Here is a 288,358-nt window from a genome sequence, read left to right as displayed (position 1 = left end):
AACTATACAGATAATATAAAGGACTACGTTAGCTGGTGTCCAAGTATATCAGAAATATCCACCGGTAATATTTAGGCGCTGCTTAGGAGCATGGTGAACATGTACATATGGCACAGTACACTGTGTTAAGTGATATACTTAGGGAACCAACTCATGATCCCTTCATTCCCATTCGTGCATTCGTGCTCCGGTCCTATCCATGGACTAGTAATATCATAGAAGAGACGGCTGGTGTCCACGGATGACTATGGAGTCCGCTTGCAACCCAAATGTCAATACTGTGCCCCGAGTGGTGCCGTCATAGTGGATCTAGTACTGTGTGCCTTCAGTTTAGAAGATGATATGGCAGTCCAAGACTACCACTATAAGTTAAGTATGCGCCACCAGTGTTTAATGACAAAATGCGGTATTATAAGTATAGTCACGTCCAACTCATTGGATCATTACAAGTAAGGCGGATCATATGCTACAGCTATCGGGTACCCATATCAGTCAAAATTCAACCCAGAGCTATGAGGTAGTAAAGCAAACAAAGAATGAAAGAGAGCTGAAACTATCAGCTATAGGGTAAGAAATAACATCAAGGCAAAGCACTTCTGATCCCTGAATGTGGTGGTGGTTTTGCCTATATATAGTTGTTCAAAGAGGCACTTAATAAAGTAGATGATAAATTTCGATGTGCAGGTAAGTCTATGTTGGATCTGTGTAATGTGGCCGGTATGTGGGTGATTAAATGAAGGGCTGGTGATCAAGGAATTACATGTGGTACATTTATAGTAGCCGAGTCTAGCTGAGGGAAGCCAGGTGCTTGAGTCATTCGATTGGTAGCAGTGGGTAGGATCAGTCTTTACTTGAAAATCTCGCAAACTGCTACCTCTTCTATATGTAATGCGTGGCGGAATCCTGAAGATCGGAGCGAGTGTGCGGTATTTTTCCAGTACCGACCAGTGGTAAAGTATTGAGTCAGTCAGGGGTTTCTTGTCAGGAGTGAAGGTTTTAGTAAATGTCAATCTTTCACTTTGACAGTTTTACAGTGGAGTATCATTGGTCCACAGGATATGGTTACATGTTAGTGCCAAGGCTCTCTCTTTGCAGGCAAGTAGATCCTGTAGGTAATAGGCCCTCTGTAAGAAACGATGTACAAGGTCACCCAGCTGCTGATGTAATAGATCTCGATTTGAGTTGTTCCTCACAATGTGTACCATCTGAGAGTACGGGATACTTCTTAGTAGGTGTGGAGGATGACAGGAGGAATAATGCAGCAAGGTATTGCGGTAATGCAGCAAGGTATTGCGGTCAGTGTATTTTCTATAGGTGGTGGTCATCAGAGTGGAGTCGGGGATGGTTAATTTCAAATCCAGGAAAGCAATAGAAGAAACATCAATATGTGCAGTAAACCGTATTGTAGTGGGTAGTTCATTAAGTTCCTTGAACATTGACCAGAATTGTTCCTGGAAACCAGTCCAAAGCAATAGAAGGTCATCAATGAAGCGAAACATCTTTTTTTTTTTTTAGCAATCTTTATTTATTGTTTTTCCAAAAGAAAGTAGGGGTACAAAAAAGAAAAAAGAGGGAAGGGAAAAATAGGTAAGGATAGGCAAAAGAAAGATAGGGCACTCCTATCACATATAATCATCCAAAACTTATATCAAAGAGCTTACATCAAGTAACATTTCAATTTATATAACTCTCAAACAATATACACTTTACAAAATATCTTATACACCTTCATCACATGACTAGTATGCTTAATTTAACACCGTATCTTATTCATTTTTAACCAAGGTAACCATGTTGTTCTGTATTGTCCTAATTTACTTTGTATTAAATGAGTTATTTCCTCAAGTTTTCTAGATTCCTCTACTAGATTTATCCACTCCGAATACGAAGGTGGTTTAGTATTTTTCCAGGCTCTAGGGATCAAGGCTTTAGCCGCATTTAAAAGATGTAGAGTTAAGCGAAACATCTTAAAGATGTGTGTCCCATATGTTGGAAAAATAAATGTATTTTCATAGTATGACATGTATAGGTTCGCAAAGGAAGGGGCAACATTAGACCCCATATTGGTACCACTGGTCTGTAAAAAGTATGATAGTTCAAACTTAAAATAGTTGAGAGTCAGACAATGAGTGTGTAACATCAGCAAAAATTCGATCGGTGGTCTATTCTTCTCTGGATGATCTATTAAAAAATCCTTGATAACAGCTATACCCTCATCCGTTGGAATTAATGTATATAGGGAGGAAACGTCCATAGTGGCTAATTTCAAGCCAGCAGGTAAAGGGTATATGTCATGTAGTCTCAAAAGCAGGTCAACAGTGTCCCTGATATAAGTGCAGGACCTCTTAACTATAGGTTGTAAATAGTGATTGACGTAGATGGGAAGGAGTTGTAAAAGGGAATCACATGCACTAATAATGTGTCACAGTAAAGGAAAACTAAACGTATCCATAATATTTACAGTATCAAAGGTAAAGAGATTTGGCAGAAAAGACCAGTAGGCTCTTCAGCTGTAAGAGCAGCAAGCAGATAAAAGCCAGCAACTGGAGGAATACTAGCTGGTCATACAACAAGCCAAGGTATGCAAGATGTAGGAATGGCTATAAGTATGATTGCTCTTGTTATTATTATTATTATTATTATTACATATTTATAAAGTGCCAATAGATTCCACAGTGCTGTACAATACATAAAGCTTATATACATTAAACATATAAGGGGGAATTTAATAAATATCACCAACGGAAACAATTGCACTCAAGAAGAAAAAAAAGTCACATTCTGCAATGTAATATTTTTCATTAGACTTTTTTTAATTGCAACTTTTATTTGCACATTAGGAATGTTTAAGACATGCTTGAAGATAGTGTTAATTTTAAAGTAACAATTTTTTATTTACTTTTTCCATTGTTTTATTGTGCAAACAAAAAATTTGCAATCGCAAACCTACTGTTGTAAGAAATGCAAAGGGTTCGCAAAGGGTTCGCAAACGGTATTTATTACATCTGTTGCGCGATCACTAAATTGTGAAATTTATGGCCTGTTGCGACTTTTTTTTCTATTAGCAACATATATTACATTCCCCCAAACAATTTACCATATAAACAACCAATTTCCAATACAGGAGATAAAGAGGGCCGTGCCCAAAAAAGCTTACAATCTAAAATGATGTAATCAGTGTCTGTCTAATCATGTTTTCAAGCAAAAAAAAAGAGCTAGTCACAAGACCAACAGCAAGCAAAGCAATGCCCAGAAATACTGTTCCATAAGTAAAGCATTTTAATCACCATAAAAAGTGCATAATTATGCGAAAATATAGCAACATGATTTTACTTTCCTAAAGATGGGTATTTTCAGGCATGTTCTCTTTATTTTTATTTAGGCAACAAACTGTCAAGTGTACTATTGCTCTAAACATTTAGACAAGGAATTTACATGGATGATAATTGAGGGAAAGAGTTAACAAGCTGAGTTAACAAGCTTTTACACCACAATTCAGTATGGAAGCTAGAAATGTATAGCAGGAGCAAGATCTGCACTAAAGGCTAGCCAGAGATACACTCTATAACCAAGATGAGCAAGCTGAAATTGGCTGAAACACATTCCACTTCCAAGCCAGGTAAAAACACAAAATAGTATCTGGATGAGAACATTTTTTAATCATTAAAAAGCTGTTAGCTTTCAGCTTTTCAGATTAATTTCAATACTTATTAATATGGCTTTACATAGCTTAAAATATTTTTTTTTTATTGACAGTTTTTTTGCATATACAAGGTTAACAGTCAAGCTTTACATTATAAGTAGATGTATCTCAAATATTGAATGTGTCTGTATGTGTTAAGACATACAGTTACAGGGAGAGAGAGCATAAAGAGAGAAGGAAGTGAAGTAGGAAGAAAAAGAAGGAAAGAGAACAGGGGAGAGGGCAGCTTAAAATATTTTAAATGCTCTTAAAAAAAACAACAATATACAAATTGCCCCCTTGTAGTTAAAAATGATGCAAATTGCACTAGTATCAGAGCTCAAGCACAATTTTTTGATGGGTATGCACTCCAGACACGGGTGAAGGTGGTTTAAGAAATAGCTTTATTCACAATTGTCCTGATGTGTTTTTCAACAGGTAGACTACATGCTGAAAGACACGAAACACGTCAGGACAATTTTGAATAAACCTATTTCTTAAACCACCTTCACCCGTGTCTGTTGTGTGCACCCATCAAGAAATTGTGCTTGTGACTGCTTGTAAGAAGGTGGAAAATGTGTGTAATATGTATGTGGGAATGGGGTAAAAGTTGTTGTTTGACCACTAGGTGGCTGTATAAGTACTTAGAAAGTTAAGTGTAATTTAGTCCCCCGGCCACCAGAGGGCAGTGCAGACAGGAGAGTATAAAAGGAGCAGACACACCCAGGTTGATGGTCTTTGACAGATGGGCGGGGTCGAGTCAACAACTACCAACTGGAGGTGAGTCAGGACCTGGGCAGTAGAGAGGAGTAGCTAGCAGAGGATAGAGGGTGTAATAGCGAGCATTATATGCACAAGGTAGTTAGGGTAGATAGAATGGGCAGCCTTCCCCCCAACTAGGAGAAAGAGGAACCAGGTTCCAACGGGTACCCCGTTAGCTAGGACATTCAGTGCCAGTGTACAGCTAGAAAGAGAACAGAAGGCTTCTAGCCAGACTCCGAAGGAAAAAGGCCTATCCTGGAAAAGTGGAGGGGTACTAGAATGGATAGTGGACCACTAGATGGATAGGTGGGACTAGGTCCATGATACCGGAATGGGAAATGGTGAATGAACTGATAATGTAACTGGACTGGAAGTTGTGTGATAACGAAAGGAATTGTATGTAACATTGTGAAGTGCTCCAGTGCCTGTCTGCATGTAGGGAACAGTGACTTTGACTTTTGGTTATAATAAAGAGTTATTTGCATTTGGACAAGTCTCGCTGTTTCCTTCCTGGCTGGAGTTGGCCTACTGAGTACAGGTAAGGGAGCTGTCCTCCAAGCTCCTACATGCTGGGTCTCCCTTTGCTACGGGTCTGGGGCGCTGCACCCGGACCACTGGATCAGTGGGGTGAGTGTCCATGAAAAACTGTGATTTATGTGATAATTTAATAAAGAAATAGTCGTGAAAATAATTTTCCCTGGGTGAAGGGCCCCAGGGGACGGCACCCGGACCAACTTTGTGAAGGATTGAGCGAATGCTAATTGAGACTGGCTGTTTCAAATTTTAAGTTAGGCTTAACGTGCTGGGTGGCTTTGAGCAAATGTTGGTATTGTTGTATTTAATTCTGGTTTCAGAGCTGCCATGTTCTAATAATCTCTATTACTGCCATACCCTAATAATCTGTTTTATTTACTAATTAGCTTTATATTGTGACATTCATATTGTATATATACAGTATATTGTGAGTCAGGTAACTGACAGCAGAAAAGAACATGTGCAGTGAATCAGCATAAAAAAAAGATGTGGAGCTACTGGCAGCAATCTTTGAAGGCACAGATCTTCACTACTAAAGGGCTATGATTGCCTTGGGTAGGTACAAAAGCCCAAAACATAATGTACAACATTTCTAGCCTACTTCTTTAGTTCTCCTTTAAAAAGCCCACTACCAGTGAAAGGCTCTACCAATAAAAATAAATCAGTTTTCAGTATGGAAAAAAATATATGCTAATTGCAGTTATTGCATATAGAGCATCCTCTAGATTTAATATCTTGGTGCTTTTGCATTATTTTCCATGATTAATGTGCATTACTCAATGATTTACTTTGTATTTAAATGTATTGCTCTTGGAAATATGAAGATGCAGCAATTTTTTTAATGCCTTCCTGATACAATGATTTCTTTATTACTTTGGTCCCAAATAGATTGCTCAAAGTACTATGGTCAGTATGCTTGTATAATAAAACAACCACATACAACCACATCAGTTGATAATGACTGTTCAGTCTACAAATGTTGAATTCACCAGAGATATTACTGCACAGAGAAAAACATTGTTTTGTGCCAGGCACATTTGAATACAAACTTGTTAGACCTCCATACTGTGTGCTTTTGACAAATGAAATAAATAGTTGCAAAGAACAATGCAAACCAGCTAAAGTTAAAGTCATACTCTTATTAGGATTCAAAAGAAATAAAAACATTAAGTACACTGTCCTTCATTGGATGGTTAATGCTCATCTATTTTTTTTGTCGATTCACTTCTGTCAGTCTGGCACAGACGCTCCTCAGAGAATCTAACGTGCTAATAACCAAGAAACTTTGTAAGTTTTGTTTTTTTATCTACCCCAGGCTGGTGCCCCTGTCAACAGAAGACTACAACAGCTTGGTGTACCTGTGCGCAAACAATCCTCTTTCTTGTGTCTTCTTTCTTCACAATTCTGAGGCCACACATACACAGTGCATCGAAAAAGCTGGTTTTTTACTCTACTGCACATGTGCAAGTGGCGTGAAGATAGAAGAAGGAAGTTTTCTACTAATAGAAGTGCTGGCCCTGGATATCCGGTAAGGGATTATAATCACTGGGGGTGTGCCGAACATTTTGACATCCCCAGTGATCATAATTTAAAGTACAAAGAGGCCCAAATAGTCCACTAAATAGTGACTGTCTATGACATTTTACAGCAGCCACTCTGGCATGTGCCATAACTCATAGATCGCCAGTCCGGGCTTGTTGGTTAGGGTCTAATTTACCCTAACAACCAAGCAGTCATTTGACAAACTGAAAAACAGACAGTTTAAAAACAGACCTTTAAACTGGCTGAATGTGTGCTTTATATATTGCACATGCCTGCAACTCATCAGGTGACTTTATTTTTACAATTATGTGCTGTCAGCCCAGTCCATTTTAGGATTTCTATGTGGAGTAATATTCTGTATGGATAATATTTTGCAAAAGAAATACATGTGAAAATACCATATCATGGTTATTTTAATATTTTTAGCAAAACTTTTGCATTATTGAAAAATGTGCAAAGGTGCCAGTATTTTAGTCATGATTGTATGCCTAAGAAAGGTGATGTTAAAATATATAAATCTTTTATTCTTTATGTTTTTATGTTTTTAGAAAACCAGGTTTCTGTTTAAAATGCTATAGGATCCCATCTTTTGACAGTATATATATACAGTATAGCAGTGTAACAAACAGACAAGAGAGTTCTGTTGACTAAGATGCAATAAAAAGGGTGCAGTACCATGGAATAGAATTGGCATAAAAAACACATAATTTGTATCTATGCCGTATCTATTGGGAGAATCTGAGGCTCACAGAAGCAAGAGCAGATGCACACTGCATTCAAATAGCACAATGTTGGTGCTAATCCATTCAGATTAGAGGAAAGGAGGTTCCATTTTAAGATGAGGAAAGAAGGGATTTTCCCTTCTTGGAAGACATTGTGGGACATGACAATAGTTACATAGTTACATAGTTACATAGGGTTGAAAAAAGACCAGTGTCCATCAAGTTCAACCCATCCAAGTAAACCCAGCACACCTAACCCACACCTACCAATCTATACACTCACATACATAAACTATAAATACAACCACTAGTACTAACTGTAGATATTAGTATCACAATAGCCTTGGATATTCTGATTGTTCAAGAACTCATCTAGGCCCCTCTTAAAGGCATTAACAGAATCTGCCATTACCACATCTCTAGGAAGGGCATTCCACAACCTCACTGCCCTCACCGTGAAAAACCACCTACGCTGCTTCAAATGGAAGCTCCGTTCCTCTAATCTAAAGGGGTGACCTCTGGTGCGTTGATCGTTTTTATGGGAAAAAAGAACATCCCCATCTGCCTATAATCCCCTCTAATGTACTTGTACAGAGTAATCATGTCCCCTCGCAAGCGCCTCTTTTCCAGAGAAAACAACCTCAACCTCGATAGTCTCACCTCATAGTTTAAATCTTCCATCCCCTTAACCAGTTAAGTTGCACGTCTCTGCACTCTCTCCAGCTCATTAATATCCCTCTTAAGGACTGGAGCCCAAAACTGCACCGCATACTCAAGGTGAGGCCTTACCAGGGACCTATAAAGGGGCAAAATTATGTTCTCATCCCTTGAGTCAATGCCCTTTTTTATACAAGACAGCACTTTATTTGCTTTAGTAGCCACAGAATGACACTGCCTGGAATTAGACAACTTGTTATCAACAAAAACCCCTAGATCCTTCTCCATTAAGGATACCCCCAACTCACTACCATTCAGTAGATAGTTCGCGTTTATATTATTCCTACCAAAATGCATAACTTTGCACTTGCATCAACACTGAACCTCATTTTCCAGTTTGCTGCCCAGTTTTCTAATTTTGTCAAATCACTCTGCAAAGCGGCAGCATCCTGCATGGAACTTATAGTTTTGCACAATTTTGTGTCATCAGCAAAAATAGGAACAGTACTCTCTATGCCCTCCTCCAGGTCATTAATAAACAAGTTAAAAAGCAAAGGACCGAGGACTGACTCCTGCGGTACTCCACTAACCACACTGGTCCAATTAGAAAATGTTCCATTTACCACCACTCTTTGTACTCTATCCTTCAGCCAGTTCTCTATCCAATTACAAATATTATGTTCTAGGCCAATATTCCAATAATGCCATATTTCATATATTTGCCATATTTCATATATTTCTGGAAAATAGGTTTTCCTGATAACAAATGCCATAGCTGCATTTACTACCATTATCCAATCCAAAGGGGGAGATTTTTGAAACTACTATAGACCTTTTTTACATATTTCAATGCAATAGCACACAGATTTCAGTGCAATGGCAATCTGAATAGGTCAGATAAAGTGCCAGGAGACCTGTTATCAAGCAATCTATGACATATGGCATTGCCATGTCCCACAACATAATTATTGGCAGATTTGCTTTTTCTCTCTAAAAATACATCCATACCTTTTTCTAAATGTTTTTTGTTGTCAATGTATATAGTACGTCATACTACAGAAGGACCTCTTATCCAGAAAACCCCAGTACAGAATACTGGAGGATTATGCTTACCACCCCATTATAAAGAATATTTTAAAAGGGTTATAATTCTGATGTGCCACTAACCTCCCTACAAATAATATATATATATATATAATATAATATTCAGTGCAATGGCAATCTGACCAGGTCAGATAAAGTAGGATTACAATATGTATTTGAGACACAGAAACTTTAAAATGTCATTACCTAAAAGCAAATAAATGTTCCACTAGATAGTGAAAGTTTTAGCTGAATAAATGACTTAGCTCCACAGTAATATATTTATGACTTCAAAACCTTGTGTAACACACATAATATATATATATATATATATATATATATATATATATGCAAATTGAGCCCTAATATATTTGACCCACTGTATCTTCCCTGGGGTCATATGTCTCGTGCAATTTTAAACTTTTTTGGTTACACATTTAATAGTTTAGTTAATCTAATAAAAGCTACATTTTATTTTTATTTTCTGGATCCCAATCTATTTGGGTGTGGAAAGGTGCAAGTAGCTAGGTTTTCTTTGTATATTTGGATATAACCCTGATGTGCCCACCAACCCTAGCTCCTTGCTAATTTGTTGTGTGGAAAGTGCAGTTCAACTTCATTTCAGTTGGTTTTTGAATATTAACTGCATATCTCCCTAGAGTTTAAGGGCCATATCAGACTAAGGAGCATAGTCTATTCATTACTATAGGATTTTTAGAAGTGTAGTTATCAATGGATGAAAGTTAAAGTTCTCCAATTGATAAATACGCTTCCTAAAATCCCATAGGAGTGAACAGAATGTGGGTTTTTATGTATTAAGCTCTAAACTCACATTTTGATAAATCTGCCTCTAAAAGTAGATACACCATGGGAGAAGAGGTGATCCACCCTTTCAGGACTTTTAGTTCACAGATATGGTGGATTTTGGTCAATGCCATGCCTGTCATTGGACAGTGATGTCTGAGCAGAAGAAACTGGGTTTTTTACAACCACAACAATTTTTACACCTACAATGTAGAAGGCATTGTTTCATTCAGTTTGTGCCAGTGGAAAAAATACATGCCTCAGTCTTGGAATATATGGGGCAGTGCTTTGTTTGGTTGCAGACTGAAAATTAATATACCCTGGACCTGGGTTAAAAATTAGATTGAATTCTATCTCAAGCATTTACATTATCTAATTTTAGCATTAGTTTCTCTTCCAATTGCTACTAATTTTAGTCAATCTCAGCTGGATATTACCCGCAAGTATCTAAATATCATCACATGGTTGCTAGAGCACACATATTTTTAAAGAGCATCTGAACTGACCTGTTCTTCTCCATTACAGATGCTTTTTAATAACCATGAGGGGATATTTCCAACAGATTCTGTAGCAAAGAGAATCTTTGTATGAGCAAAACAAGTGGAATATTTACATTAGCTCTGTGAATTGAATAAAGTTACTTTGCTAAGTAAGATGAGTACTGTGCCTTTCAGTAGAGTATGGGCAACAAATCTAAAGTGGACAGTGGAGGCTTTGTGAGAGAAAAGTTGTTTGGGACAAGTTCCAAGTTCATTAATGATGTTTTCCCTGCAGGGCTCCCTGTAAAATATATAATGCAGCCTTTGCTTGCAGAGTGCTTCTGAACTGCTTAGAATGAAAAACAAATGCCATCTAACAAAAAGTCAAAGTACAGTTTAATACTTTAGAACAACTAGCCTTTCAGGCAAGGGCTTTTCCATTTCTAAAGGTGTTATTTAAGAACTATTTATATAACTGATAATTTTATTATCCTGTAAGAAGGATGTCTTCTTACAAGGTAACACTCACTCTTTAGCTAAGGATTTTTGCTAGAGGCTCCTGAATCACAGCTCAGTGCTACGTGGAAAGACTACTTGGTGCTACTTGAAAATGAGTAGTCATTTCCATTTAATAGCTTATACTTTTTAAAAAAAATATTATGCCAGTTATGCAAAGGACATTGTATCAAGGTAAACTGCTGTGTGCAGAGGAACAAGTTTGCATACATTCATTTTTTGAGTTTAGATCCCTGTAAATGAAGCCATTCAATTGTTGAGAATTACATATCATAGCTTTTGAATGTGTTTTCAACAGTGCATCTCACCTGGAGATGAACAAAATTTTTGATTGTTGTGTGTCTAAATTTGCAAGATATTTGGTTACTAGAAAAGATACTGGAATATAAACATGTATTTTACATTTTAACAGCACATACTTTTTTTTGTGGACCACACGTAGCACTACAAAACAAGTGTCAGACTGGGGCACCAAGGGCCCTAAAGTACCTGGTATCAACAACCCACTAGTTGGAGCCCTAATATATTTGAGAGATTCATTGTTGAAATTTAACCCTTTCACTGCCAGCCGTTTTGGACCAAAGTGGAACTTCTACTGCCAGACAGTTTTTGAACATATTGCACTGTTTCACTTTAGGGGCCTTTCCTCTGGGGGACTTTTAGTTTACCCAGGAAAACAATATATTGTTTTTTTCAGGACAACCTAAGCTTTCAAAATATAGTAGAATTTTGGTGTAATTCTGTAACAAGATATAGGCTTCTAAATGTCTAAAAAAATTTAAAAAGTCACATTTTCCATAATATAAACACACATACCAGAAAAAAAATTTTATGCACAAAAATACAACTGATTTGAAAATCCCATGTCTCCTGAACATGCCAATACCAAATATATATAGTTTTATGGAGATTTCTCACTTGTATAGGTCAAAAACTCCCAGTAGTACACTACCAAATTTCCAAAGCACTGCTTCAGAAAGCTGCATACTTTAGATTTCAAGGCCAAAACTTGCACTAACAGAAGGTTTATCCCAGAAAATTACACATTTCTGGAAAGAACAGATTCTGGGGAATCCAGAGTAGGCACAATTGTCTGTCTACTCCAAACTATCAAGTCACAATGCTTTCCTAAAATTATAGGTTTTTATCAAAATTTGTGAAGTTTTTAACAAATCGCTTTAAAGCTTCCAGTCTATAGTATCTTATCTCCTACAGGTCATAAAGTAACCAAATCAAACACCCTAAATATGAACGCCAGGGGTCCACTGAACAGTTTGATGGCCAATATGTATAGGTTTACTTAAGTATGTGGCATGTAGGGGCCCCAATGTGAACATACCCCCATATGATCTATCATTTCTGTTATTTCAGCTCCTGCAAAATCAACACATTTACATCATTATATGTGGGATAAAGCTAGTAAAAAGTACACTCATCTCAGAAAGTCATATTTTTGGAAAGTACACATTCCCCCGAATCTAAAATGGGTACCCATGTCTTTCTATTCTAAAGTACCAAGCCACAAAGCATTTCTAAAGTTAGCAATTTTGATGAAATTTCCAAAAATCCCTTCAAAGCTTCCACTTTGCAGCAACTTATCTCCCACATAGCATTAGGTACCAAGATAAAACACCCTGAATTTGAATGCCAGGGGTCCAACAGTTTGATGCCCAATATGTATAGGTTTACATAAGTATGTGGCATGTAGGGGCCCCAATTGGAACATACCCCCATATGATGTGTAATTTCAGAAAATCAACACATTTACATCCTTTATATGGGATAATGCTACAAAAAAGTATGCTCACCCCAGAAAGCCATATATTTTTGGAAAGTACTTATTCCCTCGAATCTATAATGGGTACACATTTCCTTATACTCCAAAGTACCAAGCTGTAAAGCTTTCGTAAGTTTGCCGATTTTTATCATATTTCAGAAAATCACCTAAAAATGTTGCAGTTGCAGACCCACAGAAAACCATATATTTTTGGAAAGTACACATTCTGAGGAATTCAAAATAGGTAAAGTTGTTTTTCAACACCAAAGTTACACATGGCAAAGCTATGCTAAAAACAAATCAGAAATACTAATACAGGGATAAAAATGCAATAAAACCACAAAAATTGTGCAAATTAGTGAAACAATAAAATAAGTCACACAACAGCGTAATTAGTGGTCAGAATATCTTATCCAATAGTCATGCTGTCATAATAAACAGTTTTTAAGGAAAAGAAACTAAAAACAAAGTGGTAAAAAAAATTAAAAAAAAATAAATTTTTTAAAAAAGTGTTTGTGTATACATGTGTGTACATGTGTAAAAGTTGTGTGACAGTGTGTAAGTGTGTATATGAGTGTATATGAGTGTATATAAGTGTATATAGGTGTATATAAGTGTGCAAAACAAAAAACAAAAAAAAACTGCAAAATTGTGTGCTGTATGTGTGTGTAAATGTATGTAAGTGTGTATAAATGCAAAAAAAAATCACCCTTACCTATCTTCAAGCTTGCCTGGTCCTGGTGCTGCAGTCCTGTCCTCCATCTCGCGTGGGCCGGCGCTGGGGAGGAAGCAGGAACAGGTAACAAGCAGCAGACGCGATGCGATCGCGTCTGCTGCTTGGGGGGGGGCTTCTGCAGAGAGTATCTTTATCTGCCAAACGACGTATGGCGCACGTCGTTGGAAGTGAAAGAGTTAACTGATTAATATAGCCAATAAGGCACTGTTTTTTAAAACAATTTGCCCACTAGGAGATGACGGTTTACTGAAGCTTATATAAAATATTTTTGTATACATTTTTTTATACATATGTTAGAAAGACACATTCAGGACTAAATCTCCTGTCTGACAAGGTCCCTGAACCAATGATCCAAGCAGCCCAGTTTGGTCCATCATGTGGGTGGCCAAATAGGGTGCCAGCTTCACATTATGCAAATTCTTCCAGAGAAAGTCACCTTACCAGCACTATATAACTAACAGTCTCCCTGGATTCTCCTTCTTATCTGCGGAAAAAAAAATGGCTTCTGTTTTTTCCTGACCTCATCAGAGTTCTAAAATCATTTTTTCATATCTTTCTCACTGCTGTGCATAGAGAACAAGCTGTTGCTCTGCGAGGAGCAAAGGAGTCGGCCAGGAACGAGATGTAGTGAGGAGCAGAGGAATGGAGGGCTTTGAAGGTTAAAAGAAGGAGTTTGTAAGATATTCTTAGTTTAATAGGAAGCCACGATAAAGACTTTAGCAGGGGTAGGGCCTGAACTCTCCTGGATGAGAGGAGGAGAATTCTGGCAGCAGTATTTAATATAGACTGTAGGGGGGAAAGATGCGAGTTAGGGAGGCCGGTTAGTAGCAGGTTACAGTAGTCAAGTCGGGATAGCATAAGAGCATGCATGAGCAGCCTAGCTGTTGAAGTAGAAAGAAAGGGATGGATTTTGGCAATATTGCGAAAGAAAAAGTGACAGGTTTTGACAGTGGCGTTAATATGGTCAGAGAAGGAGAGACTGGAGTCAAAGATCACCCCCAAACAACGCCCCGAAATGACAGGGTTGATGAGAGTGCCATCAATAGAGATAGTAAAGGTGGGAGTAGGACCAAGCTTAGGGGGAAAGATCATTAGTTCAGTTTTTGTTAGGTTCAGTTTGTGGTGCCGTTGGTTCATCCAATTGGAGATAGCTAGGAGGCAGTTAGAGATTTGAGTCTCAGTTTTAACTGTTAACAAAGGGGTTGAAAAGTAAATTTAGCATACAGATGATGATATTTAAGGCCAAATGAACTGATAAGATCTACCAGACAGCGTGTAGAGCATATATGTCAAACACAAGGCCCGGGGGCCCACATGGCTGTTTTATGTTGCCCTTGGTGAGCGTGTCTGGCCATCCAGCTTGATCAATTTCCATTTTCCTCACATAGTAACTAAGACTAAGGGGTATATTTATCATGCTGTGTAAAAAGTGGAGTGAAGCATTACCAGTAATGTTGCCCAAGGCATCCAATCAGTAATCAGATTTCAACAGTAGCAAAGCATCTATTGGCTACTATGAGCAACATCACCGGTAATGTCTTACTCCACTTTTTACACATAAATGTGATAAATATACCTCTTAGTATCTTACTAAGTATATTAATAAAAAATTTGGCCCGCAGCTTAGCCTGTGTTTTAGATTTCGGCCCCCTTATGTGATTGAGTTTGACACCCCTGGTGTAGAGGGAGAACAACAACGGCTCAAGTACAGAGCTTTGGGGTACCCCCACATTAAGAGCAATTGGAGATGAGGTTTTGTTAGTATAGGAGACAGTGAATGAATGGTTAGAGAGGTAAGAAGAAATCCAGGATGCAGCCTGACTACAGATACCAATTGAATGCAGAATTTGCATCAGGAGAGAGTGGTCGACCGTATCAAACGCAGCCGATAGATCAAAGAGGATTAGTATAGAAAAGTGACCTTTGGCTTTGGCAACCTGAAGATCATTTGTAACTCATAACGCCGTCTCAGTAGAGTGCGCAGGCCGAAAACCAGATTGAAGCGGGTCCAATAAATTATGGGCGTTAAGAAAATTAGTAATACGGGAGAAGACAATACGCTCTAAGATTTTGGAGGCAATCAGTAGAACCGAGACAGGACGGGTCCAGTGTTGCCTTTTTAAGGATAGGCTTGACACAGGCCTGTTTAAACGAAGAGGGGAAACTTCCAGAAGCCAGAGAAGAGTTGAAGATGTGAGTAAGAACTGGAGTAAGATCAGCAGCACAGTGTTTAAGCAGAGAAAAATGCATAGGGTCAAGAGAGCAAGTCGTGAGGGGAACCGACAAAAGAAGCCGGGAGACTTCAGAGACCGCTACGGGACCAAAAGAGCTAAGACATGCAGAAGGGGGCTGATGAAGGAGGAGCTGGTTTGTATTAGTATACAAAGAATTATGGCAGGAGCGCATGTGGAAAATAAAGAACAAAGAACAAATAATAGTGCAATATTGTAATGCAAATCAGGGATCAGGAGGAATAACTACCAAATCCCAAAGAAAGTGTGTGAAAGGCTAATTTGCTTAATGTATCACCACGTGCTGTAATGTTAAATGCTCACCAGATAGCAATATTGAGTAGGCAAATAGAAATTTCTGATTCAACTTGTAGCCGTCTCCTCACATATAGGCACAAAATGGAAGAGAAAGCAGCAAATAGTGCAAATCATTTATTAAAAGTAACAGAATAAAATGGATCTACTTACAAAGTGTAGATAATGTACAGGCTTTCATAAAACTCAACGTGTTTCACGTACTGACGGTACGCTTTCTCAAGAGTGTTTACAGTGTGGCCTCCTTAGGGCCCTTTTATACAGTACTACAGCATGGGGTGAGTGCCCATCCCCCTCGTAGTAGATGTGGCTGGTAATGATGACATCACCGCTAGTGTGTGACGTAAGTGTAGAGCCCCTGCTGGCCACAGTTGGGAAGTGCAAGGGATCTGTCCCTCCACACATAACTCAGGAAGGGCAGACTAGAAGAGTAGAGCGTTGCCATAGCAATTTCACAATTTTTTTTTTTTAAACTTTTTAAAAACTTTTTAAAAACTTTTTAAAAAACTTTTTAAAAATTATTTCAATAAAATTATTTAAATAACAATTACTTCCATAAAATCAAAATGCAGCCAAATCTAGATCCACATTAAGTCCTTCAGGATGCAGTGTATTCAGTTTGAAAATCCAATAGGTTTCACGCTGTCTAAGTCTAGTAAATCTGTTTCCCCCCCTTAATTTTGAAGAGATATGTTCAAGTCCCATAAAGAAAATCCCTTTCGGGTCACTATTATGGAACTGTCTAAAGTGTCTGGATACTCCATGGTTCATCCTCCCTGCTTTAATGTTGCGGATGTGCTCATTAACCCTAACCCCCACCGATCTTATGGTTCGCCCCACATAAAATTTATTACAGGGACAAATGAGTATGTAAACCACATATATAGTGCGACAATTAATGAAGGTCTTTGGGGGTGGAATATCCCTCACAAGGTGTTTCCTAGGCATGACATAGGAACAAGATGCGCAGAGTTTCTTACCGCATTTATAAGTGCCCTTAAGGCCAAATGCATTTTGTTTGGTGTGTGGATGATCTCGGCCCCAGACCTTAGAAGGTGCTATTATGTTACTAATGGTTCTGGATTTACGGAAGCATACCTTAGGGGTTTGTTTACATAAACTGCCCAGTAAAGGGTCTGCCGACACAATGTTCCAGTGTCTATGGATAATCCTGCGGATGTGATGTGCAGAGTTGTTAAATTTGGTGTAAAAATTAAAATTAAAGTCATGGGGAGAGGACACATCCTTATGTTTCTTGACTAACAAGGTCTCTCTATCTTTATTAATAGCTGTTAGCTCTGCCTCGTTTAACCAGGAGGGTTTGTATCCCTTTTCCAAGAATCTCTCTTTTAGAACACCACATTCCTTAAAGAAATCACCTGGCCTTGAACAATTTCTCTTTGCTCTTAAGTATTGTCCTTTGGGGATATTTTTTATGCATTGTTTGTTATGACTGCTGGTGGCATGGAGTAACCCATTCCGATCTGTGGGTTTGCGGTATAATTTGGTTTCTATCCTATCGTTGGCAATGAACAGCGTGAGATCTAAAAAATCTACTGTAGTAGTGTCAATGTTGGCAGTAAAGGTTAGATTAAAGGTATTGGTGTTGATATGTTTAATGAATAAATCAGCAAGTTCCTTAGGGCCATCCCAGATAAAAAGCAGGTCATCAATGTAACATACATAGTAACATAGTAACATAGTAAGTTGGGTTGAAAAAAGACATACGTCCATCAAGTTCAACCATAATGCCTATACCTAACCTGCCTAACTACAAGTTGATCCAGAGGAAGGCAAAAAACCCCATCTGAAGCCTCTCTAATTTGCCTCAGAGGGGAAAAAATTCCTTCCTGACTCCAAGATGGCAATCGGACCAGTCCCTGTATCAACTTGTACTAAGAGCTATCTCCCATAACCGTGTATTCCCTCACTTGCTAAGAATCCATCCAGCCCCTTCTTAAAGCTATATAATGTATCAGCCAGTACGACTGATTCGGGGAGGGAATTCCACAACTTCACAGCTCTCACTGTAAAAAATCCTTTCCGAATATTTAAATGGAACCTCCCTTCTTCTAAACGGAGTGGGTGCCCTCGTGTCCGTTGGAAGGACCTACTGGTAAATAAAACATTAGAGAGGTTATTATATGATCCCCTTATATATTTATACATAGTTATCATGTCACCTCTTAAGCGCCTCTTCTCCAGTGTAAACAGACCCAACTTGGCCAGTCTTTCTTCATAACCGAGACTTTCCATACCCTTTACCAGCTTAGTTGCCCTTCTCTGGACCCTCTCTAGCTCAATAATGTCCCGTTTGAGCACTGGAGACCAAAACTGAACAGCATATTCTAGATGGGGCCTTACCAGTGCTCTGTAAAGGGGAAGAATAACCCCCTCCTCCCGTGAATCTATACCCCTTTTAATACAGCTCAGAACCTTGTTTGCCCTTGCAGCTGCTGCCTGGCATTGCTTGCTACAGCCAAGTTTATTATCTACAAGGACTCCAAGATCCTTCTCCATTATGGATTTGCCTAGTGCAGTCCCATTAAGGTTATACGGGGCTTGCATATTTTTACATCCCAGGTGCATGACCTTACATTTATCCACATTAAATCTCATCTGCCACTTAGCTGCCCAGATTGCCAGTTGGTCAAGATCCTGCTGCAGGGATGTCACATCCTGGATAGAATTGACTGGTCTGCAGAGTTTTGTGTCATCTGCAAACACTGATACATTACTCATAATACCCTCCCCTAAGTCATTTATGAACAAATTAAACAAAAGTGGACCCAGTACAGAACCCTGAGGGACCCCACTGAGAACCTTACTCCAAGTAGAGAATGTGCCATTAACAACCACCCTCTGTACCCGATCCTGTAGCCAGTTTTCTATCCATGTGCAAACGACTTCACTAAGACCAATAGACCTTAGCTTAGAAAGCAGTCGTTTGTGGGGAACGGTATCAAATGCTTTGGCAAAATCCAAATAGATTATATCTACTGCATCCCCACTGTCCAGCTTCTTACTTACCTCATCATAAAAAGCAATTAAATTGGTCTGACATGACCTGTCCTTCATAAAGCCATGCTGATTACTGCTCATAATGCCATTCTCCACTACATAATTTTGAATGTGATCCCTTAACAAGCCTTCAAATAACTTGCCCACCACGGATGTCAAACTTACAGGCCTATAATTGCCAGGCTGAGATCTTATTCCCTTTTTAAATATGGGAGTGACATTCGCCTTCTTCCAATCACTAGGTACCATACCTGATGAAAGAGAGTCTGAGAATATCAGAAACAAGGGCCACTGCAATTCTGCCCCTAGCTCTCTCAGTACCCGAGGGTGTATTCCATCTGGCCCAGGTGCCTTGTTTACATTTATCGTGTGTAACCCTTTAAGCACCATATCCTGTGCCAACCACTGTGTAGTTGGAGCTGAGGCAACAGTGAAGCTATTGGGTGAGACTTGGCCCACTGGCTCCTCTACTGTATACACAGAAGAAAAGAACTGGTTAAGCACATCTGCCTTTTCTGTATCCGCTGTAACCATATTGTTATTATAACTCAATGGGGCCACACCCTCAACCTGCATCTTTTTACTATTAATATACTTAAAAAACTTTTTGGGGTTAGTCTTGGCCTCGGCCGCGATGCGCTCCTCATTTTCTATCTTTGCCTTCCGGATTGCTGTTTTACAACACTTGTTATAGTGTTTATATTCATTAAACGCAGCTACTGTCCCCTCTGACTTATATTTCTTAAAAGCTTTCCTTTTTTTCCCTATTAACTTCTTTACCTCAGAGTTAAGCCACATAGGGTGATTCTTAACACTTCTACTTTTTCTTATTAATGGAATGAATTGAGAACAGTAATGATTTAATATCATTTTAAATGACAACCATTTCTGCTCTGTATTTTTATCAGAAAACATAATGCCCCAATCTATGCCCTGAAGCGCTGCCCTTAAGGAGCTAAAATTTGCCTTCCTAAAATTCAGTGTCTTTGTTGCCCCCGTGTAAATTTGTTTCCTGCACCAAACATCAAATGAAATAACATTATGGTCACTATTACCCAGGGGTTCAACCACTTGCACATTTGCTATACGTTCTGGGTCATTAGATGTAGCGTGTATAAAGGATGATGTGTTGATTAAACTTAGATGAACCCCAGATATAGCTATCCTCCCAGACAGACATGTATAAATTGGCATATGAGGGTGCAAATTTACTCCCCATTGCGGTACCTTGTTTTTGCAAGTAGAAAGTATCATTGAAAATAAAGTAATTATGTGTAAGAATGTAAGCTATACTATCCGTTAGGAAGGATTGGAGATTTGAAGGTAGATCACTGTCTATGTCCAATTTGGATTTGATGGCCTCTATGCCTTTTATATGTGGAATGTTCGTGTAAAGGGCAGATACATCACACGTAATCCATGTGTATGTGTTCTTCCAACTAATGCTCTTTAGTTTGTTGAGCAAATCAACTGTATCCCGTAAATAAGATCTTTGTTTAATGACTACTTCCTGTAGGAAATGGTCAACGAATTCTGAGAGATTACTTGTGAGTGAGTTGATGCCGGAGATGATGGGCCTCCCTGGTGGCTCAAGAGGATTCTTGTGAATTTTAGGAAGGTGGTAATAAATGGCAATGCAAGGATGTCGTGTAAAAAGGAAGTTGTATTCTTTGTCCTGTATGGTATTGGCAGACCTAGCTGTTTTCAATAAGTTATCCAATTCCTTAGTGTATGTATTGGTAGGATCCAGTACCAGTCTTTCATAGACTGTCACATCCCCAAGGATTCTGTCCGCTTCTTTATAATAATCACTAATATTCTGAATGACTATCCCCCCTCCTTTGTCGGCTTGTTTGATAACTATGGAACCATCTTTCATAAGATTCTGTAGGGCAAGAGTTTCCTCACGTGTGAGGTTGTTTCTGGAGTTAGGAGATGTGGTAAAGAGCATATCGAAATCACGTTGTACCAGTTTTTGGAACATTCTGATGTGTTCCCCCTGAGCATCCTTAGGATAAAAATTATTCTTGTTATAACATTTAAACCTCTTAACGGGATCAGGGTTTGTATCTATTTGAGGAGAATCTATAGGGGCTCTTGTAAGATTATATCTCTTTAATGTGAGTTGTCGTCTAAATTTATGTAGGTCTATATATAACTCAAATTTGTTTGGCCCCTTACTGGGGGCAAACTTGAGGCCCTTATTAAGGACTCTGGTTTCATTTATAGAAAGGATTTTGTTTGATAAGTTAAAGATGGGAGTGACACTTAGCTGCGATAATCTCTTTTTCTGCACCCTCTGTCCTGCTCGAGTTCCTCTATATGTTCTGCCCCCCTCTTTTGCCCTCTCGGTACTGGGAATGAGTGAAAATCCCTTGTTTCCTTTCTTTGTGGTTTAGTAGTGGGGACAGTGTTTTTACCACCCGGATGGTTGGTATTGGAAAAGGTGGATGTATGGGGGTCAGTTTTACCTGTGGCTGTCGCATAACTCATTGCCCTTGTGTTGGGCCGACCCACATTCTCATTTCGATGTGCACTTCTAGAAGAATCATTGTAATGATTGGAGGATATCTTGTGTGTGGGGGCTTGTTGAGATTGTTTAGACTTATATAGGGGAGATTTGGAGATGCGACCATTTGCATAGTCATTCCGATCTCGTATGAGTTTCCCTTTTTTACGTGAGATTAAAGTTTTCTCATGGGACTCGCAACGTTTGAGGATGTTAGCATTTAATTGTTTACATTCCTCATGATCAGTGTAGGGGATTAGTTTCTCCTGTATGGAGGCAATATCCTTTTCCACACTTCTCAATCTTTTCTCCCTATATCTAATCAAGATATCCATGAGTTTAAAGGAACATTGGTCAAGTGTATCTTGCCATTCAGAGTCAAGTTCGCTATCACCAACAATGTTAGAGGTTTTTTCAACCCTTAAACCTCTAGGAATCAACTTATTTGTTACATAGAATTGCATATAGGTTTTATCATACCAATCATTTGCCTCTCTAATAAATAGTCTTTCCAGTTGTTTCAACATATCGAGGGGATCCATTTCCCCAGAAGCTAGAGTATCTTCAATAGTGATATTGTCATTGCGCATAAGCCTCGTTCTAAAATCACCCAACATATCACAATGTGAAAATTCAAAAATAAGAAGTAAAAAAAATATATATAAAAAAATATATATATAAAAAAAAAAAAAAACCTTCATTAATTGTCGCACTATATATGTGGTTTACATACTCATTTGTCCCTGTAATAAATTTTATGTGGGGCGAACCATAAGATCGGTGGGGGTTAGGGTTAATGAGCACATCCGCAACATTAAAGCAGGGAGGATGAACCATGGAGTATCCAGACACTTTAGACAGTTCCATAATAGTGACCCGAAAGGGATTTTCTTTATAGGACTTGAACATATCTCTTCAAAATTAAGGGGGGGAAACAGATTTACTAGACTTAGACAGCGTGAAACCTATTGGATTTTCAAACTGAATACACTGCATCCTGAAGGACTTAATGTGGATCTAGATTTGGCTGCATTTTGATTTTATGGAAGTAATTGTTATTTAAATAATTTTATTGAAATAATTTTTAAAAAGTTTTTTAAAAAGTTTTTAAAAAGTTTAAAAAAAAAATTGTGAAATTGCTATGGCAACGCTCTACTCTTCTAGTCTGCCCTTCCTGAGTTATGTGTGGAGGGGCTCCACACAGCAGGGGCTCTACACTTACGTCACACACTAGCGGTGATGTCATCATTACCAGCCACATCTACTACGAGGGGGATGGGCACTCACCCCATGCTGTAGTACTGTATAAAAGGGCCCTAAGGAGGCCACACTGCAAACACTCTTGAGAAAGCATACCGCCAGTACGTGAAACGTCGAGTTTTATGAAAGCCTGTACATTATCTACACTTTGTAAGTAGATCCATTTTATTCTGTTACTTTTAATAAATGATTTGCACTATTTGCTGCTTTCTCTTCCAATTTGTGCCTATATGTGAGGAGACGGCTACAAGTTGAATCAGAAATTTCTATTTGCCTACTCAATATTGCTATCTGGTGAGCATTTAACATTACAGCACGTGGTGATACATTAAGCAAATTAGCCTTTCACACACTTTCTTTGGGATTCGGTAGTTATTCCTCCTGATCCCTGATTTGCATTACAATATTGCACTATTATTTGTTCTTTGTTCTTTATTTTCCACATGCGCTCCTGCCATAATTCTTTGTATGCGTTTGGGACCCAGTCAAAGGGGTGACTTGAGGAGGAGCAGCAGGAACACACAGAGTTTTCGTCACTTTCTTCACTGACTCTATATCATTAATCACAAAGCGCTGAGGACACGGTATTGTATTTACCACACTAGACCTTTTGATGGTTTGTATTAGTAGAGGGGGGAATCTGATTGTGGAGTTCACTTTGTTCATGAAGAAATCAGCAAAGTCCATAAGGAATGCATAAAGTTAGGTAATGGAGTCTGTGAGGGACACAGAAGGGTATTGAATATAGAAAACAGGCGTTGCGGGTTGGATTTATTATTGTTGATAAGGGTATTGTAGTATTTCTGTTTAGCCTTTGACAACGCAGAGTTGAGGCAGGCCAATAGTAATTTCTAATGGGTAAAGTCCGCGTGCATACAGGATTTCCTCCACGTATGTTCCGCAGACCTCTCACAGGAGTGTAAGAATTTGGTTTGTACATTCAGCCAGGGGCGTGGGTTTTGAGCCCGAGTACACCTAGGCTGAAGGGGTGCAAATGAGTCAATGGTGGAGGCTAGTATGCTGTTGTACTCGCTAACCAGGGTATCAGGGTCAGACATCTCGTTAAAGGAGGAGAGACTGGACCTGAAAGAGTGAGCTAAGGCCGGGAGGTCTACGTCACGTGTATTTCAAATTAGTACAGTGGGGGAATGAGAGTGAGAGACAGAAAATGTAACAAGGTGATGTATGTATGTATGTATAACTTTATTTATAAAGCGCCACAAGGGTATGCAGCGCTGTACAATCTCACAGAATACTAAATTACACACAGGGAGGACAAGTGATATAATAAATAAATACAATAAATATATATATATTGCCATGTGGTATGAGACACAGTAGGAAGGAGGTCCCTGCCCCGTAGAGCTTACAATCTAAGTGGTTGGGTAACATACAGGCACAAACCGGAAGGTAAGAGTGCATCAGGTATGGGCATTTGCCCTTAAGCGCAGGACTAGGCAAGATAATGTCTTAGTGCTCCAGAAGGTAACAGCTGAGCTTTTTCCTGAAGAGAGTTAGTGAGTGTTCCCTATGAAGGGATTCAGGGACAGAGTTCCAGAGGTAAGGAGCAGCAAGATAGAAAGGTTTAAGATGAGAGAGCGCAGTGGGTGTGGATAGTGTAAAAAAATGGAGGCTCTGAGAGGAGCGGAGGAGACGACCAGGAACGTGCAGGGAGACAAGTGAAGAAATGTAGTGAGGAGCAGAGGAGTGAAGGGCTTTGAATGTTAGCAGAAGGATTATGCAAGCTATGCTTTGCTTAACAGGCAACCATGCAAGAGAGCTTAATTGAGGCTGAACAGGTTCCCTCTTAGGAGAGAGCAGGAGGATCCTGGGAGCAGAGTTTTAAATTGATTGCAGGGGAGAGAGGTGGGAGTTTGGGAGGCCGGTTAGTAGGAGATTGCAGTAATCTAAGCGGGAAAGGATAAGGGCATGGATTAGTGTTTTAGCTGTTACTTGTGAAAGAAAGGGGCATATCTTGGCAATATTGCGGAGGAAAAAACGGCAGGTTTTGGCAGTGTTATTAATATGGTTAGAGAAAGAGAGTGACTGGTTAAAGATAACCCCAAGACAGCCTGCAGAATTTACAGGGTTGATGGTAATGCCATCAATAGTAATGGTGAAAGGAGGAGGAGGGCCAGGTTTGGGCGGGAAGACCATGAGCTCTGTTTTAGCTAGGTTAAGTTTGAGCTGGCGTCGGTTCATCCAGGAGGAGATAGCCAGGAGGCAGTTACCAATCATAGTTACATAGTTACATAGGGTTGAAAAAAGACCATTGTCCATCAAGTTCAACCCATCCGAGTAAACCCAGCACACAACCTATACTAACCAATCTATACACTCACATACATAAACTATATATATACAACCAGTAATACTAACTGTAGATATTAGTATCACAATAGCCTTGGATATTCTGCTTGTTCAAAAACTCATCCAGGCCCCTCTTAAAGGCATTAACAGAGTCTGCCATTACCACATCACTAGGAAGGGCATTCCACAGCCTCACTGCCCTCACCGTGAAAAACCACCTACGCTGCTTCAAATGGAAGCTCTGTTCCTCTAATCTATAGGGGTGACCTCTGGTGCGCTGATTGTTTTTATGGGAAAAAAGAACATCCCCCAACTGCCTATAATCCCCTCTAATGTACTTGTACAGAGTAATCATGTCCCCTCGCAAGCGCCTCTTTTCCAGAGAAAACAACCCCAACCTCGACAGTCTAACCTCATAGCTTAAATCTTCCATCCCCTTTACCAGTTTAGTTGCACGTCTCTGCACTCTCTCCAACTCATTAATATCCTTCTTAAGGACTGGAGCCCAAAACTGCACTGCATACTCAAGGTGAGGCCTTACCAGGGACCTATAAAGCGGCAAAAATATGTTCTCATCCCTTGAGTCAATGCCCTTTTTTATACAAGACAGCACTTTATTTGCTGTAGTAGCCACAGAATGACACTGCCTGGAATTGGACAACTTGTGATCTACAAAAACCCCTAGATCCTTCTCCATTAAGGAAACCCCCAACACACTACCATTCAGTAGATAGTTCGCGTTTATATTATTCCTACCAAAGTGCATAACTTTGCACTTGTCAACATTGAACCTCATTTTCCAGTTTGCTGCCCAGTTTTCCAATTTTGTCAAATCGCTCTGCAAAGCGGCAGCATCCTGCATGGAACTTATAGTTTTGCACAATTTAGTGTCATCAGCAAAAATAGAAACAGTACTCTCTATGCCCACCTCCAGCTCATTAATAAACAAGTTAAAAAGCAAAGGACCAAGGACTGAACCCTGCGGTACTCCACTAACCACACTGGCCCAATTAGAAAATGTTCCATTTACCACCACTCTTTGTACTCTATCCTTCAGCCAGTTCTCTATCCAATTACAAATATTATGTTCAAGGCCAATATTCCTCAATTTGATCATTAACCTTCTGTGAGGTACTGTATCAAACGCTTTAGCAAAATCTAAGTAGATGACATCAACTGCCATTCCAGCATCAAGGTTCCTGCTCACCTCCTCATAAAAGGCAACTAAATTAGTCTGGCAAGATCTGTTACGCATAAAACCATGCTGGCACAAACTAATAGTATTGTGAACTGCAATGTATTCATCTATCCTATCCCTTATTACCCCTTCCAGAAGCTTTCCTACTACTGATGTCAGACTAACAGGCCTATAGTTTTCAGGCTGAGAACGAGATCCCTTTTTAAATAATGGCACCACATTAGCAATCCGTCAGTCTCTCGGCACCATGCCAAACCTCAACGAATCCTGAAAAATTATGTGAAGAGGCTTGGCAATCACAGCGCTCAGCTCATTTAATACCCTGGGATGAATCCCATCCGGTCCTGGACCTTTGTTTACCTTTACATGTTCAAGTCTCTTTTGAATTTCCTCCTGAGTGACCCACGCGTCAGTAGCTAAATTACTAGCACTGGGTATATTAAAAGGGAAGCCTTCATTATCTGGCTCCTATGATGTATAGACAGATGAAAAATAAGAGTTCAAAATTTCTGCTTTTTCCCCGTTCTCATCAACCAACGTACCCCCCCGTGATAATAAAGTTCCCACCCCTTCTTGCTTCATTTTTTTTACTATTCACATAATTAAAAAATAATTTTGGATTCTTTTTACTCCTAGCTGCAATATCCCTTTCCATCTCTATTTTAGCTTGCTTGATAGCTTTTTTGCATGCTTTATTTGCTTCCTTGTACCTGATGAAAGTTTCCGCTGTCCCAGCTAACTTGAATGCTTTAAAAGCACGTTTTTTATTACCAACCTCGACCTTAACTCTTTTTTTCAGCCATAAAGGTTTTGCTTTGCGATGCCTCTCCTTGCTTACAAGAGGAATATACTGTTGTGTATACTTGCAAAGCAATGTTTTAAAGATGTTCCATTTTCCTTCTGTGTCTAACCCCATGAAAAGCCTTTCCCAGTTGACACATTGCAGAGATGCCCATAAACTGGCAAAGTCTGCACGTCTAAAATTGAGCGTTTTAGTTACTCCCTTATAGAGCTGTCTCTGTAGCATTATCTCAAAGGAGACCATGTTGTCATCACTGTTCCCCAAATGCTCACCCACACAAATGTTAGAGATAAGTTCAGTATTATTAGATATTACCAGGTCCAAAATAGAATCATTCCGAGTAGGTTCTTGAACCACCTGAAATAAAAATTTGTCATTTAGCATATTTACAAATCTACTAGCTTTTTCTGACTTAGCCACCCCATTACTCCAGTCAACGTCCGGATAATTAAAGTCCCCCATAATAACAACTTGACCCAATTTTGAAGCCTCCTCCATTTGCAAAAGTAGCTGGGCCTCATCCCCCTCATCTATACGGGGTGGTTTATAGCATACACCAATGACCATTTTCTTTGTGACCTTCAGCCCTACTGAAATTTCTACCCAAAGAGATTCAACGTTTTCATTGGTAATGTCTTTATTACATGGCTTTAAATCTGACTTTACATAAAGACAAACCCCTCCACCCTTTTTAATCCCTCTGTCCCTCCTAAAAAGCGTATACCCATTTAAATTCACAGCCCAGTCGCATCCCCCATCCCACCAGGTCTCAGTGATACCAATTAAGTCATAATTTTCAATACATGCAATAGCCTGCAGCTCCCCTAATTTACCCGACAAGCTACGCGCATTAGCCAGCATGCAGCGGAGATTACTACTTCTTCCTCTGATGCTTACATTAGCTAAAGGACAGTTAGAGCTAAGGTGAAAATTAGTCTGTTTCCCTTGTAACAATGGAAGCTCCTTATCTGATAAACTATATGCCCCCCTCACTCCTCCCCCACAACCCTTTACTGGTCCCACTGCCCCATCTACACTAGCTCTCCCATAAGAATCTAGCTTACCAACCCCCCCCCTTGTCTAGTTTAAACACTCCTCCAGCTTCTTAACCATTCTCTCCCCTAGCACAGTAGACCCCCTTCCATTGAGGTGCAATCCGTCAGGGCTGTATAGATTGTACCCCAAAGAAAAGTCAGCCCAGTGCTCTAGGAACCCAAACCCTTCCTTCCTACACCAAGACTTTAGCCACGCATTTAGCTCCCTAAGCTCCCGCTGTCTCCCTTTCATTTTGGCATTAGTACCGATATGTACCAAGACAGCCGGGTCATGCCCAGCCCCTCCCAATAATGTGTCGACCCGATCAACCACATGCCGAACCCTGGCACCAGGAAGACAGCAAACTGTCCGGTTGAATCGATCCGCTCGACAGATTACCCTGTCCACTTTCCTAATGATCGAATCCCCTATAACCACCATCTGTTTAGGCCTAGCTCTGCTCTCCTCCCCACCACTACTAGAGAAACTGGCCTCCCGGCTGTTAGAGAGATCAGCCTCATCTAGAACCGCCAGTCCAGAGTTCACACTCCCATCTTCTTCACACAATCTGGCAAATCTGTTGGGATGCGCAAACCCTGGAGCAGCCTCCCTTTTTCTTTTCCCCACACTCGATTTCCTAACTGTCACCCAGCTTACTGCCCTATCATCCTTTCCTTGCTCCCCTCCCCCCATACTATCTGACCCCGCTAGTTCTTGTTCAGTTAGCAAGAGACTTCTTTCAAGATTGTCAATAGAACGCAGTGTTGCAACTTGTTCCTCTAGTGCTCTAACGCGAGCCTCTAAAGTGGCAACTCGCTCACATCCACAACAGAGGTATGCACTTTGGAACTGTTGTTCCACAACTGCATACATGCGGCAGGCTGTGCACTGTGTCATACCTTCAATGTTGCTGCCACTCATTCTCCCAGTTACAGAAACAGTTAAACAAAAATTGGTGAAAAAGGCTTTAAAATAAACACAAAAAATTTTTTTAGTTTGTAACTCCTGTGGTTATAACTCCACTTACAGAGCACCCACTAACTCCTGTGATTATAACTCCACTTATAGAGCCCCCACTTAAAGAGCAATCACTTATAGAGCACCAGAGCAAGCTCCACTGGAGTGCCAGTGGTTCTATTTATACAGTCTGTTAAGGTGAACTAATCAAACCCCACCCCCTCAAACTGAGGGTAATTACAAAGGAATGTAACTCTGGCAAACCTGCTGTAAGCCTTATAGTTAACCAAACTTTGTAAATTGGCACCAAAAAGAGCAAATACCTTTGAAAAAAATTAAACCCAACAGTTAGAAAACACAGTGATTCTGAATAAAGTTAATAAAAAATACTTATCCCTTTTTTTGTTGAATTGAAAAAGCAGTTGATTCAGTCAGCCACCAGCCTGTTAGTAAGCCAATCTGGGTTTGAACATCAGCGGTGTAGGGGTGTCTAAATATATCTGGATGTCATCTGCATATAAGTGATATAAGTGATATTTAAGACCAAAAGAAGAAATAAGGTCTCCCAAAGAGAGAGTGTACAGGGAGAACAGCAAAGGACCAAGCACAGAGCCCTGAGGCACCCCCACACTAAGCGGAACCGGGGTAGAAGATTTGTTAGCAAGAGCGACAGAGAAGGAGCGGTTAGAGAGATAGGAAGAGAACCAGCATGCTGCTTGATCCTGGATACCCAGAGAATAGAGAATTTGCATAAGGACAGAATGGTCGACAGTATCAAAAGCAGAGGAAAGGTCTAGGAGAATGAGGACCGAGTAGCATCCTTTGGCCTTGGCAGTCTGGAGATCATTTTGCTCTACATAAGGCCGTCTCAGTGGAGTGCGCAGGCCGAAAACCAGACTGCATAGGGTCCAGCAGATTATGGGTGCAGAGGAAGTTAGTGACACGAGAAATGACAAGACGTTCCAGGAGTTTAGAGGCTAGGGGCAGGAGAGAGACGGGACGATAGTTAGATAGGCAGGACAGGTCCAGTGTAGCCTTTTTAAGAATGGGTTTGACACATGCTTGTTTGAAGAGAGAGGGAAAAGTACCAGAAGCCAGAGAGGAATTGAATATGTGGGTAAGTGCTGGGGTAAGGGCAGAGGCACACTGTTTTAGTAGGGATGAGGGCATAGGATCCAGTGAGCAGGTAGTAGGCAGAGAGGATCGGAGAAGCTGAGAAACTTCAGAATCTGTTACGAGATTGAAGGAGCTGAATACGGAGAGAGGAGATTTAGGAAGGTTGAGATTACCGGTATCTGAAGGTTGGGAAAATTGATTACGGATAGAATCAACTTTGCTTTTAAAGAAGTCTGCAAAGTCCTGGGGGGTGTGTTCAGATATGACTGATTCATTAGGTGAAGGATGAAGTAGCGAGTTAAATATGGCGAATAAGCGCCGCGGGTTTGATTTATTATTATAGTAACATAGTAACATAGTAAGTTGGGTTGAAAAAAGACATACGTCCATCAAGTTCAACCATAATGCCTATATATAACCTGCCTAACTACTAGTTGATCCAGAGGAAGGCAAAAAACCCCATCTGAAGCCTCTCTAATTTGCCGCAGAGGGGAAAAAATTCCTTCCTGACTCCAAGATGGCAATCGGACCAGTCCCTGGATCAACTTGTACTAAGAGCTATCTCCCATAACCCTGTATTCCCTCACTTGCTAAGAATCCATCCAGCCCCTTCTTAAAGTTATATAATGTATCAGCCAGCACGACTGATTCGGGGAGGGAATTCCAGAACTTCACAGCTCTCACTGTAAAAAATCCTTTCCGAATATTTAAATGGAACCTCCCTTCTTCTAAACGAAGTGGGTGCCCTTGTGTCCGTTGGAAGGACCTACTGGTAAATAAAACATTAGAAAGGTTATTATATGATCCCCTTATATATTTATACATAGTTATCATGTCACCTCTTAAGCGCCTCTTCTCCAGTGTAAACAGACCCAACTTGGCCAGTCTTTCTTCATAACTGAGACTTTCCATACCCTTTACCAGCTTAGTTGCCCTTCTCTGGACCCTCTCTAACTCAATAATGTCCCGTTTGAGCACTGGAGACCAAAACTGAACAGCATATTCTAGATGGGGCCTTACCAGCGCTCTGTAAAGGGGAAGAATAACCCCCTCCTCCCGTGAATCTATACCCCTTTTAATACAGCTCAAAACCTTGTTTGCCCTTGCAGCTGCTGCCTGGCATTGCTTGCTACAGCCAAGTTTATTATCTACAAGGACTCCAAGGTCCTTCTCCATTAGGGATTTGCCTAGTGCAGTCCCATTAAGGGTATACGGGGCTTGCATATTTTTACATCCCAGGTGCATGACCTTACATTTATCCACATTAAATCTCATCTGCCACTTAGCTGCCCAGATTGCCAGTTGGTCAAGATCCTGCTGCAGGGATGTCACATCCTGGATAGAATTGACTGGTCTGCAGAGTTTTGTGTCATCTGCAAACACTGATACATTACTCATAATACCCTCCCCTAAGTCATTTATGAACAAATTAAACAAAAGTGGACCCAGTACAGAACCCTGAGGGACCCCACTGAGAACCTTACTCCAAGTAGAGAATGTACCATTAACAACCACCCTCTGTACCCGCTCCTGTAGCCAGTTTTCTATCCATGTGCAAACGACTTCACTAAGACCAATAGACCTTAGCTTAGAAAGCAGTCGTTTGTGGGGAACGGTATCAAATGCTTTGGCAAAATCCAAATAGATTATAGCTACTGCATCCCCACTGTCCAGCTTCTTACTTACCTCATCATAAAAAGCAATTAAATTGGTCTGACATGACCTGTCCTTCATAAAGCCATGCTGATTACTGCTCAGAATGGCATTCTCCACTACATAATTTTGAATATGATCCCTTAACAAGCCTTCAAATAACTTGCCCACCACGGATGTCAAACTTACAGGCCTATAATTGCCAGGCTGAGATCTTACTCATATTACTTAAATATGGGAATGACATTCGCCTTCTTCCAATCCCTAGGTACCATACCTGATGAAAGAGAGTCTGAGAATATCAGAAACAAGGGCCACTGCAATTCTGCCCCTAGCTCTCTCAGTACCCGAGGGTGTATTCCATCTGGCCCAGGTGCCTTGTTTACATTTATCGTGTGTAACCCTTTAAGCACCATATCCTGTGCCAACCACTGTGTAGTTGGAGCTGAGGCAACAGTGCAGCTATTGGGTGGGACTTGTTATAGTATACCTGCTTGGCCTGAGATAGGGCAGTATTGAGACATACCATAAGAAGTTTATAGTGGAGGAAGTCAGCTTTCACACGTAAATTTCCTCCAAATGCGCTCAGCAGATCGTGCACAGGAACGCAGAAATCGCATCTGAGGGTTAAGCCAGGGACGGGGATTGCGGGCACGACTGCGCTGCAGCTGCAGGAGGGCATGGGTATTAATTGCGGATGATAAAATAGAGTTGTAGGTATTTACCAGTAACTCAGGATCAGAGGAAGCACAGAAGGAGGAGAGGTTAGAACTGAGAGAGTTAGAGAGAGCAGTTATATCCACCCTTTGAGTGTTGCGAATCAGGGTTTTAGCTGAGTGTTAGTAGAAGGAGAAGGAGACACATGCGAGATAGAAAAAGAGATAATATGATGATCTGAAAGAGGAAAAGGCTCACTGTTAAATGTAGATAGATCTAGATTTTTGGAAAAGACCAGATCTAGGAAATGACCATCCTTATGGGTAGCTGTATTAGTCCACTGCCGGAGATCAAAGGAGGAGGTTAGATGGAGAAATCGAGAGGGCCAGGGCTGGGAGGGGTTATCTATGTGGCAATTGAAGTCGCCTAAAATTATTGCAGGGGTGTCAGAGTATAGAAAAAAAGAGAACCAAGATTCAAAGTCAGAGAGGAATGTAGCCAAGGATTTTGAAGAAGGAGGTCTGTAAACAACTGATGGTCAGAGAAGGGAAAGGGGACACTGTTAAAATCAGAAAGGGACAGATTTTTAGTGAAGACTAAATCCAGAAAGTGGCCATCCTTATGAGTTGGAGCATTTGTCCACTGCTGGAGTTCAAAGGAGGAGGTTAGACGGAGAAAACGTGAGGGCCAAGGTTGCGAGGGATCATCAATGTGGGAGTTGAAATCCCCAAGGATGATTGCAGGGCCATAAGTACAGAGGAAAAAAGAGAGCCAGACAAAAGCCTCATAATCTCTTTTGGTACAGGGGTATTTGCAGCCACTGTTTCATATCCACCCTGTGAACGGAATGAAGTGATATTTCTTTTGTTTTTAAGTTTTTACAAAAACTTTGAGGATTTGGTGTTCTTTCCGCTCCGCATTTAAATTTCTTTGTGCTTTTTATATTTGGATCTTTTAATAAATGACTAGAAATTTGTGGTTTTAGTGGAAAGGAGTTTATAAGTGGTTTTAAAAAACTGTAATACCGCTAAATCAGAATGTTGATAAATATGTCTCTAAATCTTGAAAAATTGTGGTAAAAATTGTGATAGCAGATTACTACCTCTGTTTTGAATGAATTGTTGCCAGGGTCGGACTGGGCTGGCAGGGCACCGGAAAAAAACAACTATGTAATGGGATTATATGTGCTAGAATTATATACAATATAAAACATAAGGATAGCTTTTAAAGAGAATTAAACCTTTAAAGAAATAGGTTAGAAATGCTGCTGGTTAGGCTGATACATAAGGTTTTGAGATTATGTACTAGTCCAACGGCAACCACAGCCCTTTAGCAGTAAAGGTCTTTGTCTACAGTAGCTTGTCATGTTGTATTCTGCTGATTCACAGCACACCCCCAGTCCTGCTGTCAATTACCCTAAACAACAACACAATATATATAGTATATAGTAATATTAATTCAGATTACATGGTAACTCAGAAACCAGTTCAATTTGCATCAAAATTTAGTCATCAGCCGTTTAATTTATATGAAAATTATTTTTTTTTTTGAGGATTTGCAACAACCTCTAAGCTTAGATTCTCAACAGATGCCTAGAGTACCTTGTGTATGTGCATGTCACTGGCACTTCTAAAAATTTCCTAGATAGTTAGCTCCTGTGAACTTTAAGGCTTGGTATCATTATTGTTATAGGGATGCAGAAACTATAAGAACATAATACAGTATATTTAAAATACATCCTTACCATATCCTTATCTAGCCATATTTTTTTAGGGTTTAGTTCTCCTTTAACTACAAAATGGTCTAAAGCCCCTTATTGTCCCAGTTAAAATCTGTTGAAAGACTGTGAATATTTTAAGAGAAACACTGGGAAACAGGCTGATAGGGTGTATGTGTTTCCCAGATTGTTGTTATACCTATGGTAAATTAAAGGAATTAAGTTGTTCTGTTGGGGATAAACAAAGGTGTTTGGTTTTTCCCCAGTTCAGCTTGAACAAAATCTGAGTCCTTGGAGTGAATGGAGGGCAGCAAGTGAACCCTTCATTCCATGTTAACAAGTGTTGTAGCTGTCTGATTATTAGGCCCTCTGGCCACCCATGGCAGAGATTCACTGATGGCTTAATCCTTCCTATCGACCCTGCAGCTTACTTTAATGGTTTTGTTAATACCTACAGTTTTTTTTTTGTCCTGTCTCGGCTAGTGGATGTAAGCAGGATGCTTCCTACCTGTGGCTGTTAATTTAGGGTTGACATATACAGTGGTGTGAAAAACTATTTGCCCCCTTCCTGATTCCTTATTCTTTTGCATGTTTGTCACACTTAAATGTTTCTGCTCATCAAAAACCGTTAACTATTAGTCAAAGATAACATAATTGAACACAAAATGCAGTTTTTAAATGAAGGTTTACGTTATTAAGGGAGAAAAAAAACTCCAAATCTACATGGCCCTGTGTGAAAAAGTGATTGCCCCCCTTGTTAAAAAATAACTTAACTGTGGTTTATCAACTCAATGTTCAATTTCTGTAGTCACCCCCAGGCCTGATTACTGCCACACCTGTTTCAATCAAGAAATCACTTAAATAGGAGCTACCTGACACAGAGAAGTAGACCAAAAGCACCTCAAAAGCTAGACATCATGCCAAGATCCAAAGAAATTCAGGAACAAATGAGAACAAAAGTAATTGAGATCTATCAGTCTGGTAAAGGTTATAAAGCCATTTCTAAAGCTTTGGGACTCCAGCGAACCACAGTGAGAGCCATTATCCACAAATGGCAAAAACATGGAACAGTGTTGAACCTTCCCAGGAGTGGCCGGCCGACCAAAATTACCCCAAGAGCGCAGAGACAACTCATCCGAGAGACCACAAAAGACCCCAGGACAACATCTAAAGAACTGCAGGCCTCACTTGCCTCAATTAAGGTCAGTGTTCACGACTCCACCATAAGAAAGAGACTGGGCAAAAACGGCCTGCATGGCAGATTTCCATTTAAGCAAAAAGAACATTATGGCTCCTCTCAATTTTGCTAAAAAACATCTCAATGATTGGCAAGACTTTTGGGAAAATACCTTGTGGACCGACGAGACAAAAGTTGAACTTTTTGGAAGGTGCGTGTCCCGTTACATCTGGCGTAAAAGTAACACAGCATTTCAGAAAAAGAACATCATACCAACAGTAAAATATGGTGGTGGTAGTGTGATTGTCTGGGGTTGTTTTGCTGCTTCAGGACCTGGAAGGCTTGCTGTGATAGATGGAACCATGAATTCTACTGTCTACCAAAAAATTCTGAAGGAGAATGTCCGGCCATCTGTTTGTCAACTCAAGCTGAAGCGATCTTGGGTGCTGCAGCAGGACAATGACCCAAAACACACTAGCAAATCCACCTCTGAATGGCTGAAGAAAAACAAAATGAAGACTTTGGAGTGGCCTAGTCAAAGTCCTGACCTGAATCCTATTGAGATGTTGTGGCATGACCTTAAAAAGGCGGTTCATGCTAGAAAACCCTCAAATAAAGCTGAATTACAACAATTCTGCAAAGATGAGTGGGCCAAAATTCCTCCAGAGCGCTGTAAAAGACTCGTTGCAAGTTATAGCAAACGCTTGATTGCAGTTATTGCTGCTAAGGGTGGCCCAACCAGTTATTAGGTTCAGGGGGCAATTACTTTTTCACACAGGGCCATGTAGGTTTGGATTTTTTTTCTCCCTAAATAATAAAAACCCTCATTTAAAAACTGCATTTTGTGTTTACTTGTGTTATCTTGACTAATAGTTAAATGTGTTTGATGATCAGAAACATTTTGTGTGACAAACATGCAAAAGAATAAGAAATCAGGAAGGGGGCAAATAGTTTTTCACACCACTGTATATGTAGCCCACTTTAGGAGATTTAGTGCTGCTACCTGCTGTTTACTGTACTTTGGCGCTACAGGAGTCCTGAGCCCCCGCTTACTATGGGGGTTTGCAGGGATTCCTCCCTTTAATGGCGTGCCTCCACCCAGGGATGGTATTGTGGAACTATAACCCACACCCTGGGAACTTAACTGTTCACTTGTACCTCTGCTTGGGGATCCACACACAGCCCCCGGTACCTTGCCCCTCCCTGGGGTAGTTGCTTACCAGCAGGTAGGTGATCCTTGGTGCAGGAAAGAGTCAGATACACAAGTAATGTGATGAATCAGATGAATCGGTTTATTAGGGCAGGACCTCTCCAGGAGTGGCACATATCATTTCACACAGCATGCAGGGCTTTATCTCCTTACTACTCATTGAGAGCCTTTTCCTGTTGGGCAACTCACGGTACTCGCGCCAAGTGTCCCCTTCTAGGTGATCTCCCCGGTACTCACGCCAGAAGGCACCCCCTCTTGAGGTCCTCCCCGGTACTCACGCTAGGCAGCCTCACCACAGGCAGCCCACTCCGGTACTCACGCCTAAGCCCCCTCAGATCCAGCCTCCTGGGCTAGCGGTGACCTTGTCCACCTACCTAGCCACTTGTGGCCCTGCACTCCAGCAGATGTAATGCTGGGAGGTCTTAACCTCACTACCACTCCTGGAGGGGCAATGTCCGCCCATGCTAAACTCCTGTTGTCCTACATGTCACTCCTAGAGCGACCTATTACCAAACTTCTATCACTAAGCTGTACCTGGGGTACTCCTGCCTGGAGCAGTCCCCAAAATGTCTGACCCACAGCACATGGCTGCAACCCCTTATATGGGCCTAGGCACCACCCTGTGGCCATAACCCGAACTACAGGTATACACCCTGTTAACTATTTAGCAACCCAGTCATCCCAGTGTCCCTGTTAACTATCACCACCCTGTGGCCTATCCTAGGGGAATCTGTCCTAAGGGCCCATTTTTGGTAAACCCCTACATATATATATATATCAAGTCCATCAAGTCCAACCCATCTAAGTAAACTCAGCACACACAAACCTATATTGACCTATCTATACACTATCATACATAAACCATACACTGTATACCAACATCAATACTAAGGGGTATATTTATCATGCTGTGTAAAAAGTGGAGTAAAACATCACCGGTGATGTTGTTTATAGCATCCAATCAGATGCTTTGCTTTGCTTTTCTAACTGTTGAAATCTAATTGCTGATTGGTTGCCCTGGGCAACATCACCGGTAATGATTTACTCCACTATTTACACAGCATGATAAATATACCCCTGTAGATTTTAGTATTACAATAGCCTTGGATACTATGCTTGTTCTAGAACTCAACCAAGCCCCTCTTAAAGACATTAACGGAATTTGATATTACAACATCACTGAGAAGGGCATTCCACAACCCCACTGCCCTCACTGTGAAAAACCACCTACACTGCTTCAAATGAAAGTTCCATTCCTGTAATCTAAAGGGGTGGCGTGTGGTGCGCTGATAGTTTTTATGGGAATAAAGAACATCTCCTATCTGCCTATAATCCCCTCTAATGTACTTGTACAGGTATAGGACCCGTTATCCAGAATGCTCAGGACCAAGGGTATTCCAGATAAGAGGTCTTTCCGTAATTTGGATCTCCATACCTTAAGTCTACTAAAAAATCTATAAAACATTAATGAAACCCAAGAGGATTGTTTTGCATCCAATAAGAATTATTTATATTTCAGTTTGGATCAAAAGTATAAGGTACTCTTTTATTATTACAGAGAAAAAGGAAATCAGTTTTAAAATTCTGAATTATTTGATTAAAATTGAGTCTATGGGAGACTGGCTTTCTGTAATTCAGGGCTTTCAGGATAACGGGTTTCCGGATAAGGGATCCCATAACTGTACAGAGTAATCATGTCCTCTCACAAGCGCCTTTTTCTAGAGAAAACAACCCCAACCTTGACAGTCAAAACTCATTCCTCCCCTCTCTCTTCCTTCATTTGATTGGTCATTAATGTTAACTTAACTTAAATGAATTATTTATTGATTTGATAAATCTAACAATTGATGTAATGGATGTTTGTATTTTTGTATTACCTTATTGCTGGTGTATTTATATTGGTTTTAATTTTATTCTATAAGGAAATTACATCACTGATGATGCTGCTTGCATATGCTTTTTAAACCTGAGTGCCTTAGTATCGCGTGCCTATGAAAACGTGTGCAGACACACGAAACGCATTAGGCCTTGACCACCAATAAAGTTTTTGATTTTTTATCCGCTTCATTGGAGTCCAACGAGTGCATGCTGTTTTGCTTTTGATTTTGGAAATTACGTCCCCCGTTTGCTGTGGGTCTGGGGCATGGCACCTGGGCCACCCCAATGAAGCGGTGAGTGAAACATCCTGTATAGAGTAACAATGTATGGACATGGTTTGATTTAAACAAGGAGTGAGAAAGTAACAAAGCGAGGGGTTTGGGGCATAAGCACCCAAACCTACTATTTAATCCGGTGAGCGTGTAAATTTAACTAATCTTACCTAATTATATATACTTGCTCCTCTTTTGTGGCTGCAACGCGAAGGATTGTGAACCCCAGTATACACTATTAACTAGTCAAACCTCATAGTTTAAATCTCCCATCCCTATTACCAGTTTAGCTGCACATCTCTGCACTCGCTCTGAAAAGTGGCAGCATCCTGCATGGAACTTAAAGTTTTGCACAATTTAGTATTGTCAGCAATAATAGAAACAGTACTTTCTATGCCCACCTCCTGGTCATTAATAAACAAGTTAAAAAGCAAAGGACCAAGGACTGACCCCTGCAGCACTCTACTAATAAAACTGACCCAATTAGAAATTGTTCCATATACCACCACTCTTTGTAATCTATCCTTTAGCTAGTTTTCTATCCAAGTACATATATGGTGTTATAAGCCAATATTCCTCAATTTTATCATTAACTTTAAAGGAGAAGGAAAGGTAAAAACTAAGTAATCTTTAACAGAAGGGTCTATGTAAATACAGCCATAAGCACTCACAGAAAAGCTGCACTGAGTCCTCTATGAAAAGAAACACAGGATTTCTTGTCTCCTTTTTTGAAAATATATTCTTGGGTATCTGACTTCCTCTCTCAGAAAAAAATCCTTCAGAGGAGTCTGTGCAGCTCTCTCCTGTCCCCCCTCTCCTGCTCACCCTTCCCATAAGAATTAAAAAAAAAACTCACTCCCTCTAGCCTTAGGAATGTGTAATCTGAGCTAGAGCTGCATGCAGGAAGCTATTTAAAATAGCAGGTGCTATCTTTACTCAGGTATGGTAATGCTTTCTGCAGAATAAATATAATGTTCTAGGTGGCACTAATGTGGCAAATCTGTTTGCTGTCAAATGCCAAAATGACTTCCTTCTCCTTTAACATGAATTTGTATTTCACATTCTTCTCCTGTTGTTTCCTCCTTGTCACAGGTTACCTAATGGATGGGACCATGGTTGGTCATTGGTGCATACATGGCTTAAATTCCATGCTTCTATATTAGCTTGTGCATAGATCAAGTACAACTGTAAATTGTGCTTAAGTGCAGCCAATAACAGCATCTTTCAAAAGAGCACTCCTGAATTATGCACTTCAAGTAATGCTGAATGCAGAATTTACCAGAAAAAAATACATTGAACTATAATTTTTTTATCAGGGGAGAAGGGTTCTGCTCAGACATATGAGATTTTGTAAAACAGCAGAGATTCTCACATCTATCTGATATGGTGCAGCTTTGTTGTTACATGCAGGAAAGTTATCCCTTTTTATTTCATCAGTGTAAGTCAGAAGGAAATTAATGCATTTAAATCTCTGTATGAGTCCATTGAAATATTTTTTTTCAAAAACATGAATAGTGGTTTGAATGATGATCTTTTATGTATGCTGATACAAGACTATTTGCAAACTATGCTCTTCCTGCAAGGTGCCATGTTAATGTCCTGAACTTTGTATTACCAGCTTTATGAGACCCACAAGTATTGGCTGTCCTGCTTGGTGGGGAAGTACCATAGTAAATCTACATGAACGTTCATGTTTCTTTTTTGCTTCTGTTTAATTTTGCAATGGAAAATCAATAACTACAATTGTTAAAAAAATAGTTTGGAGCTGAAGGGTCTACTTGTACACTGGTAGTACCTGACTGAACCTAGGCCCCTCACCCCCTCAGCCCCCCGCATGCTTGCACCCCTGCTCTTGCACCCCTGCACACTCCCATCCTCCATTTTACTTGCAACCCCCCTGTGCTTGCACTACCTATCTTACTGATTGGCTGCACTGGGATGGAATGGCAGGAGATTTAAACAGATTTCCAAATGTAATTTCAAAGTTTCACATGAATTTTACATACACATCTTTTTTTTCTATACCCAAAGATGTAGAAGAAGATGTAGAAGAAGCTTAACGGTAGCCATTAGATCTGATGAGTAGTGATGAGCAAATCAGTCCAGTTTCGCCATAAAATTCACGAAACCGCAAGAACATTCGCGAAGCGGTGAAACACATTTGTTTTTTTTTTTGGTCGCCCGTGGGTTTGTTTGTTGTTGCTTTTTTGACGCGCAACGGAATTTTTTTTACACACAGTGAATTTTTCCATGACGCATTTTAACAGAATTTTCGTGAAACAATTCTCCAATGCTGAAATGTGGAAATTCCCTGCGAATTCATGCCTGGCGAAAAACTTTGTTCATCACTACTGATGCGAGCCTTTAAGGTTTATCTAGAGAAGCATGGAGGGAATCAAACCATTTGCTTATACTTTCTATATGCTTTAGGGAATGCCAAGCCTTAACCAATAAAGAAAATAAGCAGCTGGTTTGTGCCAGCCATAGTGAAGGCAGGAAAGTCTCTGTGCAGCTGAGAGCTCATTGGTAAGTTCCTAGGTGACAGAAGCCAGGGTGTCATCAGAAGTAGTGTGGAAATTGGCAAGGTGGTAACTAATGTTATCAGCACCTTGTGATCAGTAGTGTTGCATGTTTGGGGTACAGTTAAAATATTAACAATGGCAAAAAAACCCAAAAAAACTGTGTAATAAATGTCACTGTACCCTCTGGAGCCTTCTGAGAAGAGCTCTTTGTTCGTGCATCTTATCCTATGCTTAGATTGTCTCAAAAGCATCCTCAACCCAAATCAAAAAGTTTATAAAGGTGTTAAAATATTTAAGATTCTTGGATTCATTAGACAGTTTGATTCCCTCATGAGCAGGAATCACAAGGGAACTCAAAACAAGAAGTACTAAAAGCTGATCAATACTTGATAGTCCCAAGTGAATGTGGGAGTCAAATTTCAGACTAAAAACCTGTATAGTATGTCTCTGCAGTCTTATGCCAGAGTTCAAAATTAATTGTAAAGTGACTATGAAAAAACCCTTAGCAATTTAAACTTTATAATCACAATACATAGTTACATAGTTGTAGTTACATAGTTACATATAGTTACATAGGGTTGAAAAAAGACCAGAGTCCATGACGTTCAACCCTTTCAAGTAAACCCAGTACACACAACCTATACTTACCAAACTATACACTCACATACATAAATTATATATACAAACATTAATACTAACTGTATATATTATTATCACAATAGCCTTGGATAATATGCTTGTTCAAGAACTCATCCAGGCCCCCCTTAAAGGCATTAACAGAATCTGCCAATACAACATTACTAGGAATGGCATTCCACAGCCTCACTGCCCTCACTGTGAAAAACCACCTACGCTGCTTCAAATGGAAGCTCCGTTCCTCTAATCTTAAGGGGTGGCCTCTGGTGCGTTGATGGTTTTTTTTTTGTATTCAGATCTTTATTATGTTCACAGATATATGTTACATTGTACATTCTTTAACCTTGACATTCGGCGTTGATGGTTTTTATGGGAAAAAATTACACCCCCTATCTGCCTTTGATCCTCTCTAATGTACTTGTACAGAGTAATCATGTCCCATCGCAAGCTCCTCTTTTCCAGAGAAAAAAACCCCAACCTCGACAGTCCAACCTCATAGCTTAAACCTTCCATCCCTTTTAACAGTTTAGTTGCACACTCTGCACTCTCTCCAGCTCATTAATATACTTCTTAAGGACTGGAGCCCAAAACTGCACTGCATACTCAAGGAGAGGCCTTGCCAGGGACCTATAAAGAGGCAAAATTATGTTTTCATCCCTTGAGTCAATGCTCTTTTTTATACAAGACAGCACTTTATGCCCATCTCCAGGTCATTAATAAACAAGTTAAAAAGCAAAGGGCAAAGGACTGACCCCTGCAGTACTCCACTAACAACACTGGTCCAATTAGAAAATGTTCCATTTACCACCACTCTTTGTAATCTATCCTTTAGCCAGTTCTCTATCCAATTACAAATATTATGTTCTAGGTCAATATTCCTCAATTTTATCATTAACCTTCTGTGAGGTAAAGTCCAAGTAGATGATATCAACTTCCATTCCAGCATCAAGGTTCCTGCTCACCTCCTCATAAAAGGCGACTAAATTAGTCTGGCAAGATCTGTTATGCATAAAACCATGCTGACACAAACTTATAGTATTGTGAACTGCAATGTATTCAAGTACCCTATCCCTTATTACCCCTTCAAAAAGCTTTCCTACTATTGATGTCAGACTAACAGGCCTATGGTTTTCAGGCTGAGAACAGGATCCCTTTTTAAATAATGGCACCACGTTAGCAATTCGACAGTCTCTCTGCACGCCAGACCTCAATGAATCCTGAAAAATTAGGTTACAATACAGTTATTTTATTATTAACCAATTAGCATGCTGAACACCTCAGAAAATAAACTCTGTATACAGAGCTACAGCAAATATATAACTTTTTTTTAACAATGCTGCTAATATGCACATCCAGTTTGTACTTCCTTAAATAATAAATTGGGACATCACATTGGAGCGTTTAGTTGCCCGTGGTAGCAAATATTTATCGCAGGTGACTAACTCGCTCTGTGGGACATTAGGCTGATGCCACACCAGGCGTAGGGCTGATTTTTTCGGCAAGCGGAAAAACGCTTGCCGAAAAATCAGCCCTACGCCTGCTACTTGTGCCTGCACCCGAATGAATGGGATACGCTCGGGTGCAGGCACATGTAGCCGATATACGCATGAAAACGCGTGAGAATGCAAAGTCTCGCGTTTTCATGCGTATATCGGCTACATGTGCCTGCACCCGAGCGTATCCCATTTATTCGGGTGCAGGCACAAGTAGCAGGCGTAGGGCTGATTTTTCGGCAAGCGTTTTTCCGCTTGCCGAAAAAATCAGCCCTACGCCTGGTGTGGCATCAGCCTTAGCTTTGGTTGTGAAGATAAACATAATTGTTAGGAATATACACTCACCTAAAGGTTTATTAGGAACACCTGTTCAATTTCTCATTAATGCAATTATCTAATCAACCAATCACATGGCAGTTGCTTCAATGCATTTAGGGGTGTGGTCCTGGTCAAGACAATCTCCTGAACTCCAAACTGAATGTCAGAATGGGAAAGAAAGGTGATTTAAGCAATTTTGAGCGTGGCATGGTTGTTGGTGCCAGACGGGCTGGTATTTCACAATCTGCTCAGTTACTGGGATTTTCACGCACAACCATTTCTAGGGTTTACAAAGAATGGTGTGAAAAGGGAAAAACATCTAGTATGCGGCAGTCCTGTGGGCGAAAATGCCTTGTTGATGCTAGAGGTCAGAGAAGGGTATTAGTATGGTGTTCCTAATAATCCTTTAGGTGAGTGTATGTAGCTACATTCAAGGGGACACAAAAAAATCTTCAGCAAATCACACAGATAAATGTAACTGTTAGGAAAATATATAGCTACACTCAAGAGGACATGCAACAAAATCTTGAGCAACTCACACAGTTTCATGCAGCCTCTTCCTCACCCCGTAACATGGTAAAGTGATGACTTGTAGAAACTCTGCTTATCAGGGAATCTAGTTTCCTTGCAGTCTAATCTGTGAAATCAGGCACGGCTGTGTCAAAATACATGCAAGCTTACACAGAATTTCAGCAATGTCCAAATTTCTGCTATTAAGAAAGCAAAGGAAAGGCTTTGCCTTTTGTATTTGTCAATATTTGTATGTGATCTGTATTTTCAATGTATGCACCCTTTTATTGTACTGCACTGAGGGATATGTTTTTGCTTTTTAATTGTGTTATGCAACTGCAAGCTCTGCATCAGTGATTCATCCCTACCCAAGACCCTGTAGTAATGTTGTATATTTATCTGTCTTTACCACTGGTAGTAATATAGAGGGTGCTGTGCTATGCCTGCAGTAGTTTATTTTAAGTGCCTGCTCTGCAAGGTGTCTCTCTCTCTAAAGAAAATGCACTTGAAGACTAAAAGGTGACACTGAGTTTGAGTAACTGTTTCCTGTTAAGTTTCCTATTCTTTTGTACTTCCAAATATGTAAGGAACCAGCTTTGAGTGCAAGGGATTTGAAGTTTTGGACCGTGTTCACTAGGGATAGGCAGATAAAAAGTATTTACTGGTAAAACAAACAATCCATATGACACATTTGCCCAAATCCAATATTAAATATATGGCATCACTTTCAATTTATAAATATACTGTAGCATGGTTGGAATAATCATAGTAGGAAAGTATATCCCTCCCAGAATCCTCTATGAAGCAGCACAAAGGGCTGTGAAATTAGGGGTCTGTGCAGCTGTGAGGGCTGATTAGCCTCACCTGTACTTAAAGGGTGCTCCAAGAGTAGTGTGGGGGCTGCTCTCTCCTGGGAGAGAGGTGAGACACTGGAGCTGCAGTGTGGAACTTTTCCTGGTTCGGGAAAAGTGTGTTGGGAACTGTTTTCCTCTGAGAACTGGAGGAATATTTATTCACAGAGGTGGATGGCCTAGTAGCAAGGGCCAGCTACTTGTATGCTGCCAAAAGGCAGAGGGACTTAAGTGCAGCCACTTCTGAAAAAGCACAGGAATCCTACATAAGGCTAATGCCAGACGACGCGTAGGACAGATATTTTCGGCCAGCAGAAAAGTCTCCTACATGTGCCTGCACCCGAATGAATAAGATATGCTCAGGTGCAGGCACATGTAGCCGAAATACGCACAAAAGAACGTGAGTTTGAAAGTCTCGCGTTTTTATGCGTATTTCAGCTACATGTGCCTGCACCTGAGCGTATCTCATATGCCTCGTCTGGCATTAGCCTAAGACTGTGAGTGTTTTATTGTAAGCAATGCTTTGGGGTGTTTACTAGTATGAATAACTCACCATGCAGTGAGGATTTGCCATTATCAAAGACCTCATTAACTGGTTGATATTGGGCTTATTTAGAGTATTTTGTAGCAGTGAGATGCCCCAAAGCCTTAAAGGAGAAGGAAAGGTAAAAACTAAGTAAGCTTTAGCAGAAAGATCTATGTAAATATAGCTGTAAGCATAAGTTCTCTGTCAAAAGAAACAGGATTTCTTGTATCTTCTTGTGCCAGAGTCTGCACAGCCCTCTCCTCTCTGCCCTCTGCTGCTACCCCTCCCTCAAGAATGCTAAGAACTCCCTCCCCCCCTTAGGAATGTGTGGTCTGAGCCAATCAGCAGGAAGCTTCCTCATAGTCTTACTAACTGCACTTTTACACCAGTCTTAGTCTAGGTGCAGGAGCGTGGCACTATGGGAATTTTCTTTACAGATCTTAGCGTTTTTTTTCCTATTAGGCTTCTTATGATCTGACCAGGAGAAATATGGGGAGACGTAAGAGCACTATTGAGAGAACTGAAGGTATGCCTGCAGCTTGAGATTAACTTTTTGTTAGCCTTTCTTTCTCCTTTAAGTATTTAAGATTAAAAGATGTTTTTCAAACAAATTGGAGCTTCATTAGTATAAGGCCATTTTGCTGTATTCATGTCTATCTGGCAACTAAAGAAAACTAGTCTGACTGACACATAAATGTACACAACCAGCAGGTATAAGAAATCTTTTCATAAATGGTACACTGACAATACTCGTGATAGAAGGTTGTTTGACTTCTTGCAAGGGTAGAGTCCAAAAAACATGTAGAATTCACATAATAAAATATGACATACATTACAGGATTCAGATGCCTCTGTTCCTACTTTGGCTTTCAGTAGGATCTGGGAGTTGCAGGTCAGGGATAAAATTCTGGGCTGTACAGTGTACCAACATTTTAATATGCCTTGTCCAGACTGCTTTTCCAAAAATAGATCAAGCAATCAGTTTGAGCTTTATGCACACTGGTACAGTTATAATTATGTTTCAGGATAGGTTAGCCTTTGCTAACTTGCTCTTTAGTCAGGAATCAAACACACACTTAGTGGGATGTCTTGAAAAGAATGTAAAGTGAGGCATTGCTGAAAATGGTATTATTTTGTTCTCTAAATAACTTGAATTCAGTTTGCTGCTGTTTATCCTTAGTATGTAAGAGAGCTGATAAATATATGTGATAGAACTATTATTTTATAATAATTCAGGAACTCTGCAGTGATTGATGTTACATACTTATCACTGAATAGGATCTAAATCTATAAACCCCACTGTTATTTTGTAGCTGCCATAGTTTACCCATGGGAATGAGATTACAAATATTATCTTTGTCTAGCAATTTATCATAAGATATATTGCTCAGCCCCTACCACTCCATCAGTTCAGCCTTGCAGACAGTTTATGTTCTATTCTAGTTGGTTAAATGGCTATTTTAGAGAAAATATTGATGCTAGGGGAGATACGCTTTTCATTTAAAGTAACTGATTTCAGGTTTTAGTAACAACCGCCCACTGTACCCTAGTAATATTTTCATCCAATCTATTGATGTCATAGTTGCTGACCCAACTATTAAATGTGGTGACTAAGGAGGAAGCAGAAACTGGGCACAGACAGCCTTCAGTGTAGGAGATCAAACGGAAATGAGGGACATTTCAGTAAGTAACTAGGACTGCGAGTTGAGCTGTTAAAAAAGGGACATTGTTTTGGATGGGGGGGGGGGGCAAGAAATGTAATAGGGGCACGTGTGCTGCAGCAAATTATTAGGCCATACCTACTTTTTTTTACTAAGCCATACCCACACTGTAGAGTATAGCCAAAAGATTTAAAATTAAATTCTAAACCCACTTGCAGGCTCTCACTGGACAATGACATGTTTACACAGGGATCCCCAACCTTTTGTACTTGTGAGCCACACTCTGCTCAAGCATGGGAAAAGTTCTTTGGGGATGCCAAATAAGAACTGTGATTGGATATTTGGTAGCCCAATGTGTGCAGGAGGCTCTGCTTTCAGTAAAACTGTGTCTTTGTACTTCCAAAACTTGCCTCCAAGCCAGACTTACAACGTCAAAGAGGGTTGTAAGCAACATGTTGCTCATGAACCACAGGTTGGGGATCACTGAACGTGTCGAAGTAACATACTGGGTGCGGGTCCTATGATGGCTGGGGAGACGGGTGTCAACAAGGCCTAAAAAACACTCCTGTATGGGGCCATGAATCATAATGCAGAAACAGTGGTGTTTTGCTTGCTGGGTTCTCTGTCTTGGTGAAATGACAAGTCCAATGGCAAAGCCCATCCCCAGATGGCAGGATGAAATCAGCGTGGAGCCTGAAATTATAGCCTCAGAAACACTAAAACACTGAGAACAAGGTTTTTCTTGGTCTGCTTGCTGTGTGGGCTGCTTTCTATGCAACTGAGAGAGAGAGAACAGTGTAAGTCAGTGCAGAGGTATCCAAATGGAAACTACTGACAGCTCTTTGCTTTTTCTGCTGAATGCTTAAGTTATGCACTTCACCCTCTTTCTCTTTTGGCTGTGCAGAAAAAAAAAGTTATGCAGGAGAGGGACCAGGTGCAATCCAGCTCTGATTGCACTGGTCTTGGGGATATTTAAAGGCTTAGACCAGTACACTAGGACCTTTCCCTGGGACCTAGGCCAAAAACAAGGACCAATGTCTGGTAAACAGGGATGGTTGGTCTGACTACTGTACAGGCTTTTTTCTAGCACAACTGGCTAGAGAGAAAGAACAGTTTTATTGCATAGCTTACATTCAGCATTTAGAGGTGCTCATTTACTAACCCCTTGTGTCTGGGACCTTGTGTGCTCTGCACCTTTAGCCAAATGATACAATGTGCAACACTGGTGGGTAAATGTTAGGATGGGCTGTAAAAAAGTCTCTTTAGCGCCATATGCCACTTACTTAAATGGGCTTGCATGTCTAAATGGTCTCAAGTTTGGGGGCAAGAATGGGTCACCTATTTGCCTCCACCATCCTGCCTCACAACAACACAGTGCTTCTGAATGTCTCCTGTATTGTATTTGTGAGGGAGCACAGGTCTCTCTGTTCTATTCTGGAGTGCAAAAACCTGAAGTGAAGTGAAGAATGGTGCAAACATGCACAAAATATAGCATTTTATGCCAATTGTTTGCAATTTGCGACCTGTCACAGCTTTGTAAGCATTTCCAAAGACTATTTTGACTCTGTTTATCAACAAACGGCAGGATATTTGTTCCTGCTTGATGAAAACATTCCAAAACATGACAGGATTTTACTAAAAACCCAGCTGTGTGATATTCACCCCCAACAGGATTAGCCAAATGTTCAAAAACCATGTTAAATCTGCAAAGTTAATAAAGAAAAATCAACATGCGTTTAACCTTAAATATTTATAAATCCCCTGCAAAAGGCTGTTTTTGCATTTCTCCAAAATATTTGCCGCTATAACCTGCTTCCGCAATGATCGCTGGCATTTACACGCACATCGCTGCTTAGTCAAACTTCGAAGCGGCGAATATTCTGGCGACAGAAGCAGGTTATAGCGGCGAATATTCTTGCGACAAAATTAACTTTGCAACTATTCTTGCTATAAAATAGTCTACTTTTATGGCGTTAAAGTTAGTGACTATTCATTATTAATGTAAAACAATGTTTTCCCTAATGTAAAACAATGTTTTCCCTAACAGATTCATCCTTAACACCACCTGGCACGAGCAGACGCAGACAATAGTCATCTGCTCCCATTCCAGGTATTTTTGTTAACAAATTTGGTTAGACCTGTGTTTTGTGTTAGACTTGTGCAGTGGCATAATAGTGAATTGTGTCCGTGTATATTGCAGCTGTTTCAATTCCAGAAGTAGAGTGTATTGCTAATAACATAGGTGTGTTATTGGACAAGTGTGTCTTGCTGGGTTAGGTGCAGTCAGTTCATCTTGCACTTTTGAACAGTCAATCTTTTCAACTTGATTTTACCTTTTTGCCTCATTTGGAATGAATCAATGTCCACAAATATTTTGGGCAAAATAAACTTGGTCATGTTTAACAAAAAATGACAATCATTATTGTCCATGAAGTTTGTCTGGCATCATGAACATAATAACAAAAAATTAAATAAAGTCTTTTTTTCTTTTTTCCAAAAGGTGGACGCTCCTCGTCTGTGCTCCACTCCCCACGGATATGTTTAGTGGGGAGGAAAGTGATAGAGGGTCACATGTAGGTGGCAGCGATGTGGCCTTCTTCTCAGATGAGGAGCCGGCCAACATTCCCCAGCAGCAGCAGCTCCCAACCCAGGCCAGAGGAGAGAACGTGGCCCCCCAGGAACCTTAGAAAGATAGGTTCCATAAATCCCTAATTAGGCATCACAAAGCCTTGATGCGCAAAATGGATCTGATGCATGTCGACTTGTGTGTGGCCACTAACACCTAAAATATAGGTCAGGCACGGCAAGCTGCACACGAGTCGGCAATGCTAAGCCTCCAGCAGGCCAGCGAGACACGGAAGGCGCAACATGAGGCTGACATATTGAGCCTCCATCAGGCCAGCGAGGCGAGGAAAGCACAACATGAGGCTGCCATGTTGAACCTGCAAGAAGAACGGGTAGAGCTCAAAAGGCAAAAACTGGCTCTGTTGGCACAACAAAATTTGCTCCTCCAGCAACAAATTGCCGCCCTACAACAACAGGCACAAAAGCCAACAGAGCCAACAAGCCCTACCAGTGGAGCAACTGCAGGTTCGACTAGGCAGCTTCGGAAAAGAAAATAAATCGGACACATTAGGGATTTGTGGAACCTATCTTTTCTTAAGCCTATGTTTTTTTAAACGTTTGATTTGTGTTTTTTGTATTCGTGTTGCGGGTGGAGGAATCACCTGGAAGTGGGTTCCCTGTAAATAAATCTTTTTTTTTGGAGAAGTTGTTTGGTATTTCTTGTGTATGGGATTAAAGATTGTAGGTACTTACAGGAAAAGTAATTGGTAATGACTTCACTCCCTCTGGCATCCACAGGATCTTGTGGATGTATGGGGTCCTCCAGGTCATCGGCCTCAACGCCTGGTAAGCCATGCCGGTTCGCCAGATTGTGCAGTACAGCACACGCAGCCACAATGTTGGAAACTTTGGAGGGGCTGTACATAAGGCTGCCTCCTGATTTATCCAGGCAGCAGAACTGGCTTTGTTAAACGCACACTCGGTGAATCAGTGTGATGAGCCACTAAGAGCACGGGTAGCCAGCATCTCCTGAAATAAAATAAGATGGAATAAGATGCTGCAAAATGGTAAAGTGCAGACTGCCTTAAGATGTAAGGATCGTGAGAGGAGCCGGGGAACCCAGACACGATGCTCATGATGTTCATACGTGCATCGCACACCACTTCCACGTTGAGGGAGTGGTAACCCTTCCTGTTTCTAAATATGTGCTCCCTGTCTTGGGGGGGTTTAACGCCACATGTGTGCAATCAATTGCACTCAACACATTGGGGATGCCACTTACCCCATAAAAATGCCTTTTTACGGCGTTCCACTTGTTCCGATGTTGGGGGAACAAGATGAAATTCCCGGACACCGAGCGGATGGCGTCCAGGACCTGGCCAAGGCACCGTGAAAAGGTAGACTGTGACACCCCCCCCCCCCCGTAAACCCCCCCGACCCTCTGGAAACTGCCAGTGGCCAAAAAGTGCAGGGAGCACAGCAGTTTGACCATCCCGGGGACAGCACGGCTCAAGCAGCTGATACAGTCTGGATATTGCTGCCCTATTGAGCCTGTATCGCCTGACCACTTCATCCTCGCTTAAGCCCTCTAATGTGGCCCTTTCCCTAAGAAAACGAGGCCGCATAACTCGGGAAGGCTGGGGGTCTTGACGTTCCTCCTCCTTGTCAAGCAGAAACCCCATAGCATACGCCATTTTCGTTTTTCAAGTCAAAATTGAAAAATGTGCTCTGCCCAACACCTCCCCCAATCAGGCGCTAAAATACGCATTTAACGCTTTAGGTGCTTTTGTGAATCATGCGTTTGTATACTTTTCATTCACTAATTACCGCATTGCATTAAAATTACCGCATGTGGTTGCGTGTGACAACACACGCAGTAATGCTGTCGCGTATCACGAGTTAATTTTCGCATTTGTTTAACGCAAAAAAGCATGCGATAAAAATTAATGCACTTTAGTGAATCAGCCCCATTGTCTGATACCAGGTACAACTCTTCCTATTGTACAATTTCCTCATGCTCCCATATGGAGCCAAAAGTACCGTATATACTCGAATATAAGCCGAGTTTTTGAGCACTAAAAATGTGCTCAAAAAGTAAACCTCGGCTTATACTCGAGTATATGGTATGATGTGCCCGATGTGCCCCCCCCCCTGCGCCCGCGCTCTCCCTATGCCAGCTTCCCAGAACGCCATCCTAACTGTGCGCTCTTCTCCTGTGTGCATGCTCTTCTCCTGTGCACGCTTCTGATCTTGCTTGGCGCCGCAGTTGCGCCAGTGACGTCACGCGCCCCCTTCAGTTACTCATGGCCTCATCTTAGACCTTGTAAGATCAGGCCATGAGTAACTGAAGGGGGCACGTGACGTCACGTCACTGGCGCGACCGCGGCGCCAAGCAGATCAGAAGCGTGCACAGGAGAAGAGCGCACACACAGGAGAAGAGCGCACAGTTAGGATGGCGTTCTGGGAAGCTGGCATAGGGAGAGCGCGGGCGCAGGTACGCACGGACACAAGTCCATCGGGGGCGCCAAGTAATAGCCTGCAGTATATCCAAACTGAACTGCAAGACAGAACATTTACAAACTTGGGGGATTGTGTGGTAAAGACACTGGTCTGTATTAGTCTGACTATTTTATACTTCCTTCAAAGACTGGTCCTAGAACTGAGGTGGATTTTACTTCATGGCTGCCACCACATCATAAATAACTCTTGTAGTTTTTAGAACTATGTACAGAGCCTAAAGGGTATGCAATTAATCCTAAACGATTTTGCTATGTAGGAGTCAGGGGAAACTTTATCTTTGAATTTTAGATTGATGGTTTCTGGTTAATAAAAAATTATTTTGTTTCACAGACACTTGTAATCCATGCATTTATAGTATCAAACTGGAAAGGGCTATTGTCATTGCTGTTTTTATTACCTTAGGCATTGGTAGAACATCACAGATTACCAATGGCTGCACCAACTCCTGTACTAGTTCTGCTAATCTTAAATGTGCTTTTCTTGGTAATCAATATAGACTTTGGAATCCCATGATACTAGTGGAAGGCCAGCCTGACCCTCAGCTGCTGTTTATACACAATCATAACTGAGCAAATGACTTTCTTAATGAAACTGTGCATTTGGTTTTGGCTATAATAAATAAATCTTTTTGGGATACTCAATTAAACCAAAGTGTGAGCACACTTTGTGTGCTGGCTCGCTCGCACCAGCCCTACTGGTGACACCCTAGGCTTATACTCGAGTCAATAGGTTTTTCCAGTTTTCTTAGGTAAAATTAGGTACCTCGGCTTATATTCGGATCGGCTTATACTCAAGTATATACGTAAGCTCTTTTTCAACAAATATAGTATAGTCCTTGTCTGAGTACTCTAGGAATGATCGTACGGTGATTTCCTAACCCATCTGAAACCATCTCATGTTATCTGCCACCTTAGACTCACAGCTCCCATCTTCATCCTTTTCTTTGTTGGGGCAGGAACACCAGGTGCACAAGAAGCATTCATTTTTCCACCCCAACAAAAATCTTTACAATTACCATGCATCTTATCACATTTCTTCCCCGTATAACTCATGTAGAAATTCAGCATTTTTACAATCAGTGTTACCTACATGAATCTTAGGTAAGTACACTATGGGGCACATTCATTAAAGTACGATTGAATCCGAAAACAAAAAAATCGTGTTCGTTCTGTGCGTACTTTTTGCAACTTCTTCGTTAATTTGCGTGACTTTTTCATCCCTTGCAATAATTTGCGCAACAATTGGTGCAACAAAATCGTATTTGCCGTGCAGAGTACGAAAGTTTCGGATTCGTTAAAGTTTTGTTATCGTGACCTTCCTTGGGTCAGGTTGGAGCTGCAGAGTGCCATTGAGTCCTATGAGAGGCTTCAAAAAACATGCACAGAAGGATCAAAGTCAGAAAGGTTTTCCTGCCATTTACGATCGCTCAGATACAAAAATGTTGTGACTTTCGGATCGCCAATACAATAGTATTGTGACTATTACGATTTTTTCATAAGCATTTGTGACATTTTTGATCATCAGAAATTATTGTATCTAATCTGAATTTTACCCATTTCGGGATTCGAACTAGTACTTTGATGAATCTGTGTGATTAGCAAACATGGGTCCTACGCATATGGTGGGTGTGTCAAGTAACTCTGTTATCTCCAAGTATGTTCCCTGATCACTGATTTGTGTCTATTGTGACATTGTGACTTCATAACCATAATCTGTAAGGAGGGGGGGGTGTTAGTGCTGGGACAAGTTAAGGCCCTGTCACTGGAGATAGCACTCTGCTCTGAGATGGCTCTCAGCAGGTGCTGGAGATACCTCCTTACAGTGCGAGGCATGGATCCAGTTCGACTTCCCTTCCACTTTAACTGAGGTGGCAGTGGTAAGCAAAACCTGAAATAGTCCGTCGTATCTAGGCTCAAGGTGTCATCTCACAAATCTCTTTATCACCATCAAATCTCCTGATTGGAGAAAGTGAGCTCTGAAAACAGTCTCTGGATCTGGTAAGGAAGAGAACACTTTTCCATGCAGGTTAGTTAACTGCTTATGCAATTGCTTAACATAATCAGTAAGAGAAGCATGCTCTCCCTGCAAAGAACAATCCAGTATTTGATGGTCTGCCAAAAAGCACCTCAAAGGAAGATAACGGATACGGATCCCTAGGGGTATGTCTCATAGATGATAATGATGATAATGCAAAGCTTGTACCTAAGTTAGCTTTGTCTGTTATTAGTGCTGTGGCTTTTGTTACTGGCCACGCTTCAATGCACCCAGAAAACCTGTCTATTCAAACCAATACATATTCAGATGTGTTAGATTATATTCAGTTACCTAAATGTATCTGTAATCTCTAAAACAGAGTGGTTTAACCAGGTGTTTTCAAAGGTGTCTTTTCTGTCTTACCCGTGTTGTGCTTAGTGCAGATCATACATTTTCTACAAAAGTCTGTAGCGTGTTGCACAAATCCAGGAGCAAACCATAATCTGTTTACCATAGATATCATTCCCCCTTTGAAAACATGAGATGGGAGATGCGTAGTGTAGCAAAGGAAATAAAACGGAAGGAGCACACAAACAACCATCCTCATGTTTCCAAATATCACCTTCTACCTCATAGCCTTTGGAGGTCCATTTAGTATGGACTTGTGCACCAGTCCAGCCTGCTTTTGAAGGTTTAAAGAATGGCTAAAGTGACTGGTGTATGTGGGCTGTCAGTTGGTGTCACTATTAGGACCATAAAGACAGCCTGCTTATTAGTAGCTTTGTCTGCCCTATCCTTCACTGCATTAATATGTTATTTCCATTTTGATGTGCCTATAGCCTTTTTTAGTAATTCTTTAAAGTGATAGTGACACCTTTAATTTTGTGAATCAATATTTTCTTTGATAGCAATAATAACGGTTATCCACAAAATCACTGACAAACCTACCAGATACAATATAATAAATATACCCATACATACACATACACTTTTCCCTTTATTTGGGCATTTATAGTACCCTCCACCAACTGAGGGTTAGAGTTTATCCCAGTTAGTCTGTAAGCCTGGGGAAAGGGCACAGAAGACACTGGATTAAACCCACCCTCAAGGATAAGTTGGGGATTTCTGGGGACTGAGGGGAATCCCAGATGACACTGACTGTCCTTGTATGAGTGGTATTCTGTGCCCATATGGGTGCTAGTTTGACTGATGAATTACATCTGTGTCTCAGGACGGGGAAGTGTGTGCATGTTTGGGAGTAACCTTTGTGTCACCCGGTAGGGTGTTACTAGTTAATAAATATAAAAATCACATAATTCTGGAAATTCTTATATAGAGGGTAACCCACTTGAGAGCATCACGTGGGATAGCCATATCGGTCTGTCTAGTCAACTTAGATCACTTCTTCTTCTTCCACTTAGATACCCACTTGCCATATTTCTTACTCATCACTGCCACAGTGGACAGTGGGATCATTCAACACTGCCTTAGGGAGCAGTGGAATACCAGGAGCTCCTCTTTCTTCTCTGATTACAGATCAGAGGTATCACCAGTCGGAGTATGGCAGCCCCTCATTTTCGGTAAAGTGTTCCCCAATGGAACTGGGCTTGGAGACGCTCGCGCTCTCCCCTTTACAGGAAAGAATCTAAGTAGTGGGGTTTAGGTGGCTAAAATTTGCAGACACAATAACCCCTCTTTTGATCAAACAGATAGATGCAACCAAATCCCATAAGAAGTACTAGAACTGATTTCAATGTGAATAGCCAATGACTGCAATAATCCTTACTAGTGTCATTAAACAGTGAATCCTTATTAATATTGTTATACAGTGAGAAGTTAGTTATAAAACATTTATCCCGTAGAGAGAGAGAGAGAGAGAGAGAGAGAGAGAGAGAGAGCTCTTATCACTATTAAACAAATCTGAACATGAACAGCTGTCAAACTAAACTCACAAGGGTTAGGCACAGACTAAAACAGAGACATACAAAACAACTTACAGCTGGCCTAAGGTTCTTAGAACAGGCTACTCTTGTAGATACAGAAAAGAGAGAGTATGAAAGAGATAGTGACAGAAGAGACAAATCTTGGTTTCACCTTTGTTGGCACCAAAGGTCTCAGTATCCAATCATCTCCTCCTGTATGGCTGTTCCCCAATTTCCCCACTCCCAGGTTTCGGCACCAAACTGTTAAAGAGAACCTGTTGGATAGGCCAGTTTGATAGTAGATAAGTTTATTCGTATAAAGAGAATATCACAGCAGCATGGTAGCGAGAGCTACACAATTGTCCTATAGTATGCTCTGAAACACTCTTATCAGTAGTTAGCTTTGTTATCTCTAAAAGCAGAACAGGCAGAGGGGCCCAGTTGGCCAACACGCCCATGGGCCCCTTGTCACAAAGCTCAATGACTCATCAAAAAATTAGGTTAACGGCAAACAGAAAACATCTTATACAACACATTTTAAACAAAATGGATTCCAGGTTTTTTTCATCTACACAGTGTTTGCAGATGATGTGTTTGACAGCCTAGTCAGTTCAGTCCAGGATGTGGCATCCTTCCAGCAGGATCTTGACCAACTGGCAATCTGGATGGCTAAGTGGCAGATGAGATTTAATGTGAATAAATGTAAGGTCATGCACCTGGGATGTAAATATATGCAAGACACTTATACCCTTAACGGGACTGCACTAGAGAAATCCATAATGGAGAACGACCTTGGAGTCCTTGTAGATAATAAACTTGGCTGTAGCAAGCAATGCCAGGCAGCATCTGCAAGGGCAAACAATGTTTTGAGTTGTATTAAAAGGGGCATAGATTCAAGGGAGGAGGGTGTTATTCTTCCCCTTTACAGAGTGCTAGTAAGGCCCCATCTAGAATATGCTGTTACGTTTTGGTCTCCAGTGCTCAAACGGGACATTATTGAATTAGAGAGGGTCCAGAGAAGGGCAACTAAGCTGGTAAAGGGTATGGAAAGTCTCAGTTATGAAGAAAGACTGGCCAAGAAAGGTTTGTTTACACTGGAGAAGGGGCGCTTAAGGGCTCTGGCACACGGGGAGATTAGTCACCCGCGGCAAAACTCCCTGTTCGCGGGCGACTAATCTCCCCGAGTTGCCTACCCCTGCCATCCCACCGGCGTGTTAAAGGAACAGTAACACCAAAAAATCAAAGTGTATAAAAGGAACTACAGTATAATGTACTGTTGCCCTGCACTGGTGCAACTGGTGTATTTGCTTTAGAAACATTACTATAGTTTATATAAACAAAGCTGCTGTGTAGCCATGGGGGCAGCCATTTAAAAGAGAAAAGGCACAGGTTACATAGCAGATAACAGATAAGTTCTGTACAATACAATGGTGTTTTATCTGTTATCTGCTATGTAACCTGTGCCTTTTCTCCTTTTTCCAGCTTGAATGGCTGCCCCCGTGGCTACACAGCAGCTTTTTATATAAACTATAGAAGTGTTTCTGAAGCAAATGTGCAAATTTTACCAGTGCAGGGCAACAGTGCATTGTATTATGATTACTTAAAAACAATTTTATTTTTTGGTGTTACTGTTCCTTTAAATAGAAAGTTAAATCTTTCTATTTAACACTTGCTCATCTGCTTTTCTCCTCAATCTGGTTTTCCTTTTGGCTTATTGTCTTTCTTTCCTGCTTTCTTTACTTGTATGTAATGCAAGGCTTACTAACAGGCTGGTGGCTGACTGAATCAACTGCTTTTTCAATTCAACAAAAAAAAGGGATAAGTATTTTTTATTAACTTTATTCAGAATCATTGTGTTTTCTAACTGTTGGGTTTAAATTTTTTCAAAAGTATTTGCTCTTTTTGGTGCCAATTTACAAAGTTTGGTTAACTATAAGGCTTACAGCAGGTTTGCCAGAGTTACATTCCTTTGTAATTACCCTCAGTTTGAGGGGGTGGGGTTTGATTAGTTGACCTTAACAGACTGTATAAATAGAACCACTGGCACTCCAGTGGAGCTTGCTCTGGTGGTAGGTGCTCTATAAGTGATTGCTCTTTAAGTGGGGGCTCTGTAAGTGGAGTTATAATCACAGGAGTTAGTGGGTGCTCTGTAAGTGGAGTTATAATCACAGGAGTTAGTGGGTGCTCTGTAAGTGGAGTTATAATCACAGGAGTTAGTGGGTGCTCTGTAAGTGGAGTTATAATCACAGGAGTTACAAACTAAAGGAGTTAAAACAAGGTAAAAAAAAAAAAAAAATTTGTGTTTATTTTAAAGCCTTTTTCACCAATTTTTGTTTAACTGTTTCTGTAACTGGGAGAATGAGTGGCAGCAACATTGAAGGTATGACACAGTGCACAGCCTGCCGCATGTATGCAGTTGTGGAACAACAGTTCCAAAGTGCATACATCTGTTGTGTATGTGAGCGAATTGCCACTTTAGAGGCTCGCGTTAGAGCTCTAGAGGAACAAGTTGCAACACTGCGTTCTATTGACAATCTTGAAAGAAGTCTCTTGCTAACTGAACAAGAACTAGCGGGGTCAGATAGTATGGGGGGAGGGGAGCAAGGAAAGGATGATAGGGCAGTAAGCTGGGTGACAGTTAGAAAATCGAGTGTGGGGAAAAGGAAAAGGGAGGCTGCTCCAGGGTTTGCGCATCCCAACAGATTTGCCAGATTGTGTGAAGAAGATGGGAGTGTGAACTCTGGACTGGTGGTTCTAGATGAGGCTGAACAGCCGGGAGACCAGTTTCTCTAGTAGTGGTGGGGAGGAGAGCAGAGCTAGGCCTAAACAGATGGTGGTTATAGGGGATTCGATCATTAGGAAAGTGGACAGGGTAATCTGTCGAGCGGATCGCTTCAACCGGACAGTTTGCTGTCTTCCTGGTGCCAGGGTTCGGCATGTGGTTGATCGGGTCGACACATTATTGGGAGGGGCTGGGCATGACCCGGCTGTCTTGGTACATATCGGTACGAACGACAAAATGAACGGTAGGTGGGGGACCTTAAAGAGTGAGTTCAGGGATCTAGGCTCTAAAATTAAGCAAAGGTCCTCCAATGTAATTTTTTCGGAAATTTTGCCGGTGCCGCGTGCTAGTTTAGGGAGACAGCGGGAGCTTGGGGAGCTAAATGCGTGGCTAAAGTCTTGGTGTAGGAAGGAAGGGTTTGGGTTCCTAGAGCACTGGGCTGACTTTTCTTTGGGGTACAATCTATACAGCCCTGACGGATTGCACCTCAATGGAAGGGGGTCTACTGTGCTAGGGGAGAGAATGGTTAAGAGGCTGGAGGAGTGTTTAAACTAGACAAAGGGGGGGTTGGTAAGCTAGATTCTTATGGGAGAGCTAGTGTAGATGGGGCAGTGGGACCAGTAAAGGGTTGTGGGGGAGGAGTGAGGGGGGCATGTAGTTTATCAGATAAGGAGCTTCCATTGTTACAAGGGAAACAGACTAATTTTCACCTTAGCTCTAACTGTCCTTTAGCTAATGTAAGCATCAGAGGAAGAAGTTGTAATCTCCGCTGCATGCTGGCTAATGCGCATAGCTTGTCGGGTAAAATAGGGGAGCTGCAGGCTATTGCATGTATTGATAATTATGATTTAATTGGTATCACCGAGACCTGGTGGGATGAAAAATGCGACTGGGCTGTGAATTTAAATGGGTATACGCTTTTTAGGAGGGACAGAGGGATTAAAAAGGGTGGAGGGGTTTGTCTTTATGTAAAGTCAGATTTAAAGCCATGTAATAAAGACATTACCAATGAAAACGTTGAATCTCTTTGGGTAGAAATTTCAGTAGGGCTGAAGGTCACAAAGAAAATGATCATTGGTGTATGCTATAAACCACCCCGTATAGATGAGGGGGATGAGTCCCAGCTACTTTTGCAAATGGAGGAGGCTTCAAAATTGGGTCAAGTTGTTATTATGGGGGACTTTAATTATCCGGACATTGACTGGAGTAATGGGGTGGCTAAGTCAGAAAAAGCTAGTAGGTTTGTAAATATGCTAAATGACAACTTTTTATTTCAGGTGGTTCAAGAACCTACTCGGAGTGAGTCTATTTTGGACCTGGTAATATCTAATAATACTGAACTTATCTCTAACATTTGTGTGGGTGAGCATTTGGGGAACAGTGATCACAACATGGTCTCCTTTGAGATAATGCTACAGAGACAGCTCTATAAGGGAGTAACTAAAACGCTCAATTTTAGACGTGCAGACTTTGCCAGTTTAAGGGCATCTCTGCAATGTGTCAACTGGGAAAGGCTTTTCATGGGGTTAGACACAGAAGGAAAATGGAACATCTTTAAAACATTGCTTTGCAAGTATACACAACAGTATATTCCCCTTGTAAGCAAGGAGAGGCATCGCAAAGCAAAACCTTTATGGCTGAATAAAAGAGTTAGGGTCGAGGTTGGTAATAAAAAACGTGCTTTTAAAGCATTCAAGTTAGCTGGGACAGCGGAAACTTTCATCAGGTACAAGGAAGCAAATAAAGCATGCAAAAAAGCTATCAGGCAAGCTAAAATAGAGATGGAAAGGGATATTGCAGCTAGGAGTAAAAAGAATCCAAAATTATTTTTTAATTATGTGAATAGTAAAAAAATGAAGCAAGAAGGGGTGGGAACTTTATTATCACGGAGGGTACGTTGGTTGATGAGAACGGGGAAAAAGCAGAAATTTTGAACTCTTATTTTTCATCTGTCTATACATCTGAGGAGCCAGATAATGAAGGCTTCCCTTTTAATATACCCAGTGCTAGTAATTTAGCTACTGACGCGTGGGTCACTCAGGAGGAAATTCAAAAGAGACTTGAACATGTAAAGGTAAACAAAGGTCCAGGACCGGATGGGATTCATCCCAGGGTATTAAATGAGCTGAGCGCTGTGATTGCCAAGCCTCTTCACATAATTTTTCAGGATTCGTTGAGGTTTGGCATGGTGCCGAGAGACTGGCGGATTGCTAATGTGGTGCCGTTATTTAAAAAGGGATCTCGTTCTCAGCCTGAAAACTATAGGCCTGTTAGTCTGACATCAGTAGTAGGAAAGCTTCTGGAAGGGGTAATAAGGGATAGGATAGTTGAATACATTGCAGTTCACAATACTATTAGTTTGTGCCAGCATGGTTTTATGCTTAACAGATCTTGCCAGACTAATTTAGTTGCCTTTTATGAGGAGGTGAGCAGGAACCTTGATGCTGGAATGGCAGTTGATGTCATCTACTTAGATTTTGCTAAAGCGTTTGATACAGTACCTCACAGAAGGTTAATGATCAAATTGAGGAATATTGGCCCAGAACATAATATTTGTAATTGGATAGAGAACTGGCTGAAGGATAGAGTACAAAGAGTGGTGGTAAATGGAACATTTTCTAATTGGGCCAGTGTGGTTAGTGGAGTACCGCAGGTCCTTTGCTTTTTAACTTGTTTATTAATGACCTGGAGGTGGGCATAGAGAGTACTGTTTCTATTTTTGCTGATGACACTAAATTGTGCAAAACTATAAGTTCCATGCAGGATGCTGCCGCTTTGCAGAGCGATTTGACAAAATTGGAAAACTGGGCAGCAAACTGGAAAATGAGGTTTAATGTTGACAAGTGCAAAGTTATGCACTTTGGTAGAAATAATATAAACGCAAACTATCTACTGAATGGTAGTGTGTTGGGGGCATCCTTAATGGAGAAGGATCTAGGGGTTTTTGTAGATCACAAGTTGTCCAATTCCAGGCAGTGTCATTCTGTGGCTACTACAGCAAATAAAGTGCTGTCTTGTATAAAAAAGGGCATTGACTCAAGGGATGAGAACATATTTTTGCCTCTTTATAGGTCCCTGGTAAGGCCTCACCTTGAGTATGCAGTGCAGTTTTGGGCTCCAGTCCTTAAGAAGGATATTAATGAGCTGGAGAGAGTGCAGAGACGTGCAACTAAAGGGGATGGAAGATTTAAGCTATGAGGTTAGACTGTCGAGGTTGGGGTTGTTTTCTCTGGAAAAGAGGCGCTTGCGAGGGGACATGATTACTCTGTACAAGTACATTAGAGGGGATTATAGGCAGTTGGGGGATGTTCTTTTTTCCCATAAAAACAATCAGCGCACCAGAGGTCACCCCTATAGATTAGAGGAACAGAGCTTCCATTTACATAGTTACATAGTTACATAGTTACATAGTTACATAGGGTTGAAAAAAAGACCATTGTCCATCAAGTTCAACCCATCCGAGTAAACCCAGCACACAACCTATACTAACCAATCTATACACTCACATACATAAACTATATATATACAACCAGTAATACTAACTGTAGATATTAGTATCACAATAGCCTTGGATATTCTGCTTGTTCAAAAACTCATCCAGGCCCCTCTTAAAGGCATTAACAGAGTCTGCCATTACCACATCACTAGGAAGGGCATTCCACAGCCTCACTGCCCTCACCGTGAAAAACCACCTACGCTGCTTCAAATGGAAGCTCTGTTCCTCTAATCTATAGGGGTGACCTCTGGTGCGCTGATTGTTTTTATGGGAAAAAAGAACATCCCCCAACTGCCTATAATCCCCTCTAATGTACTTGTACAGAGTAATCATGTCCCCTCGCAAGCGCCTCTTTTCCAGAGAAAACAACCCCAACCTCGACAGTCTAACCTCATAGCTTAAACCTTCCATCCCCTTTACCAGTTTAGTTGCACGTCTCTGCACTCTCTCCAGCTCATTAATATCCTTCTTAAGGACTGGAGCCCAAAACTGCACTGCATACTCAAGGTGAGGCCTTACCAGGGACCTATAAAGCGGCAAAAATATGTTCTCATCCCTTGAGTCAATGCCCTTTTTTATACAAGACAGCACTTTATTTGCTGTAGTAGCCACAGAATGACACTGCCTGGAATTAGACAACTTGTGATCTACAAAAACAGCGTAGGTGGTTTTTCACGGTGAGGGCAGTGAGGCTGTGGAATGCCCTTCCTAGTGATGTTGTAATGGCAGACTCTGTTAATGCCTTTAAGAGGGGCCTGGATGAGTTTTTGAACAAGCAGAATATCCAAGGCTATTGTGATACTAATATCTACAGTTAGTATTACTGGTTGTATATATATAGTTTATGTATGTGAGTGTATAGATTGGTTAGTATAGGTTGTGTGCTGGGTTTACTCGGATGGGTTGAACTTGATGGACAATGGTCTTTTTTCAACCCTATGTAACTATGTAATGTATGTATCACATGCCTATTATGTGCGCAACTTATGTCCTAAAAGCTGTGGAGTACAACAACAAATTAGGACTAGTGATGAGTGAATTTTTTTTCCAGGCATGGATTCACAGTGAATTTCCGCATTTCGCCATTGGCGAATTGTTTTGCAAACTTCTGTGAAAATTTGCTGTGGAAAAACTTGTTGCGGATTTTTTTGTCATGTCAAATTGACCACGGTTGTGTAAAAAAGGGCACGCAAAAAAGTGCGGGCGGCAAAAAAATAGATGCACCGACAAATGCGTTTCGCAAATTTTCTTGCCGTTTCGCAAATTTTAGGTCAAAGCAAAATAGGACAGATTCGCTCATCACTAATTAGGACAGTGACTGCGTGACTGGTGTTGCTGGCGTCTTTGATTCAGACAGGAATGTCGGCACAGGTAGGTGTAATGACATTAATACAAGTGTATTTTCTCTTGCAGTTAAGCTTAATATTAATGGAATACAATGTTTTGTAAAAAAGATTCATCCTTGCCACCACCTGGCAGAAGCAAAGGCAAACAAACCTCAGTTCCCATTGTAGGGAGTGTGGGGGGTCATAAGATTATATCTCATATTTTACTGTAGGTATTGTGTAACAGAAGGAGAACACTACACAACTGTGCAAACAGTTGTGTCATTGTATTGCAAATAGCTTACAACTTACATTGTCAGGGGGGGTTGCATGCATTTGTTTATGTGTTAACAACAGTATAAAACATCAAAGCCACCTTTTGTGGAGGAGTGATTTTCCCACGGAAAAGGTGGATAAGAGAGCCTGAATATTTGGACTTGGAGTCAGGATTGCGGGACAGCCTTGTAACATCTTATGCTGGTTCCCTATGCTTTGATTTTATGTAACTGTACATATGTTGTATATTGTTCATTTAACAAGGAATAAATATACTTATTTTTCTATAAATACTACGAGCCTAAAGATAATCATCGTACCCCTAGACACACAAGTGAGTCGGCACGTATTAATAATTTTATACTGCTAAACTAGTAAGCAGTACCAGTAACCACTTCCGACACCCATTCCAGGTAATTTTGTTACCTAATTTTGTGGGACATGTGTTTTGTATATTGCAGGTGTTTCAATTACAAAAGTGCAGTGTATTGCTAATAAGATAGGTGTGTTATTGGACAAGTGTGTCTTGCTGGGTTAGGTGCAGTCAATTCATCTTATAATTTTGGACAGTCAATCTTTTCAACTTGATTTTGCCCTTGCACTCTGTATGGCAAAACATTTTACCTTTTTTGCTGATTTGGAATGATTTAATGTCCACAAATAGTTTTTGCAAAATAAACTTTGTCATGTTGGAAAACAAATGCTAAACATTATTGTCCATGCAGTTTTGCAGGCATCATGAACAGAATTCCATACATTGAAATTATTTTTTTTTTTTTCAAAAAGGTGGCCAATGGCACTCTGCAGGACAGTCCTCAACTGAGCTCCACTCTCTGCCCCGAGAGGATTCTGAAATGGAAGCAAGGAGATTTAGTGGGGATGATAGTGACAGACAGTCTGGGGAATGTTTGAGTGATGTACCAATGTTTTCTGAGGATGAGCCCTCCAAAACTCCCCAGCAACACCAAGTCACACACAAGCCCAAACCCACAACATCTCAGGTGCCCCCCCAAAGAGTGGAACCTGAAAAAGATCGCTTCCACAGATCACTGATATGGCACAACAAGTCGTTAATGAAAAAAATGCACACTGTCCATCTCGACTTGTGTGTTGCCACCAAAGCCTAAAATGATAGTCAGGCACGACAAGCCTCATATGAGGCAGATATGTTAAACTTGAAGGTGCATTGTTGGAAAACCAAAATTCACTGGTACAAAAACAAAATTCCCTGGTAGAAAAACAAAATTCCTTGATAGAGAGCATGACACATGCACAAAAGGAAATGAACACAAACTTGATAAGTGTTGTACAAACAAGTAGAGTAATGCCAACATGCTCTACTACTAGAGATAGTAGTAATTGTTCAGCAAGCACTTCTGCAGCTCCCAGTAGACAGCTGCGTAAAAAAATATAAGTGTGCATGTTTTCTAAACTATAGTCTATTGGTCTTAGTGAAGTCGTTTGCACATGGATAGAAAACTGGCTACAGGATCGGGTACAGAAGGTGGTTGTTAATGGTACATTCTCTACTTGGAGTAAGGTTCTCAGTGGGGTCCCTCAGGGTTCTGTAGTGGGTCCACTTTTGTTTAACTTGTTCATAAATGACTTAGGGGTGGGTATTATAAGCAATGTATCAGTGTTTGCAGATGAAACAAAACTCTGCAGAACAGTCAATTCTATCCAGGATGTGGCATCCTTGCAGCAGGATCTTGACCAACTGGCAAACTAGGTGGCTAAGTGGCAGATGAGATTTAATGTGGATAAATGTAAGGTCATGCACCTGGGATGTAAAAATATGCAAGTCACTTATACCCTTAATGGGACTGTACTAGGCAAATCCATAATGGAGAAGGACCTTGGAGTCCTTGTAGATAATAAACTTGGCTTTAGCAAGCAATGCCAGGCAGCAGCTGCAAGGGCAAACAAGGTTTTGAGCTGTATTAAAAGGGGTATAGATTCACAGGAGGAGGGTGTTATTCTTCCCCTTTACAGAGTGCTGGTAAGGCCCCATCTAGAATATGCTGTTATGTTTTGGTCTCCAGTGCTCAAACAAGATATTATTGACTTAGAGAGGGTCCAGAGAAGGCAATTAAGCTGGTAAAGGGTATGGAAAGTCTCAGTTATGAAGAAAGACTGGCCAAGCTGGGTCTGTTTACACTGGAGAAGAGGCGCTTAAGAGGTGATATGATAACTATGTATACAAATATAAGGGAATCATATAATAACCTCTCTAATGTTTTATTTACCAGTAGGTCCTTCCAACGGACACGAGGGCACCCCCTTCGTTTATAAGAAGGGAGGTTCCATTTAAATATTCGTGCTGGCTGACACATTATATAGCTTTAAGAAGGGGCTGGATGGACTCTTAGCAATTGAGGGAATACAGGGTTATGGGAGATAGCTCTTAGTACAAGTTGATCCAGGGACTGGTCCGATTGCCATGTTGGAGTCAGGAAGGAATTTTTACCCCTCTACGTCAAATTAGAGAGGCTTCAGATGGGGTTTTTTGCCTTCCTCTGGATCAACTAGAAGTTAGGCAGGTTATATATAGGCATTATGGTTGAACGTGATGGACGTACGTCTTTTTTCAACCTAACTTACTATGTTACTATCTTTTACTATGTTACTATGTTTTCAATTTTCAAGTTATTTTTTTTTTTTATTTTATGTGGCAAATGTTGTATAAAGCAATAATATTAATACACATTAGTCCTATGTGCTTTGTAAATAAACATTTATTGGGTTGGGGAATCACCAGCTCAAATCAACATCAGCCTTAGTTGCCACTCACTACTGATGTGAGAAATAAAAGAAAGGAGCATTCTTTCGTAAGCGGGCAACTAATTTCACAGTAAATGAAAACATTTTTGTTTGAGAAGTTGTTTGGTGTTTCTTGTTTATGGGATTAAAGATTGTAGGTACTTACAGGAAAAGTAATTGGTAATGATTTCTGCCCATTTTTGTTTCCCTCTGTCATCTGCACCTTGGACAGGATCTTGGGGATGTATGGGGTCGTCCAGGTCCTCAGCCACATTGCCAGGTAATCCATGGTGGTTCAGAAAGTTGAATATATAAACGCTCAGCCTTACTGCTCACACGGCACAATCCGTCAATCCCCAATAGCTCACCGCCTGGCCTTTTGGAATATCACAGAAAAAGAGGAGAGCACCTTAACGCAGGTTAACTGCTTCAGCCTTTATTCAAACCACAGCACATAACATGTTTCGGGCTACAGCCCCTTTCTCAAGTGTAAGTAGTTAACAACAGAGTGAACATTTAAACCCATAGCCCCACCTCCTAAGCATTAATTGGTGCTTAAAAATATCCAGCCAAATTAATTTAAATCACCATATATTTCCTTTTACAAAATATTTATAGAAAAGTCCTAAATGGAAAAAAGTCCATAATTAGAAAAATCTGTATAAATGGTTCTTAGATGATCCATCCTTTTCGAAAAAAATATATTAAAATCAGAATTCACCAATTAAACATACATATACCAGGGTGCCAGGGACTGCACATCACCATGCCTACCAAGTAAGCACCATGTATATCGATCGCTACCCCTCAATTTTGGAGTCACCTCATCCAAGACACACCATCTGAGTTGTGCTACATTATGCTTATGTTCAATGAAATGTCTAGATATTTGTGTGTCAGTTTGTGTATTAGCTTTAAAATTCCTAATATTCCCTTTATGCTCTTGAATTCTTAATTTCACCTCTCTTGTGGTTTGACCCACATAGCCCAAACCACATGGGCATTTCAATAGGTAAACCACATATGAGGAATTACACGTTGCATAGATTTTTAAAGGGATTTCATACCCCTTAGTTGGATGATGTATAACTTTACCTTTCATTATTGAAGAGCAGCAATTACAATTTAGACAAGAGAAAGTACCTATTTTTGGCATACTTTTAAATCTTGATCTCTCTAGTCTAGTGTCAGAACTACATAAAATGTCTTTTATTGTAGAACCCTCGTTTGTAGCAAAACAGAGGAGACTCTTGACATAATTTACCAAAGTGTTTGTCATTTTGTATCTACTGTAATCTGACTAAAAGGTCTGTTGTGTCTTTTAGACATATATTAATTTTTTGTACTTCCTTCTGTAAATAAATGTCAACATATTTAGATAAAGGTTCCAAAACAGAGCCCATGCCAGAGACTATCGGCCTTCCAGGGGGGTTTTGCAGGGTTTTATGTATTTTTGGTAAAAAATATAGAACAGGGACCCATGGATGTGTAGTTGTAAGGAATTCCCTCTCAACATTATCAATTATGGCATTCAACCACGCTTCATTAACCATCATATCAACCTCTTTTTTTATTTTACCTGTGGGGTCATTGGCTATAGGGGCATAATGTCCTGGTACATTAAGTTGTCTAAGGGCCTCCATCACATATTGACTCCTATCAAGTACAACTATCCCTCCCTCCTTATCTGCTTTACGAATTATAATATCGCTGTTATTTTTTAATGTACATAGAGCTTGTCTCTCACTTAACGTTAAGTTCTTCTGGTACCTTACCAAATTATTACCATCCAGTTTTCTTATTTCAGCAATAACAATTTTTCAGTCAGGAATAACTGTGCTAGGTTTCTTAAAAATATTTGTTGAACTAGCATCACTCTTACCCAAAAGCTCAAAATTAACCTGTCTAAACATGATTGTTGAACTAGCACTCACATCATTAAAATGACACATTTTTAAATTAAATTTTCGTATAAATTTTAGAAACTCAATTTCCAAGTCCTCTATACTTGTAAGGTATGTGGGAACAAAACCTAACCCTTTATTTAATACGGACAGTTCAGCTGCAGAAAGTTCATAGGAAGAGATGTTAATAACCAAGTTTTTCCCCTCTGCTAATGTCTGTTTCTCCTGGGGTATTGTTCTCTCCCGATCGGTAGCCTGGGATTGATATGCTGTTTTGGCCTTACTACGCCTTCATCCTCGATGCATGGGGTGCCTAAAAAAAGTGCCCTCTGTGGAATACCAGGTGACTCTTCCTCGCTGCTTGTTGGAGCTACGAGGCTGCGACTCTCACTCCGGTTTCTCCAATAGCGCCGGCGGTTTCCCACACCGATCCTTGGGGATCCTCCTTCGAAGCGCTGACTTTGACAGTCTTTGCGCCAGGTGTACACTCTCTCTTTGGCGTAATCCTCTGAGTACTGGCAAAAGGATGCGCTTGATAAACTGCGACAAAGCATCCTTACACGCAAACTGACGAAGTTTGAGCGCGACTCAAAGGATTACGCCAAAGAGAGAGTGTACACCTGGCGCAAAGGCCGTCAGTGGAAGTGGATGTAATAAGATGCTGCAAACAAATAACTGCTTCCAGTCTCCCTCTGTCAAAACACAGCCCTTTTGCAATAGATGTGACAGTGTAAAACTGATACCTGACACTAGAAGTAGCTGCTTTGACTCTCCCACTGTCAAAAGAGGGCACTTTTGCAATTGCAAAACAAGCTTATGGCAGGCAGGGCCTGGTTTGACAGTGGGAGACAGAAAGCAAATGTGGGCAAGTTGTGCTAGACATTACACAAATACTTACCTAACAGCCACCCATGAGGCATTTGTCTGTTTGGAAAGCATCATAAAGCCCGGACTGCCTTAAAGGAGAATGCAAGTCAAAATTTAAAAAGCATACTGCCCAATAGTCCTCCTATTGTTTAGTAAAAACGCCACACTTTTGGCTCACCTAATCAAATATTTACTCAGTCACACTTACTTCACATTTTCTAGAACAGGCAGCCATCTCTAAAAAGGTATTCTCCCTTCCTTTCCCTCCTTGCTTCATACTGCACGTGTTTCATTTCCTCCGCTCCTCCCCTCTGCCAGATCCGCTTCTGATTGGCTGGTGGGCGGGCATGTGTAGCTCAGAACAGGAGACAGGATCAAGTTACACACATGCTCAGAGAATAGGAAGGCTGCTGCTGGCAGCCTACAGGAAGGACAGAGAGATTTCAGTGATGTCACTGTAGTCTTCACACTGCTGTTAGGCTGCCAGCACCATATCTCAGAGAAGCAAGCAGGCATCTGGGAATTTAGATATGCAGTAAGTACTTAAAAAGAATGCCTTTAGACTTACTTTTAATTTATATTAACCTTTCATTGTCCTTTAAGATGTAAGCATCATGAGAGGAGTTAGGGAAGCCAGACACGATGCTCGTAATTTTCATGCGTGCATCACACACCACTTGTACAGTGGTGTGAAAAACTATTTGCCCCTTCCTGATTTCTTATTCTTTTGCATGTTTGTCACACTTAAATGTTTCTGCTCATCAAAAACCGTTAACTGTTAGTCAAAGATAACATAATTGAACACAAAATGCAGTTTTTAAATGAAGGTTTACGTTATTAAGGGAGAAAAAAAACTCCAAATCTACATGGCCCCGTGTGAAAATGATTGCCCCCCTTGTTAAAAAATAACTTAACTGTGGTTTATCACACCTGAGTTCAATTTCTGTAGTCACCCCCAGGCCTGATTACTGCCACACCTGTTTCAATCAAGAAATCACTTAAATAGGAGCTACCAAAGTAGACCAAAAGCACCTCAAAAGCTAGACATCATGCCAAGATCCAAAGAAATTCAGGAACAAATGAGAACAAAAATAATTGAGATCTATCAGTCTGGTAAAGGTTATAAAGCCGTTTCTAAAGCTTTGGGACTCCAGCGAACCACAGTGAGAGCCATTATCCACAAATGGCAAAAACATGGAACAGTGGTGAACCTTCCCAGAAGTGGCCGGCCGACCAAAATTACCCCAAGAGCGCAGAGACAACTCATCCGAGAGGCCACAAAAGACCCCAGGACAACATCTAAAGAACTGCAGGCCTCACTTGCCTCAATTAAGGTCAGTGTTCACGACCCCACCATAAGAAAGAGACTGGGCAAAAACGGCCTGCATGGCAGATTTCCAAGGCGCAAACCACTTTTAAGCAAAAAGAACATTATGGCTCGTCTCAATTTTGCTAAAAAACATCTCAATGATTGGCAAGACTTTTGGGAAAATACCTTGTGGACCAACAAGACAAAAGTTGAACTTTTTGGAAGGTGCGTGTCCCGTTACATCTGGCGTAAAAGTAACACAGCATTTCAGAAAAAGAACATCATACCAACAGTAAAATATGGTGGTGGTAGTGTGATGGTCTGGGGTTGTTTTGCTGCTTCAGGACCTGGAAGGCTTGCTGTGATAGATGGAACCATGAATTCTACTGTCTACCAAAAAATCCTGAAGGAGAATGTCCGGCCATCTGTTCGTCAACTCAAGCTGAAGCGATCTTGGGTGCTGCAGCAGGACAATGACCCAAAACGCACCAGCAAATCCACCTCTGAATGGCTGAAGAAAAACAAAATGAAGACTTTGGAGTGGCCTAGTCAAAGTCCTGACCTGAATCCTATTGAGATGTTGTGGCATGACCTTAAAAAGGCGGTTCATGCTAGAAAACCCTCAAATAAAGCTGAATTACAACAATTCTGCAAAGATGAGTGGGCCAAAATTCCTCCAGAGCGCTGTAAAAGACTCGTTGCAAGTTATCGCAAACGCTTGATTGCAGTTATTGCTGCTAAGGGTGGCCCAACCAGTTATTAGGTTCAGGGGGCAATTACTTTTTCACACAGGGCCATGTAGGTTTGGATTTTTTTTCTCCTTTTAAAAAATCATTTAAAAACTGCATTTTACAAGAATAATAAAACTGTATAATCAAATTAAGAACTGGCATACACAATTTTAAAGTTAATAAACATACAAAACATAATAATCGTACCTAAAGTATATATTGGCACTGGTGTGTACTTTACACACAGTACACTCAATCTCAGACATATTTCTGCCAAAGGATCCTTGGGGAATTGAAGAAAAGAGCTCCTTTAGTCAAAATGAATTTGCCCTGGGCTAAGATGCTTCTTTTAAGGGCTTCCACTATCGATATATAGTGCTCCTATAACAGCAAGTACAAATCTATCAACAAAAAAAGGTATCAAGTGGTTTATGCCACTGCAAACTATTTATTTATTTATTGTACATAAGGGGATTATAAAACTTAACCAACTTATAACTGCTGGAAAGTATCCCTTTCAGAATTGTGTTCCAATTACTCTTAAAGACAAAAACAACACTACTTCATCACCAAATCATAGTTTGCCAATTCTTGAGCTATAATTCAACCAACTATGAGAATCAGGGAATTTAACAGTTATAATCATTTTAAGCCCCCAGTCACAGAGTTTTCTCACATCAACCTTGTACTTTTCCACTGGAAAAGCAAGTACAAATTTTGCTTCTGCGGTAAAGAATTTTTAGCTTTTTAATGACACAGTGAGAAACCACAAGCAGTCTCATTACAGGGAATGTTGTATGTTGAAGCTGCTTTGGGATACTGGATCATGCTTTCAAAGACTTCTTTATGTGTGCTTAATGAAAGGCACAACTGGTAAAGTAAAGTATGGAAAATTTCAAGTTATATGGGAAATAACTTGAACTATCTGGGAAACACTATCTGGATATTTTCATTTTTGTGTCCTGAATATTTAGGGTATCTTGCAGCAGCTGACAAACAAACCAAAAACAAAAAACCATGAAGTATGATAGGTATGAAATCTGTAATTTAGACAACTCCATATTAATGACAGGCATAAATTCATAATGGTTCTGCCAGATATTAGGGTATTTTGGAGCAGCTGACAAACATACTGCTGTCATACATAAAACCAAAAACCAAAAGAGGTATGAAATTTCTTATCTGAAATCCAGAAAGCTCTATGATGATGTATTATTCTTATATTATCCCTTTTTCACTGTAATAAGAAATCTGTATATTTTAAAACATACATGATGGTAACCAGGGCCAGAACTAGGGTTAGGCAGTAGAGGCCTGAATAGAGAGCAAATATGTGGGGCGCGGGGCAGGTTCCTTTACTGCCTACCCCTGTCTATGCTGGTTTGCCCTCCACTGCCAACGCTTTATACGGTGCGTATTAAAAGATAAAATTTTCCATATAATCTCCAAGACACCAGTATATGGTAAAGATACAATAGTCAGTTATAAAAGATGGTACAGATATCGCTCTTATTATGTTCAGTGGAAATGTCCACTATCCTATTTGACTTCAACATTTTTAGCATAAAAAGACAGACGGACAGACAGATGGATAGATAGATGAATCATCTCCTTCCTCTTTATATAAGCAGATGATAAACCTAAATTCTTCAATTCTTGATAAATAGCCATGTTAGGCTAAGGGGGGGGGGGGGCAGCTCAACTAACTAATTAACTTATTAGTTACTAACTAATAAAATAGAACAGCTAAAATAGAACTGTAAATAACAATTAACTGACAGTTTGAGCCTTCTCGAAAAGGATTTAGTAAGTCTAAAATCCCCTGCTATAGCCCTGGTATCTACCCTACAGATAGGTTCTGGAATGGCGGAATTGTATAAAGATTTTGTTGGTCTGGAAGAGTGAGCCTTAACAGTAAAAGGTCTTGCCTGTCCTTTGATATCATAAGATGGATTTACAGTATCTACTAGCTATCTGGTGATATAGCATGCTTAGATGCTAGGGAACCCACATTAGTGTTGCCATTTGTGACTAGAAAGGCATCTGCCTTTCTGTAACCCTTTGCTCTATCCAATTATGACTTTCATAACATCTAGCTTGTGGAGAGCTTTCTCTTTATCATTAAAAGGCCTTATGCAGAGAGATGGATGGTTAATGTTCTCGTTAATGTGAAACAAGGAGATTGTTTTGAAAATCAAATACAGAACAGTCCTCAAAACTACCATAATCTGATATAGTATGAGGCATAGTTCCTTATGTAATACAGAAGCTATGTACGATACTCTGTTGGCAAAAGAGGTAGCTAGTAAGAAGGTCATCTTCCAATTGAGGAATTTTAGTTCATACAAGACAAATGTTTTTTCATGGGGGGACTCTGAAAGGCTAAAGAAGTTCCAGCAATAATGTAAATGTTGGTGGGAAGGCATACGCATTGCTAAATCATCTGTAATCATATGGGTAGTTTTTGTCAGTACATTAGACCCTATGGGGCAGATTCATCAAAGTATGAGTTTGAATCCCGAAATCGGTAAAATTCGGATTAATTACGATAATTTCTGATGATCGGAATTGTCACGAAAATTCTTATGAAAAAATCATAATAGTCACGATAATATCATAATGGCGTTCCCAAAAGTCACGAAATTTTCTTATCCGAACGATTGTAAACCTTTCTGATTTGATCCTTCTGTGCATAGGACTCAATGGCACTCTGCAGCTCCAACCTGGCCCAAGGAAAGTCACAATTACAAAGCTTTAATGATTCTAAACTTTCGTACTCATTGTGACAAATACAATTTTGTTGCACAATTTGTTGCGCAAATTGTCGCAAAGTACAAAAAAGTTGCGCAAATTAACAAAAAAGTCATAAAAAATAAGCACAGTATGAAAACTATATTCGGAACTGTATTCGGAAACAATCGTACTTTGATAAATGTGCCCCTATGTGTTTCATATGTGAAGTGTACATAATTTGGTTTATAGACTGCACGATTACAGGAAAAGTAACACTAAAAATTTTTAAGTAAAAAAGCTATTCTACCCTGCACCAATAACTGCCCTATCCTGCAAACCACTTAGTATTTTAAATGCTTTAATAGAACATACCTGCTAAAACTCGGCTTCCTGTTAATTGAAGTATGGAGATTCGGCGAAGGAAGGAGCTGCATCCACTATGTGACGATCGATTGATCGAGCCTAGCCTGACTCCTTCCTATACAGAAAGAAGGCTAGGCTCGATCAATCGATCATCGCATAGTGGATGCAGCTCCTTCCTTCGCCTTATCGCCGTAGTTCAATTGACAAGAAGCCAAGTGTAGAAAAAAGACTAGAGGGAAAAACTGATGAAACTTTACCTAGGAAATCAATACTACATCAAGGCCTCCAAATATTTAATTGGGTCCATACTAAAAAGTGGCAGACCATTGGACCAGATGCAGAATCAGGATTGTACTATACTGTATGCATTAATACCAGTACCCTGTATTTTTTAAAACCACTAGAGGTACAAGTAATTCTAGCTGCTAATCTCCTACCCTGGGCCAGGGTCCCTCTTCTTCAAAAAAACATGCTATCCCATAATTTTTCTGTTCTCCCTAGTATCCTGTGGTTATCCTGGGGGAGCTTAAAGATGGCCACACATGGGCAGATTTAAGCTGCCAATTCTGGTCCTTCAGACCGATTCAGCAGCTTATCTGCCTTTGTATGGGGACCCTTGACAGGCCTCCCCAACCGATATCTGACCAAAAATTGGGCGGATGTCAATCGGATGTCTGTCGGATCGAGGACTGCAATGACTTATTTGATGCGGTCCTCTCTCCAACTTCTCGTATCTTCATTGCAATGTGATTGTTTGGTCCTTGGGCCAATTGTGTTAGCAGGATATTGCCCACCAAAGGTGGATATATCAGGGGAAAATATTCGCTTGTTTGGCAACCATGGGTGACTTATCTCCAAATGCTTTACAGCAGGATTTAATTGCAGGTGGTAAAACATATGTTGGGTTTCATTTTCCCAAAGTCATCTGAAGTTTTCTCAGGAGGAAACTTTGGGTGAATAAAAATGAAATGCACTTACATTTAAATTTACCTTTAACTATTATTTTGAGCACTGTGTCAGCAATTAATCTATGTGTAAATATAGTTATAATGATATCTTTATTAAAAGGAAAAAGCTCTGTTCTATAGTAGCAAAAGCTACTAGTTGTTTTACTAGATACTAGATTTATTGTATAGTGTGGGGATTTAGCTGGTAGCAGCAGGTAGCGGACTGGAATTTGGGCTCCACAGATGAGATAGGAAACTCCGGTTTGCAACAAAAAATTATCAGGCTCCTGCCTGTGCTTTATTTTCACAGCAAAAAAACATTCAACACAGTTTTGTGTTTGAAAGGGAAAAAAGTTTAACAAAATAGAATCTCACCAGAATGTAGTTTCAACGAACGGTATAACAAAAGTCCACACTGGGAATGCCAGGCAGTCTTTCTCTGGAATCTCAGAATCAGGGAAAGTTTGCTTTCAGCCCCAGTCTTCCCCTCACAGCCTCTCCAAGCTAATGAACTCCTGCTGCACACCCAGGCTCCCCTTAAGTACATGTGTTGCCTAATTGGCTTCAGTGTTCTTTAGCATGCTCCAGGGTAGTAGCCTATCCAGCCCTGGAGAATTAAAGGAGCCAGTACCTCACCCTGGGTGCTATATATCTGCCATCAAACAGAAAATTCCAACTGAGACAACCCTTTTTGTGTTTTTAACTTTTGATAAGTTGAAGTAAAAAAATCTTTTATTTAAACCTGCAGATGCAGTACATAACTTGTGCTTTAGGGAAAAGTGCATTTTATTACACTTTTATTACACTCAAAATAACTTATTTGCACTTCCATATAGTTACGCTCGAAACTGTTCAGAACTTCCTGCCTTCCGGTCCAAATTAGGCTGCTGCGCCTTTTGACACAGGGAAACCTTAGAGCTACCTCCACCTTCAAACTAGGCTCTAGCTCCAGGGTCCCCTTCACTCCCTGTGTCAATAAATGCAGCAGACTTGTGCCTAAAAAAACTGGCAAAACGTCACAAGCTGAACATTAAATATTATGTACATGGGTGTTAGGATGGCATTAATGTTAATGACAATAACACTGTGTGCTCACTGAGGGTGGGGGGAGGGGGCTACCTGAAAGCCTCCAAATAAGCAATAAAAAAATTTTTGGTGCTGGTGCGACTTTGAAAATATTTGGCACAACTGCCCCCGATTTGCAGCAAACCACATGTACAGGTGCTTCCATTTTAGCGAAGCGGACATAATTGTGTTAGGTGCAATACCCATTTGCAGCCACAATGGCACTTGCATTCTAGAAAAAAAACTGCATTGTTGGAAAAAAACATAGCAACAACACTTAAAATTGCATTTTGCTAATGGCGTCTGTGGTAATAAATAAGCTGTTATGTATTTGACAGTTAAAATACAAAGGCTTTGGGGTTGATATTGCAGTGGGAAGGATATGACAGGACAGAGAAATCAGGGAGCAGGTAGAATGCTGTAGCAAGAATGAATAAGGGAGTAGGGAGCAGGTAGAATGCTGGCTATTCTAGGAATCTGGGAGCAGGAAGGAGGCAGTGGGGAAAAAGGACAGAAAGTATGCTCCAGCACGGAACAAACACTTACCCGTTAGGAAGCAAATCAGGGTGGAAAAGGCGGGCAGAGGGAGTAGGGAGCAGGATAGAGTGTGCTCTGCAACTCAAAACAATCACTAAAGCTGCCCATACCGGTGTAGATTTTTTTTCTTGTCGTACAACCAAGCTTATCCTGAAATGATCATTTAACAGTACAATTTGTCCATCAAAGAAAATGACCATTTCATGTGATATCGTCTAGTTGAAGCTAGGAAAAACCATGGGTAGCTGTCTGGAAGACCGACTTTCTGACCAATCGAATGTATGATCGTTAGGTGCTAACCTAACCTTACAATAATTTAGCGGTTTTGTTGGATTGTACTGAAACTGGTCATTAAAGGAACAGTAACCAAAACATTAAAATATTTAAAGTAGTTAAAATATAATGTATGGTTGCCCTGCTGCTAAATGTAGTGTGTTTGCTTCAGAAAACCTACTATAGTTTACATATAAACAAAGCTGGTGTGTAGCCATGGGGGCAGCCATTCAAGCTGGGAAAAATTATCTTAGGGGTCAGATCTTGGTCCTTTGCTTTTTAACTTGTTTATTAATGACCTAGATGTGGGCATATTTTGGCTGATGATATTAAATGGTTCCACGCAGAATGCTGCCACTTTGCAGAGCAATTTGACAAAAAACTGGGCAGCAAAATGGAAAACGAGGTTCAATGTTAAAAAATGCAAAGCTATGTATTTTGGTAGAAATAATATAAATATGAGTTATACACTAAATTAGTGATCCCCAACAAGTGGCTCGTGAGCAACATGTTGCTCACCAAGCCCTTGGATGTTGCTCTCAGTGCCGCAAAACCAAGTAATTATTTTTAAATTCCTGATAAGTTTAGGTTGAATAAAAACAAGATTTACTACCAAATAAAGCCTCCTGTAAGCTGATAGTGTGCATAGAGGCTACCTAATAGCCAATCTTAGCCCTTAGTTGGCACCTCCATGAACTTTTATGATGCTATTGTTGCTCGCCAAGTCTTTTTAAATTTGACTGTGGCGCATGAGTAAGAAAGGTTGTGGACCGCTGCAATAAATGGTAGTGTGTTGGGGGTATCCTTAAATGAGAAGGATCTTTGTAGATAATAAGTTGTCTAATTCCTGGCAATGTCATTCAGTGGCTACTAAAGCAAATAAAGTGCTGTCTTGCATAAAAAAAGGCATTGACTCAAGGGACGAGAACATAATTTTGCCTCTTTATAGGTCTCTGGTAACGCCTCACCTTGAGTATGCAGTGCAGTTTTGGGCTCCAGTCCTTAAAGGATATTAATGAACTGGAGAGAGTGCAGAGACATGCATTAAACTGGTAAAGGGGATGGAAGATTTAAGCTATGAGGTTAGACTGTCAAGGCTGGGGTTGTTTTCTATGGAAAAAAAGGCACTTGCAAGGGGGCATGATTATCAGTGACTCAACTTTTATTTGAAGCAGTATATGTGATTTTTCACAGTATGGGCAGTGAGATTGATGAATGCCCTTCCTAGTGATGTTGTGAGGTAAAAACTAAGTAAGCTTTATCAGAAAGGTCTATGTAAATACATTCATAAGCACTATGACAAAAAGGTAAGTTTCAGTGAAAATTGTCTGTTGGATGGCAGATATATAGTGCCCAGCTTTAAATCTCCAGGACAGGAGAGGCTAGTGCCCTGAAGTATAGCTAGAGAATGCTGGATCCAATTAGGCAACACCTGAAGCATTTAACCCTTTCCCTGCCAACGACGTAGCTCCTATGTGCTGGCATAAAAAGACGTTAGGCGCCAAGCACGTTGGAGCTATGTTTTCTTTATCTTGCGCTCGTTCTCTGCGCTTGCTGCTTATTCTGAGTGCAGAGAAGGAGCACAAGATAAAGAACCCCCTAGAGAACGAGCAGAGTGCACCGCCCACTCACCAAATCCGACTGCAGCTGCTGTCCCTGCGATCTCCTGTGTCCCTCCTAATACACACTTATACTTACACACACACACAAATACATTTTGGGGGGTGGGTTGGGGGGGTTTCACACAGTCACAGCTCTTACAGCACTCACACTTCCTTTTTTTTGTCACATCGTTTTTTTTTCTTGCCTGAAAAAAATGTTTTACTGCCATTGCGGATAGCGTATTCGCTAACCACACTGCGCAATACCTTTTGTGTATTATTTTGGTGTTTTTATTTCCTGTTTTGGTGATTTCGGTGCATTTTTAGTCATTTTATTGCATTTTCAGTTATGCATAGTTGTTGTTCGCTTCACTTTGTCTATAAAACGAATTTTCCCAAGCCAAAATACTCAATACTAAATTGTGATTCTGACTGCAGATATCACTAGGAAAAAAAAACATTGATATAAGTGATTTTTTGAGGATTTTAGCAATTTTATTGCATTTCACCTTGTTCTTTGTTACTTGTCTTTGCACAGGGGCAGGCATTAGTGCTAACCTAAGTGCTAATATTTCACAAGTGCTAGGAAGAAAGAAAATGGCAGTTAAACAAGGCAGTTGGACAAGGCACTGACAAGGCTCCAACCAATCTCCAATCAACGCTAAACAACATGGAATCTAAACAACATGGAACTTTGCTTGTTCCTGGTACTTTGTTATTTCCTACCCCAAAATGTTTTATCCTGCCTTCCTCCTCTTTGCACTTTCATGTTTCTTAAAACATCTCCAGCCACACCTTCCATCCAGTCAGAAAGGTATAACAATCACTGCCTCTCTCCTCTCCTTCCCTCTCATCACATGAAGTTTTTAAAGTGCTTTGCTCCATAACTCCAGTTAACTCTTTCTCCTTGCATAAAACAAAAACATTCAAATCCCACTCACCTTGCATTCCTCTCCTTCCTGTTACTTGCTGCTGGTGACATTTCCTACAACCCTGGCTCTTACACCATCCCTGTTCTGTTAGGGACACATTCTCCAAACCCACCTTGTACCCCTTTAAAGTACAAAAACCTTACCCCTATACCCAAAGCCTCTATTCAAATTTCCTGTGACCTCTGGAATTCCCGCTCCGTCTGCAACTCACCTCCATCCATGACCTTTTCATCGCTAAATCGCTTAACTTATTTGCAATAACTGAGACCTGGCTTTCCTCTACTGATACTGCCTCACCTGCTGCTCTGTTCTTTTGGGGGCTTACACCTTACTCACACTCCCAGACCTGGAAACAGGGCGGGGGGTGGGGTAGCACTCCTTCTCTCCCCCCCGCTATTTATTTAAAGTCCTTCCACCTCCTGCTTCTCTTTCATTTTCCTTATTTGAGGTTCACTCTATTAGGCTCTTCTCCCCTGTTTCACTTCGCATTGCGGTCATATACCGACCTCCTGGACCAACCTCACAATTCTTTGACAACCTTTCTGCATGGCTTTCTTACTGCCTTTCCTCTGATTTCCCATCCATTGTACTAGGTGACTTTAACATACCTGTCAACAATCCTAATGCCCCTGCTGTCTCTAAACTCATTTCACTAACATCCTCCTTTGGGTTATCTCTGTGCTCTGACTCCCCCTCTCACTCTAAAGGAAACTCCCTGGATCTTATATTTACAAAATGTTGTTCTACCTCCAACTTCACTAACTCCCCTTTCCCCCTTTCTGATCACAATCTGCTCACATTTCAACTCTCTCTTTCAACTCCCTCTACACCCTCTGCTGTCCCCCAAACATGCACATACCGAGACCTGCAATCCCTAAACACGTCACACCTCTCTTCTTACTTTGACTCTCTTCATTCTAACATCCTAACTGTCTCTTGTCCTAATCAGGCTACCTCTGTCTACTACAGCACACTCGCCACTGCCCTTAATGAGCTTGCTCCTGCCAAGACAAAATGTGTGAGGCCCAAACCACTCCAACCCTGGCACAATGCTCATACCAAATCCCTCCAAAAACACGTACACTTGAGCACCACTGGCGCAAATCAAGGTCAGATTTCTGCAGCTACAAATCTGCTCTGCTCTTCTATAATACCACCCTCTGCCAAGCTAAACAAACCTACTTCACTGCACTCATTAACTCCCTCTCTAAAAAACCTGCACAACTCTTCTCTACCTTTAACTCTCTGCTGTCCGCTCCTCCACCCCCTCCGTGTGCTTCGGTCACTGCTCAAGCTATTGCAGAGCACTTTAAAAATAAAATTTACACCATCCGAAGTGACATTGCACAACTTAATCCCCATAACCATTTACCTCCCTCCCTACATGCTACCCAGTCTCTTCTTGGCTCCTTCTCCCCAGTGACTGAAGAGGAAGTCTCAAAACTGTTGTCTTCCTCTCACCTTACTACCTGCCCATTCCTACCAAACTTCTACGCAATGCCAACCCCTGTCTTATCAAAGCCTTAACTCATCTATGCAATCTCTCGCTCGCTACTGGAATCTTTCCCTTCAAACTAAAACATGCATGTAAACCCCTATTCTGAAAAAACCCTCCCTTGATCCCTCCAATCCTACTAACCTCCCGACCTATCTCTCTGCTCCCATTCATCTCCAAACTGCTCGAGCGCCTAGTCTACAACCGACTGACACTATTCCTCTCTGACATTAACCTCCTGGATCCCCTACAATCTGGTTATAGACAACAACACTCCACCGAAACTGCTCTAACCCGACTATCCTATCGGCTAAAGCCAAAAAACACTACTCGCTACTAATACTTCTCAATCTCTCTGCTGCTTTTGACACTGTGGATCACCCACTTCTCCTCCAGACTCTCCGCTCTCTTGGCCTTCATGACACTGCCTTATCCTGGTTTTCATCTTATCTCTCAGATCGATCCTTCAGTGCCTCTTACAATGGGGAATCATCTTCTCCCTTGCCTCTTTCTGTCGGGGTTCTTCAAGGCTCTGTCCTGGGCCCTTTACTATTTTCTCTCTATACATCCTCACTTGGCAAATTAAACAATTCTTTTGGCTTTCAGTACCACCTCTATGCTGACGATACTCAGATCTATCTTTCCTCTCCTGATCTCAACCCAGAGCTTCTACCTTGCGTCTCTTCCTGCCTGTCCACTATCTCCACTTGGATGTCCAAACGTTACCTTAAATTAAACCTCTCTAAGACTGAATTGGTTCTTTTTCCCCCATCCAACGCCCACATTGTTCCCGAGGTATCTATAAAGGTTAACAATTCTGCCATCACCCCATCTTCCCAGGCCCAGTGCCTTGGGGTTATCCTTGATTCTGCCCTGTCCTTCACTCCTCATATCAAATCACTTACCAAATCATGTCACTTTCACCTAAGAAACATTTCCAAAATACTATCATTTATCACCCAAGATGCTGCCAAAATTCTTATTCACTCTCTTATAATATCTCGCCTGGACTACTGTAACTCCCTATTAATTGGCCTTCCCCTCCAAAGACTGTCCCCACTCCAGTCCATAATGAATACTGCTGCCAGGTTCATACACTTCTCTAACCGCTCCTCCTCTGCCATGCCACTCTGCCAATCTCTGCACTGGCTTTCCCTACCATTCAGGTTAAAATTCAAACTAATGACTCTCACATTCAAAGCAGTTCATAACTCCCACCCTACATCTCAGAATCTCTAGGTACCATCCAACCCACTTGTTACGCTCCTCTACTGACCTGCTCCTCAACTCCTCTCTCATTCCCTCCTCGCTCGCATTCAAGACTTTGCAAGGGCTGCCCCCCTTCTCTGGAATTCGCTCCCACAATTTATCAGACTTTCTCCAATCACCCTGCCTTCAAAAGATCTCTAAAAATGCATTTATTTAGAGAAGCTTACCCTAATCTAGTTTAGCAATACCCTGTGCCACAGCTCTCACAACTCTGGTCATGCCCATTATCACACCGGTTATCAGTTATTGATTGCTTTATATGTTACTCTGTATGTCCAATGTATAAAACCCACTTATTGTACAGGGCTGCGGAATATGTTGGTGCTTTATAAATAAATGTTAATAATAATAATGTACATTTTGTCTGCTGTATTTCAATTTGGCTTCTTTTGTACACCACATAGTTTGGTAAATCTATGCATATTGGGCATCAAACTGTTCAGTAGACCTCTGGCGTTCAAATTTAGAGTGTTTTATGTTGGTATGTTATGAAATGTGGGGTACATAATGGGGCAAAATGCAAGCTTTGTGATGATTTTCAGAAATGTTATACAAACCGTTCTGTTTAGCATAGCTTTGTAGTTTGGTAGTTTGCAATAGAAAGATGTATTTATCCATTTCTGTTTTGTCAGAATGTGTAGTTTTTACTAGCTTTATCCTACATAAAATGATGTAAATGTGTTGATTTTGCAGAAGCTGAAATGACAAATGATAGATCATATGGGGTATGTTTACATTGGGGCCCCTACATGCCACATACTTAGGTATACCTATACATATTGGGCATCATACTGTTCAGTGGACCCCTGGTGTTCAAATTCAGGGTGTTTTATCATTATACATGGGAGATAAGATGCTGCAAACTGGAAGCTTTGAGAGGATTTTTGGAAATGTTATCAAAATTGCCATCTTTAGGAAAGCTTTACGGCTTGGAGTAGAAAGACATGGGTACGCATTTTGAATTCAGGGGAATGTGTACTTTCCAAAAATATATGGCTTTCTGGGGTGAGCATAGCTTTTGTATCTTTATCCTACATAAAATGATGTACGTGTTGATTTTGTAGAAGCTGGAATGACAGAAATGATAGATCATATGGGGGTATGTTCACATTGGGGCTCCTACATGCCACATACTTAGGTAAACTTATGCATATTGGGCATCAAACTGTTCATATTTATGGTGTTTTATCAGGTTACTTTATGACCAGTAGGAGATAAGATACTATAGACTAGAAGCTTTGAAGTGATTTTTAAAAAAATTCACAATTTTAGGAAAGCATTGCAAATTGGTAGTTTGGAGTAGACATATTCTGGATTCCCCAGAATCTGTTCTTTTTAAAAATATATAATTTTCTGGGATAAACCTTCTGTTAGTGGAATTTTTGGCCTTGAAATCTAAAGCTTTCTAGAGAAGTGCTTTGGAAATTTGGTAGTGTACTTCTGGGAGTTTTTGACCTATTCATGTGTGAAATCTCGATAAAACTATATGTATTTGGTATTGGCACGTTCAGGAGACATGGGACTTTCCAAATCAGTTGTATTTTCATGGAAACTTGGGAGTTTGGGAGTATAAATTAATGAAAACTTTCAACTCTCTGGAGAAGGGACTGAACCTGGGCCTTGGATTTATGGCAAATTATATAGATTAAGAACTGCCTGCACCCAGCCAGAAATACCAACAGGTGTAGAGACACTGGGCCAGTTAATCACATGGAATTCCATTCACTTCACACTTCAGTAACTTACCCTAATTTATATCAAATCACTTTGATCCACATTATCCTGTACCTTATCTGTTTGTATCTGTTTGTCCCTTGCAGCCCCCCCCCCCCCCCCCCCGTTTATATGACTTTGTTAACACCTTCCACGCAGATATTCTTTTTTTCTGGTTATTTGATCAATGAGCTGAATGTTGTATATATATCAGAGAGCAGCATAGCTTCATTGTAATCAGCTTGAAAAAGGAACTAAAATGTTCTGAAAGCTTGCTATGGTTATCTTAGTTAGCCAATAAAGGTATCTTTATACCACTTTTGTTATTTTTTATTTCAAAAGGGTTACCCTGTAAACATTTTTTGACTGGCTAACACGGTACATCACCTTTTCCTGCAGATACCAGAATATACCGGACACAAATGAAGCTCAAGACCCTGCTGAAGAAATTGGCTCATCTGGATAGTGACATCTTCTTCCTCAAAACCTGCAAAAAGGAAAATCTTATACCCAAAGGCCTAGCCTTAAGGAACCCTGTTCGAAGTACCTACTTTGCTCAACAACTTTGCACCAGGACTTCAGAGAGACTACGAAACCACCTTATCAAAGTGTTTTACAACAAAGGATTATAAATCAAGAAATCACCACTGTCATACCTGAGCGGCGGGGACGCCCGCCGCTCTCCAGGCAGGAACACCCGCGCCGATGCGCGTCCTCTGCTGCTCTGGCGCGCGAAGGTGTGCGCGCGCATCCTTATAAAGGCCGGCGCGCGCATGACGTCATCGCGCTGGCGCCAAATTCAAATATTTAAAGGTCCCTCTAAGGTATTTTGATCGCCCAACTTCGGTTTCGCCTCCTGAGTGTTATTTTCATTGTTCCTGATTCTGATTCGTGTTTTGATCCTTGCCTGACCCTGACTTTGCTGATTGCTGCCTGTATTGACCCTCTGCCTGTCCTGACTTCGCTTCCGGTATCTGACTTTGTACTTCGCTGTCCGTTTGGTTTGACCTCGGCCTGATCACCTTGTCTCTTAATCCCAAATCCTGCATACGCTAGGTTCCCTTGCCTGCTCAGAGCATTTGCCCTGGTCCTCTCACATTAAGTCCTGGCGGCACCCGAGTAGCGGAGGGCTCCTCCCGAAGCCAAAGGTGGCTGTTATAGGCAGAAGAGTGAGCTCAGACCGGGACCTTGGCTTTTGCTCTGAGTTTTGGGACACCGTGCGTGACAACCACCCTCAGAGATCTTTTAACAGGTACAGATACTGAACATACTAAACATGCACTGCAGCTGTACTACAAAAAGCTACAAACACTACTGGTAACCAACAAAAAGAAAAAACTGCAACTGCTTAGACTCCAAAGGCAGCGACCAATGCACAAAAACACTGTGTTATGAATTTGTCTGACTACACTCCTACTAAAGAGGAAATTACAGTACTATCAAAGGGGCTAACATACTGTCCCACAAGAACAATGGATAAAATTGAACTCTGCAAGGACATGGAGGAATTCTTTAGAAAGCTGCGCCTTAAGGAATACTTTCATGAAAGGCCACACACAGGTTCTGACACCTCTGTGCAACAGGAACAAATTACAAAAACGAAAGTCAAGTGAACACCTCCTGCAGGCCTTAATCCCAGACTGGATCAGTATATAGATTCATTTAGAGACAGGGTTAAATCAACCATCCTGGCCAAGGCAAAGAAACAGAACCACAATCGGAGTATCCAGGAAAGGAATGCTGTTAGATGCCTCAAAAACAACAAAGACATTATCATCAAACCAGCTGACAAAGGGGGTGCAGTGGTCATTATGAATACTTCAGACTACCTTACGGATGCTCACAGACAGCTATCGAACCCAAACCACTACACTAAACTAGATACTGACCCCACAGTGGCCTATAAGAAAGAAATTCAGAAACTTAATCAAGATGCTCCCAGCCACACACTCGGATCTGTTTGATTTAATACCAGAGACTCCCAAAATGGGAACTTTCTATATGCTTCCCAAAATACACAAAGAAGGTAACCCTGGACGGCCTATAGTATCTGGGATTGGCACTCTGACGGAGGGCATATCAGGCTGGGTCGAGCAGATCTTGAAACCTGTTGTAAGGGGTACACAAAGCTATTTACAAGACACAACTAATCTGCTTAACAAACTTGCAGGTATAGGGCCACTCCCAGAGGGCACCTTGTTGGCAACAATGGATGTGGAATCACTCTATACAAACATTCCACATACAGATGGTATAGCCGCCTGCAAAGAATTTCTGGAAAAGGAGGGCCTAGCATCTCATGCAGTTACACAACTGATTGAGTTCACCTTGACACACAATCACTTCCTATTCGGGCAGGAAATATATCTACAGAAGATGGGAACCAGTATGGGTACACGCTTTGCACCCCAATATGCCAATCTTTTCATGGCAAAACTAGAAGAGGACTTTCTCTCTACCTGTAACACCAAACCTCTGACGTACCTCCGCTATATAGAGGACATATTCATAATCTGGACCGGTACTGAACAAGAACTCAATTTCACAAACAATTTCATGACTTTCACCCAACGATCAATTTAAAGCTGGACTACTCCCATACTCACATTCACTTTTTAGATACAACCATTCTTATCAGGGAAAATAGTTTACAAACCACCATTTATCGAAAGCCAACGGATAAACCATCTTATCTAATGCATGATAGCTTTCACCCTGACCACACCAAACACTTCATCATCTACAGCCAGGCTCTACGATTTAATCGGGTATGTTCTGACACTACTGAAAGGGACCACCACCTAAAAACACTTAAAGCAGACTTCATTAACAGGGGCTACAACCCAAGGATTGTGGATCAAAACATCTATACAGCCACCAGAATTCCCAGAAGTCAACTTCTACAATATAAACAAAAAACAGAAACAAATAGGGTTCCTCTAGTAGTCACATACAGTGGAGGAAATAATTATTTAACCCCTCACTAATTTTGTAAGTTTGTCCAATGACAAAGAAATGAAAAGTCTCAGAACAGTATCATTTCAATGGTAGGTTTATTTTAACAGTGGCAGATAGCACATCAAAAGGAAAATCGAAAAAATAACTTTAAATAAAAGATAGCAACTGATTTGCATTTCATTGAGTGAAATAAGTTTTTGAACCCTCTAACAAAAAAAGACTTAATACTTAGTGGAAAAACCCTTGTTTGCAAGCACAGAGGTCAAACGTTTCTTGTAATTGATGACCAAGTTTGCGCACATTTTAGGAGGAATGTTGGTCCACTCCTCTTTGCAGATCATCTCTAAATCCCTAAGGTTTCGAGGCTGTCTCTGTGCAACTCTGAGCTTGAGCTCCCTCCATAGGTTTTCTATTGGATTAAGGTCCGGAGACTGACTAGGCCACTCCATGACCTTAATGTGCTTCTTCTTGAGCCACTCCTTTGTTGCCTTTGCTGTATGTTTTGGGTCATTGTCGTGCTGGAACACCCATCCACGACCCATTTTCAGTTTCCTGGCAGAGGGAAGGAGGTTGTCGTTCAGGATTTCACGATACATGGCTCCGTCCATTTTCCCGTTAATGCAAATAAGTTGTCCTGTGCCCTTAGCAGAAAAACACCCCCAAAGCAAAATGTTTCCACCCCCATGCTTGACGGTGGGGACGGTGTTTTGGGGGTCATAGGCAGCATTTTTCTTCCTCCAAACACAGCGAGTTGAGTTAATGCCAAAGAGCTCTATTTTGGTCTCATCAGACCATAGCACCTTCTCCCAGTCACTCACAGAATCATTCAGGTGTTCATTGGCAAACTTCAGACGGGCCTGCACGTGTGCCTTCTTGAGCAGGGGGACCTTGCGAGCCCTGCAGGATTTTAATCCATTGCGGTGTAATGTGTTTCCAATGGTTTTCTTGGTGACTGTGGTCCCTGCTAATTTGAGGTCATTAACTAACTCCTCCCGTGTAGTTCTAGGATGCTTTTTCACCTTTCTCAGAATCATTGACACCCCACGAGGTGAGATCTTGCGTGGAGCCCCAGAGCGAGGTCGATTGATGGTCATTTTGTGCTCCTTCCATTTTCGAATAATCGCACCAACAGTTGTCACCTTCTCTCCCAGCTTCTTGCTAATGGTTTTGTAGCCCATTCCAGCCTTGTGCAGGTCTACAATTTTGTCTCTTGACATCCTTGGACAGCTCTTTGGTCTTTCCCATGTTGGAGAGTTTGGAGTCTGCTTGATTGATTGATTCTGTGGACAGGTGTCTTTTATACAGGTGACTAGTGAAGACAGGTGTCCTTAATGAGGTTGACTAATTGAGTAGAAGTGTCTAACCACTCTGTGGGAGCCAGAACTCTTAATGGTTGGTAGGGGTTCAAAAACTTATTTCACTCAATGAAATGCAAATCAGTTGCTATCTTTTATTTAAAGTTATTTTTTCGATTTTCCTTTTGATGTGCTATCTGCCACTGTTAAAATAAACCTACCATTGAAATGATACTGTTCTGAGACTTTTCATTTCTTTGTCATTGGACAAACTTACAAAATCAGTGAGGGGTCAAATAATTATTTCCTCCACTGTACAATCCCCAACTAAAAACCCTCAGAAAAATAGCTAAAGATCTACAGTGCACACTCCATAAGGATGAGAGGCTCCAAAACATATTTCCAGACCCACCTAAAAAAACTAATAACAAGAAGTGCCTTAATACAACCCAACAAAAATGGAACCTATCCCTATGGCAAAAAACAATGCAAAACCTGCCTACAAGTCTGTAATTCAGACAAAATACAGATTCCGGACACATTAGAGGAATACAGCATCCATGGCCAGTACAACTGTTCTTCCTCCAACGTGGTGTACTTAATACAGTGCACTAGATGCCCAACAGGAGGACTGTATATAGGAGAGACTGGCCAAAGCCTGAGAAAGAGGAATACACACCACCGCTTTACCATAACAAATAAAAAACTGGACACACCAGTAGGGAACCATTTTAACAGCCCTCACCACTCCATAAATGATTTAAGAATCTTGGTCCTTAAGGGAAACTTCAAAACAGACAATGAAAGGAAGGTTTGGGAGTATAAATTAATGAAAACTTTCAACTCTCTGGAGAAGGGACTGAACCTGGGCCTTGGATTTATGGCAAATTATATAGATTAAGAACTGCCTGCACCCAGCCAGAAATACCAACAGGTGTAGAGACACTGGGCCAGTTAATCACATGGAATTCCATTCACTTCACACTTCAGTAACTTACCCTAATTTATATCAAGTCACTTTGATCCACATTATCCTGTACCCCCCCCCCCCCCGTTTATATGACTATGTTAACACCTTCCACACAGATATTCTTTTTTTCTGGTTATTTGATCTATGAGCTGAATGTTGTATATATATCAGAGAGCAGCACAGCTTCATTGTAATCAGCTTGAAAAAGGAACTAAAATGTTCTGAAAGCTTGCTATGGTTATCTTAGTTAGCCAATAAAGGTATCACCTTTATACCACTTTTGTTATTTTTTATTTCAAAAGGGTTACCCTGTAAACATTTTCATTCATAAAATAATTTTTGTTTCTGGTGTATGTGTTTATATTATGGAAAATATTTTTTTTTTAATTTTTTAGACATTTAAAAGCCTATATCTTGTTACAGAATTGGAATTACACAACAATTATACCATATTTTGAAAGCTTAGGTTGTCACCCCGAGGAAAGGCCCCTAAATTAAACAGTGCAAAATGTTCCAAAACTGTCTGGCGGTGAAAAGGTTACGGTGAGCCTGGGTGTGCAGCAAGTGTTCCTTATCTGAGAAAGGCTATGAAGGGTAGGCTGGACTGATTACAAACTCACCTGATTCTACAGTCTGGTGAGACTTTGTTTTGTTGAACTTTCACTTTCAAACACCAAGTTGTGATGTATTGTTTTACTGTGGGAAATAAAGCACAGGCAGGAGCCTGATCATTTTGGTTGCAAACCACCAGAGTTGCCTGTCTCATCTGTAAAGCCCAGATTTCCATCTGCTACCGGCTGCTACCAGCTAAATCCCCAATGTCATGTTGTAGCAGTATGGCTTCACATGTAAAGACTTTCTAAATTTTCAATTTAGAAAGTCTGTGTGGAATCCACATTGGAAGGAAACCCCTCACGGTAGGGGGTAATTCACAAATACCCCCTAAATGACACTGAAGTCGGGCTGGTGAAGTGTGAAGAGCCAGAATAAATCAACAAGGGTAACCAAATTATCATACCTGTGCTACAGTGGGGGTCTGTCTCTTCTTAGCAGATTCTTAGCTAATATTTCTTTAGGCCCATAAATAAATATCTTTTACTAAAGAGAAAAATCATGGCACCCAGTCATTAGCTTGTAGCTAGAGCTCCCTACAGACTCCAAACACTCCCGTGTTATGATGATCCCTTTAAGAATATCTCTCTTTAAGACCACTGTCTCTTTAAGAATCTGCCCGCATCTGAGCACCAAGTGTGGGTGTCAGGAAAAACGCCACTCACAGACGCGCCTGACACCGGGACAAGGGGGTTACACTCAGTCACCTTTCACACAGGTTAGACTAACATCAAGCACCCCCAAACACATCACCGCCCCAAATACAACTATTCACTGCCACCATCTATCATTAACAGGTGATAGAAACCTAATTACCCAAATATATCATACACAAACTTTCCTGCTGCAGTGAGGGATAGTTCTACTACTTCCACACACACCAGCAGCCACGGTTAATTTACATACACACTCTCCTGCTGGCAGTCCACTAGCTAATTAGCATCTACACAGAACTTGCCCCCCCCTTGCTCAACACACACACACACAGTTAATACAGGTAGACCCTGAGCAGTCATCCAAAGTACGTGGAGATCATTATAGAGCCAAAGGACAGAAACAGTGCATTAAAAAGATGTTACAAAAGAGGCAAAACAGTCAATAAAATAAAAGGGGATAAAAACAAAGAGAAACCTTAAGTACGTTACCGAGTATCTTGTGCCCTCTGAGGCAAGAGGTTGGAATTCCTGAGCCCATCCCCCAACATTAAGTTGAGGCCTCCAGAATGAGCTATCAGTACCTGGGTCTGTACCCTTTTTGTCCTTCCTGCTGGGCCCCACCCTCATTACCATATGCATGAGGGGGGGAGTGCCCAGGAACTTGTCACATGACCCCCCCCCCCCCCCCCAGGTTACAAAGTTCACGCCCCCCATCCAATGAGAAAGGTGAGGAGCGGGTCATCATTTGGTAACTGGCTGTTCTGTTGACATTTTTATTTTCCAGCTATCCTTAAATACTTATGGGTATTCACCAGAATTATAGAACCATGTGCATTATGTGGGAAATGGGATTCTCTTTTCATAGACACCAAACACACCAGGCCTAACGCATATTATTCTGGTTTTATCAGAATATTGGATGATCCCGCGAGGGATATTCTTTTAAGCACTCTGGTGAGATTTCCCAAAGCATTGCCCATATGAAAGAGTTGATAAAACAACTGGTACAGGCTAATGCTCAGCAGCAACAAGCCAATGCTCAGCAGTAGCAAATCAATACTAGCTTGCAGGAACCTAATGCTCAGCAGCAGCAAGCCAGTGCTCTTCAACAGTGGACTACTCAAATACTGTCAGAGGCTGCTCAAATGTCCTTAAAGGACAAGGAAAGTCAAAATCTATTAAGCACACAATAGTACTACTATTGTTGTGTAAAAATGCTATATTCCTGGCTTGCCTAATGAAAGATTTACAGAGATACACTAACTACAAACTACATACTTGTTTTAGCGAACGGTGCCGCCATCTTTAACAAGGGATGCCCATTCCCTTTCCCTCACCGTCTCTACTGCGCATGCTCACAACTCTGGCGCACACACCAACTTTCAGCCACCCCCCCTCCCCCCTGCTCTGATCCCCACTCCGATTCCCACTCCACTCTCTGCTCCCCGCACCCCCCCGTGCGCTCCGATCCTCGCTCCGCTCTCTGCTCCCCGCACCCACCCCCACTCCGCTCTCTGCACCCCCCCCCCGCATCTTGCTCACACAAATTGCGCACAGGAGCGCACCAACTGCCAACAACTGAGCACATATCAGGCTCACACATCAGATCCCCTACACCCCCACTCCCCCATCACCACTCACCGTTCCCCGCTCGCTGCTACCCTCTCACAGCTCCCTGCTCACCACTACTGCTGGCTGGGTCCTATACTGCGTCGCCATGGCAACCGGACGCTAGGGCTGTATGCGCATGTGCTAACTGAAGGTCTGGTCGCAGTGTCTGTGCAGAAGCGTTGCATTATGGGAATCTTCTCTATCCAGCTCAGCGTTTTTTCTTCCTGTTTGGCTTCAGATCTTCTGAACAGGTGAAATATGGGGAGACTTAAGGGCACTATTGAGACAACTAAAGGTATGCCTGCAGCTTGAGATTAACTCTTTACTAGCCTTTCCTTCTCCTTTAAAGGAGCAGTTGGAGATAAACCGTCACCTTATAAAACTGATTGAGGTTATGGAGAGGGCACAACCTATACAAAGAGAGACTGTCTTGGTGCATAAAAGGGTGCAAGCCTCATTACAAAAGATGACGCCAGAGGATGATGTGGAGGCTTTCCTCGCTATATTTGAAAGAGTGGCAGAACAGGTAAAATAGCGCTGGCCACTAAGGGGAGGAAAGATACCCCAAAAGGCAGACTGGATGTGGTAAGGTCTGAGAGATGGCAAAATCCTAAAATGGACTGGCAAGTTAGAGATAAAGGACAAGTAATTTGTTGGTGCTGCCACAAGCCAGGGCATATGGCAGCCAGTTGTTCAATCACCCAGGAACCTAGGGACTGCAGCACAGCTCAACAAATCTGTCCCTATTTGCTAAATCTGTGTGCCTTTCCCACCCGAATTCAGAACTGAAGCGACAAATGTGTACCATGAAAGTGGAAGAACATGAAGTGTCTGCCCTACTTGACTCTGGAAGTCTGGAAGTCATACCAGATGGGAGTTATTTGCATTCATGGGGATGTTAAAAATTATCCCACTGTTATGCTGTCCTTTGAAACTGCTAGCGGAATCTGCATTCATGAAGTAGGAGTGGTAAAAAACGTGCTGAATAATGTTATATTGGGATGCGATTTCCCTGTCTTTTGGGGCTTGTGGGGCAAAGTGAAGGGGCTTGCAGAGGAAGGTATGCCTCCATGACCATTCCTCCCATGTGCCCTAAACAAGAGCCAGAGGAGGAAGAGGTGGCCCCATTGACCATACTCACAGAGTGTCCTGAGCATTTAGAGTCTTGTTCATCTATTGAGACTGTAGGGGTGAGGCAAGATGAAAAAGGAAATTTTCTCCTAGAGGTGTTAGCAGGTGATACAGAGTTGCCCTCAGAGTCCTTTGAAACGCCCGCTTTGCTGGATTTGGAGGTTTCTCGGGATAACTTTGTCCCATCCCATATGAGGGATCCTACATTGTCCAAGACTTGGGGAAATGTTAAGGTAATTAATGGTGAACCACAGGAGCAGGGTGTTGAGAGTATTTTTCCCCATTTTTTGGTCAATCAAGATTTACTATACCGGGTTGACATGGTCCAAGGTGTGAGAGTAGAGCAACTGCTATTGCCCCAACCCTATAGGAGAATGGTGTTGGATCTGGCCCACACTCATGCCCTGGTGGGTCATCTGGCACAGGAAAAGACCCAACAACGAATATTTCAAAGGTTCTAATTGGCCTGGCATTTTTTCTGAAAGTGGTAAAGCAGTACTGTGACTCTTGCCCAGAATGCCAGCTCTCTATCCCAAGGCTCCACTTTCGTAGCCCTCTAGTGCCACTACCTATCATTGAGGTCCCGTTTGAAAGGGTTGCAATGGACCTAGTAGGGCCTCTGGTAAAGTCAGCCCAAGGGCATCAGTATATCCTCATAGTAATGGATTATGCCACCTGGTACCCAGAGGCAATGCCTTTAAGGAATATCACCTCCAAGAAAATTGCTAAGGAGCTGTTTAATATTTTTACATGCACTGGCATTCCAAGGAAAAACCTCACAGACCAGGATACTCCCTTTATGTCAAGGGTCATGAAGGAATTGTGTAAACTGATGAAAATTAAGCAACTAAGAACTTCTGTGTACCACCCCCAAACTTATAGATTGGTAGGGACTGGGGACTGGGGCTGTCTCTTACCATACCTTATGTTTGCAGTTAGAGAGGTGCCCCAGTTATCAACTGTTTTTTCGTCCTTTGAGTTGCTTTATGGGCGCCACCCCAGAGGTCTCCTTGATGTGGAAAAGGAGACCTGGGAACAAGAGGCAACCCCCCATAGCAGAATAATTGATCTCTCTTATGCAAGACAGGATTGCTGCAGCTATGCCCATAGTTAGGGAACACATGCAGCAAGTGGGAGAGGTGAACTACAGGGTTTATCAACCCAAAAAAAGGAAAAAGGACCAAATCTACCATGTAAACTTAATAAAGCCCTGGAATGATAAAGAAGTCCTTTTGTCCATAGTTCAACCCCTGTCCCATGACCAGGAGGGATTTCAAAAAGTAAAAATAGCAGAAACCCTGTCAGAAACCCAAAAGCAGGACGTCAAGGAGTTTCTGCAAAGAAACACTGATGTGTTTTCAGATGTACCAGGTTGTACCAATGTAATAAAGCATGATGTTATTACTGATCCCCAGGTCCGGGTCCGTCTTAAGCCCTGTTGGATCCCAGAAGCCCATAGACAGGTGTTAACAGAGGAGGTACAAAGGATGCTGGATTTGGGGGTAATTGAGAAGGCCAAAAGTGAATGGAGTAGCCCCATAGTGCTTGTTTCTAAACCAGATGGGTCTTTTTGCGATTTTGCAATGATAAACGGTAAACAAAGTATGAAAGTTTGATGCTTACCCCATTGCCAAGGGTGAACGAGTTAGTTGAACGGCTAGGTCCTGCGAGGTACATAACGACTCTTGATCTAACTAGGGGGTATTGGCAGGTGCCATTGACAGAATCAGCTAAGGAGAAAACTGCCTTTTCCACTCCCCGGGGGCGAGTGGAAAAGTATGTCCGAATGCTGTTTGGGCTCCAATCGGCCCCAGCAACATTTCAAAGGATGATGGACCATATACTTATATAGCACTACGCATTCGCCTTTTTGGATGAAGTAGCGATTTTTAGTAGGGATTAGCAAAGTCACCTACAAACAGCAAATCCCAAGAAGTTGTGCCATAGGCCTGGAAAAGGCCCATTATCTTGGGTATACTATAGGGCGGAGTGTCATAAAGCCTCAAGTAAACTGTTACCATTAGAAACTGGCCTCAACCTGTCAACAAGAAGCATGTCCGTACCTTCCTTGGTATGGTTGGGTATTATCGGAGGTTTATTCCAAATTTTGCTACCATGGCTGCCCCTTTAACAGACCTGACAAAATGGAAAATGTCCACAATGGTTAAGTGGGGTGCCGAGACAGAGAAGGTCTTCCAAGAGTTGAAAACAGCTTTGTGTCAGCAACCAGTATTGGTAGCTCCAGATATCACACAGCAGTTTATTGTACAAACTAATGCTTCCGGTGTTGGTATAGGTGCGGTCTTGTCACAACTGGTTAGGGGAGAAAAACACCCAGTAGTCTACTTGAGCAGGAAGTTGAACCGGCTGAGAAGAACTATAGTATCATGGAGCGGGAGTGCCTGGCAATTAAATGGGCACTGGAATCTTTGTGATACTATTTACTGGGCCGTCAGTTTGTACTCATTACAGACCACTCTCCTCTAACTTGGATGTCACAAGCAAAAGAAAAGAATGCAAGCGTGACACGGTGGTTTCTTTTCTTGCAGAACTTCAACATTACAGTGGAACACTGAGCAAGCCGGCTGCAAGGTAATGCAGATGTATTATCAAGGTCCTACTGTATGGTTGTAAGCAGTGTCCAAACCCACAGGCTCGAACAGAGGGGGGAGGTATGTGACAAAAAGGTTTGTTTCAGTGACAATTGTCTGTTGGATGGCAGATATATAGCACCCAGGTTGAGGTACTGGCTTCTTTAAATCTCCAGGGCAGGAGAGGCTAGTGCCCTGAAGTATGGCTAGAGAATGCTGGAGCCAATTAGGCAACACCTGAAGCATTTACGGTGAGCCTGGGTGTGCAGCAGGTGTTCAGTATCTCAGAAAGCCTGTGAGGGATAGGCTGGAATGACTATAAACTCCCCAGATTCTGGGACTTCAGAAAAGGACTGGCGGGCATTGGCAGTGAGGATTTGGTTATACCATTTGTTGAAACTACAGTCTAATGAGACTTTGTTTTGTTGAACTTTTTACTTTCAAACACCAAGTTGTGATGTATTGTTTTACTGTGGGAAATAAAGCACAGGCAGTAGCCTGATCATTTTGGTTGCAAACCAGAGTTTCCTGTCTCATCTGTGAAGCCCAGATTTCCATCCGCTACCGGCTGCTATCAGCTAAATCCCCACAGCATTCACAGAAAAGCTGTCCTCTGTGAAGAGTCCTCTGTCAAAAGAAACACAGAATTTCATGTCTCCTTTTTTTTTTTAAACATGTTGTTCAGGTATCTGACTTCCTCTCTCAGAAAAATCCTTCATTCCTGGGGTCAGAGTCTGTGCAGCTCTCTCCTGCTCCCCCCTCCCACAAGAATGCTAAGAAGTCCCTTTCCCCTCCCTTAGGAATGTGTGATCTGAGCTATAAGGGCTAAAGCTGCAGCAGGAAGCTATTTAAAATGGCAGTTGCTGTCGTATGCAAACTGAGAAAGCTTCTGTTACGGACTGTAGGGTAGAGGAGAGCGTAACCTCTCAGGAGTACCTTTTAGGTGTAGCAGGAGAGCCCTGCTGACCCCTGTGTTCACCAATGGCTTTTTGGGGCCCTTTCTGTAGCAGAGCAGGCAGGGATCCTACAGACGGCCAAGGTAATCCGATGAATGCGGTACAAGAAGGCGTGCACGCGCCTAAGCCCAGTACGCGTCGGTGTTGGAGGAGGAGGAGCAGAAGAAAAGGCTTTACTAACCACAGGTTTAAGGAGGGAGACATGGAAATATTCATACTGGGAGGAAGCTTGAGTTTAACACACACAGGGTTGATGACTCGCTTGACTTTAAAAGGACCGATGTAATGAGGACCCAACTTAGTGGAAGGAACACGAAGCTTGATATTCTTGGAAGATAACAATACGGAATCTCCAGCTGTGAAGCAAGGAGCGGGTCTAAGATGTTTATCTGCTGCTTTCTTTTGACGGAGAGATGCCTTCACCAGAGCTTGATAAGTGGAAGACCAAATGGACTTAAAGTCTTGGACAGCAGCTTCGGTGGCAGGAACATCCACTTTGAGTACAGAAGAGGGTAGAGAAAGGGGATTCTGTCCATAAACACAAACAAATGGAGAAGAACCTAAAGCTTCATGTCTGAGATTATTAATGAGATATTCAGCCCAGGGGAGAAGTTCAGACCAGTTGTCATGGTTTTGGGAAATAAAACAATAAAGAAACTGTTTGAGGACTTAATAGGTTCTTTCAGTTTGGCCATTACTTTGAGGATGATAAGCCGAAGAAAAATTTAAACCAATTCCCAAGGACTTACACAAGGCATGCCAAAAGCGGGAGACAAATTGGATACAATGGAAGAAGGAAAGCAATGGAGATGGAAAACCTCTTTAATGAAGGTACTTGCCAGGACAGCTGCAGATGGGAGCTTCTTTAGAGGAATGATGTGGGCCATCTTGGAAAATCCATCTACAACCACCAGGATTGTGGTAAACTCTGCTGACTTTGGTAAATCCACAATAAAGTCCATTGATATTTCTGCCCAGGGTTGACTTGGAACAGGCAGCGGATGAAAGAGACCACAGGGGAGACACAGAGGAATCTTCTGCTGGGCACAAACAGAACATGCAGCCACATAATGGGAAACATCTTGGACAAGACAAGGCCACCAAAAATATCTGGAAATAAGATCAAATGTCTTCTTAACCCCCAGATGGCCCGCAATCTAAGAGGCATGACCCCACCAGAGGATCTGAGAGACCTTAGTCTGAGGGACAAAAGTCTTACCAGACAGGCACTTTAGCATACTCTCAGTAGCCAGCAGGACTAAAGACACAGGAGCCACCACTCATTCAGTATAATAAGACAAGGAGGAACCGAGAGCATCTGCCTTGACATTCTTGGACCCAGGTCTGTAAGAGATAATGAAATTGAACCTAGAGAAGAATAATGTCCATCTAGCTTGTCGTGGGTTCAGTCTTTTAGCGGAAGAAAAATATTCCAGGTTCTTATGGTCAGTAAGAATTCTAAGAGGCTGTAAAGCATTTTCTATGAGATGACGGCATTCCTCCAAGGCCAACTTAATGGGCAATCACTCTCGATTGCCAATATAATAGTTTTTCTCGGCAGAAGTTAATTTTCGGGAGAAAAGGGCACAGGGGTGAAGAGGGCCTTGGAAATCAATTCGCTGGGATAAAATACCCCAGTATCAAAGGCGTCAATTTTCAAGGTAAATGGAAGAGAAGTATCAGGATGGATCAGGACTGGAGCAGAGGCAAAAGCTGACTTCAGAGATTTAAAGTCCTTTTGAGCCACAGGAGACCAAAGTGATTTAGAATTCTTACGAGCGAGAGCTGTGATGGGAGCCACAATCTGGGAAAAACCTTTCATAAATCTTTGTACAAGTTGGCAAAGCCAAGAAAACGTTGTATGGCCTTTAGGCCTGCAAGAGTAGGCCACTCAGTCACTGCAGAAACTTTGACAGGATCCATCTCAAAGCCGGAAGATGAGACGATATACCCAAGGAAGGAGATCTTAGACTTATGAAACTCACACTTCTCCAGCTTAAAGTAGTGATTATTCTCTCTGAGGCATTGTAACATGAACTTGACTTGAAGAATATGTTCTGACAATGAAGAGGAGAACACCAGAATGTCATCAAGGTATACCACAACACGATTGCAACATATCACGAAAGATGCCATTAATGAAGTCTTGGAAGACAGCAGTGGCGTTGCACAAACCAAAGGGTATGAATAAATACATGTAGTGGCCATCACAGATATTGAATGCAGTTTTCCACTCATCCCCCTGGCAGATGCGGATTAAGTTGTAAGCACCACAAAGGTCAAGCTTGGAAAAAACCTTGGCCTCTTTTAATCTGTAGAAAAGTTCTGGAATTAAGGGGAGAGGATAGCGGTTTTTGACTGTAATTTTATTAAGACCATGGTAGTCAATGCATGGTCTGAGACCATCCTTCTTCTGGACGAAAAAGAAGCCAGCACCCGCAGGAGAACTAGATTTCCTAATGAAGCCTCTGGAGAGATTCTCTTGGATGTATTCCTTCATGACTTGAGTCTCTGGAACTGATAGTGGATAGGTTCTATCCCTTGGAGGAATAGTGCCAAGGTCCAATTCAACAGGACAATCATAAGGCCTTATGCGGCAGGAGAGTCTCTGCATCCTTTTTCTCGAAGAAATCACAGACGCCGGCATAGTATTTAGGCAAAGGAGAGGTGTCTTGCGCAATTGATGAGACATGAAGTGGCACAACCAGAGCAGGCATGCACTTGATGACAGGAGGTACCCCAAGCAGTGAAGTCACCAGTGGTCCAATTGTTTTGTCTGAGCCACAGGAGACCAAGGATAAGTGGGGTAGCAGGACATTCGATGATTAGGAATGAAACCTCTTCAGAGTGTAACCACCCCACCCATAGTTGTAGCAGCACAGTGAAGGATGTTAACAACCCTGGAGACACAGGTCAACAGTTGACGTCTTGTGCTGAAGAGAGACATTGAGGGAAAGCCACACATTTTAACAAAGTATCAATGAAATTCCCTCTTGACCCAGAGTCCAGGAACGCTTGACAGGGGAAAGACTTGGAATAATAGGATAGGCTAGCAGGGACAAAAACTCTTGAAGCTTGAGTGTCTGGGAGTGAAACAATTCTGCCTAGGAGAGACTCCCCAGGCAGGAGCTTTACAGGGCAGGCCTTAAGTAGATGACCACTCTGACCACAAAAGAAACAAAGGCCTGCGGACTTTCTACGGATCCTTTTTTCTGGGGACAGACAAGTGGCTCCCAGTTGCATGGGCTCTTCAACTTGAAAAATTGGGGTAGAAGAGTATTCAAGCACCGAGGAAGCAGGTGACCTACGGATTTGTGATTTCTTGGACTGTCTCTCCTTAATTCTGGAGTCAATGCGGATAACAAAAGATACTAACTTCTAAAACTGTGTAGGAAAATCCCTTAAGGCCAGTTCATCCTTGATACATTCATTCAGACCTTGCCAGAAGGCTGCGACCAGGGCATCATTCCAGGAAACTTCAGCCGCCAAGGTACAGAAATCAATGGCATATTCTGCAGCAGACTTGCCCTGAGTTATCCTCAAAAGGCGGGTAGAGGCATTGATCTTTCAGCCAGGGGCATTGAAAATTTCACGGAAGGTGGAAATAAAAGCCGAAGCGTTGTGAACTAAGGGATCATCTCACTCCCAGAGTGGTGACGCCCAGGCCAGAGCCTTACCGTGGAGCAGTACAATAATGTATGCCACCCTAGCCTTCTCAGAAGGGAACTTAAGAGTTCGAATTGGATGGAGCACCTGTTCAGAAAACCGCAACAACCCTCAGGGTCCCCTGCATAGCGCATAGAAGCAGTAATTTTAGGCTTGTAGTGCTGTACCACAGCAGGAGGAGCAACCGGACCGAAACCTGAGGAGGTGGAGCAGAAGCTCCTTTCGCCCCTTAGAGGGAATCCAGGTGTATGGTGAAGAGTTGAAGGGACTGGGAGAGATGAGCTTCATGGTGGCCAAAGCTGTTACGGACTGTAGGGTAGAGGAGCTCGTAAACTGCCAGGAGTACCTTTTAGGTGTAGCAGGAGAGCCCTGCTGACCCCGGTGTTCACCGACGCTCTTTTGGGGCCCCAGACTTTTTGCGACAGAGCAGACAGTGATCCTACACACAGCCAATGTATTCCAGTAAATGTGGTACAAGAAGGGATCAGGCGGAGGCGTAGTCAAGTCAGGCAAAAGTCGGTGGCAGGCAGCAGGGATTCAGGAGTCAATAATCAGGCAAAAGTAAAAAACCAGCAAGGATCAGTAAACACAGAACCAACTTGGGAACTTGAAACAAGGAAAAACCAGAATTTGAATTAAAATTTGGCATCAAATGTGACGTTCCCTGATGTCACAACGCAGCGCCAAACAAACTAGCGCTAATGCACATGAATGCGCGTGCGCCTATGGCCAGTACGCGCCAGTGTGCACCACAGGCGGTCGTGCACAGGAGCGCACTTCAGCAGAGGAGACTGGGGACCAGCACGCATCAAGGTAGGAACGTGCGCCGGAATCCCGGTACTCCTTACAGCTTCTAGAGCTGTTTAGTCAGGTATGGCAATGCTTTCTGAAGAATAAATATAGTGTTTTAAGTGGCACTAATGTGGTGAATCTATTGGCAGTAAAAAGCCAAAATGACTTTCCTTCTCCTCAGGGGCAGGCCAAGCTGACCGCGTGCCCTAGGTTGGCCACCTTGCCCCTTGCCCGCACCGTGTAATGACAAACGGTGGGGGCAAGAGAATGGAGCGTGGCTAGGGGAAGGCAGGAGAGGTTTCTGCCTGGTGCCCCCCAATCATTGCTCCCTAGGCAGGAGCCTCTACTGCCTACCCCTAGTTCTGGCCCTGCTTTTCCTTTAAGAGGGGCTTGGATGATTTCTTGAACAAGCATATTGTGATACTAAAATCTACAATTAGTATTGATGTTGGTATCTGTGTGAGTATATATAGATGGACCACAGAGACCTTATCCGCACACCCTAACACTCCAAAAAATTATTTTGTCCGGTGCACACTGCTAGAGGGATCGGCACCCTCCAAATGTTGTTGCTACTGAGTATATATAGATGCCAGGGGCCCACCAGAAAACCTTAGACTGTGGTGCCAGTAGCTAAACAATTTTGTGCTGGGTTTACTTGTAAGGGTTGAACTTTATAAACTCTGGTCTTTTTTCAACCCTATGTAAGATTTTAGACTGGGGAGGGAGCAGTACGCACAGCCATTTTGCACACAAATGTCCTTAAAATCACAACGTAAGTTTAGGGTACAGTCTTTTGTACACTGTGTTTATAAAAACACAAACGCACACCATATCTGATTCTGAAACAAACACCATATTCAATTGCTATAAGAATACAACAGCAGGTCGCTAGCCAAATTTGGCAGAAAACTACTAACACCAGAAACCATACACATCACTCATACAACAAATCCAGTGATTCCCGGAAGCAACACCCAATATTCTAACTACTTTAAGCACCTGGTTCCCTACCGATTTTAAAACAACACCCAAAAAATGTCTTATGAAAATATGAACCTACTTTCAAACCTACCTATTGTTCATGTTGACTGTTTTTTTCTAAAAGTCCTGTTCCTCTACATAAATCCTACTAAAGATCCTGAACCTGAAAAAGGAGCACATCATAAACTGGGAGTGTTCAGCTTGCCGTTTCCATTAAGGAGCTCCACCTCCCTCCCTTGCTCCTCGCCTTGTCGCATTGTGAACTAGATAGCATGCAGGCTTGATCTTTCCGTTTCCTGCCTGCTTTAAAGAGCTCTCCCCGCTCTCTGCTCTTCACACAAACAAATAAATAAAGGCTCTCGCTCCCCATTACACACATACACAAATGAGCTGAAAGCAGAAAAGGGCATTCCAGGTCCGTGATTGGGCATATTTTTTCACGTTTGAAAAGGGAGGTGTTTAAATTAAAACCTGTAAGAGGGGAACGAACATGGCTGCTCTGTAGGTCTGTCATTAATGCTACCATAATTGTGAAGCAAAAAAACTTTGCAGGTTTGCTTAGGAATTTAATTCTAATACAAAGGAAAACACAACAGCAGGTGACAGCAGCTAATTTTTTAATTGCCTGTCAGTATAGCGTTAATACCAACCCATCGCTCAATTGGTTAACCAGCTCAAGAGGCTGGATTTACAACAGTAGGTTGCAACATTTTGATTTCTGCCCTTCCTCTCATATGTACACACCCAGGCCCGGCCCCATTATTGGCGGGTGGCTGAGGCGCGCTGCTCAGTATTGCTAAGCGTGTACTCGCCACGGGGGCGTGCACTGGATATTATAGGAGCTGTTCTCAGCAGCAGGTGCTGAGGAGAGAGAAAGGGAGGGTGAGTCTGGAGGAGGAGAAGGAGGGAGGGAGACTGGAAGAAAAAGAGAGAGCGAGACAGAGAGGAAAGCAGGGAGAGCTTCTCTAGCAGATATTGCTGGATACTGGAGCCCACACTCAGCGCAGCATCAGGTACGTCCAGACACATATTTGCTTTCTAATACTACTTTTATTTACGCCAAATGAAAAAAAAGGATCTGTACCGTGTCCAAAGCATTGTGTGGGATACATGTACACAGCTTTGGTGTAAGCAAGAAGTGTGCCCTGTCAACTCTAGGCACTAAGCGAGTAAAGAGAACCTTTTTTTTCTTTTTATATATTTTTCTTATTCTAATGCACGTGTGAATCTGTTACCTCTGTAGAGCCATTTACTGTGCTATATAATTAACGACGGGTTTACACCCAGTGTCGAATTACTAGACATATTGCTCTAGTGCACTCACCAAAGCCTCCGGAAAGCTAATATCCCTATATGGGTAGACAATGGCAATGCTTCAGGTTCCATGCTATGATCTACACATGAATCGGATTTGAGGAGAGACAGATGGTGAGGGAAGGATCTGCCTAGGAACATGGATATAGTAGTAATCATTGCCCCATCATTTGCACTGAAGATCATTGTCAGTGTTTTGTATTATTTGATAAGGAACAAAGTGCTTTCATGATGAATTAAAGATTCAGTAAAGTATATGAGATGTAAATCCCCCAAAACGTTTATAATGTATCAAAAACATGACTTGTCATTTTAATATGATATTAATCTTTGTACTTGTAGAAATATACCCACATCTGGGTTCCTCACATTCTGATTTTATGATGACATGCATGCTTGAATATATATATATATATATATATATATATATATATACATATATGCTACTTCATCCATAAATCAAACCTGTTGTCCTGTAAATGTGTTTGTATTGTACAGACTCACTCCCTACTGCTGGGATTTCTGAGGTGGAACTCTTGCTCCAAAGTATGGGAGTGGCTGCTACCATGCCATTCCATACCATGTATAAGGAGTTATATATATATATATATGCTACTTCATCCATAAATCAAACCTGTTGTCCTGTAAATGTGTTTGTATTGTACAGACTCACTCCCTACTGCTGGGATTTCTGAGGTGGAACTCTTGCTCCAAAGTATGGGAGTGGCTGCTACCATGCCATTCCATACCATTTATAAGGAGTTATTTGTCAACCATAGTACAAGATTTCTTTGTTGATTCTTGGTGGACTTAAATAAAATATTCACGGTGTCGGGTTTCAGTTCCTCTTTGAATAATCTTGTAATAGTGAAAGCATTACGATGATTTAATCAAGACAGATTTTCTAGAAAAATACAGTTCACTAGTTTCAGGCTTTTATCTCAAGGCTAAAGTTCAGCAGTCCTTTAGAAAGAAAAGATTCAGTTACATTAAGTAAGGAATTATAATTGCCTGCTTATATTCTATATCCCTTTTGACTGAATAAAGATGAATAGATGTGCAGAATTTTCACACTTAATTTATTAATGTCTGGACATTTTTGGAATCTCTAAAGAACTATACAGCAATGTACTGTACAAGGTACAAAACATTCAGTATGATTTTTTTTTTTATTAAAATATCCCTAGTTACACTGTTGCTGTAGTTTGGGTGTTGAAAATTGAAGTTTCCTAGTGTGAGATGGCTAGCCTAAAGTTAAAGGGTTAGAAAATATTGAGTTAGAAGATCCTTCAGCAAATTTAATGGGAGAAATAATTCTGATCTGTAATTGCACATTCTATAAAATAGAATGTGCAATGTCCCCACAAAGCATATAGATGCGAAGACTCAACAAACAAGTTACAGGATTCTGCAGTCCATTGAGTAATTAACAGGGTTATTACAAATTCAAATCCATAATTTCACCACCATATTGGCCTTTCTTGAACTACAGATTATTGCAAGACTACTTTTAGATCTGGTTAATAGCTCCTCGTCACATTAGCCAGTCAGGCTGCAAGGAATCATTTCCAGCTTTTTTGAGCAGTTCATTTTAAAACCAGGCTGCTGTTTCTATTATTTAATGTGACCTCCTCCAACTTTATGTTAAGGGTTATGTATATGCTTATGGCTGATATAAATCAGCCATGTCTGCACCTTGTGCTGTTGGAAATAATCCTGCCACATCCTTGTCAGCAGGATGAGAGTAGGCTGGCTTCATATAGCTGCTTGATGTGGAACACTTCTCCTGTGGGCATGATGGTTTAACCCATTACTTGGTATTTGTTCTTTAAGCCCTTTCTGTGCCAGAGGAGGGTCTCCACCAAGGAATTTATGTCCTCTTGATGTAAACCCAAACCTGAACAGACTTCTATCAAGTCTACTTTATGAAAAAGATATCAGTGAAGATAAAAACCTATAAAAAATATTTAAAAATATGCAAACTTTTTTTTTATCTTATATTTAAAGAATTTTGCATTTTTTATGAAGTTTCACTGTTTTTAGTGGGACATTTCAAAGTATACATTCATAGAATGAAGAAAACATATTACATGTAAATGATACAAAATTAAAAATTTATTTTTTTTTCCTGTTTTTAGTGGTTTCTGAGATAATAGCACTTTCAGACAATTTTAAACTGCTAATGCCAAGCTTTCAACTCAACAGCTCTTTCTGAGAGTGTCAGTGATACTGTGTTGCACATGTCTATGCATTTTATGTTTACCCTGTTAACCCTAAGGTTGCAGACTCCAGGGAGTCAGGACTCATGGAAAGACAAAAGCCTGACATTAATAGTATAAAATTACTATAATGAATACATTGGGTAATTTACATAATATGTATCAATAAAGTATCCCAAACTCACTACAAAATTTTTACTTAAAAATTGTGTTTTTATTCAATTATCCATATTAAAAAGCAAATAAACCCCACAGAGTTCCACTGTACGCATTTCATACGCAGTTACGAGATATGGATATTTTAAAGAATTTATATTTCTGCATTGTTCATATTGGGCTTAGCTTTATAATATTGAAGAGGGTCCTCTAAAATTATATTTAATGTGATACTGACACATTTTTGGTTTCTTAAAGGAATGTTTCAGAATCACTTTTAAAATCTTCCTGGTACTAATGTGTTAATTCTTACACTTTGATTACCCTTGACCCCCCCATTTACTTTCCTGATTCAGCCCAAGGCAGCTGTAGCATCAACAGTGTGCACAGCATAAGGGAGTACAGGGGGTACAGCAGTCAGGGCCACCCTTATGGTGGAGGGAACCCAAAGAAACACAAAAGTGTGATTTGTGGGTTGAAAGGGGGGCTTGGCTGGGTCATGGACAAAGTTTTGGTATAATGGAGCATGACGGATGGATCAGGGGAATGGTATTGCATGCACCGTCCTTTTCTTTTTAAATTGGAAAAATAAAATTACTTGTTGGCAGGGCCCTCCTCCTAGGGGGCCCTGTGATTTCTGATGGAGGACCTGCTTGGGTATGAGGGTTGGGGCTAAGACCTCTTAAATCTTAGCTCTATCCGCAAAGTCCAACATCTGTCCAAGCAGCAACTTTGAAAGAGTAGTTGTTGCTTGACACAGTTAAGCAACAATGGGGTTGCAGGAAGGCAGGTTGTTTCTTTTAGCACATTAGATTTGTGCAAGAAAAGCAAATATGTAATGCTTCCATATTACTATAAATAAATGTTTGTTTGTGCTTTGAGAAGTTAACTTTTATTTTTACCCTATTTTTTGCTGCCCATTTTGGTAACGAAGCCATTACATGCATATGGTAACTGATTTTGCATCCATAGAGTTTTTCAAACTCCAGGCTGAATATGAGGCAAGAGTGGCAGAGAAAGCTTTTAAAACTTTGTTGGCTGAACACTTATTACTTCTTTTTTTTAGGTTGTAATTTTCTTTATGTGCTGCTCCGTGTATGCTGGCACTACCTAATTAAATGTAAATGTTAATAAAAAGGAACAGTAGCACCAAACTACTATAAATCAGTATATTAGTATAGTTGGGGAGGGGCCAACAACAGCCAATCAAAATTCACCCATTGGCTTTTATGTGGAAATTGGAACTGCTGCCAAACTTACAGCTTTGAGGCTACACTCCCCAAACTTGAATCACATAGTCATGGGGTCAGCCTGAATGAAAATATGATGATTGTTGGATGCCCAAAAGTGGGCAGAGCTGTGAACGGCCAATCAGATTTTACCTATTGACTTACAATGGGGAAATTCAGTCTGCTGCCATTCTCACAGTATTAACACCAGGGTCCCCAAACTTTTCACAGTTGGTCAATAGGGGACTGCAGTTTTTGTTTTGAAAAGTGGGTGGATCCACCAACAGCCAATCAGATTTTACATATTGAATTTTATTGGTTTGATGCCAGGGTTCCCAAACTTCGCACAGTCAGTCACTGGGTGACTACATACTCAAGGCTGCCAAAAGCCAATCACATTTCTTTCATTGTTTTCAGTGGGGAAATTTTAACCGCTGCCATTCTCACATGTTTAATGTCAGGGTCCCCAAACTTTGCACAGTTTGACACTGGGGGACTATGTTCCAAGTTTAGAAAAGTGGGCAGGGCCAACCACAGCCAATCAGATCACCTATAGACTTCATAATACTAAGGTCCCCAAACTTTGCAGAGCTAGTCACCAGGTAACTGCAGTTCAGAGTTAGAAAAAGTGGGTTGAGCCACCAACATCCAATCAGATTTTAACTATTGATTTTCAATGGGGAAATTCAACCTGCTGCCATTCTCATAGTATTAACACCAGGGTCACTAGGGGACTGAATTTTCATTTTTTTAAATGTGGGTGGAGCCACCAACAGTCAATCAGACTTCACCTATTGACTTTTTTTGGTTTAAATTTAAAATGCTGCCTTTCTCACATTATTTATGTCAGAATTCCCAAACTTTGCACAGTCAGTCACTGGCACAGGGTTAGAAAAAGTGGGTAGAGCCACCAACAGCCAATCCATTTCCACCCATTAAATTTAATTGGTTTACATTTAAACTGATGCCATTATTTAAATATTAATTCCAGGGTTGTTAAATGTTCCAAAGTTAGTATTTCCTGTTCAAAGTTAGAAAAAGTGGGTGGAGCCACCAACAGCCAATCACATTTCACCTATTTACTTTCAATGGTGAAATGTGGTCACTGGGTAACTGCAGTTCCAGGTTAGAAAAAGTGGGCGGAGCCACCAACCGCCAATCAGATGTCACTCGTTGACTTTCAATGGGGAAATTTGAATTGCTGCCATTCAGACACTATTAAAACCAGGGTCCCCAAACTTTGCACAGTGGTTTTTACTATATGACTGTGGTCCAAGGTCAGAAAAAGTGGGCTGAGCCAACAGCAGATCAGAGACTTCACGTTTTTCAAACCAACATGAAGTTTGTTCTCAAACTTCCCTTATTATTTATTCTGTAATAATAAAACAGTACCTTGTTTTAGATCCTTACTAAGCTGCATGAATGTAAGAAACGGGAAGACTCTAACCATTTTTGGGCATCCAAATTAGGGAAAGTTCCTTTTACTAGAACACTCCAGTTCCTGAGTATTCTGGATAATAGATCCTATCTTACTATAGTTTATATGTATAGATGTTACTTTGTTGCCATGGGGAAGCATTCAAGTTTAAATAGAGATAAATGACACAGGTAACACAGCAGATAGTAGACACAGTAGGGTTGATTCACTAAAGTGCGATAACGCTTATCGCATGGTTTTTTGCGTTAAAATAGATGCAAAAAAACGTATGATTCGCCAAAGTATTATCGCATGCGTTAAGTCGCATATCACTTGCGTTAATTAGCGTGCAATCACATGCGTTCATTTTACCGCATTGCGTTAATTAGCGCACAGAAATAATACTAACGCATGATTCACACACACTTAGACGCGGTAAATATTGCATTAGTCTATGCAAAAATTAACACCTACTTGGAGCAGGCGGTAATTATAGAAAAGTACAGTTCATGAGCTTTTGGCAACACAATATGGACTTTGCAGTGTGATTTATTCAAGAATGTGTTGGCCCTAGAGTGATGCAGCCTCCAGTTTGCAGGGAAATGGTCATTTTTTAAAAAAAAGTAGTTTTCCGAACGTAATGGTGTGTATGGCTAATATGGCATGCGCACGGAAAATAGCTCACGTGCGTTAATTAGCGTGCACGACAAGTATCACGCTGAGTTAATTAGCGCGCGTTGTGGCAAATACCGCACGAAAATAGTCTTCGCGACTTAAATAATGCAAACAGCATCGCCTCTAAATTACCGCAAATATCCTTTTAGTGAAACATGCGTTAAGACGCAATAAAATTTTTAACACATGCTATAAATAGCGCTCGGTTTAACACACCTTAGTGAATCAGCCCTATTGTATTTTTTTATTCTAAAAACTTTTATTTTCTGGTGTTACTGTTCCTTTTTCTGTGGAGATGCACAGAATCCACCACTAAAGATTTGGATAACTCCAAAGCAAATCTTTATAATCATTTGTGCATGCAAATGAACCAAATCCCCTCTCCCACCCAACATATTGCAGTTTATGAAAAAAATTGTCACCTTCATTTGTCGAGTGGACAAAAATCACATGATTCGTGTGGGGTTCAGCCAGGCCAAATGCAGCAAAAAAGGCAGGGATTCCACCCAACCAAACTGAATCCCAGATATGTTGCATATTTAGATTTAAATAGACATTTTTTAGATATGTGATTACTCATCAAGCCTGTGTAGTTGTGTGACATTTTGCATTTTGTTTGGTGCCTGGTGGCCTCAAATAAAATATATCTCCAGTCACTGGAGAGCTGCAAAGTTAGTGCAAATGCACTGCAAAGTTTTAGCAAGGATATAATTTCAAGTACAGGTCTATACCCATAAAGTGTTCTGTTCTTGACAGAACAATTAGAGCAGGTGTGAGGCAGATGATCTACAATTTGAGGAAGGCATGAATATTTATTTTAAAAATTGCAGTGTTTAGCAATTAAATCTCTGGTATATGTGACTTAATTAAAAGTGACAAATATATTTTTAGTGACAAGCAATTAAAAGCCAGTGAACACCTGCTTTCCATTTCTTCAATCCAAAAATGGTTTCAATGTTTTGGTCTACTATTTATTATCTATTCATTTATCTGTCAGGGGTGATTCTAGGCCCTAAGCATTAATGATGCCCCCCCTTTTTTAAAGGGATGACATCGGGAGTGGGCTGAGGGGGACTTGCATCACTAGTGCAGAGAGTGGAATTGCGCACTCTTTATTAGAAGAACAGAATTTCAAGTTTAATTAACAGAATTTAAACTCTGTTACCATTAGCAGCTTTTTGCCTCCCCTGGAAGCATGCGGGTTGCTGCCACCTGAGGAAAGATTCTAGCATACAGATCAGACTTAAAGAGCTGGTAATGTTAAAAACTGACATTTTTTTTCTTTTACAATAATGGTTTGTATCTGTAACATAACAAAACAGTAAGTAACATAGTAAATTAGGTTGAAAAAACATACATCCATCAAGTTCAACCTTAATGCCTATATATAACCTGCCTAACTTCTAGTTAATTCAGAGGAAGGCAAAAAATCTCATCTGAATCCTTCCTGACTCCAAGATGGCAATTGGACCAGTCCCTGGATCAACTTGTACTCAGAGCTATCTCGCATAACCCTGTATTCTCTCACTTGCTAAAAAGCCATCCAACCCCTTCTTGAAGCTATCTAATGTATCAGCCAGTATGACTGGTTCAGGGAGGGAATTCCACAACTTCACAGATCTCACAGTAAAAAATCCTTTCAGAATATTTAAACATAACCTCCATTCTTCTAAACTGAGTGGGTACCCTTGTGTCAGTTGGAAGGACCTACTGGTAAATAAAGCATTAAAAAAGGAGGTTATTATATGATCCGCTTATATATTTATACATAGTTATCAAATCACCTCTTAAGCGCCTCTTCTCCAGTGTAAACAAACCTAAGTTGGCCAGTCTTTCTTTATAACTTGAGACTTTCCATACCCTTTACCATCTTAGTTGCCCTTCTCTGGACCCTCTCTAATTCAATAATGTCCCGTTTGAGCACTGGAGACCAAAACTGAACAACATATTCTAGATGGGGCATTACTAGTACTCTGCAAAGGGGAAGAATAACACTCACCTCCCGTAAATCTACAGTATGCCCCTTTTTATACAACTCAAAACCTTGTTTGCCCTAGCAGCTTCTGCCTGGCATTGCTTGCTACAGCCAAGTTTATTATCTACAAGGACTCCAAAGTACTTCTCCATTATGGATTTGCCTAGTGCAGTCCCAAGGGTATAAGTGGCTTGCATATATTTACATCCCAGGTGCATTTATCCAAATTAAATCTCATCTGCCATTTAGCTGCCCAGATTGCCAAGATCCTGCTGCAAGGATGCCACATTCTGGATAGAATTGACTGGGCTGCAGTCATCTGAAAACACTGATACATTACTTATAATACCCTCCCCTAAGTCATTTATGAACAAGTTAAACAAATGTGTCCCCAGTACAGAACCCAGAGGGACCCCACTTAGAAACTTACTCCAAGAAGAGAATGTACTTTAACAACCTCCCTCTGTACCCGATCCTGTAGCCAGTTTCCTATCCTATGTGCTAACAACTTCACTTAGACCAACAGGCCTTAGTTTAGAAAGCAGCCTTGTGGGGCACTGTAACAGAGCAGTATTAATGAGGAGCGGGTGGGGGTGACATTTAAGTATCCCACCTCTTGCTCCATACCCATCCCCTAACTTGCACAACTTAATTTTGTCACTTACTGCTCTTGCAATCCTGTCTGGGGTCTAAGTAAATGACCCCTGTAGTGTCTCTAAATCACATACTATATTTTACCACTGAAGGTAACAGCACATTATATTTAAATGCACTTTTATTTTTTGGTATGAATGTTTACTGGTGTTACCTTTATCTTAAAGGGGAAGGAAAGGCAAAGTCACTTGGGGGTGCCAAAATGTTAAGCACCCCCAAGTGACTTTAACCGCTTACCTTGTACCCCGGGCTGGTGCCCCTGTTAGGAGAAAATAGCACCAGCCCGGGGCACCTGGAGCGCAGCACTTCCTCCTTCCGCTTTCCACTTCCTAAACTGCCGGTGGCCGGGCATGCACAGTAGAGCGAAAAAGCCGACTTAAATGTTTAAGTTCGGCTTTTCACTCTACTGCGCATGCGCGCGCAGCTGGTGCTGTTTTCTCCTGACAGCGGCACCAGCCCGGGGTAAAAGGTAGGCGGTTAAAGTCACTTGGGGGTGCCTAACATTTTGGCACCCCCAAGTGACTTTACCTTTCTTTTTCCTTTAAGAACCTGCCACATAATATAAAGTATGCTCCATCTGCATACTTTCACCTCACTTTGCACTGTTAGGCAACAACAGGCTATTACAGAGCTGCTTTATTGATATTATTATCAAAGTAATTATTAGTGGTCTTATGGAAATGTAAGCCTAGTTGTGTTCACAGGTCTGTAGCAGGATTAGCATTAAAGGAGAAGGAAAGGCTAGTAAAGAGTTAATCTCAAGCTGCAGGCATACCTTCAGTTGTCTCAATAGTGCCCTTAAGTCTCCCCATATTTCACCTGTTCAGCAGATCTGAAGCCAAACACAGAGAAAAAACGCTGAGCTGGGTAAAGAGGATTCCCATAATGCATCGCTCCTGCCTTGAATGTGTGACCGGGACACTGAAGGCGGCGCATGCACATTGCTGGGTTTTAGTGAGAGAAGCCGGCGTGCTCCCCTCTGTGACACACAGACACAGTGAAGCAGGCAAGGAGCAGACAAGCGGGGAGAGTGGCGGGGAGGGGGTGTTGCGGGTGGGTAGATCACCACGGGGGGGGTGCGAGCGGGGGGGGCGGGCGGAGGTGTTTGATCATGGGGGGATGCGAACGGGGGAATCCAGGAATCCATGATGGTGGTCGTGACAGCCTGCAAATACACCTAAGTTACAAGCAAATTTTTGGGAGATGTGAGCATTATTTTAAAAAACAAATTTGGCGATTTACTTTGGGCAAGGGAGCTCTACACTATATTAAGGGCTACAGTAGTAGCCTTTCCTTGCTCTTTAAGGGCCGTGTCAAAGGGCTTCATCGCCTGTCAGGAAATCTTCATTCCTGCAGATGATGAAGTGCCAAACAATACCTGCCCTTTACATTAGTTGGTATAACTGCATGTAAAACACTTTTTATATTTCAATCCTTGGTAATCGCCAGAAACTGTTAAAGGATGTTTTATTAAGGGATTACCTGGGATCGCTGCATATAATGTGTTTTACATGTGGTGATTCTGAAGAAGCAGACATTGTCATTTGCTTCTTAAATTGTGGGAGAGATTTCCCGCTAGCCACTGCAGCAGTATTTTTTTTTTTTTTTTGTAATATTTGTACTTGTTTATTTTTTTTTTGTCTATCTAAAGTTAGGAGGAACACGGGTCAATAAAACTTGAAACTTGAAACTCCCCGTGTGAAGCGCCCTAAGGGGATAAGCAAAATGTTTTATGAAAATAAGCCTCTGAGGATGACAATTTGTATCTAAATTGAGACACTAATAAGCAGAGTGTCAGTTGCTGACTTAAAGTATACATTGAAAGCAAAGTGTAATTTGAGTGTAGGAAGTGTAGGAAGGACAAACTTATGGCTTTTTCACAGACTGTCCAGATCAAAACTGTCTGCCCAGATTCCAAAAGTCCAAAATTTGGAAAGGACATTGTACTGATTGATATGGCAGTCAGCCAATCACAGCCATAGAAACGATCAGCGCACCAGAGGCCACCCCTTTAGATTGGATGAACGGAACTTTAATTTGAAGCAGCGTAAATGGTTTTTCACAGTGAGGTCAGTGTGGTTGTGGAATGCCCTTCCTAGTGATGTTGTAATGACAGATTTCTGTTAATGCCTTTAAGAGTGGCCTGGATGAGTTCTTGAACAAGCATAGTATCCAAGGCTATTGTGGTACTAAAATCTACAGTTAGTATTGATGTTGGTATATATAGTTTATGTATGTGAGTGTATAGATAAGTCAGTATTGGTGTGTGCTGGGTTTACTTGGAAGGGTTAAACTTGATGGACTCTTTTCAACCCTATGTAACAGGCTGCAACATCTGCACTATCCCCTGACATTACAAGTCTGCCCTCCAAACGTCATCATTTCACCCTTTACGTCCTTGACCCACCCCCTGTCCAGCCTTTAACACACAGGACAAACTACTGAAACTGTGATTTTGGCTACCAATCTTGCTAAGCATTGATTGTTTTTTGGAGGATTTTAGTGATTTCATTGTCTGCATTGTTCTTGCTTTTTGCCTGTGAAAATTTTGTGTGCAGTATTTTTTTTTTGGCCCTTTACACACCATAAAAAATGTATAAAAATGTTATATAAAAAAATGTGTTTGCAAATATTTATCCATTTTTGATTTGGCAAAATGTGTACTTTCCAAAAAATAAATGTTTTTTGGGGGGGTCTTCTCACTGTTACATGTTTCAAAGGATGTACACAAAGGAAAAGTAAGCTTTATCACAGGTCTATGTAGGCCTATGTAAATACAGCCATTAGCACATTAGTAATTAGTTTCTATCAAAAGAAACACAGGATTTCTTGTTTCCTTTTTTGTAAACATGTTCTTAGGGTATCTGACTTCCTCTCTCAGAAAAATCCTTCATTCTTAAGGCCAGAGTAAGGCAGTTCTCTCCTCTCTCCCCTCTCCTGCTCCCTCCTCCCATAAGAATTCATAAAACTCACTCCCTCCCCCCTTGTGTGATCTGAGTTATAAAGGCTAGACTGCAAACAGGAAGCTATGAACACCAAGCTGAAATGGCAGCTGTAATCAGAGAAAGATTCTGGGGCTTGTTTGCTCAGGTAAGATAAAGTTTTCTGCAAAATAAATATAGGGGCCGGTTCACTAAAGGCCGAAAAAACTAGTATATAGCATGCGTTAAAAATATTATCACTTCTTATATTTTGAGAATTAATGATCGATTCACTAAAAGGACACTTGTCTAAATTAAGAAGCAATGTTATTGTCGTTATTTATCTGGCGATGACATATTTTTACACATCATTTTAAAGCATGCAATATATTTATGCGTTATTTCGTAGCATGCAAAATCAGCATACGCTATTACACACTTAACCGTTACTTTCTGAAAACTACCGTTCTGAAAATTACCATTTCCCTGAAAACTGGAGGATGCATCACTCTAGGACGATCACATACTTGACTGCAAACTCCATCTTATCACCACAGACAATCACCAGCTGCAATTTTGTTTAGTAACGCCTACTCCTAGGAGGCAATAAGTTTCACATTAATTATTGCCACATTTTATGCTTTTAACGCTTCAAATATTTCTGTGAATTATGCATTAGTATTATTTCTATTCGATAATTACCTCAATACGATGGAAATAACCCTTTGCGATAATGGGGATTTTTGCGCATGCGATAGGAGTAGTAACGCACGCGAAATGACTTTGATGAATATGTACTTAATTATCGAACACTTTTTAACGCATATAACTATGCGTTAAGTGTTAACGACCTTTAGTGAATCGGCCCCATAGTATTCTAGGTGGCCCTAGAATACTATTGGCGGTAAAATGCCAAATGACTTTCCTACTCCTTTAATGTGCATACAGGTGTCAGCCGTGAAAATTCATGCTGTATGCAACTCTTAGCATTTTTGGTTCTCCAAATGGTAAGGAATGCCATGGTTTATGCATACTGGGCATAAGAAAAACTCCTGGTGTTCATATTTATAATGTTTTGTCTTGATTCCTAATGGCCTGTGGGACATAAGATGCTGTAAAATGCAGGCTTTGCAGTTTTGAATTTTAGAGTAGTTTGGATTTATCAGATGGTATATTGCATGGTTTAACGCATGGTTTTCTGGGGTAAACCTAATTATAGAGGACTTTCTTGGCCTTGCAATCTAAACTGTACCAGTTTCTGGAGTGTTGCTTTGACAATTTGGTAGTGTACTGCTTGGAGCTTATAATTCCAAAGCTTTTTCTTTCAATAGAGTGTTGTCTCATTATCAATACTAAGAGGTGGGGACCCCTCTCTCCTCTACCACTTTCTATAGAAGGCAAAATTAAAATTATATAGAATTTCTTTAGTATTGATATATCATCACATTAAAATCAAATTAAAAACTTGGCTGGCCAGCCTACCTTATTCACAACCACATATAGTTAAATCCATTTAAAACCATAAATGCATAAATAGCAAGAAAAAGGAGAAAAAAATTCACTAAAATTGAATATTCTTCTTAAAGAGAGAGGTATTGTGTTCTCTATGCAGGTTCCACTTCAATTATCCTGGTGGGGGTTGGTGAAAGGGAAAAGTTCTTAATTTGCAGAGTTAATTCCCTTTATATATTCAAGCAAGATTTATATATAGACCAATGGGCCTGATTCACTAAAGGGCGATAAAATGTGCGCTATTCTTATTGTGCGCTAAAATTTTTACCGCCGCTTAATTTTGGCGATTTTTCGCACGATTCACTGTAAGCATACTCGCGCTTTTTTATGCGCGATATTGCAAGCGTTATTTAACTCGCGAAAGACTATTTCAATGCGGTATTTGCCTGTACATGCGCTAAATTACGCGAATAATCGCCGAATATGAATGGTAGCATAGAAATAGTGTATAAAAATTGTCGAAGCATATAAATGGTGTATATAAATATTAGCCACATATAAATAGTAGATGCTTATAAATAGTAGCCACTAGTGATGAGCAAATGTGTTCTGGTTTCTTTAGTGAAAAATTAACAAATCTTTCGAAAGATCCCCGAAACGGCAAAAATGTTGTGCTGGCAAAAAAATTGTTGCCCGTGACTATTATTTTTTGACACTTGTATCAATTTTTGGATGTGCGGTGAATTTTTGCGTGGCAAATTTTTTCATGCGTTTTGCCATTGGCGGATTGTTTTGTGAAACGCATGAAAAAATCTGCCGCGAAAAAATTCAACGCACGTCCAAAAATTTGCTGCGAATCCATGCCTGGCGAAACATTTCATCACTTGTAGCCAAATAGAAATAGTTGCGCAAATGAACGCACGCCATGTTAGCCATACACGCCAATACTTGCAGAAAATTACTGTATTAAAAATGAACATTTCGCTGCAAACTGGCGGCTGCGTCACTCTGGGGGAAACACAGACTTGAATAAATAACACTGTAAGTCCATATTTTATTGCAAAAAATCATTTACTGTACTTTTGTATAATTTTTCGCCTGCCTGTAGTAGGTGTTAATTTTCGTATAGCCGAATGCGATATTTAGCGCGCAAAAGTTATAGTGAATCATGCGATCATATTCTTTTCAGCGCGGAAATTAACGCAAAACGATAAAACTAGTGCGAGAAATACCCCATGCGAAAATGGCGATTTTTCGCACGCGATAATACTATGGTGAATCGCGCGCAAGTTATTTTGCGTTTTTTAACGCGAAAAAGCGTGCGATAATTTTTATCGCCCTTTAGTGAATCAGGCCCAATGTCTCTTAGGCTGATGCCACACGTGGCGTTTTTATGCTGCGTATTTTCTCAGCCTAAAAACGCCACACAAGCCACACAGCCCCTGACTATGGTGTTTTTCAGCCTAGTACTGGTGACGTAGCAAATCCCGTTTCCATGGTGCTAATAGTGCGAAATAGTAAAAATAGTATTTCCGCTTAGTCTGGCAGCTGCCTTTGTGTATACATAGGGATAGCTTGCTGTGCAAATACTGGCGTCTTTCGGCAAACGCTTGAAAAAACTGTGGTAAGGCGTTTTCTAGCGTATTTACGCATTGTGTGGTTTGCTTCAAGTCTTTTCAAATTATTTCTATGGATGATGATATTGTGCGTTTTTCAGCCGCCGAGAGAATTAGAAAATACGCAGTGTAAAAACGCCACGTGTAGCATCAGCCTTATAAGTATCCGTGCTGCTGTATGTAGCAAAATAATTACCACAGTCTTTAGTGACCAATATAGTTGCACAAGTTAGTAAATTAATTGATGTTACTTATATGATTGTTTTCCACCACCGCAGGGTAATTTTACTTCCAGCCTACACCAACGACTATTATGGGGCTTCCCCAGGCCCGGATTTGTGGCAAGGCCACAAAGGCCCAGGCCTAGGGCGGGCGAAATTTAGGGGCGGCATGCCGCCCCGCCGCAAAAAAATTGTGACATTTCGCTCCCAAATGGAGCAATGGGGACTTCTCCCCACTGCTCCGTAAGGGATTTTAAATAAGTGGTTTTTTTTTGTGAAGTGCTGCCACAGCTAGCTAAAGCACCAGGTTTTTTTTAAACACACAATCAGGTTGTTTTTGAAGCAGTATTTGTAAAGTCAAACATGTTTGTTTTCCATTGCACTGTACATTCAAATAACTTATTGATTTACATATTATATCAGCTGCTGTGAGTAATCTAGTGCACAGGACAGAACACCTGGATGTATCGCCGGAAACAATTGGTATCAAAATATGGAACACAGCAGATACTGAGCTTCTAGGTAAATGAGGCATATGTAATACTTTGATTATAATTTAATCCATTAGATAATTGCTTTAATTAGCCTCCAGAACTTTTAAAAGAAAAGGTAATATCTGTGCAGCTCAGTTTAACCCATTTAATGTTGTTCTGCCTTTGGGTGATATCGTCTTTTAAATTCTAAATCACCCTTAGCTTAGTGCAATTGGCTGCTCATTAAATTTTGCTTCCAATTAAGATATTTTAAAAGCTCTAGAAAGACCTACATCAATTTGTATGGTAGCTGCTACCCACCAGTTTTTCAGACCCTCAGTTATCTTGTTCTGAATTCCAGTTCTTCCTTCCCCCCATTGGAACCAGAATTTTACTGTAATAACAAAATATAATGCAGCCTCTAGTGTTGCTGGGCAACCAGCAAAGAGCGTGGGAAGGGAGGGGATCTTGGGTAGCAGTGGGACAAGGAGAGGGCCAGGTGGAACGAGGGAGAGATTGGCAGATGTACTTATGTGCCATCACGCTGGGGAATAGTTAGTATGTTTAATGGGATTTCATTAAATATTGCCGTATATTTATGAGATGACACCCCCTTTAAATTTGCTAAATAAGGAGCTGTCTGCGTCCCCCGCACCCCCTATCGGCCCCCAGCTGCACCCCCTAACCCCCCACAGGGGCCCCCACCCGACATCCTCACCTGAGCGTGCCTAGTTTAACATGTCAAGGGAGGAATACCGTAGGCCGGGGGAGCGCCGGCAAGAGTCGGGTCTGGGCCAACGGGGCCCACCAGGTGTTTTCCCAGTGTCCCAGTCCAACCCTGGACCAAAGCATGTATGCTGAGAAACCACAAACCATTATTACCAAGCTTCATCAGACATTCCACTTTTACCAGTCAGGGCTGTCCAGACAGCAACACTCCCAGTTGTCTTGGTCTACTTCAGAGATCCCTTTTTTTTTTGCCTGTGAGCCACATTCAAATGACAGGGTCAGGGAACAACACAAGCATAAAAAAGTTTCTGGAGGGTGCCAAATATTGGCTGTAAATGGATATTTCATAGCCCCTAAGTGGACTGGCAGCCTGCAGGAGGTTCTGTTTGTCAGTACACCTGGTTTATATGCAACCAAAATTTGCCTCCAAGCCAATAATTCAATAATAAGAACCCGTTTTGAGGTAACTGGGAGCAACATCCAAGGGGCTGGAGAGCAACATGTTGCTGACGAGACACTGGTTGGGGATTGTTGGTCTATTTAATGCTGGGAACTATAGTGCAATATTACTGAAGGTCAGTGCTTTACACAACAATTTATTTATATGCTAGTCTAGGGGTAGGGAACCTATGGCTCAGAAGCCAGATGTGGCTCTTTTGATGGCTGCATCTGGCTCACTGCCAAATCTTTAATAAAAAAAAATAACGGGGGGGCGTGGCCTGCGCTTGGCAGATAGAAGACGTGTTCAATTAAAATATTAAATTAAAATATTCTGCATGTGGCTTTTTTTGCCTCAGGGTAAAGGCAAGACATTAAATGATATTAGATTAGATATTAAATGTAAGGAAATTTGAGGAGGAATACATGAATGCAAAAAAGTCTCATAATTTTGTGAAGTGCAGGCATGGACATGTAATCCCTATTTGCCTGTGAAAACAGGCAATACCAGCGAGATAGGCTTCAGAGCATGGGGTACAATCAAGTTAGACTTTCACTATGTGGAAATATCCAAGGGGTGTAGTGCAACTACAACTCACTTCGGCTGTGTGCAAAGTAATTGAAAGAATGGAAAGAATGGACGCCAGGACGTTCTTTTGCAGTAAAACAGAACTGAACTTATTTATTTGTACAAGGCAAATGATCCACCTGGTTATTGCTATACTGAGCAGGTAAAGGCACAGAAGGTAGAACGATATGATGTCCTCCTTTTTATCCCACCTCAGCTGAGTGTTGGGCAGGGTAAAGACAACCAAACAGCATGGCACAACTGTGGAGAGTAGTCTGGACAAGAATCTGGTATCCTTAGGATGTGTACCTTAGTGATCCAGGATCCCAAACAGCCGACTGTGGATCAGGGATAGGAACTAACCTGACACCTGTGTCTTAACTGCAGTCCTACACTAAGGCAACAGTGCCTGTAAGGAAGAATACTTCCAGCTAATCTCTCCAGGCTGGAGCCAGAAACTGCTTGCAGTTGCAGTTTTTGCAGCTTCACCCTGTCTTTCAGATGCTAGTGCCTGGTGGGTGAGAGCTCTGCACTGTTTGCACACTGTTTTTTACTGTCTGGATTTGCTCTTTATATAGCAGCCTCTTGTTTAGGATGAGCTTGGTGGTGTATATGAAGCAAGGCAGGTGATCCAAAAGCAATTTGAAAATGGCAAGTTATGTTTAATCCACCATTTAATAAATAAAACATGTTTATTATGTATACAAACCAGTGGTTTTCAGACTTAATAAAGCTATGTTTAAGGCCCAGAAATTGTTCAGGGTCCTATAACAAGGTTACAGAGAAAATAGGCATTTTCAACAAAATATGTGATGTGGAATCAGGCTGCAGTTGAGCCCTGGAAAAGTTATTTGCTTGACCAATTCCCAGTGGTCCATATATCCTTTTTCCTCCTTTTTCTTGAGGTGTCAGTTTTCAGGGCTTCCTTATACATCATATTGATTTCTAGATTGATCAGAATTAATTGTAAGGATAGGGGTTGTATATGTGTCCAGTTTCTGGCTATTGTGAGTTTACCAGCAAATTATAAGTGGTATAGGATGTAGATTCTAGAATTGCAGGGAAAGATGCAAATAAGAGGTGAATTGTTGGAGTAAGATTTCAGTTTGGGATTTCATTAATAATTATTGTTACTTTCATAACAGTTATCTGAGTTTTAGTATTCGTTTTTAACATTCTAAGCAATCTAACAATCTGCCCACTACATTTACTAGGTGCCACTAGGTTAGTTGGCACCTAGAAGGTAAGTGCAGAGGAGGGCATAACATGTTCTGCATGTGACTTCTACCAAGTTATGCAGCACTTTACAATAATAAACTGAGGTCTTTGTAAACATAATAACTAAACAGGCATGGGTTACAGTTGGCTTGGAGGGCACTGCTCAAAGCTAAACAGGTGTGGAACAGTTGTTACATGATGTTGCTAAATAGAATTGGTATTAGCATCTGCATGTGCATCAAAAAGGCTCCTATAATAAGTGGGCCTTTGGGTGGCATTTAAAATTTTGAAGGAAAAGGGAGAGTCTGACAGAATCTGGTTGGGAATTTTTGAGGCAGAATTTTGTATAAATCTTGCAGTGGGGAATAGGATAAGGTGATAACAGGAAACTCGAAGGTCAAAAGCATATTTGAAGTAGGTCTATAATGAAATCAGAAATTCATAATGGGTAAAGGGGTACTGCCATATTTTTAACTAATCCTCAGCATCCCACAACTAATCAGAAACGTGCAATCTACTATAATAATGTCAAACAGTTTGATGACTACAGTCCTTTCTTATCTAGTTATGTAGCGAGGAACACTGAGCCCAACAGCAGTAACTCATATCAGCCAAACAGTATGTAGGATTTACTGGTTACCTGTTTAAAAGCAAATATTGGTTGCTGTGGTTTACTACACCTAAGCAAAGCCTGAGCATTAAAAAAGAGAAGTAAAAAGTTTAAAACTGCTGGCAAATGTTTACCCTGAGACTAAAAATTCATAACTACTGCTAATGGCTTTCCTGAGAACCATGATAGCAAAATCCCATAGAAAAAATCTGAAATAGCTGGAAACTGCCTCTCCTGAGTACTGCATCAATCAAATCCTTTAAATTGTTGACAGGCTCCTAACCTGTTCTGATTTGGAATCACAATGCATATGGCACACCACAGCAATTTCAGCCTGAATGCATGTAGCTCAGTTTCCAATCATTTTGATTTCCATGGAGAGGACTGCAGGAATCTAAATGCTGTCTGATAACTGATTCTTTTACCACCAGAGCACAGCAAAATTGTTGTATGGCCTCCAATACAACATTTATACATAATATATTTGAGTGACAACTTGATAAACCTTTGGTCTCAGACCAACATTTCTACTTGGTGTACAACATGGATGCGGCTGATTTAATGGAGCCCACACTGTATTTACACTGCCTATTGACCAAATGATGGTGGCATGTTTCAATTTAATTCCCTTTTAATTACTTATTAAAGAAAGAGTATTTAATCACAAAGAAGCCATGTGAGAATAAAGTTAGCACACCCCATGAGTCAATGTCTTGTAGAACAACCATTAATTGTGTGAAAATGGGCAATTTTTTAGAATGGTGTTGGATTGACAGATCACGTCATACAAGTCAGATGTAGTGATGAGCGAATCTGTCCTGTTTTGCTTTGCCGAAAAATTAGCGAAACAACAGGAAAATTCTCGAAACGCCGAAAAATCAGCAAAACGTGTCTGTCACGTTTCTTTTTTTTGTTGAACTTTTTTTTTGTTGCGGCGCCGCCCATTTTGACGCAACTGCGCCTAATTTTGACACAGCTGCACTTTATTTTGATGCAAACGCGTCTAAACTTGCCGTAGCTGCGCCCATTGTTGACGCGCCGGCACCTATTTTAACGCGCCCGTCATTTTTTTTCATGCGCAATGTTTTTTTCCACGGACGTTTTGCGCAACCTATTCACCAATGGCGAAATGCAGAAATTCTCTGTGAATACATCCCTGGCAAAAAAATTAGCTCGTGACTAATCAGATGTAGTAGCATGGATAAAAATATAATGAGATGGATACAAAAATCTGATGTGTAAAGTACATTAAATCTTTGGCATCCTACACAACATGCTGCTCAGATGTGAATGCAATATGCTTATCCATATCCGACAAGATAAAAACTGAAAAAAAAAAAACGTTTTTCTCTCAATAACATACACTGAATGTTAGATGCAGAAGCATGAACAAAAGACACCATTCCCATAGCTGTGGGATCAAATTTGATCAAAATCTCCTCTGTAATTTAGCCCTTGAGGCTGATGGCAGACGAGGTGTCGGGCGGATATTTTCAGCAAGCGGAAAAGCGCTTGCTGAAAATACCGCCCTATGCCTCATCTGCCATCAGCCTTACATGAGGTAATTTTTTTCTGTATATTTCTGGCATTGGTATTGATATTTAATAGGGATGCACTGAATCGAGGACTCAATTTAGGGTTTGGCCAGGATTTGGTCTTTTTCAGCAGGATTTGGATTTAGGCAAATCCATGCCTCAGTCCGAACTGTATCCGAATCCTTAAAATCGTGACTTTTTGTCACATAAACACAGGAATTGAAAATGTTTTTGCCTTGTGTCTTAAGCTGGATCCTAAAATAGTAGATTTGGTGCATCCCTAAGATTTAAAGGAAAAAGAAAGTCAAAGTCACTTGGGGGTGCCAAAATGTTAGGCACCCCCAAGTGACTTTAACCGCCTACCTTTTACCCCCGGCTGGTGCCCCTGTTCGGAGAGAACAGCACCAGCCCGAGGTAGCTGCCTGCGCTTCCTCCTTTGTGATTCGCTGCGCGCACATGCGCAATAGAGTGAAAAGCCGAACTTAAACATTAAAGTCGGCTTTTTCGCTCTACTGTGCATGCCCGGCCACCGGCATTTTAGAAAGCGGAAGCCGGAAGGAGGAAGCGCTCCGCTCCAGGTGCCCCGGGCTGGTGCTGTTTTCTCCGAACAGGGGCACCAGCCCGGGCTACAAGGTAAGCGGTTAAAGTCACTTGGGGTGCCTAAACATTTTGGCAGCCCCAAGTGACTTTGCCTTTCCTTCTCCTTAAATGTGATGTGTTTATGCACAGCTTACTTATTTTCTTACCATAGTTTCCCTGTGGGTCTAAGGTCTGATTCTTTTAGTTGGTCAGTTAAAATATTTTCTTTTTAAATTCTTTAATTGTGAATTTACTAGCATGCTTAGAATCATTGTTCTGATCCTGTTTCAGCAAGCTTTAGTTTTATATATAACATACTGTGGTAGATTCACAAGATTACTTTATTTACTTATTTATTAATTTATTTAGTGTTTACTCTTGGGAGGATGGGCAACTGGCTTGAATGTCTTGGATTTGTAAATAATCTTTTTCACTGTAGAATGATCAGCTGAAACAGTTTAGACTTTACCTTATAGAGAAACTGATGAAGCAGTTGCTTGTCTGAGGTCCTTGAATATACCCCGGATGTAATTTTAACACAAACCTGACCTACCTGAGACATTGCTTACTTTCCGATGAACAAATAATCAAGTGCATTTTTATAAGCAACTGGTTCTAACTTACCTTGTTAAATAATGTTCTTATTCTTTCACACATGTGGGCTCATTTATTTCTGCAGAAGCAGTGAGCACAGTGCAATTTCAAGAGCAAACAATGCACCTGACGCAGTTGTGTCTGGCTTCTGCATCTGAATCAGCAATATTACATCAACTGCATATTAATTTCATCTCAGATCAGATGCAATTGCAGGAGAGTCACTCTGGTTTCATTTCCAGTGTTCTGCATGCAAGTAATGGCTGTGCCCAGTTCTATAGGCTGTTGCCACACATACTGTATTCTTGGCAAGAGGAAAAGTGCTTGCTGTGAATGCACCACTACCCTTAAAAAAACTTCTATTTGTGCCTGCACCCAGAAGCATTGAATCTTCCCGGGTGCAGGCACATGCAGCCGCTATCGTCCAGTTGGATGCGAACGCTGTATGCTTTGTCCACATCCGACGAGATAAAAACTGATGGTGTCTGAAAGGCTTTTTTTAAAAATGCATTGGGGTTGATTTACTAAAGTGTGTTAAAACGAGTGCTATTTATAGCATGCGTTAAAAATATTATCGCTTCTTATTTTTTGCGACTTAACGCACGATTCACTAAAAGGACACATGTCATAATTAAGATGCAATGTTCTTTGCGATGAGGGTTTTTGTTGTATTATTTCCTGCCGCGCGCGTTATTTCTTGCTGTGCACGATATATTTTGTCGCTTGCTATATTAACGCACGATTTTACGCATGTAACCATTACTTTCGGAAAACTACTTTTTTACCATTTCCCTGAAAACTGGAGGATGCATCACTCTAGGGCAAACACATACTTGAAAAAATCCCACTGTAAAGTCCACGTTGTGTTGCCAAAAGCTCACAAACCACAATTTTCTTTAAGTACCATCTGCCCCAAGTAGGTGTTAATCTTCTAATGTGATATTTAGCGCGTTTAATGCTTCATATGTTTTTGTAAAGTATGCAATAGTATTATTTATATGCGAGAATTAACGCAATGCAAGGTAAATAACGCAGTGCGTTTTTAGCGCATGCCATATGCGTCTTAACGCATGCGAAATGACTTTGATGAATCGGGACTTTATTATCGCATGCTTTTTATCGCAAAAGCATTAGATGCAGAAGCATGAGCAAAAGACACCATCCCGTAGCTGCGGGATCCTACAAAATCTCATCTCAATCTTGTGACAAGATTTTGTAGGTCAGATAAAATATATAATAAATAAAATATAATTTGATCACAGTCTCCTGTGTAATTTAGCCCTTAACATAAGGTAATTTTTTTCTGTATGTTACTGGCATTGGTATTGATATTTAATAGGGATGCACCAAATCCAGCATTCGATTTGGGATTCTGCCAGGATTTGGCCTTTTTCAGCAGGATTCGGATTCAGGCAAATCCATGCCTCTGGCCCAACCGAATCCGAATCCTTAAAATCTTGCTGACACATGCGCAGTTAAAGATACTCTGGCTCATGCGCCAGCAAGTTCTGTGTCGCCAAACTGATCCAAAGAAAACCCGAAGATACAGAAGATGGCGCCTTCTAGCTCCACTGTGCTATTCTGCATCTATTGATCAGCTTTACAGATGATTAAATCATTGAAAAGATTATTAAAGCATAGAAAAGAAAATGGATCAAATGGTGTATTTTATATACTGAACTTATTGTACCAGACCAAAGGTTAGCAGTCCTAGAATTTTAACAATCCAGGCCTTTATAGCTGTCCAAAGCAGCTCCCCATATTTGATCTTAATAGGCCACCTTTTCAGTTTCAGTGACACAACCTTTAAATATGAGCCTTCAGCTTCTTGTGTGCAGTGTTTTTTTAGCTTATGATTTAACCATTCATATATTTATTGTTCGAAGTTAGGTTACATTTCAGTAACTAAGGTAGTTCTTTCTTCAGCAGAAAACAATATGGGGAGCTACAGGGGGTACTTTTCACTTCTAAAGAGCTGTAGTGAACTTGGGTTGGCACAGAAGCTCAAAATATAAGTGCATAACCATACATATTTACTAATAAAAACAATAGGCAATAGTGCTGTTTTCAGCACAAACCCTATTCCTTGAACTAAAGTTTAAAAAGGGGACATGCTGCCCTTTTAAACTAATTTGTCAGACCTCCAAATGGCTTGTTTTTGCATGTGCTTTGTAGTCTATTGATTTAACATTTACTAATGTAATTTTCCATTTTACTAGGCAGTCTACTTGCACACCCCTCAAAATAATTGATTTTAGCACAACATCTCTATTCTTACCAGTTTTTGACTCCACCCATTTCAAGGGCCTCATTAGGTTGGTATTATATTGTTCCCACTGGGAACAGCTCACATATTGCTGGACATTAATTATAGCTCTCTGCCCTCTCTGTATTCACTTCTTGTGAAAGATAATCCTGCTAGTGGGGGGCACCTCTTGACATTTGCACAAGAATTTGTTGATAATGTATTATTGCTTATCAGGAGACCAGCATGTAGGATATTTTCAGTTATATATAAAGGTTATTAGCTATTCTTATGGGCTGAAACAACTTGAAGTTTATCTTTTATCTATCTACCTACACACAAATAGGTCTTGGTGTTTTCTAAGTGGTATTCACGTTCCTGCTTGTTATTAGGGTTGGAATAAAAAAATACCATTGTCCTCTTACCTATTACCCCATATTACTAACATTGACAAGTATCATCTTTATTGGCTGGTCTTTGCTACAATGCCATCCAGGTGTCAACTGTAATTTTAATCCATATTGTTTGTCCCAAAGTAAGCAGTAAAACCTATTTGTATTAAGCTACAAATAGTTTGCCAACAAGATGCCCATGTGTCAGCCCTATTTCTTTGTACCCCTTTTTCATTGTAAATGTATTTTATAAAATATAGTGAAGTATTACTGGAAAACACCTAGGTTTACCTAAAATAGTACCTTGGTAGCATAGATACAGAAATCCCTGTCATCCATAGAGGCAGTAAATACAACTTCCTCATTTATTGGTAAAAGGAAGCCTAGCTAAAATGTAACATTGCTTAAACTAAAAGTGACTAGTGAAGAGAAAACTAGTGTAAGGGTCGATAGAATTTATTTTTTCATTTTCAAAATGTCAATCTCAGGGTGTTTGACTCAACATATATAATTTTTAAACTGGGTGTTCTTACTGCACTTCACTTGACACCTTTAAAGTCTGAGTAAATCCGTACATACATGCCAGTGCACAATTTCCACTAATTCCTAAGAAAGTCATGTATGCTTGTGTCTTCTAACCCTTGCCAACACCTGTCATGAAGATTTATTAAGGTGCTGTTCCAGGCCATTTGTTTTTCATATGATTCCAGTAAAAGAGCCAAAGTTGAAACCTGTGGCACCACTAAACCTGCTGCATGATTTGCTGAGAAACACACTTTTGTCACAAAGCAACCCATTTATCTTAATACTGATCCTCAGCATTGTGTGACCTAAAAGCTGCTCATTAATGTATAGCTTACTGAGTAGGCCAGTAAGCTTTTTAATAAACATAGAAAATATTCACAAAACAGTAAATACAATTAAAATGCATAATGTACATACCACCAGTTGGACAAAATTTAATATACAGAAAAACAGAAATGTGTGGATTGAGAAAACCCCAACGTTTCGGAACACAGTCATTTGTCAAGGGTATTCTGACAAAGGACTGTGTTCCGAAACGTTGGGGTTTTCTCAATCCTCACGTATATCACGTATATCCTTTCTGTATATTAAATTTTGTCCAACTGGTGGTATGCATTGTAATTGTATTGTTTTGTGAATATTTTCCATTTAAAGAGCATTATATGTTAAAGGAACAGTAACACCAAAAAATGAAAGAGCTTTAAAGTAATAAAAATATAATGCACTGTTGCCCTGCACTGGTAAAACTGGTGTGTTTGCTACAGTAACACTACTAAAATTTATATAATAAGCTGCTGTGTAGCCACGGGGGCATCCATTCACGCTGGAAAAATGGAGAAAAGGCACAGGTTACATAGCAGATAACAGATAAGTTCTATAGAATACAATAGTGTTTTATCTGTTTTCTGCTATGTGCCTGTGCCTTTTCTCCTTTGAATGACTGCCTCCATGGCTATACAGCAGCTTATTTATATAAATTATAGTAGACTTTCTGAAGTAAACACACAACTTTTACCAGTGCAGGGCAACAGCACATTATATTTTAGTTACTTTTATACACTTTCATTTTTTGGTGTTACTGTTCCTTTAAACATACCATTTGCTGCCTTTTTGTGGTTAGTAGGTGTGCATTGAGTAATTGATTGATTTGTATTAATATTCTATTTGTCCCTTTGTGGGCTTGGGGAACAGATTCTCATTTGCACCCCTTTTCTTCTCTTTGCTGTCTTTGTTATAAAGCCAGCTATTTCTGTTTTAGCAATTGTGGTGTGCCCTCCAAAAACAATTTGTTAGTAGTGCTGTTGCGCTCACATCCACCTTCGCATCCCCCTATACCCTCCACCACCAAGAGACCCAGCCCGGGCACTTATTGGCAGATTACTAAATGCTAGAGACAGGGATAAAATCATCTCTCTAGTCTGCACTAATAATAAACTCCCATTTGAAAATGCAAATATAGCCATCTATATCACCCAGATTATTCGTTTGAATTTCAAAGACAGCCCTTCAAATTTAATGAGATCAATATGAAATTAAGGAGCAAAAAAATCGAGTATGCCATGTTATACCCTGCTAAACTACGGATAACTATGGATGGAAAAGTGAACATTTTTTTTTCTCTGCAAGAAGCAGACGCATGTCTGGAAAGCCATAAACTACAATGTGCGCAAAGAGGGAATCAAGGCTAAATAAGGGTGACAGTTTGCACCTCATGGATCACCGGAACGGTCCCGTTTGATTTATTGTTTATCAACAGCAGTTCAGCACAGGCCTACCGGGCCTAGCTGGGTCTCTCACTACTAAGTTGGAACGTAAGGGGTTTGAATGACCTGATAAAGCGTAAACTTGTTATGATTAGATTATGTCAAAAAGCAACAGTCAGATATTACATTTCTTCTGGAGACACACCTTACAGTAAGCAAACAAATAACTTAACACCATCTTGCATCCATCAAATACTAATCTGGACAGATTTAGCAAGTGCCCCCCTCAGCCCCCCCCCCCCACTCTGTTTAATTTAACTACTGCAGTGGGCCTACCAGAAGTTTGGAGATATATTCACCCAACAGCTTCTCAGTACTTTTGCTTCTCCACTTCACACATGTCTCTGTCCCGCATTGAAATTATTTTTTTTTATCCCAAAATTTGCTATCAGGTCTTAAAGAGTGCAAATACTTACCCTGTGGAATATCAGACCACGCTCCCCTAATAACAACTGTAAGAAATAAACCTTCATAAAAATTAATTTAGATGTATTTAATAGTCTAGGTTGAAGTGTAACATCACTGACCAAGAGACAGATGAATAAGGCCTGTTTGGGCAGGGAGTTGCCTAAGACACTGATAACAAATGGAGTCTCTTAGATCAAAAGAGTTGTTTAGTATAAACAACGGACTCTGGGGAAATAGCGAGAAGCATCAGGGTAGTCAGGTTAAACAGTTGACCCCGAGGCAGTGGAGATGTGACGTAACTATTATATCATCATAATGCGTAAATGAAGGCTGACTATATATTATGTAAAGAGCCGGTCATAAAATATGGTATGAGATCGAGCAATTATGGATCAAAAGCCTTCCTTTGCATATTGTGCGATAAACATTTGTTACTAAAACAAGAAACTTGGATCCAGTCTGGTTTCTGTTTCACCTGTTTAACCAGATGTCTTGTGGGGGTTGAGGCCCTAAACAGTATAAAAAGTGAGACCAAAATGCAGTCTGGAGTTCTGTTTCAGGGAACAGGCCTCTGTGTACAGGGGTCTATCTCTAAACAGGAACTCTGCAGGCCGAAAGACTGACTTACTGTCCCAGGATTGGTAAACATTCTCCTGTCTTTTTGTCTCTGATGGTTTTAGTATTTTGTATTGGGTATTGTATTTTATATATTGGGTTTTTCTGATTGTAATATTTTGATTATAGTCTTTGACAGATATTATGTGTTGTAAATGTTGTTAGTGCTTATAGTCTAGGTTTGTTTTGCTGGTTGTTTTGGGGTATTTACTATTTTTATATAGAAGTGGTTTTATCTTTGTAAGGGTGTGTAATATGTTTTATATTTGTAAGGGTGTGTTATATTTTTCATTCTTTTCATTGATTGTGTTAGTATGTTTTGATTTGTGCATAAACTATATTTCTGTGAGTACAGTGATTTGATTGTCTTTATAACAGCAGATAATTCAGTGAAAATAAAACCACATTTTAATGGCTCAAAGATTTTTTCAAAACATAATACAAAACAAATTCAGATATATACTATACCAAACAGTGGCAAGGTGCATCCTAGTGCCTCTCCTAACGCGTTTCGCACAAAGTGCTTCATCAGAGGAGGGGATTGTCTTTCTTTGCCAAACCTCCCTCTTTAGAATCTATGGTTATATTATTATAGGTTAATATTGATATTTCAGATTAATGTTAATATTTTCAATAATAATTATTGTGTAATAATCCTACACAACCTGGGATACCTCCAGAGTGCACCAAAATAAGAGATGGGTATTCAATCCAGTTTAGTTAGACATAATTGACAAGGATGAATTTATAACAGCAGAGATACAAGAATTTTTCCAGTTTAATGAGGACACATTTAGTGGGATGCATTTAAAACTTATATCAGGGGAACCTTGCATATAGAAATTACTGCAATTAAACGAAATGCAACATTAATAAAGGAGGAATTGGCAAAAAAAGTTACAGCATGCGAAGTAGAGGTAGTGCGTAACCCTACACCAACTTCAAAACTAAAAACTGCACAAATCAACTACTCTACCCATTTAGATCAAAAGGCCAAATGCAAACTCCTGTTTACCAAGCCCTCTTATTTTGAGCAAGAAGAGCAGGCAAGAAAACTTTTAGCATATATATCCAAAGCAAACCTTTTCCCCCCAGTAATAACTGAATTGATTGACCAACAAGGCATAAGACATACCCATCCTACAGAAGTTGCAGCACTTCTATCTAGATATTACGCAAATATTTACAGCTCCTAAACACTAACCTCAGCTGCCGAAATAGATAGATTCTTATGTACGTATGTAAATCTTTATTTATAAAGTGCTACTTATGTACGCAGGGCTGTACAGTAGAATCCATTAATACAAACAGGGGATTATTATAATAGATAAATACAAAGTACAATAAATACAGATAGATGCAAGATAAATACAGTTGCAATAAGTTAAGGGTCAAAGACACAAGAGGATGGAGGTCCCTGCCCCGTAGAGCTTACAATCTATATGGGAGGGTAACTTACAGACACAAATAGGCAAATATAAGTGCTGTAGGTCACTACAATATAAGTGCTGATTCCCAGATCAGGTGCTGGGTGAGTGCTCCAAAAGGTTTTAAGTTTAGTTTTAAAAAAACTGGGGGAGGATTCTTTTCGGAGGAAATCAGGGAGGGCATGCCAAATGTAAGGGGCAGCAAGGCAGAAAGGTTTAAGGCAGGAAACACTAGTAGTAGTGAGGAGCAGAGGAATGGAGGGCTTTGAAGGTTAAGAGAAGGAGTTTGTAAGATATTCTTTGTTTAATAGGAAGCCACGATAAGGACTTTAGCAGGGGAAGGGCCTGAACTCTCCTGGATGAGAGGAGGAGAATTCTGGCAGCAGTATTTAATATAGATTGTAGGGGGAAAGATGGTAGTTAGGGAGGCCGGTTAGTAGCAGGTTACAGTAGTCAAGTCGGGATAGGATGAGAGCATGCATGAGCAGCCTAGCTGTTGCAGTAGAAAGAAAGGGACGGATTTTGGCAATATTGCGTAAGAAAAAGTGACAGGTTTTGACAGTGGTGTTAATGTGGTCAGAGAAGGAGAGACTGGAGTCAAAGATCACCCCCAAACAACGCGCTGAATCAACAGGGTTGATGAGGGTGCCATCAATAGAGATAGAAAAGGAGGGGGTAGGACCAGGCTTAGGCGGAAAGATCATTAGTTCAGTTTTTGTTAGGTTCAATTTGAGGTGGCGTTGGTTCATCCAATTAGAGATAGCCAGGAGGCAGTTAGAGATTTGACTCTCAGTTTCAACTGTTAACGAAGGGGTCGACAAATAAATTTGGATATCATCAGCATACAGATGATATTTAAAGCCGAATGAATGGATAAGATCTCCCAAAGACAGCGTGTAGAGGGAGAACAACAACGGCCCAAGTACAGAGCCTTGGGGTACCCCCACATTAAGAGGAACTGGAGATGAGGTTTTGTTAGCATAGGAGACAGTGAACGAACGGTTAGAGAGGTAAGAAGAGATCCAGGATGCAGCCTGACTACGGAGACCAATCGAATGCAGAATTTGCATCAGGAGGGAGTGGTCAACCGTATCAAATGCAGCCGATGGATCTAGGAGGATTAGTATAGAAAAGTGACCTTTGGCTTTGGCAACCTGAAGATCATTTGTAACTCTGCACAACGCCATCTTAGTAGAGTGCGCAGGCCGAAAACCAGATTGCATAATAAATTATGGGCTTTAAGAAAGTTAGTAATACGGGAGAAAACAATACGTTCTAAGATTTTGGAGGCAAGCAATAGAAGCGAGATAGGACGGGTCCAGTGTGGCCTTTTTTAGGATAGGCTTGACACAGGCCTGTTTGAAGCAAGAGGGGAAACTTCCATAGGTCAGAGAAGAGTTGAAGATGTGAGTGAGAGCTGGAGTAAGTTCAGGAGCACAGTGTTTGAGCAGAGAAGAAGGCATAGGTTCAAGAGAGCAAGTGGTGAGCGGAGCCGACAAAAGAAGCCGGGAGACTTCGGAGACAGTTAAGGGACCAAAAGAGTTAAGACATGCAGGAGGGGGCTGAGGAAGGAGGAGCTGGTTTGTATTAGTAGAGGGGGGTGTAAAAGTACCTGGGCAGCGGGGACGCCCGCCGCTCTCCAGGCGGGGACGCCCGCCTCTCCTTGCGCGCCGATGCGCGCGTCCGGCTCTTCTGGCGAGCGGCGGTGCTCGCTCTCCCTCTTGAGCCGGCGCGACGTATGACGTCATCGCGCAAGGCGCGAAATTCAAATATTTAAAGGCGCCTGCGCATATTTTCGTCGCCCAACTTCGGTTTTGCCTCCTGATTACTGTTTTCTGCTATTCTGATTCTGACTACTGTTTTGACCCCTTTGCCTGACCTTGACCTTGCCTGATTGCTGCCTGAACTGACCCCTTGCCTGTTTTTGACTACGTGTTCCGGATTTCGATATTGTACCTCGCTGCCTGTTCGGTTTTGACCTCGGCCTGCTCCACTTCGTCTCAGCTTCCTAAAACTTTACGTTAAACGCAAGGTTCCCTTGCCTGCCCAGAACATTCGCCCTGATCCTCTCACAACAAGTCCTGGCGGCACCCGAGTAGCGGAGGGCTCCACCCGAAGCGAAAGGTGGTTGTTATAGGCAGAAGAGTGAGCTTTGACCGGGATCTTAGCTTTTGTTCTGGGTTTGGGATACCGAGCGTGACAGTAAGTTGGGCCTGAAAAGAAAATGGATGCTGAAGGGGCCTCTGCTTCGTCCGCTTCTCCAGAGATCATGCTTAAAAACCTCCTCCAGCGTCTCAGGGAGCAAGAGACCAAACAAGACCAAATTGTCCAATGCCTCCAGGGCTTGGCCGTTAGGTTGGATTCTCTCCAACAGCAACCTGCAGCTGATGATCCAGCTCCTACCCCGCTCTCTTTGGGAATTTCCCTTGTAGAGCCTAAGATACCTTTCCCCGAGAAGTTCTCTGGGGATCGGAGTAAATTTTTTGCTTTCAAGGAAGCATGTAAACTCTATCTTAGTTTTTTGCCTCGCTCTTTTCCTACTGAAACAGCGAAGGTTAATTTTGTGATCACTTTACTGTTGGGTGATCCTCAGGTTTGGGCCTTCACTCTGTCCTCATCTGACCCTGCCCGATACTCTCTAGAAGCCTTTTTTAAAGCCATGGCTATTATCTATGACGACCCTGATCGGGCAGCCTCTGCTGACTCTACCATCCGTGCCCTCAAGCAAGGCAGGAGGCTTGTTGAGGAGTATTGTACAGAGTTCCGCCGCTGGGCAGTGGAGACAGGGTGGAATGATTCAGCCCTTCGTAGTCAGTTCCGAACTGGTCTGTCTGATGCCATTAAAGACAGTCTCATTAATTATCCTGCTCCTTCATCCCTTGATGCATTAATGTCCCTATCCATTCAAATAGATAGGAGACTTAGGGAGAGGCGTCAAGAAAGAATGGCCTCTTCCTTAAACCCCGCTTCTTCCCTGGTACCTGAACCTATACGTAACATTGCTACCCCTATGCCAGTAGAGGAGCCTATGCAATTGGGTTCTACTCGTTTATCTTCAGAGGAAAGAACCCGCAGACGCACTAATGGGTTATGCATGTACTGTGGTGAGGGTGGTCATTTCCGCAAAGATTGTCCAAAGAGGCCGGGAAACTGCAAAGCCTAAACAAGTCTGGGGAGTCTTGTTTGGGTAATGCAGTTTCTACTCCCCATTATGTTTCCTCTAAAATCTTCATTCCCGTGCTCCTCGATTGGGAGTACGGTAATGCTAAGATTCCGGCCTTTTTGGATTCTGGAGCGGCCGGGAACTTTTTGGATATTAATTTTGCCCATAAGCTGGGTATTCCTTGTACCACTGTAGTTCCCCCAGTCAGGTTACTGGCTATTGATGGGAATCCGCTAGGGTGTGGGTTTGTGTCTTCCAGATCTCAGAGCCTAGTCATGTCTATCGAAAGTTCTCATAAGGAACAGTTATTTTTCTATCTAATCAATTGTCCTGACACTCCTGTGATTCTAGGTCTCCCATGGTTACAAAAACACAACCCGCAGATTGACTGGGTCTCCGGTAGAATTCAAGGTTGGGGACCACACTGTGTAGTATCTTGTTTAAAAGGGTCTGTTCTCATTGCTACAACCTCTTTAAAGGGTCTTCCTTCCCCATATACAGCCTTCGCTGATGTATTCTCTAAGAAAGCGGCTGAGTTACTACCTGCACATAGACCCTATGATTGTGCAATTGAATTAATTCCTGGGGCTGTTCCTCCCAAAGGTAGAACCTATCCACTTTCTCTTCCTGAGACTCAAGCAATGGAAGAATACATTAAAGAGAATTTGGAACGAGGGTTCATTAGACCATCCTCTTCCCCTGCGGGGGCAGGTTTCTTCTTTGTAAGCAAGAAGGATGGTGGGCTTAGGCCCTGCATCGATTATAGAAATCTAAATAAGATTACGGTTAAAAATCGCTACCCCCTTCCCTTGATTTCAGAGCTCTTTGATAGGGTTAAGGGTGCTTCGATCTTCACTAAGCTCGATCTCAGGGGTGCATATAATTTAATCCGGATTAAGGAAGGCGATGAGTGGAAAACAGCCTTTAATACTCGTGATGGGCATTATGAATATTTGGTAATGCCTTTTGGGTTATGTAACGCTCCTGATGTCTTCCAAGAATTTGTTAACGATATTTTTCGTGACCTTCTTGGACGCTATGTTGTAGTATACCTAGATGATATTCTGATCTATTCTTCTAATTTGGAGGATCATCGTTGTCAGGTTCAGGAAGTACTACTGAGACTTAGACAGCATCGATTATATGCCAAGTTTGAAAAATGTATTTTTGAGGTTCCTTCTGTTCATTTTCTGGGGTACATCATTTCTCAACAAGGTTTAGAAATGGAACCAACCAAGGTAGAGGGTATTTTGAAGTGGGCTCAACCTCTCTCCTTACGTGCCATTCAAAGATTTCTAGGTTTTGCCAATTATTATAGACAATTCATTAAGGGGTTTTCTTCCCTGGTGGCCCCAATCACGGCCCTTACAAAGAAGGGGGTTGATCCCAGTATTTGGCCCACAGACGCAATTGAAGCTTTTAAGCTTCTTAAAGAAGCTTTTGTCTCTGCGCCAGTTCTGCGTCACCCAGATTCCACCTTACCATTCCTCGTTGAAGTTGACGCTTCTGAGGTGGGGGCTGGGGCGGTATTGTCACAACGTCACCCTGTTACTTGTAAGGTTCATCCTTGTGCCTACTTTTCAAGGAAATTCTCCCCTACGGAGGTTAATTATGACATTGGTAACAGAGAACTGTTGGCAGTTAAATGGGCCTTTGAGGAATGGAGACATCTGCTAGAAGGTGCCAAACATCCTGTTACCGTATTCACTGATCATAAAAATTTACTGTATATTGAATCTGCTAAACGTTTGAACCCTAGGCAGGCAAGATGGGCTTTGTTCTTTACCCGTTTCAATTTTATCCTAACATATAGACCTGGGTCCAAGAATTTAAAAGCCGATGCCCTGTCCAGGAGTTTTGTCTCATGTCATAAAGAAAACCTTGAACCTGACACTATTCTTCCTAAGGAAGTGATTGTGGCTGCCCTGAGTCCTGACCTTTTGGCCTCTCTCTCTGAGGCTCAAATTAACTTGCCTAGAAACATACCATCTGGCAGGTTTTTTGTTCCAGAAAATTTACGCGAGGCTGTTTTGTCTGAAACTCATGACTCTAGGGTAGCAGGACATCCTGGCCAAAGTAAGACTTGTTCACTATTATCTCGTTCCCTTTGGTGGCCTACTATGAGACAAGATGTTGGCAATTATATTAACTCTTGTGCAGTTTGCCAACGCTCCAAACCATCTAGGACTCTGCCTCAGGGGTTATTACAACCACTTCCTGTTCCCGAGAGGCCGTGGACTCATATTTCTATGGACTTTATTGTTGAATTGCCGTCCTCTAATGGTAATACTGTTATTTGGGTGGTAGTAGATCGCTTTAGCAAGATGTGTCATTTCATTCCCCTTCCCGCCCTCCCCTCTGCCAAAACTTTGGCTGGTCTTTTCATTACTAATATATTTAAATACCATGGAGCTCCATTGAATATTGTTTCTGATAGGGGGGTTCAGTTTGTCTCTAGGTTCTGGAGGGCATTCTGCTCTCTTTTAGGTACTGATTTGTCCTTTTCTTCGGCCTACCATCCTCAAACTAATGGTCAGACTGAAAGAACTAACCAATCTCTGGAACAGTATTTGAGGTGTTATGTGTCCAATAATCAGTCTCAGTGGACAGAGTTTGCCTTTAATAATGCCACTCATGCTTCCACCGGGGAGTCTCCTTTTTATATTGTTTATGGTTTCCATCCAAGAGGTTTTTCTTTTTCAGAACATTTTTCTGCTGTTCCTGCGGCTAATTCTATGGTGGAGCATTTTTCAAAAGTTTGGCAGAGAATTCAAAATTCTCTGTCTTCTGCAGTGAGCACCCAAAAAAGGGCTGCTGATAGGCATCGGAAGGAGTCACCAGAATATCAGGTTGGTGATAAGGTGTGGTTATCTTCAAAAAATATTTCACTTAAGGTTCCCTCTGCCAAATTGGGTCCCAAATTTATTGGTCCTTTTGTCATTTCTGACATCATTAACCCTTCCTCTGTTCGCCTAGTACTTCCCCCTGAACTTAAAATTTCAAATACTTTTCATGTCTCTCTTTTAAAGCCTGCCAGGGTGGTTCGTCAGCATTCTCCTCCTCCTCCAGTTTTGGTAGATGGTCAATCTGAATATGAAATACAAAAGATTATTGATTCACGCTTATCCAGGGGGGGGTTACAGTTCCTTATTCACTGGAAGGGATATGGTCCTGAAGAAAGATCATGGATTTCTGCCACTAATGTTAAGGCTGACCGCCTTATCAGACAATTTTATGCTAAACACCCTGAGAAACCAAGGGGTCCAGTGGCCCCCTCTAGAGGGGGGGGTAATGTAAAAGTACCTGGGCAGCGGGGACGCCCGCCGCTCTCCAGGCGGGGACGCCCGCCTCTCCTTGCGCGCCGATGCGCGCGTCCGGCTCTTCTGGCGAGCGGCGGTGCTCGCTCTCCCTCTTGAGCCGGCGCGACGTATGACTTCATCGCGCAAGGCGCGAAATTCAAATATTTAAAGGCGCCTGCGCATATTTTCGTCGCCCAACTTCGGTTTTGCCTCCTGATTACTGTTTTCTGCTATTCTGATTCTGACTACTGTTTTGACCCCTTTGCCTGACCTTGACCTTGCCTGATTGCTGCCTGAACTGACCCCTTGCCTGTTTTTGACTACGTGTTCCGGATTTCGATATTGTACCTCGCTGCCTGTTCGGTTTTGACCTCGGCCTGCTCCACTTCGTCTCAGCTTCCTAAAACTTTACGTTAAACGCAAGGTTCCCTTGCCTGCCCAGAACATTCGCCCTGATCCTCTCACAACAAGTCCTGGCGGCACCCGAGTAGCGGAGGGCTCCACCCGAAGCGAAAGGTGGTTGTTATAGGCAGAAGAGTGAGCTTTGACCGGGATCTTAGCTTTTGTTCTGGGTTTGGGATACCGAGCGTGACAGGGGGAATCTGATTGCGGATGGACTCCACTTTGTTCATGAAGAAATCAGCAAAGTCCTGGGGAGAGTGCATAAAGTGAGGTAATGGAGTCTGCGAGGGACACAGAAGGGTATTGAATATAGAAAATAGGTGTTTCGGGTTGGATTTATTGTTGTTTATAAGGGTGTTGCAGTATTCCTGTTTAGCCTTCGACAGGGCAGAATTGAGTCAGGCAAATAGGAATTTATAATGGATAAAGTCCGCTTGCGTACAGGATTTCCTCCACATACATTCCGCAGACCTCGCACAGGAGCATAAGAATTTGGTTTGCACATTCAGCCAGGGGTATGGGTTTTGCACCCGAGTACGCTTAGGCTGAAGGGGTGCAAATAAGTCAATGGTGGAGGCTAGAATGCTGTTGTACTCGCTAACCAGGGTATCAGGGTCAGACATCTCATTAAAGGGGGAGAGACTGGACCTGAAAGAGCGAGCTAAGGCCGGGAGATCTATGTCATGTGTACTTACATAGTAAGTTGGGTTGATAAAAGACATACGTCCATCACTTCTAATTAAGAATTAAGGTTGGAAAGGAGAGTGAGAGACAGAAAATGTAACCAGGTGATGGTCAGAGAAGGGGAAAGGGACACTGTTAAAATCAGAAAGGGACAGATATTTAGTAAAGACTAAATCCAGAAAGTGGCCATCCTTATGAGTCGGAGCATTTTTCCACTGCTGGAGTTCAAAGGAGGAGGTTAGGCGGAGAAAACGGGAGGGCCAGGGTTGCGAGGGATCATCAATGTGGGAGTTGAAATCCCCAAGGATGATTGCAGGGCCGTCAGTACAGAGGAAAAAAGAGAGCCAGGTTTAAAATCAGAGAGGAAGGTAGCAGGGGAGGAGGCTGACGGGGTCCGGTAAATGACAGCCAACCGTACAGAGAGAGGATGGAAGATTTGAAGAGCATGCACCTCAAATGAGTTAAAAGAAAAAGCTGGAGGAATAGGAATAGATGCAAACTGACAATGGGAGGAGAGGAGAATTCCAACTCCCCCACCACGTCCAGTGGCCTGGGGGGTGTGGGAGAAAGACAGACCGCCATGAGAGAGCGCTGCTTCAGTGGCGGTGTCATTCTGCAAAAGCCAGGTTTCTGTGCAAGGAGATGAAATGATTTAGAACAGAACAGATCATGGATAAGCGTAGCTTTGTTAGTTAAGGAACGGACATTAAGAAGGGCACAAGAAAACGGAAGGCAGGAGGAGGGAAGAGCGGGAACCTGAATAAGATTAGAAACAGCAGAGGAACAAAAGGCTTTAAGCAGCAGGGTAGAAGGACGAGGACGGGCCCGGGGTTTGGAGAGACATCCCCTGCAGCCAGCAATAGTAGGAAAAAGAGTGAAGAGATGTGAGCAGAGAATTTAAAATGAGTGCGCTTACGCGTACGGACAGTGACCGGGGGACAGAGGTGTTGTAAGTAGTTATAAAGGGTGAAGGAGCTGGAGTATGTAGATGGGAGCAGGGAGGAGGATATGTGGGTGGAATATGGGCAGACAATAGGGGGAGAATCATGCATACAATTAGTAGAAATGAAGTGCATTTTGCCATTATCAGGTGAGTTGTAGTCTTGTAGTCAGAGAATGGCAGTAGAAATGGTTCCTCAGTGCATTAGTGAATTGATCTGCATTTTAGACAGTTCTTTAATTTCAATAAGCAGTCTGTAGTGGCTCTCCTTGTAGTTCTCCTTTGTTGAACTTGTTAAACTCGTTCAGATCACTTGTAAACAAATCACTTTGGATCGCATCACCCTTGCAAATGCTCACCCCCCAGCAAATGCTCTCCCCTGAGAAAGTCTTAATAAATAGGGAGAGACAAAAGCTGGCCAGCACTGCGCACAGGTCTGGGGGATCACAACTGATTGTAATTGATCAAGCAACAGGCTAATCACCCAGCTGTGTCAGAGGTGGGAGTATAGCAAGAGTGAAGATGAACCCTGAGGTAAAGTGACTTACAGAGTTTATTTACAGAGGAGTTTTAGGGGGGGTCAAAAAATGTACAAAACTACAGAAAGAGCCAATAATCTATATATTTTGGCTAGTGCCAAAAATTAAAATTTAAAACTACTTTATATTGGAATTCAATGCAGATGATAGATATAGCAGATTTACCAATAAAAACTGTACAAATGCAGACAACAGGGCCACAGAGGAGATAGAATGGAGTGCAGATATTAACAGATTTACCAATAAAAACTGTACAAATGCAGACAACAGGGCCACAGAAGAGATGGAATGGAGTGTAGATATAACAGATTTACCAATAAAAACTGTACAAATGCAGACAACAGGGCCACAGAAGAGGTGGAATGGAGTGCAGATATAACAGATTTACCTGAAATAAGCAGAGGAAGAGAGATGTTATTTCATTAACTCCTTGTTAAACTCATTCAGACTTGCCTCTTGACCTCCCTCACTTAACAGAGGAACAAAAATAAAGTCTTGAAGCTGATTTCACCCTAGCTGAACTCTAGCTGAACTTTGTGAAGCTATTGATATGTTCCCCACGAAGAAAGCGCCCAGTCCTGATGAAATTTATGAAAAGGTTTAAAGAGATAATTGCCCCATATCTCCTCCAAATGTTCAACCATGCTAAAACGACTGATAACGACTGATATCACTCCTGCAGTCCTTGTATGAGGCTTTCTTAGTCCTATTAAATAAAGGATTAAAAAAATATCCCACACAGTAAAGGTGGCCATACACGCACCGATATTATCGTACGAAACCTCGTTTCGTACGATAATCGGTGCGTGTATGGCATGTCAGCGAGCCGACCGATATCGCAGGAAGCTGCTGAAATCGGTCGGCTCGCCGATCGGCCAAGTTAGAAAATTTTGATCGGGCGCCATAGAAGGCGCCTGACCAAAATTCTCCCTTCAGAGCTGAATCGACAGAAGGAGGTAGAAATCCTATTGTTTCTACCTCCTTACCTGCCGATTCAGCCCTGAATGGTGTGTGGCGGATCTGACGATGTTTCGTGCGACCGACGGTCGTACGAAACATCGTGAGATCGCCACGTGTATGGCCAGCTTTAGACGCATAACACCCAATTTCTCTTCTGCCTGCAGAAAATTTTAGCCAAAATACTGTCACACAGTATGGCCAAGGCCCTCTATATAATTCGGTATAAATCGGTTTTATGGCAAATAAAGCTACATCTTTAAATATACAAAGGCTTTAGCTAAAGCTAGCCTCCAGACATGACAACTGTAGGCAACGAGCCATGGCTGCATTAGATATCACTAAAGCATTCAACACTGTTGAATGGATTTAGAACATTTTAAATTTGGCCCCTCTTTCTGCAAATAGATTACACTGCTATACCATTCACCAAAGGCATCCATAGAGGTCAATGGCTCAAGTCATGAACAGTTCTCACTACAGAGGGGAACAAAGCAGGGAAATCCCCTGTCCCCCCTACTATTCGCCATAGCCATGGAGCCATCTGCACAAGCAATTAGACAAACTACCAATTTTACAGGTTGGAGGATGGATAGGAGAAGAATGCATACAACTATATGCAGATGACATGTTAGTCTGGGTGATCTTGGACCCTCCATAACAACCCTTTTAAATATAACCACCAAGTTTGCCCAAATTTCAGCCTGGTCACCAGCAAAGCTAAGTCAGTCATTCTACCAGTAGACCCACAACAACCATCAGATATTCAACCTAACCTACCCTTCCCAATGGTTAAGCAGTTCACTTACTTTGGCGTAGTAATTCTGAATACTATAAGCTAAATATACTTCCAGTAAAACTTGGGAATCCCTCCTGATTGGTCCGAAGGCTAGAATACATTTTATAAAGATGATACTTCTCCCCAAGTTGACCTATGCCCTTTTTTAACTACACTTGATACAGTTTTTAGGCAGCTTATTTGGGCTGGTACCCATCTTCGCCTAAGTTTAAATACTCTGATCAAAGGCAAATCTCAAGGGAGAGCAGCATTCCCGAACATATATCTACCCTATATATTACATAGCAGCCCAACTGAGTCATATAGCGACCCCGGTCAAGGATGCCGAATCATCAATCACTCTACCAGCTGCATAAAGCCCTAATAGGATCCAATAATACACGCCCTCTCAGTGGTTACTCACCAAAAGCTCCCAGACAATAGTATACCCAAAGTTATAACTTTTGTACGGCAAATATGGCAAAAAAAAACTGTGCAAATCATGCAATTTACTAATATACTACCCCTATGGGAAAATGTTTATTTTCCAAATGTTGCTAAACTGGGGAAAAATTCCATATGAGAAAGGTGTGGTATCTGTACTATAGGAGATGTTTGACAAAAAGGCACTCTAGTTCCCTTTGATACCCTTAAGCAGCTATTCCATTTACCTGCACACCATACAATACAAATTAAGAGATGCCTGAATTCACAAAATAATAAAACTACTATTTTGCTTGCCCAGTATTCATTAACTAACCGCCTAATGCACAGCATAACTAGAGGTATTATTTCTAACCTATACTCTAAACTACATGTTAAATTGCATAACAAGCCTCTTGATACCCTTAGGAAGGTGACATAGGGCAACTTGATGATGAGGAATGGGGCCAAATGTTGGAATCCCCTTTACTAGTATCACTATGCTATAGAGACCGCATGATTCAATTATACGTTTTGCATAGAGCTTACTATTATCCAGCCAAGCTACATAAACTATTTCCAGCATCCCCTTCTGAATGCCTCAGATGCCATATGCAACAAGCCACCTTTATCCATATCCATATGGTACTGCACTAGCAACATATTGGAAGGAAGTGTTTGACACTCTAGATACTGATTTGGAAACAGAGCTCCCTAGAACCCCAAGGATATCACTATTTAGTATAGGAATACGAGAGTCATATACACAGTATCAAAGTATCCTTAATTAATGAAAAATTATTTTTAGCAAAGAAGCTTATTATACAAGGAAATGGAAGCAGTCCGTACCTCCCAATCCCTCCCAGTGGATTCTAGAAACTAAGCGTATATCTACATTTGAAAACTTTATTTATCAAAAAAGGGGAAGCACTAAAAAATACAAAAATATGGAATAAATGGCTGGACTGGGCTACTTAAATGTATAACTGTATTACGCACATCAGGGCCTTAATTAGCCAATGGTCTAAGTGTTGCCAAACTGTGTGAAATCCAGTTTCATACCTAGTCTACATTTTTATAATAAATGCCTATGATACTGTTGCCAAGCACCTAATATTGTAATCTATGAAACTATATAATGCATTGTGTGTATTGATGTTGTGAAATTTAAAATGTTTAATAAACACCTGAAGTTAAAAAAAGAAAAAAGAAGATCACACACAAGATTGTGTTCTGGAGAATAGCATTATGAGTAGTAATTATCCCTTTTGAAGGATAGGTCATGTCAAGCAAATGTTATTGCCTTTTATGACAAAATAAGTAAGAATTTCGACAGTGGTAATGTACTATATTAGTGCACAATAAACTTGGCTGTAGCAAGCAATGCAGATTTAGAAGAAATAAGGGAATGTTTGCTATTCACTGTCTAGTTTTCTCTTTCAACTGAAAAGTCAATTTGTCAAATTAGTTAAATCATGTAATCAAGTGACAACTCCTACTTCTGTATTTTTGGGTGAATATGATATTCAGTTGGTTAGGCTTCATCTGCAATAGTAAAGGTATTTTTGGGTCTTTTGTTGCCCGTGCATGTCTTGATTTTGTTTGGTCCAACAAAACACCCCACTTACATTTACTAATTTTATTAGCCATTTTCACTATAAGGCTTAGTTACTCCTCATGAAGCTGCTGTAGTATACTTTTCTTGATATGCTATAAAGTTTGCTTATGTTCTTAAATTTTTGTATTCAACTGTATAATACTTTGTTTGGTTCCTAATAAACTGCACATTAGTGGTTGTACACTTATCCACTGCTTCTAGTTTTTTTGTTTGTTTTTTTAAAGGTCAATTTTTATTGTTTTTGTTAATTAAAACATCAAGTAAACAAATAAACAAAATAAATACAGTATCGAACATTTTCCAGGTATAAGTGTTGTACATTGGATTCATCAAAAGTAGCATAAGTTGTTAAGTACATACTACAGCATTTATGGTACATCAATCTTGTTTACCCTAGCAACCAGGTAGTGGTTTAAACAAGAGATGGGAATATGAATAGTTAAGGGGCCTGAATGAAAAAATAAGTAATAAAAAATGACAATAATAATAAAATTGTAGCCTCGCAGAGTAATAATTTTTTACCCCCATCAATTTAGATGTGTTTATGTTCATTTTATAGCAAGAAAGGCAGTGGGTAATGACACCCCAGGCACATTATATACAGTGAGACGCGGTCTGTATTTACAAAACAAGCACATTATATGTAAGAGGCAGTGGTTACAGATGGCAGATATTCAGGCCCTGGCAGTATAAGACTGGCACTGATACACAACATTGGCCTCACTGTAACTAACTAGAAATGAACAAAAATTAAAAAAAAAAATAGTAAATGCAAAAAACAGCAATAACAAATATATAAAAGCACAATGAGCTATTTCAAGGGGAAAGTGTTAACTTACTGTCCATCTGTTAGGATAGGTGATAGGGATATTATAGATGTCAGGTCAGGCAAAAAAAAAATTTAATTTCAGCTAGTGATTCAGCTGATCCCTGTCTGCATCTTTGCCTTGATTGGTCAATTTTACTGTCTGTCAAGAAAGCTGTGCTCTGAATGGAGAATCCACAAGAAGGAAGATTCAATCAGAGCACAGCAGAACCGGCTTGCAGGAACAGAAGATTTCCAGGACAGTGCAGAGGGTTTTTTTTGTTTTGTTTTTTAATGTGCCAAGCAAGTTTGGGGAGGCTTAGCCTCCCCTAGCCTTATTGAAAATCTGCCTATGCAGCCACACATACATTTTGCACACATACGGAGCACTGGGGACGGGACGTGCAGAAAACTTCAGCGTTTCCTGTCTGCAGTGCTCTGTATGTGAGCTACAAGGATGCACATGCGTGTGATCCTGAGAGGGGGGGATGGGCGGAGAATTGGAATGACCTCTGGGCGCTCTAAATAGAAATCTGGCTCTGTATAAAATGCTTGTGATTGTCTTGCATGTGTTAACAGCACCAGCCTACTTGACACAACCCTTTGTCTGAGTGCTCTCTGCGTATAAGAAAGACTACTTATTATGTTTACCAGTGATAGAGACCCAGGGGATTAGAGCTGTCAAGAGGCACCTTAATTGCTATTATGCCTAATTAAATAAAGAGTCATTTTATGTATAAAAAAAAACTCTAAACATTAACACGTGATAGGTATCCTGGAACACCCTAAAATTAATATATTAATGTTTTAGAATATTTACATAACAAAATATTTATCGTAGAGAAAAGAAAAAAACAAATAGAAGGTCAATAAATAATGGCAAGAGTTATAGAATAGGTGGTAGTGATAAGGTTTTTAACACATCAACTTTGGTTAATTTTAATGAGAGTAAAATCTTCTGACACATAAATTCATGTTAAAGTTATAAATGCCAAGTATAGGTGTGCACACACATCATCATGCTTTGTGTGAACTGGGGAAGCTTGCTGTACATGTGCTATGCCTGCGCCTGAAAGAGGAGGGCTGAACTTGTGATGCACTGTTAAAAAGTTTTGCTGGCCTTGGACGACAGCACTGTAGGGTTTATACCATATTACTTTGTGTTACATTTCTAGAGGAAAACAACAGTGACATAATGCAGAATTTTGGGCTCTTTTACAAAGTACTAGCCACAAGAGGAAGAGAATAAGGTACCACAGAATTGTATCCATTAGAGCATTATGAACAAACTGCAACTAACCCCTTTGCAACTTGCTTTAGATCACACATGTCAAACACAAGGCCCGCGGGCCAAATCCGGCCCGCCAGGCCTTGCAATGTGGCCCGCGCCGCGCTGTCATCACTGCATAGAATCTATGCGCATGCGTAATAGATAGCAAGTACGGCCGGCTATGCCATAGATAACAAGTCACGCTAGATTCAGGAGGCGTGACCTATAGTCCGGCATCCGATGTGGTTGTGCGGGTGGCTCCTTCACTCTTATGCCGGTGGCAACAGGCCTTTTTATAAGGTTGCGCCCGTGCGTATGACGTCACACGTCAGCGATGAGGCGCTGCCTTATAGTAGTGCCTGTTGCCGCGGCATAAGAGAGAAGGAGGCGCCGACATCACTGGTCTGTTGGGGGTACTTTCTGTGGGGGCAATTGGGGGCACTGTGCGGGCTGGCTACTGTCTATGGGGGGTACTGTGTATGAGGCAATTGGGGGAACTGTGTGTGGGGGCTACTGTCTATGGAGGGTACTGTTTATGGGGGCAATTGGGGGCACTGTTTATGGGGGCAATTGGGGGTACTTTCTATGGGGGCACTGTGTGTGGGGTCTACTATCTATGGGGGGGTACTGTGTTCAGTAAACCATTCGGCCCGCGATTTAGGCTGAATTTTAGATTTTGGCCCCTTCTCTGATTGAGTTCGACACCCCTGCTTTAGATTATAAATCTGAAACAAGAAGAGCAGGTTCTTACATTTTTTTATGTAGTTGGTATATACAGGATTCCCTGCCTTGCTGCATCCTTTGACACCTCTGACTGAATGACTTACAAGCTAGGGGATGCCAATTTTGGTCTTAAAAGACCACAAACATGCTTAATACATGAGGTATGGGAACCATATATGCAGCAATGTCAATTCTTTTGTATTTGTTGGAGTTTTCGATTTACAGGTCCTTCTCAAAAAATTTGCATATTGTGTTAAAGTTCATTATTTTCTGTAATGTACTGATAAACATTAGACCTTCATATATTTTAGATTCATCACACACAATTGAAGTAGTTCAAGCCTTTTAGTGTTTTAATATTGATGATTTTGGCATACAGCTCATGAAAATCCAAAACTCCTATCTCAAAAAATTAGCATGTATCAAGGCACCTCAGTGGGAAGTCTGTGGGAAGGAAAAAGTGTGGCAGAAAACGCTGCACAACGAGAAGAGGTGACCGGACCCTGAGGAAGATTGTGGAGAAGGACCGATTCCAGACCTTGGGGGACCTGCGGAACCAGTGGACTGAGTCTGGAGTAGAAACATCCAGAGCCACCATGTACAGGCATGTGCAGGAAATGGGCTACAGGTGCCGCATTCCCCAGGTCAAGCCACTTTTGAACCAGAAACAGCGGCAGAAGCGCCTGACCTGGGCTACAGAGACTGGACTGTTGCTCAGTGGTCCAAAGTACTTTTTTCGGATGAAAGCAACTTTTGCATGTCATTCGGAAATCAAGGTGCCAGAGTCTGGAGGAAGACTGGGGAGAGGGAAATGCCAAAATGCCTGAAGTCCAGTGTCAAGTACCCACAGTCAGTGATGGTTTGGGGTGCCATGTCAGCTGCTGGTGTTGGTCCACTGTGTTTTATCAAGGGCAGGGTCAATGCAGCTAGCTATCAGGAGATTTTGGAGCACTTCATGCTTCCATCTGCTGAAAAGCTTTATGGAGATGAAGATTTCATTTTTCAGCATGACCTGGCACCTGCTCACAGTGCCAAAACCACTGGTAAATGGTTTACTGACGATGGTATTACTGTGCTCAATTGGCCTGCCAACTCTCCTGACCTGAACCCCATAGAGAATCTGTGGGATATTGTGAAGAGGAAGTTGAGAGACACAAGACCCAACACTCTGGATGAGCTTAAGGCCGCTATCGAAGCATCCTGGGCCTCCATAACACCTGAGCAGTGCCACAGGCTGATTGCCTCCATGCCACGCCGCATTGAAGCAGTCATTTCTGCAAAAGGATTCCTGACCAAGTATTGAGTGCATAACTGAACATAATTATTTGAAGGTTGACTTTTTTTGTTTTAAAAACACTTTTCTTTTATTGGTCGGATGAAATATGCTAATTTTTTGAGATGGGAGTTTTGGGTTTTCATGAGCTGTATGCCAAAGTCATTAATATTAAAACACTAAAAGGCTTGAACTACTTCAGTTGTGTGTGATGAATCTAAAATATATGAAGGTCTAATGTTTATCAGTACATTACAGAAAATAATGAACTTTAACACAATATGCTAATTTTTTGAGAAGGACCTGTAAGCCCTTCTCACCCTCTCCTGCAATAAGTGTTAAACTGAAATGGATAGAATCACTGTGCAAAGTCCTACAATATTGTCTGAAACAGTGGAGTAGAGAGCACAGCAGGGGAGTAGGGCAGGGCTAGAATAGGGGCAAGGTATGTGACAGGTGCAGATAATATTACCCTGGATCCAAAGGGATCCAGGTTTGCATCTGCTCATGTATGCTGCATTTTTCATCTTTTTTGAAAACAAGTATCCAATACCAAGAATTATCTTAAACTTCCTGTTAAAGTTTATGGTAATCAGTGGACTGGATTTGAGCAACCATCAGACAAAAATGTGGGGTTTATGTTTTTGTGTGATCTTTTCTTCTATGTTTCCCATGATCAATAATGAAAAGTAATTTCAACAATATACTATTTTATCTCACTAGAAAATGTATTTCTAGTTTCATTACCTTTTAAATATGAGTATTTAAAAGGTAATGAAATTAGAACTGGTAGATCTGGTTCTGACAGATACATTAGATAACTTCCAGAAGGGGTTGGATGGCTTTTTAAGTGAGGGAATTCAGGTTTATTGAATATAGCGCTTAGTACAAAGTTTATCCAGGGATTGGTCTGATTGCCATGTGGGAGTCAGGAAGAAATGTCCCCTTCTGAGGCAAATTGGAGAGGCTTCAGAAGGAGTTTTTTTCCTTCCTCTGGAAGCAGTTTTTTTTTGTTATTTTCTGGAGAATATTTATGTTTTTGTCTTAGAAATGTGCACAGTTCTATAACAAGAAACAGTGTGTGTGTATCTGTCAGAGGATAATGCATGTTGTGCAGGGGGGTTGTGTTGAACAGAATGGCAGCTGCTTTGCTTTTAAATAGAATTTTTTAAAATGTCAAGGTATAATAATTCCAGGTTTTGAGCTTTATAATTTGAATTGAAATTTTATGTAACGGCACAAAAATACTGTGATAATGGCACCTGGTGAGAAGATAAGAGGTGTAGAGTAAAGCATTTTGTGATCTGAATACGGCACACAGAGAGCTTTAAGTCTGTTTGTATATTGTGTGCCTATTAATAAGCATATTTGACTTGAGAACCTATGAACCATGCAAAGCATTTTCTGGAGGTTTCAAGAGAGTATATAGAGAATTGTATAAAATAAAATGAAATTATTTGATGTAGAATGATAAGATACTGGACCATAATCCTTAGTTGTTGCTTAAAGAACAAGGAAAGCTGCATTTACTGGGGTGGGGGTTCTAACAATTTAGGCAGACCCCACAGAATCCAGTCCCTAGGCCAGTGCTACTTTTTAAATAAATGCCCAGGAAAACATCTAATGAAGAGCTGTACAGCTGTTTTAGAAAAAGTGCAGTGGCATAGTGGATAGTACTCTAGGGTTCTATGTTTGGTTCTGTCTGGGCACTGTCTGTAAAGAGTTTGTATGTTCTCAATGTGTCTCCCACTCAACAAACATACAGGCAGCTTAAAGGAGAAGGAAAGTGATTTTGGAATTTTACTGCCAATAAATTTGCCACATAAGTGCCACCTAGAATGCTATATTTATTCTGCAGAAAGCTTTATTATGCCTGAGTAAAGAGCCCTAGAAGCTTTCTCTGTTTGCAGCTGCAATTTCAACTTGGTCTTCATCAGGAATAGCTTCCTGCTTGCAGTTTAGCTGTTATAGCTCAGATTACAAATTCCTAAGGGTGGGGGAGTGAGTTTTATTAGTTCTTATGGAAGGGGGAGCAGGAGAGAGGAGAGAAGTGTGCAGACTCTGGCCCCAGGAATGAAGGATTTTTCTGAGAGAGGAAGTCAGATACCCTAAGACAGTGCTGTCCAACTGGCAGCCCGCGACCCCCCTCTGTGTGGCCCCCCACCTGTCTGGCTGCTTTGATGGCTTACTCTTGTGTAAGCTTTAAATGGTATCAGTACTGTGATTAACTGCCCCCCTGCATGGTTTACACCTCAGATTCAGGCTGTAATCCCCCTGTATTGTTTAAAAATGTAATCCCCTGTGTTGTTCACACCTTTTAATCTCTGCATTGTTCACCCCTGCAGGGTTAACACCTCAGGCTCAGACACACAGACATGGTAGGGCAGGCAGAGTATGGCACACACAGGCAGGGTAGGACAGGCAGAGTATGGCACACACAGGCAGCATAGGGCAGGCAGAGTATGGCACACACAGGCAAGGTAGGGCAGGCAGAGTATGGCACACAGGCAGCATAGGGCAGGCAGAGTATGGCACACACAGGCAGGGTAGGGCAGGCAGAGTATGGCACACAGGCAGGGTAGGGCAGGCAGAGTATGGCACACACAGGCAGGGTAGGGCAGGCAGAGTATGGCACACAGGCAGGGTAGGGCAGGCAGAGTATGGCACAAACAGGCAGGGTAGGGTAGGCAGAGTATGGCACACAGGCAGGGTAGGGCAGGCAGAGTATGGTACACACAGGCAGGGTAGGGCAGACAGAGTATGGCACACACAGGCCAAGTATTGCACAAACCAGCCAAGAATGGCACACACAGGCAGCATAGGGCAAGCAGAGTATGGCACACACAGGCAGGGTAGGTAAGGCAGAGTATGACACACACAGGCAGGGTAGGGAAGGCTGAGTATGGCACACACAGGCAGGGTAGGGAAGGCAGAGTATGGCAGGTTTTTGCTGTACTACAACCATTAATATGGGTATAGTCATGTGATAACACGGGTGTGGTTTCAAGTGGGTGCGGTTTGAAAAAGGGGAGTGGTCAAAACTGGCTTCCATTATCGGCCCTCCACCACGTAGGTCAGAAAAATTCCGGCCCTCGGTACCACAAAAGTTGGACAGCACTGCCCTAAGAACATGTTTACAAAAAAAGAGACAAGAAATCCTGTGTTTCTTTTAATAGAGGCTGTATTTACATAGACCTTTCTGATAAAGCTTACTTAGTTTTTACCTTTCCTTCTCCTTTAAGTAATTCCTGCTAAAATTTACCAGACTGATAGTGAATGTGATAGGGACCTAGAGACTGATTTGAAAGATGCATAATCTATCTTGCAAATATTGACATCTGCAAACAAAAGAGTCAACTACTACAGTACATTATTCCATAACTTTTTAGTATAAAGGGGCAATATACCTAACTTTTACTATTATGTAGACCTCATTATTCTATGACTTTTTATTACTTTAATGTGTTATTTTTTGTGACTTTTAAAATATTGGAGTTACAACCATTATTGGGTTGCTAGGGCAAGCATGCAGCAGTTTTCAATGTCAGAATCAAAGATCAATAAAAGAGGGCAGTCAGTGACCCCCGACAACCAAATAGTGTTTTCAGAAATTCTAAAATTATACAAAATAAAGTCCAGTTGAAATGCTGCTTAAGCTGGCCATACATGGCAGATTTAAGATGCCAATTTGGCCTCTTTGCATTGAGTTGGCAGTTTATCCACTTGTGTATGGGCCCTGCCTAGCTACCTGCCAATCAGATATCTAGCTAGCAGAAATCATCCAGATATCATGCACGTTTGAATATCCCACTGCGTGAGCACCACATGGGTTCACTGATGCAGTCCTTTCCAAACAGGTCTGCATAGGCCCCACATGTTAATTGAAACCTGGCACAACTAGATATCTAATTGAACTAGATATCTAACTGAACTGCAACCTAAGGCATTATGGGAACTATGGATCTAAATTAATTTTGAAAATCATAATAATATAGTCACTTAAGTACAAAGCATTTCTGTTACTTTAGATATTTCACCAAGGTGCTGTTTCTAAACAGTGAGTAAATGTGAAATAATAAATTAGAAAACTCCAAAGTTATGCATTTTATCCAGAAAGTTTACAGCTGAGGGAGACTGCTAGTTCTGAACAGCTTTCCCTTGTGCTCAGTTCACAATCACCTAATGGGTTTTGTCCCCTGGTGACTGAATCAGGCACTGTTTTTCATTAGGGTAAAACACAAATGAATGCATTTCGAAGGTAATTAACTTAATAATGCACGTGGTGTTCTAAGGAAGCAGCCTCTCTGGGATTGCTGCATTGCTCTTCCCTGCACTATCTGTTCTTTAATCCTGTGTTTGTTTAGAGATTATTATTATTGGTACAATGGTATTTGTATAAATGTATAAAAAAAAAAATCAGGAGCTTCACAAATAATCAGACTATTATGCCAAGGTATGGCAACACTAACTACAAATAAATGCATTACATTGCTCCCCAGGCTGTGAGCAATTTTTAGTCCAAAATCGGCAAGTTTATCAACAATTAATTAAAATGGTAAATGCTACATCTTACTTGGATATCGGTTAATGAAAAATTGACTTGGTTTACATTCAGTAAACAGATTACCAGTGATTATGGGAAACATGGATATAGCATACTACCTCCAAATAATTTACTCACTGATGTAAACCTATGTAAACCTATGTAATACTTCCAAATAATTCTAAATCCTATTTTGTAATGTTAGTCGAGCAAAATAAACTATGTTTCTTTATTCTTTTGGAATCTACTACTAGACCATATAGGCAGGCCAGGAAGGAGGAGCTGATGTCTATGTACAGACTATTCAGTAAAAGACAATGAGAAGGGAGATGGGACTACTGTGCCTGAGGCATAGAGGCAGGGAAGACAAAGTATGATTGACAGCTAAGATTTGTAAATTAGTTTATAATAGCTAAGGATGTTATAATAAAGAAAAAAAAAATTTGGGTTTCATGTTTAATTTGAAAAGGACTTTTATTATACAGCTTTTAATGCCTGGGTGACTGGTCCCCTTTAAGGTTAATGGTACACAGAGCTAAGACTCAACTTTTCGTTTTCAATTCCTGATGTTGGTAATCCAGCATTTGTTTTCATTTTGTTTTCAATTCCTTTTGCTTAAAGTTCTGCCTTATGTAAATCTATATACCGTATTTTTCGGACCATAAGACGCACCAGTTTTTAGAGAAGGGAAATGAAGAAAAAAAGATTCTGAAACAAATACTGTCCTAAAATATTTTATGTGCATTAAAAGCGAACCTGTACCAGCAGCACCCAACATATTGCCCCCCACCTGTACCAGCAGCACCCAACATATTGCCCCCATCTGTACCAGCATATAGCCTACAGATATACTTTAAGAAAATGTTTTTACTTGCCCGTGTGGTCTCCGTGCAGGGCCCTCCTCTATTCACCGGCGCTTAGCTGTGGCGCTGTTCGCATGCACAATGACGCGCATGCGTATGGGCATGCACGTCATTGTGCATGCGCACAGCGCCAGAGCTAAGCGCCGGTGAATAGAGGAGGGCCCTGCACGGAGACCACACGGGCAAGTAAAAACATTTTTTTAAAGTATATTCGGACCATAAGACGCAGGGACTTTTTCCCCCCACTTCTGGGGGGAAAAAAGTGCGTCTTATGGTCCGAAAAATACGGTACAACATCCAACTTCTTCTTTCTGTAACACTTATCCCCTCCCCCTTTATTTTTGTCCCTTCCTAATTGTACTCCCTGCATATCCTTTGCCTTATCCCTATCAGTAATGATCAGACTTTATGCAAACTGTTTTTTTTTTTCTTTTGAAAATGTATTCATTTTTCATTTACTTCTCAAACAACGTATTTGCATGTACAGACATTTTTAGGGTCAGACTTGGCGGGTGGGACCCCGGGGAAAATCCTTGTGGGCCCTGGCATTGTAGGCCCAGCCGACCCAGGACCAAACCCTGCCAGCAACTTAGACCTCCAGCCTGGGGTGAGGGCCCCTGGAGGTGGAAGCCCCAGTGGGCCCTGGACTCAGCAGTCCCACAGTGGACATTTTTCATATGTTGAAAATTTAAGAACAATCAACAATGGTAGTAATGCTTTTCTATGAAAAAACAGTTTAAAGGACAAATAAAACATTTGGATGTAGTGTGAGAAGAAATACCAAGAAATTAACCTGCTGTTTATTATTAGGTACAATATTACTGGCTGTGGGCTTGTAAATTGCCTCAGTCATTACTTGTTCTGTCTTTCTCTCAAAGCTAGAAATAGGTAGAATTATCACAGCAGAGTAACTGTATGTCTTCACAGTTTTAAATCTAGTACAATATGATAACATAATTAAACAGAAAAAAATCTAAACCAAATACTCTTGGATACCCTTTCTCTTTTGACCTAAAAATGCACAGGCAGCAGTTTTGATACAGTCTACAAATCACTAATGTATATAAGGTGTATTTTCAAATTGCTTCTTTTATTATTATTATTATTTTTTTGCTTTGTAAACTTCCCATGGACACAGTCAAGGAAAGCATATAAACTACACGGCACATGACATGGTGAAGCAGCGCAAGCACTTCTTGCCTTGCATTGCTGGGGTTCAATTCCGGCTTGGGCATTATCTACAAGGAGCTTGTATATTCTCACTGTATCTGTGTAGGTTTTCTCCTCACCCTTAACTTTCCTCCCACACTCCAAAAACATACAGGCAGGGTAATTAGATCTTGATTAAATTAATCATAGTATGAGATAGGGATCTTAGATTGTAAGCTTCACTGGGGCAGGGACTGATGTATAAATGTGATGTGTAAAGTGCTGCTTAAATGTGTTGGTGCTATATAAATACCAGGAAGTAAATTATAAACTAATTACATTTTTGGACATTGTAAATGTTTTAAGGGTTCTTCCCAACCTTTCTCATGTTATGCACAGCTATAATGTTCTGTGATTGCCAAGTAAAATGTTAACACACACACACTGTAGTGAATTATTAATCTGTGTTACCTGAGCTGTTTAGATGGCTGATCTTATTAATTCAGCCTTTGTGAACTCCTAAACAAATGAATATGTTATACATAATTAATTTTACCCCTGAAAGCAGTGAATTTTTCTAACCGTGGTTACCTGGTGTATGAGGATACAGAACACAGATCAACTGAATTTTCTGTAAAATAACTGTGCTTGGACATACTTTGTACTTTCACCTAACAATTCTTTTACAGTGAGATCTGGTGTAAATTTGTGGGAAAGAATCACATGCTAAAAAAGCTTATGCTAAAACATTCCATTGCATTTTGATCGCTGGCACCCAGTATCCAACTGCTTCTAATTCCATAGTTACATAGTGATTTAGAATCAAGTTCTACCTTTTTTTGCAAAATCAAACCATCCGATACGTAATCCAGAGGAAGACAAAAACCACCTTATGAAGACCTTTCCAATTTGTCTGGTGAAAATATTCTTCTTGACTTTTAGAGGACAATAGGACCAGTCGCTGGGTCTACTTTGCACTGAGTTCATTTCAATAGCTCTGTATGCTCACCCCTGTAGCTTCACTGACAGGCCATCAGGCATGGTTACCAAAAGAGGACATTTCCCTAATATTCCCAAATTGAGCTTGGCAATATAGGGCTGATCTGATCATAATGGTTGCCAATGCAGGGAGAGACACCTGCTTAAGGTGCAACGCTGGGTTGGGGGGGGGCACCAGGCAGGTACTTCTTCTGCCTAACACTGGTCCACGCTCCTGCTACTTTCTGGAATACCTGGGTACAGTTTAGTGTAGTTTTATTTTGTCTAGACTTTATATTTTCAATCTTATAAAAACATTTTTCTCCCTTAACCACCAGATTTTTTTATATCATAATAATAATATTACCATACTGGCATATATATAAATATATATATATAGCAGTAGACAGTGTCGGCACTCACAGGGTTTCACGAACGTTTTCAAGCACAGCAAGACAAATTTGAATGCAAAGGGTGAGGTTTATTAGTCCTACGTTTCAGTTCCCTACTGGAACCTTCGTCAGGGAAGCAAGTGTGTGTACAAAGCAACAAAGAGTTTAAATACATGGCTTGGGTCAAACAACGTGTTGCTAAACAACAAAAAAATAAACACAACCGAACGTGACAGAAAACAGAAAAGACATACAGTAAAGGAAATTTTCACAAACATGTGTGTGGTGTCGTTATGAAGCCCGACTGATCTCGCCCAAAAGTCAATCGGTCAATGTCTAGATGTGCCCAGTGCGCCACAGAGGAACGGCCAAATCCTGACCTGTCAGTTATAGAGAGACACTGCCCCCGTAACCAATTCAGAGCGCTCCTTAGCAACAGCGCATGTGTCAGTAGCGTACATTACCCTCGTGTGTGAGCGGAACGTCCTCTCAGTTCCGAGTTCATCAAATCACTTAAGGCAAAGGGTTAGTCAGATCACTTAGAGCAGTGCTGTCCAACTTCTGCGGTGCCAAGTGCCGGAATTTCTCTCGCATACATGGTGGAGGGCCGCTAATGTAAGCCAGTGTTGGCCACTCCCCCATTTTAAACCACACCCATTTTATCAAAATGGTCGCTGCAGGGATATCAACCATCATTCATATGTTAAAGAATTATATTAAGACACACCCTTAAATCCATATGCCTCCTCCTCCCCTATGGATGGCACAGCAACCCCCAGCATATAATTACACACCTTAGGGACCATTTAATGGCTATTTCCAACTGCTAACAAACTCCCAGAACAAACCCCTGCCAGGTTCACCTCCCACAGGCAGCATAGGGTAGGCAGAGTATGGCATACACAAGCAGCACTCTGCCTGTCCTATGCTGCCTGTGGGTGCCATACCCTCCCTGCCCTATGCTGCCAGTGTGTGCCATACTCTGCCTGCTCTACTTGTGTGTTCCATGCATACAATGTCTGAGGTGTGAACAGGGGAACAATGTGGGTGATTACAGCCTGAGCCTGAGGTGTGAACTCTGCAGGGGGTGAAAAAATGCAGAGATTAAAAGGTGTGAACAACACAGGGGATTACATTTTTAAACAATACAGAGGGTTTACAGCCTGAATCTGAGGTGTTAACCATACAGGGGGCCAGTTAATCTCAGTACTGATACCATTTAAATCTTACACAAAGTTAAGCCATCAAAGCAGCCAGACAGGTGGAGGGCCACACAGAAGGGGGTCGAGGGCCGCATGGGGCCCGCGGGCCGCCAGTTGGACAGCACTGACTTAGAGGCAACGCTGCCCTGTAGGGACCGGGGGCGGTAAGGCATAGCTGGTTTCCGTGCAGTCCGGCCATCCCATGGCAAAACGGGTCAAATAGGTAGACAATCGAGGGGTACATGCTATCTGGAATCAGAGCGCGTATGATGCCAGTACAACAGGGTATGCATCTGCCCCCCGCGGGGCCGCCGAGAGGCTGAAGTTTCTCTGCGCACCTTCACCATATACGCATATGGTGACTTAAAGGGGCCAAGGGAGGTACTCCTGCTACCTCCTTCTCAGTGCCCATACGTGGTTGGCAAAAATGGGGGGGATGTCAGGACAACGAACACCAAGTACACAGAGGTTTGAAGGGCTTGGGAGCGGGAGAAAAAACACAAAGTACAAAAAAACAAACAGTTACAAATTAGCAAGGTAACAGATTTGTAGCAATATAGATACAGAATGCAACAATCATGGGAAAATGCATTTAAATAAAGCAGCCTAGAGGTAAAGTCTCATTGAGTCCTCTGGGGGTCACACAATCCAATTTATGGATCCATCTGGATTCCCTTTGGAGTAGAGCTTGGTCTCTATTGGCCCCCAACGACAAAGGGGGTTGAAAATCAATAGCCATACACTTGAATGTAGGGAGAGAATGCTTCATTCTGAGGAAATGTCTAGCCACAGGTTGATCCGCTTTGCCGAGCGGTGATTTCCTATGCACTCACGCAATGTTGTAATAGTCTTGCCGACATAATACAAGCCACATGGACAGGAGATAATATAAATCACGTAAACAGAAGTGCATGACACAAAGAGAAAGAAAGTTTGCCAGCGCTTAGTTTGCCTTTAAAAATAATCTTTGCAAAAAACGAGGTGTTAGTACCACACTTTGGCCAAAATATGTAAGCTCACGTGCCACGTCAAGGCCCCTCATTGTACGTGAGTCCTATACTGTCTAATGACTTTGAGTCTGTGATGCAATTAAAATAAAGTCCCCCAGAAAACAATGTGACTGAGTATTAAGACCTATTGCACCTAGATTTAGCTCAAAAAGGCTCTAGTGGAAAAGCAGGGAGCTTTTAAGCCCCAGCTCATTAGCACACACATGAAAGTGATTCATTGGTTTAAAGGCTACATAGCAGCTAGAAGCTAAATTTGGCTACAATTTGTACACAAAACACAAAAAGAAATCGCCAGCGCTCGGTCTAACCCACGCTGTATTGTGCCAGCGCTCGGCCTAACCCACAATCTGGAGTTGACCAGCTGCTATAAACGATAAAAAGCCATTAATTATACACAAAGAGAAAGAAAGTTTGCCAGCGCTTAGAAGTGCATGACAGTCTGTGATCTTGAATCTTGAACAATCTTGAACTTGAACCTTTTACCCGTATGAGGGTGAGGGAAATCGGGTCCTGTTAGTAAAGTTACACAGTCAGGGCACTGAAGGTTCTTCAGTTTTTGCCTCCTGACGAAAGTCCCAGTGGGGACTGAAACTTTGAGGCTTGCTCAAACGGGGAAAAAGCTGAAATTTTGAACTCTTATTTTTCATCTGTCTATACATCTGAGGAGCCAGCTAATGAAGGCTTCCCTTTAAATATGCCCAGTTCTAGTAATTTAGCTACTGACGCATGGGTCACTCGGGAGGAAATTCAAAAGAGACTTGAACATGTAAAGGTAAACAAAGGTCCAGGGCCGGATGGGATTCATCCCAGGGTATTAAATGAGCTGAGCGCTGTGATTGCCAAACCTCTTCACTTAATTTTTCAGGATTCATTGAGGTCTGGCATGGTGCCGAGAGACTGGCGGATTGCTAATGTGGTGCCGGTATTTAAAAAGGGATCCAATTCTCAGCCTGAAAACTATAGGCCTGTTAGTCTGACATCAGTAGTAGGAAAAATTTTGGAAGGGGTAATAAGGGATAGGGTACTTGAATACATTGCAGTTCACAATACTATTAGTTTGTGCCAGCATGGTTTTATGCGTAACAGATCTTGCCAGACTAATTTAGTCGCCTTTTATGAGGAGGTGAGCAGGAACCTCGATGCTGGAATGGCAGTTGATGTCATCTACCTGCACTTTGCTAAAGCGTTTGATACAGTACCTCACAGAAGGTTAATGATCAAATTAAGGAATATTGGCCTAGAACATAATATTTGTAATTGGATAGAGAACTGGCTGAAGGATAGAGTACAAAGAGTGGTGGTAAATGGAACATTTTCTAATTGGACCAGTGTGGTTAGTGGAGTACCGCAGGGGTCAGTCCTTGGTCCTTTGCTTTTTAACTTGTTTATTAATGAGCTGGAGGAGGGCATAGAGAGTACTGTTTCTATTTTTGCTGATGACACAAAATTGTGCAAAACTATAAGTTCCATGCAGGATGCTGCCGCTTTGCAGAGCGATTTGACAAAATTGGAAAACTGGGCAGCAAACTGGAAAATGAGGTTCAATGTTGATAAGTGCAAAGTTATGCATTTTGGTAGGAATAATATAAACGCGAACTATCTACTGAATGGTAGTGTGTTGGGGGTTTTCTTAATAGAGAAGGATCTAGGGGTTTTTGTTGATAACAAATTGTCTAATTCCAGGCAGTGTCATTCTGTGGCTACTAAAGCAAATAAAGTGCTGTCTTGTATAAAAAAGGGCATTGACTCAAGGGATGAGAACATAATTTTGCCCCTTTATAGGTCCCTGGTAAGGCCTCACCTTGAGTATGCAGTGCAGTTTTGGGCTCCAGTCCTTAAAGGGAAACGAAAGGTAAAGTCACTTGGGGGTGCCAAAATGTTAGGCACCCCCAAGTGACTTTAACCGCTTACCTCGTACCCCGGGCTGGTGCCCCTGTTGGGAGAAAACAGCACCAGCCCGGGGCACCTGGAGCGGATCGTTTCCGTGTTCTGGCTTCCTTTTCCGGAATGCCAGCGGTGGGCGCATGCGCAGTAGAGTGAAAAGCCGACTTTAATGTTTAAGTTCGGCTTTTCACTCTACTGCGCATGCGCGCGCAGCGAAACAGAAGGAAGGAAGCGCCGGCAGCTACCCCGGGCTGGTGCTGTTCCCTCCTCACAGGGGCACCAGCCCGGGGTAAAAGGTAGGTGGTCAAAGTCACTTGGGGGTGCCTAACATTTTGGCACCCCCAAGTGACTTTGGCTTTCTTTTTCCTTTAAGAAGGATATTAATGAGCTGGAGAGAGTGCAGAGACGTGCAACTAAACTGGTAAAGGGGATGGAAGGGTTAAACTATGAGGTGAGACTGTCGAGGTTGAGGTTGTTTTCTCTGGAAAAGAGGCGCTTGCGAGGGGACATGATTACTCTGTACAAGTACATTAGAGGGGATTATAGGCAGATGGGGGATGTTCTTTTTTCCCATAAAAACAATCAACGCACCAGAGGTCACCCCTTTAGATTAGAGGAACGGAGCTTCCATTTGAAGCAGCGTAGGTGGTTTTTCACGGTGAGGGCAGTGAGGTTGTGGAATGCCCTTCCTAGTGATGTGGTAATGGCAGATTCTGTGAATGCCTTTAAGAGGGGCCTAGATGAGTTCTTGAACAATCAGAATATCCAAGGCTATTGTGATACTAATATCTACAGTTAGTACTAGTGGTTGTATTTATAGTTTATGTATGTGAGTGTATAGATTGGTAGGTGTGGGTTAGGTGTGCTGGGTTTACTTGGATGGGTTGAACATGATGGACACTGGTCTTTTTTCAACCCTATGTAACTATGTAACTATATACTATGTTTATTTTGCTCCTTTTTTCTCAATAAATATAATTTTATATACATTTGAATGAAACCCTGTGTGTGCTGGCATTACTTCTGCTCGATAGATAGATAGATAGATAGATAGATAGATTAATTGCCTGGTTGCAGAACCATATCAAGTAGGAATCCAGTAGTTCAAAGGAGCCGCACTCACAGGTCTTATGCAAACAAAGGACGTTTATTCAAAAGTGAAACTGGTGTTCCAGCTGCTTCCAGCCTTTCTCAAAGTGACAAAAATACACCATCCCTAAAGATAAGCTCTCAGTGGTGCCAAAAGCACAGCATGACATCACAATGTGTAATACCCTTCCCCAAGACACATCACAGTGCATTACATGACAACAAAATATGTGTAGAAACACTCAAAAATAAAAGTAAAATGGTAAAAAATATATAGTGGTCAAAGATAAAGTCAAAAATTTAGTATGGAGCCATGGGACACACTGAACTGGAACTCACACCTCCATGAGAGATTTGTATGAACTGCTGAACTGCAACTCACACCTCCATAGGGACTTTGTATGACTAAAGTGAAACAGAAAGAAAGCTGAGCACAAAAGGAGAGGTGGCTGTAAACACCCACTCCACAAAAAGCACCAAACAGAACAGGTATTGTTTAATTTGCGCAATCACATTTTGACAGATGCTGAGCAGAACCTTTTATCTAAAGGTTTATCAGTTGTACCTACTACCTCTACACAATCACTAGACATAATGGGGCCGATTCACTAAAGTGCGAAATAACGTGCGCTTATAGTGTGCGGTAAAAATTTCACTATTAGCACACTTGCACTATTTTACGCGCGATACTGCATACGATATTTTTGTCGCTGTAAATAACGTGCATGGTATTTTTCGCATGCACGCTAATTATCGCAAGCGCTAATTGTCGCGACATTACACACGCGGCAATCGGCAGCATAAAACTGCCGACAGTTGCAAATAGAAAAGGCTGCTAGTTTGGGGCAAGTGATAATAATGGGGGATTTTAATTACCCTGATATTGACTGCCAGGACAGTAAATGGGAACAAGTTTATAAACTTGCTGCATGACAACTTTATGGCACAGGTTGTTGAGGAGCCAACCAGGAACCATGCTATACTAGATCTAGTGATCTCTAATGACCCAGAACGTATAGCAAATGTGCAAGTGGTTGAACCCCTGGGTAATAGTGACCATAATGTTATTTGTCATTTGATGTTAGGTGCAGGAAACAAATTTACACGGGGGCAACAAAGACACTAAATTTTAGGAAGGCAAATTTTAGCTCCTTAAGGGCAGCGCTTCAGGGCATAGATTGGGGCATTATGTTTTCTGATAAAAACACAGAGCAGAAATGGTTGTCATTTAAAATGATATTAAATCATTACTGTTCTCAATTCATTCCATTAATAAGAAAAAGTAGAAGTGTTAAGAATCACCCTATGTGGCTTAACTCTGAGGTAAAGAAGTTAATAGGGAGAAAAAGGAAAGCTTTTAAGAAATATAAGTCAGAGGGGACAGTAGATGCGTTTAATGATTATAAACACTATAACAAGTGTTGTAAAACAGCAATCCGGAACGCAAAGATAGAAAATGAGGAGCGCATCGCGGCCGAGGCCAAGACTAACCCCAAAAAGTTTTTTAAGTATATTAATAGTAAAAAGATGCAGGTTGAGGGTGTGGCCCCATTGAGTTATAGTAACAATATGGTTACAGCGGATACAGAAAAGGCAGATGTGCTTAACCAGTTCTTTTCTTCTGTGTATACAGTAGAGGAGCCAGAGGGCCAAGTCCCACCTAAGAGCTGCACTGTTGCCTCAGCTCTAAATACACAGTGGTTGGCACAGGATATGGTGCTTAAAGGGTTACACACGATAAATGTAAACAAGGAAAATATTCTCAGACTCGCTTTCATCAGGTATGGTACCTAGGGATTGGAAGAAGGCGAATGTCATTCCCATATTTAAAAAGGGAGTAAGATCTCAGCCTGGCAATTATAGGCCTGTAAGTTTGACATCCGTGGTGGGCAAGTTATTTGAAGGCTTGTTAAGGGATCACATACAAAATTATGTAGTGGAGAATGGCATTATGAGCAGTAATCAGCATGGTTTTATGAAGGACAGGTCATGTCAGACCAATTTAATTGCTTTTTATGATGAGGTAAGTAAGAAGCTGGACAGTGGGGATGCAGTAGATATAATCTATTTAGATTTTGCCAAAGCATTTGATACCGTTCCCCACAAACGACTGCTTTCTAAGCTAAGGTATATTGGTCTTAGTGAAGTCGTTTGCACATGGATAGAAAACTGGCTACAGGATCGGGTACAGAGGGTGGTTGTTAATGGCACATTCTCTACTTGGAATAAGGTTCTCAGTGGGGTCCCTCAGGGTTCTGTACTGGGTCCACTTTTGTTTAATTTGTTCATAAATGACTTAGGGGAGGGTATTATGAGTAATGTATCAGTGTTTGCAGATGACACAAAACTCTGCAGACCAGTCAATTCTATCCAGGATGTGACATCCCTGCAGCAGGATCTTGACCAACTGGCAATCTGGGCAGCTAAGTGGCAGATGAGATTTAATGTGGATAAATGTAAGATCATGCACCTGGGATGTAAAAATATGCAAGCCCCGTATACCCTTAATAGGACTGCACTAGGAAAATCCATAATGGAGAAGGACCTTGGAGTCCTTGTAGATAATAAACTTGGCTGTAGCAAGCAATGCCAGGCAGCAGCTGCAAGGGCAAACAAGGTTTTGAGCTGTATTAAAAGGGGTATAGATTCACGGGAGGAGGGGGTTATTCTTCCCCTTTACAGAGCGCTGGTAAGGCCCCATCTAGAATATGCTGTTCAGTTTTGGTCTCCAGTTTTGGTCTCCAGTGCTCAAACGGGACATTATTGCGTTAGAGAGGGTTCAGAGAAGGGTATGGAAAGTCTCAGTTATGAAGAAAGACTGGCCAAGTTGGGTTTGTTTACACTGGAGAAGAGGCGCTTAAGAGGTGACATGATAACTAGGTATAAATATATAAGGGGATCATATAATAACCTCTCTAATGTTTTATTTACCAGTAGGTCCTTCCAATGGACATGAGGGCACCCACTCCGTTTAGAAGAAGGGAGGTTCCATTTAAATATTCGGAAAGGTTTTTTTACTGTGAGAGCTGTGAAGTTGTGGAATTCCCTTTCCAGTCGTGCTGGCTGATACATTATATAGCTTTAAGAAGGGGCTGATACATTATATAGCTTTAAGAAGGGGCTGGATGGATTCTTAGCAAGTGAGGGAATACAGGGTTATGGGAGATAGCTCTTAGTACAAGTTGATCCAGGGACTGGTCTGATTGCCATCTCGGAGTCAGGAAGGAATTTTTTCCCTTCTGCGGCAAATTAGAGAGGCTTCAGATGAGGTTTTTTGCCTTCCTCTGGATCAACTAGAAGTTAGGCAGGTATACAGTGGCTTGCAAAAGTATTCGGCCCCCTTGAACTTTTTTTGTCACATTACAGCCACAAACATTAATCAATTTTATTGGAATTCCACGTGAAAGACCAATACAAAGTGGTGTACACGTGAGAAGTGGAACGAAAATCATACATGATTCCAAACATTTTTTACAAATAAATAACTGCAAAGTGGGGTGTGCGTAATTATTCAGCCCCCTTTGGTCTGAGTGCAGTCAGTTGCCGATAGACATTGCCTGATGAGTGCTAATGACTAAATAGAGTGCACCTGTGTGTAATCTAATGTCAGTACAAATACAGCTGCTCTGTGACGGCCTCAGAGGTTGTCTAAGAGAATATTGGGAGCAACAGCACCATGAAGTCCAAAGAACACACCAGACCGGTCAGGGATAAAGTTATTGAGAAATTTAAAGCAGGCTTAGGCTACAAAAAGATTTCCAAAGCCTTGAACATCCCACGGAGCACTGTTCAAGCGATCATTCAGAAATGGAAGGAGTATGGCACAACTGTAAACCTACCAAGACAAGGTCGTCCACCTAAACTCACAGGCCGAACAAGGAGAGCGCTGATCAGAAATGCAGCCAAGAGGCCCATGGTGACTCTGGGGTAGCTGCAGAGATCTACAGCTCAGGTGGGGGAATCTGTCCATAGGACAACTATTAGTCGTGCACTGCACAAAGTTGGCCTTTATGGAAGAGTGGCAAGAAGAAAGCCATTGTTAACAGAAAACCATAAGAAGTCCCGTTTGCAGTTTGCCACAAGCCATGTGGGGGACACAGCAAACATGTGGAAGAAGGTGCTCTGGTCAGATGAGACCAAAATGGAACTTTTTGGCCAAAATGCAAAATGCTATGTGTGGCGGAAAACTAACACTGCACATCACTCTGAACACACCATCCCCACTGTCAAATATGGTGGTGGCAGCATCATGCTCTGGGGGTGCTTCTCTTCAGCAGGGACAGGGAAGCTGGTCAGAGTTGATGGGAAGATGGATGGAGCTAAATACAGGGCAATCTTGGAAGAAAACCTCTTGGAGTCTGCAAAAGACTTGAGACTGGGGCGGAGGTCCACCTTCCAGCAGGACAACGACCCTAAACATAAAGCCAGGGCAACAATGGAATGGTTTAAAACAAAACATATCCATGTGTTAGAATGGCCCAGTCACAGTCCAGATCTAAATCCAATGGAGAATCTGTGGCAAGATCTGAAAACTGCTGTTCCCAAACGCTGTCCATCTAATCTGACTGAGCTGGAGCTGTTTTGCAAAGAAGAATGGGCAAGGATTTCAGTCTGTAGATGTGCAAAGCTGGTAGAGACATACCCTAAAGCCTGGCAGCTGTAATTGCAGCAAAAGGTGGTTCTACAAAGTATTGACTCAGGAGGCTGAATAGTTACGCACACCCCACTTTGCAGTTATTTATTTGTAAAAAATGTTTAGAATCATGTATGATTTTCGTTCCACTTCTCACGTGTACACCACTTTGTATTGGTCTTTCACGTGGAATTCCAATAAAATTGATTAATGTTTGTGGCTGTAATGTGACAAAATGTGGAAAAGTTCAAGGAATACTTTTGCAAGCCACTGTATATAGGCATTATGGTTGACCGTGATGGACGTATGTCTTTTTTTCAACCCAACTTACTATGTTACTATGTTACTATGTATCAGTGGGATTTAATTTACAGATTACCTTTCTTAATCTACTAATAATATTGGTGTATCCCTTCTTTTAAGGATCAAATGGCCAATAATTGATCGGCCATCGGCTCAGCTTTGGCCACTGGAAAGGTGGTCACTCCAATTGCTGCACACTTTATGAACTTTAAGCATTCCTTGCTCAATACGATTAGCCCTTTGGCTTAAATGAATTGATTTTTTACGCTCTCTTTTAGTTACCTTGAATGAATTTACAAATGAATCCTGTCTTGAAACTGTGGCTACTTTATCTGGTTACAAAAGTTACTTTCTTGCTTTGTTAATTTTCTAACTATGTTACAGAGTATCTGAATCTGCACAGGCTGTGCTATTGATACTGTATCCTTTTGTTTCCTTTCTTTCTAGCTCACTTTCCAGCGACACGCTGTAGTCACGGTTCTCACCTCCAACCTGTATGTATGTTTAATTTTTGGTACTCAAAGCCTATAAGCACTTTTATAATGTTATTCCTACGTTTGTGTTGGCCAATATATACTTCTATGGGTGCTACACTCCATCTATATATTAAATTTAGTGGGCATAATTGGAACGCTATGCTGACTAACAGGGCACATAATGTGTTCCTCACTAAGAGAACCAGCCCATAAACTTTACGTACCATTTATTTCATATGGTGTGCAATATATAAGCCCTTTCTCAGGCTCTGCCCGAAACATGTAGTGTGCTGACACTGCCATTAAATTCGCTGTAGTTTTCAAATGCTGCCTGGAGCTGTTTGATTCCTTTTTGCCTTTTGATTTTATGAGTTGCAGTTCAGCAGTTCATACAAATTCCTCATTGAGGTGTGAGTTGCAGTTCAGTGTGTCCCATGGCACCATACTAAATTTCTGACTTTGCCCACAATATATATTTTTTACCATTTTACTTTTATTTTTGAGTGTTTCTACACATATTTTTTATACATATTACACATTGTGACATCATGCTGTGCTTTTGGCGCCATTGAGAGTTTATCTTGGGGGATGGTGTGTTTTTTGTCACTTTGGGAGCAGCCGAAACGTCAGTTTCACTTTTGAATAAACATCCTTAGTTTGCATTAGACCTGTGAGTGTGGCTCTTTTGAACTACTGTATATATATGTATAAAGAAGTCCTCATGACAGCACCTCACTCCAAAATGCTATTAGATAGCCGCCCTTGTGCACGGAATACAAAATACAAAATAATACACAATGAAGTGTATTGCATGTATAACCTATAATATGTATACAGTAGAACCCCAATTTTACGTTTTTCAGGGGACCATGGAAAAAAATGTAAAATCAGGGAAATGTGTTAAAATTCAAGAAAATTCCTAAGAGACACACAGAACACTTTTCTGGCACACCTGTATATCACAATTAAAATTATACCTTTATTACATCGTTTAAAACCTGTATGTTGTTAAAAACTAAAGATAGAAAAAGGTAAGAAGGAAAAGTTAAAATCCGATCTCTATTACCTGGGCTAATCACAAAGGTTGTTGCTACTATAACAACTCTTTAGCTTACAAAGGACACAATAAACGCTACAGTTGCAAATCCCTTCAGGGAAATATAAGCTACAAAGTTACTGAAATGTTTCAGTGCAACTCTAAGGGATCAACATCAACATTTGTAGATTTGAAATAGTCTCCTATGTCTGATTTTTATACGACGTGGTTCCTGAGGTAAGTATTCTCTTTCTATATGTGATATCTCAATAAAAGCTTATCAAAACCTTTGTATCAATTTTCTATTCATTTCTATACTCTCAACCCAATTGGGTGTGGTACAGTTCCTGAGGTAAGTATTACTTTCGAAATGAAATGATCATACAGATTTATTTAAACCGCTTTCATCAATTTCTTATATGTTGCCCAAAGCCTAACTACTCACAAGGCTTTCAATTGCAACATGCGGAACCACAGGTAAGTTGACCGTTAGGTGGAAAACCAAATCCCCCTCCCCCACGTCCACCTTATCCTGTTAGTTACAGGCGATTATATCTGGCATACTGGGGATTCGCCCTGATAATATTCAATTGCCGATTATTTGTGGTGTCATAAGTCTTGCCCCATGCTCAATCTGCACTCCAAATCTCTCTGCTAATTAAGTAAGGGAAGGCCTTACTTAAATGCTTTTTCAAGGCCTTGAAATCGCCTTGAAAAAGCATTTCAGCGAAACGCGCGTCGGCGTATAGATCTCTAAGAGTAAACCTCAGTGCCGAGGTAAAATACGGTGTGGTAGGCACTGAGGCAGGGCAATAGATGTTAATGTGTATACGCTACAGTTGAGAAATATATGGGAGGGCATCTGGCGAGAAGCGGTTTCTGTAAAATTCTGCAAAAGCGTGACTGATCTGCCTGATACGGTGGGCGAAAAAAAAGGGAGATGCGGTATTCAGATAAGAATAGTTAACTATTTAAGACTGTGCAGCTGGCACAGCTAATGAGAAAGTTAGCGAGTTGCGGTAGTTTTGGTGAAAGTTAATATCCGTCTCTTCAAGGCCGCTTTTGACAAGGTAAATATCGGATTTGGGGTCCGCTGCGGAGTATTATTAGCGCTGTTAACTTTACGTGTTCCCTACGGTGGGGTGGTGCGGATATAGTGTTGAACGAACCAGAGCCGGACAATATAGTTAACTTATCAGACTGTGCAGCTGGCACAGCTAATGATAGAACTAAGGGAGGTCTTTAGAATCTTTATTATTTATTCTTAATACTGTTGTATTCCCAAAGAATCTAACTATATAGGGTTATATTGCATCGTGATTAGCAGACATTAACAGCTAAGTTGAATGCTGACTTTCCCTGTTGTCCCCCGTATTAACCTTAATAGCTGTCAGGTGACTGTATAACCGTTATTTGAGTGATCCAGTGGTAAAATATAATATACCTGGCAGAGTGTGTGCGCTAGATAACAGCTAAGTTGCAGATAGTACTGTTAAGTGAAATTTTTTTTCCTAAGCGTCCTTTATACTCGATAGGATAGGAGGACGACGGATCCACACTATATCTGAACCCCTCGTCCGGCCTTCCCTTACTTAATTAGCAGAGAGATTCGGAGTGCAGATTGAGCATGGGGGAAGACTTATGACACCACAAATAATCGGCAATTGAATATTATCAGGGCGAATCCCCAGTATGCCAGATATAATCGCCTGTAACTAACAGGATAAGGTGGACGTGGGGGAGGGGGATTTGGTTTTCCACTTAACGGTCAACTTACCTGTGGTTCCGCATGTTGCAATTGAAAGCCTTGTGAGTAGTTAGGCTTTGGGCAACATATAAGAAATTGATGAAAGCGGTTTAAATAAATCTGTATGATCATTTCATTTCGAAAGTAATACTTATCTCAGGAACTGTACCACACCCAATTGGGTTGAGAGTATAGAAATGAATAGAAAATTGATACAAAGGTTTTGATAAGCTTTTATTGAGATATCACATATAGAAAGAGAATACTTACCTCAGGAACCACGTCGTATAAAAATCAGACATAGGAGACTATTTCAAATCTACAAATGTTGATTCCTCATCCCTTAGAGTCGCACTGAAACATTTCAGTAACTTTGTAGCTTATATTTCCCTGAAGGGATTTGCAACTGTAGCGTTTATTGTGTCCTTTGTAAGCTAAAGAGTTGTTATAGTAGCAACAACCTTTGTGATTAGCCCAGGTAATAGAGATCGGATTTTAACTTTTCCTTCTTACCTTTTTCTATCTTTAGTTTTTAACAACATAAAGGTTTTAAACGATGTAATAAAGGTATAATTTTAATTGTGATATACAGGTGTGACAGAAAAGTGTTCTGTGTGTCTTCCCTCTTAGGAATTTTCTTGAATTATGACTATTATCACACACTGTGCACCCTGAAACTATAGTGCAGGGCCAACTTTTCTTGTTTGGAAATGTGTTAAAGACACATAAATGTAAGCTATTTAAAGGAAATAACTACAGGAACCATTTTTTATTTGCAACTGACACCCCATTGCTACATGACACTGACATAGAGGCACCCCTTCTACCCAAAGAGCATTCAGCACTGACAACCCATTGCTACATAACACTGACACAGAGACACCCCATAACATTGACTTCAAAATGTACATCCATAACTCAGCACTGTATTGTTCCTAAAACAAAAATCTGTACCATTTTAAAGAAAATCTGCACCTTGTAACTTGTACTTTAATGAAGGACTGGTGTTTCTGTTGCTCAGTCACAAATTACCCTATGCTTGTGCTAATCCCGCGATATTTTGTAAGCTCCCGGATAGGTGCGCATGTGCAGTGTGTATTATGAGGCGATAGTGGTGACGCTGACCTTCCCAAGATGTCGCCTGCGATCGCAAGACATGGGGAAACTTTGCTTCCTCTTTAGGAAGCACCTTTTTCAGATTAAAATGAAGCGATTTGCTAGGGCAAGGCATGTTAAAAACAATGTAAAATGTGGGAAATACAAATGTAAAATCCGGGAAGAGAGCCCATAGGAATGCATACAAATTGGTGGGACCACAACAAAATGGTGTAAATGGCGGGAAAATGTTAAATCCGGGGACGGAAATTCGGGGTTCTACTGTATATATATATATACACACACACACACCAGTAACTATTTACATCTTTTACCTTGAGCCACCATTTTATTTATTATATTTATTTATTGTCTGTTCTCCCTCAGAGTTCAGAGACACAGAAAATAATGTAGCTGTATCAGGAAGAAGAATGTATAGATTTAATTATGCATAGGTTTTCTGTAGCACTCACCTCCTATGGATCTTCATTACATTTTTACTTACTGAATAGGAATAGTTGGTATTCTTAACTAAAATGCCAGCAGGGCACAATTTCTGTACAGAAAACCTCACAGTTGATGTAGATATGCCTTGTTTGTCTGGGCCATTCAATCTGATCTGGCAACTCAATTGGTTAGCAAAACCAGGCTGTTACCACATTTTACTGATGAAGCATAAAACTCTGTTATGCATGATACTATTATGTTATTTTTGATCAGGTCTGGACAGAGATTTAATACAGGCCCTGGCATTTTTAGTCCCAAACAGCCCCCACAAGCCCAATAAGTCTGTCTGTGGAATTTGACAGATTAACAGTCCGTGCCTGGTTTTGATTGTATCCCAGAATTCATACAGAACTTTTATCTTGCAAAAATCTGGATGTGTATGACCAGCTTGAAGTAAAATATCATACACATGTTACCAGGACCAGCTAGCAATCTGTGGATTTTGGCAAAAGCTGGGGGGCTGCTGTAAGATACCATAGACAGTCACTATTTATTGGGATGGTGGGGGGGCTGTTTGGGCCCCTGTGTACTTGAAATGCCAGGGCGTATTTTAAATTTCAATCCTGACCTGCACTTAACTAAGTAAAGCACTCAGCCCAGTCCTGCTCCATTCCCTTACTTTCCCTTTGCATATGTTTGCTGTTGAGAGGTGTGGCCTCCTGACAGGCCACAGCAAATCAGCTTTCACTCTGTTTTGTCACTCAAACATTTCTGCGTCACTGACGCAGACCAGGGAGCCAGAGGTTTTGGAGGGTGGGCGATGGGAGGCTGCTTTAATAATTGGCCAAAACTTTGTAACGGTGCAAAATTTTTAAAAGCTTTAAATTGTCAAAATGTCTATCTAGACTTTATATTTTCAATATTATAAAAATAACTTTTTGCGTTGGTTCCCCTTTAACTATATTTTTTATCGGAGCAACTTCCTTTTCTGGAAGATGTGGACACTACAGTCTCTCAGTGAGGTTTAATAAATGGGAAATCAATATTGTTTATAATGTATTCAGAGTTACAGTAATCACTGCTATGGGCCATTCTGGTGGAGGGGATCATAATAAGGTCCAGGGGGATCTGAGGCATTTCCATACTGGTTTACAAGCAGTGCTAGGTACTACAATATTTTGTCAGTGCATAATTTGTTTGTATTTTATAGACATTTAACTAACTACCAACAGGCCCAGATTTGTGGAAAGGCCCAGGCCTAGGGCGGCACAGATTTGGGGGCGGCATGCCACCACTGCTCTGTATGCAAGTGTAAAGTTCGCGCATGCAGAGGGGGGGGGATGGTGCTCGCCGATCACACGTTCACACATGCGCAGGGGGGTGACGGACAGGGGGTGGCCTTGGGGCACCCGGATTACAAATCCGACGCTGACTACCAACTAAATTCTGTGTGATGCCTCACGCTATCTGTATGCCATTTTTACTGGCTGATGGGTTAAATATAGAAGTTATATAGATAAGAATACAGTGGATATAAAAAGTCTACACACCCTTGATAAAATGTCAGGTTCCTGTGCTGTAAAAAAATGAGACAAAGATAAATCATTTCAGAACTTTTTCCACCTTTAATGTGACCTGTAAACTGTACCACTCAATTGAAAAACAAACTGAAATCTTTTAGGTGGAGGGAAGAAAACAAAAAAAACTAAAATAATAATTACATTAATTACATAATAAATACATTAATATAAACAGGGGGTTATTAAGATAATAGATAAATACAATGTATAACAATAATTACAAATAAATAAATACAAGATACAGTTGCAATAAGTAAAGAGTCAAAGACACAAAAGGATGGAGTTCCCTGCCCTGTAGAGCTTACAATCTATATGGGAGGGTAACTTACAGACACAAATAGGTGACACTACAATATAAGTGCTAGTTCCCAGATCAGGTGCTGTGCGAGTGCTCCAAAATGTAGTCTTTAAGTTTAAGTAAGGAAATCAAGGAGACACAAGAGAAGAGATGTAGTGAGGAACAGAGGAATGAAGGGCTTAGAAGGTAAAGAGAAGGAGTTTATTCTTTATTTAATAGGAAGCCACGATTAGGACTTTAGCAGGGGAAGGGCCTGAACTCTCCTGGATGAAAGAAGGAGAATTCTGGCAGCAGCATTTAATATAGATTGTAGGGGGGAAAGATGGGAGTTAGGGAGGCTGGTTAGTAGCAGGTTACAGTAGTCAAGTCAGGATAGGATGAGAGCATGCATGAGCAGCCTAGCTGTTGCAGTAGAAAGAAAGGGACGGATTTTGGCAATATTGCGTAAGAAAAAGTGACACGTTTTGACAGTGGTGATAATATGTTCAGAGAAGGAGAGACAGGAGTCAAAGATCACCCCCAAACAACGTGCCGAATTGACAGGGGTGATGAGGGTGCCATCAATAGAGATAGTAAAGGACAGGGGTAGGACCAGACTTAGGCGGAAAAATCATTAGTTCAGTTTTTGTTAGGTTCAGTTTGAGGTGGCGTTGGTTCATCCAACTGAAGATGGCTAGGAGGCAGTTAGAGATTTGAGTCTTAGTTTCAGCTGTTAATGAAGGGGTCGACAAATAAATTTGGATATCATCAGCATACAGATGATATTTAAAGTCAAAAGAATGGATAAGATCTCCCAAGAACAGCGTGTAGAGGGAGAACAACAATGGCCCAAGGACAGAGCCTTGGGGTACCCCCACATTAATAGGAACTGGAGATGAGGCTTTGTTAGCATAGGAGACAGTGAATGAACGGTTATAGAGGTAAGAAGAGATCCAGGATGCAGCCTGACTACGAATACCAACCGAATGCAGAATTTGCATCAGGAGAGCGTGTTTAACCGTATCAAACACAGCCAATAGATCGAGGAGGATTAGTATAGAAAAATTACCTTTGGCTTTGGCAACCTGAAGATTATTTGTAACTCTGCACAAGGCCGTCTTGGTAGACAGGGTGGTAGTTAGAGAGACAGGATGGGTCAAGCATGGCCTTTTTAAGCATAGGCTTGACACAGGCTTGTTTGAAGGAAGAGGGGAAAATTCCAGAAGTCAGAGTTGAAGATGTGAGTAAGAACTGGAGTAAGCTCAGCAGCACAGTGTTTAATCAGAGAAGAAGGCATAGGGTCAAGAGAGCAAGTGGTGAGCGGAGCTGACAATAGAAGCCGGGAGACTTCGGAGACAGTTACGGGACCAAAAGAGCTATGACATGCAGAAGGGGGCTGAGGAAGGAGGAGCTGGTTTGTATTAGTAGAGGGGGGGATCCGATTGCGGATGGACTCCACTTTGTTCATGAAGAAATCAACAAAGTTCTGGGGAGAGTACATAAATTTAGGTAATGGAGTCTGTGAGGAACGCAGAAGGGTATTGAATATAGAAAACAGGTATTGCGGGTTGGATTTATTATTGTTGATAAGGGTAGTATTCCTGTTTAGCCTTCGACAAGGCAGAGTTGAGGCAGGCCAATAGGAATTTATAATTCTATAGTGGAGGCTAGTATGCTGTTTTACTCGCTAACGAGGGTAACCATCTCGTTAAAGGAGGAGAGTCTGGACTTGAAAGAGTGAGCTAAGGCCAGGGGGACTATGTCATGTGTATTTTGAATTAATCCAGTGGGGGAAGGAGCAGGTTGGGAAGGAGAGTGAGAGACAGAAAATGTAACCTGGTGATGGTCAGAGAAGGGGAAGGGGACACTGTTAAAATCAGAAAGGGACAGATTTTTAGTAAAGACTAAATCCAGAAAGTGGCCATCCTTATCGGAGTGTTTGTCCACTGCTGGAGTTCAAAGGAGGAGGTTAGGCGAGGGATCATCAATGTGGGATTTGAAATCCCCAAGGATGATTGCAGGGCCATCAGTACAGAAGAAAAAAGAGAGCCAGGTTTCAAAATCAGAAAGGAAGGTAGCAGAGGAGGAGGCTGATGGGGGCCTGTACGTGACAGCCATCCGTACAGAGAGAGGATGGAAGATTTGAAGGGCATGCACCTCAAATGAGTTAAACGAAAAAGCTGAGAATGCATGAGAACCGACGACGGGAGGAGAAGAGAATTCCACATCCAGTGGTCCGGGGGTGTGGGAGAAAGACAGACCGCCATGAGAGAGCGTTGCTTCAGTGGCAGTATCATTCTGCTAAAGCCAGGTTTCTGTTGTAGGAAAAAGAGTGAGAAGATGTGAGCAGAGATTTAAAATGAGTGAGCCTCTGCGCATGGACAGTAACTGTGGGACGAAGATGTTGCAAGTAGTTATAAAACGTGAAAGAGCTGGAGTATGTAGATGGGAGCAGGGAGGAGGATAGGTAGATGGAGTATGGACAGACAACAGGGGGGTTAAAGGAAGAGACTACCTTAGGGAGCACCATGCATACAATCATTAGACATGATGTGAGTTTTGCCATTATCAGGTGGGTTGTAGTCTTGTAGCTTTTAGAAAATGTAGTAGCAGGTGGGATGGTTCCTCAGTGCATCAGTAAATCTTTCATTTTAAACAGTTCATACATTTCAAGCAGCAGTTTGTAGTGGTACTCCTTGTAGTTCTCCTTTGTTGAACTCCTTGTTAAACACTTTCAGATCACTTTCGTTCAATGAATTACCTTGGAACACATGGGCTGTGGGGGTTATCTATCAACAATGCATTTTAGAAGACATAGGCATTTACCTTAATTAGTGTGGATTCTTGCTCAGCTTTTACTAATAAATATTTCAGGCCATTAACTTCTTTAATGGGATACTGTCATGATTGTTATGGTATACCTTTCATTTCTAAATTACACTGTTTACATAGCAAATAATTCACTCTACCATTTAAAATTTTATTCTTGAACCAACAAATGTATTTTTTTAATAATATTGGTGTGTAGGCAGCCAATCTCAGTGCATTGTGCCTGAGTCTGAGCTTTCAGAAGAAGACAGCGCTACATATTGTTTATCCTACTCCTATGTAAGTGAATAAGTCCCAAGCCGGACTTGAATTTCTTACTATTGAGTGCTATTCTGATATCTACTTGGAGCTTGCTATCTTGCTGTCTTCCGATTGTTCTGCTGATCGGCTGCTGGGGGGGAGGGTGATATCACTCCAACTTGCAGCTCAGCAGTAAAGTGTGACTGAAGTTTATGAGAGCACAGGTCACATGGCTGTGGTACCCTGGGAAATTAAGAATATGGCTAGCCCCATGTGAAATTTCAAAAAAATTAAATTTTCAAAATTAAAAATATCTGTCCCATTGATTTCAGTGGAGGATTCTGTTGGAGAAGCTCTGTTAACTAATGCATTTTGAAAAAAAACATGTTTTCCCATGACAGTATTCCTTTAAGGTTCCTTGAAAACATGTGCTTGCTATATTTAAATACATCTGTAGTGGCCAATTCAGCCTGTGTGAACATTGGATCAAATTCTAAGCTATTGTTGCCTGTAGTGAAAGCCTAGTTTTAAGAAGTCAAGTCAGATAAAAATAGCAGTCACTGCAAAAAAAAAACAATTTACAACTGTTAAAAAAAAGTTTTTCATACAAACTGCCCTACTTGAAAAAATGCTTAATTTAAATTATAACCTGCCTTATAAAAATACCTGTTAATAATATATACATTATCATGAAATTCCCTACTACTCATTTAAACTGAAGAAGCCAACTCAGATCAGTGGTGAAACAGTTTCAAGAAAAACTTGGAAAAGTCCAGTTGTTTTAGACTTAATTCTATTAGATATTGTATATCATGACCTGGATGAATGAGAATCTTCATAGATATATTATTGACATGGACCATGAAATTTTAGCTGCTGGCCATATGCTGTGTTTTACAGGAAGACTCATCATATACTGTGCAGCGCTCAGCTTATCAGTATCAACATTCAGCTCTCAAAAGGTTAATTTCATCTCCTTAATTTCATTAACTGCAGTGTGGGTGGTAGTTAATTTTCTGCCAAATTAATGAAAATGCCATTAGGAGATAATGGTTTCTCTGAAGGATTTGTGGTTTGGTTCATGGTTTACTTCCCTCAGCATTAATGTCTCCTTCCAATTCTGTGTGATAAGTGCTGCTCTCCTGGCCTTGCGCATCCTTCACATCCTTTAATCTTCAATATTTAATGGTCTATGCTGTACCACACATTTTGAAATTTGGTTCAGGCAGAATTCCTGATGCTGATCTTGTGCTTTTTACACAACCTAATTTTAAGTAAATCTACAATACAACACAATGCTTAAGCTCATCAGAATGCCACATTGATTACATTTACAGTATTTTATAATGCATTTGTTTTGTTCATTTTGCTGGACTGGGGTGTAATTATCTGACCATTACACTATTAGGAGGTAATGTTAAGTTAGCATCAATTGTAACTCAATATTAAATACTGTGGTTGCTAAAACTGGTTCAAAGGATTTTAATGTTTTTTTTTTTTTTTACTTCAATAAGTACTAATGGATTGGATTAGTGGAGGAAAGAGGGTAAAGATAGAAGAGAAAAGGGAACAGTACAATGCTGACAAATCTGTAGATATCCTATTCATTAGAACTGGATGTTTGGGCAGGGATTGCTATGGTAACAGCTTTAATGTTACCACCACTCTAAACCATTTGTATGGGTAATAATAAGCTGGTTGGATGGTTTATCTATATGAATGGGAGAGCTGCGCTTTGATTACGCATTGGTTTGCCATGGAGATGTGGGTAATTGGGTTGCCATGTATTGGCTCTGTGGAAACGCAGGGAATGTGTATGTTGGGTCATTAGAGAAACAGGAGAACGTGTGCAGTTCATATTGATTGCCAATAGAGTGCGCACATTTTAAAGTGTGTGCTGACATTGGGAGAAATGTATGCTTGTGTGCAGTTGTCTCATTGGATGAATGTGGACATGTGATCACTCTAGTTGTCCCATTGGATGAAAGTGAACATGTGATCCCTGCACTACGTAAGCATTACATATAAGAGAACTCTGTTGGCTCATGATATCCCCTCTTTTTTTTTTTTGTATATTCTTTATTTTTCATTTTAACAAGGGGTGGGGAGGGGTACGGAAAGAAATGGGAGGGGGGTGGGAGGTAAAAAAACATGTTATACATTCAGAATCAAAGTTCTTAAGCTAACAACAAGTTCTTCTTACTGTATCATACAATCACATGTTTTATCTGGTAATATACAACATCTAATATCTGGCCGTACTACATTGTCCCAGTAGATGTTCTTACATGTATGGTGGGAGGAGGGGTGTCTCAGCTTGTTGCTATGTCTAAGACTGTCGTTGGTGTGTCTCTATTTACCCAGATTGTTTAAGCATTCTATCTATGGACTCCAGATTTTGCAGTAAGTGTGACTATTACTGTGTAGTAGATGTGATATTTCTTCGAGTTTTCTAATTTCTTCTACTTTTGTTAACTTTTGTTTGGGGTTTTCCATTTCTGAGGAATCAGCAATTTTGCTGCTTGTAGGAGGGGACATGGTACCCTCTTTGTGATGTGGCATTCTCTGATTGGAATTTAGTTCTATGCTTCTTTTTTAGTGGTACATACAAATGTACTGGTATATAGTACTTTTGTTCAGAAACCCATTAACCAGAAAGTTCCAAATTACAGGAAAGCCATCTCCTATAGACAGTATTATAAGTATCAATTTCATTTCTTTTCCTTTTTCTCTGTAATTATAAAAAAACAGTACCTTGTACTTGGTGGTAACTAAGCTTAATTCTTATTGGAGCCAAAACAATCCTTAAGGTATAAAGATTACAGAAAGATCTCTTATCTGGAAAAACCCCAGACCATGAGCATTCTGGATTACAAGTCCTATACCTGTATATGCATTTAACTATACTAGACTAACTGTATATCTTTTGATATTATGCTTGTTCAAGATGCCATCTAAGGTAGTCATGGAATTTGCCATCCCAACATCACTCAGCAGGGCATTCCGCAGTTTTCTTTTAAGAGGAATGGGGCCCAAAACTGCAATGCATACTGTAAAAAAGCATGTGTGCTTTCATCCTTCATATCCTATTATATGCAACACAGCACTTTATTTGTTTTGGTAAACACTGATACTGGCTAACATTGCACATTAATCCCCAAATCCTTCTTAGTTAAGGAGGCCCCCAACATACTATCATTTAGTGAATAACTTGCATTTATATTATTTCTACTGTAGCGCATAACCTTGCACTGGCGCTACATAGGTGATAACCATGGGTGCATAAACTTGTACTTTCACTTGCATCTCACACTACATGGATTATTTAACAATGCCCTGGGTGCAAGTGCTTAAGAAATAAAGGGTGCAAAATAGCACTCTCTAGTGCTTATTCAATGCACAAATGCATCCAGGGCATTGCTGCACTATGTAGCTTGCTCCTGATTATAAAAATCTTCATGATGCACCAGCAGTCCACTCATACCAACCACACTGTTGTCATGGGGGTATGCAAGTCTTTGTGCAAAGACCGTTGCCAGTTCTGTAAGGTACCTGCCAGGGTGCAAATGTGCAAAAAACATAGGGGGTCCCCCCCTTTTTTTTGCATCCTGTCATGACTTTATAAATAAAAACCTTACATCTTAAAGGAGACCTGTCACCATACGAAATAGTTACAAATTGTTTTCTATTGTGTTTGTCCAGCAAAATATACTTCAATTACACTATATAAATTATTTTAAACTTATTTCCTTCAGCACTGGAATTCACAATTGCATAAAACAGGCAGGCTCCATTTTGTGGACACTGTTATTAAGGCAAGATGTTCATCCTGCTAAAATCTTGTTTCTATGCTAGTATGGGGGGACCTAATACATATATCCATGCACTGGTAACACAATTAGATGGTGAGGAGGGAGGGGGTATGTGAGGAGTGCATGTGACATCTAAAAAGTTCTGAATTGAAAGTGAAAGTAATTGTCTGCCCCACCCATATGCCTAAGGCATAGAGGCAGGTCAGGCAATATATGATTGACAGCTGGGACTTTTATATGCTTATATAATGGGTATAGATGTGTTAATAAAAAAATGACTTTGGATTACATGTTTAATTTGAAAAGGCCTTTTATTATACAGCTTTTTATGTCTGTGTGACAGGTCCACTTTAAAAAAGCTAGTGTAATCTGCCATTAATGTATAGGAACTGTATAGGAACTGTTTGACCAAATCAGAAGACTTATTTTATTCACTGTGCCAAGATTTATATGTTAGATTTATATGTTAGATTTATATGTACTCATATATAATGTAAATATAATTACAGCTACAGGGTACATATTTACATCCTTTTAACGTTTTTATCTTCATTGTTACATTAAGGGGTCTATTTATCTTTTTCTTCCAGTTTCCTGTTAGCAGATACTTTGCTTAGTTCTCTTGACTAAGTTTTCATACTGTTTCCAGTCCTATGCCTTCTATTTTACATACCATTGTTCCTCTCAGCATAATGTAATAATTTTTGTATAATATCTGTTTCTCCATGGGTATCAAAAGGAATACAAGAAAAGAAAAGAGAAAGAAAATAAATATGATGATTGAAAAGATGTGCCCCTATTATCTAGTAAATCTAGCATTACAAAGCTTACTTTTCTGCTAAATTTACATTGCATCAATCAAAATTACAAAATATTATCTTATTCCAAATAAAGCCCTAAAATGTACTAGGCAACGTTAGAAGCACATTTTTGGAGCTATAAAAATTATTTTAATTTCAAGCAGGTGATTCTTAAACTTAAACTGTGCTGTGAGATCCGAATATTGAAGTTTGTAGAAGCCAGTTTTCAAACGAGTGGTAAAACAGTAGAGTGTTGTAGAAAACACATAAGGGTATAGGAAGTACATGATTTCAGTTATTCTTTCTAAAGGGTTCACTACCAAATACTAAGGGGCACATTTACTAAAATTTGTTTTTTTCTGGCCTTGAAAGTGGTAAAAACTCAACATGGTTTAAATTTGAATTACACGCAATCATTGCTGTATTTATAAAATGTCATGATAATACTGAATCGTTTGAACGAAGATTTGGAGTTTACATTCAAAAATCCCAAATCTTTCGAATTGAAAGCATTGTTAAAACTCGAAAAATTCGAGTTTGAACAGACATTAGTTTCCATGAATCCTCTTTATTTTTCCCAAACAGGAATTGCTCCAGCAGCTATTTTAGAAGCATTGGCACTCTTGGTTTCACTTTAAAGTGGGTGAAACTGAAAACAATGAAAGGATTAATTCCCCTTGAAAAATGTGAAATAGAAAACAATGAGGGAATTAAGTTCCCCTTGAACTGGGTGAAATTGAAAACAATGAGGGGATTAACTTGTCCTTGAAGGCTTTCATTGACTATTCTATTCCTCTATTTTAAGCCTCTGTAGGACTCAATGGTACTCAACAGATCAAACCTATAAAATTTTTATTTTACAGAATAAAGTTAACTAAACATTCATAAATTACAAATTATGGGAGTTATTTTACAAAAACTCACGTTTTTCTGGGAATAATAACGAAAAAATCGAGTTCTGGTGAAAACCCACTAGTAAATCTCAAAAATATCTAGCATTAAGAAAAAATACGACTTAATTTCATAATTGCTTAATAAATGTGCCCCTAAGTTTAGGGTGTCAATAATTTTGGCGAAGAGACAAATTTACTGGCATCATTTAGTGTATGTTTAAAGGGTGAATGTTAATTCCTATCCCCAGCAATGAATAAATATTTTAAATTACAGTGCACTGCCGGTCAGTGGAGCAAACCTGCTTGATGCCTTGAAGCTTTTACAGTGTACAAACCATTTTGGCTTCTCTATGCCATTCCATAATTGGTTTATTGCTAATTGACTGGCTTGGTGTTCGGAACAGAGCGCCACCATTACTCTTCCATAAAACTAATTGAATTAATTAGCTCATTACCGATCAGTGCAAATGCTAACAGAGTTAAGGTTTTCCTGTGACGTTATAAGCAGGAACCTGGCAAGGAAATATGCACCAAAATGTGGAAACATTCCACAGGACAGAGAAGGTATCTAAATCCTGTCTTGACTTCAAGATAACTCTGTATACTTTGAATTAGCAATTATTCTGACAGAAGAAAGCGTGATCTACACACCATTCATTAAAATGTTATTCTGAAACAAGTAAAGATTTCACTTCTTTGGCTCTGTTATTAATCTTGTGATGCTAGCATTTTCTAATTCATAAGGCTTTTTCGTAAGTTAAAATAGGAAAATGGAAATATGATTTTAGAATGTTTTCTTTAAACGACTCAGGGCAATTTATACTGATTCAGGCAAACATCTGGCACGTTTGGACCTTGCGAAACTTAGCTGCTGTAAAAACTGTGGGCTGCTATTTTAACACTTGGCAAATTTACCTGATTTTATTAACCTATATTCCGGAGATCTGCTTTCATTATTCATCTTGCAGTAGAAGTATAATAGCTAATTGTTCATTGGTTGTCCTGAATATCTACATAGTGGCAAATTTGACAGCAATTAATCTCTAGTATCTTTGTTAATGTGGCGACACATGGGTCATGGTATAATATACAGTGGTGTGAAAAACTATTTGCCCCCTTCCTGATTTCTTATTCTTTTGCATGTTTGTCACACTTAAATGTTTCTGCTCATCAAAAACCATTAACTATTAGTCAAAGATAACATAATTGAACACAAAATGCAGTTTTAAAATGAAGGTTTACGTTATTAAGGGAGAAAAAAAACTCCAAATCTACATGGCCCTGTGTGAAAAAGTTATTGCCCCCCTTGTTAAAAAATAACTTAACTGTGGTTTATCAATTTCAATTTTCAATTTCAATATCAATTTCTGTAGTCACCCCCAGGCCTGATTACTGCCACACCTGTTTCAATCAAGAAATCACTTAAATAGGAGCTACCTGACACAGAGAAGTAGACCAGAAGCACCTCAAAAGCTAGACATCATGCCAAGATCCAAAGAAATTCAGGAACAAATGAGAACAAAAGTAATTGAGATCTATCAGTCTGGTAAAGGTTATAAAGTCATTTCTAAAGCTTTGGGACTCCAGCGAACCACAGTGAGAGCCATTATCCACAAATGGCAAAAACATGGAACAGTGGTGAACCTTCCCAGGAGTGGCCGGCCGACCAAAATTACCCCAAGAGCGCAGAGACAACTCATCCGAGAGGCCACAAAAGACCCCAGGACAACATCTAAAGAACTGCAGGCCTCACTTGCCTCAATTAAGGTCAGTGTTCACGACTCCACCATAAGAAAGAGACTGGGCAAAAACAGCCTGCATGGCAGATTTCCAAGGCGCAAACCACTTTTAAGCAAAAAGAACATTAAGGCTTGTCTCAATTTTGCTAAAAAACATCTCAATGATTGCCAAGACTTTTGAGAAAATACCTTGTGGACAGACGAGACAAAAGTTGAACTTTTTGGAAGGTGCATGTCCTGTTACATCTGGCGTAAAAGTAACACAGCATTTCAGAAAAAGAACATCATACTAACAGTAAAATATGGTGGTGGTAGTGTGATGGTCTGGGGTTGTTTTGCTGCTTCAGGACCTGGAAGGCTTGCTGTGATAGATGGAACCATGAATTCTACTGTCTACCAAAAAATCCTGAAGGAGAATGTCCGGCCATCTGTTCGTCAACTCAAGCTGAAGCGATCTTGGGTGCTGCAGCAGGAAAATGACCCAAAACACACCAGCAAATCCACCTCTGAATGGCTGAAGAAAAACAAAATGAAGACTTTGGAGTGGCCTAGTCACAGTCCTGACCTGAATCCTATTGAGATGTTGTGGCATGACCTTAAAAAGGCGGTTCATGCTAGAAAACCCTCAAATAAATCTGAATTACAACAATTCTGCAAAGATGAGTGGGCCAAAATTCCTCCAGAGAGCTGTAAAAGACTCGTTGCAAGTTATCGCAAATGCTTGATTGCAGTTATTGCTGCTAAGGGTGGCCCAACCAGTTATTAGGTTTAGGGGGCAATTACTTTTTCACACAGGGCCATGTAGGTTTGGTTTTTTTTTTCCCTAAATAATAAAAACCCTCATTTAAAAACTGCATTTTGTGTTTACTTGTGTTATCTTTGACTAATAGTTAAATGTGTTTGATGATCAGAAACATTTTGTGTGACAAACATCCAAAAGAATAAGAAATCAGGAAGGGGGCAAATAGTTTTTCACACCACTGTATATATGAAAAATGTATGGGAGGTGGAGGACCTTAAAGAGTGAGTTCAGGGATCTAGGCTCTAAGATTAAGGAAAGGTCCTCCAATGTAATTTTTTTGGACGTTTTGCGACTGGGCTGTGAATTTAAATGGTTACACACTTTTTAGGAGGGACAGAGGGATTAAAAAGGGTGGAGGGTTTGTCTTTATATAAAGTCAGATTTAAAGCTATGTGCTAAAGACATTACCAAGGAAAACGTGGAATCCCATTGGGTAGAAATTTCAGCAGGGCTAAAGGTTACAAAGAAAATGATCATTGGTGTATGCTATAAACCACCCCGTATAAGTGAGGGGAATGAGGCCAAGCTACTGTTGCAAATGGAGGAGGCTTCACAACTAGGTCAAGTTGGGATGGCCAAGTCAGAAAAAGCTTCTAGGTTTGTAAATATGCTAAATGACAACTTTTTATTTCTGGCAGTTCAAGAACCTACTAGGAATGACTCTATTTTGGACCTGGTAATATCTAATAATACTCATCGCTAACATTTGTGTGGGTGAGCATTTGGGAACAGTGATCTTAACATCGTCTTCTTTGAGATAATGCTGTTTATAAGGGATAAACTAAAACACTCACTTTTAGATGTGCAGACTTTCAGTATAAGGACATCTCTGCAATGTGTCAACTGGGAAAGGCTTTTCATAGGGTTAGACACAGAAGGAAAATGGAACAGATTTAAAACATTGCTTAGCAAGTATACAGGTATATTCTCCTTGTAAGCAAGGGGAGGCATCGAAAAGCAAAACCTTTATGGCTGAATAAAAGTGTTAGTGTTGAGGTTGGTAAGAAAAAATGTGCTTATAAATTATTCAAGTTAGCTGGGACAGCAGAAACTTTCATCAGGTACATGGAAGCCAATAAAGCATGCAAAAAAGCTATCAGGCAAGCTAAAATAGAAATGGAAAGGGGTATTGCAGCTAGGAGTAAAAATAATCCAAAACTATTTTTTAATTATGTGAATAGTAAAAAAATGAAGCAAGGAGGGGTGGAAACCTTATTATCATGTGGGGAGGGGGTAAGTTCGTTGATGAGAGCAGGGAAAAAGCAGAAATTTTGAACTCTTATTTTTCATCTGTCACACATCTGAGGAGCCAGCTGATGAAGGCTTCCCTTTAAATATTCCCAGATGTAGTAATATAGTTACTGACGCATGGGTCACTCAGAAGGAAATATTCATCCCAGGGTATTGAATAAGCTTAGCGCTGTGATTGCCAAACCTCTTCACTTAATTTTTCAGGATTCAATGAGGTCTGGCATGGTGCAGAGTGACTGGCAAATTGCTAATCTAGTGCCGTTATTTAAAAAGGGATCCCGTTTTCAGCCTGAAAACTATAGGCCTGTTAGTCTGACATCAGGAGTAGGAAAGCTACTATAGGTCCCTCACCTAGATTATGCTGTGCAGTTTTGGGCTCCAGTCCTTAATAAGGATATTAATGAGCTGGAAATAGTGCAGAGACGTGCTTCTAATCTGATTAGGGTGATGGAAGATTTAAACTATGAGGTTAGACTGTCGTGGTTGGGGCTGTTTTCTCTGAAAAAAAAGCACTTGCGAGGGGACATGACTACTCTGTACAAGTACATTAGAGGGGTATATAGGCAGATAGGGGATGTTCTTTTTTCCCATAAAAACAATCAATGCACCGGAGGCCACCCCTTTAGATTAGAGGAACAGAGTTTCCATTTGAAGCAGCGTAGGTGGTTTCTAACTGTGAGGGCAGTGAGGTTTTGGAATGCCCTTTCTAGTGATGTTGTAATGGCAGATTCTGTTAATGCCTTTAAGATGGGCCTGGATGAGTTCTTGAACAAGCATTGTATTTAAGGCTATCTACAGTTAGTATTAATGTTTGTATGTATAGTTTATGTATGTGAGTGTATAGATAGGTATAGGTTTGTGTGTGCTGGGTTTATTTGAAAGGGTTGAAGTTGATGGTCTTTTTTCAACCCTATGTAACTATGGTATGTTATATATATGGTCATTGTTACAATAGTAAGCGGAGGATCAAGAGCATAAAAGACAGGGACAGGGCCACTTTTTCAGGCAAAAACACAAGTTTATTTGTGGCACACTCCTCCCAACATAAACATCACAGCCAGATCATCAACAGTTGATGATTATTTTCCTTCTTTGGAACTCTCATCTTCCAGCTGTTGCTGAAACTTTACATTAAACTTTCACTGCCACTCTCGCAGTTCCTGCAGCACTCTGCACACTCACTTTTCACCAGTGGAATTTTTATCACACTCTTCCCCACTGGCATCTTTACCACACTTGGCTTAAAGACTCACTCCCAGTCTTTGTAGAACTGCATCCATCAGCTATCATATCCCCGCTCCTGTTGATTTAGCACAGCTTTCATAGCATCCTGCAGAACAGCTAAAGCACACAGATAAGCAGAATCACTTGCCATATTATTACAGTCTCTTACATAGTTACATTGGGTTGAAAGTTCAACCCTTTCAAGTAAACCCAGCACACACAAACCTATACTGACCTATCTTTACACTCACATATGTGAAGCTATCTATACACTCACATACGTAAACCATATATATCAACATCAATACTAACTGTAGATTTTAGTATCACAATAGCCTTGGATACGATGCTTGTTCAAGAACCCATCCAAGCCCCTCTTAAAGGCATTAACAGAATCTGAAATCACAACTGATGTTACTAGGAAGGGTATTCCACAACCTCATTGCCCTCACTGTGAAAAACCACTTATGCTGCTTTGAATGAAAGTTCTGTTTCTCCAATCTAAAGGGGTGGCCTCTGGTGCACTGGTCATTTTTAATGGGAAAAGGAACATCCCTTATCTGCCTATAATCTACTTTACTGTACTTGCACAGAGTAATCATGTCTCCTCGCAAGCGCCTTTTTTACAGATAAAACAATCCTAGCCTTGACAGTCTAACCTCATAGTTTAAATCTTCCATCCCCTTTACCAGTTTAGTTGCATGTCTCTGTACTTTCTCCAGCCCATTAATATCCATCTTAAAGGAGAATGCAAGTCAAAATTTAAAAAGCATACTGCCCAATAATCCTCCTATTGTTTAGTAAAAACGCCACACTTTTGGCTCACCTAATCAAATATTTACTCAGTCACACTTACTTCACATTTTCTAGAACAGGCAGCCAGGTATTCTCCCTTCCGTTCCCTCCTTGCTTCATACTGCACATGTGTTTCATTCCCTCCCCCTCCTCCCCTCTGCCAGATCCGCTTCTGATTGGCTGGTGGGCATGTGTAGCTCAGAACAGGAGACAGGATCAAGTTACACACATGCTCAGAGAATAGGAAGGCTGCTGCTGGCACCTACAGGAAGGACAGAGAGATTTCAGTGATGTCACTGTAGTCTTCACACTGCTGCCAGCACCATATCTCAGAGAAGCAAGCAGGGATCTGGTAATTTAGATATGCAGTAAGTACTTAAAAAGAATGCCTTTAGATTTACTTTTAATTTATATTAACCTTTCATTGTCCTTTAAGGACTGGAACCCAAAACTGCACTGCATACTCAAGGTGAGGCCTTACCAGAGACCTATAAAGAGGCAAAGTTAAAAAGCATATGACCAAGGACTGACCCCTGTGGTACTCTACTAACAACACTGGCCCAATAAGAATGTTCCATTTACCACCACTCTTTGTAATCTATCCTTCAGCCAGTTTTCTATCCAAGTACAAATATTATGTTCTGTGCCAATATTCCTCATTTTTATCATTAACTTTCTGTGAGGTACTGTATCAAATGCTTTAGGAAAATCTAAGTAGATGACATCCACTGCCATTCCAGCATCAAGCTTTTGGCACATTCTGGCTTCTCGCTAAGCCTTGTCGTTCTGGCACTCATACACATGGCCATGGCTCCCTCTACTCCTTGCAGTGCAGGCAGCACCCCCAGACCCTCTGGGAGTTCCTCACTAAGTCCTGCCCTGTGCCCTGCTCGGAGAGACTTTTTCTGGGTTTCTCCTCACTTGGTTACAGCTCCCTCTGCTCCTTGCAGTGGGTGGCAGGTGGCACTCCAGCTGCTCTGGGAGTTCCTAAAACAGGCAGGCAGCCTTCCTGCCCTGTGCCCTGCTCTGAGAGTGAACCCCACTCTCTGAGTCAACAACCAAACCCCAACTCTACTAAGTACTCTCACTACTGTGTAATCCCACAGCCTTTTTATTTGCTGCTCACCTAAAGCCTTATCAGGCAGCTACCTACAACTGGCAAACTGAAAACATTAAACGGAGTATGGAATGGAAGGTCTTTTCTATTCTTCCACCATTCACTCCATGGACTCGTTTATCCAGCTTTTCCTAAGCGGCTAACCAGAAAACAGCAATACTTGCTGCAAAACCAGGCATTTTTCCTGGTACTACTTAGTCTACACTAGTTTCCTGTATACCACTTTTAATACTGTTGGAAAATACACTAATCAGTAATCTTATTTACTGCATCTCTCACATCATGTAGAATCATGAGTCAACAAAGAACAGTACAGAATATTTTGATCTTCCTGTCTAACGTCATCAAATGCATAGTATACCATTATTCACCTCATCTGCAGTATTAACAACTGCCACTCCTACAATGACTTCTTCTTAGTTGACCATACAATAGCAAACCTTTATGGTATCCAGCCAATCTGCTTGAGATCTAAACAGACAAATACTGTATGACTGGCCATACATGATAATGATTGAAGGTTATGTTCATTTTTGGAATTGGATTGGAATTGGAACAAATGAAGAGGGGACACTCTCATTTCCTTATTTGCACCATGCAACTACTGACAGAGTGCATCTCCAAATTATATTTTTAGCTTGGATCAATCAGTTACAATCAGATCTGATGATTTGCCAGAATTGACCACAAATGTGACTAGCCCAGTCAGGCTATATGTCTGAAATCAGCCAGACTTCCTGACCAAATTGAAGTAGTTATATCCTCATTGGGGCTGATGGTACACAGAGTATTTTTAACAGGAGAGAAGTGCCTAAATCAGACACTGCCTCCTTGGACCCCCAGAGATGATATAGTAAGCATACTGGGCTCAGCCATTTGATTTACAATACTATAAATACTTAAAACTTGCATTTATGTCCACCACTATTTCTTGTAAGTCTCCAGGCACACTTTTACTGGCTTCTCCCTGGCTTCAATGTGATCTACCTGTCACTGAGCACACAGGCAGATTTTGCCCAGAAGACACTTAAGTATGCATTTTATGGCCAAAATTCACCTTGTATACAGATTGACAGAAATTTCACATTCACGCCAGTTACTGCACACATGGGGCAGAATCAGATGCTAAATTAGCTTGTTCTGCACTGCAGAAAATGCCAGAGAAGGAAAGTCTTATGTAGATAGATTACAGCCTTTACAGAAAGTTTTGCCCTGGGCAAATTAACACTCAGTTTTAATATGGTAATACATGACTAGATTTGGTCTACCAGTTTGAACTATCTGCGTATGTAAATTAGGTTGGACCCCCAACCTAATTTACAGTTACAACAGACCATTCTGTAAACCTGTTGGTTTGCTATCTTTCAGGTATAAAAAATTAAATCTACCATTGCACCATTATAGCAGATGTATGGTTCATCAGGAGATGAGGAAGAGAAGAGGAGCCATAGCTGAAGTATATTTTGCTTGACAAACACAATAGAAAAGAATTTGTAATTATGTCTTAGGGTGACAGGTCCCCTTTATGTCTCCCCATATTTCACCTGGGTATATGCCATTCAAAGTTAGGAAAAAGTGGGCGGAGTCACCAACAGCTAATCACATTTCACCTATTTACTCTCAATGGTGAAGTGTAAGTGCTGTCAGTCTCACAATTTTTATGCCGAGTCCCCAAACTTTGCAAAGTTGGTCACTGGGGGGCTGCAGTTCACAAATAGGAAAAGTGGGTTGGGCCACTAACAGCCAATCGGATTTCATCCAATTAATTTTATTGGTTTAAATTTAAAATGCTGTCATTCTCATACTATTTATACTATTTACTTATTTATAAAGGATTTGATCTTTTCTCGCCACAACCATATCCATGCATTCTGGTTGGGGGTCCATTAATAACTGTAACAAAAAAACAATAACTTTGGAACATTAGTTAGGTTCATGGTAGGACTGGGGGGTGAAGGTCCCACTGGAGCTGCCGCCCCAGGAGCCCTGCAGGTGCCCCTGCCCGGCTGCGTCCCCCGCACCCCCTAACCCCATGCAGGGGTCCCTGGTGAGCCTCCCTTACCCCCACCCAACGTCCTCCCCTGAGCGCGCATAAGTTTAACACGTCTGGGGAGGAATTGTCGGCCAGGGGAGCACGGGCAAAGGTCGGGTCTGGTCTGGCCCTGGTTAGGTTTTAGATTTTCTTGCAAACATTCCAATATAAATAATTGTGTGTATGTTGGGTTAGAGTGGAACTGCCATAAATTTGTTGGTGGGCAGGGGCTGTGGCCTGACCAACCAGTTCCTTGAAGAGATACTGACACCAGAAATTAAACCTGTTTTACATGTATCATAACTTTGTCTTTTCATGCTGTTTTAAATTTTGCCATTATAGTATTGCCTGATGTTTTTGCATTACCTATCTGAACCCCCATGTTCCTCTATGAGGGTGCTTCCATATTTATGCAGCAAGAGTCTGTTAGCATTAGAAGCTATAACTGACAGGCTGAGATGGGTCAGTCAGGTTGGCAAAACAGGTTTAGGAACTTTAAGAAACAATTTTTACAAAAGCTGCCCTATAAGTGAAAAATTACCTATAGGTAACTTTTAATAAATATTAATATTTTGAAGAGTAGTTTTTAGTATCAGTATAACTTTAAAGCAACCCTGTTTCTTGGCATGTATATCTCATAAAGTTGCACTTGGTCCTAAAACATTGTGCTGTGCATTAAAGAATAATGTACCCACTATTGTAAATAATAAGGATAAGTCACAGAGGAGTTCCATGACCATATAAAGGCACATAGCTAAGTGCTTTTATACAGGTCATGGAACTACAGGGTATCGTCTAAGATCCTCAAGTGTCAAGTGTCAGTGGGTCATGTGACACAAATTACATCACTAAGCACAATTTATAACTAATGAAATCAGCAAACAAAACATGTAAGTATATAATTTACAAGATATGACTTTTGTGTATTATAGACATACTGTATAATAAATATAGATTAAGGGTTTGAATGGATAAATGTATCATTAAACATGCAGTCTTTTTTGGTATGTTATTTTTTTGTATCAGTACTCAATGTCATATGTTATGTTTTTTTAATAATTTGTATATTCTAAGCAATTATCAGGTTTTAATACTTCCAGTATAGGCCATATTGGCAGTATAAACACACAGTTTCTATTAAAAGGTACAGTATATACCTAAAAAACACCTTTGCTAAAAATGATCACAATTAGTGATGGGCGAAATAATTTGCCAGGCATGGATTTTTTTATAAAACAAGAAAATTTGTTTAGAGTTCCCTATCTACCTTTGAACAAATATACCCTGCCCTTCTGTAAGGAGCCCTGGGCAACCGGTGAGAGTCCCTACCTGTATGCACACCAGTCCCCCGGGCTCCTGCAGTTTAGGCACGCTTCTGTGTGCAGCCTCTGTGGACGTGTCCAGTGTGTGTACACATGCACAGCCACTCGGTGTCATTCAAACTTAAAAGGCGCTACTCTGTTCATTTCAAGTTGCCAAAGCTGGTTCTGTGTTCCTAGATGCTCGTAAGCATTGTATTTGATTGATTCCCTGGTTTTGACTCCTTACCTGACTTTTTGACTACGATTCTACACTGCCTGCCACTGACCTTTGCCTGACTCTAACCTTGCTTCTGCCAGATCTCCTCTGTACCGCATTTCTGGAAATAACCTTGGCCTGTCAGTTCCGTCGCAGAAAGTCAGGGGCCCCAAAAGGGCGTCGGTGAATACTGGGGTTGGCAGGGCTCTCCTGTCTCACCTAAGAACTTACTCCTGGCAGTTACAGGCTCCTATACAATACAGTCCGTAACAGTTAGCTTGGGTCTGCATGGAGCCCTCTCACACTGCCACTGCTGGTTCCTTGGAGAATGTCCTGGAAGCGCTCCTCAAGCGCCTGCAGTTCCAGGAGGCTCAACAGGATCATCTCTCCCAGTCTCTTCAGCTTTTTGCCTCCCATCTGGATTCCCTCCAAGAGGCGCAAGGTGCTTCTGCTCCATCTCCTCAGGTTTCTGCCCCGGTTGCCCCTTCTGCTGTGGTACAGCATTCAGAGCCAAAGATTCCTGCTCCTATGTGCTACGCAGGGAATCCTGAGGTTTGCTGCGGATTTCTGAACCAGTGTCTCATCCAGTGGCATACATTATTGCATTGCTCCAAGGTAAAGCATTGGCCTGGGCATCACCACTCTGGAAGCGAGATTATCCCTTAGTTCACAACACTACAGCTTTTATTTCCACTTTTTCTGAGAGTTTCGATGCCCATGGCCGAAAGATCAATGCCTCTGCCCACCTTTTGAAGATAATCATAGATTAAGTACCATGTAGGTACGAAACGCGTTAGGCTTTGTAGCAACATGTGTTAGTTTGAATAAACTTTTTTTGATTTTACCTCATTTTCTGAGCTACCGCTAAATACTTTTTCCATTTAATTTATATTTTGGATATTCAAGATGGCTCCCTTAAGCTGAAGGTCTGGGGCATGAGCACCCGGGCCCATCTACACTACGGGTGAGAATCTTAAGATTTTCTGACTTATGACCATATGTTTCTTCATGTCAACCAGTCCTCATTACATTGTCTTGTTAAAGTCAAGGAAGTCATCAATCCTGTGTGTGTTAAGCTCGAGCTCCCTCCCAATATGAATATTTCAAATTCCTTCAATGTCTCCCTCCTTAAACCAGTGGTTAGTAATGCCTTTTCTTCTGCCTCTCCTCCTCCAATGTCTGTTTCTGTCAAAGGGCATCAAGAATTTGAGGTACAAGAAATTGTGGATTCTCACAAACTTAGAGGTAACATTCAATATGGATTAGATCCCTTCCAATGAAGGATTCATTGGAAGGGATTTGGTCCTGAGGAGAGATGTTGGGTGGCAGCTAAAGATACCCATGCTCCGCGCTTTCTGAAACTTTTCTGAAAGAAGTTTCCCCCCCCGGTGGGGGCTCCTGAGAAGGGAAGTACTGTAAGGAGCAACGGGCGACAGGCACTAGTCTCTACTTGTATGCATACCGGTCCCCGGGCTCCAGCAGTTAGGCGCACTCCTGTGCGCTGCCTCAGTGGACGCGGACATGCTGACGTCACTAGTGGCGCCAAATTCAAACTTAAAAAGCACTATTCTGTTCATTTCAAGTTACCCAAGCTGGTTCTGTGTTCCTAGATCCTCACTAAGCTTTGTATTTGATTGATTCCCTGGGTATGGCTCCTTGCCTGACTTTTTGACTACGATTCTTCGCTGCTTGCCACTGACCTTTGCCTGACTCTGACCTAGCTTCTAACCTTGGATCCCTATCAGTTCAGAAAGTCCAGGGCCCCAAAAGGGCTTTGGTGAATACCGGGGTTGGCAGGGCTCTCCTGTCTAACCTAAGAGGTTACTCCTGGCATTTACTGGCTCCTATACATTACAGTCTGTAACACCTTCTCTAAACAGCAGCCTTTGAGCCACTTCTGGTAACTTAAAGAGCCAAAATTCAGATTTTTAGTCCAGAGAGCACTATTGCAATCTCTGCACTAGTGATGTGGCCAACCCTGCTCCCCTCTGACGTAAAAAAGCTAAGTGTGGGGGGGGAGGGGAGGCAGCATTAACTTGGCACAGGCACTAGGACCCCAGAGGTGGCGCTGCAGGGAATGCTAAAAAGTAGAAATAGCTTCATATTCTTGTTCAGTACCAAAAATCACAGAAACCATAGATATTTTTTAAAGCAAGTCCAGTTGGTTTAGATTTATTTATACTAGATATACCATGATCTGGATATGAATGAAAATCTTCCTAGTCATATTGCCATGCATTTTAGAGAGAATAGAAAGAACAGCAAGAAAACTGGCGGACTATCGAAACCATCTACGCTTTAATCTCAGATGCAGACATCAGGGGCTGATGCCTGAGTTACACTGTGAAAAGTCACAGAGCCAACAATATCTTACAGAAGGCCCCAAAACATCTACTAAATGAACTGGTTAGACAGATCAACTTTACCATTGAGGCCCTCAAACAGAAAAATGAACAACTGAAAAAGAGTCTGACAAAACAGCTACCTGATATAACTCTGGAAAGGGTGGTTTAGTTCATTGAACATGCACAGATGGCCCAACACATTAAGAGTAAGGAGAGGCAAATAAGCAAGTTCACTAACTAACTGTCACGAAGCAGCAGTTTGAAAAGGACAGAAGAACTAACCTGGAGGCAGAAAGATCCAAGAACACCAAGGCTACATGGGTTAAGAACCTATTGGACAGGGTACTTACTCAGCCGGAAAAGGATGTGCTAGCCATAGGGCTAAACTATGAAGTGACACCACAACACATCCCAGAGCTCATCACAGTAACAGAATCTGCCATCAATAACAACCATATAAAAGTGGAGGAAGCAGAACAACTCCGACTAAAAGTGTCAGCTGCCTTGTCAAGTGGTAAGATGTAAGAACTTCTATATAAGATTTTCAGGGTGTATATTTTGATTTCATGATTATTCCCCTTTAAATAATAGGCAAAAAGTCTCAATCAAAGCATTTCAGCATTTTCAGACTGTATTTTGTATCTAAGTAGGGCATAAAATATGTATAGATGTATGTGGTAAATGGTCATGGGTAACAATTTTAGCATTGCAGGAAGTAGTTTGACCAAAGGAAACTACAACGTACACTTTAATGCTAAGAAGAAATGTTTTCACATTACTAAATAAAATGTCAGTTGTATACAGTGGTTTCTACAAATCAATACAAAGGAGAACCAATAAAGGCTGGTCTTGATGGATTTATGTTTTTTTAGCCCCTCTAATGGTATTTTACTATGACAGTGAAGTAGTTATTGAAGCTTTTGTAGCTATTACTAAATGTTATCGATTTCTATAAGAGAAGCTGAAGCATGTTACAAATTAATAATTCAGATTCCCATGCTGCCAGAGCTTTGCTAATTCACTCATTAGCACACTTTTGTAACCCACTCTGTGTTCTGTAGCAAATTGACAAATATAGCAGGTTGTCTGTGCCGAACTTCTTCCATGTAATAATGCAGTGATCCCCAACCAGTGGCTCATGAGCAAAATTTTGCTCACCAATCTCTTGGATGTTGCTCCCAGTGGCCTCAAAGCAGGTGCTTATATTTTCATTCCTGGCTTGGAGGAATCTATTAGTTGCACAAAAACCAGGTGTACTGACAAACAGAACCTCCTGTAGGCTGCCAGTCAATATAGGATCTACTAAATAGCCAATCATAGCACTTATTTGTAACCCCCATGAACCTTTTTTATGCTTGTGTTGCTTGGTGCAGCCCCTGGTAAAAAGCTGATGTTAGCAATATTAATCTTATAACACTTATTTATAACACGTTAACATATTACTGTACAATAAATTGATGTATGCAGTGAACATATAGGTTGCATAAAAAAACAGTGAGATGAGAGGTAAAGAGGGCCCTCAAACATTGTCAGTACAAATTGTTTGTATTAAAATTGTTCCCCAGGGTGCTAGGCAGATTACGGTAGGCCATAATGGTTCAGCATCTCCATTTTATAAACCCTGATATATTTTACCTTGCTATAAAGCAAGGTAAAATATATTTTTTTTGCATGGATGGATACAATGGAAAAGATTATATTTCTTAGTTGTTTTCATGTCCATCACAATCTTGAGCCTGGTGGTTGGGAAGAAAAACAGATTTTTTTTGTTTTTCTGTACTGGGTTTAGCACTTTCCAGGTGTGCAATTAAATAGGGCAAACCAGACATACCAATTTTGTGTGTGGTAGTGGGGATTGAGAAGTGGAAGGGCCTTTAGTGGAAGTTTTACCAGTGCCAACAATGATAAAATATAATCACATTTTTTTTAATGTTATGCATATTTAGCCTTACATAAACCAGTCTGAAATAATCCGTGAAGCATAGACAGCAAGTTTAATAAAGAGCTCAGTTGGAGATATCTCTCCTTGCATTGCCTGTAGGGCTGACACCTGGCTGGTATTTTATCGGCCTGACCAGTAAAAAGTATGTTTGACCCCATTGTTATTAAAAATGAAGAAAGGTAAAAATTAGAATCTGGGTATTTTTTTTACAGAATGGGTGACAACCCTGTTTGCCTGCAATCAGGTGGAATTGTCCACATTTCACTGTAGAGGGTGTAATGCAAAAATGTTATGTCTCAGGTAATAGGTGATGTTGCATATCAAGTTTGCCTATTCTGATGTTTATGGCATCCTAATGCAATCAGCATATATACAGTATACAGGTATAGGACCTGTTATCCAGAATTCTCAGGATCCATGGTTTTCTGGGTAAGGGATCTTTCAAAAAGGTTTAAAAACCTTAAGTCTACTAAAAAAAAACATTTAAACATAGAATAAACCCAATAGGATTGTTTTGCCTTCCATAAGGATTAATTATTGGTGCAGGGAGGAGGGCTTTGGGTTTCTCGAGAACTGGGCTGATTTCTCAATCGGCTGCAGGCTCTTTGCCAGGGATGGGCTGCACCTCAATGATAGATGAGGTAGTGGGCATAGTAAGGGAAAATGGGGAGGAGACTTGCTTCAGGGCAGGGAGGACCATAAGTTGTTTGTATGTTTACCAATGCAAGGAGTCTGACTGGTAAAATGGGAGAGCTGAAGGTTGGAGCGGAAATATGATGTGATTGGCATTGCTGAAACTTGGTTGAGTCGCATGACTGGGCAGTTAATATTGGGGGTTATACATACGGAGGGCCAGGGGCAATAATAAAGGAGGAGGAGTGTGTCTGTTCGTTAAGCAGGGATTAAAAGCAAATATTAAGGAGGAAGTTATGGGGTAACAAATAGAGCTGAATCCTTATGGGTTGAGCTTCTCACAGATATTAAAGAATCTACCAAATTAATGGTAGAGGTATGCTAATGTAAGCGAAGAGGAGGAGGCTCAGCTCCTGTTGCAAATAGAAAAGGCTGCTAGTTTTGGGCAAGTGATAATAATGGGGGATTTTAATTATCCTGATATTTACTGGATCAATAGTACTACCAGGACAGTAAATGGGAATAAGTTTATAAACTTCTTGCATGACAACTTTATGTCACAGGTTGTTGAGGAGCCAACCAGGAACAATGCTATATTGGATCTATTGTCCTCTAATGGCCCAGAGCATATCGCAAATGCGCAAGTCGTTGAACCCCTGGGTAATAGTGGCCTTAAAGTTATTTAATTTGATAACAAATTTACACTGGGGCAACAAAGACACTGAATTTTATAAAAGCAAATTTTAGATCCTTAAGGGCAGTGCTTCAGGGCATAGATTGTGACATTATGTTTTCTGATAAAAACACAGAAATGGTTGTCATTTAAAATGATATTAACTCATTACTATTCTCAATTTATTCCATTAATAAGAAAAAGTGTTAAGAATCACCCTATGTGGCTTAACTCTGAGGTAAAGAAGATTATAGGAAAAAAAAATAAAGTTTTTAAGAAATATAAGTCAGAAGGGACAGTAGCTGCATTTAATGAATATAAACACTATAACAAGAGTTGTAAAACAGCAATCCAGAAGGCTAAGATAGAAAATGAGGAGCGCATCGCGGCCGAGGCCAAAAGTAACCCCAAAAGATTTTTAAGTATATTAATAGTAAAAAGATGCAGGTTAAGGGTGTGGCCCTATTGAGTTATAGTAACAATATGGTTACAGCAGATACAGAAAAGGCAGATGGCTTAACCAGTTCTTTTCTTCTGTGTATACAGTAGAGGAGCCAGAGTGCCAAGTCCCACCCAATAGCTGCACAGACTACGTAGTGGTTGACACAGGATATGGTGCTTAAAGGGTTACACAAGATAAATCCTGTTGACACAGGATATGGTGCTTAAAGGGTTACACACAGGGCCGCCATCAGAAATCACGGGGCCCCTCACAACTAAATTTTCTAGGCCCTCCCACGCCCCCAATGGCCCCGCCCCCAATTGCCCCTCCCCCAGTGACCCCTCCCATCAATACAAAGTACACACAGACATTGGTAGCCAGGGCCCCCCTAAAACATTGGCAGCCAGGGCCCCCCTAAAACATTGTTGGTCCTCCCCCAAATTACTCATACTATGGCCCGCTCCTCGCTGCTTACTGCTTCCAACCGTGTCCTTCGGCTCCCCCCCAGCATCCTCCAGGGCCCCCCAAGCATACGGCTGCTTTTTCCAGGGCCCCCCCAAGCATCCTCCAGTTCCCCCCCCCCCAGTGTCCTCCTGCTTCCTCCAGGCCCCCCAAGCATCCTCCAGTTCCCCCCCCTTGTCCTCCTGCTTCCTCCAGCCCCCCCCAAAGATCCTTCAGCTCCCCCATCATCCTCCAGTTCCCCCCCCAGTGTCCTCCTGCTTCCTCCAGCCCCCCAAAGATCCTTCAGCTCCCCCATCATCCTCCAGTCCCCCCCCCCAGTGTCCTCCTGCTTCCTCCAGGCCCCCCCCCAAAGATCCTTCAGCTCCCCCAAGCATCCTTCAGTTCCTCACCGGTCCCCCTGCTGCTTCCTCCGGCTTCCTTGACGTTCATCGCTATGTCCCGCTGCTGTCTGCAGCATCAGCGCTTTTATAAAGGTTGCGCCCCGTGCGTGTGACGTCACTACGCACGGGGCGCAACCTTATATAAGCGCAGATGGAGCGGAGAGCAGCGGGACATAGCAGCGGACGCCAGTAGTGACAGGGCCCGGACTCGATTAAAGGGGGCCCGAGCTAAGAAAACTCTAGCACGGCCGGGCCCCCTTTAAAGTTAGAAACGTCCGGGCCCGGGATGACTGTCCCCCCTGTGCCCCCCTGATGGCGGCGCTGGTTACACAAGATAAAGTAAACAAGGCACCTGGGCCAGATGGAATACACCCTCGGGTACTGAGAGAGCTAGGGTCAGATTTACAGTGGCCTTTGTTTCTGATATTCTAAAACTCGCTTTCATCAGGTATGGTACCTAGGAATTGGAAGAAGGCTAATATCATTCCTATATTTTAAAAGGGAGTAAGATCTCAGCCTGGCAATTATAGGCCTGTAAGTTTGACATCCGTGGTGGGCAAGTTATTTGAAGGCTTGTTAAGGGATCACATACAAAATTATGTACTGGAGAATGGCATTATGAGCAGAAATCAGCATGGCTTAATGAAGGACAGGTCATGTCAGACCAATTTAATTGCTTTTTATGATGAAGTAAGTAAGAAGCTGGACAGTGGGGATGCAGTAGATATAATCTATTTGGATTTTGCCAAAGCATTTGATACCGTTCCCCACAAACGACTGGTTTCTAAACTAAGGTCTATTGGTCTTAGTGAAGTCGTTTGCACATGGATAGAAAACTGGCAACAGGATTAGGTACAGAGTGTGGTTGTTAACGGTACATTCTCTACTTGGAGTAAGGTTCTCAATGGGGTCCCTCAGGGTTCTGTACTGGGTCCACTTTTGTTTAACTTCAGTTTAGCATCAGTGTTTGCAGATGACACAAAACTCTGCAGATCAGTTAATTCTATCCAGGATGTGGCATCCTTGCAGCAGGATCTTGACCAACTGGCAATCTGGGCGGCTAAGTGGCAGATGAGATTTAATGTGGATAAATGTAAGGTCATGCACCTGGGATGTAAAAATATGCAAGCCACTTATATCCTTAATGGGACTGCACTAGGCAAATCCATAATGGAGAAGGACCTTGAAGTCCTTGTAGAAAATAAACATGGCTGTAGCAAGCAATGCCAGGCAGCAGCTGCAAGAGCAAACAAGGTTTTGAGCTGCATTAAAAGGGGTCTAGATTCATGGAGGAGGAGGAGGGTGTTATTCTTCTTTACAGAGCGCTGGTAAGGCCCCATCTAGAATATGCTGTTCAGTTTTGGTCTCCAGTGCTCAAACGGGACATTATTGAATTAGAGAGAGTCCAGAGAATGGCAACTAAGCTGGTAAAGGGTATGGAAAGTCTCAGTTATGAAGAAATACTAGCTAAGTTGGGTCTGTTTACACTGGAGAAGAGGCGCTAAAGAGGTGACATGATAACTAGGTATAAATATATATGGGGATCATATAATAACCTCTCTAATGCTTTATTTACCAGTAGGTCCTTCCAACGGACACAAGAGCACCCACTCCGTTTAGAAGAAGGGAGGTTCCATTTAAATATTTGAAAAGTTTTTTTTAATGTGAAAGCTGTGAAGTTGTGGAATTCCCTCCCCGAATCAGTCGTACTGGCTGATACTCCAGGGTACCAAGACCAGCAGCATTGTTCACTTTAATTTTAGTTAAACATTTGGGTAGCATACCCATTAACAGCCATTAACAAATTGTTAGATACCCATAAGCTGCTGAATTACTCTGAAGTACCCAAGTCCCATGTATGGAGAAAATATTTAAAATATGGCATATTCTCCATAACCATAGCAGTAGAAAACATACCTTATTGGTCTTTATAAGTCCTTCACATTTTTGTTTAATAATGCTGTTGCCTATTGGATAAACATTAATGCACTGCTTGGCAAATATAGTTACATAGGTACATAGGGTTGAAAAAAGACCAGAGTCCATCACGTTCAACCCATCCAAGTAAACCCAGCACACACAACCTATACTTACCAATCTATACACTCACATACATAAACTATATATACAACCACTAATACTAACTGTAGATATTAGTATCACAATAGCCTTGGATATTCTGCTTGTTCAAAAACTTATCCAGGCCCCTCTTAAAGGCATTAACAGAATCTGCCATTACCACATCTCTATGAAGGGCATTCCACAACCTCACTGCCCTCACCGTGAAAAACCACCTACGCTGCTTCAAATGGAAGCTCCATTCCTCCAATCTAAAGGGGTAACCTCTGGTGTGTTGATCATTTTTATGGGAAAAAAGAACATCCCCTATCTGCCTATATTCCCCTCTAATGTACTTGTACAGAGTAATCATGGCCCCTCGCAAGCGCCTCTTTTCCAAGGAAAACAACCCCAACCTCATCAGTCTAACCTCATAGCTAAAATCTTCCATCCCCTTAACCAGTTCAGTTGCACATCTCTGCACTCTCTCCAGCTCATTAATATCCTTCTTAAGGACTGGAGCCAAAAACTGCACCGCATACACAAGGTGAGGCCTTACCAGGGACCTATAAAGAGGCAAAATTATGTTTTCATCCCTTGAGTCAATGCCCTTTTTTATACAAGACAGCACTTTATTTGCTTTAGTAGCCACAGAATGACACTGCCTGGAATTAGCCAACACTACCATTCAGGAGATAGTTTGCGTTTATATTATTTCTACCAAAGTGCATAATTTTACACTTGTCAACATTGAACCTCATTTTCCAGTTTACTGCCCAGTTTTCCAATTTTGTCAAATCGCTCTGCAAAGTGGCAGCATCCTGCATGGAACTTATAGTTTTGCACAATTTAATCAGCAAAAATAAACAGTACTCTCTATGCCCACCTCCAGGTCATTAATAAACAAGTTAAAAACCAAAGGACCAAGGACTGACCCCTGCAGTACTCCACTAACAACACTGGTCAAATTAGAAAATGTTCCATTTACCACCACTCTTTGTAATCTATCCTTCAGCCAGTTCTCTATCCAATTACAAATATTATGTTCTAGGCCAATATTCCTCAATTTGATCATTAACCTTCTGTGAGGTACTGTATCAAATGCTTTAGCAAAGTCCAAGTAGATGACATCAACTGCCATTCCAGCATTAAGGTTCCTGCTCACCTCCTCATAAAAGGCGACTAACTTAGTCTGGCAAGATCTGTTACACATTAAAACCATGCTGGCACAAACTAATAGTATTGTGAACTGCAATATATTCAAGTACCCTATCCCTTATTACCCCTTCCAAAATCTTTCCTACCACTGATGTCAGACTAACAGGCCTATAGTTTTCAGGCTAAGAACGGGATCCCTTTTTAAATAACAGCACCACATTAACAATTCACCAGTCTCGGAACCATGGCAGACCTCAACGAATCCTGAAAAAGGATGTGAAGAGGCTTGGCAATCACAGTGCTCAGCTCATTTAATACCCTGGGATGAATCCCATCCGGTCCTGGACCTTTGTTTACCTTTGTTTATGTCCCATTAAGTAAAGCTTCTTAAACATGCACAGATATAAACATTCAGTTTATATCTATTGGATATAATCCACCTCTGGTGCTATTACATTAATGCTGATTAACCCATAACTGAAAAACCAGTGCTTGTGTTTGTATACAGTCATTAGCTAACTTAGAACTGTAAAACCATGTAAAATATGGTAAAAGTGCATAAAAATGGATCACATGGACTGAAAGCCAAACTATCCAACAACTTAACCAGACCTAAAAATGGACAACTTCAAGAAATAAACCCAGACCTCAGACCCAGAACAAAAGCAAAGGATTATACCTATAATAATGGCTTGGCGAGAGTCCAACCCCCATACTAGACCCCAACTTTACTCTTTCTATCTTTTCCCCCCGCATGTTTTATATGTAACCTACCTTGTTATAAAAGAAACAATAAAAACAAAGTTTTTAAAAAAAATAAAATAAAACAAACAATAATACAACCAATAGTGTGTAAAGTTTCAGTTAATAAGGTACCCCTCGTGTACAGTGCAAAATAAACAATAAAGTGCAAAGTGCAGGTGATCTCCAACACCAACCTAGCTTGGTAAGAATGCTAGTTTACCAGACCCAAATGTCAATCAATCATGAAACCAAGATTTGTTGGGTCAAGTAAACTTCTCCTCAGATTTATGGAAAGAGAGAGGGAATACAAATATTAAAATACCGTTTATTACAGTTAAAATTTACGTTGGTGTTGGGGATCACCAGCAGTTTGCACTAAGGTTTATTTTGCACTGTACACCAGGGGTACATTATTAACTAACACTTTACATACTATTGGTTGTATTATTGTTTGTTTTATTTTTTAGGTGCTTCCACCATATTTCACATTAATAAATAAGCAACCATTTGATATGTGAGTTTTTCGATTTAGAAAAACAAACTCGAATTCACAAACTTGAAAATAAGCCCTTTGATAGATGTAGATATTTATATTGTGGGACAATTTGCTGTTGGCTTTTGTGGTTTTCTATTAATTGCCTTTTAAATCTGTAGTTCACTAATCTGAAATTATAATTCTGACTGTTGCTGTAGCCAGTAACCAAAGGGAAGGATAATTAGTCTTCAGTTATGTATTTTTGCACATCTTGCACTACCAGGCTTATGCAACAATATACAAGGAACTAGAGATGTTATGCCATTCACCCTACACATGCCTGGGCTAAATCTCCTTTTCCTGCACCAGTTGCAGGTTTCTTTGCACTGAACTATTCACAATATTATAAAGATTATAGTGGTCTTTTTCTACTGCCAGAACCCCCTTCCCATAATGTTCATTTGCTCCATACTGCTTGTGCTTTGCACCTCACACAAGATTAAGAATCCAGCACTAGGTGCAGAGTGCAGCGCCAGCAGGCACAAAGCAGCCCTGTCCTTACCACTGTCCTTACAAAGACTTGCAGGTCAGGGTCAGGGGGCAAATGACCCCAAACTTTATTCAATCTTTCTACTTTGCTGGTGTTATTATTCACCATTTTAAGACAATGTCCCAATGTGAGGCAGGTAGGGGTACAGAATGCCTAATTTTAGCAAAGTGGATGTTCCCATTCATATGTTACATTTATATTATATTTAAATATATGTAGAGAGGGACCATTCTGTGGGAACAGCAAACAGTGCCCTTACACTTTACGTCTGTTAAGTTGATAAAAATGAAATCACTAATTATAAATATGTGGCCTATAAACTATTGCTTGATTTCCTGCCCTCTAAGACAAATTTGAGATGGGATTTTTTACATTCCTCTTGATAAACCAGCAGTTAGGCATAACTTTTAGACCAGTAGGTTGAACTCGATGGGCATGTGTCTCTTCGCTATTACCTAAATGATATATGCTGAATTCCACAATGCCACCTTTTCTATTGATGATCATTAAGCTATAATCATCTCAGCTCTCTCCTAACCTAATAGGCAGATTAACTATTTTTAATAGACAAATCTGTGAATTCCTCTAGTATTACATTTTAGATTTTTTCTGCAAATGATTGTTACTCCTTAAAAAGAAAAATATTTGAAAACTGGTTTAGTTGGACTTATTATTGACTTATTTGTTTCGATTTCTTTGTATATGTGGATTACTTGGGTTGTCACCGACATGTGGTGTAAATTTCATGTCAATAGCCCAATTAGAAATATATTTACTGAGACGTGTTCAATACCTTTTTTCCTGCTGTAGGCAACCCTCTATCAGGTTATGGCAGATGTTTGTCAGTGACACAAGTGTAACCCCTATTTGGCTGTAAAATAATTAAAACCCAGGCTAGTATGGTTTAGAGCAGTGATCCCCAACCAGTGGCTCGTGAGCAACATGTTGCTCTCCAACCCCTTGGATGTTGCTCTCAGTGGCCTTAAAGCAGGTGCTTATTTTAAAATTCTTGGCTTGGAGGCAAGTTTTGGTTGCATAAAAACCAGATGTACTGCCAAACAGAGTCTCCTGTAGGTTGCCATTCCATATAGGGGTTACCAAATAGCCAATTACAGTCATTATTTGGCACCCCAGGAACATGTTTTATGCTTGTGTTGCTCCCCAAGTCTTTTTACATTTGAATGTGGCTCACGGGTAAAAAAGGTTGGGGATCCCTGGTTTAGAGCATGGGGTACATGCGCCTCTCTTAGACAGGATGGGCCTTCGCTATATGGAAGAGACCATGCGGAGCAAGGGTGTAGTGGAACTACTGTAGCTGTGTGTAGTGCAATTTAGCAAAGATGGACGCCAGAAATGTGAGTGTGAGGATGCTCACCAGTTTATCCCACCTCCTTTTAGAGTCTGGGCAGGGTAAATGCACCTGGTCAGCTTGGCACCCCTTTGGAAGCAGTCAGGATAGATACCTCAGTCCTCAGGTTGATAACCCAGGTTGAGAGTTGAGGTTCAGGTTGAGAGTCCTACAGCCGACTGTGGAACAGGGTTGAGATACTGCCTGTGTCCTATGTCTTAAACCGTGGTCCTATGCTGGGGCAACATTGCTGGATGGAAGGGTACTTTCAGAGCTACTTTCCTTGGTGGGGCTTGAAACTGCCCTTGCTTCCCTGCCTCTCTATCTCACTTCTCCTAGAGAGTGCTGTTACAAGAGTAACTATCTAACTGGTCCTCGTTCACAGGGCCCTGTCCCCGACTTCACCAGAGTGGATGGTAACACTCTGGGGCAATAAAGCTTTACTGGGGCCTATTCTGATCCCAGGCTCAGTGGAACTGTTCCTTGAGATTCAGAAGGCAGACAAAGAGGAACCATACCTCCTTGCTAAACACTATATGAGTTTGCAAGGGGTGTGATCAACCAAAATAACCAATAGGTATAAGTGCATAGACTAAACTAGATACATGGGTCTTTGCCCAGTAACAGTGGAAATCAGGAAGTGGTAGGGTTTAAAGCCATAGGGGCAGATTAACCCTATGGGTCCCTACATTCATCCGGGGTAAAACCCATTCCGACCCGGCAATGGTAAGCATAATTTTTAAGCATAATAATCAGTGCATGAATTAGTGCAAAAATAAACACAATACCAAACATCCTCTTCTGGTGTCCTTTCCTGAGGAATACCGGGTACAATGGTTCCTGTGGATATAAGGCACAGAACATTTAACTGTTATGTTTCTTGTTACTGTTACTTTAACTATTTACACCTCATGAGTGTCACTATGGATCACTCAGGCACTTTACTTACTTGAAACACCTCCTGGACCTTGCTACGGGGGTATAACAGGCAAAATAATTGGTAGAACCTTGAGACACCTCCCGGACCCATAAACAAGGGTGCTTAGACACACACTTACAACATGGGAGAATTCTGCTGCTCTCAGGTTCCCAGGCACGTGCTTGGCTATAAAGAAAGACTCATGTGAAAACATTCCCCACCCATCAACTTTATTAAGTTTATTCCTGTCCCACCCTAACTCAGTGTTTGTGACTACACTGCACGCACTCCGTAGGGTAAGACAGTGGGTCCCACCTAAAGGCAAGTTGAGATAGAAGTTGGAGTGAGGGGCCCAGCAGTCTTTTCTGTAACCCATCTATTTACAGGCCAAAAGTTATTGTCTGAGTCTCTCCAGGGAGAGGGTTCAAAAACAAATAAAGAACAAGCCCTTTATTGTGGGGCAAAATAGAACAGGGTCATCCCCCTATGTATCTCTAACCTGGGGAGTCTGTAGGGGTGACCAAATGGTGGAAAATCCTGGTATATAATGGCACCATGGATTTCTCCCACCCTCCCGGGTACACAAATCCTCAAGCCTGAGGAAACCACTTTGGATTTTAGAAGTGGTCATACTTGGCCCTTGTGTCCTCGAAGGAGATGTTAGTAGGCCAGATGAGGCTTGTCAACCCGACCACCCTGGGGAAGATCTGCAGAGAGACTGAAGTATTTGTCCTCCTGATACTTCCTGCAGCTTTTGACGTAGTGCTTTAGAATGGTCCTGCCGAACCACCCTTCCTTTGATATATCATAGAGGCAGTTTACATCTTTTTGCCTCTGGGCAGAATCACTATGGAGCACTCCACGGGACCCCAGTTTGTCTCTACAGACCAGCTCACCGTAGATCCACTCCTGCAGGTGCTTCTCTACTTCATTGTAGACCCATTCTGGAGCATAGGGCATGTAATAGCCCCACCTCTCAAACACTTGGGCATTTATTATGCGTTGCAGCCTGGACACTGTGCACTGCTTCAGTGGGTCTGCCCTTCCTGGAGCCACCCAGAAATGGTCATCTTTGGCAGGCATGTAGAGTGGAAGAGATGGTTGAGGTGGCTCTGGTGATGTTACTGGTTCCTCCTCTTTGAAGGATGAGTTCCCGGATAGAGGCCCAAAATCCATGAGTCCCCAATTTGGTTTAGGGCATTTCCTCTTTTCTTGGCTGGATTCCTGATCGGATGTGCCAGGTGGTGGATCTGTGGACCCGCTTTCAGATGCTGTAGAGCTAGGCCTACCCCTCCCCGCAGCAGCCCTTGCCACCATCTCTGGATCTGCCAAGTTGAGATTTACCTCAGCCAGCTAGGTTCCTCCTGCTTAACAGCGGCAGCGGTGATAACAGGCAAGCTCTGTACCGACATGGCCTTGCAGGACTCCTTGGAACTGGATGGAATCGGAGACTTTACTATTGTGGTAGTAGAATCCTCCTGGGGTAAGGCACGTGCCATCCCCTGCGGACTTTTGGAGGTAGGTGGTGCCTCCGTCACTGTGGAGGGATTCTCCACTTGCATGGGCCCAGACCAGCACCAATTTTGGCAGTATGGGCTCTGGGCCTAACATTGCGCATAACCCGCCACAAGCGCTACAATATGGTACCACTTCCTTAGTGGTTTCACTTATGTGCTGCTCCCCAAATGTACCAGTCCATAAATAACGGAGCGTGGAAGGTAGAGAATATAACCTCTTTAGTGGTAAAAGAGTGGTCCCGTTCCGAAACCTCTAGGTCTGGCCACCCATCCCAGCCCTTGTCAGCCATCCCTGCGGAAGGTGAATTGGACTGCTCTAGGGACTGGGTAATGTGATTTGTATGTCCACTCAGGTTTATCCGGTCAGGGGTCTGAACTGGCAGTAGGTGGATGGATGCTTTAAAGTATTCCGCAGCTGCGGTAACACTTAGGAAAGTGTTTAAAGTCCTGGGCAATTTTATCCAGGCCTCAGCCGAGGTTCCTGGCAATGCAGGGGTAATAATGAGTATCTGCAGCCGCGGTTGTACTCACAGCAGCCTTTGGGGTGTCCAGGCAGGTTTATCCAGGCCTCAGCCGATGGTCCTGGCAGTGCACTGAAACTCCCTTCAGCCCCCGGTTTATCCTCTTCTGCGGATGTACAGGGCAGGCTGAATGACTTTGGCTTGCTGGTATCAGAATGTGGAATCTCTCAGTAGAATGTAGTAGCTGACGTAACTCCGCAGGAGCAGTGGTCGCGCGTGCGTCTCAGTCTGAGGTCTGGCACAAAATGACTGACCCGACCTTTTATAGCCAGCACCGCCCCGGAAAGTCTTGTAAACAGGGTGGGACTTTATGCGGGATTTCAGTAAAAGTGCGCCAAACTCCACAGAGATTATTGACAGTGTCTTTAGCCAATGGGTGCACCCGGGGGAACCTTCAAGCCTGTGAACCCACGGCCAATTAGTACGTAGATTTTACGATCAGGGACTGCAGGCGCCTTTGCCTATTGCGTCCGGCAGCCTGTCAGTAAAATTTAAAGATATATGCACCACAGCTCAGTGCCCTCAAGGTAATGGCTCCGTTCCTTTGTAAGATGACTCCTCCCCTTTTTGGGATGGCCACGTCGGGTGCCAGATGTAACCTCTATTTTAGCTCAATAGCTGCCTTCCCGGACTAGTACCAGTAGAACATGGGTTACACTGTACTCTCTTACCCAGAATGGGCCTTCGCTAAGTGGAAGAGGAAGGTGAGGGTGTTGTGCAACTACACCTCTCTTGCTGCTATGCAGAAAAATTAAAACAGAGGACACCAGAGGTTCTTGCAAATAACGAAATAATAAGTGTTTATCCACAGGGTTACAGGCAACACCACATACAGAGTGTAATACAGGCTGACACTCCCCTGTGGACAGACTTGGCAGGGAATATTACTTCACCTCTGCAACACACCCTGTAGTGGATCACCTCAGGGAATTCTCTATCCTGATTCCCTATTCACTTGGATCCCTACACTACAGGCAATGTGGCCTGGGAGAAATATCTCCAAAACTGCAAGTCCTATGTAGGAGCTCAGAACCACTCTTTCTAGCTCAATCCTAACTGCTTTACACTCCTAGAGTGTACTATAAAGGGAGTTACAGCTACATGACCTGGGCTCAAAGCACACATCTACAGTGTTCCTCAGGTGGAAGCAAACAGGAAGGTGCCACTCCTTTCCCAGCACTATAAGAAGGAAGTGGTCACCATACCTGCTAACCAATAGCACACATATGTAGATGAACTTACTTAGATACATTCCCTGCGTAATTTTTTTAAATACATGCATCATTCTTTTGATGCATAAAAATAATATGTGTTGACAGCCGAATTTTTGCGCTAATTATTTCTCTCATCCCTACTCAAAAGTAAAAAATCCAAGTCCGTCTTGCGACTTCTCCAGTTACATGGGAGTAGGAGAAACAGTCTGAAAGCAGTTCTAATGTATAGCGCTGGCTCCTTCTGAAAGCTCAGAGATAGCTGCCTACACACCAATATTACAATATTAAAACCAAAATTTGTTGGTTCAAGAATAACATTTTAAATAGGAGAGTGAATTATTTGCTATGTAGACAGTGTAATTTAGAAATAAAAAGTACACAATACAGGAATCACACAGTATTTGTGGATTGTGCTACAATAGAGAGGGAGAGGAAATGCACCCCTTATACCTTGTAATGTATTCATTTATTTAAATCTGGGGAAGCTAGAGCAGATTGATTTTCAAAGTGCATACTGGTTTCTGTAAAAAAAACTTTGTCGCTAAAGAATTATATAGTACATTAAAAACACATAAGGAGTAATATTTTAGGTGAGTTATTAATAGAGCTAATTTTTTCTCAAAATTAAATTTCACAATTTACTATGGATCTTTTATCATGAACAGCAATATCTAAGAAGTAGGGGTAGTCCCCATTTCCTTAAATGCTAGCTGCTGATAGCAGTAAAATCACAGCAATTGTTGTGCAATGGCTGGAATGCATTAAAAATGACCAATGGCAAATAGTTCACAGTCTTTTAACTGTATAAATGGTAGTGTGTTGGGAGTATCCTTAACTGAAAAGGATCTGGGAAAGTTTGTTGATAACAAGTTGTCTAAAGGTCCCCATACACGGGCCGATTGTAGCTGCCGATATAAGTCCCTTGGACCGATTCGGCAGCTTATCGGCCCGTGTAGGGGCATAAACGAGGGGCCTGGCCGACCGATATCAGGCCTGAAATTGGGCAGATATCGATCGGCCAGGTTAGAAATTCAGTCGGATCGGGGACCACATCGGCTCGTTCATGCGGTCCCTGAACCAACTGCCCCATTGCCGCCGTTAGCATTCGTTCGTTTGCCCTCTGGGCCTACAGGTTCCCCGATAGGTGGGGATATCGGGTGAAGATCCGCTCGCTTGGCGACATCGCCAAGCGAGCAGATCTGCCCGTGTATGGGCCATTCAGATATCGCCATTCAGTGACTACTAAAGCAAATAAAGTGCTGTATTGCGTAAAAAAGGACATTAACTCAAGAAATGAAAACATATGCAGTACACTTTTGGGCTCCAGTCCTTAAGAAGGATATTAATGAGCTGTAGAGAGTGCAGAGGCCTGCAACTAAATTGGTAAAGGGGATAGAAGATTTAAACCATGAGGTTAGATTGTCAAGGTCGGGGTTGTTTTCTGTGGAAAAAAGACACTTGCAAGGGGACATGATTACTCTTTACAAGAACATTAGAAGGGATGGCCTCTGGAGTGCTGAACTTTTATTTGAAGCACTGTAGGTGGATTTTTCACTTGGAAAGTTTGAACTTGATGGGCTCTGGTCTTTTTTCAACCCTATGTAACTATTTAATGGTGGGACACTGTTTAATGGTGGGACATTTCCCACCATAAATCAAAAACAGCCAGAAATCACGTCATACTGGATCAGGAAGGCAAAGTCAGAAAATAAGGAACTGAATGCCTTTTGCCATACATTTGTACCCTAGATAAATGTACAATCTATATTGCCTTGTAAAGAGGAGTCAGTGTAAATGGAACTAGTGTCAGAAGTGTTTCATTCTCTACACCACCTACAATTGTAATGGCATTGCTCTGTCTAGTGCTTAGCTGATGTTATGATTTCTAACTTTTGTATTTTTCCAATATCTTCAGGCAATTTAAATGTAAAATACTAAAAAAATAAGCATTGGTATCAGTTTGAAACATGCTACAGGACAGGAAGAGCTTTGTATTTATATATTTAGAGGCCTTTCACTATCGTGAATTGAGTTGGAGTCCTGCTTTCACTGTACTGCATCTCTGTCTGCACTGGTGCATGAGTTTGAATGGCCAAATGTAATGATGATCTGAGATAAGTACATACAATAGTTTGATACATTATGATTAGTGCTTATATGATATATATGCATAGCCAAAAGGGATTCTGAATTTATGAACATGGAAATGCAATATTGTATGTTTTCCAGATATTACTCATCTTACTCGTTCCTTCCCATATATTACATTTAACCATGTTTATGCAAATTACTTAAGGAAAACAGGTGCATAGGTGTATGTTAATTTTGGGAATCACTTGTATGTCCTTAAAGGCAGCAGGTATAGATGAGGCAATTCTATACATTCTCATTCGGTGTGCACCATTACTAATAAGAAAGGAAGAAATTTAACAAAGGCAACTTTAAGGTTCAGCAGCCTCTTCCTTCCAGAGTCTTGAACCTTATTACGGTTTATTAATACAAGAGAGGGAAAAGAAATGTTGGGTAAAATAAAGGTTAAAGCAAAAAAAAGAAAAAAAAGCAGGACAGGGAAGGCATGAAACCAGAAGATTGTTAAAGGATGCCATTTACCAAATGCTTACTCAGCTAGGTTCAGGTGCAATGATTTTTCTGAGAAGGAAGTTGTTCTTAATTAGATGTTTTGCTGTTGTTTGCGGGCAAAGCAATAATTATTGATTTTGCTCTGAAGTGTAATGGTGTAATGAAATAGTGTCTTTCATTGTAAAAGGCATTTCTGCTCTGCCTCTGTATGAAGAAGAGCCAGTGTAATTTCTGTAAACTAGACAAATATTTGGGCACCTCACTTTGAAATTTCAGTCAGGTGCGAGGTGCAAAGATCCTGACATAAGTCAAATAATAGATAACAATTTATAAGATAACAATTTATAAGAATTTATTTTACAGGTTGTGAACCTGTAAAATATATTCTTATAAATTGTGCTTAGTTATGTCATTGGCTATCATAAGAGATTGACACATATAAAAGCTATATTTATAGTATATTTGAAGATCTAAAGGTATATACATAGATATTTAATTGCAGCCAATCAGCACTAAGTTTTTAAGTCAAGCAGAAACTGAAAGCAAATATCTAGAATGCTAGTAGGTTGGAGGAGATTTTAAACTATGAGGGTGGAAGGGAGCAGTGAGTAATTCTGTGAAAAGTAGGTTAGATGAGGATTTAGGCACATGGCAGGCTTACTAACAGACTGGTGGCTGGTTGAATCAACTTGCTTTTCAATTCAACAAAAAAGGGATAAGTATTCTTTATTAACTTTTATCAAAATCATTGTGATTTTTAACTGTTGGGTCTAATTTTTTTTCAAAAGAAATTGTTGTTTTTGGTGCTAATTTACAAAGTTTGGTTGAACTTTAAGGCTTACAGCAGGTTTGCCAGAAGTTACATTCCTTTGTAATTACTCTCAGTTTGAGGTGGGTGGGGTTTGATTAGTTGACCTTTACAGACTGTATACATAGAACCACTGGCACTCCAGTGGAGCTTGCTCTGGTGGTAGGTGCTCTGTAAGTGATTGCTCTTTAAAGGAGACATATCCTATAAAAATGATGAATGTGCCAGGGAATTATACTCCTCTAGATATAGAAGGATTGTGCTTAAAAAGTTGTGTTTCTGACTGATTTTTTGAGAAATTCCACCAAAACCCCACTAGCCCCGCCCATCCGTTCCACTTCCTGCTGGCTGAATTCTCTGGATGAGCTGGGGAGCCGGCGGCCCTCGGTACCCTGCACTGTAGGATAGGAACCAATCAGCAGATAGGCTGACCTGATAGGGAACTGAAGCCTGTCTGTGCTTGTGTGAGTGCAGGGCTGTGATTGGCTCTCCCCCTCCTACTGTGCTTCTGGCAGGGACCGTTAGGACACGCCCACTCTTCATTTCAAACTTGGACAGAGAAGTGAGAGGATCTATAGGGAGCTCCAATAAAGGGGCCATTGTTACAGATAGTGTTAATGTTTAGCCCAAAGGGAAACCAGCACCGGATATTATTCATAATTGCCTACAAAATTAGGGTTTTCCCATTTATCCAATATGTCCCCTTTAAGTGAGGGCTCTGTAAGTGGAGTTATAAACTCAGGAGTTAGTGGGGGCTCTGTAAGTGGAGTTATAAACTCAGGAGTTAAACACTAATGGAGTTTAAAACAAGGTACTAAGTTTGCATTTTTTCCAAGTCTTTTCACCTATTTCTGTTTAACTGTTCCTGTAACTGGGAGAATGAGTGGCAGCAACATTGAAGGTCTGACACAGTGCACAGCCTGCCACATGTATGCAGTTGTGGAACAACAGTTCCTAAGTGCATACCTCTGTTGTGGATGTGAGCGAATTGCCACTTTAGAGGCTCGCGTTAGAGCACTAGAGGAACAAGTTGCAACACTGCGTTCAATCGAAATCTTGAGAAAACTCTCTTGCTAACTGAACAAGAGCTAGCGGGGTCAGATAGTATGGGGGGAGGGGAGCAACGAAAGGATGATAGTGCAGTAAGCTGGGTGACAGTTAGAAAATCTAGTGTGGGGAAAAGGAAAAGGGAGGCTGCTCCAGGGTTTGCGCATCCCAACAGATTTGCCAGATTGTGTGAAGAGGATGGCAGTGTGAACTCTGGACTGGCGGTTCTAGATGAGGCTGATCTCTCTAACAGCTGGGAGACCAGTTTCTCTAGTAGTGGTGGGGAGGAGAGCAGAGCTAGGCCTAAACAGATGGTGGTTATAGGGGATTCAGTCATTAGGAAAGTGGACAGGGTAATCTGTCAAGCGGATCGCTTCAACTGGACAGTTTGCTGTCTTCCTGGTGCCAGGGTTCGGCATGTGGTTGATCAGGTTGACACATTATTGGGAGGGGCTGGGCATGACCCGGCTGTCTTGGTATATATCGGCACTATCGACAAAATGAACGGTAGGTGGGGGACCTTAAAGAGTGAGTTCAGGGATCTAGGCTCTAAGATTAAGCAAAGGTCCTCCAATGTCATTTTTTCTGAAATTTTGCCGGTGCCACGTGCAAGTTTAGGGAGACAGCGGGAGCTTAGGGAGCTAAATGCATGGCTAAAGTCTTGGTGTAGGAAGGAAGGGTTTGGGTTCCTAGAGCACTGGGCTGATTTTTCCTTGGGGTACAATCTATACAGCCGTGACGGATTGCACGTCAATGGAATGGGGTCTGCTGTGCTAGGGGAGAGAATGGTTAAGAGGTTGGAGGAGTGTTTAAACTAGACAAGGGGGGGGTGGGTGAGCTAGAGTTCTATAGGAAAGTTAGTGTAGACAGGGCAGGGGGACTAGCAAAGGGTTGTGGGGGAGGAGTGAGGGGGCATATATTTTATCAGATAAGGAGTTTCTGTTACAAGGAAAACAGTCTAATATTTGCCTTAGCTCTAACTCTCTGTTAGCTAATTTAAACATCAGAGGGAGAAGTAGTAATCTCTGCTGCATCCTGGCTAATGCGTGAAGCTTGTCGGGTAAATTAGGGGAGCTGCAAGCTATTGCATGTATTGAAAATTATGATTTCATTGGTATCACTGAGACCTGGTGGGATGATAAATGCGACTGGGCTGTGAATTTAATTGGTTATACACTTTTTAGTAGGGACAGAGAGATTAAAAAGGGTGGAGGGGTTTGTCTTTATATAAAGTCAGATTTAAAGCCATGTAATATAGACATTACTAATGAAAACGTTGAATCTCTTTGGGTAGAAATTTCAGTAGGGCTGAAGGTCACAAAGAAAATGATCATTGGTGTATGCTATAAACCACCCCGTATAGATGAGGGGGATGAGGCCCAGCTATTGTTGCAAATGGAGGAGGCTTCAAAACTGGGTCAAGTTGTTATTATGGGGGACTTTAATTATCCTGACATTGACTGGAGTAATGGGGTGGCTAAGTCAGAAAAAGCTAGTAGGTTTGTAAATATGCTAAATGACAACTTTTTATTTCAGGCGGTTCAAGAACCTACTAGGAATGACTCTATTTTGGACCTGGTAATATCTAATAATAATGAACTCATCTCTAACATTTGTGTGGGTGAGCATTTGGAGAACAGTGATCACAACATAGTCTCCTTTGAGATAATGCTGCAGAGACAGCGCTATAAGGGATTAACTAAAATGCTCAATTTTAGACGTACAGACTTTGCCAGTATAAGGGCATCTCTGCAATGTATCAACTGGGAAAGGCTTTTCATTAGGGATGTAGCGAACCTCAAAAAAAAAGTTCGCGAACCTGTTCGCGAACTTCCGCCGAAAATTGTGAATATTCACGAACTTTGCGAACCCCATAGACTTCAATGGGAAGGCGAACTTTAAAAAATAGAAAAGCCATTTCTGCCCAGAAAACTGATTTTAAAGTTGTTTAAAGGGTGCCACGACCTGGACAGTGGCATGCAGGAGGGGGATCAAGGGCAAAAACCTCTGAAAAATTGACACACGCCGTTTTTCGAAATGATCGGTAATTTTGTGACTTTTTCGTATTTTCCGGCGCTTTCGTAAAGTTATCGTAAGTTTTGCGACTTTTTCGGAGCTTTCGTAACGTTATCGTAAGTTTTGCGACTTTTTCGGAGCTTTCGTAACGTTATCGTAAGTTTTGCGACTTTTTCGGATCATTCGTACCGTTATCGTAAGTTTTGCGACTTTTTCGGATCATTCGTAACGTTTTCGTAAGTTTTGCGACTTTTTCGGATCATTCGTACCGTTATCGTAAGTTTTGCGACTTTTTCGGATCATTCGTAACGTTATCGTAAGTTTTGCGACTTTTTCGTACCGTTATCGTAAGTTTTGCGATTTTTTCGGTGCCGGCGAACCCAAATTGCGAACATCACGAAAAGTTCGCGAATTTGCGGACTTGCGAACACCCGATGTTCGCGTGAATTAGTTCGCCGGCGAACAGTTCGCTACATCTCTACTTTTCATAGGGTTAGACACAGAAGAAAAATGGAACATCTTTAAATCATTGCTGTGCAGGTATTCCCCTTGTAAGCAAGGAGAGGCATCGCAAAGCAAAACCTTTATGGCTGAATAAAAGTGTTAGTGTTGAGGTTGGTAAGAAAAAACGTGCTTTCAAAGCATTTAAGTTAGCTGGGACAGCAGAAACTTTCATCAGGTACAAGGAAGCAAATAAAACATGCAAAAATGCTATCAGGCAAGCTAAAATAGAGATGGAAAGGGATATTGCAGCTAGGAGTAAAAAGAATCCAAAATTATTTTTTAATTATGTGAATAGTAAAAAAATGAAGCAAGAAGGGGTGGGAACCTTATAATCACGGGGGGGTAACGTTGGTTGATGAGAATGGGGAAAAAGCAGAAATTTTGAACTCTTATTTTTCATCTGTCTATACATCTGAGGAGCCAGCTAATGAAGGCTTCCCTTTTAATATGCCCAGTTCTAGTAATATAGCTACTGATGCATGGGTCACTCGGGAGGGAATTCAAAAGAGACTTGAACATGTAAAGGTAAACAAAGGTCCAGGACCGGATGGGATTCATCCCAGGGTATTAAATGAGCTGAGCGCTGTGATTGCCAAACCTGTTCACTTAATTTTTCAGGATTCGTTGAGGTCTGGCATGGTGCCGAGAGACTGGCGGATTGCTAATGTGGTGCTGTTATTTAAAAAGGGATCCCGTTCTCAGCCTGAAAACTATAGGCCTAACATCCGTAGTAGAAAAACTTTTGGAAGGGGTAATAAGGGATAGGGTACTTGAATTCATTGCAGTTCACAATACTATTAGTTTGTGCCAGCATGGTTTTATGCGTAACAGATCTTGCCAGACTAATTTAGTCACCTTTTATGAGGAGGTGAGTAGGAACCTAATTTTCTAATTGGGCCAGTGTGGTTAGTGGAGTACCGCAGGGGTCAGTCCTTGGTCCTTTGCTTTTTAACTTGTTTATTAATGACCTGGAGGTGGTCATAGAGAGTACTGTTTCTATTTTTGCTGATGACACTAAATTGTGCAAAACTATAAGTTCCATGCAGGATGCTGCCGCTTTGAAGAGCGATTTGACAAAATTGGAAAACTGGGCAGCAAACTGGAAAATGAGGTTCAATGTTGACAAGTGCAAAGTTATGCACTTTGGTAGGAATAATATAAACGCGAACTATCTACTGAATGGTAGTGTGTTGGGGGTTTCCTTAATGGAGAAGGATCTAGGGGTATTTGTAGATCACAAGTTGGTGAGGGCAGTGAGGCTGTGGAATGCCCTTCCTAGTGATGTGGTAATGGCAGACTCTGTTAATGCCTTTAAGAGGGGCCTGGATGAGTTTTTGAACAAGCAGAATATCCAAGGCTATTGTGATACTAATATCTACAGTTAGTATTACTGGTTGTATATGTATAGTTTATGTATGTGTGAGTGGATAGATTGGTTAGTATAGGTTGTGTGCTGGGTTTACTCGGATGGGTTGAACTTGATGGACAATGGTCTTTTTTCAACCCTATGTTACTATGTAACTATGTAACCTTGATGCTGGAATGGCAGTTGATGTCATCTACTTGGACTTTGCTAAAGCGTTTGATACAGTACCTCACAGAAGGTTAATGATTAAATTAAGGAATATTGGCCTAGAACATAATATTTGTAATTGGACAGAGAATTGGCTGAAGGATAGATTACAAAGAGTGGTGGTAAATGGAACATTCCATGCAGGATGCTGCCGCTTTGCAGAGCGATTTGACAAAATTGGAAAACTGGGCAGCAAACTGGAAAATGAGGTTCAATGTTGACAAGTGCAAAGTTATGCACTTTGGTAGGAATAATATAAATGCGAACTATCTACCGAATGGTAGTGTGTTGGGGGTTTCCTTAATGGAGAAGGATCTAGGGGTTTTTGTTGATAACAAGTTGTCTAATTCCAGGCAGTGTCATTCTGTGGCTACTAAAGCAAATAAAGTGCTGTCTTGTATAAAAAAAGGGCATTGACTCAAGGGATGAAAACATAATTTTGCCTCTTTATAGATCCCTGGTAAGGCCTCACCTTGAGTATGCAGTGCAGTTTTGGGCTCCAGTCCTTAAGAAGGATATTAATGAGCTGGAGAGAGTGCAGAGACGTGCAACTAAACTGGTTAAGGGGATGGAAGATTTTAACCAGTTTAACTATGAGGTTAGACTGTCGAGGTTGGGGTTGTTTTCTCTGGAAAAGAGGCGCTTGCGAGGGGACATGATTACTCTGTACATTAGAGGGGATTATAGGCAGATGGGGGATGTTCTTTTTTCCCATAAAAACAACGCACCAGAGGTCACCCCTTTAGATTAGAGGAACGGAGCTTCCATTTGAAGCAGCATAGGTGGTTTTTCACGGTGAGGGCAGTGAGGTTGTGGAATGCCCTTCCTAGTGATGTGGTAATGGCAGATTCTGTGAATGCCTTTAAGAGGGGCCTGGATGAGTTCTTGAACAATCAGAATATCCAAGGCTATTGTGATACTTATATCTACAGTTAGTATTAGTGGTTGTATATATAGTTTATGTATGTGAGTGTATAGATTGGTAGGTGTGGGTTGTGTGTGCTGGGTTTACTTGGATGGGTTGAACTTGATGGACTCTGGTCTTTTTTCAACCCTATGTAACTATGTAACTATATACATAAAGAAGACTATACTTTATTAAGACAGGGGGAATGAGGAGGGGTATGTCTGTTTGTTAACCAGAATTTAAAACCCAATATAAAGGACATATTTTTGTAATTGGCCTAGAACAGTGCTGTCCAACTTCTGTGGTGCCAAGGGGTGGAATTTCTCTAGCATAAATAGTGGAGGGCTGCTAATGGAAGCCAGTTTTAACCACTCCCCTTTTTTAAACCACACCCATGTTACCACAAGACCATGCCTACATGGTAGTAGCGCAGCAAAAACCCAAATGCTCACTGCAGGAATATCAACCATCATTCATATGTGAAAGAATTATATAATGCCATATTAAGACCCACCCTAAAATCCATATGCCTCCACCTCCCCTGTGGATAGCACAGCAACCCCCAGCACATAATTACACACCTTAGGGACCATTTAATGGCTATTTCCAACTACTAACAAACTCCCAGAACAAACCTTTGCCAGGTTCACCTCCTACAGGCAGCATAGGGCAGACAGAGCATGGCACACACAGGCAGCTAAGGGCAGGCAGAAGTATGGCACACAGGCAGCATAGGGCAGGCAGAGTATGGCACATACAGGCAGGATAGGGCATGTAGATTATGGCACACACAGGCAGCATAGGACAGGCAGACTATGACACACACCGGCAGCATAGGGCAGGCAGAGTATGGCACACACAGGTGGCATAGGGCAGGCAGACTATGGCACACACCGGCAGCATAGGGCAGGCAGAGTATGGCACACACAGGCAGCATAGGGCAGGCAGAGTATGGCACACACAGGCAGCATAGGGCAGACAAAGAATAGCACACACAGGCTGCATAGGGTAAGCAGAGTATGGAACACACAGTCATACTCTGCCTAACCTATGCAGCCTATATGTGCCATACTCTGCCTGCCCTATGCTGCCGGTGTGTGCCATACTCTGTCCGGCCACTGCTGCCTGTGTGTGCCATACACAGTACATACAGTGACAAAATGCTGGAGATGTGAAGAAGAGAACAACGTGGGTGATTACAGCCTGAGCCTGAGGTGTGAACAATGCAGTGGGTGAACAATGCAGGGATTAAAAGGTGTGAACAGTACAGGGGATTACATTTAAACTAGAAAGGGAAGTTTGAGAAGAAACTTCATGTTGGGTTGAAAAACATGAAGTCACTGAATGGGCTGTGCCCACTTTCTCTAACCTTGGACCACAGTTATACAGTAAAAACCACTGTGCAAAGTTTAGGGACCCTGGTTTTAATAGTGTCTGAATGGCAGCAACTTAAATTTCCCCACTGAAAGTCAACGACATCTGATTGGCGGTTGGTGGCCCCACCCCCTTTTTATAACCTGGAACTGCAGTTACCCAGTGACTAACTCTGCGAAGTTTAGGGGCCTTAGGATTAATAGTTAAAGAACGGCAGCAATTAAAATTTAAACCAATAAAAGACAATAGGTGAATTGTGATTGGTGGTTGGTGGCTCCGCCCACTTTTTCTAACCTTGAGTCGAAGTCACCCAGTGACAAACAGTGGGCACCCTGGCATAAATAGTTTGAGAATGACAGCATTTTAAATTCAAACCAATAAAATTCAATGGATGAAATCTGATTGGCTGTTAGTGGCCCAACCTACTTTTCCTATTTTTGAACTGCAGTCCCCCAGTGACCAACTTTGCAGATTTTGGGGACTCAGGCATAAAAATTGTGAGGCTGACGTTTTACACTTCACCATTGAAAGTAAATAGGTGAAATGTTATTGGCTGTTGGTGGCTCCGCCCACTTTTTTCTAACTTTGAATGGCAAATACCCAGTGACTCTGGAAACTTTAACAACCCTGGAATTAATATTTAAATAATGGCATCAGTTTAAATATAAACCAATGAAATCTAATGGGTGGAAATTGATTGGCTGTTGGTGGCTCCTCCCAGTTGTTTGGGAACCCTGACATAAATAGTGTGAGCAACATTTTAAATATAAACCAAAAAAATTCAATAGGTGAAGTCTGATTGGCTGTTGGTGGTTCAACCCACTTTTTTAAACCTAAAAATGCAGTTCCCTAGTGACCCTGGTGTTAATACTGTGAGAATGGCAGCAGGTTGAATTTCCCATTGAAAATCAATAGGTAAAATCTGATTGGCTGTTGTTGGCTCCACCCACTTTTGAACTGCAGTTACCAGGTGACTAGCTCTGCAAAGTGTGGAGACCTTAGTATTAATATTTAAAGAATGGCCGCAGTTTAAATTTAAACATATGAAGTCTATAGGTGAAATCTAATTGGTTGTTGTTGGCCCCACCCACTTTTCTAAATTTGGAACATAGTCACCTAGTGACAAACTGTGCAGTTTGGGGACCCTGACATTAAACATGTGAGAATGGCAGCAGTTAAAATTTTGCCACTGAAAACAATGAAAGAAATGTGATTGGCTTTTGGCGGCCCCGCCCACTTTTTCTAACCTTGAGTACAAAGTCACGCAGTGACTGACTTTGCAAAGTTTGCGAGCTCTGGCATCAAACCTTTAAAATTCAATAGGTGAAATCTGATTGGCTGTTGGTGGCCCCGCCCACTTTTTCAAAACTAAAACTGTAGTCCTCTAGTGACCAACTGTGAAAAGTTTGGGAACCCCGGTGTTAATACTGTGAGAATGGCAGCAGATTGAATTTCCCCATTTAGAGTCAATAGGTAAAATCTGATTGGTTGTTGGTGGCTCCACCCACTTACAAAAATACAAAAAACCTTAAATGCGTAGTCACCCAGTGTCTGACTATGCAAAGTTTGGGAACCCTGGCAACAAACCAATAAAAATCAATAGGTGAAATCTGATTGGTTGTTGGTGGCTCCGCCCACTTTTCAAAACTAAAATTGCAGTCCCCTATTGACCAACTGGGAAAAGTTTGGGGACCCTGGGGTTAATACTGTGAGAATGGCAGCAGGTTGGATTTCCCCATTGAAAGTCAATAGGTAAACTCTGATTGGCTGTTGGTGGCTCCGCCCACTTTTCAAAACAAAAATTGCAGTCCCCTAGTGACCAACTGTGAAACGTTTGGGGACCCTGGTGTTAATTCTGTGAGAATGGCAGCAGGTTGGATTTTTACCATTGAAAGTCAATAGGTAAACTCTGATTGGCTGTTGGTGGCTCCGCCCACTTTTTCTTACCTTGAACCACAGTTACCTGGTGCCTAACTCTGCAAAGTTTGGGGACCCCGGTGTTATTACTGTGAGAATGGCAGCAGGTTGGATTTCTGCCAAGTCAATAGGTAAAATCTGATTGGCTGTTCACATCTCCGCCCACTTTTGGGCATCCAACAATCATCATATTTTCATTCAGGCTGAGCCCATGACGGTGTGATTCAAGTTTGGGGAGTGTAGCCTCAAAGCTGTAAGTTTGGCAGCAGTTTCAATTTCCCCATAAAAGTCAATGGGTACAATATGATTGGCTGTTGTTGGCCCCTCCCACTTTGCGGTTTGTTTGTTTGTTTTTTAAAAAAAACCTGAATGCGTAGTCACCCAGTGACTGACTGTGCAAAGTTTGGAAAATCTGGCATCAAAACAATAAAAATCAATAGGTGAAATTTGATTGGCTGTTGGTGGCTCCGCCCACTTTTCAAAACTTAAACTGCAGTCCCCTAGTGACCAAGTGTAAAAAGTTTGGGGACCCTGGTGTTATTACTGTGAGAATGGCAGCAGGTTGAATTTCCGCCAAATCAATAGGTAAAATCTGATTGGCGGTTCACAGCGCCGCATCCAATAATCATCCTATTTTCATTCAGGCTGACCCCATGACTATGTGATTCAAGTTTGGGGAGTGTAGCCTCAAAGCTGTAAGATTGGCAGCAGTTTCAATTTCCCCATTAAAGTCAATGATTAAAACCCACTTTGGGGTCATCCAACAAATGTTGCTGCTTCATTCGGGGTGACCCCATGATTATGTTATTCAAGTTTGGGGGGTGTAGCTTCAAAGCTGTAAGTGTGGCAGCAGTTTGAAAATCTTCCCTGTCAAAGTCAATGGGAAAATTGGGGGGTTCGGATCGGCACCACAAAAAGACAGGGGGCGCAATCGCTTAGAAAAGCACAAGCAACCTGCTCCGCTATAGGGCGAAGATGTGTGGAGAGTTTGGGTGTTATACCCCTAAAACTGTAGGAGGAGTAGCATTTAGAAAATGGGGGGCGCTAAGAATAAGAAGAAGAAGCAGAAGAAGAAGCGGAAGAATAAGCTAAAGTCGAAGAACAGTATGTTGGGGTTTTCAACCCAACATAACAACACAGGGGAATTGCAGCCTGAATCTGAGGTGTGAACCATGCAGGGGGCCAGTTAATCTCAATACTGATACCATTTAAATCTTACATAAAGATAAGCCATCAAAGCAGCCTAGGACATAATATTTGTAATTGGATAGAACACTGTCTGAAGGATAGATTACAAAGAGTTGTGGTTAAATGAAACATTTTCTAATTGGGCCAGTCCTTGGTCCTTTGCTTTTTAACTTGTTTATTAATGACCTGGAGGTAGGCATATAAAATACTGTTTCTATTTTTACCTTTGATGCACTTAATCATTGTGGACTCTTTTCCTTTTTTCAGGTCTAGGGGTTTCTGCTATTTTTACTTTTTGAATTCCCTTCTGGTAATGGGACAGGGGTTGAACTACAGCCGAGAGGTAGATTTGTTCCTTTTTTGTTTTGTCTGGTTAATAAACCTTGTAGTTCACCTCTCCCACTTTTCAATCACTTCAAACAAACCCATTGATGACTGGGGCACCTCACTAACTGCAAACATAAGGTATGGTGAGAGACAGTCCCAGTCCCTTCCATCCTTCGCTACAACCTTCTTTAACATACTTTTCAAAGTTTTGTCTGTGCTCCACCAATCCATCTGTCTGGGGGTGGTACACAGAAGTTCTTAATTGCTTAATTCTCAATAGTTTACACAACTCCTTCAAGACCCTTGACATAAAGGGGGTACCCTGGTCTGTGAGGATTTCCTTTGGAATGCCTGTGTATGTACACATATTAAACAGCTCCTTAGCAATATTCTTGGAGGTGGTATTCCTTAAAGCAGTGCTGTCCAACTGGTGGCCCGAAGCCGGCCCCATTTGCCTCCCCCCCTTCCCCCTCCCGTATGTGCGCATTCGCACGGATGCTCATTTAAACTCATACAGAGCAGTGGGGAGAGGTTTGCCGCCCCTACATTTTTACTGCCCTAGGTCTGGGCCTTTGTGGCCTCACCACAAATCCGGGCCTGTGTATGGCACCCCACCTGTCTGGTTGTTGTGACCTTTGTGTAAGATTTAAATAGTATCAGTGCTGAGATTAACATACCCCCTGCATGGTTCACCCCTCAGATTCAGGCTGTATCAGCCATATCAAATCTTTTAAATGTTTCTTGAAAGTTAATCTGAACAAGGCACCAGGGACTAAGAGAGCTTAGTTCAGTTTTAGCCATGCCAATATCGTATAACATTTGTTTTGGTTTGTTAAGGGATCATATTGTAGATTATATTCTGGAGAGTGGTAATAAGAATTTGGTAATAAGATTGGCTTTATAAAGGACAAATGATGTCAGACAAATTTATTCCTTTTTATGAATAAATAATTACGAATGAGGACAGAGAAGTGCCACATAATTGACTCCTCTTTGAAATGGTGGGATCAGACACAAAGGGCCCGATTCACTAAAGTGCGATTTAAGGTGCGCTATTTTTAGTGTGCGTTAAAATTTTTATTGCGTCTTAATTTTCGCGACTTTTCGTATGATTCACTATAAGCATACTCGCGCTATTTTACGCGCGGTATTTCATGCGATAATTTTGTCATGATAAATAGTGTGCGCGGTATTTTCCGCGACTAAAAACTTTTACTTAATATAATAAAATAAAAAAAGGGGGAAAAAAAAACTTAGGGCTTGCTGCCCTTGAGTTCTCGCATGTCCCTCTTTAGTTCATACACTTCCCCCCGGAGCTGGGCCAGCTCGGCCTTGATGTTGGCCAGGTCCTCCTGCACTGATGGTCCCTCGTGCGCAGGAGAACCTGGCGCCCAGCTCTTGGCCTGGGGGGAGTCCAGGGCCTGGGGGGAGAACTCAAGGGCCTGGGGGGAAACTGGGGGAGGAATCAAGGGGGGGGTGTCCGGGGCCTCTGGGGCATATTCGGCCTCGGGGCCTCTTGTCCTGGGGCCTCTGGGGCCGGTGGTCGGGCCTCGGGGGCCGCAGGTCAGGCCTCGGGGGCCGGTGGTCGGGCCTCGGGGGCCGGTGGTCGGGCCTCTGGCCTCAGGGGCCGGTGAGCCACAGGAGCCTGGAGGGCCTGGGGTTGGGCCTGGGGAGGAGGCGCCAGCTGAAGTTCTGTGAGATAGTATTGCAAGATGTTATTTTGTGTAATATATTATACATATATATGTATATATATATATTTATACATTCATACACCATCATAAATAACGGGGCCCCTCACAACAACATTTTTTGGGCCCCCCTCCTCCCACGCCCCCAATGGCCCCTCCCCCTGTGAACCCTCACATCAATACAAAGGACACACAGACATTGTTAGCCAGGGCCCCCTAAAACATTCGTGGCCCTTCCCCAAATGACTCATACTATGGGCCGCTCCCTGCTGCTTCCCCCCTGCTTTAAAATTATTTATGCATATGTATTTGAAAATAGATGTGTATATATATATATATATATATATATATACAATACGAAGTGCTGGGAAGCTGCACACCATAAGGAACAATAATACCTGGGTGCCTGTGGCAAAACAAAATCTAGACAGGCATGGGGTGACGGCACACACAGGATTTTCCCAAGGAGTCACAAAGATGTGAAATAATATTCAGAGGTTTATTGTGACCAACGTTTCAGTTCCTCACTGGCATTATGGTTGAACGTGATGTCTTTTTTCAACCCAACTTACTATGTTACTATGTTACTTTCATCATCCCTGACATTTCTTACATTTGTACCTTTAGTTCAAATTACTTGCTAAATCTTTTACTGAACATATACTGTAAAAGCATAATAAAGTACAATAATTACCTTCCGCAATTTCAGCAACCAGATCTGAACTTCTACGCTTCAGGTCAGACCACAGATGCTGGAGCTGGCGGAGGTCCACATCAAGGGCAAACCCGGCAAGCAAACCTTCTCTTAGCTCGCCCAGGATTGCCCTCTTCCTCTCGTGGACCCCTAAGTCCCCCAGCGGTGGGTCGTCATATCCTGAGCGCAGGAGCATGCTGATAATATAGCGCCTCTCCCCTGGTAGCAGATAAGAAACCCCAGGCATGATCCTCTCTGTAGTGTGGCTGCAGGCTCAATGACACAAAATGGCCCCAAGTCGCACATGTCACGAGATTACAAAATCGCCACAAAATGTCCGCAAGTCGCGAGATTACAAAGTCGCGACAAAAAAAAATCGCCAAAAATATACATAGTAATGTATTTTGCACGACAAAATATTCTCCGCTACAGTACTGTATATTATCGCGACAAAATATTCACCGCTATAGTACTGTATATTATCGCGACTAAATATTCACCGCTATAGTACTGTATAATATCGCGACTAAATATTTACCACTATTGTACTGTATATTTTGGCGACTAAATTTTTACCGCTATAGTACTGTATATTAGTAGCGAAATTCCATACATGCCAAGACTTTAGTGAAATTAAAGTAGTATGTGTTAATTTTCGCATAGCCGAATGCGATATTTAGCGCGCCTAAGTTATAGTGAGTCATGCGATCGTATTCTTTTCAGCGCGGAAATTAACACGTGTTAAAACTAGCGCATGCGATATGGCGACTTAACGCACGCGATAATACTATGGTGAATCGCGCGCTAATTATCGCAACTAATTTAACGCAAAAAAGCGTGCGATAATTTTTATCGCACTTTAGTGAATCGGGCCCATTATGTGCTATACCCTTATACTGTACTACCTAAGGAAAACAATATAGCAACTCCTACATATAAAATACAAATATAGAGAGAAGGCAGTCAGTTATAAGTGAGTTACTTCTACTATAACTAATGACTTGTGCATCCATCCACACTCCCGTACTTCGACATGTGTACCAATGTGCCCTACCTCTTCTGATGATTGAAAGGAAAATACCACTAAAATGGTCTATTAGAAAAAAAAAAAACTACTAGAAACTTACAAGATATACTGTACACAAGGGATGTCCAATGTACTGCCCTTCAACTGTTATTGAACTGTCATTTGTGTATTAGCAACAGGGTTCGATACCTCAGTTTAACTCCCTTCCATTCCAAGATGGCCTTGGCCTTCTTGCTTTTCCAGGACCCCTTTCTTCTCTAACAATAGCCCTGGGCTTGGGCATATCAAGGGCATTTTAAAAATGTCCTGAATTTGGCATCTAGGGACAAACAAGACATTGGGGGGAATTCGCAAAAGTGGAGGTAGCCCTTTTTTGGAGTAAAAGTGGTGGAAAAAGTGGTGGAAAACACTTTCTCCAGATTCACAAACAGAAATCCGCCTAAATTCCAACTCAACCGCCACTTTTCCGTTTTTGGTGAAAGAAAGACAGTTTACAGACACTTTTGTGAATTTGTCGTTGAAACGACATTTATACGACGTTTTAACGACATTTTTCCCCGACATTTTCAAAATGGAGTAAAGCTCAGTGTCAGATCAATTAAAAGCTCTTCTGTTTTGTTTTGTTTTGTTTCCCCCAGTCTCCATAGGTAGGAGCCCCATTAGGGGATCATTAACATATTAATGGGGATTAGCAGACTATTGTTAGGGGACAAGTTTCTGTCTAACCCTAGAACATAGGTGCAAAAGCCTCATTAACATTTTATAAACAAGTAAATACACTGAATAAAAAAAGTTTAATTTATATCTTATATATAAAAAGTTTTTACCTCACATTTGCATTGCTATGCTAGTTTTAGCTTAATCAATGAGGCAATAATAAAAATTTTGTGTGAATATATTGTAAACATTTTTATTAAAAGGAAAAGTAAAGTCTCCCAGGCAAATTTTTAGTTTTAGCAGCAGTGCCCCGTCTTTAATCACTTCACTGACATTTGGCCTAACTTATCTGTGCCCCCATAGCATGTCCAGAACTACAGAGCTGCTTGACAGCATTGGCCCTCACCTGTTCCCAGCAGCCATCTTGGTGGCACATACACACTGGCCCCCAAACTGGGATATTGGGGTACAGGGTTGGACTGACCCCGATAGGGCACTGAATAAAAACCCAGTGGGCCCTAGTCCTGTTGGACCTCTATTCACTGGGCATGTTGGTGTGGGGGCCGGATTGCTGCTGACCAGTAATGAGTAGGGGCTAGAGAAGAAGGTATTTAGACCCTTAAATCTTGTTACAGGAGTGGCATTACACAGAAATATAGAAAACATTAGAAAGCCCAGATTGTCCTGAAAAATGATGTATGATGCAAACTAAAATTACCCCTCAGGAAATGCCCCAAAGTGAAATGACAAATGGCATATGAAATGCAAAATCCTGCTGGTAAAATTCATATCCCAAGGCTGTGGGACTGGGTTTGATGGCACCGACAGATTTACTAACAGCTTAAGGCAAATTCATAAAAAAAATGTCGGGAAAATGACAAAATCTGAAAACTGTCTGTTTAAAAGACAAATTCACAAAAGTGGAGATAGAGGTTTGTGAATTAGGTGGAGGAAAAGGTGATGTACCGTGAATTAGGTGGAAAATCCGACAAATCTATCTCCACTTTTATTGTGTCGGAATATCACCACTTTTGTGAATTCCCCCTAGTGAGGCAGTGGTCGCCAATTTTTTTTTTACCCTCAGCCCACTCACAAATATAAGTGTTGTGTAGCCACACAAGCAAGATAACACTTTCTGGAGGCTGGAGGTTCCCAAAAAAAGGCTATGATTGGTTATTTGGTAGCCACATGTGAACTGGTATCCTGTAGGAGTCTCTGTTTGGAGCGGACAGTTGCTTGTGAGCCACTGGTTGTGGCATAAAGGGCTACCAGGGCAGGAATGATTTGGGTTCTACATTCAGGAGACTCATTAAAATATCAATAAATATTTAAATACTTAGAAGCCAATTTATTTGGGCCTTAGTTGGCTTGCATCTACCACTGGTAGATCTGCTGCTGATGACATGTATGCCTGGATTCTGCCAAATTATTGTGCTCTCTGGCACAGTTGCCAAAAGGGGTTAGATGCTGCTCATGGCACAGAAGTCATATATTTTGCTAATAAAAAGAGGGGGAAGGTTTGGGGGAAGTACACTTAAATATTTAGAACATTTTAGTTTTTTTCTTTTTATTTGGCCTTTAATTCATCCAATAAAAAAATCAAGCACACTTTCAAGATTTGAGAAGAATTTTTTTTAATAAATTATGCAAGGTGTTAGAAAATAAAGATCAAGCCAATAACAGCACAAAACTTGTTGCCAGTAAAATGATACACTTTGCAAATGATACTGATAGTGTAAAAAACTTTTTCCCCTGATCATGCTACATATCACTGTACATATTTAAACTTAGCTAAAAACAGAATACTTATATTAACTTAGATATTTAATTTTAGTAAATATAATGCTGGAACTATAAAGTTTATACAGATTAGTGATTTCATTAATATTATACTCAACATTAAGACTGATGATAACTTCCCGAGGAAGTCACATGATCAATGAAATGCGTTGGGCCGTAACGTTTGTTTTATACGCCCATTGTACTTCAGTACTTGCAATATTTATTAATAAACTGTTAATTTTGATTTTACACTATAGGAGCGTGCCCCTTTATTTTTATGTGATGATAACTTGGCCTTAGTTGTGATATCATGTGACATCTTTGAGGGTACCTTTTCTTGTAAGCAACTGATGAATAAACTCCAATATATTTTGTTTGATAGTCATGGTACAATTACCCTCTCCCCCATTTTTACTTAAAACTGTCCAATCACTGTTTTCTGATAAATGGTTGTAAAGAATTCTCACCTCATATTAATTTGTCCTTTGCAGGATCTCATGGACAGACTGAGCAAATACATATACAGAAAGCAATGGGGCTAATACAGCGTCAAACTCGTCCTCTCCCAGGCCACAGTTGTTGCTCCTTTGGCATGCCAAGGTGATATTTACGAACAAAACAGCATTGGTGTTGACACTTGGCTCCTCTGAAATTTTCATTTTGACCATTTTGACTGGAAAGAGTGACATGATGCAGAGACCTCATCAAAGTGGAAACAACTGAGCTGAAATGGTTTTATACACTACCCCCTTTCCCAGCAGCTTCCTTTCGTTCCTCCACTCCCTGTCCTGGGCCCTAATTTTCCCTTGTTATTGGCTGGGAGATCGGTTACTGTCTTCATTTTTGCCGACCACCTATGAGAAACGACAACGGTCAGATGATCCATGTTACTTCCAGGCCCTCTGCATTATAATAACCACACCCATTTATTTAGCACTGCTGGTTTCATCACTTCCGTTTGCCTTTATAGGATTTCTGGTGTGGTCGCCTATTCAGGCTGCACGAAGACCCTATATCTATTCCCATGTTCAGGAAAAATCTCATGCAACAGAAGCCAAGTTGCTGGCGGAATGGAGAGCAACAGGCAGTGGAAAAAGCTTCTGCTTTGGAACTGCCAATGTTTGCCTCTTGCCTGACTCAATGGCAAGGTTCAATAACCTTTTTAATACCCAAGCACGGGCTAAAGAAATAGGGAGAAGAATACGCAATGGGGCAAGTAGGCCCCAAATTAAGATATACATAGACTCTCCTACTAACACTTCTTTAAGTGCTGCCAGTTTTAGCAGTCTGGTGTCCCCACAAGGTGGTGATACATCTCACCGAGCAGTAAATGTAGGTATGAAGAGAACAACATCTATGGAATACAAAGGGGAAAATTCTGGGGAAAATAGCAGTGAGGAGGGCAGAGATGGGAGAAATGGAGGAGACACAGCTGATGGAGAAGACAGTCCATGCATCATTCGTATAGGTGGAGAGGACAGTGGACACATCTCTGACACAGAGACTGATGCTATTAGCGGGCATGTGAATGTTGCATGCTTGGCAGAAATTGAGCCAGATTTTCAAAAAAGCCCAATTGCAAACCATAAGAATAAGGATGCAGATGGTGGAAGTCTTGATAGTTGTACAGCCTCTCGGGAGTCACTAGTCAAGGTCCGGGTGGCAGATGGAACTGCTGACCAAAGCAGCATTAACAATAAGCTTTTGTATAAAACATCCATAATCAAGAAGGCTACTGCCCGGAAGAAGAAACACACAGATGACATTCTGGACCATGAGATTTCTGCCTTTTTTCCTGCCAACCTGGACTTTCTGTGTCTCCAGGAAGTATTTGACAAACGTTCTGCAAAGAAATTGAAAGAACAGTTGCACTACTATTTTGAATATGTGCTGTATGATGTGGGGGTTTATAGCTGCCATGGGTGCTGTGGGTTTAAGTTCCTTAACAGTGGGCTTCTGTTTGCCAGTCGTTACCCCATACTAGATGCTACCTATCACTGTTATCCCAATGGGAGAGGAATAGATGCACTTGCTGCCAAAGGAGCTTTGTTTGTCAAGGTAAGAGCTTATTATGGCTACCAAGGTGACCATAACATAAAGTTGAAACTGTTGCTGATATAAACAGTTTTGGTAGATGCCAATATAGCTTCTTCATAGCTATCAAAAATAAGTTTCCTGTTGATAAGCCACAGAAGAAACTATTTATTATATTATTTTATTAAACAGTAATTACTATGCAGCATGCAAATATAAATATATATACAAGTATAAGTATAAAAACAACAAGGTGTCTTTATTTCACATATCACTTGTGTCCAACGTTTTGGTCCACATTAGGACCTTTATCAACATTGAAGTTCATGTGCAATCTAGCTGCCCAGATAGCTAGTTTGTCAAGATGCCCCTGTAAGGATAAAACTCCCTACATAATTTAGGATTATTTGTATTATGTAGTTTTGTGCCATTGGCAAATACCAAATACCTATAATTTATAGATACATTGTCATTTGATTTTAAATACTGGAATACATAAGCTTTTATCCAATCAATTGGTACCATACCAGATTAAAGGGAGTCTTTGAAATTGAGTGGCCTAGCTAAAACTGCACTAAGCATTCCGTTCCTGAATTTCCTTGTAATTAAAATATTTATATATATTTTACAATCAGCATCTTTTTACTACCCATAAACATTAAAAAACATTTTTGGGATTAGTCTTTGCAAGTAAAGTGACCAGGTCCTCACTTTCTGCTTTACAATATCTGTTTGGGTAGTTAAATGATCTAAAATAAGCATCTGTCCCCACAGTTAAAGTTTACTTTTTTCAAATCATTTTTGACCCAGAGAATGTTTGTTTGTTTTTTGTCTCCAGTATTAAAGGAAAAGTAACACTAAACATTTTTAAGTAAAAAATCTATTCTACCCTGCACCAATAATTGCCCTATCCTGCAAACCACTTAGTATTTTGAATGCTTTATTAGAAAATACCTGCTAAAACTGGTCATTTGATATAAAGCGATAGGGAAGGAAGGAGCAGCATCCACTATGTGACGATCGATTGAGCCTAGCCTGACTCCTTCCTATACAGAACGAAGGCTAGGGTCAATCAATCGATCATCGCATAGTGGATGCTGCTCCTTCCTTCACCCTATCACCTTATCACCTTATTTCAAATGACCGGAAGCCAAGTTTTAGCAGGTATTTTCTAATAAAGCATTCAAAATACTAAATGGTTTGCAGGATAGGGCAATTATTGGAGCAGGGTAGAATAGGTTTTTTACTTGAAAAATGTTAGTGTTACTTTTCCTTTAAAAGAGATAATCTTATGGGGACTATTACACAGTTAAACATTCTGGATTGTTAAATCCCCAACAAACTGTGCCATTACATGTCCTGGCACTACCACAGTCAATAAAAGGGCATTTAAAATACTCCACTTGCCTGGTCAAGCATCTTCATTTACATGAGAGGTTCTGTAGCATATTCCTACAATTTACTTACCTGTCAACCCATACAGCTTCAGCTCTGTATGAGCAACCTTTATAATATGTTTTAGATCATGCTTAAAATACAGACAAACCCTTCCTCCTTTAATTTCCCCTGTCCCTCTGAAACAAAGGTGCAGCACATATGTGCCAAGATCCTGTTCTGCTTTACAAACCAACCTCCACACCTCTTTCTATTTGTTCACATTTTCCCACTTGCCCCGAAGTGTTTCTCTATCCTCTGTTTCAGTTCTACTTAAAATTGGTATCCATAAGGGCGAGGGCAGAATATATGCTTCTCTCAGCCCCACAGGGGATCTGCTTCTGTACGCTGCTCTGTGTGTCTGCACTACAAGGTATGGCAACAGCCCAACAGTGTGTGTGCACACAGAGTGGAGTGGATCGGAGGTCAGCCTGGAAAATATTCTCCAGTGGAACATGCTGGGAGCCATGGTTCAGAAACAATTGGAGAAGCAAATATTCTATAGTTCTGCTGTAAATATAAGTGTGGCAGTCAGATTAAAACAGAAAAGAGTAGGGATGCACTGAATCCCAGATTCGGGCCGAATCCAGTCTTTTTCCAAGGTATTCGGTTTCGGCCTAATCCTTGCTCTGAGCTGAACCGAATCCACAACATGGCTGCTGCTTCAGGTGAGCATGTGAGTGGGGGCCAGTGTTAGATCTGCCACTGGGCAGGCAAGCGCCTAAGCCCCCTTACCTTTCACAGTGGAGGAAGGAGTGCGGTCACGGAGCTGTTCCGCCGTGCCACCATGCAGGGCCGCCATCAGGGGGTGGCTGCTCCTCCTTCTTCTTCAATTGCCCTTAGAGACAGTGCCCCCAATAGAAAGTGCCCCCAATTGCCCCCCCAAAAAATATCCCCAATAGACCATGCCCGCCCCCCAAGTCATCGTCGGCAGCTCGTTCTCTCTTATGCAGCGGCGACAGGCCCTTTTATAAGGTTGTGCCCCATGCATATTGACGTCACACATACGGACGAGGCGCAACCTGATAAAAGGGCCTGTTGCCACCGCATAAGAGAGAAGGAGCTGCCGACGGTGACTTGGGGGGGTACTCTTTATGGGGGCAATTGGGGGCACTGTGCAATTGGGCACTGTGTGTGGGGGGACTGTAAAGGGGGGCACTGTGAATGGGGTAATTGGGGGCGCTGTGTGTGGGGAGGACTGTAAAGGGGGGCACTGTGTATGGGGCAATTGGGGGCATTGTCTATGGGGGCAATTGGGGCACTTTCTATTGGGGGCACTTTCTATTGGTGGCACTGTCTTTAAGAACAATTCGGGGCACTGTGTGTGGGGGGACTGTCTATGGGGGCAATTGGGGCACTGTGTATGGGGGCACTTTCTATTGGGGGCACTGTCTCTAAGGGCAATTGGGGGCACTGTGTGTGGGGGGGACTGTCTATGGGGGCACTATCTATGGGGCAATCGGGGCACTGTGTATGGGGCACTTTCTATTGGGGGCACTGTCTCTAAGGGCAATTGGGGGCACTGTGTGTGGGGGTACTGTCTAGGGAGGTACTGTCTATGGGGCAATTGGGGCACTGTGTATGGGGGGTAAGGTCTATGGGGGAACTGTGTATGGGGGCACTGTCTATGGGGACAATTGGGGACACTTTCGATGGGGGGTACTGTCTATCGGGCAATCGGGGGCACTCTGTATGGGGGGCCGTGGCCAGCATAGTGTTAGGGGGGCCTTGCTAGCATAGCATTAGGGAGGCCCTGGCCAGTATAGCATTAGGGAGGCCCTGGCCAGCATAGCAATAGGGGGGCCCTAATACTTTTTATGTCTGTGTGTCCAGTACTGATGGGAGGGGCCCTGGGGGAGGGGGACCCAGAAAATTTTGTTGTGAGGGGCCCCGTCATTTCTGATGGCGCCCCTGCCACCATGGGCAGCCACGGACGCACAGCTAAATCCACTTTTGACAATTATGACATGCGCACCGCTGAACTGAGGCCACACCCTTCTCTGAGCTTTCCTGGCCTGCCCGTAGCAGGCTTTATATCTGCTGGAAAGGTTGGGGAATGCCCTTTCTAGTGATGTTGTAATGGCAAATTCTGTTAATGCCTTTAAAGGAGAATGCAAGTCAAAATTTAAAAAGCATACTGCCCTATAGTCCTCCTATTGTTTAGTAAAAACGCCACACTTTTGGCTCACCTAATCAAATATTTACTCAGTCACACTTACTTCACATTTTCTAGAACAGGCAGCCATCTCTAAAAAGGTATTCTCCCTTCCTTTCCCTCCTTGCTTCATACTGCACATGTGTTTCATTCCCTCCCCTCCCCTCCCCTCTGCCAGATCCGCTTCTGATTGGCTGGTGGGTATGTGTAGCTCAGAACAGGAGACAGGATCAAGTTACACACATGCTCAGAGAATAGGAAGGCTGCCACTGGCAGCCTACAGGAAGAACAGAGAGATTTCAGTGATGTCACTGTAGTCTTCACACTGCTGTAGGCTGCCAGCACCATATCTCAGAGAAGCAAGCAGGGATCTGGGAATTTAGATATGCAGTAAGTACTTAAAAAGAATGCCTTTAGACTTACTTTTAATTTATATTAACCTTTCATTGTCCTTTAAGAGGGGGTTGGATGAGTTCTTGAACAAGCATAGTATCCAAGATACTAATATCTACAGTTAGTAGTGTTTGTATATATGATTTATATATGTGAGTGTATAGGATAGGTCAGTACAATATAGGAAAGTATAATCTCTGCAAGTATACATATGATTTTTTTACTTTCTTTTAACTTAATCAGTGCCTCAAAGGTGTTGCTGAACCTAAACTTTAATGCTTTATGATCTAATTTATATTTATTTATTGGTTGCTGCACACTGGAGAATTGTTAATTGGTATTAGTGATGGTGAACATGATTATTTTTAGGTTTAAGTTTATGATATAGACAACTATATGACTGTGCAAAAGTGACTGCTGTATGTTGTCTGTCTCTTTCTGATGAGTGTCACTAAGTTTAAGTTAGTTATCATTAGTTCAAGTGGCCAACTTTCCACTACCAGGAGGAATTCCACATATTCAAGCTATGCAAAATTGCAATGCAATTAACCCTTTTGACAGTTTTACTGCTTTTAATGTATAAAATGATGATGTTGTTGATATGTTGTTGTGCACATAATGGCAAAGCTTTTCTTGTACTAAGTGACTACTACTAGTATAGTATTATTAGTATTTCATTATGCTTGATGACTTTATTAGAACAGTCTTCAACAGTCTAGTCTTCAACTCAGTATGGCATGTACAGTATGTGTGAATTCTGGACTTTTTCAATTCAATATGTCTTCTAAATCAATCAATAGCAGTAACACATCAAACATCTCTATTTTTTATTTTATTTTTTAAAGTATAGCATAGTAAAAAATTACAATCAATTTCAGTTACAGTTTGGCAACTAAAAAGTGTTTACCATATATTACAATAATTAAACAAGCTGTAGGCAAAGGCTTGCTATCTAATACCCTAGCCTTGCTCTACATATGTTTCCAACATTTTCTGTAGCTTAAGTAAATGTTTTAGTATCTACTCAATAGGATTCGGATTCGGTTCGGGATTCGGCAGAATCCTTCAGGGTGGATTCGGGGTTCGGCAGAATCCAAAAAAGTGGATTAATGTTGTCTAACCCAGCTCAAATGCATGAAAAATAATTTAACATTGTTTATTTTAATGTTCAAATTTTATTATAGTTTGGCTATTAATCCTAGTTACAATGTAGCTCTGCAATAGCACAATATGGTTTCCATCTTCTTCTTAGCACAGGAAAAAGTTAGATTTTAAAGAAATGTAATCCTGCTTACCTTATGATTCTACTTCTTTAGGTGCAAGTTGGAACCACTCCTCAGGACCAAAGAATTGTGGGATACATCTCCTGCACTCACCTGCATGCTTTAGCAGGTAAACACCTTCATTCCATATATTTGTTGCACCAGTAGGTTAAGCTCCTATAATCTGTAAATGCTTTCCAACATATAATTGCTTTGTGTAGGGCAGATGTGTAGGGGCAGTTTACCTTGAAATTACATTTTAATATGATATACACAATGTCATTTTTTTTTTTTAAATCATTGAACTTGTTGCCCAGTGATATATTTATGTAAATGTGTATATTTATTCTTATATACACATGTACATGAATATTCCTGGTTATAAAGGTTCTTTAATAAAAGAGAGAGTTCAATCAAAAATATACATTTATTAACAAAAGCTGTTGACACATATCTACAAAAATAACAAACTTACAAAATACAAAACAACATTAAATCTAAATACTATACATAACTGATATTTAGAAAGATAATTATAAATGTGGATATGTTAAATATAACCCCACTGCCTCCCTTATACTCATCCTTCCATTGAGTCAGGCATCTGTGTCCTCACTCCAGGAACACACTAACTAAAACTTAACCAATGCTATTAACCTAGAGATTGATCACAGTTGATGTGGCAAGGTCTGATTGGTCAAAGACCATTAGGTTAATTTTAGGGAGTTGGCCATGGATTCCTGAGGCAGGTTGGACAATGGAAGTTGGGAAAATGCAGTTGGAGACAAAAGGGATTGAATTCCAACTACCCTTGGTCAAAGGGGATGAGACTTAGGGGTATATTTATCATGCTGTGTAAAAAGTGGAGTAAAACATTACCAGTAATTTTGCTTATAGCAGCCAATCAGATGTTTGCTTTGGTTTTGTAACTGTTGAAATCTAATTGCTGATTGGTTGCCCTGGGCATGTATCACTCCATTTTATTACACAACATAATAAATATACCCCTTAGCAACTGTGTGTTAGATTACCTGGTGTGAAAAAAGCCTACCTGGTTACTGTAAAGAGGACCTTTCACCCTAAGAAACAATTTTTTTTTTTTAATCATGTTAGTTGAGCAATTTTAACTTTATATACACTATATGAATTATTAAAATGTTGTTTCCTTTAGTCTTGGAACTTACAATGACAATGTTTTGTGGACATTGTTATTAAGGCAAGTTTTATATTACTGCATGATTTGTGTATGCAACAGAATGGGGGACAAATGCCCATGCTCATGCACAGGATAAACAATTATAAAGCAGGAAGAGGGAGGGTGAATGTAAGGAATACAGGGACATCTAGGAAGTGCAAAAAGGGAAATCAAAGTAATGAACTGCCCGACACTATGGGGCACATTTACTAACCCACAAACGGGCCGAATGCGTCCGATTGCGTTTTTTTCGTAATGATCGGTATTTTGCGATTTTTTCGGAAAATTGACGCGACTTTTTCGATACTAATACGATTTTTGCGAAAAAACGCGAGTTTTTCGTAGCCATTCCGAAAGTTGCGCAAAATCTTGCGATTTTTTCGTAGCGTTAAAACTTGCACAAAAAGTTGCGATTTTTCGTAGCGTTAAAACTTGCGTAAAACTTACAGCGTCTTAATTTTGGCGATTTTTCGCACGACTCACTATAAGCATACTCGCGCTTTTTTACGCGCGGTATTTCAATGCGATAAATAGCGCGGTATTTTCCGCATGCAGGCTATTTATCGCATGCGCTAATTGTAACAATCTAGCCCTGGGAGAGCACAGAGTGCTAGAGAGGTGCTGTATAAAAGTTTATTTGCAAAAAAACCCCCCCAAAAATTATAAAAATCTAAGTAAGAAAAAAAAAGAAGTGCTAGAGATAATAAAATGGGGGGGGGGGGGGGGCATTTAAGAATATTTAGCCAAATACTTAGGGGTCTGTTTGTTAAAGTGGCTTAAATTAAGTGGGAGATTTTACACACAGAATAAATGGCAAATATGTTATGGGCACTTTATTAAATTGCAATTATTCTGGCAACAAAAAATTGGATTGGCAGTTATCACACTCGCCAGAAAATACGCTACGTACTAATTAGCGCAAGTTTTACTATTCAGCAAAATGGGCTAAAGGCAAAATTGATGCCAGAATATTTGCAAACATTTAACCCATATAGCATATTGATGCTGTTACTGATAAATGTAAGAGTTTAGGGGAAACTACATGAAAGTATAGAATACCATATCAAGGAAGGATAAATAATGACACATTACTCAGTTCAAATGTATAAAACTGAAAACTTTTATTTAAAATAAAAAAAAAGGGGGGGGGGGAAACTTAGGGCTTGCTGCCCTTGAGTTCCCTCATGTCCTGCTGCAGCTCGGCCACCTGGGCCTTCAGAGTTTCCAGGTCCTCCTGCATTGACCGTGTGGGGTCAGTCCTCCCAGGTGTTGTTTGGGTCCCCACATCTTCGGTCTGGCGTGATGGACCCTCATCAGCAGGAGGACCTGGTGCCCAGCGCTTGGCCTGGGGAGAGTGTTGGGCCTGGGGGGAGAACTCAAGGGCCGGGGGGGAAAGTGGGGGAGAAATCAAGTGGGGGAGTGTCTGGGGCCTCGGGGGATCCTGGGGCCTCAGGGGCCTCTTCAGCCTCGGGGGCCATTTGTTGGGCCTCGGGGGCCTCTGCTCGGGCCTCGGGGGCCATTTGTTGGACCTCGGGGGCCATTTGTTGGGCCTCGGGCGCCTCTGCTCGGGCCTCGGGGGCCTCTGATCGGGCCTCGGGGGCCGGAGGTCGGGCCTCGGGGGCCGCAGGTCGGGCCTCGGGGGCCGCAGGTCGGGCCTCGGGGGCCATTGGTCGGGCCTCGGGGGCCGGAGGTCGGGCCTCGGGGGCCATTGGTCGGGCCTCGGGGGCCGGAGGTCGGGCCTCGGGGGCCGCAGGTCGGGCCTCGCGGGCCGGAGGTCGGGCCTCGGGGGCCGCAGGTCGGGCCTCGGGGGCCGCAGGTCGGGCCTCGGGGGCCGGAGGTCGGGCCTCGGGGGCCATTGGTCGGGCCTCGGGGGCCATTGGTCGGGCCTCGGGGGCCGGTAGAGGCTGGAGGGCCTGGGGTTGGGCCTGGGGAGGAGGCGCCAGCTGAAGTTCTGTAAAATAATATTGCAAGATGTTATTTTGTGTAATATATTATATATATATACATTCATACACCATCATAAATAACGGGGCCCCTCACAACAACATTTTTTGGGCCCCCCTCCTCCCACGCCCCCAATGGCCCCTCCCCCTGTGAACCCTCACATCAATACAAAGGACACACAGACATTGTTAGCCAGGGCCCCCTAAAACATTCGTGGCCCTTCCCCAAATGACTCATACTATGGGCCGCTCCCTGCTGCTTCCCCCCTGCTTTAAACTTATTTATGCATATGTATTTGAAAATAGATGTGTGTATATATATATATATATATATATATATACAGTCCAGAGTGGGAAGCACACCATGAAATAAAAATAAACCTAGGTGCCAGAGCTGGAGAATCTTCAGATAAGTAAAGGATGTCGGCACTCTTAGGATTTCCACAAAAAGTCACAAAGATAAAGCTTCTTTTTAAATGCAAGTGGTGAGTTTTATTATTTCCAACGTTTCAGTCCTTTACTAGGACTTTCGTCAGGGACGAAAGGGACGAAAAGACGAAAAGACCCAACTTACTATGTTACTATGTTACTTTCATCATCCCTGACATTTCTTACATTTGTACCTTTAGTTCAAATTACTTGCTAAATCTTTTACTGAACGTATACTGTAAAAGCATAATAAAGTACAATAATTACCTTCCGCAATTTCAGCGACCAGTTCTGGGCTCCTGCGCTTAAGGTCGGACCACAGCCGCCGGAGCTGGTGGGGGCCCACATCAAGGGCAAACCTGGCGAGCAAACCTTGTCTTAGCTCAGCCAGGATTGCCCTCTTCCTCTCGTGGACCCCTAAGTCCCCCGGAGGTGGGTGGTCATATCCTGCACGCAGGAGCACGCTGATAATATAGCGCCTCTCCCCTGGTAGCAAGTCAGAAACCCCAGGCATCTCCTCTCAGTTTGGCTGAATGACACAAAATGGCCCCAAGTCGCACATGTCACGAGATTACAAAATCGCCACAAAATGTCCGCAATTCGCGAGATTACAAAATCGGGAAAAAAAATATCGCCAAAATATACATAGTAATGTATTTTGCGCGAGAAAAATATTCGCCGCTACAGTACAGTATATTTTGGCGACAACATATTCACCGCTATAGTACTGTATATTAGTAGCGAAATTCCATACATGCCAAGACTTTAGTAAAATTGAGTAAAAAGACACATACTTGAATAAATAACATTGTAAGTCCATATTTTATTGCAAAAAAATCATTTACTGTACTTTTGTATAATTTTTCGCCTGCCTGTAGTAGGTGTTAATTTTCGCATAGCCAAATGCGATATTTAGCGCGCAAAAGATATAGTGAATCATGCGATAGTATTCTTTTCAGTGCGGAAATTAACGTATGCGCTAAAACTTGTGCGAGAAATAACCATGCGAAAATGGCGATTTTTCGCACGCGATAATACTATGGTGAATCGCGCGCAAATTATTTTGCGTTTTTTACTAAAGTAAAGAGCGATAATTTTTATCGCACTTTACTTAAGTGAATCAGACCCTTTAAGTTTTAACGCTACAAAAAAGGCGCAACTTTTCGCGCAAGTTTTAACGCTACGAAAAAATCGCCAGATTTTGCGCTACTTTCGGAATGGCTACGAAAAACTCACGTTTTTTCGCGCAAATCGTATTGGTAACGAAAAAGTCGCGACAATTCCGAAAAGTCGTAAAGACTCCGAAAAAATCGCAAAAAGTATGAAAAAGTCGCAAAATGTTCGTTTTCCAATCGGAATTTTTCCAATTCGGATTCGAATTCGTGTCTTAGTAAATCAGCCCCTATGTCTGAGGCACAGAGGAATATTGTCATGGGAAATCATGTTTTTTTTTTTTTTTAAATGCATCAGTTTATTAACTTCTCCAGCTGAATCCTGTATTGAAATCCATTTTTTTTAAAAACACAAAAAAAAATTATATTTAATTTTGAAATTTCACATGGGGATAGCCATGTTCATGTTCATTTCCCAGGGTGCCACAGCTATGTGACTTGTGCTCTGATAAACTTCAGTAACAATTTACTGCTACACTGCAATTTGGCGTGGTCACTCCCTGTTAATTCCCCCCCAGCAGTCAATCAACAGAACAACGGGAAGGTAGAAATATAGCAGCTCCCTGACACCTGCATTGCTAAAAGTGGTAGGTATCAGAATAGCATTCAATAGTAAAACAATCCAAGTCCAGCTCATGACTCCACCAATTACATTGGAGTACGAGAAACAATAGGTTATCTGAAAGCAGTTCTAACCTGTTGTGCTGGCTCCACCTGAAAGCTTAGCATCAGGCACAATGCACTGAGATACCAATATTACAACTAAAATCCATTTGTTGGTTCAAGAATACATGATAATAAAGTGAATTATTTGCTATGTAAACAGTGTAATTTAGAAATAAAAAGTACATTTTAAAAATCATGACAGAATCCCTTTTTTTCACTGTCAGGGAGGTCATGGCAGTGCAGGTTCACGCCATTAGTTTGGAGCCCCATGGCTAGGTATCAGGCAGGTTAGGGGTAGCAGGTTATTAGGAAACAGTAACAGAATCTTAAGCACAGAACTTTACTAAAAATGGCTACACAGAACTCCCACAAATAAATGCACAACTGGCAGAGGTACCTAGACAGCGACTGGACAGGTCAGGCATGGCTCAAATCCCGATAGTTTCTTACATTCTTGTTTATTATACAGCTTTTTATGTGTGGGTGACAGGTCCTCTTTAAAAGAAGAAATATTTTTTTTTATATTTAAAATTGTGCTCTATGCCCTGGGTGCAGCATTAGTCAGACACCTCAGGTGTCAACCAGAAAGCATAAATACTGAAAAAAAATTGCAGTGATTGAAAAACGTACATTCAGGGCCGTTTGTCAGCAGAAGTAACAACACGTGCAGATGTGCTGCCGCCACATGATGTCACTTCCGGTGACCCATTATCCAGAATGCTCGGGACCTGGGGTTTTCTGATTAAGGGGTCTTTCTGTAGTTTGGATCTCCATACCTTAAGTTTACTAAGAAGTCATTTAAAAATTAAATAAACCCAATAGGTGTTCTGCATTTAATAAGGATTAATTGTATCTTAGTTGGTATCAAGTAGAAGGTATTATTTTATTGTTACAGAAAAAAAGGAAATTATTTTTAAAAATCAGAAATATTACTTATAATGTAGTTGTAGGGACCCATAGGGTTAATATGCCCCTATGGCTTTAAACCCTACCATTTCTTTCTTTATCCTGTTACTGGGCAGAGGCCCATGTATCTAGTGTGCCATTAGCATTTGTGCCTTATTGGATTATTATCCAATAAGGCACAGGTCAGTTTCTATCCCCGATCCTATTAGTAGACCTTGGCACTATAATATAGTGCTTAGCCAAGGGGTGGGTCTTTCTCGTTGGCTGCATCTGTTGACCCAGGTGGAAGTTCCACTGAGCCTGGGATCAACAGGGCCCCAGTAAAGCTATCTACCCTAGAGGCTATTTCTAGCTCTAGTGAAGTTGGGGAACAGGGGCCCGTGAATGAGGAGTAGTAAGTATCAGGATAATTTATAAGAGCACTTTCTAGGAAAGTGAGATTAGATAGAAAGAACAGTTTCTGGCTCCAACTAGTAGAGATTAGCTGGAAGTACTCTTCCCTACAGGCATTGTTGCCTTAGAGTAGGGCCATGGTTAAGACACAGGTATCAAGTCAGTTTCTATCCCTGATCCATAGTTAACTGTGAGGGATCGTTTACTGCTAAGGGACACTTTGAAGATACAGATACTTGGCCAGGATACTCTCCGCAGGGAGGCCGTGCTGGTTGGTGGTCTCTACCTTCCCCACCCTTTGCTGAGGTGGGCTAAACCGGTGGACACCATTTTTCTACCGACTGTGCAATTATCTGATATCTCCTTTGTGTGAGTATTGCTATAACCCTGTGGATCATTTGTTTGGGACAATAAACGAGTTAAGTTCTGGTTTACCACAAAGAACCTTCTGGCGCCCATTCTTTCATTTACATTGCAAACAGCCTAAGTGAGTTGTAGTTGCATTACACCCCAAGGATATTTCCACATAGTGAAAGCCCATCTGGTGTGTAGAGTCCTATGTACCCCATGCTCTGAAGCCAATCTAGCCGGCGTTGAGTCTATTGGAGATGGCCCTTAATTCGGAAATCTCTGGACAATAGATTTCCAAATAATGGATCCTATACCTGTACCTTACTGTTTGCTTTTTCTAAGCCCCTTTTGGAATCAACAGTGTGTGAACACTGATGTCACAGAGCACCCATCATTTTTCTTGAGCCAAACACCAAAATCATGTTGGGTATACACTGGCCTGTTCAATAACTGTTGTGAAATTCTGTTTGGATTTTTAGGGGAGAAGACTGACATATATTTACATTCTTTGCAGTTTCCTATAGCTGTGAACTTGATGTGACATATCGACCCCCCAATATTGTGTTCATATAGTATACATACCAGCTCTAATACACTGATCACTTGACCTAAATTGTATGCATTGGCTGGGTGTGTCCTGAGCACTCAAAAATGTAATGGAATGCTATTGCTGGTAGACTGGTAACATTCCTCAGAACAATCACAAGAAAGGCAATAATAGGAAACTGAACAAAATATAAGGATGTTTTGCTGAACTAGAATCAATGTACTTTATGTGCCTGGTCTTGATGAGTGATAGACAAGTCAGGCCAAGCCAGCATTGAAGCAAAAGAAGTTATTTAAGGTATTCTTTCTGGCAGGTGATGCAATGACCCGATGTGAGCAATTAGATATGCTCCAAGAATGGGTGTCTGAATTTCGCAAATCTACCTCCTCCTCCAGTGCTGCAAATCCGGAGGAGCTGGTGGCTTTTGACGTCATCTGTGGGGACCTTAACTTTGACAACTGCTCATCAGGTATTTGGCGGCAGGACAGGTGTGATAGTGGGGTCACCTGGGGATCACACCTGATAAAAAAAATAAAATGGGAAAGTGACCAACAAATAAATAATATGAAGTGGGGGGAACACTTGTAACTCTAGACCAAAATTGATTGTGTGACATTAGTTAGGGGGGCATAGTATAGAAATGTTTTTTAGATGGGGACAGTCGAAACAGTTCTTGGAACATTTAAAAGCCCTAAAAAGCAGAAGGCACACATTGGAGCCTGAATGTCATGCTCCTGGCTAGAATACCGTTTTTAGACCTGAATGTACCAAAACACTTTCATAGTTTTTTAATTTAAACTTTTCAGTATAGTTTGTGACATTCTTCACCCATGGGTGATTGTTGGTAAGGATTAAATCACTATTTAGAATTTAGAGTTTGGAATACCAGACTTGTAGTAAGCAATTAATAAGATTTGCCATGCTTCGTTGATCATAGTGTAAGTTTTTTTTTTGTATTTTTTTTTAAATCTGTGTGCATGCAGAAGACAAACTGGAGCAGCAACACTCTCTGTTTACACATTACAAGGACCCATGCCGGCTGAGCCCTGGGGAAGAAAAGCCCTGGGCAATAGGTAAATAATGTGAAAAAAAATGGTGTATAATTATGTGTAAGAGTGTACAGTATGAAGTGTAGTGTACAGTGTACTTAGTCAGTGACACCTGAAGGCAAAATAAAGAACTACAAGAAAGCAAAGCTGTGAGATGTGGTTAGATATATGACTACGGTCCGCTCTGAGACCGAATGAATAATGGTAATATTCTGTCTACTAAATGAGATTCCATTAATACTGTGCCCGCTGATAGCCAGACTTGAACTGAACGGTTCTTAATATTAAGACTCCCGCGCAGTACACCGATGCTTGCCACTGCTGGCAAATGTTTCACCACAGCATTGGGGTGTTGAGGGTTTTACATCACTTACCTTATAATGGTATGCACGACTTGGCATCATGTCTTTGAGGTTTCCCGCCAAATACTGTATATATTGGGTCACTATTCATTGTTTTTCTATCTTTGAGAAAGGCTGGTGTAACAGCCAAAATGTCAGCTTTTGTAATAGTTATATATATATATATATATAACATTTTTGGAGTGAGAGAGTAATGGTCAGTAGGCCTCTAAATTAATCCATGGAACCTGAAACACTGTGTAGCCAGAACTTGAACTTTGCTAAGTGTCATCTAAGTGTGTGCCTCCACCCTGCCAATAACATTTATAAGAATGTAAAGACACACTGTATAACAAAGGAAAACTGAAATATCTACTGTATCTAGGACATTTATTACAGCAATGCAATCAGCACCAATAGTTTGGGTAACAGTTAACTAAAAGGATTTATATGTCTGTTTCCTTAGGAACACTTTTGGACCCTGAGGGTCTGTATGATGAGGAGGTGTGCACCCCAGATAATCTGCAGAAGTAAGTGATGGAAATACTGTTATATACTGGGTTCCTTTCTTAGGGTAAGGACCCACAAAACAGTACAGTCGCCTGCGATCTCTGCTATCGCAGGCAACTAACTGCTCCAAAATGGCTTTCCAATGGCAACAATAGGAGTCGCCGGGAAAGCCCTTTGCATTGGTTCGGTTTTCTAAAGTCACGCAAAGTTGCTGCAGGAGGAAACTTCCCATGACTTCGGAATACGGAAACGATGTGAAGGGCTTTCCACCAGCGACTCCTATTGTTACCGGTGGAAAGCCATTTCGGGCCATTAGTCACCTGCGATAGCAGAGATCTATCGCAGGCAACCAAACTGCTATGTGAGTCATTACCCTAAACTGTATATCAGGCTATATACAGTGGCTTGCAAAAGTATTCGGCCCCCTTGAACTTTTCCACATTTTGTCACATTACAGCCACAAACATGAATCAATTTTATTGGAATTCCACGTGAAAGACCAATACAAAGTGGTGTACACGTGAGAAGTGGAACGAAAATCATACATGATTCCAAACATTTTTTACAAATAAATAACTGCAAAGTGGGGTGTGCGTAATTATTCAGCCCCCTTTGGTCTGAGTGCAGTCAGTTGCCCATAGACATTGCCTGATGAGTGCTAATGACTAAATAGAGTGTGCCTGTGTGTAATCTAATGTCAGTACAAATACAGCTGCTCTGTGACGGCCTCAGAGGTTGTCTAAGAGAATATTGGGAACACCATGAAGTCCAAAGAACACACCAGACAGGTCAGGGATAAAGTTATTGAGAAATTTAAAGCAGGCTTAGGCTACAAAAAGATTTCCAAAGCCTTGAACATCCCACGGAGCACTGTTCAAGCGATCATTCAGAAATGGAAGGAGTATTGCACAACTGTAAACCTACCAAGACAAGGCCATCCACCTAAACTCACAGGCCAAACAAGGAGAGCGCTGATCAGAAATGCAGCCAAGAGGCCCATGGTGACTCTGGACGAGCTGCAGAGATCTACAGCTCAGGTGGGGGAATCTGTCCATAGGACAACTATTAGTCGTGCACTGCACAAAGTTGGCGTTTATGGAAGAGTGGCAAGAAGAAAGCCATTGTTAACAGAAAACCATAAGAAGTCCCGTTTGCAGTTTGCCACAAGCCATGTGGGGGACACAGCAAACGTGGAAGAAGGTGCTCTGGTCAGATGAGACCAAAATGGAACTTTTTGGCCAAAATGCAAAACGCTATGTGTGGCGGAAAACTAACACTGCACATCACTCTGAACACACCATCCCCACTGTCAAATATGGTGGTGGCAGCATCATGCTCTGGGGGTGCTTCTCTTCAGCAGGGACAGGGAAGCTGGTCAGAGTTGATGGGAAGATGGATGGAGCCAAATACAGGGCATCCTTGGAAGAAAACCTCTTGGAGTCTGCAAAAGACTTGAGACTGGGGCGGAGGTCCACCTTCCAGCAGGACAACGACCCTAAACATAAAGCCAGGGCAACAATGGAATGGTTTAAAACAAAACATATCCATGTGTTAGAATGGCCCAGTCAAAGTCCAGATCTAAATCCAATTGAGAATCTGTGGCAAGATCTGAAAACTGCTGTTCACAAACGCTGTCCATCTAATCTGACTGAGCTGGAGCTGTTTTGCAAAGAAGAATGGGCAAGGATTTCAGTCTGTAGATGTGCAAAGCTGGTAGAGACATACCCTAAAAGACTGGCAGCTGTAATTGCAGCAAAAAGGTGGTTCTACAAAGTATTGACTCGGGGGGCTGAATAATTACGCACACCCCACTTTGCAGTTATTTATTTGTAAAAAATGTTTGGAATCATGTATGATTTTCGTTCCACTTCTCACGTGTACACCACTTTGTATTGGTCTTTCACGTGGAATTCCAATAAAATTGATTCATGTTTGTGGCTGTAATGTGACAAAATGTGGAAAAGTTCAAGGGGGCCAAATACTTTTGCAAGCCACTGTATATCCTTGCAGGATAGTGTTTGTTTGTGATATCTATCAGCTTGTCATGAAACAATGAAATGTCTGTTAGGGAAGGATCCAAAGATAAACTTATTGAGCAAAGTACAAGGGTCATATAAAAATCTCTACCCAGTGATACTGAAGGTAAACACAGTTTACAATGATCTTTTTCAGAGTCCTGGAGAATGAAGAAGGCAGGAAAGAATATTTAGTGTATCCTACCAGCAAGAACCATTGTCCCAACCAGAAGGGAAGAAAGGTTCCATTGAAAGGTGGTGGACGCCGGGTGGATTATTTGTTATATACTGAGGAGGGACTCAACATGGAGTGGAAAGTGGTAAGAGAAACATAAGTACATTTGGGAAAAGTCTTTCATAAAAAATGCCATTTCATAATTCCTCTTTGTGTTTCTGATATGGAATGCTTTTAAACTGAGCCTTGATCTTCTGGTTCCTAAAAACCTATTTCTTTGCCTTTATAGGATGTAGAAGAATACAGTTTTATAACACAGCTAGCTGGACTTACAGATCATGTGCCAGTAGCCATGCGACTGACAGTTTCCACAGGGGATGAAGAATCCTAAACAGTTAACTTAATTACAATTAATGAGACAGCATACATGGCCCATGTTTACTATGAGCTCCAAAGTCTGGAGCGTCTTGAAAGAGCCTCGTATGTCTCTATTATTTTGACAACATGAGGGGGACAGAGAGGAGAATGGGGCTCAGAAGTTTTACCCACTTAAGAAAATGGATACCAGAGTAGCTCCCTCAGCAAGCTGTGACCTCTCCACAATTGACCAGGGGGAGAGAAACACAAACAGAACCAGTGCCATTCTTACCAAGATGTTTTTATACCACTATATAGCACAATTTAGTTTGTAACCGTGAGGTGCCGTTCTGTTTTCTTTTTTCTTTCTTTTTTTTGCATTATTTTGTATATCTTTAAGAAAAACACGAAAAAAAGGACTATCAACTTTTTACTTTTTGGGCTCTTCTTGTAGGTCCGGGTTGCTCCACTAGCATGTGCTATAATTGCATGACACTCATCATAAACAAAAGAATCAAACATTTTAACTACACAAAGATATGCGGGAGGAGAAACATCGAACTAGAAATGTGAGAAAGTAAAATGCAGTTTTATTGATTGGCTAAATCTTTTATAACCGCTTTGCAGAAATTTCTTTAATCTCTTTTAAATTTTTAATGATCATAAAAATTACACAATAAAATATCACCCTGCTTTCATCAGCTTGGAATCTTATTAGTGTTTTGCTACATTAGGTTCTATTTTTCGAGGTATCCAGTAAGTCTTTGCAACAGTAGTATAAATACATCAGTAGCTATGATGATATCCATGTCTTTATGGGTATGTGTTTTGGTGCTTGAAGGGTTTAAAACATGGCTTAGATCAGTTGTACACTTTATAATTTTAGTAATAAATATAATGAGATATGAAGGAAGTAGTAATCAAAGCTATTGACAAATGAAGGCCTTTTTTCAAAATCAATGCCATTCTTTAAATATATTTTAAAATAAATCTATATACAAGAGATAATATAACCCCTTAATTTTTAAATATTAGTATACAAAAAAATCACAAGGTAGTTCTGAAGATCACAGACCTCCAAAGTGACTGGTATTATCCTTTTATTCTGTCCTTTTATCATAGGAACTGGCATAGAGATGTGCTGCATGAAGTCTCATTAGATGGGGCATAGAGGACTAGAAGAGACATCCATTACCTTATTGTGTTACCTTATTGTGTACATTTAAAGAAAGGCAGATTTCAGATACTGTTCACTTAAAAATAACAGAGGGGACAGGTTTGGATTCCTGGCTTTCTTTATATAAACAGACCACACAATAGTTCAAAAAAGTATGTATGTGGAAGACAAGATGACAGCTGGTTAAATGCATCCCAGACAACACAATTTATAACAGTCAAAGTGGCACACTGCTTTGTCAAAGAAAAAAATGCCTGACCCAGGACAAAAAAGTTATATATTGTGTTGAAGGCAAAACTGACCAATGCTCTGCTAAAGAGCCTTTGTATATTATATTATATTATATATTATATTATATTAAAGGAAAAGTAGAAATGATTGCAGCAATCTGTGTGATAAAAACAACATGTTTGCAAATGTCACTGCAGAATAACTTTTTTTCACCAACTTAAAAACATAGGAACAAAGAAAATAGTAAGCGTGGCAAATGTTTGGAAACCTTAGTAAGTCAGTCTATTCACAATATCTATTCACGATATCTATCTATTCACGATAGTCTCTAAATTCTAGTTACAGGGAAGTTTGCTGACCCACACTTGCACAGATCTCTTCTTATTCTTGGGGCATCTTGCATGCACAGCATGTTAAACGTCATTGAAAATCATTGATTTTAAATTCAGGGGATTGAATAACATAATAATGGGGTCATCTCGAATGAAACAGCGACATTTGTTGGATGACCCAAAAGTGGGAGGAGCCAACAATCAAATTTCACCCATTGACTTTTATGGGGAAATTGAAACTACTGCCAATCTTACAGCTTTGTGGCTACACTCCCCAAACTTGAATCACATTGTCATGAGGTCAGCCTGAATAAAAATATGATGATTGTTGAATGCCCAAAAGTGGGCGGAGCTGTGAACAACCAATCAAATTCAGCCTGCTGCCATTCTCACAGTAATAACACCGGGGTCCCCAAACTTTGCAGGGTTAGGCACCAGGTAACTACGGTTCAAGGTTAGAAAAAGTGGATGGAGCCACCAACAGCCAATCCGATTTTACCTATTGACTTTCAATTGGTAAATTCAACCTGCTGCCATTCTCACAATATTAACACCAGCGTCCCCAAACTTTTCACAGTTGGTCAATAGGGGACTGCAGGTTTAGTTCTGAAAAGTGGGTGGGGCCACCAACAGCCAATCAGATTTCACCTATTGAGTTTTATTGGTTTGATGCCAGGGTTCCCAAACTTTGCACAGTCAGTCACTGGGAGATTTCATTCTCAAGGTTAGGAAAAGTGGGCGGGGCCACCAAAAGCCAATCAAATTTCTTTCATTGTTTTCTTCATTGTTTTCTGACATCATATGTTTAAATTTAAACTGCTGCCATTCTTTAAATATTAATACTAAGGTCCCCAAACTTTGCAAAGCTAGTCACCAAGTAACTGCGGTTCAGAGTTAGAAAAAGTGGGTGGAGACAACCAACAGCCAATCAGATTTTACCTATTGATTTTCAATGAGGAAATTCAACCTGCTTCCATTCTCACAGTATTAACACCAGGGTCACTAGGGGACTGCATTTTTAGGTTTTAAAAAGTGGGTGGAGCCAACAACAGCCAATCAGACTTCACCTATTGATTTTTTTTTTGTTTAAATTTAAAATGCTGCCTTTCTCACACTATTTATATCACATACCTCCCAACATTTGAAAAATGAAAAGAGGGACAAAAAGATTCGGCGCGCGCATCGCGGCAAATTTTTTTGACCACGCCCCCTTTTGTGGCCACGCCCCAATTACCACACCCCATTTTAAAAAAATACTCCTTTTATATAGATCAAATGGCGGGAGCAGCCGAAAATGTGCTATACCCTCATACTGAACGACCAAAGGAAAACAATATAGCAACTCCTACATATAAATACAAATATAGAGAGAAGGCAGTGAGTTATAACTAAGTACCAGTTTTGCCCCCCCATACACAGTAGCCCCCCCATACGTGAGTAGCCCACAATACACAGTTCCCCCTATACACAGTTTCCCCCCCTGTACCTCCCATAGGCGCTTCGTCTCCGGCTTCGTTATGCCTCTCCTTGCACTGCGCGACAGGCCCTTTTATAAGGTTGCGCCCCGTGCGTAATTACGTCACACCCACAGGAGCAACCTTATAAAAGGGCCTTTCGCGCAGCGCAAGCAGAGGCATAAAGAAGCCGGAGACGAAGCATGAACATCCGGCTACAGCCAGCGCATCCCGCTGTGCTGGATAGTTCCATGAATGTCCCGCAATGCGGGACATTCATGGAACTATCCGGGACATCGGGATGCGCCATAAAAAGCGGGACTGTCCCGCGAAAAGCGGGACAGTTGGGGGGTATGATATCAGGGTTCCCAAACATTGCAGTCACTGGCTTACTACATATTGAGAGTTAGAACAAGTGGGTGGAGCCACCGACAGCCAATCCATTTCCACCCAATAAATTTCATTGGTTTATATTTCATTATTTAAGTATTAATTCCAGGGTTGTTAAACTTTCCAGAGTTAGTCACTGGGTATTTTCCATTCAAATTTAGAAAAAAGTGGACGGAGCCACCAACAGCCAATCACATTTCACCTTTATACTTTCAATGGAGAAGTGTAAAATGTTGTAAGTCACACAATTTTTATGCCTGAGTCCCCAAACTTTGGCCACTAACAGCCAATCAGATTTCATTCATTGAATTTTATTGGTTTAAATTTAAAATGCTCTCATTTAAAATTCTCTCACTATTTATGCTAGGGTGCCTACTGTTTGCCCACCCACCAACTACCAATCGCAATTTACCTATTGACTTTTATTGGTTTAAATTTAAACTGCTGCCGTCCTTTAACTATTAATCCTAGGGTCCCTAAACTTTGCAGAGTTAGTCACTGGGTAACTGCAGTTCCAGGTTAGAAAAAGGGGCAGAGCCACCAACCGCCAATCAAATGTCATTTTCATTGACTTTCAGTGGGGAAATTTAAATTGCTGCCATTCAGACACTATTAAAACCAGGGTCCCCAAACTTTGCACAGTGTTTTTACTATATAACTGTGGTCCAAGGTTAGAAAAAGTGGGCAGAGCCAACAACAGATTTTATTCAGTGACTTCACATTTTTCAACCCAACATGAAGTTTGTTCTCAAACTGCCCTTTCTAGTTTATAAATATTATTTATTTAACACATGGGTTAATTGGGTTAAGTCTATGTATCTGTCTAAGTTAACACTATAGCAACTATTTGAAAGTCTGTATTTCCACCCAAGAGAGAGGTGGAAGATGAAGTTAGCAAGTGAGGTTTAAGAAAATGGGTAGCTACCAGTGTATCCCCCTTTTTATGTCACCAAGGCAGAGCAGATTGCTGATGTATATTACAAATTTAGATAAAGGTAAGTCTACATTTGATCTGAGTTCTCTTGCCAGATTGTGGATGATTAAAAGTTTTCCCTACAAGGGACAGCAACACCCTGTGACTGCAACACCCCATGTGAGCTAAGTAGAGAACAAGTTATAGTGAGAGAGATCATTAAAAACAAGCGGTAATTTTTTATTCATCTCTAAAACTCTCCTGTGTTTAAATATTGCCTTAATTATTTTTTTTCCCAGTAGAATAGGTGTGTTAAAAAAGTTAACTTATGTGCGTGAAAAACTGTTTTTGTTTCTGCTGTGTAATCGGTCAATTAGCACCGTAATGTTCAATTGTGTGATTATGATGCACCATTCTCAGTATCTGGTAGTATGAAATGCTACCATCATTGTGATGGATGACAGCTACCTAGCAACATATTCTGTCAGTATAATTTTCTATATGTTGTTATAGAGTTGATTTGTGTTTAAAAAAGACCAATATATATATATTACTTGATGGCTGAAAAGTTATATATACAAGTAAACAAAAGTCCAGGACCATATGATATTCATCCCAGGTTACTACAAGATCTTGGATTTGTGTGTAGGGACCCATAGGGTTTAAGCTCCCTATGGTGTTATCCCTTATTCTTATCTTATCTGTATTGTTATAGGGCAGAGCCCTCTGATATCAGGTTACTGTTATTAGGCTGCCCTCTATAGGTTTAGCCCAGGTTGACCACTCCCCTTGGCAGACTATATAGTGTCTTGCACAAGGAAGTGGCTTCCTCTTTTGGCTGCATGCTGTGTTCTGGACAGATCCCAACTGAGCCTGGACCAGAACATAGGCCCAGAAGCCATTTGTACCCTAGGGGACCACCTACCCTAGTGCTAAGTCGGGGACAGGGCCCCGTGAACGAGGTAAAGCCAGCACAGACAGATTTATTAATAGCACCCTCTAGGAGAGGTGATCGTAGTCAGTCTATTTAGTAAGGGCAGTCAATAGCCCCAACCAGGAGTTGTAAAAGGGTTTAGTCCACCCCGGCTCTGTAGTCGTTCTTTAGGGACCGGTTTTATTAGACGCCAGGTACCAGTGTTAGGAGCTCTCCCCTGGACCACAGTCGGCCGGAACACTCCCTTCTGAAAGGTCTATATCTCAGGTGTCAACTAATCTTCTGTGCATCCTCCAAGTGGGTTATTCTGTGCCTAAAGTGTCACATCTGCTGTATTATTAAATTCATAGACTGCTGTGTCTGTGAGTATAACCCTGCTGCACTATTCAGTTGTGCCTTTCAATAAACTGTACTATAGTTGATCAGCAAGAATCCTCTGGCGTCCATCTTTTACCACTTGCACACCACACCTCAGCTAGTTGTAGTTCCACTACACCCTCGCTCCATCCTGATTCTCCCATATAGCGGAGGCTCACCCCTTTGTATTAAGTGTCGCAAATGTAACCCATGCTCTCTATTCACTACTAGCCTGGGTTTATTCCAAATTGGGTCAGAAAAGCGTTACATTTATGGCGCCCAACGTGGGGCCCAAAGGGTAAAATTAATTTTGAAATTTTCGGAGCCATTACCTGAGGGGCTGAGTAAAAGTGTGTGTGTTGCTTTAAAATTTGCTGACAGGCACTGCCGGACGCGATAGGCAAAGGCGCCTGCAGTCCTGATCGTAAAAGCACAGTACTAATTGGCCGTGGGTTCGGGCTTGAGGATTCCCCCCGTGTAATCCCATTGGCCGGCGGAACTGTCAGTCACCGCCCTTGTATTTTTGGCGCTCTTTCTACAAGATCACGCGATAGGCGGAGTTGTTTGTGAGATTTGGTCGGCCATTTTCCGAGACTCTGACGTCACGGCGGCCATCTTACGCCTCGCATCTGAGCTAACTAGACGCGTGCAGAGAGAGCTCTTGCTGAAACTTTGGATAGCGGCTGCTTCCACTGTTAAACCAGTAATACCTGCGCATAGGAAAAGGTCCGTGCCATACCAGAGCTGCGGCTGCGTTCTGGAACTGAGGCCGGACCGTACAGCTTATCATACCTGTGTGCCTACCTCCGAAAGCAGCTGCACCGGAGGGTAAATTGGCCACGGAAGTCCCCCGGAACCAACCAGGGTTCGCAGCTGCGACCTGAGTGCATTTACCGGAAAGGAAAAACATCCACGTGAGTACTAACCGCGGCTGCGGAATACTCTTCATACTTACCCAGTCTGCGAGTAAGATACCGACAGCGGCAGTTGGACTTTATAAGTGCCCTAGAGCATATTGAACATTGACCCCAGGAGTGACTTAGAGCCACACTATCAGTAGAGCTCATCTCCAGAGGGACTCAAAAAAATTTTCCTACCACGCCACACAAAGTATTCCGTAGACGGCAAACCCCTCTGAAATTTACAATGGCCGACCAAGCGAGCCTTAGATCACTGACCCCGGAAGCCACGGATAGTGGCGTATTAACTGCCCCATCCTTCCCACATTTTGTTTGGTTGGGCACATTCAGTGAGCAGATGCAGGGGGATGGCACTACCAAAGTGATGCCGTTTTGTGTGGTCTGCGAACATGAAATAGACCAGGCATGGAGGGAATTGGAGGAGATGTGCCTCTACTGTAAGACGCGCTGCTGGGCTAGACCCCTGCAGAGGGCGCATGGGCCGTTCCTTCAGGGTGGCATGGATTGCCCAGATGTCCTTAGGCCTGCTACACCTGTACCCCCACAGCACGCATCTACTAGTGCTCCTATAGGGGCTGCGCAGGATATTGAGACCAAAACAGACAGCTCAGAGGAGGACATTCTTGATTCAGTCTCTGTGGCTGCTTCTAAATCTACATGGCCAGAGGATCAAGCTGACCCAAGTCGCCACCCCTCACAGGTGCCTGCAGGAGTCTCCAAAACAGAGGAAGATCTGCGTTTACTTCGCTTAACAGTGGGTAGAGGTAGATCCAAATCGCCTACCCCGGAGGGGGTAAGTGCGAGTTCATCACCTTCCACAGGGAGTGGAGTGTTCCTAAGTACCACTTACCCAAAGAGGAGGTTTAGACCCAATTGGGCCCACATGGACTTTGGACCCCTTCCAAAAAGTTCCCTACCGGAAGGAACTCGGTTCTTTGACCCTCCAAAGGAACACGAGGAAACGTTAAATGATCCACCAGGTTGGCATATCATAACGCCACCCCCAACTGCAGTTAATAAGGATACCTCGTGCTGGGTCGCTCAAGGGAGGGCAGACCCTGAAAAATTCAGAGCTGTGTCCAGGGTTCAAAGGATCATAAACGAAAAAGTTTTCCAACAGTGGGGTTTTTACATGCCTTATGCCCCGGAGTGGGTTTACGACATCGTAGAGTCACATATAGATGAGTGGCTCTACGGAGAACTAATTCGGAGGTCAGGCCTGGTACCAGGAGGCCTCCTTCACCAAAGCACCACCAAACGGAACCAGGATTCAGAGTACCTGGCTAATGTCGCCCGAGAGTGGTGGTTCGGTCGCACTGTCTTGAAACACAGAGTAAAGTCTTGTGGGAAATTTCAGGAAGACCGTGATTTTGCACTTTTCTCAAACCTTCCTTCAGGAGGAAAGATTGATAAGCCACATCCGGCTTACTATGTATCATACCAGGTCACTAAGGTGAAGTATGAGCGGAACCTCCATTAGGAAGAAAACCCCATGCCGGTTTCAGGATACCCTTCACCAGATGGGATTTTCCCCCGGGTGGGAGGTGGGTGCGGTCCCTAGCTGTTAAAGGGATTACCCACCATATTTGGGCACCTCTAAAGAGACTGCCGGTTTTGCTGCCATAGAGTGTGACCCTTCTTCTTCAGTTGCATCCACAGTGGTGGATTTGTTGTTAAGTTTGGGACTCTCCAAATCCTTCAGGAGAGACTGTAAAGTTACCAGTTGGGTGAACAATCAAAAAGACTGCTGCGCCCCATCCCACTACAACTTCTATTTTCATCTACCTCATCTAAGGATAGAACCCATTGCCTAATCCACACCTACGAAGTGCATGTCGAGAGATCCATGAACACTGGGTTAGGGTGGAAGGCCTGGACTTAATAAAGTTTATGGGTGGGGATGTATTACAGTTTAAATTGTGCCCAATAACAATTTCTTTACAGCCAAGCATGTGCCTGGGGACCCCTGAGTGAAGACAGGATCGTCCTCATGTGTAAGTGTATCTATTATATCCCTGTTGCAGGTTACAGGTGGTATATCTAGAATACTTAAGTGTGTGCCTGTTTTACCTCTGTTGCAGAGCCAGAAGGTATCTCAAGGATATAGATATATAAGGAGTGCCTGAGTGATCCATAGTGACACTCATGTATTGTAAATGGTTTACAGAAACGTAACTAGTAACAAAACAGTTAAAAATTTCTGTGCCTTAAAATTTTCATTTTTACAGCTATCCAATGTACCGGATACTCCTCAGGAGAGGGTATCAGAAACGAATGTAAGGGTACTGTATTTTTGCACTAAATCAATGCACTACTGTTATTGCTTGAAATGTGTACTTAATATTATTTGCCATTGCTGGGTCGGAATGGAATTTTCCCCCGGGTGAATGTAGGGACCCATAGGGTTAAGCTCCCTATGGTGTTATCCCTTATTCTTATCTTATCTGTATTGTTATAGGGCAGAGCCCTCTGATATCAGGTTACTGTTATTAGGCTGCCCTCTATAGGTTTAGCCCAGGTTGACCACTCCCCTTGGCAGACTATATAGTGTCTTGCACAAGGAAGTGGCTTCCTCTTTTGGCTGCATGCTGTGTTCTGGACAGATCCCAACTGAGCCTGGACCAGAACATAGGCCCAGAAGCCATTTGTACCCTAGGGGACCACCTACCCTAGTGCTAAGTCGGGGACAGGGCCCCGTGAACGAGGTAAAGCCAGCACAGACAGATTTATTAATAGCACCCTCTAGGAGAGGTGATCGTAGTCAGTCTATTTAGTAAGGGCAGTCAATAGCCCCAACCAGGAGTTGTAAAAGGGTTTAGTCCACCCCGGCTCTGTAGTCGTTCTTTAGGGACCGGTTTTATTAGACGCCAGGTACCAGTGTTAGGAGCTCTCCCCTGGACCACAGTCGGCCGGAACACTCCCTTCTGAAAGGTCTATATCTCAGGTGTCAACTAATCCTCTGTGCATCCTCCAAGTGGGTTATTCTGTGCCTAAAGTGTCACATCTGCTGTATTATCTGTGACATCATACACTGCTGTGTCTGTGAGTATAACCCTGCTGCACTATTCAGTTGTGCCTTTCAATAAACTGTACTATAGTTGATCAGCAAGAATCCTCTGGCGTCCATCTTTTACCACTTGCACACCACACCTCAGCTAGTTGTAGTTCCACTACACCCTCGCTCCATCCTGATTCTCCCATATAGCGGAGGCTCACCCCTTTGTATTAAGTGTCGCAAATGTAACCCATGCTCTCTATTCACTACTAGCCTGGGTTTATTCCAAATTGGGTCAGAAAAGCGTTACATGTGCTTGGCAAACCTCTGTAATTAATTAATTGGTTTAATATACCTCATCTTTTAGTAAAGTAGTAAAGGCGTTTGGGATTAACTTGACAGCCATTACAGCAATGGTCTTACACTTTTAGGGTCTCAACCCTGCCTTGTGATCCTTATAGCTTAAGTCTTAAGGTTAAAGATACATGAAAACATTTGCTACAGTTTCAGGGCAAAAAACATTTTTAAGCCCCCCGTCTCTCCTTAACCGACCTTCAGGCTGGTTTTTTTAAGATTATTAAAGCAAATAAGCACAGACCAAAATTTCATCTTAACTGGCCTTCAGACATGGACCCACAGTCATTGTCTTCCCAAGACAAGAATCCCCAGAATCCCCAAGAATTGGGAACTTATCATGTAAAATGATGCTAGAGCCTGAAAATTGTAGGTCAAACACCCGGATGTCTACCTGACGGAAATCTTTACAGGACCAGTAAACCTTCCTTTAAAGTAGGAAGTATATATATTATATTACCAGGGATATATGCTTTTCTGTGCTGGATCCATGAGATTGGTGGATTGCTGTTACTAGCTTCATGTAAGAGAATCATCAAACTTATAAATGCTTCCAAAAGCAATACGAGGAAAATGTCACAGGAATATGAAATTGCAGTGGAAGGTCAGTGGGAAAGGTATGAAAGAAAAAAACAGTGCACATTTAATATCCTAATAGTGCTATTTTATAAATGCAATCAACAAAAGCAAAATGCAAATTCAGAAAATAATAAAACAGGATAGTGATGAGCAAATTTTTTCTCCAGGCATGGCTTCGAAGCAAAATTCCACACTCTGAAACTGCATCAAAAATTTGCCCAGATAAGAATTCACAGAGAAAATTTTGCGATTTTTTTTTTTAGCAGTTTTACAATTATTTCAATTAAGCGAAACAGAACAGATTCACTCATCACTAAAACAGGCTCCTGATGGAATATGCAGGTCCAACAAGAACAGATGGCCCCAAAGTAAGAATATTTTTCAATATTTCTATATTAAGATCTCATTAGGAAACCACAGAGGGAAGTTGAGAACAAACTTCATGAAGTTTTTTTTAACCTTGGACCACAGTCATATAGTAAAAACACTGTGGGGACCCTGGTTTTAATAATGTCAGAATGGCATTTACATTGCCCACTGAAAGTCATTGAGTGACTGATCAGACCCACTTTTGCTGACCATGAACTGCAGTTACCTAGTGACTAACTCTGCAAAGTTTAGGATCCCTTGCATTAATATTAAAAGAGTGGCAGCAGTTTAAATTTAAACCAATACATGTAAATAGGTGAATTGTGATTCGCGGTTGGTGGGTGTGCCCACATTTTCTAACCTTGAATCAAAGTGACCCAGTGACAAACTGTGCAAAAAGAAAGAAAGATTGCCAGCGCTTAGTTTGCCTTTAAAAATAATTTTTACAAAAAATGAGCTGTTAGTACCACACTTTGGCCAAAATATGTAAGCTCACTTGCCACGTCAAGGCCCCTCATTGTACGTGAGTCCTACACTGTCTAATGACTTTGAGTCTGTGATGCAATTAAAATAAAGTCGCCCAGCAAACAATGTGACTGAATAGTAAGACCCTGTTGCACCTACCTTTAGCTCAAAAAGGCTCTAGTGGAAAAGCAGGGAGCTTTAAAGCCCCAGCTCATTAGCACACACATGAAAGTGATTCATTGGTTTAAAGGCTACATAGCAGCTAGAAGCAAAATTTGGCAACAATTTGTACACAAAACACAGAAAGAAATCACCAGCGCTTTATTTTAATTGCATCACAGACTCAAAGTCATTAGACAGTGTAGGACTCACGTACAATGAGGGGCCTTGACGTGGCACGTGAGCTTACATATTTTGGCCAAAGTGTGGTACTAACACCTAATTTTTTGTAAAAAATTATTTTTAAAGGCAAACTAAGCGCTGGCACTCTTTCTTTCTTTTTGTGTATAATTAATGGCTTTTTATCGTTTCCAGCAACTCCAGAATGTGGGTTAGACCAAGCGCTGGCTACAGCGTGGGTTAGACCAAGCGCTGGCGATTTCTTTCTGTGTTTTGTGTACAAACTGTGCAAAGTTTGGTCACCCTGGCATAAACAGCATTGTAAATTTTAACCAATAAAATTAAATTGATGAATATCTGATATGGGTGTTGGTGGCACCACCCACTGTTCCTATTTTTATCTGCAGTTCTCCAGTGACCAATTATTGACCTTAGTGTATGGCGCAGCATTTTAAATTTAAACCAATAAAATTTAATGGGGAAAATCTGACTGGCTTCTGGTGACTGCCCACTTTTTCTATTTAGAGAATGGAAGCAGCTTTCATTTAAACCGATGAAATTCAGTTGGTGAAATCTTGGCTGTTGGTAGCTCCTCCCGCTTTTTATAACCTTGACTATTAGTTACCCAGTGACAAAATATACAAACATTGGGAACCCTGGTGTAAATAGCAGGAGAATGGCAGCATCAATTTAAATCAATAAAATTCAAGTGGTCAAATCTGATTGGCTGTTGGTGGCTCCATCCACTTTTTCTAACCTGAATACATAGGCACTCAGAGACAAACTGCAAAGCTTGGGAACCCTGGCATTAAACGTATGAAAATGGCAGCAGTTTATATTTTGTTATTAAAATCATTAAGTGAAAATGTCTGATTGGCTGTTTGTGCCCCCACCCACTTTTTCTAACCTTGAATCAGTATTCATCCTTTGACAAAATGTGTAAGGTTTGGAGACCCTGGCCTAAATACTGTGAGAATGGCAGCATTTTAAATTTAAAACAAACTAATTCATAGGTGAAATCTGATTGGCTGTTGGTGGGTCCACCCACTTTTACTGACCTTGAACTGCAGTCCACCAGTGACTAACACTACAAAAGTGGCATTAATGCTGTGAGAAAGACAGCAGTTCAAATATAAACCAATGAAACTGAATGGGTGCAATCTGATTGGCTGTTGGTGGCTCCACCCACTTCTAACTTTTAACTTTAGTCCACCAGTGACCAACTGGGAAAAGTTTGGGGAGTTAAATATGTGAGAATATCAATTGAAATTTCCCCATTAAAATCAATTAGATAAATCTAATTGGCTGATGGTGGCTCCACCCAATTTTGTTCAGACCTTGAATTATTGTCAACCAGTGATCAACTCTGCAAGGTTTGGAGACACAGGCATAAATGGTATGAGAACGGCAGCATATTAAATTGAAACTAATAAAATTCAATAGGTGAAAGTTGATTGGCTGTTAAAGGCTCTGCTTACCTTGAACCACAGTTACCCAGTGATTAACTCTGCAAAGTTTGGGGACACTGATATTAATATTTAAAGAATAGCAGCAGTTTAAATTTAAACCAATGGAAGTCTATAGGTAAAATCTGATTGGCTGTTGTTGGCTCCACCTACTTTGGGCAAATATCGCTTTTTCATTTAAGGTGACCCCCATGGCTTTGTGATTCAAGTTTATTGAGTGTGGCTTCAAAGCTGTATGATTGGCAACAGCTTAAATTTCCCCATTAAAGTCAATAGGTGAAATTTGATTGACTGTTGTTTGGGTAGTCCAGCAAATGTTGCTGTTTTATTCGGGGTGACCTCATGATTATATTATTTAAGTTTGCTGAGTGTAGGTTCAAAGCTGTAAGAGTGGCAGCAGTTTGAAAATCTTCCCTGTTATAAGTCAACGGAAAAATTGGGGTGTTCAGAGTGCCCCCTCAAAAAGACGCAGGACAGGATCACTTAGAAAAGCACAAGCAAAAAAAATTAGAAGAAGAAGATGATTAAGAAGCAGAAGAATAAGCAGAAGTAGAAGAACATTATGTTGGTTTTTAAAACTAGGCTAGGCTAGGATAGGCTAGGCCTATCTATTGAGCAGAGAAAGGGGAGACAAGAAAAGAAAGAAACAGGGCTTAGTAGGATATGTCCTGTTTGTTTCCAATTATTAAAGGACTTTTACAGTAGTTACTGATAGGCCCTGTTAAGATGTCCTGAGTTAATTTGGAAAAGCTCAGTTTATCAAATATTTATTAGTGATGCCTGGGAAGATAAAAGAAAAACTGAAGATCAGCAATGAATTAGGTTTCATATGATCCCTTAACCACCACAGCTCTACAGGTATATCACTGAAGATCAGTGCCAACAAAACAACAATACCCTATTTTCTGCTGAGTTAATGTAGAGACTGACTGGAGCTTGTTTCTAGGATCAAAGCTGCATTTGGGTTATAGTTACATACCGTATATACTCGATTATAAGCCGATCCGAATATAAGCCATGGTACCTAATTTTACCTAAAAAAGCTGGAAAAACTTATTGACTCGATTATAAGCCTAGGGTGGGAAATGCAGCAGCTACTGCTAAGTTTCAATAATCAAACACTTAATAAAAGGACACTTAAGGAAACTCTACATAAATGTATAATGTTGGCAGCTGCAGAATAGGGAAAGGTGATTAGGGAAAGGTGGATGGAGGACCCTCCTGCCTTGAAGAGTTACAGCATTGCTGCTGATCATGGGAAAGTTGCAGTTGGAGCCTAAAATAATTTTACTCACCCCCATCTGGAATGCAGCGCATATGTCTGATTTACATTGGGTTTCTTTCAGTGATTAGGCAGCAGGCAGTAACATTCCTCCACCCATCCCAGTAGAACTAGTTCTGGCCAGACAGGAGACTTCCCTTGGATGAAAACCCTGCCCTACAGAGCTAGAATGAATACTGCTGTGGGAGGGTAAGAAGCTCTCCCACCAACCCTTGAGGAAGTGGTTTGGGGGGAGTTGCGCTCGACGAATGCCAGTGCTGCCGATATTACCTGAATCGAGTATAAGCCGAGGGTGACTTTTTCAGCACATTTTTGGTGCTGGAAAACTCAGCTTATACTCAAGTATAGTTACATAGGGTTGAAAAACGACCAGAGTCCATCAAGTTCAACTTACAAGTAAACCCAGCACACACAACCTATACTTACCAATCTATACTATGACCTACAAAAACTATATATACAACCATTAATACTAACTGTAGATATTAGTATCACAATAGCCTTGGATACTATACTTGTTCAAGAACTCATCCAGGCCCCTCTTAAAGGCATTAACAGAATCTGCCATTACCACATCACTAGAAAGGGCATTCCTCATCGTGAAAAGCCACCTAAGCTGCTTCAAATGGAAGCTCCATTCCTCTAAAGGGGTGGCCTCTGGTGCGTTGATCGCTTTTATGAGAAAACACAACACCCCCTATCTGTTTTCTTGCTCGGTGCCTCCTGCTCACAATATGCTCTGCTTCCAAAGGTCCAGGAACCAGATATCTTACGTGGAAGAAACAGTCACCTTTTGACCGTAATATTTAACTAACTGTGAGTTGTAAATTAATATTAGCATTTATACTTATTATTAACTCCTCCCTTAAAAGCATAGGAATTCTACACCTAGGGGCACATTTAATAAAACTAGTTTTTCTCTGGCCTTGAAAGTCATATAAACTCAACATGATATAAATTCAACCTTAAACTCGATCATTGTTGTATTTATAAAATGTCATGGTAATGCTTGAGTTGAAAGTATTGTTAAAACTCGAAAAATTTCAGTTTAAATGGACGTTCATTTCCATGAATCCTCTTTATTTTTCCCAAACAGGAATTGCTCAAGCAGCCATTTTAGGAGCATTGGCACTCATTTTCAGAAAACAATAATGTGTTTAACTTTCACTTGAAACTGGGTGAAATAAATATGGGGTTAAATTCCCCTTGAAGATGTGTGAGATAGAAAACAATGAGGGGATGAACCACCCCTTGAAGATGTGTGAAATAGAGAGGGAAAATGTGTCAAGGACAGACTGTCTATTCTATAACTGACTAATCTATTCCTCTACTATTCTAAACCTCCATAGGCCATAGGGCCAAACGACCGGATTATATAGGCGGCAATGGGGCAGTCGGTTCAGGGACCGCATCAACGAGCCGATGCGGCCCCTGATCCGACTGAATCTTTTAACCTGGCCGATTGATATCTGGGCAATTTCAGGCCAGATATCGGTCAGCCAGCCCGCTCGTTTCTGCCCCTACACGGGCAGATAAGCTGCCGAGTCGGTCCAAGGGACCGATATTGGCAGCTTCTAATGGCCCGTGTATGGGGGCCTTAAAACTCCCGCACTCTGCAAGAAATACAAAATCAGAACAACAATACTTTAGAGAAAATGAAAGTAGTGTTAACTCTAGTGTTAGTCTTTGGTACATCTGAGGTGCCAGCTAATGAAGGCTTCCTTTTTAATATGCCCAATTCTAGTAATTTAGCTACTGACGCATGGGTCATTCGGGAGAAAATTCAAGAGAGACTTGAACATGTAAAGGTAAACAAAGGTCCAGGTCCAGATGGGATTCATCCCAGGGTATTAAACAAGCTTAGCGCTGTGATTGCCAAGCCTCTTCACTTAATTTTTCAGAATTCATTGAGGTCTGGCATGGTGCCGAGAGACTGGAGAATTGCTAATGTGGTGCCGTTATTTAAAAAGGGATCCCGTTCTCAGCCTGAAAAATATAGGCCTGTTAGTCTGATAGGGATAGGGTACTTGAATATATTGCAGTTCACAATACTATAAGTTTGTGCCAGCATGGTTTTATGTGTTACAGATCTTGCCAGACTAATTTAGTCGCCTTTTTTGAGGAGGTCAGCAGGAACCTCAATGCTGGAATGGCAGTTGATGTCATCTACTTGGACTTTGCTAAAGCATTTGTTACAGTACCTCACAGAAGGTTAATGATCAAATTGAGGAATGTTGGCCTAGAACACAGTATTTGTAATTGGATAGAGACCTGGCTGAAGGATAGATTACAAAGAGTGGTGGTAAATGGAACATTTTCTAATTGGACCAGTGTTGTTAGTGGAGTACCGCAGGGGTCAGTCCTTGGTCATTTACTTTTTAACTTGTTTATTAATGGCCTGGAGGTGGGCATAGAGAGTACTGTTTATTTTTTCTGATGACACTAAATTGTGCAAAACTATAAGTTGCATGCAGGATGCTGCCACTTTGCAGAGCGATTTGACAAAATTGGAAAACTGGGCAGCAAACTGAAAAATGAGGTTCAACGTGGACAAGTGCAAAGTTATGCACTTTGGTAGAAATAATATAAACACAAACCTAAACACAAATCTACTAAATGGTAGTTTGTTGGGGTTATCCTTAATGGAGAAGGATATAGGGGTTTTTGTAGATAACAAGTTGTCATTCTGTGGCTACTAAAGCAAATAAAGTGCTTATAACCAAGAGATGAAAACATAATTTTGCCTCTTTATATGCCCCTGGTAAGGCCTCACCTTGAGTATGTGGTGCAGTTTTGGGCTCCAGTCCTTAACAAGGATATTAATGAGCTGGAGAGAGTGCAGCAATGTGCAACTAAACTGGTAAAGGGGATGGAAGATATAAGCTATGAGGTTAGACTGTCGAGGTCGGGGTTGTTTTCTCTGGAAAAGAGGTGCTTGCAAGGGGACATGATTACTCTGTACAAATACATTAGAGGGATTATAGGCAGATAGGCGGTGTTCTTTTTTCCCATAAAAGCGATCAAAGCACCAGAGGCCACCCCTTTAGATTAGAGGAACGGAGTTTCCATTTGAAGCAGTGTAGGTGGATTTTCACGGTGAGGGCAGTGAGGTTGTGGAATGCCCTTCCCAGTGATATTGTAATGGCAGATTCTGTTAATTCCTTTAAAAAGGGCCTGGATGAGTTCTTGAACAAGCATATTATATAAGGCTATTGTGATACTAATAACTACAGTTAGTATTAATGGTTGTATATATAGTTTATGCATGATTGTTAAGTATAGGTTGTGTGTGCTGGGTTTACTTGTAAGGGTTGAACTTGATGGACCTTTTTCAACCCTATGTATGTAACTATGTAATTAAAGAAGCAGCCCACCTCCAATATAGCCCTAAACAAAATTAGAATTTATCAAGGAGATATTTCAGGAAACCCAGGTAAAATTGTAGAGAAATAATTTTACAAATCTCTGTTTTCCTTGGATATACCCTTTTCCAAGGAAATAGCAGACAGATTTTTAAAACCAGCATGTCTTCCACATTAGGCAGAACCCCAAGCAAACTTGCTGAAAAATATAATAACCCGTAAAGAAGTTCAAAAGGCTTCATGGCCTTAAATTATAAAATATATGCTAAGATATTGGTCCCTTACTCAACAAAAGCACTAAATGAAATTATGGAAGGAGGACACTGGGGGGGATATTCCCTCCTTGCCTAGATCACCCCGATTCCTAAACCAGATACAAATTCACACAACACCCACTCCTGCACAAGATGAAACAGACAGGGAACTGCACTGGTCACAGACTAACAAGGTCAGCATAAACACAGCACAATCATTAAATAAATTTGCCAGGAGCCCTGAGGCTTAAGTCACAGAAAGTCTATCTAACGACAGAATGGCAACCCGAGGGGACTTTCCCCAACCCTCTCCTGCACCTACCCCATAACCAATGTAAAGGGAAATTATAAAATTACTGGGGTCTAACCACGCCACTGTTTTCAGCAAACTGGATGAGTGGATGAGCTAAATCTTGATTTTAACATCATTAAACTTGATGTACAGAATTTAAAAGGATGCACTCATGAGACAGAAAGACGCATTTCAGACCTGGAGGAACATAGTAACATAGTAACATAGTAAGTTGGGTTGAAAAAAGACATACGTCCATCACGTTCAACCATAATGCCTATATATAACCTGCCTAACTACTAGTTGATCCAGACGAAGGCAAAAAACCCCATCTGAAGCCTCTCTAATTTGCCGCAGAGGGAAAAAAAATCCTTCCTGACTCCAAGATGGCAATCGGACCAGTCCCTGGATCAACTAGTACTAAGAGCTATCTCCCATAACCCTGTATTCCCTCACTTGCTAAGAATCCATCCAGCCCCTTCTTAAAGCTATATAATGTATCAGCCAGTACGACTGATTCGGGGAGGGAATTCCACAACTTCACAGCTCTCACAGTAAAAAATCCTTTCCGAATATTTAAATGGAACCTCCCTTCTTCTAAACGGAGTGGATGCCCTTGTGTCCGTTGGAAGGACCTACTGGTAAATAAAACATTAGAAAGGTTATTATATTTATACATATATATTTATATATTTATATATTTATACATAGTTATCATGTCACCTCTTAAGCGCCTCTTCTCCAGTGTAAACAGACCCAACTTGGCCAGTCTTTCTTCATAACTGAGACTTTCCATACCCTTTACCAGCTTAGTTGCCCTTCTCTGGACCCTCTCTAACTCAATAATGTCCCGTTTGAGCACTGGAGACCAAAACTGAACAGCATATTCTAGATGGGGCCTTACCAGCGCTCTGTAAAGGGGAAGAATTACCCCCTCCTCCCGTGAATCTATACCCCTTTTAATACAGCTCAAAACCTTGTTTGCCCTTGCAGCTGCTGCCTGGCATTGCTTGAAACAGCCAAGTTTATTATCTACAAGGACTCCAAGGTCCTTCTCCATTATGGATTTGCCTAGTGCAGTCCCATTAAGGGTATACAGGGCTTGCATATTTTTACATCCCAGGTGCATGACCTTACATTTATCCACATTAAATCTCATCTGCCACTTAGCTGCCCAGATTGCCAGTTGGTCAAGATCCTGCTGCAGGGATCCTGGATCCTGGATAGAATTGACTGGTCTGCAGAGTTTTGTGTCATCTGCAAACACTGATACATTACTCATAATACCCTCCCCTAAGTCATTTATGAACAAGTTAAACAAAAGTGGACCCAGTACAGAACCCTGAGGGACCCCACTGAGAACCTTATTCCAAGTAGAGAATGTACCATTAACAACCACCCTCTGTACCCGATCCTGTAGCCAGTTTTCAATCCATGTGCAAACGACTTCACTAAGACCAATAGCCCTTAGTTTAGAAAGCAGTCGTTTGTGGGGAACGGTATCAAATGCTTTGGCAAAATCCAAATAGATTATATCTACTGCATCCCCACTGTCCAGCTTCTTACTTACCTCATCATAAAAAGCAATTAAATTGGTCTGACATGACCTGTCCTTCATAAAGCCAACGAACACATCCATACCAAAGCACCCTGGAGGAACATACAAGAAATATTATTGCCTTACAAGTCGAAACTGCCAATCTAGAAAACCACCTTAGGGGGAATAACATCCATGTAGTTGGCAACCCTAAACATCCCTGAAGGAAAACATATGGAACTGTTTGTTGAAATTGGACCACCCAAACATTTCGCAGGGAAACATTCTCACAATGTTTCCTGGTTGAACATGCTCATAGAACGCCCAGTAAAATCCCTCCTCCTGGTACCCAGCATGCGCCCAGTAAAATCCCTCCTCCTGGTACCCAGCATGCCCACCTACTTAATTATAAGTAGCTCACCTACTTAATTATAAGGACAGAGACATTATACTGCAAGAAGCCAGAAAACTAGGCTCTATCCAATTTGAAAATCAGTGTTCCCTGACTTCTCTATGTTTGGTAGTTTGGTGAAACCTGCCCAAGTTGGGGTGAGGCAGGTAGGGTGCGTCTGTTTATAAACTAACTTTGTTTTTTTTTTAGCTTTACTACCGTTACCCTCCTTCCCTTTCCTGGTCTTTCCCCTTTCCCACAGCATGTGTTACACAGCAAGTACTGAAAAGCTGATAGGGGCAAACTTCTGGCACTTAAAAAACCATGGCTGAGAACCATGTTACCACTCTACTTGCTCCTCTTATGCCAGGGGGGGTATCGATATTAATTACCAGAAACTGCCCATTGACACTTAACAAAATAGTTACTGACTCAGAAGGTTGTTTAATTATTTTTTTTATCCTGTAGTGTCCCCATTACAGGGTATGTCCCCCACCCTATACTGAAACCCTGCTATTTTTTGTCATGGAAAAGATACTAACACTGCTCCTGGCCCCTTTCCTATTTATGGGTGACTTCAATAGGAACAATTGGCAGGCTTTTACCTTCCTCAGCCCTACTTAACTGGGTTTCCACATTTAATCTTTTAGACCTGTGGCAGAAGAAGCACCCTGAGGAGAAAAGGTTTACATGCTACTCCTCTTCTTATAATACTATGTCACAAATCAACCTGGCATTGGGTTCTGCAGAAACTGAGACACAAACTTCCGAGGTAGAAATACTCCCAGGTGGAATATCTGACCACACGCCCCTTATGCTATCCATCAAAACAGGCCCTGTGCCATCTGAAAACATATGGAGACTAAGCAGCTGCTGGCTTCACCAAGCAGTTATAATAAATGAGGTTGAATTAGAACTGAAACACCACATTTATATCAACTCAAGCCTTTAACCTTTAACAAACCACCCAAACAGAAATAGTTAATCTTGAAACCCAACTTATTCAAGCCAAAAAGGCTTGTAACCATCCTACCCCTCAAACATGCCAGAGAACAGATACAGAACAGATATAAGAATATCTCCAGTTAATTCCTTTACCTGTTTTAGAACCACCTGACAGAGTATTGAAATACAGGAAGCTATCTCCTTGGCAGCAGGAAAGATTCCCCGCTTAGATGGACTTCCCAAAGAAGTTTACCTTAAACGTGAGAAACAACTGGTACCTTTGTTACATTCTCTATTTAATGATGGGATGAGGGGAGGAACCTGCCAAAGTTCATAAGTGAGACTTTAATTACCATAATTCTTAAACCATGGAAAGATCCGCTAAATTGTGCCTCCTATAGACCCACTTCACTTATAAACATTGACGCTAAAATAATAGCTATGGTTCTGGCCCAAAGACTCAATCTGGTTATTACCAAATTAATCTCTTCTGATCAAACAGGATTTATACCTGGTCAGTCAATAGACATAAATATCTGAAGACTCTATACTAATATAACAGTGAAACACAATAATTCTTGGCATAGGGCATAGGGATTAATTTCAGCAAATGTATTTAAACCCTATATAGAGAACCTATATCTAAAATAAAAATGAACCAAAATATTTCCCCGTCATTTTTACTCACCAGAGGCACTAGGCAAGAATGTCCCCTCTCGCCATTGTTGTTTGCAATAGCAATGGAGCCTCTTGCTTCACTTTTAGAAAAACACAGACACAGTTAAAGGTCTTAAGCTAGGATCACTTACTGAGACAATAGCAATGCATGCTAACGATACCGTTCTGTTTTTTGAAAAATCATATTTTGCTTTGTTTACTGCCATTGCAGTAATAAACCAACACACTAGATACTCTGGTTTATCAATAAACTTGGATAAATCCCTAGTTTTTCCCATGAATTCCTTCCCCCTGGCAGATCAGAGGTAGGCTGCCCTTCAGTGGTCTGACAGGTTTAAATACTTGGGGATTCACAATCATAAATACCTAGGAAAATCTTACACCTCTGCTGGTGTAGCACGGTGAATTTTCTATTGATTTTATAATGATTTACAATATATACATCTGCTTTGACATATGAATTAGGTTTGAGTCCAGTAAAAGCAGCAGATTTTGGGACAGCTTTTGTCCAATGTTCACAGTACAATGTCTTTGTTCTGTATATTGCTGGGTAAACAGTAAACACAGGTATTGTTACCCAGCAAATATCCTTGGAATTAACAAACAGACAGCTGATAGACAATATACTCTATGTACAATTTATTTGAGAAACAAGTGGCTGGCAGGTAGGAGCCTATGTGCAGATAACCCAGAACTCCCTTAAAAGGCCAGACAGCCAAGTTAGATGAACGAAGGAGTTTTAATGAAAACAAACAGAATGAAAATAAAAGAGGTCAGTCCAGGCAGGGGTCAGTCCAGGCAGTGTTCTAGCAAGTCCAGATAATCAGGCAAGGGTCAGTCCAGGCAGAGTTCTATCAGATCCGTTAGTCAGGCAGGGGTCAGTCCGGGCAGAGTTCAAGCAAATCCAGAAAATCGGGCAGAAGTCAAAATCACAAAACCAAACAGGAACCAGGCAGGGAACATAGGAATCGGGTATCAGAGGTGGCAAGACCAGGCTCAGCAGGAACGATGATCGAGCACTGTGTCTAGCCCGGAGAGGGTTTATATAGGCGGGTAATTAGAGAAGCAGCCACACATGTGATAAACGATATCTGTTGCGACATAAGCAAAACTGGTGGAAATGCAGAAGGCACATAAGGGCGACTGATCCCATGGAGCTCATGGAGCCTCCTGTGGCTCACCAAGCAAGTGCACCTCCAGTTCCACACACAGTCCAGGGATCGAATCCCTATAGTTCCTGACAAGAGGAATGTTAATGACCCCCTATTTACTGTAGAAATACAGTTAAGTTCCTCACTTCACTTGCTTCCTCTGGATGATAATCTTTATATGTACCTTCAATGTCAGAGAATTGTGGGCTGCTAATGGAGCCAGGCCTCTCTTCCTCACTGTTGGCCAAATGTGAAGGTTCACATATGTTTTTTTTGGTTTTTTGTTGAGTTTCTGTTCTGTCGTTTTTACTAACATCTAAACTGTCACTGCTGTCATTAACATGAATAGGTATTTCAATTTTCAATTAACACTTGCATGTTTGGTGGTTTGGGCTAAAGCTGGCCATACACGTGGCGATCCGACGATGTTTCGTACGACCATCGGTCGCACGAAACATCGTCAGATCCGCCACACACCATTCAGGGCTGAATCGGCAGGTAAGGAGGTAGAAACAATAGGATTTCTACCTCCTTCTGCCGATTCAGCTCTGAAGGGAGAATTTTGGTCAGGCGCCTTCTATGGCGCCCGATCAAAATTTTCTAACCTGGCCGATCGGCGAGTCGGCCGATATCAGCAGCTTCCTGCGATATCGGTCGACTCACCGACATACCATACACGCACCGATTATCGTACGAAACGAGGTTTCGTACGATAATATCGGTGCGTGTATGGCCACCTTAAATCTCTGATCTAGAAGTTGCTTGTTCCTTTCTGTTTTCAATTGTGTGTTTTATGTATTGTGACCTCTTGTTTTTGTTTTTGGGCATCTATGAGCACTCCTTCATGTTATTCACTTGTTTATTACCGCTACTACTGTGTACAATATCGCTGTTACCCCTCGCCAAGGGTTTATTTGATCGCTCCACAGGCTAATTGCGCATCTGCACCTTCTGCACTCTCCATCTCAACAATCACAGTGGAACTGCACAAAATGCACAAACTGCACAAAATGGCGGAAGTCATGTGGTACACAATGCGTAATGCTTACTTGCAGAATATCGCATGCGAAATATATCGCACATGGCGGAAAATACCGCTTGAAAATCTGTTATCGGCAGATAAATAACGACAATAAAATCACTTCTTAATTATTCTTTTAGTGAATCGAACATTAAATCTCAAAAAATAAGAAGTGATAAAATTTTCAACACATGCTATAAATAGCGCTTGTTTTATCGAACTTTAGCCAATCGGTCCCATAGGCTTATAAATGTCTAAAAATGAAGAAAAATAATATTTTCAATAATATAACCATATATATCAGAAACATGAATTATTTTATGCACAAAAATACAACTGATTTAGAAAGTTAAATGTCTCTTGAACGTGCCAGTACCAAATATGTATAGTTTTATGGAGATTTCTCACTTGTCTAGGTAAAAAAAAGTCCCAGCAGTACACTACTAACTTTCCAAAGCACTGCTCCAGAATCTACATACTTTAGATTTGAAGGCCAAATATTCCACTTAGAGTAGGTTTACACTAGAAAACTATACATTTTTGGAAAGAACAGATTCTGATTAATCCAGAATAGGCACAACTGTCTACTCCAAATTACCAAGTTGCAATGCTTTCCTAAATGTACCAGTATTTATTAAAAAAATGGTGAAAGTACACATTCAGACAAATCCAACATGGGTAAAGACACCTTTCTGCACCAAAGTACCAAACTGCAAAGCTTTCCTAAATTTATGTCATTTCCAAAAATTACCTAAAAACGTTGCAATTTGCCGTTTTTCTCTCACGCAATTTTTTACATACAATGGCAAATCACCCCAAATATGAACACCAGAGGTCTACAGAACAGTTTGAGGCCCAATATGCATAGATATACTAAAGTATCTGGTTATATACAGACCCCAAATAAAAGTAGTGCATATGAATTTTTTCACCTGCCAACTCAGATTCTGCAAACAGAGCCCCCGACTGCATATTATGTGCCGTAACACCCCCAAACTGTACATAGACCCCCAGAAAACCATATGTTTTTGGAAAGTACACATTCTGGCATATCAAACATGGGTAAAGACACCTTTCTACACAAACTACCAAACAACAAAGCTTTCCTAAACTTAGCGGATTTTATGGCATTTCTGAAAGTCACCTAAAAACATTACTATTTGCTGCATCTATCTCACACAATTTTTCACATACAATGGCAAATCACCCAAAATATGAATGCCAGATGTCTACTCAATGGTTTAATGCCCAATATGCATAGATATACCAAAGTATGTGGTTATATACAGACCCCAAATAAAAGTAGTGCATACAAATTTTTTGACCTGCCAACTCAGCTTCTGCAAACAGAGCCCCAACTGCATATTATGTGCCGTAACACCCCCTAACTTTACAGAGATCCAAAGAAAACCATATATTTTTTAATGGTACATATTCTGACAAATCCGAAACAGGTCAAGACTTTCTACACCAAACTACCAAATGGCAAAGCTACGCTAAAAGAAATGTAAAGAACAACAATGCAAGTCTAAAACTGCAATAAAATCACAAAAATTAAATACAATTAGGCAAATCAATGAAATAACAAAAATAATTATTTTACAGCATGGTTAGTGGTCAGAATACCTGATCCAATGGTCACACTGTGAAATAAATATTTTTTTTATGAAAAAACAAAAGACAAAATCATAAAATAAGGAACTAGAAAAAAACAGAAATTTCAGCATGTGATCAAAGCCTTTTATAATCAGCCCCAAGCTTATGTTCAATGGGGCCCCTACTTCACTGACTCCTTTCTACTATCAGGAGGCACGAGGCAAGGCTGCCCGTTATCCCCTATCCTGTTTATCTTGGCCCTTTTCGGTTTCAGTAAATTTTGGTAAATACTTCCAAGCAGCCCAACTCTCAGTCATCCCTATACTGTATGCTAACCCCCCTCCAAAATGGGTAACCATGGAGGAATTACTTATCAACCCAGTAAAACTTGCAGCAACTCTATGGATACCATATGTACACATACTTGGCAATCTAACCCCTATGCTAGAACAAGCTTTAAGCATATGGGACAAAATAAAATACAGAGCAAACCTAATTTATCCTCACTGCCCAGCAACCCCAATTTTAGGAAACCCAGAGTTCCCCCCAGGATTAGATAATAACATACATGTACTGAAAGGGAGTTCTATCAAGACTTTACCAAATTTGAGACCAGCCTACCACCCCCTTACTTAAAAACCTGGGAAAAGAGATATTGGTCGACCCTTAGAAGAAAGTGAATGGTCCAAAATATGGGACCAAGTAGCTCATAATAAACAAAAAATAAACAGTATATCAGGCAAGAAGAATGTTAGCCTTACCTACACCTCCCACAAGGTAAACAATCACTGAGAATATAGGAACAGGACTGCAAACAGTGGAGGAGTGGCAGGAGTGCCGAGAGAGACCAGGTGTCACAACGAAATCAACAGGCAAAGAAGCAGAGTCAATCAGGCGAGAAGTTGGTCCAGGCAGCAAAAGTCAGATTCAGTAATCATGCCAAGGTCGGGTACAAAGAAGATCAGGCAGATAACAAGGCTAAGCGTCAGTTACAAGTTACAGCGATCACTTCAGCAGGACTGCCGCGTGCCTGACACAGTATACTCCACAATGTTTCAGAAACTGCAGAGGGGAGGGCAAGGTCTATCACATTTGGTGGCAATGCCACCGGGTTCAAAGATTCTGATTTAGGGTCTATGAAATGATATTTCCAGTAAAGGCAATACATTTGCTTAAATTTCCAGCTCACGCTTTACTGGGAAAGAAAATTCCAAATGAGAAAAGATATACAAGGATTTGAATAACTCAAATTCTTATTGCAGCAAAGTTAACAATTGCCAGATCATGAAAACTCCTACCTATACAGTAATTAAAAAACAAGGTCAACTGAATTTTCATTAATGAAGAACTAATAAGTATTCTTAATGATGGACAAACCCAGTACCAAAAAGTGGGTACAATATGTCACCTTGTCTGGTATGAACTGTGCTCTCCTCTCAACTTGGGGAAAGAAGGCCAACGGAATACTGTGGAAAGCACTCCATTCACATAGCTCAATGGGAACTTTGACAAATACATAAATAGTAATATAGTAACATAGTAATTTAGGTTGAAAAAAGACATACATCCATCAAGGATATCTAATGTATCAGCCAGTATGACTGGTTCAGGGAGGGAATTCCACAATGTCACAGCTCTCACAGTAAAAAAATCCTTTTTGTCATTTGGAAAGACCTACTGGTAAATAAAGCATTAGAGAGGTTATTATATGATCCACTTATATATTTATACATAGTTTTCATGTCACCTCTTAAGCACCTCTTCTCCAGTGTAAACAAACCCAACTTGGCCAGTCTTTCTTCATAACTGGGACTTTCCATACCCTTTATCAGCTTAGTTGCCCTTCTCTGGACCCCCTCTAATTCAATAATGTCCCATTTGAGCACAGGAGACCAAAACTGAATGGTATATTCTAGATGGGGCCTTACCAGAGCTCTGTAAAGGAGAAGAACAACACCGTCCTCCCGTAAATCTATGCCCCCTATAACCCTTTCACTGCCAGCCGTTTTGGACAAAGCAGAACTTCTACTGCCAGACAGTTTTTTAACATTTTTACTTTAGGGGCCTTTTCTCTGGGGGACTTTTAGTTTACCCAGGAAAACAATATATCGTTTTTTTCAGGACAACCTAAACTTCTAAAATATGGTAGAATTTTTGTGTAATTCCAATTCTGTAACAAGACATAGGCTTCTAAATGTCTAAAAAATTTAAAAAAAAATATTTTCCATAATATAAACACATATACCAGAAACAAAAATTATTTTATGCATGAAAATACAACTGATTTGGGAAGTCCCATGTCTCCTGAATGTGCCAATACCAAATATATATAGTTTTATGGAGATTTCTCATAACTCCCTGCAGTAAACTACCAAATTTCCAAAGCACTGCTCCAAAAAGCTGAATACTATAGATTTTAAGGCCAAAAATTCCAGAAGGTTTATCCCAGAAAATTATACATTTTTAGAAAGAACAGATTCTGGGGAATCCAGAATAGACACAACTGTCTTTCTATTCCAAACTACCAAGTTGCAATGGTTTCCTAAAGTTATTGGTTTTTATCAAAATTTTTGAAATTTTTAAAAAATGTCTTCAAAGCTTCCAGTCTATAGTACCTTATCTCCTACAGGTCATAAAGTAACCAGATTAAACACCCTAAATATGAACGCCAGGTGTCCACTGAACAGTTTGATGCCCAATATGTATAGGTTTACCTAACTATGTGGCATGTAGGGGCCCCAATGTGAACATACCCCCATATGATCTATCATTTCTGTCATTTCAGCTTCTGCAAAATCAACACATTTACATCATTATATGTGGGATAACCAGGGCCGCCATCAGGGGGGCACAGGGGGGACAATCGTCCAGGGCCCTCGCTTCCTCCGGCTCTGGCAGCGTACTCCGCTATGTGCCGCTACTTCTTCGCTTTTATAAGGTTGCGCCTGTGCGTACTGACGTCATGAGCCGTGGCACATAGCGGAGGACACCACGGCAGCAGGCAGCTGGGGGGAGGGAAGGTGGGAACTGGCAGATGCTTGGGGGCCCTGGGGGAAGCTGGAGAATGCTTTGGGGGGGCCCTGGGGGAAGCTGGAGGATGCTTTGGGGGGGGCCTGGGGGAAGCTGGAGGATGCTTTGGGGGGGCCTGGGGGAAGCTGAAGGATGCTTTGGGGGGGCCTGGGGGAAGCTGGAGGATGCTTTGTGGGAGGCCTGTTTAGGGGGGCACTGGCTACCAAAGTTTTAGGGGGCCCTGGGCTGGCTAGCAATGATTTAGGGGGTACTTGCCCTGGCACCAATGAAAAACGTAACTCCTGGACACCAATGTTTTAGGGGGCCCTGGCTACCAAAGTTTTATGTCCTTTGTATTGAAGGGAGGGTTCACTGGGGGAGGGGCCATTGGGGGTGTGGGAGGAGGGGGGGTCCAGAAAACTTTATTGTGAGGGGCCCTGTGATTTCTGATGGCGGCCCCGGGGATAACGCTAGTAAAAAGTACATACACCCCAGAAGGTCATATATTTTTGGAAAGTACACATTCCCCGAATCTAAAATGGGTACCCATGTCTTTCTACTCCAAAGTACCAAGCCGCAAAGCTTTCCTAAGTTTGACGATTTTTATGGCATTTCCAAAAATCACCTCAAAACTTCCACTATGCAGCATGTTATTTTCTACAGGTCATTAGGTACCAAGATAAAACACCCTAAATATGAACCCCAGAGGTCTACTGAACAGTTTGATGCCCACTGTACATGATTTTATCAAAGCACATGGCACTTAGAGACCCCCCCCAAATATACCTTGTGCACACTAATTTCATGGCTTATCTTTACCTAATTCATAAACACATGGCAGTTTTATGAGGGGTAGAAGCTGCAGAAATGTAGGGTGACCCCTAAAAACCCTATATTTTTGGAAAGTATACATTCTGACAAATCCACCATGGGTAAAGAGTCCATTCTACACCAAAGTACCAATCTGCAAACCTTTCCTAAAGTTAGTGGTTTTTATGACATTTCAGAAAATCGCATAAAAATGTTGCAGTTTGCCGCATTTATCTCACACAATTTCTTTCTTTCAAATCACCCCAAATAGGAACCCGACCTAGGGGCCGATTCATTAAAACACGAGTTCGAATCCCGAATGGGAAAAATTCGGATTGGATACAATAATCTCTGAAGATCGCAAATATCACGAAAATGCTTACGAAAAAATCGTATTAGTCACGCTAATATTGTATTGGTGATCCGAAAGTCACAAAATTTTTGTACCAAATGATTGCAAACAGCAGCAGAACCTCTCCGAATTTTTCTCGCAAGCTTACGAAAAAGTCGTGCAAGCGTACGAAAAAGTTGTGCGGGCGTACGAAAAAGTCGCACAAGCGTGTAAAAATCGGCGAAAATACGCTTGGAGCATTCCTGTCTTAATAAATCTCCCCCCTAAGGTCTACTGAACAGTTTGATGCCCAATATGCATAGATATACCTCTGTGGTGTGTACTGAACCCAAAATTAAAATAGCGCATATGGATTTCTCAACGGCCAACTCAGCTTTTGCACACAGAGCCCCCTGGCAGAGTATTATGTGCCGTAACACCCCCTAACTATACAGAGACCCCCAGAAAACCATATATTTTTGGAAAGTACAAATTCTGATGAATTCAAAATGGGTAAAGTTATTTTTGTACACCAAAGTTACACATGGCAAAGCTATGCTAAAATCAGATAAGGAACACTAATATAGGGATAAAAATGCAATAAAACCACAAAAATTGTGCAAATCAATGAAACAACAAAATAAGTCACATGACAGCATAATTAGTGGTCAGAATATCTGATCCAATAGTCACGCTGTCAAAATAAACAGTTTTTAGGGAAAAAAAAAACTAAAAAAACTAAAAAAAAAAAAAAGAAGTAAAATTTAAAAAGTTTTTGTGAGTTTGTGTATACATGTGCACATGTAAAAGTTGTGTGACAGTGTGTATATGAGTGTATATAAGTGTATATAAGTGTGCAAAGTGAAAAAAAACAAACCTGTGCTGAATTGTGTGTTGTATGTGTGTGTAAATGTATGTAAGTGTGTGTAGAAGTGTGTATAAATGAAAATAAAATCACACTTACCTGTCCTGAAGATCAGATCGCTTGCCTGGTCCTCCATGCTGCAGGTGGGAGGCGGCTTTTGCCGCCGGTGCAGAGAGAATCGCTTAGGTATCAATAACATAGGTACTACGTTGTTGGCACTTAACTGTTTTTTTGTTTTTTTAAACAACTTGGTACCTACGTTGTTGACAGGGAAAATGGTTAATACAGCTCAAAACCTTGTTTTCCCTAGCTGCTGCTGCCTGGCATTGCTTGCTACAGCCAAGTTTATTATCTACAAGGACTCCAAAGTCCTTCTCCATTATGGATTTTCCTAGTGCAGTCCCATTAAGTGTATAAGTGGCTTGCATATTTTTCCTATTAACTTCTTTGCCTCTTAGCTTAACACTTCTACATTTTCTTATTAATGGAACAAATAAGAACAGTAATGATTTAATATCATTTTAAATGACAACCATATGCCCTGCCCAATCTGCCCTGAAGAACTGCCCTTAAGGAGCTAAAATTTGCCTTTTTTTAAATTTAGGGTCTTTGTTGCCCCAGCGTGTATTTGTTTCTTGCACAAAACATCAAGTGAAATAACATTATGGTCACTATTACCTAGCGATTCAACCACTTGCACATTTGCTATACGTTCTGGGTCATTGTAGATCACTAGATCCAATATAGCATGGTTCCTGGTTGGCTCCTCAACAATCTGTGACATAAAGTTGTCATACAACAAGTTTATTAACTTGTTACCATTTACTGTCCTGGCAGTACTATTGATCCAGTCAATATCAGGATAATTAAAATCCCCCATTATTATCACTTCCCCCAACCTAGCAGCCATTTCTATTTGCAACAGGAGCTGAGCCTCCTCCTCTTCGCTTACATTAGGGGGTCTATAGCATACCCTGACCATTAATTTGATGGATTCTTTACTATCTGTGAGACGCTCATAAGGCTTCACCTCCCTCTGTTAAAACCATCACTTCCTCCTCACTTTCTCATATTTGCTTTTAATTCCTGCTTAACAAACAGACACACCCTCCTCTATTCTATTACCCCTGTCTCTCCGAAACAATGTATAACCTAAAATTTTAACTGTCCAGTCACACGACTCATTCAACCAACGCCAATCACATCATATTTCCGCTCCAATGCTAGTACCTCCAGCTCTCCCATTTTACCAGTTAGACTCCTCGCAATAGTAAATACAAAACTGCAACAAAACCTAATTTTGCAGGTAGATCCCGAAATCTGGAGTGGAGCTAACGGAGGCACCCTCTTGTTCTGTCTGGTTTTGTTTTGTTAAGATATGAGTGACTTTATTTTACTTTAAAGACATGTAAAGCCTACATTTACCTACAATGTATATCCGTTGGGCACGTCTCCCCCACCCAAATGGCATCATTTGTACTGCATATATTTTCTATTTTCTCTGTTTTCTAGCACCATCGCATTTTCCTAAAGCAAATAACAGCTTTCACCCGGTGGCCATTTTTCCCCTGATACATAATCAGATACATTTAAATCTGCAAACAGCATACACACACACAGACCCTTATTCAGCATACATTTGATCAACAATGCAGTCACACACAGGCAGAACTGTCTTTGATAAAAGTTCTGCTTTGTTTGAGCACTGTAATGGTAAAGATGAGCTCAGGAGAAAAAAATTGAAGCAGACAGCTAGAGCTGAGTTTCTACGGGAACCAGCAATGCCATCCATTCACTGGCTGTTAGACTGGAGGGCGTGTTTAGTCATTTGAGCTTAGAACAACTGAGCATGCCCACAAGCCAACAGCCAAAGCAAATTCCCGAGGAAGGGGGCCGAGTGGGTTAGAGGAGGAGAAGGAAATCTAAGTGATAAAGGGGACACTGTAGCCTTACTATTAACCTTTGGACAAGCAGTATGGCAGGTATTGAAAGAGGCTGTTCACTGATTACATTTTTGTGTGTGGGGTGTACATGTCCTTTAATTCAATAGTTGACTATACAAAGATAACTAAATTAAGATTGTTTCGTTAAACACTACTTTAATTTTGCCAACTGCTTACATTATCCTTTACATTCGGACTCTGGCAACGAGGGACCCTGACATATTTCCCTTCCCATCCAACTGTTATGGACTGTATATATAGGAGCCCAAAACTGCTAGGAATAACCTCTTTGGTGAGGCAGGAGAGCCCTGCCCACCCCAATGTTCACAGATGCCCTTTTGGGGCCCCAGGCTTTCTGCGGCTGGATTGACAGGGATCCTACTCAGTCAAAACAAAGCTTATGAAGGTTTTTAGGAACCCAGAACCAGCTTGGACGATTCAAAAGAAACAGAGAACCAGTTTTAAATTAAAATTTGGCACCAAAAGTGACATCAGCGTGTTCGCCAATGTGACAACGCAGCGCAATACTGCGCAATACTGCGCATGTGCGCGTGCGCCCAGGAACTGCACTGAAGAAGGATGTGCTGGGGAGTGCACCTACATGGAGGAGCCTGGGGACCGGGGCACATAGATGTAAGAACGCGCCAGACACCCAGGCCTCCTTACAGTGCCCCCCCCTTTCAGAAGCACCCACCAGGGGCTCCCAAAGTTTCCCAGGAAACATAAGCTGCCTTCTTTTGATGGAGAGACACCTTCAGCAAAGCCTGATGAACTGAGGACCAGATAGACTTGAAATCATGAACAGTAGCTTCAGCGGCAGGGACATCCACTTTAAGTACAGAGGAAGGTAGAGAAAGAGGATTCCGTCCATAAACACAAATGGAGAAGAACCTAAAGATTATTATGAGCGAATTCACCCCAGGGGAGAAGTTCAGACCAGTTGTCATGGTTTTGTGAAACAAAACAGCAAAGAAACTGTTCAAGGACCCATTTGGTTCTTTCAGTTTGACCATTACTCTGAGAATGATATGCTGAAGAAAAATTTAAACCAATACCCAATGATTTACAAAAGGCATGCCAAAAGCGGGAGACAAACTGGACCCCTCGGTTGGATACAATGGAAGAAGGAAAGCCATGGAGACAGAAAATCTCTTTAACAAAGGTACTTGCCAAGAGAGCTGCAGACGGAAGCTTCTTCAGAGGAATGAAGTGGGCCATTTTGGAAAATCGATCCACAACCACCAGGATTGTGCTAAACTCTGTTGACTTTGGTAAATCTACAATAAAGGCCATCAATATAATCTGCCCAATGTTGACTTGGAACAGGCAGTGGATAAAGGAGACCACAGTGGAGACACTGAGGAATCTTTTGCTAGGCACAAACAGAACATGCAGCAACATAGTGGGAAACATCTTGGACAAGAGAAGGGCACCAAAAGTATCTGGAAATGAGTTTGAGTGTCTTCTTAACCCCTGGATGGCCTGCAACCTTAGAGGAATGACCCCACCAAAGGATCTGAGAGACCTTAGCCTGAGGGACAAAAGTCTTACCAGAGAATTCTCAGAAGCTGGCTCAACTAAGGACACAGGAGGTATAATTGGATAGGGATGAGCCAAAGACGCTTCTTCCGAAGACAGGGATCTGGACAGAGCATCATCTTTAACGTTCTTGGACCAAGTTCTATAAGAGATAACAAAACTGAACCTAGAGAAGAATAATGCCCATCTAGCTTGTTGTGGGTTCAGTCTTTTAGTGGAAGAAATGTATTACAGGTTCTTATGGTCAGTAAGAATTGTAACAGGCTGTAAAGCACCTTCTAGGACAGTGCTGTCCAACTGGCGGCCCGCAGGCCGCATGCAGCCCGCGACCTCCCTCTGTGTGGCCCCCCACCTGTCTGGCTGCTTTGATGGCTTAACTTTGAGTAAGCTTTAAATGGTATCAATACTGAGCTTAACTGGCCCCCTGCATGGTTAACACCTCAGATTCAGGCTGTAATCCCCCTGTATTGTTTAAAAATGTAAACACCTGGAACACCTTTTAATCTCTGCATTGTTTACTGACTGCAGTGTTCACACCTCAGGCTCAGGATGTAATCACCCACATTGTTCTCCTGTTCACACCTCAGACGTTGTATGTACTGCCTGGCCTATGTTGCCTGTATGTAGGCAGCATAGGGTAGGCAGTGTATGGCACATAGGCAGCATAGGGCAGGGAGGGTATGGCACACACAGGCAGCATAGGTCAGGGAGGATATGGCACACACAGGCAGGGTAGGGCAGGCAGAGTTTGGCACACACAGGCAGCATAGGGGAGGCAGAGTATGGCACACACAGGCAGGGTAGGGGAGGCAGAGTATGGCACACAGAGGCAGCATAGGGCAAGCAGATTATAGAACACACAGGCAGGGTAGGGCAGGCAGATTATGGCACACACAGGCAGCATAGGACAGGCAGAGTATGGCACACACAGGCAAGGTAGGGCAGAGTATGGTACACACAGACAGCATAGGGCTGGCAGAGCATGGCACACACAGGCAGAGTAGGGCTGAGTATGGCACACACAGGGAGCATAGGGCAGAGTATGGCACACACAGGCATCATAGGGCAGGCAGAGTGCTGCCTGTGTGTGTAAGGCAGAGGCCTTACCTATGCTGCCTGTTGGAGGTGAACCTGGCAGGGGTTTGTTTTGGGAGTGTGTTAGCAGTTGGAAATAGCGATTAAATGGTCCCTAAGGTGTGTAATTATGCTGGGGGTTGCTGTGCTATCCACAGGGGAGGAGGAGGCTAAATATGGATTTAGGGGTATATATTAATATGACATAATATAATTCTTTCACATATAAATGGTGGTTGATATCCCTGCAGTGAGGACGAAGCATTTGGGTTTTTGCTGCACTACCACCATTGTGATAAAATGGGTGTGGTTTGAAGTGGGTGTGGTTTAAAGGGGGGTGGTCAAAACTGGCTTCCATTAGCGGCCCTCCACCATGTATATGAGAGAAATTCTGGCCCTCGGCACCGCAGAAGTTGGACAGCACTGTTCTAGGAGATGATGCCATTCTTCCAAGGCCAACTTAATGGCCAATAGCTCTCGATTGTCAATATCATAATTTCTCTTGGCAGATGATAATTTCCGTGGGAAAAAATCAATTCGCTGGGATAAAATAGCTCCTACCCCTGTATCAGAGGTGTCAACCTCCAAGGTAAATGGACAAGAAATATCTGAATGGATCAGGACTGCAGCAGAGGCAAAAGCTGACTTTCATGGTTTGGGCCACAGGAGACCAGAGTGACTTAAAATCCTTACGAGTGATCGCTGTGATGGGAGCGACGATCTGGGAAAAACCTTTAATAAATCTTCTGTAGCAGTTGGCAAAGCCAAGAATACATTGTATGGTCTTTAGACCTACAGAAGTAGGCCACTCAGTAACTGCAGAAATCTTGGCAGGATCCATCTCAAAGCTGGAAGCAGAGACAATATACCCAAGGAAGGAGATCTTAGACTTATGAAACTTGCACTTTTCCAGTTTAGCATTGTAACACAGACTTGACTTGAAGAATATGTTCTGACAAGGAAGAGGAGAACACCAGAATGTTGTCAAGGTATACCACAACACACAATTGCAACATATCATGAAATATGTAATTAATCAAGTCTTGGAAGACAGCGGGCGTTGCACAGACCAAAGGGCATGACTAAATACTCGTAGTGGTCATCATGGGTATTGAATGCAGTTTTCCACTCATCCCCCTGGCGGATGCGGACCAGGTTGTAAGCACCTCAAAGGTCAAGTTTGGAGAAAACCTTGCCTTCCTTTAATCTGTTGAAAAGCTCTGGAATTAAGGGGAGTGGATAGTGATTTTTGACTGTGATTTTATTAAGACCATGGTAGTCAATGCACCGCCTGAGACTCCCAATCCTTCTTTTGGATGAAGAAGAAGCCAGCAACAGCAGGAGAACTAGATTTTTAATGAAGCCTCTGGAGAGATGTACTCCTTCATGGCTTGAGTCTCCAGGACTGATAGTGGATACGTTCTACCCCTCAGAGTCATAGTGCCAGGAACCAGTCCAACGGGGCAATCATAAGGCCTATGTGGGGGGAGAGTTTCAGCATTCTTTTTCTCGAAGACATCACAGAAGAGACATGGAGTGGCACAACTGGAACAGGCATACACTTAGAATGGCAGGAGGAAAGCCAAGCAATAAGATCACCAGTGGTCCAATTGATGGTTGGATTGTGTTGTCTGAGCCACAGGATAAGTGGGGTAGCAGGACATTCGATAATTAGGAATGACATTTCTTCAGAGAGTAACCACCCCACCCGTAATTGCAGTAGCACAGCCAAGGATGTTAATAACCCTGGAAATACCTTGCCAGAAGGCTGTGACCAGGGCTTCATTGTTCCAGGAAACTTTGGCCGCCAAGGTACGGAAATCAATGGCATATTCTGCCCTGAGTTACCTTTAAAAGGCAGGCAGAGGCATTGATCTTTCGGCCAGGGGCATCAAAGATCTCATGGAAGGTGAGAATAAAAGCCAAAGCATTGTGAAATAAGGGACTCGCTCCCAGTGTGGTGACACCCAGGCCAATGCTTTACCATGAGGCAATGCGATAATGTATGCCACTTTAGGCTTCTCTGAGGAACTTGAGAGTAGACAGTTCGAATTGAATGAGACACTGGTTCAGAAATCTGCGACAAACCTCGGAATCCCCTGCATAGCACATAGAAGCAGGAATCTTTGGCTTGGAATGCCATACCACAGCAAAAGGAGCAACCGGGACAGAAACCTGAGGAGACGGAGCAGAAGCACCTTGGAGGGAATCCAGATGGGTGGCGAAGAGCTGAAGGAACTGGAAGAGAGGAGCCTGTTGAGTCTCTTGAAACTCCAGGCCCTTGAGAAGTGCTTCCAGGACATTCTCCAAGGAACCAGCAGCGGCAGTGTAAGAGGGGTCCATGTTGGCCCAAGCTAACTGTTATGGACTGTATGTATAGGAGCCCGAAACTGCCAGGAATAACCTCTTTGGTGAGGCAGAATAGCATTTGAATCTGACCTACGTGCTCAGAAACTAACTGAACAGTTATGTTCCATGTGGCCCCCCTAAAGTCACTGACTAACTAAGAGGTTAGACAGATGAAAGCAGGAAGTAGTGTTTTGGCTATTATGTTAGACATCTGTCCACTTTAGCCTTTATAGGTTACAGGTCACATTTTTGCCTTACTATACTGCAAATATTTTTTATTTTGTGCAGTCTATCCATTTACCCAGTTTCATTTTTACACTGAACTGTTCCTTTAAGAAGAACTAAACCCTTAAAATAAATATGGCTAAAAAAGCCATATTTTATATTCTGAAGTTACTGCACCAGCCTAAAGTATCAGCATCTCAATATCAGCAATGATCCAGGTCTTTACAGTTCTCACAGGATCCTGGAAAATGTCTGCAACATTGTGCTCTGAGCAGCTCTTGGAATTGGCTGTCCCATTACTTCAGTCAATTTGTTGTGAAG

General features: G+C 41.3%; 1 protein-coding gene and 1 long non-coding RNA gene across 4 annotated transcripts; one reads left to right on the top strand and one right to left on the bottom strand.

Moving 5' to 3' along the window:
• Nucleotides 1–64,653: 64,653 nt before the first annotated feature.
• Nucleotides 64,654–69,765, bottom strand: LOC101731451. Its single transcript, XR_001170642.2, has 3 exons — nt 69,729–69,765; nt 66,916–67,125; nt 64,654–64,838 (listed from the first exon to the last, which is right to left on the bottom strand). It is a non-coding gene; the product is annotated as an uncharacterized LOC101731451 (long non-coding RNA).
• Nucleotides 69,766–103,182: 33,417 nt separating this feature from the next.
• smpd3 (sphingomyelin phosphodiesterase 3) lies at nt 103,183–250,809 on the top strand. 3 transcript variants are annotated; one of them, XM_004913485.4, is made up of 9 exons: nt 103,183–103,723; nt 168,046–168,092; nt 231,273–232,839; nt 238,114–238,189; nt 245,975–246,130; nt 246,645–246,734; nt 247,518–247,581; nt 249,734–249,896; nt 250,041–250,809. In XM_004913485.4, exons 3-9 carry the CDS (start codon nt 231,511–231,513, stop codon nt 250,140–250,142), a joined length of 1,980 nt encoding a protein of 659 aa, XP_004913542.1. In that variant the 5' UTR covers nt 103,183–103,723; nt 168,046–168,092; nt 231,273–231,510; the 3' UTR covers nt 250,143–250,809. The 3 variants fall into 3 exon arrangements, with proteins under 3 accessions (XP_004913542.1, XP_004913543.1, XP_002939922.1); XM_004913486.4 differs by having other exon boundaries at nt 168,046–168,096; XM_002939876.5 differs by lacking the exon at nt 168,046–168,092.
• Nucleotides 250,810–288,358: the final 37,549 nt, after the last annotated feature.

The sequence above is a fragment of the Xenopus tropicalis genome, chromosome 4 (genome assembly GCF_000004195.4).
Source record: "Xenopus tropicalis strain Nigerian chromosome 4, UCB_Xtro_10.0, whole genome shotgun sequence".
Lineage (NCBI taxonomy): Eukaryota > Metazoa > Chordata > Amphibia > Anura > Pipidae > Xenopus > Xenopus tropicalis.
This window is presented reverse-complemented; position numbering and strand designations above follow the sequence as displayed.

What these genes read in the sequence shown, in the direction of transcription:
- smpd3 (XM_002939876.5), top strand. Translation starts at nt 231,511, where the DNA reads ATGGTTTTATACACTACCCCCTTTCCCAGCAGCTTCCTTTCGTTCCTC. An exon ending in AGAAAAGCCCTGGGCAATAG is followed by an intron (nt 246,735 to 247,517) that starts GTAAATAATGTG and finishes CTGTTTCCTTAG; the next exon opens with GAACACTTTTGGACCCTGAG. An exon ending in TCAACATGGAGTGGAAAGTG is followed by an intron (nt 249,897 to 250,040) that starts GTAAGAGAAACA and finishes TTGCCTTTATAG; the next exon opens with GATGTAGAAGAATACAGTTT.